The sequence below is a fragment of the Mytilus californianus genome, unplaced genomic scaffold (genome assembly GCF_021869535.1).
Source record: "Mytilus californianus isolate M0D057914Y unplaced genomic scaffold, xbMytCali1.0.p SCAF_2, whole genome shotgun sequence".
Taxonomy (NCBI): domain Eukaryota; kingdom Metazoa; phylum Mollusca; class Bivalvia; order Mytilida; family Mytilidae; genus Mytilus; species Mytilus californianus.
The window spans coordinates 18854860-19143217 of NW_026262668.1; the positions used below are offsets into that span (position 1 = coordinate 18854860).

The window sequence follows — 288358 nt, forward strand, 5'->3', positions numbered from 1 at the left end:
GGCTAACATATCAATTGTTAATATATTTAGTGTGAATTAATTTGTTAGATATATTCAAAAATTTATATTGTTCAAAATGTCCTCAGTGCTCTTCAACTTCGTACTTTATTTGGCCTTTTTAATTTGTTTGATTCGAGCGTCACTGATGAGTCTTTTGTAGACGAAACGCGCGTCTGGCGCAAATATAAAATTTCAATCCTGGTATCTATGATGAGTTTATTTACTTCTTGTTTAATTTCAAAAACTTCTAATAATTTCTTAACAAATGAGAACCAAGAAGTTATGTTAGATTTGTGAAGCTCTTGGTTGCATTTATAAGTGTCTTTCAACAGATTGAATTCAGTCTGAAGATTTTCAAATCTATACCAGGATTTATCATAATGTAGGGGCAAACGCCCCAGTTCTGATAGTACAGCAAAATTTACACTTCTTTTGTGTGCACCTAGTATAAATTTTGAGAACTTGAGATGGAGTTTCTCACACTGAAGATTTTTATAAATATTTTCAAGATTAAATAAGGAGGATTGTAATTTATTACAAGAAACATTATAACCTCCCCATACCTCTGAATTATATAACACAATGGGTTTAAAGGTATGATCAAAAATATGTACACAGGATTTTATTCCTGGAGACAAATTTATAAAATCCTTTCTTAGTTTATAATAGGCCTTAAGAGCCTTATTATACAATTCAGTTTTAGCTAGATGAAAACTTTCAGATGCAGTAAAGTGAACAACTAAGTATTTGTAATGAGAGACACAATCAATCAAGCTATTCTGTAGCAGGAAATCAGCCTGCATTTTTCTTCCGGCCTTTTTAAAAATAATAACTTTAGTTTTTCTAATATTTACTTTAAGGCACCAGTCAGCACAATATTTTTCTAGCTGATTTAGTCTACTTTGGAGACCTGTGGCTGATGTTGACATAATTACAATATCATCTGCATACATCAAGCAATTCAATTTCTCTGAGTGAAGGGAAACTGCATCTAGACAGGAGTCAAGATAAGATGAAAAGTCATTTATAAAAATTTTGAATAAAGAAGGACTCAGGTGATCCCCTTGCCTTACACCTTATTTAATGCTAAATGGGTCAGTGAGAGAAGCTCCAACTCTTACACATGCTTTACTATTTTTTTACATCTGATATAATATTATAAAACAGAGTACCAACTTTCATATTGATAAGCTTCAGTTTTAGACCTATATGAATTACACTGTCGAATGCTTTATGAAAGTCTACAAAACAAGTATATAATCTTCCCTCTTTACTGTGACAGTATTTGTCTATCAGTGTTTTCAGTATAAATATATGATCGGAAGTTCTGGCATTTTTTGTAAAGCCAATCTGAGAATTATGAATTAAATTATTTTGGTACAAACATTTGTCAAGTCTTATATTTAAAATATTGTTAAAAAGTTTACCAATAGCTCTAGTAATTGTTATACCTCTATAGTTAGATGGATCACAAGGACAATCAGATTTGAAAATTGGCAAAATATAACCATCAGCCCAAATCGTTGGGTACACACTGTTCTTGAGGCATAATTTAAACAATTCATATAAGCAATTTATCAAATATGACTGACTATGTTTTAACATTTCATTTGATATCAAATCAGTTCCACAGGCCTTGCCTGATCTTAAGCTTGCAATAGCATCAGAAATTTCTTTATTACTAATTTGATTATTTAAATCATTAAAGATTGGAAACTTTCTTTGTCATTCAGGATGATTTCCAACTGTTTAAGCCGGGAATAAAATGTATTATCAATTGCAGAGTGAAGATTACGAAAGTGATTAGCCCATGTATCTGAGTCAATTTGTGAAGAGCAGTTTTCTTTTTTGCAATTCTGAATGTCATTTATTAATTTCCAATACTGCTTGGGGTTATCAACTCTAAGAGAATCAAGTTTATGTAGCATGGAATTGACAAATTGCTTATATTTAACTTTTCTACATTTATTATAGATAGTATTTATAATATCTGCCTTTAATAACAGGATCCTTATGATATCTTGAATAAATTTTACCTAAGGATATAACATTTTTGCGCATTATAAAAAGATCTCTATCAAACAATTTTTTCTGGGATCTTTTTTGGGGGTTACCATGGAAATTTTGGCTGCAGATAGAAAAATATCACATAAATCCTGTGCCTTTTTGTTAATGTCTTCTGTAGAACAATCACTATCATTAATAAGCAAAGATGATATTTTCTTCTGGGTATCTGGTGACAAAAGTGTTTGCTGAAATTTAAGTGGAGAATCATCAGTCCATTTGAAATTAACAGGGGCAGCATGAAGATTGTTCCACTGAGATTCTGTTATTTGATACATGTACTTAGCCAAAATTACCCATGATATTTTACAGTGACAGTCTGAAAATGTTGAAACAAACTCTGACACTCTGAAATAAAGTATCTGATTAAGTAGTGTTTCGTTTGTAATAAGGTAATCAACAGTGCTTTGGCCATGAGTATTAAAACAAGTAAACTGACCAAGTAAATCATCTATACATCTACCGTTCACAATTCGCATTTGATTACTCATGCATAAATCAATAATCTCTTTCCCTCTACTATCAAGTGTCTTAACACAATTTCTAAATATGATTATCTGGTTTGTAGGATTCAAACAATGGAAGATATCTGGAGCTATCTTGTACTATGTAATCATCTTCAGTGGAGGTGCGAGCGTTTAATTCACCACAAAACATGATCTCCCCTTTATTTTTGTAAGAAACAATGTCCTTTTCTATTTGATCAATTATATCAACATCTAACTTCTTAGTATAAGATGAATTGGTTGGGGGGACATATGCTGCACATAGGTAAATACCATTTTGAAGACAGAAAAACTGTTTTTCAAATTTTATCCACTGAAAATCTTTGGACAACCCAGGTAATATTTTTTTATGATCTTTTGAAGATGTCCTACGAAAAATGCCTAACCCACCATAGTATCTTCCATTGGTTGAAATATCTCTACAAACAGAAAAATAATTAAAAAATTGAAAACAACACGTTTAATAATTTCATGCGTCCGAAGCGCTTTTCTGGATTTACATACCTTCAACATGTAAATTTGCATTATATCCAATATGTGTTTCTGCTAAAGTAACTACATCATACTCTTGTATTTCTTGTATAAAAAGTTGATCTTCTAACTTATTCATATTATGTGTATTAATACCATCAATGTTCCAGTAACATATTTTTAAATTGATCTTAACAATAGAACGACCATGGCCATGTACAGCCATGTTAACAAATCTGAAACACTGAAATCACTTGTTATATGGGCGTTTTTCAATAAAAACGTGATTTCTCGTCCCAGCCACTTTTAAAAAAATGTGTTTGATCTTTACAAGTAATTTTTTGTGCAGTCAGTACATTGAATAAGATTTAACATTTTTAAGCAAAGAAATATACTATTTTTAGAGGGATTAATAAGATAGTGATTCCTGAATGGTTCGAAATAACCAAAATGGCATGTCCCTAGACCTCCTGTTCAACCTTCATACTCTATAACATTGTAAAAAAAGGTATAAATAAATATTATTTTTACTTAATATAAGTTCTTTAATTATTCAAAAGTATGTTTAGAGCCAACATATTTTAATAAACAGCTTTTGACAAAGGATTTTTAATTTTAGAAGGTGTGTCCCTGACATTCCTGACAAAATGTCCACTACGAAACGAAGTCATTAAATTTTGCTAACAAACAGTTTTATAAAATCAATGTTTGCAAGAGATATAAACATTAGGGTCTTACAAAAGAAGTGATGCTTTTAAAACGGCAGTTTAATTGTTGGCAAAAAAAAATTGAGCACATCAAATGGACCAGAGTGATACCGTATTTTTGTTAATGTCCACTACGAAACGGGTCAAATCTCCTTCAGTATCTGGTTTTAAAATTATGAAAAATATCAGTGTACAGCTTAGTACGTGCTTTGATGAATAAAATCATTCTTGTTACTATTGCAATATAGGGATTGTGGGGAAAAAATAAAACATGTGAATATGTCCACTACGAAACGTTCACCTACGAAACAAGTATGGTAGAAAAACGTTTCGTAGTGGACACTACTACTACCATGCAGTCGTTTTTTACTCTTTTTTCAATTATATTCGTGCAAAACAAATAACAAGGGTTAGTTTCATGTAATTTTCTGTATGATTTTATCAACATAGAATAGGGTTGATGTCAACTACGAAACTTTTTGTCCACTACGAAACGGTTTTGTCAACTACGAAACTCATCAAAATGTCCACTACGTAACATGAGTTGTACCTTCATATGTGAAGTACTGTCTAATCTTTATCGATAAAAAATGGTTCTCCAATTCAGAAAAAAATGAGATCGTTCTTGTATATAAAGTAAAACAAACTGGAATGTCTATAGGAGACATTAAAATGCAATAAAATGTGCGTTTAGAAGCGGTTTCGTAGTGGACAAATGTCCCCTACGAAAGAGTACATAAATTATGAAAATAATATCATTTTAAAGAGTATTTAAGATTGCACTTTTTATTTACAAACAGGTCTATAATAGAGGTATTCAAAATAACTCTTGAAATAAAATTTTAGACAAGTTGATTTTCCATTTTTTTTAGGTCTGAAATTCACACTTTTATTGAAAAACGCCCATATACAATGTTTGTTAATTGGTAACAAAATATACTACTAATAATGTATGAAAATAATGAGAAAAAAAAAACAAAAACAAACCAAAAAACAATGAATAAGTTTCTCAGATAAATTAGCTATTTGCCAACAAAAAAGTTACCACTTGTTTCTATGACTTTTTATCTACTTTTATTTTCAAAACTGATACAAATATCACTTGGTCAAATTAAGATCAATATGCTAGCTATTAGCCAAAGTTATAAAATACTTTGCTGATTTTATGTAAGGAAAAAAAAAAGAAAAGGTTGTACAATATTTTATCCTAGTTTGCCCCTTCTGTTGTACTTGACCTTATTTTGCTCAGTATAATCATGGTAATTGTTAAATGATTGGCGATACTTTGGCTGATATTGTGGACGAGCGCGATCAGTGGATCTGGAATATCTGTTATTCCTTTGTTGTACCTTAATACCTAAAACAGTATGTAATACATTTTTAATGTTAGAGGCCAACATTGATTTTCCCCTATCTGACAAGGGAAATTTTTCTTCGTTCAGGAGTTGTTGTAATGACACTTGACCATGCCACATATTGGAATTGTCAGAGACGTATACATCTTTATTGTCCAGATATCTTCTTGTTACTAGTCCATCTATGATTTCTGAGTGATTATCTAGGCGGGAGGTAGTTAGCGACACTATAGTTTTAGCTTCTTTCCATTTACTAGAAATTGATTCTACTACTATTTGTAGCTTGTCCATGCACTGATTTGGGTTGTTGTTTTTAACGTCGTTAGTTAGTGAGTGAATAATTACTACATCAGGGTAACACTGTGAAGTTGAGATTACTTCGTTAGCAGCATCTAAAGTATATGCTGTAGCTTTCGTTATATCTACTGCCGTAGATAGTTTGTTTTCATCAATCCTATCAGTGTTTGATGTCCCAATAAGTAGGGATGTAGGTTTGTTTGATTTGCCTTCATTATTGTAGGACCCATTAGCAAAATTCTGGTCATTTTGTTGCTGTGTAGGTAGATACATGCTTGATAGCTGAGATTTTAAAGACAATATTTTGTTGAATTGTGAGTCAGTTTCCTCTTTTAGTAGTTTGTTTTCTTCACTTATTTTCGATATTTCGCTACATTTTATGTTCAGTTTCACATTGAGATAATTGTTGATATGATCAATTTCCTCCATTCGATGCGTAGTTGGGAATCAAGTTCAGCATATTCAGTAGCAGCTTTGTGCTTATCCATAGAAAGATTATGGACTTCGTTCTCAAGTTCTATAATGCGCTGTTCAAGTTTATTGAATTGTTATTCCATCTGGTTGTGTTCCTTTATATTACAAGTTGAGGGATTATGTGAAATTGTATCAGAATGATGTTTGTTATTAACCTGCTCTTGTAGTTTTGTAACTGATTCAACTACTGGTGTTATTGCTGATTTAATCACATCAGATAATCTTTTTTCTGCTTGTACAATTAGTGCAGTTTGAGATTTTGTGATACCTGCTAAAGCTTCAACAAAACTAGACTAAAGTCTATTTAAGTCATCATACCCAATTGAAATCTTAGCCTCCTGTGTGGCCATTGTAGTTTCTGTAATAATAGAAGTGGGAACATCTGACTGTATGTGTGTTTGAGTGTTGTTATTGCTATCTGTTAATTCATTGTCAACAGAACTAGCATTTGAGTCACTAACAGATTTGGCACTTGTAGATTCTTCGATTGAATTCATGCTTGATACTGTATTGTCTGATGATTTACATGTAGAATCAATATCAGTGTTGACTGATGTAGGATTGTGTGCACACACAGAGTTAACTAGTGCAATCAGTGTAGGAAAGTCCCTTGTCGTGAAGAGGTCTTTACTAAGCCCTTGAGCTTGCAACACACCTGTTGTGATAAATAATGTTATCTTGTATAGAAGTTGCTTATCGATGGTAAGGTCTATGCATATTGCTTTGTTACGTGTACCTTCAGCCTCCCACTGATGTGGATCATCATACCAGTCTAATTGATACAATTCAGCTTCTTTCCAAAATGTTCATAATTTAAAATACCAAGAGCACGTATCCAAGCCTCCAACCTGTTTCTCTGAATTCTACATGCAACCATTCTTGCAGGGGGTTCATATAGGTGTGTATCAATAATCTCGTATTGTAGATTTTTTTGTACTTGTCAATTTCATCCTCATGTAGCTATAATAGTAATTTATCTACCATGGTGATTTGTGCGTCGGGCAGGCCGTCACATGTAAACGATGAGTTTGACATTTTATGTGTAAATGTTACGCTGAATTGTCACTGGTAATTATATATATATTGTCAAATTAATGTGTATAATCAGCTGTATAAGGAGGGCAGGAATAACTTTTGTTAACAAAGTTGCTTTATATATAAGAGTTCAAGGAAAATTATCACAAAACTTAATTGTAACTTTTTGTACTGCGACTCTCAGTCCTACATTCTTATTTTTGGCTGTTGTGAATATTTAATCATGAGGTGAAGTTCATAACAATCAATTTAAAACAATTTACTAATACAGATTGAAATTTTATTTCCTTTGCCGAATCTTAATTATAATTATACTGTTATATGACAGTATTTTACTAGAAAGTGCACTTACAGAATGACCCAAACAGTTCAGCATGGTAAAATTGACAAAATATTATCTTTTTTAAAGTTTTATCTTTACACCAATTTCAAAAAGAAAAAGGTTATTCATGTTATTTTGTACTATTATTTCTTAATCAATGATGAACGGTCTTTTAACTTTAAAAATAGCCAATTAGAGCATGTAACCACAGAGAAAATATGTGGTAAACCAGTCAATAAAGACAATTCTCATGATTATACTGACTTCATAATATAGAAATAAAGAGATGTGGTATGATTGCCAATGATACAACAAAGTTAAAATGAAATGGATGTAAGCAATTATAGGCAATCGTACAACTTTCAACAATGAGAAAATCCATACTATATACATGTGTAGTCGGCTATAAGAAGCCCCGACATGAAAAATATAATATAATTCAATTGAGAAAACTAAAGGACTAAGTTATATCTATAGCCCGCCTTTTACGAATTAAATATGTTAATGAGTAAGGCGTGGCTAAAAATATGATTTGTAACATTAATGGTTAAATGCTGACCAATAAAACGTTACTGAACTTTTCAACATGTCAATCAAATAGTGGCGTGATACTATGCAGCAGATGGCAATTGGATTTGTACTACAGATACAGGTACATTTAAATGGATTCAGACTCTATAACCATTTATGTGTTATTGAATAGTTTTATTCCCCGAAAATTCTTGAGGGAAAGGGGGGGGGGGGAGAGATAGATGCAAAATTTATTCGATGTTTATCTGCCTTCAAACCTGAAAAGGACGTGTAGTTTCAAAGGAGTTTTAATGTTGTGATCAGAAGGAAATATTTTCCAATACCAATATATGAAAGTAATACTATTTTTCCATTCCCAACAACTGTAAAAAGATCGATTAATTGATTTGAATGGTTGTTGATTGCGCGTATGGTCCAGGGACAAATATTTAAAGCAAGATCAATTCCCGGACATAGATCTTCATAAAATGGAGGAAATTACTAAACATCCAGTGACATATATATTTTTTTCGAATATTTATAATTTCGACAAGATAAACACAGGAAGCCAACCAAAATAACAGTAGGAAAATGTATGGTCATTTCTATTACATTTTGTTTCATGTTTTTAATTATTTACTTCTCGAAGGAGGCGGAGCCAGACTGTGCATTAATAAATTCTTTGCTGGAAGTTAGAGCACTAGTTTAAGATCCTCCCATTCTTTGTTATTCCAACGAGATACAGTCAACGGCGAGATTGCAGAGTGCAATAACTAAAAAATCATTCAGTTAACGCACTCCCCTAAAAATAAGCGAAGTTAACTCACTTAAAGATCAAAGGAAAAATTACCATTCATGTTTCAATTTATAACAAAACAATTTCAAGGAAAAAAAATGACAGACATGAAACAACAACCACTGAATTACAGGATCCTGACTTGGGACAAGCACATATAGAATGTGGCGGGGTAAAACTTGTTTGAAGGCGCCAACCCTTCCCTAACATGGGACAGTGGTGTAACGGCACAACACAAGCTCAAACTTGACAAAAAAATAAACGAAAAACAAATATAAGAAACAACATAAGAACAAACTATCAAAATCAGTTAAAAAAGGGCTTAACTCATCAGATCGATACAAAGCAAAAAACACAGACCGGACGTGGCATGGTATTTATACTTCCCAAAAAACAAAAGACAAAAGTACCTGTCTGAGTGTACTTGCAGTTACTGTGATCAAGTTCAATTCCAATATCAACTAATAAAAAATCATGTATCTAAGACTAAAAACATAAACATGTGTTATGTATGTGAAGTTAGCAGCCGGTTTGTTATTCGTTATTCGATATTCAATATCCAACCGGCTACTAGCAGTCGGTTCGATATTTAAATTTTCTAAGTTGAATATAATAAAATATTAAACATTCGATAACATTCAAAGCATGATAGTTATTAGTTAATAGTAAAAATTAAGAGATAAATTAATATGTAGGAAACCTCTTTTGTGACCAATTCAAGTTATCATAAATTCACGTTGTCCTCAAATATAAACTCTTATGTAAACCGAATAGTTCTCTTTATGACCTATAGATTTTTATCAATAGAATATAATCAAGAATAATAGTTATTAGTTAATAGTTGTAAAAATTAAGAGATACATTAATATATAGGATTTTTTTGTGTGTGACCAATTCAAGTTATCGTAAATTCTCGTTGTCCTCAAATATAAACCCTTATGTAAACCGAATATTTCTCTTCATGACATATAGATTATTATCAATATAATATAATATAATATCAAGAATGAACATTTAAAAGATGATATTTCAAGAAACAAAAAGAAACGGCCCCTCTATTTAAATTTAAAAATAAAAAAAGAAACAACTATGGAAAGCCACAAAAAAAAAGATATTTTCGATAGTATTCAATTTTGTGGATATTGAAAGACCAGGGGTGGTCTCACTGTTTTTTCAGCGGTCTCTGGGAGGTTTTCACTATAAATTTTGAATATCAAACTGGCACTTTGAGCCCTCCAAAAACTTAGAAGACGAAACGTTTACACAAATTCCTTTTGATGTCATTTATATATATATATTGACTAACTATATGCATAATATTATGAAGATTGAGAGATCAGGAAGATCTAGCCAACGCCCTGTGCCCTTTCACCTGAATTTTTGACGATTTTTATTTAAAAGTGACACTTTAAGCCCTCCGTACATATCGATCATGACATTTTTCTGAGAAATTCTATTTACAGCATATGTATATATACAAAGTCTACAATAGTATTCAAATTTGTGGATATTGAAAGACCAGGGGGGTCTCACTATTTTTTCAGCGGTCTCCGGTAGGTTTTCACTATGGATTTTGAAGATCAAACTGGCACTTTGAGCCCTCCATAAACTAAAAAGACGAAAAGTTTACCCAAATTCCTTTTGATGTCATTTATATCTATATATTAACTAACTACATGCATAATATTATAAAGATTGAGAGATCAGGAAGATCTAGCCAACCCCTTGGCCGTTGTTTCTGGATATAGCTGAATATTTATTCAATCGAAAATATCTTCTTTTTTTTTTTGCTTTCCATAGTTGTTTCTATTTCTTTTTTTAAGTTTTAAAAAGTAAAATCACAAAAATACTGAACTCCGAGGAAAATTCAAAAAGGAAAGTCCCTAATCAAATGGCAAAATCAAAAGCTCAAACACATCAAACGAATGGATAACAACTGTCATATTCCTGACTTGGTACAGGCATTTTCTTATGTAGAAAATGGTGGATTAAACCTGGTTTTTAAGCTAGCTAAACCTCTCACTTGTATGACAGTCACATCATATTTCATTATATTGACAACGATGTGTGAACAAAACAAACACAATATGTAAAAATGTCACAAATAGGGGTACAACAGCAACACGAACCCCACCAAAAACTGGGGGTGATCCCAGGTGCCCCGGAAGGGCAAGCAGACCCTGCTCACAACCGGCACCCGCCGCGTCGCTCACGCTATCACAAAGCCGGCAAATAGTCCAATTCGGTAGGTCACACTTGTAAAAAGGGAACGGAACCGTAGCCACGACAAAAGGAACACATCCGATATCATCTGTGAAACGGATATTCCATAATGGTCAACCAACTCGTGATGGCGTCCGTAAAACTTACGAAATGATGACTTCAACTTCACCATTTGGAACTAAAAATGGAAAGGTCACAATTGGGAAGCTGAAATCATCTCTTTTGTCATAAAGTTTTGTTTTCAACCGACCCTCATTGTCAATTTCTAGAAGTAAGTCAAGATATTAGGCAGACTTAACTGTAAAACGGAAAGTCCCTAATCAAATGGCAAAATCAAAAGCTCAAACACATCAAACGAATGGATAACAACTGTCATATTCCTGACTTGGTACAGGCATTTTCTTATTTAGAAAATGGTGGATTGAACCTGGTTTTATAGCTAGCTAAACCTCTCGCTTGTATGACAGTCGCATCAAATTCCATTATATTGACAACGATGCGTGAACAAAACAAACAGACACAATAGGTAAAAATGTCAAAAATAGGGGTACAGCAGTCAACATTGTGTTATCATCTTAATCACTATACAAACAAACAAATGTAACAAAAAGGCATACATCAAATTTAACATCCTCATTTTGCTTTTTAATTATACGATTTTATTTATCTATGTAAAATCCACCCATAAAGGATGGAAGGTTTTAAGTACAGGCGTAAAATCGCGCGTTTGTAATTCACACAGGTAGACATAAAATAATTTTGTCGTATGACGGCATAGAGGGTCCGTTTCTTTCTGTTTCTTGAAATATCATCTTTTAAATGTTCATTCTTAATTATATTCTATTGATAAAAATCTAAAGGTCATAAAGAAAAAATATTCGGTTTACATAAGGGTTTATATTTGAGGACAACGTGAATTTATGATAACTTGAATTGGTCACAAAAGAGGTTTCCTACATATTAATGTATCTCTTAATTTTTACAACTATTAACTAATAACTATCATGCTTTGAATGTTATCGAATGTTTAATTTTTTATTATATTCAACTTAGAAAATTTGGATATCGAACCGACTGCTAGCAGCCGGTTGGATATTGAATATCGAATAACGAATAGCAAACCGGCTGCTAACTTCACATACATAAACATGTTGGTAATACACATAAACATACATCGTGGGAATTGAAAGTTTGTGTCAGATATTTCTCCATTTCTAAATTTAAATGCCATTTCACAATGGATCTGCAAAATATATGATCCTGAACTCACTAATGTAGCAAAGGCAAGCAGTATGGTACACAACATAACATTCTATTTTGATAGATTGATATTTAAAGTATAAAAAACATTAGAAACTGGTATTTAATTCTCACAATTAAAGATATAAGAAACCAGTTTTTTTAAATTAGATATAAAACGTTTATATCAGCAATGTCTCGGAGAAGTTAGAAAATCAATGCCGATCAAATATTTAAAAAAAAGTTATGCCCCTTGGAATTATTAATTATAAGGACAATTGTAAGCGCTCTCACGTGTACAATATTTGTCAGATTTTGATCAAATTTATATCAAAGGTTTATATAAGCAATGTCTTGGAAGAGTATAAATGAGTACCGAACAAATATTTTTTAAAGAGTTATGCCCCTTGGAAATATATGTTATATTTTCGAATTGCTTTGTATTTGCTCTCAAGCCTTCATTTCTCTTAGGTAAATTTCAATATTGTTTTTAGATTAAACAGATGGTTATTAACTAATTATTGATAACTGCATTCAGTTAACGGTTTATATTGCATGTCAATCATCTACTGTCTAGGCAGATTATAACACTTTAAACCATAAACAAAAAAATCTTTTTTTTTTAAATATCTGTTCTATTTACTATTCAAAGTTCCATATAAATGTAAAAGAAGAAAAAAGAAATGAAATACTATTAAACAGTTGACTTCTACAAAATGAATCTTATTCTATATCAGATTTATGACTTTTTTCTTCTGTGACACCTTTTTTCCCTTTACGCTTACTTTGTATTGAGTAGTAAGGATGATTCGATTGAATTGGTAATTCTTTCAAGCTTGATAATATATAATAAGAACGAGAAATTAACAAGAAAAAGATGATAAGGTTGTTGTTTATATCGTTAGTATCTAAAACTTATCAGATTTCGTATTTTTCAAAGATGCATTTAAAACCAATGTTATCCAATGCATCAGATATAAGTCAGTTTGAAATCTATTTATCTCTCTATGAAATCATCATAATTTAGTTCTACTTTTAATTAAAAATTATATGATAGGATGTGTATTTTTATATATTAAACAAATTTACAAAGGGTATGTGTACTGCATGTCTCAGCTTCCCATTTAAATCTTTTAAAAAATCCTGCACACACCCCTACAAAGTTAGAAAGTAGTTTAACTTGTGGTAGTAAGAACTAAACAGCCTAACTGGATAGGTAAATGCTCTAATTAATCTGTGTCTATCCTGTTTGATAAATGTCTCCTTTACACCATATATATTATTATATCATGGTTGTGCTCCTCAAAAAGGAGACTTATATAGCGCACTCATAAATAGCTAAGTCCCTGTTTTACCATTGAAAGCCCCAAAGTCTGTTTGATAAAACAAACTTAGGCTATTTGCATCCACACATGTTACTTAATAATCATGCAAAGTTTCGCTTTATTCTAATGGAAATTGTAAGAAATATGTTGGTGCTATTCAAAATGGAGAAATGGATAAGTCCGTGTTTTACTATGGGAAATCCCTTAAATCAACTTTCTCATCTGTATATAGTACTTAATTATCCTTCCAAATTTATTAAATTTTCTTTCAAACTCCTAAAGATTTGTTGATATCAAACTTCTTCATTAGTAAAAATTGTGGGTTTCTTTTTCTTCTGAATTATAACATATACAATCCGTTTCCGTAATAAACTGGTTATAAGAAGTAGAATAATTCTCTTATATAGCCTGTGACCCACAAATTTTATTCCAACTTTACAAAATACAGACAAAAATGGGGAACTTTTGTTATTTTTTTTTTCTCTTTGAATATTCAACCAAAAAAGCTTTTCCCCGTTTTCTTATACCTCATAGAGAAATTAGCTTATATGCACCCGTTTTTCAATCGGTGAAAAATCTCTTAGATGGCCGGTGACCCCCAAATATTATTGTATTTTGTTAAACACCCATGTAATGAGGTTTAAGTCCACAAAGTATGAGGAAAATCTGTCATTTTTGTTTGCCACCATTTGAGTCAATAGCTATCTCTGAATTGAATAATTTCAAGAAATATTGCATAAAGTTTCCATGGTAACAACAAAAAATTAGTCTTTTCTTTCCTATATGCACGGTGACCTAAGCTATATCTTTTCTTCCTTTTTTTTTAAAGATTATAATATAAGTACTTCAACTCTATAATATAAGCAATTTCTATCACTTGTTTTTTAATGAAAATATAACTTTACACTAAAAAGGTGACTATTTTCCGGATATATCTATACAAAATAGTCCTTAAAAGTATGATTTTTTAAAATTCATAATTCTCTTATATAGCCGGTGACCCCCCAATTTTTTTTTATATTTTCAATGTACATATTGAAGGGATCAACTGTGCAAAGTTTGAGAAAAATCTATCATTTTTATTTTAGACACCCGCACCACCTTAATCATGACGGGAGGTAAAAAACTTTAACTTTATGATAAATCAAAACATCATATTTTCTTTTAAACCATTTTGAACGTTGAAGTATCAGTTTCTTAATGTTTCAATGAAAGAAATGTATAAGGCAAATATTATACAATATAGTTTTTGTAATGAAAATAAAACATGTGCTTCAGTGTATATAATGTGCGAATCCTGAAATACCATTTTCACTGTATCCGATATGAATTTCTAATGTAGAATGATAAATAAACAGACGACAAATTCATGATTTGTGATTAAAATAAGAAATAAATGTATTTTCCCGCGTTTCGGAGTATAGCGGGAAAATGTTGTCTAAAAGGAACGTTGTTTAAGAACGGTATGTTTTTGGCGGTTTTTTGTTATGTGTAGTTGTACACGTGGTTACGTGTACCAATCATTTGGATTGTCAATAAGTATTCTTATGTTAATGAGGTGAAAGCGGGTTTTTTATTTTCTTGTGTTTGAAAATCATTCTAGCCGCAGACGTTCAACACTAAACATGTCGGAGCCGGCAGAAATTAACATGCTCATCGACCGGAAAATTAAAGACGCTATGAGCCAGAACCAAAACGAAATACTGCAGAGCATCGACAGATTAATGTCTAGTCGTTTAGACACGTTCCAGAGATCCGTACATGAAACGCAGAGGCAGCTATCAGAAACTCAGATGTCAAAAATCCAACAGATGAACACCGAAAATTACGTTTTCAAAAGAAAGGGAAACGAAGAGCAGTTCAAGGTCAACACGAAAATCGCCAACAAGATGAAAGAGGCCAGAAGTCTGCTAACAGAAACACAGGACAACAACGAAAGCACAGAGGGCGCAATGAGGAACATTTGTGAAGGTTTGGACATTCTTAATCATCGACAAAAATTGATTAAGCTCGCGGATCAGTCCGAGAACGGATGGAGAACAGTTACCGAGTATGAAACGCACAGTCTAGCAGATGATTCAGAAGACAAAAAACGCATAATACGAGCAGAAAACAAAGCGTCGAGGAAAATGAAGAGCGACAAAAAGTTTAAGACACGTACAACTCCTTACAGTGCCCCACAGTCTACCCGATTCAGCTCAGTTAATCAACAGAGTACAGTTAACATTCCTGTGGTGAATCGACCCGGAAAATGTTATGAGTGTGGTTTATCAGGACATTGGAGGTCAGACCATTATAAACAGGGTTGGCAAACTCAGAAAGAAAAGTCTGATAAGATAAGTACTAGATTATTTAGTAGTGATTTATCTGTTAACTTTTGTAGAGAAAACGCAATAGTTTCATGTAATTCACCTGTAGGTAAATTAAGAAGTTCAATTGATTATTGGCGAAATATTATTTGCGCTAATGAGACCGTTATTGAAATCATAGAACATGGATATAAAATACCTTTTCACACAGAGCCAAGTGAGATAATTTTGAATAACAACAAATCTTCGTTAGAAAATTCAGAATTCGTAGAAAAAGAGGTTTTAAAGTTGATAGAATTAGGATGCATTAAAGTATTTTCACGTAGACCTAAAGTGGTCAATCCGTTGACGGTAGCTAACAATAAAAACAAATTAAGATTAGTTTTAGATTGTAGACACATTAATCCACATCTTCATAAATTCAGATTTAAATATGAAGATGCTAGCGTAGCCAGTCAGATGTTTAAGAAGGGAGATTACTGCTTTACTTACGATTTGAGATCGGCCTATCATCATGTAGAAATATTCGAACCACACAAGACATACTTAGATTTTGCTTGGGTCAAAAACTGTGAAACAAAATATTACGTTTTTAATGTTTTACCATTTGGTATATCTACTGCTGGTTATATATTCACCAAAGTTGTAAGGTGTATTGTTAAATATTTACGAAGTTCAGGTTTGAAAATTATCATGTATTTAGACGATGGCTTAGGCGGGGCTGACGAGATAAGTAAGGCCCAGGACACTAGCATAGTTGTTCAGAAAGTATTGAAAGCTTCTGGGTTTTTAATAGCAGAAGATAAATGCAATTGGACACCTAGCCAAAATGTGGTATGGTTGGGTTTGGTATGGCAATTTGACAAAGGCATGGTTTCAGTCACGGAAAGGCGACTTTCCAAATTGTTAGATACATTAAATAAAATTATACACAAAATAGGTAAAGGAGAAATACACGTTTCGGCAAGGTTTCTTGCTTCAATAATTGGTCAGATCATATCTATGCAAGGGGCAGTTGGTCCTGTAGTCAGACTACGTACAAGAAGTATGTACGAATGCATTTTGTATAAAGCAAGCTGGAATGCTAATGTTCTGTTGAACAGTAGATCTCTTGATGAGATTGTTTTCTGGAAGGAAAATATAGAGAAAATGAATGGCAGAGAATTGCATATTGTTGAGCAATACTCAAGTGTAGTATACACAGATGCCTCGGGCATAGGTTACGGTGGCTATTTGGTAAAAGCCACAGACGAAGAGATTATGGGCAGTTGGAACGATGGAGAAAAATTGAAAAGTTCTACTTGGAGAGAGCTTGAAGCAGTTTATAGAGTACTGCAGTCTTTATCTATGGCATTACAAGGTCAAACGGTTAAGTGGCACACAGATAATCAGAACGTAGTAAACATAATAAAAAAGGGCAGCAAGAAATCTGATTTACAAAATATCACAATTAAAATAGCAAATGTGTGTGAATCAAATAGCATTAAGATCCTACCAGAGTGGGTACCTAGACAAGAGAACGTTAAAGCAGATGAAATTAGCAAAACTGTTGATTGCGATGATTGGAAGATAGACGATATTACATTTGAATATCTAAATCAGAATTGGGGTCCACATACCGTAGATAGGTTTGCCACTGATTACAATGCAAAATGTAGCATATTCAATTCTAAACACTGGTGTCCAGGTACACTTGGTATTGATGCTTTCAATAGACATTGGGGTAAAGAAAATAACTGGATTGTGCCACCACCTTCAGACATATCCCGATGTATACACAAAATTATACAAGATAAAGCAGATAGCACTTTATTTGTTCCTTTATGGGTTTCAGCACCATATTGGCCTCTTTTACACAAAGTCTATGGTAATGTTGTAGAATTCGAATCGTTCATCAAAGATAGTAAAATATTACCATCAACAGTTGTCAAGGGGGGCCGAGGTAGAAATGGTATGTTCGGAAAATCCACAGATTTCAGGATGTTGGCTATGAAAATAAGGTTTTAATGTATTTCATTCTTTTCTACAGGTATCGGTCTGAAAAGCAGGGTGTTGGAGCAGATACAAGATGGAGGAATTCTTTCGGCTGACTTTGACGAATTAGGACGTAAGATGTCATCGTATTTACTGCAGTCCAGGAGTGACAATACTAACAATAAATATTTTTATGCTTATAAACGGTGGGAGAGATTTATATTAAAACAAGGGGGACAATCTTTGCCAGCAAAGCCTATACATGTAGCCTTATATTTAACCAAACTGATAGACACAGGTTCATCTTATAGTGTAGTTCAGTCAGCATTTTACGGTATAAAATGGGCACATACAGTACAAGGTTTTTTTTAGATCCCACAGAAAATGCATTTGTGACAAATTAACTGGAGTCGTCTAAACGTCAACCACATAAACCGAAAGTTAAAAAGGAACATATAGATTCTGAATCTATTATTGAACTTTGTTTTAAATATAAAGACAGTGATGATATAGCTATTTTAAGGGATTTATGTATGATTGTTCTTAGTTTCGCTGGATTTCTTAGATATGATGAGCTTAGTTCTCTTCGATGTAAAGACGTTCATTTCAAAACTAACTATTTAGAGATTGATATTGACAAAAGCAAAACTGATCAGTATAGATTAGGGGAAAAATTAGTTATTTCAAATGGTGAGTCTGCTGCTTGTCCTTACAATTTATTGTCCAAATATTTCAGTATTTGTAAAATTGAATCCAGTTCTGAGCAGTATTTATTTAAACCTATTTTTAGATCAGGCAAACGGTGTTCGCTAATTTACAAGAACAAAAAACTGAGTTATACCAGAGCTAGAGAGTGTATAGTAGCTCGACTCAAAGCAGTTTGTGGTGATATAAACATTGGTTTACATTCTTTAAGGGCGGGTGGAGCCACTGTCGCATCTAACGCTGATGATAACGAACGCTGCTGGAAACGGCACGGCCGATGGAAAACTGATACTGCCAAAGATGGGTACGTGGCAGACTCACTTTCACATCGTTTAGAAGTTACTAAGAAGCTAGGTCTTTAGCATTTCAATTTAATGTATATTATTAACACTTTTCCGCCCTTTCTTTGTGTTTTCTAGTCTGCACGGCTAAATGCATTGCTTTGTGTTTGTTATTATTGTAGTGTAGTTAAGACATGTATTTTCCCGCGTTTCGGAGTATAGCGGGAAAATGTTGTCTAAAAGGAACGTTGTTTAAGAACGGTATGTTTTTGGCGGTTTTTTGTTATGTGTAGTTGTACACGTGGTTACGTGTACCAATCATTTGGATTGTCAATAAGTATTCTTATGTTAATGAGGTGAAAGCGGGTTTTTTATTTTCTTGTGTTTGAAAATCATTCTAGCCGCAGACGTTCAACACTAAACTTCAATATTTCATAATATTTGATATTATATGTTAATTTGTTTTTTTGATGAAGTTCGGCATCAATGTCCTGAGGCGTGCCTTGCACTTGCTCCGTAACACAGGTTTCCATATCAATTTTCTTTAGTAAAGTTTTTGTGGTTTTTCCTGGGCGGCGAGGTTACGTTAAAGACGGATATATTTACATACATAAATAGAGATATGGGCTATTATTGCTTCATAGAAGACATTCTTTAGACGTTTATTCTTTCTGTGTACCTCAATTTGGAATGTATTTGTATTTCATTATACATTAAACGCCGGCTCTGTTAGTCTGCACGGCTAAATGCATTGCTTTGTGTTTGTTATTATTGTAGTGTAGTTAAGACCATATGATGTGTACTGTTTTTGTAAATTCATGATATAGGTAAGAGATGCGGACGTTTTTTCATCGCGCCTTCAGCCATCCAGGTGTAAAATTGATACACAAATAGATAAACATTAAGAATAGTTCACGAAAAGAGCGTGCAAGAGATTTAAAATTAGCAGTTAAGTTTCACTGGCAAAAATATGTACCGTTTAACATAATTATTAATGTTGAAAAACTTAAAACAGGTTTTGTCTTTCAGCTTGTTGATATTGATTAAAATTCTACTATGCTGTTTTCGTTATGCGATTCATGTTTACTGTCGAATAATTATACTAGACTTTCATTTTCACTGTAGGGGCGATTCATTTCTATTATATATGCGATGCTTTTTCTCAGAAGGAAATTAATTAATTTTCATCATATAAAGTCTTAATTCAGCCGACTCTCGAACAAAATTTATGAAGTCAGAAGGATCGATTATATATGCATACTTTGTGAGTGAAAGTCTGAGGTAAAATATCAATAAATTCCTAAAATATCATTAAATAGTTTAAAGGTGTGATTGGCTTGCTTGCTTTGTTTGTATAAATGTTTGATTAAACATTGTATTTAAGATTGAGAAAACATTTATACAAACAAAGCAAGCAAGCCAACCAAACCTTTAAACTACAAGCATTAGGAAAATAGCTCTAATGAATGCATCTTAGATAACAAAGAGCGTACACAAAACGCTTCATTTCACGATTGAGTGAGTGGTAACTTTTTCATCTCGCTCAAACAATAGCCTTATATTTGACGCTTGGATGACTGGATATAGATAGTTCACATGCCATTGTGTATACATCTTATACAGTAAAGAAAGTTCGAGCAACAATCGAGTCACCTTAATTTATATTAGAATTTCTTATAAATTGTTGTTACAAATAAGCAAATACGTAATTGTAAGAATACGAGGATATATTGAATACAGTTTATTGTTACATGTTTCAATGGTTCTATGCCACGGGGTAGAACCATCGTACAGTTGATTCCGACATTAATCACTGCATCGCGAAGCGAGGCTGGTAGATAGACCGTCCATATATTTTCACCAAAGACTAATTGACGTACTGTTCAGTTAAGTATTTAATGTTTATAAAACAAAGTTTACTGCTCCTGACAGCATTGTACATAATTTATATTACATGAAAACCCTGCTACTATTTTAAATAGACAGGTCTGTGAGTTACTTGTAAACATCGCAAAACAAACACTCTGTGTGCCTCAAACTTCATCAAACTACAAATAAAGCATAGTTGGTTGGCTTTTACACTAAATGCGACCGTGTATTTTGTGATTTGTTGTTGTTGAAAATACATTATGCGAATTAGAAACCCGTTGTATTATTTTATTTGTAGACATTTACTTAAAAAAATATTACCTTCGAATTTCGGCACTGTACGATTCATTCTCTTTGTCGTTTTCTGCTTTCTTTAGTAATGTTCGTTGTAACGTTTTGTATTGTTCGTTGTGCGAATTCCTATCAATATGGTAGAAACATGTACGAAACGGTGTGACAAATTTTCAAACCTTTAAAGCTTTTCTTAGCGAGTACTAAAACTTTTCAAGGAAAATTCGCCATAAAAATACGTTATATTAATAGATGTTCTAACCCAGTATATTTTCGGACCAATGACACACTAATGCAAACTCACGAACAATATTTGAATATGCATGATATGAACGTCTAATCGCCTTAAGACGATGTGACGCATATCACCCTGACCTTCGTGTGAGCTTGACCTTTGACCTCAAGATCAAAATACTGAATTTCTAAGAAACTTGATTGCAATCAGGCGCTCCCGATGAGTGGGCTTCTCTTGCTCCAGTAAGTTCTGTTTTACGTCAAACAAATACAAAATTCAGGTTGTTTAAATCTTCAATCTTGAATTTTAGAAATGTCAAATAGTTTTAGTAGTTGCAAATGCTTGCTAGCAAAAAATTAAATATAGGTATTTCAATAGAAACAGCTAATTATGTTCTCGGCGTTTAACTAACGAACGGTACAGTATTATGACAAAAACACGTAACGAACGAACAGAAAAAAACAATCGACGAACGGTACACAACGCACAACGTCCGGAATCAACCATACGTTGGTTATACCCGTGTATATCCAAGTAAGCATCTACGACTAGCTTGCATTACAAATTGTAAATATCATTAATATAATAGTCATTAAAAGACTATTTTCAGTTGTTTCTTGTCGAATTATCATATAAAACAACAATAAAAATTCATCGCACCTCCAAAAATTACACATCAGAAATGATCGCACTTACAGTGATAATGCATCGCATTTATAGTTAAAATGAATCGCATTCTTCAGTAATCAATATTATGGATTCCGCTGCTTTAATTACACTTTTTTGGACTTTAATCCTGTTATTATACATTAAAAAGTTATATTCTAATGAAATTGTGTTAAAACATACATTCAAATCAATTATTTTGTATTTTCAAAAAGTAAACAAACGCAGTTCACCATCATCCTTTATTCTACAATTGTGACGAACTTCGTTATGTAATTTTTGTTTTATTAATTATTTGCTTATTATTCATAAATTGCAATTCATGAAATGTAGCTCACTATCTTATATTCATGGCTTATAAAGGTATGTATAAATTGCACCTTGATTGACACCCCACTCATTCATTAACGCGCCAGGTAAATCATGTGAAAGGTAGCACATGGTGTTTTAAACAGGTAAAGTGGTTAGGCAGAGCACACCTAGATGTTGATGTGAACAGACGTTTAGTCTGCTGTAGTTCAGTAATATATTTGGTGATACCTCAGAATTGTCAGTTCAGGACATGGAGTTTCACAGGATAATATAATGAATTTGCTCAGGTAAGAACATTTATTTATATTTTTGACGGTGTTATCATTTACTTGTCATATTGGCATATCAAACAGACCCAGAGATTATTCATCACGTGGCGGTCGATTTATGATGTGATATCTTGTTTTCAATAATTATTAATTTTTATTTGGGGTTCAATTATTTGTTTCAGGGGTTTGTCCATGCAGTTTTATGCTCAGTTTTAAGGCGGGAGTATTTAAATGGGGCGTGTTTTATTGGTCTCTTTTGTACATCTCCAGAATGTCTTCTGGTGAAGAGTCCAAAAAAATGAATCTGGACCTCTTCTGTATAAGAAGCAATAAAACAAAAATTCAATTTGCCGTCGAATATGATAGAATTTTTTTTATGTTGGATAACATAAACGAAGTTTACGATGATTTATTAGAAAATTTAGTTACGTCAGTTCATTCGGTAGACATGACTTTAATTGCGTTCTCCGTTTTGGCATTGATGTAATTATATGATAAGGGAAAAGACAAAGAAAATTGTTGGAAAAAATCGCTGTGTATGTGAAATTGTTTCTTTATGCTTTTCTAACTTAATTTTAACAAACAAATCCGGCTTAAAGCTCAGACCATTTAATTTTTTGGAATAATCTTAAACTATACAAGAATTTTGTCAATTTTTGTCTGGTATATGATCGAAAAAGACATCTTGTCTATAAGCATTATATATAAAAGATATCGCAGAGTTCTCAAAATCTTTAATCCCTGTTGGTCCTTGAAGAAAAATATACTGGTCCTAACTATTACTTCTATTTCAAAATACCAAAATTGTGCCGGTCCTTGCAATATTTCGATGGCTAAAACCTTCGGACCACCACTTTTTGAGAACCTTAATTGTATATGTTTTTAAGATACTAGTATACAAGGATGACTAAATCCGTTGGTTGTGTACTGATTGATACTTTAATCTGGGAGAGCATGATTTCAAGCCGTTCAGTTACCGAAAAACTCTTATTTCGGTGCTTTACGTTTATCCTTTTAATGTTAGTTGTTTTTGTGTCTCGTACCGATTTTTTGAGTAAATCCAATTGCAACTGATTTTTACAGTTTGTTCTTATGTTGTACTGTTACATCACTACCCCAGTTTAAGGGAGTGTTGAGCGCTCACAAACATTTTTAACCCTGCCACATTCTCCAAAGTCAGGAGCCTATAGTTCATTGGTTGTTGTTGGTTCATATCTGTCAACTCATATTTGTTTTTTTTTTAAAAAGGTTTTGATATATATAGTTAGGCCGTTATTTTTTTTCGTTTTCATTGTTTCATATTTTTAATGTCGGAGCCTTTTATAGCTGACTATACGGTATGGGTTTTTGTCATTGTTGAAGGTCGTACGGTTGGTTATAATTGCTGACACTACTTCATTTGAACTCCGGTTGATAGTTGCCTAATTAGCAATCATGCCACATCTCCTTACTAGTTTTGATATTCTATACCTGACTTTTAAATTCGTGTTTTTTTCTGAACATGTATGGACGCTAAAAATAAGAAACCAAAAATCAATCAATTTAAACTCGTGTTAAATAAGGGGAAAACCATTTGATTTTTTGGGGAGGGGGACAGGAGGATTTTGAATATGAATATGGTGGCCTGGTAAGAGCTGGAAAAAATAGGCATGCTTAGCGACAGATTAAAAATTTAAAATGAATAAAAAAATCTGCAAAAAATCCTCCTGCCCCATTCCCCTTCCCAGAATATTAAAGAGTCGTCCCCTTACTGTTATTGTCAGTGTAGTTTTTATATTTATCCAGCTTATTGTCCCTATAGGAATGTCCTACTAAGGTTGCCATACCATAAAAACGTTTATCACACAACTCACATTCTATTATATCTGCATTTATAAATTTGTTAATATCATTTAAACTAAGCGACGCCATGTTTGTTATGTGCCTTTGCCGTCTAAACTACCTATTTAAAAAGAAGAGATATAAGAGAGCCAGAAGATCTTCCCAATGCAAAAAAACAGAAATGAACCTCTTCTGGCTCACTACTGAAGAACAAAAAAACACGCCCTCGGTCAGACAACGTACGTCCCATTTATTGACACAGATCTTCCCAAATACCAGTTACGAGGTTTAGCTAAACGTATCATACAACGGCCATTATTTATGTTATGTGGCAGAAATTATGTATTTTGCGTATACAGAAGTGGGTATGCTTTATCCGGAAGTTGGTGTTTGATTTACCGGAAGTTGGTGTAGATTGTTTGGTAGTTCCGTTAAATTTGAGAAACCGGAAGATATAGGTGAAATATAAATTGCCAGATTTATTATATCGTAAATGCTATTTATATTCATGTTTCGAAATATGTTTAAAGCTTGGTCATTGAAATGTGATGATGATATCAACCAGTAGTGTCATATCAATAGAAAGCTATGAAATTAGTGCAATATAAATTGAAGTAAATATATGGTGAGCCATACATCTTATTGATGTTACAAGTGTTATACAAGTCAATATTAAATCAGTGAAAAGTTTAATAAAGTGAAAGTTTATATTAATTCAATCTGAAAGTATTTGATGTTCCAAGCAACGTCCTAGATCTTGACCGCAAACAGAGTGTAAGGTAGTAGCTGTGATGAGACGTTTTGCTGATTTGTTTTAATTTTTACAACTAACATTTTAGTTGTGTGTATTATGTTTGAATTGTGACTTTTGTTTGTTTGTAATCATACATTCATGTGCATGTCCGTTTATTTGTGTTCATATGCATGTTGTAATTGTGTTTAGTTTTGTTTGATTTTGGCCAACTGACAATCCGATTATCCTACGTCTTTACAACAATAATAATACTCGCGTACGACAGTGAAAATGATCTAACTGGATTCGCACTTTATATACACTGTGCTTTTAAAGACGTAATACGGATGTTTTAGAACGTCTGTAATACGGAAGATCCGTTGTATGTACTATTTTCCCGTAAAACGTCCGTGATACGGATGTTTTACGGACGTACTGTGGATTCATTATTTTTTGTTGGATACCAAATTTCGTGGTGTTGATGGGTACAGATGAACCACGAATTTAAATTTCAACGATTTACAAATTTTCTATCAGGTTGTATGCAGACTTTGGCAAAACCACGCAATCACATATCTACGAAAAGGCAAGTTTTTCTTAATCCATGAAAATTGGTACAAACGAAAATAAAAGAATCCATAGTATTTGATAACATCCGTTATACGTCCGTAGCTATTTCACCTGTGTATCTGTTGTTTTTTCATAAGCCTACGTAAGCTAATGATAGAACCCCCCTTTTCGAAAAACACCACCATTGTCAAACTAGGGAAACTGTTTAATTGTTTTAGCTATAGGTTTCCATGAAATGAAGAGAACTAGAGGCTCCAAGGAGCCTGTGTCGCTCACCTGATATTTTTGTTTACAATTGATGCATGAAATAATGCAACAAAAATACTTTTTTTTAAAGGAAACTGCGCGGACAAAAATCTAATATTTCTTTACAATCCATATATCATTTTAAGTTTTCAAGTTTAAAACACAATTTTCAAGTTTGCCCTGCTGCTGTCTCATGGACATACATTTTTATATATTTTTTGTATATCATTACTGGTAAAGGATCATCAAGTAAACTTTAATAGATTTTGCCATGTTTATTATAAGTTTTACAAATTGGTTGTCACAGCAAAGTTACTGATCATTATGGAGACTGACAACAGAACTGTGTCAATCTTTTTGTAGATTTCTTTCCTTGTCCCAAGATAAGCATCTTTTATGAGTGTGAACTGACCTTTGAATTAAGATTCAAAGTGCATAGGTATTACTTGAATCGAACAAGAAGAGAGCCACAGAGAACTATGTTTTCGTAAATAGAGACAACCTTTAAAGTAGTTCAAACATGTGTGAAGCTGCCATTTGTTTGTAATTTTTAAGTTTTGACCATGTTTGTCTCTGACTCGTTGTTTTTTTTTCTTCTTGACTGGCGTTTTGTTCTTGTCTTTTCCAAAAATGAATGGGGTGAGAAAAATGATAAAAGATATCAAATCAAATTGTGTTTATTATGAAAAATGTGAACTCATCAAATACTTCAAATGATGCATTAAAATATTCATTGTCTTATACATGTTTCATTTGTACAAAATGTGCATTTAAACAGTTCACTTATAGAACAATATTTACATTCTATAACAACACATTTTCAAAGTCAAAATATAGCAGTAAAAGACAGTACATATGAAAAGCAACACACTGATTACATTATGATATGAGAATGGTTTCCATAACTTGACCTTTAAAATGCCTTGAAGTTAATTTGTAGGAAACACTTGTTGAGAAGAATTTTCAGCAGTTTTTTCAACTTAAAAGTCTAGATTCTATATTTAAATTCCTCTTAGGCATTTAACAAATATTATGTCAAAGTAATTTTCATTTTTGTTTCCTTTCTATTCATTGTATACTGAGTTATACCATAGTATCTCTGTTTTAAATTTCATTCATTTCAATTCTAGTAGATTTTCTTTACTGTAAGATTCAAGAGTTTATTTTACTCGATATGTTATTGTTGTATGTAAATATAACAACCACTGAAACAATCTGTATAATTCCAATTTTCTTCAGCACTTAGTTTGCTGAATTTACTTTACATTCGCTTATTATAATACAGTATCATCAATGTTCACAAATTTCTACTCTATAAAGCAAATGTTTACATGAATTGTTCATTAATAACTGTTTTAAAAATGTCTACTACACATTTATCCAATGTAAGCAAACACATAGTTGAGTAGAACAACAGTTTAATGCAATATTTGATTTTTTTTCAACATTCAGCCCTTTCCATGAATTAATGATTTGCACATTTTGATAAACTTGTACTTATAATAACAAACTATTGAAATCCTAAGAAACCAAAAATGTCAGATTTATGCATTTTTTTTCAATTTGAAGAACTTCAAGTAACTATATTATAGTAAAATATGTAGTTATTGTACAGAAACTGATTTATTTTTTCTGATGATACATGGACATGAGAGCATTTCTTAAAGAGACATATCAATGAATATTGGATAAGATAAATATACAGATAAATTTGGTATTACAAAAAGTAAATTGTACATAAACATGAAAAATATTTAGTAAATTATACATATTTATATATATATATATATATATATATATATATATATAAATGTCTAAATTGAAATCAACGTTTAAACCTATGATCGCGTTGGATAAAAACCGCAATTTTTATACGTGTACATGTAAAACAAATTTCTTGGTAGAGGGGTCTAAATACAGCACAAACAACATTTTCCAAAAGACCAAAAAGTGAAAAGTATATTTTAACAAAACGCATTTGACTAACAGGTCGAACAACTGATGTTCTTAAACCCTGCTGACTGCCATTGACGATTGCCAAATAAATTGATTACCAGATGTAACATGGATCTTATAATATATATATACAAGTTTAAATTGAAAACATATAATATATATATATATATATATATAGTGAACAAAAGTATTGAAATAAGTATCAAGTAATCTATATAAAAAATTACAATGAATGTATGCTCATAATTAGTGTCTATTATACAATTGATAGAAGTGACAGCAAGGATTTTAACATTCATTAACATTTTGATGATTTAATCATAGTTCATCAAACAACAAGTTAAAATTAATAATTTTGTAGGAAGAGAAATGTGACATGGAACTTGTGGTCTTCAAAACTCCTTTATTTTACATCTATATTAAGGAGATGGTTTTTTGATTGTGTTCAAAAACAAATAATTCAAGCATATATAAAAAACAATAGTTGTAGTGAATATCAGGAGTGTTCACATGCAAAATGCACGGCACTCTCCACTGATAGCATTTAGGTATAGAGGTGCTAACATTTAATGTCTCCAATCATTACTAACTTGAAATGAATAGATTCTTACTCCTCTTCCATAGCATAATGGTTTCAAATATTTTACCTCTGCTACCCTTAATCCAGTGTACCTATTAGGAAGAAAGCTTTGTAAAGAAGCTTTCTCCTATACAGGTAATACAGGATATCAGGAGTCTTGAAGCCCACTATTCTAAAGAATTCATTTCTATTCCTACTTATGAAAGGTCAAATCTGTTGGAGTGGAAACCCATTTTTCCTTTATAACCACTCCATGCACATTTGAGGTTGCATTTTCAGCAACCTTAAATGTGCCATATTTTTCAGCGGGTTTAATTTTCATCGTTTCAAAGAAAGCTGGTTTCGGTATATAAAATAATCATTACACTCAATCATTGTGTTTCAATGGCCACATACATAACTTTATGATCTGACCAAAAGGAATGAAGAACATCTGTTTCAAAATTTACCTTACTATCAAAATTTAGGAAAATTAAGTCCAACAATGTGCCATGAGATGTAGTAGCTTTAGACACAATTTGTGAACAGCAAAATGTATCTCTCATGAACTTTAAAAAAGAAGTGTTTCCAGTGTTTAAATCAAAATTAAAGTCTCCCATTATGATAATTTTTGGATGTCTTAAATACACATCACATCAGGATGAAGGTCTGCAAGGAAAGTATCTTTCAGTTGTTGCAATTTGCAGTTTGGTGCTTTGTAAACAAAGACAACCTGGAAAAGACCTTTGCTGGATGATATTATGTCTGCTATGACAAACTCTAAAGTTGAAGTTGAGTAATTGAATGTATTGTGAAGAATATAATCAGTTCGATAATATAATACCAATCCATGACATTGCATGAGGTGGTCTTGAATTAAAGTTTGTTTGCTTTTGGTCTAAGCGAACTGGTGGTTCAAAACCAGGTACATAAAAATCATCATTTTCATCTGTTGAAATAAGTCTCGATTCAGTAATACCAATAACATCAGCATCCAAGATGTTAATGTCTGATTTTAGATCATAAGAATGAGCATGCAATGACTTTGAGTTGTTGACAGCAGCTACTTTAAAATAGTTACTTGATAAGTTATACAATGGCTTAAAGCACAATTGTAGAGTTGCATCTGTCCTTAGCCTGTGTAATTCTTGTCGAACACACTCTGCTACAGCTATTGCTTTTTGATTGAGATCTAATATCTGTAATCCAGATAAAGATGATACTCTGTTTAGCGCAACATAGTGAATATGTGGTATTTTCCCTTTACGTTTTGATTTTAGACTAATTACAACTTCGTGTAATGTATCTCCTTGCGAATTATGAATTGTTTTTCCGGCTGCTGGACGAAGAGGAAACTTATATTTATAAGTAAATGACCTTTAAATGTCAATCATTGGAGTCCATGTTTTATCAACATCTTTTCCATACAAGTGTGAATATTTTCTTTTATTGTTAGCACCAATTCTGGCATCCTCAAACTTAACCCATATGATACTTGGTCTTAAAGATTTAGTTTTGCACTCAATCAATTTAAGTTCACAAGTTGAACCATTTGTGAGACCATCAGTGACTTCAATATTAGCTGTAAGATCATATTTCATCCCAATTGCTAATACTGCTTCCTTTGCAAGATTGGCTGTATCAGACTGTTTTTTTTCCGGTAAAGAACTAAGTAATTTAGTTTTTACAGATGCTGGTAAATCCCCATGAACTGTGTCAACTGCTTTAACTTTACATTTTTATGAGCATAATTTAGATATGTATTGCAAATTAAAATTATCCAATAAAGCATTTTCAACAAACAAATTAGTAGCATTAGTTCTGTATGTTGGATCATTGACTGAAACAGTTCTCGTACTTAAAACTGCAAAATTATTTTTAGTCAGCTGATTTTGTCTCAACCTATTTAGTAATTGAGCAAATTCTAAACCATCTTTTTGTCTCATTATTTCAGTAAGTTCATGAAAAGAAAATAATACTTTCCAGTAATTAGGTGCTAATGCTGTTAATCCTTTGCTAAGATCATTGAAAATCCAACTGTCAAATACATGTTGGAATCGGAAAAAGTCTCCAATAGCTATGATACTCACGCCACCAAATGAACAGTTGCTACCCTTGATTTTTGTTAAACCTTGTCTCAAGCAAAGAGAACATTTTGATACCAACCATTGCAATTTCATCAATCAAAATCAGAGACAAATTTCTGTATTTCATTCGGAGTGTATTGAGGACTGGTCAAGTCCTTTATTTAGTTGTATCTGGAAAGCATTGTGAATGGTCAGACCATTTATATTGTAAGCTGCCGTTCCAGGAGGAGCACAAAGAAGAATTCTAATATCGTCAGAGTCCTCACTATCGGTAGAACATAAGTGTCTGTGTAAAGCTTGAAAAATTGTTTTGACATCAACAGATTTTCCACATCCTGCTCCACCTGTCAAAAATGTATAAAATGGTTCATGTTTTGTTTTAACCCATGTGAGAACATGTTGGAAAAATTCCCACTGTTTCTTATTCAAGGATCTAATCAATGCAAAATAATCACTCTCACTTATTCTGTTGGCATGATTTGACAATTCTACTGTTCTTGCTTCTATTCCAACTTCACGGGACATATCATACAGTCTATGTTCTGTTGGTCTATCTGGATTGAAATGAACATGCTATTTCAGCATCTTCCATTTCTACTTGCTGAATGGCAGGTGCTATTTGATCATTCTCATTACAATCATTTTCTGCCTCTTCTATAGCTTTCTCTAGATCTATTACTTTTCCTTCATATTGCTTAGCTTTCTTTTCTAACAGTCTTGAAACCGCCAAGTACATTTTTTTCATAGGTTTCATGCCCACATTGCAAATCTAAGACTTCACATGGATAAAATAACATTAAGCGTTCTCTGTAGTTTTCAGAGTCAGTCTTGTAATTGTATTTAACATATTTTATTACCTTGGGTGTTTTTCTTTTGTATATTCGTATACCATTTTTCATGGTTATGTTGATTTTGTTACTGTTTTCCTCTATTGCTTCTTCATTTTCATTTTCAGATTCATTTTCTTGCTGTTCTGTTTCATTTTCATGGTCTGAGGACTCTGATGACTTAGGATACTGTAATTCAAGCTGAGATACATAGTCTGCTAGACACCAGTTCTCAAGTTGTTTTGGTCTACGCCAGTATCGCTTAATTTCATTATCTGATTCATTTTCAGTAGATTCTGGGCCTAGTTTTTCTAGGGCTGATGATTACTTCAGGAGAAAAGTTCTTTTGTGTCGTGGAGATGTATTAATGAAAACAACTTGTCTTGTAGGCATCCGTAATTTTAAGTATGTTGCTTCTTGTGCGCTTGTTTCAACAGAATGTGAAAAGTAATTCCCAATGTGTCTTACTTGATGCTTCAAGTTTACATTTCCCTGTCATGCTTCTTTTGCTGCCTGGTCTAGTAATGCACTCATACCTTTTTGTGACTTACTTATGTATGAGACTATATACACTGCACAGGCAAATGCATCTATAACAAACTGTAAATCATGATTTGCTTGCCAAGCTACCAACACAGATTTTGTGTAACCATTAACACGGAATTCAGATGGTTTTTGTTTGAGAAAAACTTTTGGACCACTCAAGTAGCTTCTAATGGCTTTTATATACTCTTCATCATTCATTTGTAACACATCATCCAAAAACATCTTATATGTCATCTGGTCTATATCTTCAGAACAGGTGAAGTGAATTAATTTCATTTTGTATCACTTTATATATAGTCTTGTACTTTTCAATGTTATCATTTTTTTTCAATTGCTCTAATATAATTGTTTCTTTCATAGGTGGAAGGGGAAAACCAAAACGATATATCGGATGACCCTTTTTCGCATGTTTTTGAAGGTTTATGGACTTGCAATTGGACTAAACTATTGTCATTTTCCAAGAATGAACAGGAGACATATTCATCAATAAATTTTACTACATCTTCATTTGAATCGCTCCCATATTCTGGTGCATTTTCAATCCAGATCAAGATATGAATGTGTGGTGAGCCTCTTTGTTGCAATTCAACCCTATAAAAATAATCTGTTAATTTCCCAATTGGATTGTGATCACTTTTCAACACCAAGTTGATAAACTGTTGGACACGATAATCAAAATATCTAGAGCATGTCACAGGGTCTTTCTGAAAAAGTTTAGATTTCTGATTCCAATCCATTTCTGCCAATTCAATTTTAGTATACTCTTTGCCATCAATTTGCCTAGAATTCGTAATAAATCTTTCCAGTTAGTGCCTGCAGATGAAAGTGAGCCAAACCATGTTGGAAGACCCAACTGCCTGATCATTGCAAACAAATCATTCTTCCTCTTTTCAATGTATACTGGAGAGTTTCTTAAACTTCTAAAGATATAATAACCATCATCCAATCTTTCAATATCATTTACAGTGTTAGGATTCAGTACATCTTTTGCTGTCCATTTTTTTCCCATCTGATTGACACCTTCTTAGAGCAAGATTGACCTTATCACTCATGTTTTTTAACTGAATTTTCTTTAACTTGAAAAATATGTTCGGTACAGACTGTGCTACTCTCCTATTCATGGACCTTAGTTCCTAGTTTGACAATATCAGTATAGTGAACAGAAACGGACCTCTCTTTGTTATCTGGCCTTCTTTGACCACAAAAACTAGTTGGAAAAGATAAGTACTCTGCATCAGGATCACTGTAGAGGCTAATTGGTCGATGACCTTCACCAGGAGCAAAAGTTAAACCTGTATCACATAGTGGATTGTCGTCTTGAATGTAATCTAACAGTGTATCTGTATTTCCAACATGTGTTTCATTTTCATCTACCTCACTGAAATGATCTGAGTCATCATCTGTATCATTTTTATTCTGTTGATCCTCTTGTTCCATACTATTTTTTTCATTTTGTGTTTCTTCTTCATTTATTTTTGCTATTTCTGTAATCCAGTCCTCATTTATTTCTATTCCAGAAGACTTGTACAAGTCACTTGTTCTCATCAAATAATGTAATGCACAAATAACAGCAAATGGTCTGACATTTTCACTAAAATCACACTTTTTGAATGCCAGTTTCTTCTTCAGTTTAACTGATATTGTACCCGATTTCTCTAATGTATGTGGAAGTGAATTTATTGTATGTTGAACTTCAACAGGCACATTTACAACATTGCCTTTAACTGATAACTGTCCACCTCTAGGCAACTGTCGAATCTGCATAAAAAGAATTCTTAATGATAACAGTCTCTCTTCTAACGAATACAAATTTAATTCTTTTGGTTTTTGAGGAAATCCCATTCTATTGGCTATTGAAAATCGAGGATTTTTTTGTTTTTAATTGCATTGAGACAAGTGTGGCATATCCATTCTATGTGTTGTGCAGATTTAAAATTGGTAAAGCAATGAGACATGTTAGCAGGAGTATGCATTTTTACAGATTTAGCATTTACTACAGAATCACAGAACCAAGTTTGATGACATGAAGTACATATATATGTAGGACCTTCATAAATTTTGGTTTCAAAATTTCTTATGCAACCATCAAGGGTGATACCTTGAGTTCTTTTTTTTTAGTTTTTTTCGTGGTCAGTGAAATCAGTGTTTTTTCTTTTACTACTTTTGACCAACTGATTATACATTCTGTCTTCTCCTAAATTTTTTTGTCTAGAGTTCTGTTTTGCCAAACGCTCATTCTCTAAATTTTCTGGATTTGACCGATATTCTTGCTTTTTGTGCAAATCTCGTTTGGATTCTTGTTTTGTGAACTCTTCATCTTGTCTTCATTTTTTTTCCTCTCTGCTTCTTTTCTTTTAAAAACATCATTCTCTCACTTTTAGAAGCAAGCTCTTGTTGTCTCTCTTTCTGTCTGAAATCAATATTATTTCTTTTAGACTTCTTGAATTCTGCTTCAGATTTTTTGTAATCTTCATCCTTTCTAACATTTCTTTTAGCAATAAGTTCTCTTTTTTTGAAGTCTTCATTTTTTCTAGTCTCTCTTTTAGAAGCAAGCTCTTTTTGTCTCTCTTTCTGTCTGAAATCAATATTATCCCTTTTTGACTTCTTGAATTCTGCTTCAGATTTTTTGTAATCTTCATCCTTTCTAACATTTCTTTTAGCAATAAGTTCTCTTTTTTGAAGTCTTCATTTTTTCTAGTCTCTCTTTTAGCAATAAGTTCTCTTTTTTTTGAAGTCTTCATTTTTTCTAGTCTCTCTTTTAGAAGCAACCTCTTGTTGTCTCTCGTTCTGTCTGAAATCAATATTATCTCTTGTAGACTTCATGAATGCTTCAGAATTTTTGTAATCTTCATCCTTTCTAACATTTCTTTTAGCAATAAGTTCTCTTTTTTTTGAAGTCTTCATTTTTTCTAGTCTCTCTTTTAGAAACCAGCTCTTGTTGTATCTCTTTCTGTCTGAAATCAATATTATCTCTTTTAGACTTCTTGAATTCTGCTTCAGATTTTTTGTAATCTTCATCCTTTCTAACATTTCTTTTAGCAATAAGTTCTCTTTTTTTGAATTCTTCCTCCTTTCTTGAATTTCTTTTACTAATCAATTCTTTTTGCCTTTCTTTTTCCCTAAATGTTTGATTCTTTCTTTTATTTTGCATGTAGTTTTTCATATATTCCAATTTTGGAACCTATAGAAAAACTTGACTCTTCAACAGAAGTGCATTATCATCTTTTTCATTTCTAACAGAAAGGTCCTGACCAAAAGATTTTATATTAGCAAGTTCTCTTTGTTTGATGTACCTTACCTCTTGATCCAGAAAATATTCTTTGATCTGCTTGTTCAGAACTACTTGTATCCTTAGAACTGATGCATACAGGTAAAAATTCATATTGTGAATCTAAATCAATTTGTAAACTTGTGTAAAACTGACAAGGTCATGCAAGTCTGTAAATCAAATTAAGATACTTTTTCCTGAGATTTCAAATGTATTATTGAGCGTAGATTCAGACTAAGAATGAGTGTCAAAAAAATAGTATACATGATTATAAAAATAAACTGCTGAACATATAGCTCCAATCATGATGAGAAATGTGTTGGACTGGTTTAAACAATGTTGAATTGCTTCTTGTAAGGTAAGACATCCAGTCAGCTGCTTGTACTGTAAAGCTTTACCTATGGAACGCCATGACTGTCTTCGACAATTTCCGTTATTGATTTTCCGACTTTTACTGCATCATCATAATGATACAACCACTGAACATATAGTTCATTGAACCGAGTATAATACTGATGCTTTTAATGAACATAATGAATAATCCACCGAATATAAAGAAACCGGGACCACTGAAGGTAATACATAATGTACTGCAAATAATATTGAATCTACTGAACATAATATTGAACGTACTGAACATAATGAAAAATGCACTAAATATAACGTCAGAAGTACCGAACATAATTTAAATATCACTGCATATAATAATGAAACTACTGAACAAAATAACCAAAGCACCGAATATAATGTAAAAACTAATAACATAATGTCAAAACTACTGAACATAATATGAAAACTACTGAACATAATATAAATACTACTGAACATAATGCATGAAGCACCGAACATATTAAACAATCAACATCAGAAGACAGTCATGGCGTTCCATATATACCAAATAGAATATTTTGGAATTTCCATCATGTCAGCATTTCTTCAAAATTTAAAAGTATATTTTGAAATAAACCCTGTAATTTCAATTTTTGAACATGCTTTCGGTAAATTTCATCTCCGGTATTCAAAATGTAATCAAGGTTCAGTGTGTATTGATCAAAATTTATAGAAGTTACTTAGTAGTGATAAGAAAACTAAGCAATGCAAGTACATTGGTTACCTCTGCTTATATCCAGAAAGTTAAGGTCATACTGGTCAAATGTTCCAAATTTGAGAAATTGTGCATTAAAAGAACTGAAATCTTTTGACACTGCTTGTTCTAGATTATTTTTTGTTTGTTCATTTTGGCTCTGCAATAGATTAGTTTGAATATTAATACGGGAATATTTAAAAAGGCATCCAACACTGAGCTTTGGCCCACACTGCATAGCAAGCTGCATATATCTAAAAAATGACCATTGAAAAAATAAAATAAAATAATATCTAAAAACCTGATTTATATTAAGAAATTAAGAACTAGTTGGAAATGTTTTAGTTGACTAAAACACATTTTTCCTCTTCATAAATAATAGTTATTTGACTTTGAAGGTCAAAGGTCATCGTCTTTAGATGTGGCAATCATGTTTAAAATATGAAAAGCCTATGTCAAAGGATAATAGAAAGTAAAATCACAAAAATACTGAACTCCGAGGAAAATTCAAAACGGAAAGTGTGTTCCAGGCACAAAAAATGTAAAAATTAATAAAATAATTTGACTTTTGGTGCAGTTTTGGGGTCAAAGGTCCAAGGTCACATAATACATGACACACAATCTCATGATGATACATCCACATGCCAACGATTTATTCAAGGCCTCTGTCAAAAGAAAAAATGTGCTTCGCAGAGCGCAGCTGGATACGACCACAGAGGTCGAACTCTGAACAGTTGGGGCAACTATGGACACAATATTCAAGCTTGATACAGCTCTGGATTTGGATAGTGATTAAATATTTGACACATTATAGATTTCTGACACAGAATAAATGTGGTCAGAGAACTTAAAAATTTGAAATGGGACATTTAATTTACTTAATGGTCCAATATCCAAAATCTAATTCCATGGTTATATTCAGCATATAAAAAACCCATTAGTTCGGTTTTTGATGAAAAGAAACAAAGTTTAATTTTGGACCCTTTGGACCTTAATATGGACTTACTTGAAAACAGGGCCCAAAATTAAAAATCTGAATGCACAGTTAGATTCAGCATATCATAGAACCACAAGAATTCAGTTTTTGATGAAATCAAACAGTCTAATTTTGGACCCTTTGGACTATAATGTAGACTATTTGAAAATGGGGTCCCAATATCCAATATAGTAATACACAGTAAGAACCCCCAACAATTCAAGACTTTAAATTAATCCTCATTGAAATTGGTTAAAAGATTTGTATTTATTTTCAATTGAAGATTTTTAGCTGTTGCTCAATACTTTGCTGTTGCGCAATACTTGGTAAATCTGTTTACAGACTATATATATATATACCTGTTTGGTGTGTATCTCCTGCCATGTCAGTATTTGTTGTTTCTTTATATAGATCAGAAATAATTTATGTTAGCCAGTATTATAAAAGTCTTGTTTTTGGCCTCTATTTGGCCACTAGTTTCTTAACGATTAAAGCAATAACCCCCAAAATCGACCACAACATTCTGTGTGTGGTATGAAACTTTATGGTACAATATTATAGAGATCCATAGACTTATACATAAGTATTTGTCCAGAAACCAGACAAACCTTGTTTTCCCCCTTTTTTTTTGCTCCTTCTTCCTAAACATTTTGAGCCATAACCCCCAAAGTCAAACCCAACCTTCCCTTTGTGGTATGGAACCTTGTGATTCAATTTCATAGAGATCCATAGACTAATACTTAAGAAATTGTTCATTAACAAGAAAAACCTTGTTTTTCCCCCTTTTTTGCCCCTAATTCCTGAACGGTTTGGGCCATAATCCCCAAAGTCAATCCCAACTTTTCCTTTGTGGTATGGAACCTTGTGGTACAATTTCAGAGTGATCCATACACTTATACACAAGTTATTGTCTAGAAACTAGAAAAATGCTTTTTTTCCCCCTTTTTGGCCCCTTATTCCTAAATAGTTGGGACCATAACCCTAAAATCAATCCCAACCTTCCTTTAGTGGTATTGAACCTTGTGTTTAAATTTAATAGAGATCTATTTACTTCTACTAAAGTTATTGTCCGAAAACCAAGTGTCTTCGGACGACGTGATAACAATATACGAACGCAAATTTTTTGCGGTCGTATAAAAATTCATGGCCTTGTCATGTGTCAAGGTCATATAAAGGTCATCATGGATTGTGACACACCACCTTATGATTATACATCAACATACCAAATATTCAAGGCTAAGGTCAAATGACTAAAAAGTTATACCTTGAGGTTAAAAGTCAAGGTCATCATGATACAGGACACAAAGTCTCATGATGATACATCCACATGCCAAACATCTAAGACAAAGGAATTAGGGCTTGGTCAAGTGTTATTGCCAAAAATACATTGTTGACCTTCATTTCAAAGGTCAAATGAAGGTCATCATGGTACTCAACAAACAGCCTCATAATAATACATCCACATACCAAATATCAAAGTCCTAGGTCAACAGACAAAAAAGATCTAGTTGGGACAATTTTGTAGGATAATACAAATGTAGTATGAGTGAATTTTATGAATGAAATATATGACATTTGTCTTGAAGCAAACCAAACAACATATAAACAAGCAATATTTGTTTTAACTTTTTATTAAAATATACACAATTATATTTATTCAGAGGTTAATCTCAATCATGGTAATCCTTTTTGTTGGTTTTTTTAAACATCATTATCAGTGTTATTTCAGAGACTAGTTTCTTTTTTGTTCTGACTCACTTACTTAGAACATGCAAAAGTCCAATTCGTTTTTCTGTTTGCAAGGGGATATTTTTGCTACTATATAATATTTGATATTGTCAAACTATACATTTCAAATTTACAGGGTAATGTTATTATTTTTTTAAGATTTATACTGGTAACAACATCTTTCCTCAAATAATGGTTTACACATTCTTTGCTTATTTTTTCCAATCTGAAACATTTCATTTGATAAATTTTACGTCCTCGAAATGCTGAACAATTGTTTTTGTTCCCAAAATAGTATTTCATGTGTTCTTACCCTTGTAAAAATCCAAAGGCAATAAATATGCCTTTTTCATTAAAGAGTTCCGCTTTATCCTAATATCACAAAAAAATATATCACAACAAAGTCCAATAAATATCATCAAAAATTGGACTCTTAAAATATAGTCTTCATACTAATAAATTTAAAAGCATGGTTCAAATATTTTTATTCAAGGCCTATAATATATCTAATTTTATCATGTTTATATAAGAAAATTGAAAATATGAAAATATTTTATACATTGAATTTATTCTATTTTTCAAGATTTGTAATCCCTAAAGTCAATATAAAATGAACATATCTAAAGGTAACACAGTCAAACTAAAAAAAAAAATTGATATGGGTTCCCCTTACCTGGATTAACCTGATGGGCCCAAGTTATTATGCTAAAAAGAACATATAATGAAGGTTAATAACACACGAACAATAATAAAATACTGTTAAAAGAAAAAAATAATGGCTTTGGTGTATACCCAGGTCTGTAGCATGACAAAAAGAAAAATACTGTTAAAAGTCTAAAAATGAAGCTTTAATGTATCCGCCAAGGCCGCTACAAAGTTGAAAATGTCTTAAAATGTTTTTTGGAGCACCTTTTAAAAAAAAAATTGGGTTCCCTCGAACCCGGCTAACCCACCAGGTCGGGGGGGGGGGGGGGGCATTCACCAAATATAAGTATGCTGAAAGAAAAGGGCATTCACCCACAATAAGTATATGCTAAAAGAGAAAGACATTTACCCGCTATAAGTATATGCTATTAATTCCATTTGGCTCAGTAGATTAAGAAGAGAATATTTTTTTGAAAAAGATTACAAATATTTTATAAAAATTGACTTTAAAGGGCAATAACCCCTTTAGAGGTCAATTGACAATTTTGTTGATGGTGACTTGTTTGTAGATCTTACTTTACTGAACATTCTTGCTGTTTACAGTTAACTCTATCTATAACAAACTTGGCCCAGTAGTTTCAAAGGAAAAGATTTTTGGAAAAAAAAAATGACTTTAAAGGGCAATAACTCCTGAAGGGGTCAATTGACAATTTTGATCATCTGACTAACTTGTAGAGCTTACTTTGCTGAACTTTTTTGCTGTTTACAGTTTATCTCTATCTATTATAATACTCAAGATAAAAAACAGAAACTTTACTTAAAATTACCAATTAAGGGGCAGCAACCCAACAACAGGTTCTCTGATGCGTGTGAAAATATCAGGGCAGATAGATGTTGACCTGTTGAACATTTTTACCACATGCCAGATTTGCTCTAAATGCTTTAGTTTCAGAGATATAAGCCAAACAGTATTTTACCCCTATATTCTATTTTTAGCCATGGCGGCCATTTTGGTTGATGGGCGGGGTCATCGGATACATTTTTTAAACTAGATTCCCTAAGAATGATTTAGGTCAAGTTTGGTTTTATTTGACCCAGTAGTTTCAGAGGAGAAGATTTTTGTAAAAGTTAACGGACGACGACGGACGACGGACGCCAAGTGATGAGAAAAGCTCACTTAGCCCTTTTGGGCTAGGTGAGCTAAAAAAGAGTTTTGATACGCAACATAGACTTTAACTCGGGATCAAATATTGTGTCTCGTTATATCTTCAGATACATTAACGTCAACATATTTGATATGAATGAATACGTTTTAAATTGACCTATCTCTTTTACTAGGTGGTTAGTAATTGTTTAACTGATTATGCACTGAACTTTAAGTCCGGAATTCCCGCGATCAGTTGTAACACATTATATAACCGTCACAATAACGCTTTGTAATCTTATGCTAAGTTGTTGTAAAACGTGTTAAGGATAATGTTTTGGTCCAGTCTATTGTATAGACGAGTCTACAATTTATTATGTAAACCAAGGTTTTCACAGTTTAAGTTATTCTGAATCTAGAATTAGAAACGTCAAATTGGATATTAGAGACTGAAGACTACAAGGTGAAGCATTGGCTACAAGGTGAAGCATTTCTACAAGGTGAATTATTTGCTACAAGGTGAAGTATTGGCTACAAGGTGAAAAATTTCTACAAGGTGAAGTATTGGCTACAAGGTGAAGCATTAGCTTCAAGGTGAAGCATTGGCTACAATGTGAAGCATTGGCTACAAGGTGAAGCATTGGCTACAAGGTGAAGCATTTCTACAAGGTGAATTATTTGCTACAAGGTGAAGTATTGGCTACAAGGTGAAAAATTTCTACAAGGTGAAGTATTGGCTACAAGGTGAAGCATTAGCTTCAAGGTGAAGCATTGGCTACAATGTGAAGCATTGGCTACAAGGTGAAGCATTAGCTACAAGGTGAAGCATTGGCTACAAGGTGAAGCATAAGCTACAAGGTGAAGCATTGGCGTCAGGTAAAGCATTGGCTACAAGATGAAGCAGTTTTACAAGGTGAAGCATTTCTACAAGGTGAAGCATTGGCTACAAGGTGAAAAATTTCTACAAGGTAAAGCATTGGCTACAAGGTAAAGCATTTCTACACGGTGAAGTCTTGGCTACAAGGTGAAGCATTTCGACAAGGTGAAGCATTTCGATAAGGTGAAGCATTGGCTACAAGGTGAAGCATTGCGACAAGGTGAAACATTGGCTATAAGGTGAAGCATTGGCTACAAGGTGAAGTAGTTTTACAAGGTGAAGCATTGGCTACAAGGTGAAGCAGTTTTACAAGGTGAAGCATTGGCTACAAGGTAAATCATTGGCTACAAGGTGAAGCATTTCTACAAGTCGAAACATTTGCTACAAAGTAAAGCATTAGCTGCAAGGTGAAGCATTGGCTACAAGGTGAAGCATTTCTACAAGTCGAAGCACTGGCTACAAGGTGAAGCACTGGCTACAAGGTAAAGCATTGGCTACAAGATAAAGCATTAGCTGGAAGGTGAAGCATTGGCTACAAGGTGAAGCATATCTACAAGTCGAAGCATTGGCTACAATGTGAAGCATATGCTACAAGGTAAAGCATTGGCTACAAGGTGAAGCATTTCTACAAGTCGAAGCATTGGCTACAAGGTGAAGCATTGGCTACAAGGTGAAGCATTGGCTACAAGGTGAAGCATTGGCTGCAAGATAAAGCATTGGCTACAAGGTGAATCATTTCTACAAGTCGAAGCATTGGCTACAAGGTGAAGAATTGGCTACAAGGTAAAGCATTGGCTACAAGGTGAAGCCTTTCTTCAAGTCGAAACATTGGCTACAAGGTGAAGCATTGGCTACAAGTTGAAGCATTGGCTCCAAGGTGAAGCATTGGTTACAAGATGAAACAGTGATACAAAGTTGTTTAATAACAGTGTACACAAGTCAGTGGTTCAGACCAAGAACTAGTTGATAAGCAGTGATTAAAATTAAAGCAGTCGCTCTATACAAGTTAATTACCCGTGGTTTTCGGAAAGCAATTGCTTAGCAAAAGTGAAGTCAAGCATTATACCAAATACGGACGTCTTTAACGTAAGCTAATCATCATTGGCACCTTTCGTCTAACAACCCAAATCCTACTTAATCTTGACGTCCATCGTCTAGGTATAGAGTGCCAAAATTTACCAAACTTCAACGCTACCACTTGTTAAGCCTTGGATGTATCCAGAGAATCGACTCTGGCACGAACCCCAGAGCACAACAGTTGCGTACACCTGGTACGTGACAATATGATCAGGATAGTTATCTGTTTGTACGGATTGTCTCTTTGTGTCTTCTGTTAAACGTTTCATTACTGCAAGTTAATCATCTCTTTAAACTGAATCACTTTGTAATGATGCTAAATGTTTTTTTAATTTTATAACTTCTTCTGTCTGACTTAAATTTTGTTTTGTTCTGCTGAATGTTTGCGTTTGAAACATGCTAATTCAGATTTCCTTATACTGGTAGAGTCCAAACAACTTTTGAATACCGAACCACGTAAATTGAAGAATGCCAAACTGCGGCTCAATGATTTTGAATCTAAATGTTCCTTCATGCGTCTTGAATCTCGCTCCTTTTGCGATTTTGATTTTCAATTTGATTCTGTCCTTTTGCGATTTTGATTTTCAATTTGATTCTGTCCATCTTTGCACTTTTGAATTTCCTAATGAGGACGAAAGCCAAACATTCGGGCGTAATGTCCTAAGAAATAACCTTTAAAACATTGCTTTCTTGCTGCAAAATAAAATGCCTGTCTTTGTTGATTACCACATCTGGCGCACGCTGGAATCTGATGCACTTGGAAGAACGATGGTCTCCACTGTGGCCTGATGTTGTATTCAATCGCTGCAACGCTGCTACATGTATATTATGTACATCTCTGGGAATCTGGTAACTCGCTTGCTGCTTTGCGATATCAGGTAATCTTGTTGAGCAAAAAAGTCAACACGACCCGGATCTGGCACCAAATTTCACAAATAGAAACTCGGTGTATCTTTTGTATTTGTTTGTTTTTATAGTGATTAAGATTATTACACAATGTTGACTGCTGTACATTTTGTACCCCTTTTTGACACTTTTACCTGTTTTGTCTGTTTTTTTTGTTCACACATTGTTGTCAATATAATGGAATTTTATGCGACTGTCATACAAGTGAGAGGTTAAGCTAGCTTTAAAACCAAGTTTAATTTACCATTTTCTACATATGGAAATGCCTGTACTATGTCAGGAATATGACAGTTGTTTTCCATTCGTTTGGTGTGGTTTAGGTTTTAATTTTGCCATTAAATATGGACTTTCGGATTTGAATTTTCCTTGTAGTTCGGTGTTCTTGTTATTTTTCTTTTTGAATGGGTAACGTGTGTTGGCCGACATTCACACACACACAATGAACAATAGGGCGAGTCTGCATCGACTCTGACTCTAATGACTAACTCTTGCAACAAAAGACGACTCTGGTTTCCGCGATATATAATTTAAAAGATCGGCATAGAATACAATTGTACCGAGTTTTAACTGCTCAGTGTAATACTAAATTCAATCTGCCATATCGACGAGGGGTAGGGGGTGGGGGTGAGGTGAACGACATTGACTACCCACGAGGGTCTTGCACGGTCGGCCCTGGCTTAACCCTTTTGGGGCATTTGAATAATGTTTTTTTTTACCTTATGGTAATTGATATAAGTGTGAGTGACAAAAACATAACATGAATAAAGAGTAAAATGAGCAATAATTTGAATTTGTTCTTTTAATAATGAATTGCATATTGGAGAAACGTTGCGGATGTACTGATCTAGTTGACCAGGTAATAATGTGGTACCCAACCTAAGCCTAGTTTTTGTTATTGCGTGGTATCGATTACCTTTGAAAAAAGAAGGCTTTTTGTTAATTGTATGATTTAAAGAACGACTCCATGAGAAGTATGAGTTGTCCCACCTAGTTTGCAATTATTTCGTATATACTGCTGTTGTTATTGCAATGATTTTTTTTTTGCACTAAGACTAATGTTAAGATCCATCTTATCCTAAGATAATTTTGCTATATATAGTTTGTCAACCTGTTCATTACTTAGGTTACCAACATGTTCTGATATCAATTTTATGGTGACTTCTATGATTTCTGTTTGAGTCGGCAAGCCAGTAATTGAATTAGTTCTAGGATGTCGGGTCTACCTGATACATCGTTTTGTATAGATTGAATAGAACTGTATGAATCAGTGAGAATAACAAATTTTTGGTCTGGCTGTTGATTGAAAAATAACCATTTTAATGATTGATAAATGGCCGTCATCTCTGTCTGATTGTCAGATGTACGTTAATATGTAAGACTTGCAAACTTTTTTTAAGTATAATAAAAGCGTATCCGGTTTTACCTGATGCTGGATCTTTTGAGCCATCTGTGTATTATTTTAAATAATTTTCATATCCAGTGTTAATGTACTCTAACTCTTTTGACTTAATGATATGTGGATTTTCTATTTTACTGACGCTGCCTTTGATGTTACTAGATGTTGTTGTTTGACCAACAATCCATGGCCATGGATTTCAGCTTTTTTTTGGTTACTTAATTTATTTTGTCTAGATCGTTATTTTTAACTAGGTTTTGAACTGTAAATCCGTTTGGTATATTTATGATTATAAACTTTATATTCAATATAGTCATCTACCAATTGAGTAGCTGGATTCGTTGGATTTTGTTACTACGAGCATGATATTTAAGCTAAAGGTGGTCTTTTCTTAATTGTAATGGCAGTTCGCCTGACTCAGATAGTATTGCTTCTAGCGGGGTCGATTTATGAACCCCTAGTACTATGCGGAGACCTCATTAGCTTGTATTCTATCTAGTTTAGATTTAACAGCTAATGATGCAGAATTAAACGCTTGGCATCCATAGTCCAGTATCGATCTAAGTAGTGATTTATATATCATAAAACTAAATCAGTACTCATGCCAAGATTGTTCGCTTGAACATACCTGAGTAAATTTATTATTGCTTTGGATCTTTCTTCTAAATAGTTTATATGTTCATTCCATGTTAACTTTCTATCAAATATGAGACTAAGGAGTTTGATATGTGACTGAAATTTGATTGGCTGATTATCTAGCATTAGGTTAACTGAAGAAATTTTACGTTCCCCAAATATAACGCCTACTGTTTTTGTTTTAGAGATTGTATAACCCCACTTTTTAGACCATGCACTGATGTGTTTCTTGCATTTTATTTTTCAATATTTCCACCTCTATACCGCATAGCACTACCACCGGCAAATTGTGACATGACTGCGGGTTTTTTGCTTGACCTTATTAAATCATCAATCATGATATTTAATAATGTGAGGCCGATGGGACTACCTTGCGGGATACCGTTGATGAGGTCATATCGAAATTATAAAACATTTTATATAAAAACCAAAAATTACTTGAATAGACAAATAGTTCTCTAAATGGGTGATGCATACAATTAACGGATTATAGAAAAATTAGCACATAGATCATACTTAACAATAGAACATACAGACTTATTTATGGAATTAAACATATACGAATAATAAACTGTCGTTAATTGAAAAACAAAATGAAACATGCAGTGAGATTAGCTTGATATTCTTCCAAACTTGACTTAAACCTTTCACAATAAAAAAACAAAATCCCTAAGAAATATTGCATTTACATGAAAAATTATGATTATACGAATTTTTTTTTATTTAATGTCCGAAAAGTCTTAAATTCAAATTTTGTTCATTTTTCAACTGTGACATCAGTAGAAAAATAAGGTGACATTTTCAAATCGAAGTCAAACAAGTTCGGCTCTTTTTTTTCTTCTATATCGTTTTCGTTTAATGTTTTATCACAAATTAGGCCATTCGAATTGTTTTACATTTCGCAATGTATGAGATGTTTATAGCTAACTAATGGAATGGGTTTTGCTCATAGTGGCAGGCCGAATGAAGATTTTCTACAGTTGCTTACATGTTCATCCACGTCATTTTGTCTCTAATGGATATTTGTCTCATAGGCAATACTACAAAATCTACTTATTTTTTGCAAAAGACAATTTAAAATAATTTATTAACAGTGACATAGGAAGGATGCATTTTAAGCCTCATATCTCAGTATATAAAACTTTAAGAACATACAAATAAACAAATGATTGCAAGCCTCAATCGTTTTATCAAATATACAATTATATTTTTTTAATAAAATTTTATGGACTTCGATCCCCATTTTGTATTAACCTTGGAGTTCGAATTTTTGTAAAAACGTTTAAATAAACGCACAAGACAAACATTCAGATTAGTGTATTTAGACCAAGAACTTTCCAAAAACATTCTTACATTTTATTCTTATTTCTGGAGATAGAAACATTTGTAATGACTACTCTTTCTTTAGAAATTTTCAACACTAATGTCGTGTTTGATTTACGACAGATATAGTTCAGAACGCCATTGATTTTTAGAAGATACTATTTTTATTTCAGCTAAAAACGGTTCGGAGTAAACGACCAGTTCAACTAATGGATTTTAACGATAGTTCACTCTGTTCTGTTTCTGCAATAAAAAAAAAAACATTGTGTAAGTGACAACAAATTAGACTAGAACTGTCAACATACATCTTCTCGCTTTCAATATTGTGGAAATATGCACTGGTATAACCAAATTGAAATATAAGATGAATTGAATTAAGCGCGACATGATAGTATTATAGGATTTGATAACAACATTGCCCTCGACCATTGTCTTGACGTGATTCACTACATACCAGATAGCATAAGTAATGTGAAGGGATGTTGAGTTATATTTCGACTACATCAAATAACTTTAAAAAATCAACTTGAGGTCAAGGGTCATTGTCAAAGTAACGTTAACGTCGAATGGAACATAAATGAAAGGATATTAAGACCATCTATTTCACATATCCATTTGCCAATTTTTCAAGACAATAGCCACGAATGCAAAAAATGCATCAAAACTCCTATAAAGAATCGATTATGTTTGACCTTTGACGATGTTGACTGCCTGGTCATTCTGACTGATTCAAGCAATTCTTGTCGTGTAATATGCTTTTCTATATAATATCTAAAGAAGGACAAACAAATGAAAAAGTCATTACTTATTAGAATTTCACTCTTTCTATAAGTCGACTGACGTGTTCGGTTGTTTTATTTATTTAAAGATGTGGTCCTGTTGATATCTTTTTTTTCATTTTGAACTTTCTATTCATTATAACTATGATTTCCCTTTGCGATGTTTTGGTTATTTTAGATGCTGTAGGATATTCTCTTACCGTATATAGTATTTATACTTTGTTGGTAGTTTCTTGAATAAAAACATAGACAATTTTAAAAATAAGGAGATTAATTAAGAGTACAGCCCAAAACGTAAAATTTGGTAAATATCGTCCTCGAAGGCCGAGTAGAGTGTTGATTTTGGTCAATTTACTCATACATGGATCTTAGCTGTCAATCGTATTTTGCCGTTTTCTGTTCCTCTCTGTCTTTTACAATTTGATAAAAATGCATTAAGATGTTAAAGTAGTTATTTTAAGTGCAATAACTCTTAAACTGTACAACGAAAGATTTGAATCGTGTTGCGGTTTAAGTTTCTAAATTTAAAAAATCTAGAATGGATTTCAAGATAATGTCAAAACTAAAAAATAAAAAATAAAAAAATTGTCATTTAAGGGCAATTACTCCAATAGACAGTTGTTTCGGCTCTGTTGACTCGTATGTAGATCTTGTCTTGCTGACCATTTTTTGCTGTTTAAAGTTTCTCTCTACTTAAGTAGAGTTCAAGATAATAGCAAAACATACAAACATTGTTCATGTACTAGTTGTAATGTAAGGGCAATAACTATTTGGAGTCGTCATTCAATTCTGTAAAAATGTATAATAGGATATTCTCAACATATTTACCTATGCCCCATTTTTGGTATCTGTTATTGTTTTTCACGATAATAAACATGCATTTTACCCCTATGCTCTATATTGCGGCCATGTTGATTAGAAGGCGGGGTCATTTGAATAACTAAACAGAATAGTTTTTAAAATGATTGGAACATAGTTTCATAGGGAAAACATTTGTTAACAGATGACGGACGATATACAACAGACGCCAATAGAAACATCTTAATCTTTTGACATGTTGAAAAAAATTATGTACTATTGCACTTGATTTCATAGGTTAATCAAGGTTTGGCTAGCCATAAAACCAGGTTCAACCCACAATTTTTTCTTAAAATGTCCTGTACTTAGTCAGGAATATGGCAGTTGTTATCAACTAGTTCGTTTCTATGAATGTTGCCGTTTGTTTTTGTAGCAGTTCAGTGTTTCTGTTGTTCCGTTGTTTTCCTCTAATAGTTGATCTGTTTCCCTCAGTGTTGGTTTGTGATCTGGATGTGTTTTCGCTTTATCGATTTATGACTATTGAACAGCGGTATACTACTGTTGCCTTTATTTAATGTCACGTCTTATTGTACTCGATACAATGTACATCGTTTCATTTTAATATTTGTCAGAAGATCGAAATGTTGTAAAATCAATAAGTAGACTTTAAACTCAATTTTGAAGATCAGCGTTTTTCTAATGGTATATGATGAATTATCTGAAGCTGATGTAAGCACGTACAAAATATCAAAGATACAGAAATGATTAAGGATCTGGACACGCAAAGGTATGATCTCTTTCATCATTTGTCACAGTTAATTTACAATCTGTTTTGTAGTCCTTTAATATTTCTGCCATGGCCAAATTTACTGAATACCACAACAAATCTACTTACTTACAAGAGAACAAATCTGGGTCCCGTAAATTGTTTCTTAAAGATTGTTCAATCATCCCAGTAAAAATACAGAAATACAGAATAAAAGATATACTAAAATGCGATATAGATCAGAATTGTGGTCTTTAAAAAACTAAACATCTAAATAAAATTGTTTAAAAGGCCACTTTTTTCAGACATATATGGCGCCACTGGTGTAGCAGAAATTTCTCAACCCTCCAGAGCAATTGGTTCCCTTGAGTTTGACGGAAGGTTTTGATGCTTAAGAAATAGATTTCTGGTTTATGCTTTGTGTCCCTAGTAATTGCTTTCCTTTTGGCTACGGTCTTGTTTGTTTGTTGCATGGTTAAATTTGAATCTGCTTTTTGAGATCAAATATCAAATAGGGTACTGAAAAACACTGTGCGGGACAAATTTGTCGTTCCATAATTGGTAAATCTTACTTTTTTGTTTTATAACATAACAAAAATATCTCTGGGCCAAGTGATAAATAATTAAAAGAAAAAATCCCCATATGTCCCAACGTGTCACTCTTGTCACTGTTGTCGCTAAAGCTGATTAAAAGTACATTTCCCATGGGAAATTTAAAAATTTTCATGGGAATATTAGAAGTTCCCATGGGAATATTAAAAGTTCCAATCGGAAAAAGTACTTTTCCCATGAGAATTTTAAAGTTCCCATGGGAAAACAAGAATACAAAAAGTTCCCATGGGTATTTAACTTTTCCTATGGGAAAAATTTTTCTTCCCATGGGAACAATTTTTCTTCCCATGGGAACATTTATTCTTCATATGGGAACAATTTTTTCTTCCTATGGGAACAATTTTTCTTCCCATTGGGACATATATTTTACGATGGGAACATTTTTTCCTTTTGAATGTGTTTTTCCTAGAAAAAATTAAATTTGTTGAAAATACAGGATTTATGTTAAATTATTGCAGTATGCAGATTTTCTACAAAATATCAATATGGTTTCGTATCTAAAATTGCACTCAACATGCAACTTCCATAAAACTCTGATTATCCTGTAAAATATTAACAATGATAAGTAAGTTTCTAAATTAAGTTATGCGTGTGTGTTGTGATAACAAAATATTCTTTTGCAATATTTATGTACACTTTGATTCTTTCGTTTTAATACCGTTAATTTTATTCAATTGTTACATAAAAATACATATCCTTTTAAATGCTGACAGCATGATTAGAACTATATGTATTAAAGGCCTTAACGTGTCATGGAAGGATTTCAAATATATTATTTGCCTTGAATTGTATACAAATTCCTATCAAAACCTCTGACAAAATGTATGTCACCAACATTATTTGGAAATGAATATGAATAAGAGGAGATAAAGGTATAAAGGTATAAATCAACGAGACCGCAATCCAACAACACAAAATAACTTATGTAGTTATTTAAAAATACACCAATAGCTTAAATAGAGACATTGACAAAACAAATTGTAAGTTCTAAAATAAACCAAATACTTCCACATAGCAGAATTTATTGTAATTCATAAAATTTGAAAGTAATGAAATTGTCTGGACAGAAATTCAAGATTAATTTATTTGTGTGTAGTTGGTGGTTGTCTGTAATATTTGTTTTTCGTAAATTGTATTGTATAGATTAGGTCGTTAGTTTTCTCGTTTGAATTGTTTCACATGATTCAGGTCGGGGCCTTTTATTATCATTTGAACTCTGGTAGATAGTTGCTTCATTGGCAGTCATACCACATCTCCTTATTTTTTATATTAGCATTTTCTAATAGAGATTAAATGAATTTGAACCGTAAAAAGGATATATAATTCTTGGTGTCATGAAGGTAGTCAATAAGTCCTTTTGATATTTTGTTTTCCTAGCAAAAATGTATAATTATTGATATTTTACTACAAATGTTTTCAATATGTAAAAGATTAAGAAGTTTTTTTAGATATTTGCCAAAAAAATATCTAAAAACTAATTTGTGACTTCTTGTCCTTCAATTTTTTTCTTGTGACCTTCTGTCCTACCTTCTTATTGATAAATGTAGGAGGAAAAGTCACAGGAAATAAAGTTACAATAATAAATTTATCAGTTATTGATAAATTATTTTTTATCTTGTTTTTGTACTTTCTTTTATCTGAAGATTTTCTATTAAAAAATCATTAAAATGTTTAACATTTTTTTATCTATTTTCCAATAAGTTCCATAATAGAAAAAAGTTAAATACAATTCTTTTTTTAAACATTTTTAATTTTTTATGCAAAATACAAGACCCATAAAACAAAACAAAAAACACTAGAACATGCTTAAATAATATATCCATGTACAACCTGTATACACGTGCGTAATAAACGGGTTCTGGTTGAATGAACATGAATTTCAATCGATTACACACAGATGACAATCAATAGAGTGGGGCACGTTTCGATAAAACATTAAATAACTTCGAATCGTAATTACTAAAGATACGATTATATAATTTATTTATCTATGTATATTAACAGTATTCTTCTATATTTCATGTCCTTTGTGCGAACTATATCATCCAATCAAGTCCCTAATGCGAGATCCCGTTTTAGAGCACTAAGGTGGTCATTTGCAGTATTTCTCGGACTCCTTTATTTCAACATTTTGGTTCCTTCCGTATTATATTCTGTAGAGGCAGTTTATGTAGTTGGTTCATTCCTCCTATTCCCACTGTTCATAAATCTGGTAAGAAAAGTTAAAATTTCATGTGGGAATAGGGGGAAAACTTGTGCAAACAAAGGATTATACTGTTTATACATTGTCTTATCAACTTTTAATTGACAAGTGTTTTTTTTAGGACAAGTAATATTTTTTTTTGTATGTGTATGAATTCTGTGTTTTTAATTTAAAATAAATATGAAAGAAATGGAAACAAATATAAATAAATTATTTTATTTCTTTAATTACACAAATTCAACAGTTGATTCAAGCACACACATTAGAAATTGTCATGGCGTTGAAAGCTTCCTCATTCTTTCAGTAGTATTATGAATGATTTGTAGTCCTCGGTCCTTGTGTTGTGTAATGGTTCCAAATGTGACTGTTCTGTTCGACCAAGTATGTTGTTACATAGTCTGTAAAGGGCGTGTAGTTAATGTTAGTATCAATCTGATCTATGTCTGTTAGGGCATTACACCACACATCTTCGACCTCAGCAGTAGGTACAAGTGGAAGAACAGCGTCAGGGCGTACCAGATGATGAATGTTGTTGTCTTCCTTGTATGGAACCTGAAGACCTGTTTCTTGTGCTTTTCTCTAGCAGCATTGTGTGTATAGTGGAAAAACAACCTTTTGCGTTAATGCCAAGAAATACAGAATATGCTGCATTTCGGATAGCGACTTCATAGTCCACGAATATAGTGGTAGGCTGAAGTTGTATAGTTGGTGTTGGTATCATACATCTTTGAGTAAAGTCAGGAACCTTGTGTATACATGTTCTCTCTTGGCTGGAAGTAAACTGTGTACCAGTAGATACATTGGGCCGTCAACTATTGCGTGAAATGTGTAAAGTTGGAAAGGAGTAAAATGTACCATCACCATATATGATATCTGCAGCTGCTAAGTGTGTTAGATTCTTTTAAGTACTGTAGATTAACATACCCCAACTGTGTTGTCGTCTGTTAGCAGGAATGGGTCACCTTTGGCAGTATGTGCCCAAATACTATCTCTGTTGATTTCATCAACAGTTTTTTGGTAAAACTGGTAGGTTCTTCTTGCGTTTGTTGTACATGGAATTCTTGCAAGATGAGAAAGTTTTAATGTTTTGTATGTCGTCGTTCCAGAGTTTTACTAATTCTTCTACGTAAATGGTTGGAATTGGTGTCAGCTCATCTGTGCAGCGAACTTTTATTCAGCTGAATGTGGTCAGACCTATAGTTGTGGTTTGCTGAGACTTTGGTTGGTATGTTGTTCAGAGTATTAATGGTGGCCGAACAGTTTGCAGTGTAACACTTTCCGTATGTTCTTTGGCCCCTTTTGTTCTTAGCCTGGAACTTAAACCCACTGCTGTCCGTTTAATATTCATGCTTATAAGTAAAGTGAACAGTTTTCACCCATTAATTTCATATTTTTGATTATTGGTCCAAGTAATATTATTGTTAGAGCATACTTTTATTTCACATCTTAAGATTATATTTTGTTATAATGTTATCTATCTTCAATTTATTTGTTCAGATGACAATTTTTTAAGTTTAACAAATAAATGAATTTTTAATCTTACTTCTATTTATCTGACTTTTTCTTTATTTCTAAGTATTTCTTTGAAGAAAAAAAAATGTTACAAATATATAGTGTAATATTATTTATTTTTTTTAATATAAATAATATTATACTTTAACAGTGTAAGGAATATGTTTTCTTTTGAAAAAATACAGGTAAATCTTAGGTGAATTTTTAATTAACCTTGATTGTTATAAAAACAATTTATTCATCAAAACATCTATTGTTATTTGCATGTGGGAATAGAAGGAATAGTGATTTTTAAAAAGTGGGAATAGGAGGAAGACACCATGTAAATGAAATACAAAAAACGAAAATAGTAAATTGAAGCCATATTATAAGTCTCTGTTGTATTGTTTTAAAAACTTGACATTTACATGAATTAGTGATTTCTTTTGACTTTTTCCTTCTTTCATATAAATGGGACTACTATAACACATTTTTTATTGTGTCCCTTTACAAATAAAACACAAAATACATTAGATAATGACGAAAAACAAAACAGGAATACATGTAATACAAACTATAAACAAAAATGAAAATACAATATAATAGTGTTGTAATATGTACTGGCTTGAAGTGTGAGAAAATAGGAATTCAGAATTTTAATTGTATGTTCTGAATCTTTAATTTATTCTGTTATAATATTGTACAGATTCAAAAATTTCTTTATTTTGCTAAAATGTATGGTCACCGTGATTGGCCAGTAGAAGCTCAATTGATATAGCTAAGCATATCTTTTATAAATCAAAAGCAATATTTCTCTTGCGTCATTGTGAAAAGGACACTCGAAGAAATTATGAATACAATCGTCAACAGCATGACTACAACTGCATGCGGGATAATGTAGAATAATGAATTTTAAAATAGTATCATGATAGCACAATAAAAATATGTCGCGTCCAAAAAATACACCAATAAAAGTCTAAAAAGTTAAGGGGAAACTCCTCAAAAAAATGAAAATTTGATATTATGTTCATTTTGTATAAAACAGCAAAACTTCATAAATATTAACGTTTTATTCTGCTTGATAAGATATCACCATCGATTTGAATTGAGAATTGTAGCCATCTTGACGGCTTCACGGGTAAAAAAACCACTTGATTTCTATAAACCACAAAGTACCAAAACATGCATGCAAGCAGGAGTCAATCTTACGGTTGTGTTACTCGACGAGATAATGACAAACGCATATACATTTTCACGGATCCTTGAAAAATAGTTGTACCAGATATTGTTTTGTTACCTATCGGCAAACTTTTTATATTTTACTTGATAAGGAACAATGTTAAAAAAAAGTTTAAGAGTCGGAAAAGCCGATTTGATATCTAATTTTTATAAATAACTATGATCTATCATTTTTAAACTGTTTTTTTTTAAGTAAATTTATGAAACAAGTAAATATAGGGGAATTGGTTTAGAGCGATTTCTTTTATGGATTCTCGCATAGTTTAAAATCATAATTAACTAGCGGTGTTCCGTGTAAAATTGTTTTCAAATAGTCTAATTTGTTCATAACTCTTTTATCTGGGACTATTATACAATATATTATGTCCCAGCTTTCATATAATACATTTATTTAATTCCCTAATTTGACCATCAGCATGGCTAAATGAAATATTGCCAGAGGTATTGTGAGGTGACACTTCCAGGTATTCAAGCGATTTCCTGTCGGGCTTAAAAACTCTTATTACTGGTAATGCAGGTATATGCATCGCTTTACTGCTGAGCGTATAGATCAGTGTACACGGCCGATAATTTGGAACTTTATGTTTAAAAATGATCAGGTATAATATACGTGTATTTTTTGTGTGTGTCTTGAGTCCGACAGTGATACACTATACATTACTAAACTCATACGTGTATTCAATTTTACTACCATTTGTTTATGAATGACATTTCTGGTGTAATGAATAATATTTATTTAAATCTAAATAGTTCCAACCAAAGATTTGATGAAGTAACAATTTATTTTGGATATTTTCCAGTGGTAAAATTTGGAAAATGTAAGTATTTACACGTTGTCAATAATTATGGGCATTTTGAAACATATAAATATTTATTTCACAAAAATATACCCACTTGTCAATCGTTGGTTTAAACAGATAGGAAGTTACGGAACTGTAGATAGTCACAATTTAAAATATGTATTTTGAAAATAAGAGAGAAACCTGCAGAACCAATCTGATTTAAATTCAGGGCCCGTATGCATAAGGTAGACGGACAGAAAGTCACAGGACAAAAAGTCACACGACAGCAAGTCACAAATTTGATAGGACAAAAAGTCACAGGACAGAAAGTCACAAATTTGATAGGACAAAAGTCACAGGACAGAAAGTCACAAATTTGAAAGGACAAAGAGTCACAAATTTGATAGGACAAATAGTCACAGGACAAAAAGTCACAAAAATTTGTTGACAATTGTTTGAATATATAAGAGAAAGATTTTGAAATATATTCTTTTTATTTCATATATTAATTTTACAGTTTCGGAAATTGTTCATGAGCCTAGATAAATGAAAAATTATTAAATTTTATCGATCTTTAACCATGCAAAGGATATATTTCTTGGCACAATGAAGCTATTTAAGTACCAAGCCACTTTGAAATTTTGTTTTCTTAACAATAATTTGATCATTTTTTAAATTTTATAAATAAATTTTAATTACAAAGTTGCTTTTTATATAATAGTTAAAAAAAATACAATTTTTATTTTATGAATAAGTGTAAAAGCGACGGTTCTATTAATAAAGGCAACAGTAGTATACCGGTGTTCAAAAGTCATAAATCGATTTAGAGAAAACAAATCCGGGTTACAAACCAAAATCGAGGGAAACACATCAACTATAAGAGGAAAACAAAGGAACAACAGGAACACCGAAGTGCAACAAAAACAGACGCCAACACACATAGAAACGAACTATTTGATAACAACTGCCATATTCCTGACTTGGTACAGGACATTTTAAGAAAAAATGGTGGGTTGAACCTGGTTTCATGGCATGCCAAACCTCCCGCTTTATGGCAATGTTAAAAAATATCGCTAAAACACTACGTGACAGAAATACAGCAAAAACACACGCAAGAACATTCATTACAGAGAAACGCACAAACAAATGATATAATAGTCGACACAACATACAAACCACAGAACAACAACATACATATTCTCCATCAACGAAAAACACCACAGGATATCAAAAACAGTGACGCGCTTACGTAACTAACATGCAATCTGGAACTTTATACAATTATTTTCACAATTTTGGTCCAAACAATTTTCATGACAATAATGGTATTGAAAGGCAATTTTATAATTATTATGACTAAAAACGATAAGACATAACAGATTATCCAACCTAAACCATAACAGAAACAACAAAATAAATCCATTAATGTTGGAAGTACAAAACACCGAGACACGCCGCACAGCAATGTAAATTCACATTCAGTATAACAGTCATATTCGGGAATATGACAATGATGGTATTGTAGGGCAATTTTATAATTATTTGGACAACAAACGATACGACATAACACATTATTCAACCGAAACCATAACAAAAACATCAAAAAATAAAAACATGAATGTTGGATGTACAAAATACCGAGACACATCGTACAGCAATGCAAATTCACTCTCGGTATAACAGTCATATTCAGGATTAGGTCACGTTCGGTACTTAACAGACAGACGACATAGATGTTAAACCACAATCTAAGACGTGGTAAAAATGTCATTAGTTAGTTTAGACAGAGACACATCGTTTAGATCAACCAATTCGTGATGGTGTCCATAAAATTTACGGAGTGTCATTTTTAATCTTTCCTCCTCATAACTCTGTTGGAGCAGTTTTTTAATAAAGAGCACACTCCTGTATATGAAGTCAGTATAGTGTGAACATGCACGAACATAACGTACCAATTGAGATATGTATACACCATACCACGGAGCAGAGGGTATGTTACTGCTGAGAAATGGGAAATTGATAATTGGGAAGTTGAAATCATCCCGTTTGTCATAGATTTTAGTGTGAAGTCGTCCATCTGTGTCAATATTGATGAAAAGATCAAGGTATGAAGCAGTCCTTCTTGTATCAGTAGTATCCTTAATTTCAAGTTCACTGGGATATATGAGATGCAAGTACTGACTGAAATATGGGTTATTCAGTGATAGGACTTCATCAATATATCTGAAAGTGAAATTAAAGAACTTTGCAAGGTGCCTTTTCTTTTTGTCTTTAAGAAGGTTTTGAATGAATTCTGCTTCATACGAGTACAAAAAAAAGTCGGCCAGAAGGGGTGCACAATTAGTACCCATTGGAACACCGACTGTCTGTTGAAATATCCATCCTCCAAACTCAACAAATATATTGTCGATTAAAACGTCCAGCATTTTGATAATATCATCTTCACTGTATTTTCTGATAGAATCAGTGTGGTTCTTCACAAAATAAAAATTATTATAACCCAAAACAAGAAATTCCCATTTTTATAGAAAAAGCTCTGTTTAATGAGATGGTGAAGTCGATCTTTCAATTGAGCATGGGGAATAGTAGTGTAAAGCGTAGAAAAATCAAAGGTCTTAATGTTGATGCAAAATTGCAGTGATTGTGATCTGAGATTTAGCAGTAGATCTTTAGAATTTTTGAGAATCCACATCTGATTGACACCACTGGTTGAATATATCTCATCACAATATTTTTGAAGGACATCTTTTACTGTAGAAAGAATAATACCTATTGTCAATTTCAGGTTCTGTTCCGACATGCATGTAATATATTTATCAAATATTGCTGTTTTTTCCTTTTTTTACATGTACATGTATACACTCCAAGTTATCCTTATGTTATCTCATTTAGATATTTAATGCAAAGGGAATTTTAAAGATGAAAGTCCAATAGGCTGACATAGTTCGATAATGCTTCGAATTATATTTAAACTGAGAATATATATAACTGCCATATTCCGAATCCCTGACTTCAGCGGTTCATTCGTGAAATAGAAGAAAAGATAACAATCGGCAACTCGATGAATCTACGTCTCAATCAAGCTTCATAAATTGATTACAGAATATACACGATTTGCGACTTTTCTTGAATAAAAAGATGTGGACTATGATTTCCAATGAAATAAACTATGCAGCATAGACCAGATTAGCCCAATTAATTTTTGTGTGTACTATAACAACTGAAGCCGTAATTCCGCTGTAGTGCACGTCGATCATATCTGTTATAGGAGGTAGGTGCATGGAGACCATACCACCTAACTAAGTTTAAGAGTACATAACAACCCAAAAAACGTCTTATTTTTTTGCATGGATTGTTAGCAAATGCTACTTTTTAACTCTAGTCCTAAACCAAAGCGTTGTTTTTTTGGTTTTTTTTTATCTGACAAGCTTAATTCCGGATTAATTGATCATACAAGTAAGGAGGCTAGGATTTACAATTCGGGTAGTCTGGCTGACATCGTGTCATGCCCCCGCCCCGTATTCGTTATTCTTTACATAAATCTTTTAAATTCTAGATCCTTCAGTTTGAATATAAATATCAGGGCGACCTACATTTGCGCGAATTTGAAAATGACAAGCATTACCTGTATTTCAATCCTGAGAATAACCTGAATTGTACGTGTTTTTGTAGGAAAATGAGTGATCTCGTTTATTGTTGTCTATCAGATTTGTTATTCGTTTATTATTTTGAACATAAATTGGCGATCACACCACATCTTTCTATTTCATATATTGATAAATATATATTAGAGAAGTCTTTATTCGTTTGTATAAACATTAAAAGGCACTACATTTATGTAAAAGAAAAGATTTGAATGGGGACAGTGAATAAAATGGAAAAAAAAAATCAAAGTATACAGTCATGACTAAAACACAGTATGAATCAGGAACCATCTATAAATCAGTCCTTGCCTGGTACTTGTACCCTAGCGATTTCAGATAATATCGGCGGGAAATTTCCCAGTTTGAAATTTCAAAATTGTTGAACGGTAAACTGAATTTTCTCTTGGTTTGAAAATTCAGTTTACCGCGAATTTAAATGTAAGTATTCGCCTGAACTTGCAGTATAATCTCAACGAAGGTGAAGAAGGCTGGATGAGTAGCAACAACGGTCGTTTCTAAGGGCTTGCTTCTGACTGACTAAGTAGTCGGCAAATTTGTTGCAGTATTCATTTACAGTAGCATCTGACCATCAATAAAAACTTTATCAGTCAAATCACTTAAAAATAATTTGTTTACAAAAAGTTATGAATTTATTTTTTATAATTTATTTTTAATTTATCCGTGCAAACGTAGTGACTTTTCAACAGGTAATTTTCGCGCAAACGTAATGTGGTTAGACGAGAAAACGTAGGACGAATTCGCGCAAATGTAATGCGCCGAAATATCATTATTTAAATTTCGTTTGAAAAATTACATACCAGAGACGAATAGCCTGTAATGTATGGCTTGGTACAACATGCAGACATTAACCTATCGTCGACAGAGATATGACAACCAGACATTGATACTACAGATTCGAAAATCAATCGGCTTGCATAAAAACTATATCCTTATTCGAAACACGATTTTGAATTTACTCCAATCAAAGCAATAAAAACGTATGGCTAAGTATACCATGCAGGCATTTAGATATATTGAGGGACCATTTATAACACCTCATATAAAAACAAACACGCTCTTTTCAGAAGAAAACAAATATGTGAATAAAAGTTTATTTGATGTCACCAATTGTAAAATATGTAAAATCAACATATACTTTTGTTGTATGTTTATATATACAAACCGAAACCACTACTACATGAGGGGGTTGATACGCTCAAATTTACAAAAACGCGTTTCAGAGAACCAATGCACAAAATTAGTTTTATAGGATTTAGTTTTACCGGAGACATATAATACATAATGTATTATATGTCTCTGGTTTTACGTTTAAATCCTTAAAAAAGTATGTAATACTTGACAAGAACAATTTAAATGTAGGACAAAATCTTACAACACGAAATGTGTGTAACGTTCAGTGGCAAGTATTTCATGCATATTCAGGACCAAACTAATTTGGGCAGAGGACAAAAGCGAAATTGTGACAGATTAATTGTTCAAAATTTATTTCCAAGTGTAAATTAGGAAGTTCTCAAGTTGCCCTTAAATTTTTTTTAACAACAATAGTCTTAGTATTTTGAAGCATTCAAATTAAATGAAACTTAAGATAATTTCTACAAATAAAAAAACTTATTAAGCAAGTCTGCCGAAAAATTAAAAACCAATTGTTCAGAGAACAATTGAAGGTCTTTCCACTGAAATTAACTTAACATGAGAAAATTTTGATAAAAAACAATATATCCAGGCTTAAATGATAGCTTATCACACACTGATTTTGAAAATATAATGGTTGATGAACTTTTTATATCGATTAAGGGAGATAATAAGCCACTTCCGGTTAAATCAAAGTTACTTCAGGGGTCAAATATAGCTTACTTTACTCTGATTCTAAAAAAATATAGTTTCTATATACTTTTGCTTAGGATAAGGGATATAAATTGCTACTTCCGGTTTTAAAAAGGTCACTTCTGGTTGACATTTTCAAAGTTATATGACTACTTACCTAATGCAAAAAATCCCAAGCTTTTATCATGTATAAATATGAATCTACGGCAAAGGTCATAATATAGAACGTCAATTTTAAGGTCATAAACCAATAAAATCAAATCAAAAGAGCCTAGGTTTATTTTATATGGTTAATGAGTTATATTATTATACGCAAAATTCTAAATATATGAGGGGCTAAAACTCCATTTAATGACTACGCACCCTTTCAACCAAAATTTATGTGTTACGACATGTCGTATCTAACATTTTACTTAAGATTATTTGTTGATATCTTATACGATTTCTGAAAAGAAGTGAAAATAAGCCAAAATCACAATTTAGAACATGACCTTGACCTTAGACCTTGACCTTATTTTCTTTGTTTTGGACCAAGGACCTCAAATCAATAGACCCTAGGTCTCTATCACCTATGGTTTACCAGTTGCAAATGCATATCACTTTTATTAAATGCATAAGGGGAAATAGCTCTCATATGGAGTATCCGGACTGCTTAGGTCAAAATTATTTTTTAGATCCTGAGGATATAACGAGCAAATTGGTGAAATAATTTTGTCGTAATCTTTTACGGTTACGAAGGAGATCCGCACACATTAAAAACAGTGTTTGGGGAGATAACTCTCACAATAAATAGTGTTCGGTTAAACAGGGTCAGTTTCAAAATCGCAATAACTGTTCGATATCATATGCAAAAAATCTAAGCGACATCTTGCGAAACGAAAAAGCACCGTAAGAAAAAAAGTGGCGGAAGAAGAAAAAAAAAATAATAATAATAATTAAAAACCAATTGTTCAGAGAACAATTGAAGATCTTTCGGAATTCCACATAAATTTTCAAAGATATTGAAAAGAAGCTAGTTCCTGTTTACTCAAAGTTAAAATTGGCATCCAATCATAAGTTTCTTCATACTGATGCAATGAATAAGTGATTTCTATATACTTTTGAGAGAAATAAGAGAGATAATTTGCTACTTCCGGTGAAGTCAATGTCACTCCCGGTCTCTTATAATAGCTTCTTTCACACTGATTCCAAAAATATATAGTTTCTATATACTTTTGCCTGTAAACCAGGAGATAATTGGTCACTTCCGGTTTATCGAAAGTCACATCTAGTCTTTAGTGATAAGTTCATGTATTTAAATTACAAAATATATGGATTCCGAGTACTTTTTCATGAAAAAAGTGCAAAAATTGCTACTTCCGGTTTTCTCAAGGTCACTTCCGATTGTCATTTTTAAGATCATATGTCATCCAACCTTTTGTAAAAGGTCATATGGCTTTATAATGAACCAGTTTAAAGAAATAAACAATTAACCTTATGATTAGACATTTCAGGGGCACTTACTCCCATAAGATGTCATCTGATTGTTTCAGACCAAATGTAGCATATCTTCATTACAATTAAGCAAACATTTTGCACTTGTTCTTTTATATATATCTTTAAAAGTGTTGGAGAAAATGCAAAAACCAGGAAAAGTCCAAATTTAGAACTTGACCTTGACCTTTGACCTTGACCTCATTTTCTAAATTAGGACCTATAGGCCTCAAATAAAAAAATTCCAGGGTTATACGGTCAACGGTTTATGAGTTTAAAAAACATATCGACAAATATATTGTTTAAAGGTAGATAACTCTTATAAAATTTCATCGAATTGCTTCGATCCAAATTAGCCAAAAATTTCTGAGGATGTAACGAACAATTTGTAAAAAGATTTTTGTCGATACCTTTTTTTGTTACGACGGAGATGCAAACATATGATAAACAGTGAATAGGGAGTTAACTCTTACAAAGAAAATGGTTCGGCTTAACAGGGCGAAATTTAAAAGCGCATAAACAATACGATACAATATGAGAAATATCTAAGCGACATATTGCGAAACAAACATTTATCGCAAGAACAAAATTTGGAGGAAGAAAAAAAAATAAATATAAATCAATTGTTTTAAAAACAATTGTCAAACGGTCTTTCCCCTCCGAAACATGATTAATTGGTTTTTTGGTTGGTTGGTTGGTTGGTTGGTTGGTTGGTTGGTTGGTTGGTTGGTCGGTCGGTCGATTGATTGATTGATTGATTGATTGATTGATTGATTGATTGAATTATTGATTGCATGGCACTTTCTCTGTGCGACGCAGCTAACTTAAATAACGCCTATATTCTGACCGAACGTGACTGCGTACTTATACATCTTGCACAGCCAAACGGACGCCTGAGATGTCCTCATAAAAATTGATCCAAGCATCATTCGTTTATTAATTTTCTTCTATGTTACCTCGGACTTCCATTTTTCATCTTTTTGTTGTGTATGCATTTTGATGGAATTTGTAGGAAAACGGAGTAAATTTTATCTTGGAAGTTTTATTTTCCTTATTTGGATATGGAATGTTTTATTCTAAATTTAGGTCCGCGCGCGAGATGGTGTTGTGAAGTCACGTGACCCTCGAATATATATGTCTGGAGTTAGAATATTAATTTCTTTTCAGGGGAGACCGTTCAACAGAGCACATGTGTACTGATCGGACAAACATGATCACTATTGGTTTTATTATTTACAGGTCATTGATGACGGATCATGCATGCATCTTACGTACACATGTTTACGGGAGCACAGATTTGTATTTTAATTCATGATTAAAAAATTTGATTGTAGGATTTCAGCAATATTTACGATTTTTCTACGTCATTGAATTTTATTTCTCAATCAAGCGGACCGCGTCTAACGGGAACATGAATTGGAGCCGATTTTTGCAGGAATGAATTTCTATTTAAGAAGTTTGTACATCAGAAGGATTGCATTTTTTACAGTAAAATGTACAGGACTAAACTTCAAGGCGAAATGGGATTCCTCAAAGTAGAAGAATAAAAGAAAAAAAAGGGGGTGGAGGTGGAGGATGGTGGACCTTGTTTTATAAATTAAGATAAGATGCATGTATACATGTATACATCATGATAGCTGCAAAGTTTGAGGCTATAATTAGTTCTTTTTTTTCATTTTACTATTTCAGTGACATGGAACCCCTAAAACAGTGACGCGTACCATTTAGACAAAAACTTTCCAGTTATATCATGTCGCGACTAACATTTTGGTCAAATTTTTTGTATACGGCTTACGGTTTACGTGTTACAAAAACATAACGACAAATTAATTTGGTAAAGGCAGATAAATCCTTTAAGATCTCACTGGATCGCTTCAATCCAAATTAGGCAAAAATTCCTGAGGATGTAACAAACAATTTAGAAAAAGATTTTTGTCGATATCTTTTTTTGTTACGAAGGAGATGCACACAGATGATAAACAGTGAATAGGGAGATAACTCTTGCAAAGAAAATGGTTCGGCTTAGCAGGGTGAAATTTAAAAGCGCATAAACTATACGATACAATATGAGAAATATCTAAGCGACATATTGCGAAACAAAAATTTCAAAAGTTGGCGGAAAAAAAAATTAATAATAATAATAATAATAATCAGAACAAATACAATAGGTCTTTCCACAGAAAAGTGGAAAGACCTAATAATAATAATAATAATAATTAAAAACAAATTGTTCAAAGAACAATTGAAGGTCTTTCCACATCAATTTTCTAAATAATTGATAAGAAGCTACTTCTGGTTTACTCAAAGCTACTATTGGCGTCAAATCATAGGTTTCTTCATACTGATTCAAAAGATATATGGTTTCTATAGACTTTTGCTTTGCCTGAAATAAGGGAGATAATTGTCAACTTCCGGTTTAAAAAATGTCACTTCCGGTCTCATATGATAGCTTTATTTACACTGATTCCAAAAATATATGGTTTATATATACTTTTGCCCGTAAAAATCGAGATAATTGGCTACTTCCGTTTTAGAAAATGTCACTTCCGGTCTCATTCGATAGCGTTATTCACACTGATTCCAAAAATATATAGTTTGTATACACTTATGCCTGTAATAAGTGAGATAATATGCTACTTCCGGTTTTAAAATGTCACTTCCGGTCTCAAATGATAGGTTAATGTATGACCATTCAAAAAATATATGGTTTCTATGTATTTTTACATAAAATAAGTGCAAAAATGACTACTTCCGGTTTACTCCAGGTCACTTCCGGTTGATATTTTTCAAGGTCACATGTCATTTAACATTTTCTAAAAGACCGTATTGCTTTATCATGTACCAATCTGAAGTAATAATCAATTTACCTTAAAATAAAACATTTCAGGGTCAATAACTCCTATAAGATGTCACTGGATTGTTTCAGAGCAAATGTATCATATCCTCATCACAATACAACAAACATTTTGCACTTGTTCTTTAATATATAACATTAAAAATATCGGAGAAAATGCAAAAACAAGCAAAAGACAAAATTGAGAACATGACCTTGACCTTTGACCTTGACCTTATTTTCTAAGTTAGGCCCCAAGGTCCTCAAATAAAAAGACTATAGGTTTATACGGCTTACGGTTTATGAGTTACAAAAACATAACGACAAATTTATTTCATAAAGGTAGATAACTTCTATAAAATTTCATCGAATCGCTTCAATCCAAAATAGCCAAAAATTCCTGAGGATGTAACGAACAATTTAGAAAAAGAATTTTGTCGATATCTTTTTTTGTTACGAAGAAGATGCACACACTTAATAAACAGTGAATAGGGAGATAACTCTTACAAAGAAAATTGTTCGTCTTAGCAGGGTGAAATTTAAAAGCGCATAAACTATACGATACAATATGAGAAATATCTAAGCGACATATTGTGAAACAAATATTTATCGCAAGAACAAAATTAGGCGGAAGAAAAAAAAAAAATAATAATAATCAGAACAAATACAATAGGTCTTTCCACAAAAAAGTGGAAAGACGAAATAATAATAATAATAATAATAATTAAAAACCAATTTTTCAGAGAACAATTGAAGGTCTTTCCACCTATAAAGATCAATTTTGATATTGAAATATTAAAACTCAGTTAGATATATAATATCCAGCGTCAAATGATAGCTTATTGACACTGATTCCAAAAATATATGGTTTCTATACATTTTTTTCTAAATAAGGGAGATAAATTGTTACTTCCGGTTTGAAAAATTTCACTTCTGCTTTTATTTGATGGTTTAATTGATACAGATTCCAAAAATATATGGTTCAATATACTTTAACATCAAATAAGTACAAAAAAATAGCTACTTCCGGTTTACACCAGGTCACTTCCGGTTGGCTTTTCCATAGTCTTATATATGGTTAATGAGTTATATCACTATATGCTTAACTTTTAATAAAAGAGCGGAGAAAACTCCAATTTAATGTTAGCGTACCCTTTCAACCAAAATTTATGTGTTACGACATGTCGCAACTTACAATTTAGTAAAAATTTGTTGTCGATATCTTATACGGTTTTTAAAAAGAATTGAAAATAAGCCAAAATCAAAATTTAAAATATGACCTTGACCTCTGACCTTGACCTAATTTTCTTATTTTTGGATCAAGGACCTCAAATCAAAAGATCCTAGGTCTCTAACACTTATGGTTTACAAGATAGAAATGCATATCACTTATATCAAATGCATAAGGGGAAATAAATCTCATATGGAATATTCATATCGCTTCGGTCAAAATAGGACAAATCATGCAAAGGATATAACGAGCAATTTTATAAAATAAATTTGTCGCTTTCTTTTACGGGTACGGAGGAGATGCAGTCACAAGGAAAACAGTGTTCGGGGAGATAACTCTTACAAAGAAAATTGTTCGTCTTAGAATGGGTGAAAATAAAAAGCACATAAACTGTATGATACTATATAATAAATATCTAAGTGACATCTTGCGAAACAAAAATTTTACACGAGAACAAAATTTGGCGAAAGAAAATAATAATAATAATTAAAAACCAATTGTTCAAAGAACAATTGAAGGTCTTTCTACATCAATTTTCTAAATAATTGATAGTAAGGTACTTCTGGTTTACTCAAAAGTATTAATAGCATCAAAGTATAGATTTCTTCATACTGATTCCAAAAATAAATGGTTTCTATATACTTTTGCCTGAAATAAGGGAGATAATTGCCAACTTCCGGTTTAAAAAATGTCACTTCCGGTCTCATATGATAGCTTTATTAACACTGATTCCAAAATTATATAGTTTGTATATACTTATGCCTGTAATAAGGAAGATAATATGCTACTTCCGGTGTATAAAATGTCACTTCCGGTGTCAAAAGATAGGTTAACCTATGATCATTCAAAAAATATATGGTTTCTAGGTACTTTTCCAATAATTAAGTGCGAAAAATACTACTTCCGGTTCACTCAAGATCATTTCCGGTTGACATTTTTCAAGATCATATGTCAGCCAACAGTTTGCAAAAGACCCTATGGCTTTATCATACACCAAGTTGGAGTAATAATCAATTAACCTTAAATTGAATCATTTCAGGGACAATAATTCCTATAAGATGTTATTGGATTGTTTCAGACAATATGTATCATATCTTAATCACAATTAGGCAAACATTTTGCACTTGTTCTTTAATTTGTATCTTTAAAAGTGACAGAGGAGATCAAATAACAAGGAAAAGTCAAAATTTAGTATATGACCTTGACCTTTGACCTTGGCCTCAATTTCATTTAAATGAACCAAGGAACTCAAATCAATATACCTTAGGTCTCTATCACTTACCAGTCATGCTATACATTTATATATCCCTTATGACAAATACAGAAGGGGAAATAACTCTCATATGGAGTTTACGTATCGCTTCGGTCAAAATTGGATAAAACATCCTGAGGATATATATAACGAGCAATTTGTTAAAATAAATTTGTCGCTTTCTTTTACGGTTACGGAGGAGATGCAGTCACAAGGAAAACAGTGTTTGGGGAGATAACTCCTACAAAGAAAATTGTTCGGCTTAGAATGGGTGAAAATAAAAAGCGCATAAACTGTATGATATTATATAAGCAATATCTAAGCAACATCTTGCGAAACAAAAATTTTACGTGAGAACAAAATTAGTCGGAAGAAAAAAAAAAATTAATAATAATAATAATTAAAAACCCATTGTTCAGAAAACAATTGAAGGTCTTTCCACCCATAAAGATCAGTTTTGATATAGAACTATAAAAATTCAGTTTGATATATCATATCCAGCGTCAAATGATAGCTTATTGTACACGGATTCCAAAAATATATGGTTTCTATACATTTTTTTCTAAATAAGGGAGATAAATTGTTACTTCCGGTTTGAAATATGTCACTTCCGGTTGTATTTGATAGTTTACTTGATACTGATTCCAAAAATATATGGTTCAATATAATTTAACATTAAATAAGTACAAAAAATAGCTACTTCCGGTTTACACAAGGTCACTTCCGGTTGGCTTTTCCATGGTCAAGTGGCTTGAAACGTATTGCAAAAAGTCCCATGGCTTTATCATGTATACATATGAGGTAAAAGCAAAGGTCAAAATCTAGAACGTGAATTTTACCTATGACCTAGAGCTCAATTTCAAGGTCATAAAAACCAAGGGCTTCTAATCAAAAGTCTATAGGTCTTTATTATATATGGTTAATGAGTTGTATCACAATATGTCTAATTTTCAATATAAGAGGGGAGAAAACTCCAATTAAATGTAAGCGTACCCTTTCAACCAAAATTTATGTGTAATGACATGTCGCAACTTACAATTTAGTAAAAATATGTTGTCGATATCTTATACGGTTTTTGAAAAGAATTGAAAATAAGACAAAATCAAAATTTAAAAATATGACCTTGACCTCTGACCTTGACCTAATTTTCTTATTTTTGGATCAAGGACCTCAAATCAAAAGATCCTAGGTCTCTATCACTTATGGTTTACAAGATAGAAATGCATATCACTTATATCAAATGCATAAGGGGAAATAACTCTCATATGGAGTGTTCATATCGCTTCGGTCAAAATAGGACAATTCATGCAAAGGATATAACGAGCAATTTTATAAAATAAATTTGTCGCTTTCTTTTACGGTTACGGAGGATATGCAGTCACAAGGAAAACAGTGTTCAGGGAGATAACTCCTACAAAGAAAATTGTTCGTCTTAGAATGGGTGAAAATAAAAAGCGCATACACTGTATGATACTATATAAGAAATATTTAAGCGACATCTTGCGAAACAAAAATTTTACGCGAGAACAAAATTAGGCGGAAGAAAAAAATAATAACAATAATAATTAAAAACCAATTGTTCAGAGAACAATTGAAGGTCTTTCCACCCATAAAGATCTTTTTGATACAGAACTATTAAAATTCGGTTTAAAATATCATATCCAGCGTCAAATGATAGCTTATTGTACACTGATTCCAAAAATATATGGTTTCTATACATTTTTTTTCTAAATAAAGGAGATAAATTGTTACTTCCGGTTTGAAAAATGTCACTTCCGGGTTTGTTTTTATAGTTTACTTCATACTGATTCCAAAAATATATGGTTTAATATACTTTACATTAAATAAGTACAAAAAATAGCTACTTCCGGTTTACACATGGTCACTTCCGGTTGGCTTTTACATGGTCAAGTGGCTTGCATCGTAATGCAAAAAGTCCCATGGCTTTATCATGTATACATATGAGGTAAGAGCAAAGGTCACTATCTTGAACGTCAAATTTACCTATGACCTTGAGCTCAATTTGAAGGTCATAAACCAAGGGCTTCAAATGAAAAGACCATAGGTCTTAATTATATATGGTTAATGAGTTATATCACTATATGCCTAATTTTTAATATAAGAGGGGAGAAAACTCCAATTTAATGTAAGTGTACCCTTTCAACCAAAATTTATGTGTTACGACATGTCGCAACTTACAATTTAGTAAAAATATGTTGTCGATATCTTATACGGTTTTTGAAAAGAATTGAAAATAAGCCAAAATTAAAATTTTAATATGACGTTGACCTCTGACCTCTGACCTTGACCTTATTTTCTTTTTTGTTTTGGAACAAGGACCTCAAATCAAAAGATCCTAGGTCTCTATCATTTATGGTTTACAAGATAGAAATGCATATCACTTATATCAAATGCATCAGGGGAAATAACTCTCATATGGAGTGTTCGTATGGCTTCGGTCAAAATTGGACAAATCATGCGAAGGATATAACGAGCAATTTTATAAAATAAATTTGTCGCTTTCTTATACGGTTACGGAGGAGATGCAGTCACAAGGAAAACAGTGTTCGGGGAGATAACTCCTACAAAGAAAAGTATTCGGTTACGCAGGGTGAATTTCAAAGGTGCATAAACTGTTCGATATCATATACCAAACATCTAAGCGACATCTTGCGAAACAAAATTTATACGCAAAAAATAAAAGTGGCGGAAGAAGAAGAAAAAAAAATAATAATAATCAGAACAAATACAATAGGTCTTTCCACCGAAAAGTGGAAAGACCTAATAATCAGAACAAATACAATAGGTCTTTCCACAGAAAAGTGGAAAGACCTAATTAAAAACCAATTGTTCAGAGAACAATTGAAGGTCTTTCCACCCATAAAGATCAATTTTGATATAGAACTATTAAAATTCAGTTTGATATATCATATCCAGCGTCAAATGATAGCTTATTGTAAACTGATTCCAAAAATATGTAGTTTCTATACATTTTTTTCTAAATAAGGGAGATAAATTGTTACTTCCGTTTTGAAATAAGTCACTTCCGGTTGGATTTGATAGTTTACTTGATACTGATTCCAAAATTATATAGTTCAATATACTTTAACATTAAATAAGTACAAAAAATAGCTACTTCCGGTTTACACCAGGTCACTTCCGGTTGGCTTTTCCATGGTCAAATGGCTTGCATCGTAATGCAAAAAGTCCCATGGCTTTATCATGTATACATATGAGGTAAAAGCAAAGGTCAATATCTTGAACGTCAAATTTACCTGTGACCTTGAGCTCAATTTCAAGGTCATAAACCAAGGGCTTCAAATCAAAAGACTTTAGGTCTTAATTATATATGGTGGATGAGTTATATCACAATATGTCTAATTTTTAATATAAGAGGGGAGAAAACTCCAATTTAATGTTAGCGTACCCTTTCAACCAAAATGTATGTGTTACGACATGTCCCAACTTACAATTTTGTAAAAATATGTTGTCGATATCTTATACGGTTTTTGAAAAGAATTGAAAATAAGCCAAAATCAAAATTTAAAATATGACCTTGACCTCTGACCTTGACCTAATTTTCTTATTTTTGGATCAAGGACCTCAAATCAAAAGATCCTAGGTCTCTATCACTTATGGTTTACAAGATAGAAATGCATATCACTTATATCAAATGCATAAGGGGAAATAACTCTCATATGGAGTGTTCATATCGCTTCGGTCAAAATAGGACAATTCATGCAAAGGATATAACGAGCAATTTTATAAAATAAATTTGTCGCTTTCTTCTACGGTTACGGAGGATATGCAGTCACAAGGAAAACAGTGTTCAGGGAGATAACTCCTACAAAGAAAATTGTTCGTCTTAGAATGGGTGAAAATAAAAAGCGCATACACTGTATGATACTATATAAGAAATATCTAAGCGACATCTTGCGAAACAAAAAATTTACGCGAGAACAAAATTAGGCGGAAGAAAAAAATAATAACAATAATAATTAAAAACCAATTGTTCAGAGAACAATTGAAGGTCTTTCCGCCCATTAAGATCTATTTTGATACAGAACTATTAAAATTCGGTTTAAAATATCATATCCAGCGTCAAATGATAGCTTATTGTACACTGATTCCAAAAATATATGGTTTCTATACATTTTTTTTCTAAATAAAGGAGATAAATTGTTACTTCCGGTTTGAAAAATGTCACTTCCGGGTTTGTTTTTATAGTTTACTTCATACTGATTCCAAAAATATATGGTTTAATATACTTTACATTAAATAAGTACAAAAAATAGCTACTTCCGGTTTACAGATGGTCACTTCCGGTTGGCTTTTACATGGTCAAGTGGCTTGCATCGTAATGCAAAAAGTCCCATGGCTTTATCATGTATACATATGAGGTAAAAGCAAAGGTCACTATCTTGAACGTCAAATTTACCTATGACCTTGAGCTCAATTTCAAGGTCATAAACCAAGGGCTTCAAATGAAAAGACCATAGGTCTTAATTATATATGGTTAATGAGTTATATCACTATATGCCTAATTTTTAATATAAGAGGGGAGAAAACTCCAATTTAATGTAAGTGTACCCTTTCAACCAAAATTTATGTGTTACGACATGTCGCAACTTACAATTTAGTAAAAATATGTTGTCGATATCTTATACGGTTTTTGAAAAGAATTGAAAATAAGCCAAAATTAAAATTTGAATATGACCTTGACATCTGACCTCTGACCTTGACCTTATTTTCTTTTTTGTTTTGGAACAAGGACCTCAAATCAAAAGATCCTAGGTCTCTATCATTTATGGTTTACAAGATAGAAATGCATATCACTTATATCAAATGCATCAGGGAAAATAACTCTCATATGGAGTGTTCGTATGGCTTCGGTCAAAATTGGACAAATCATGCGAAGGATATAACGAGCAATTTTATAAAATAAATTTGTCGCTTTCTTATACGGTTACGGAGGAGATGCAGTCACAAGGAAAACAGTGTTCGTGGAGATAACTCCTACAAAGAAAAGTATTCGGTTACGCAGGGTGAATTTCAAAGGCGCATAAACTGTTCGATATCATATACCAAACATCTAAGCGACATCTTCCGAAACAAAATGTATACGCAAAAAATAAAAGTGGCGGAAGAAGAAGAAAAAAAAATAATAATAATCAGAACAAATACAATAGGTCTTTCCACCGAAAAGTGGAAAGACCTAATAATCAGAACAAATACAATAGGTCTTTCCACAGAAAAGTGGAAAGACCTAATTAAAAACCAATTGTTCAGAGAACAATTGAAGGTCTTTCCACCCATAAAGATCAATTTTGATATAGAACTATTAAAATTCAGTTTGATATATCATATCCAGCGTCAAATGATAGCTTATTGTACACTGATTCCAAAAATATGTAGTTTCTATACATTTTTTTCTAAATAAGGGAGATAAATTGTTACTTCCGGTTTGAAATAAGTCACTTCCGGTTGGATTTGATAGTTTACTTGATACTGATTCCAAAATTATATAGTTCAGTATACTTTAACATTAAATAAGTACAAAAAATTGCTACTTCCGGTTTACACCAGGTCACTTCCGGTTGGCTTTTCCATGGTCAAGTGGCTTGCATCGTAATGCAAAAAGTCCCATGGCTTTATCATGTATACATATGAGGTAAAAGCAAAGGTCAATATCTTGAACGTCAAATTTACCTGTGACCTTGAGCTCAATTTCCAGGTCATAAACCAAGGGCTTTAAATCAAAAGACTTTAGGTCTTAATTATATATGGTGGATGAGTTATATCACAATATGTCTAATTTTTAATATAAGAGGGGAGAAAACTCCAATTTAATGTTAGCGTACCCTTTCAACCAAAATTTATGTGTTACGACATGTCGCAACTTACAATTTAGTAAAAATATGTTGTCGATATCTTATACGGTTTTTGAAAAGAATTGAAAATAAGACAAAATCAAAATTTAAAATATGACCTTGACCTCTGACCTTGACCTTATTTTCTTTTTTTTTGGAACAAGGACCTCAAATCAAAAGATCCTAGGTCTCTATCACTTATGGTTTACAAGATAGAAATGCATATCACTTATATCAAATGCATCAGGGGAAATAACTCTCATATGGAGTGTTCGTATGGCTTCGGTCAAAATTGGACAAATCATGCGAAGGATATAACGAGCAATTTTATAAAATAAATTTGTCGCTTTCTTATACGGTTACGGAGGAGATGCAGTCACAAGGAAAACAGTGTTCGGGGAGATAACTCCTACAAAGAAAAGTATTCGGTTACGCAGGGTGAATTTCAAAGGCGCATAAACTGTTCGATATCATATACCAAACATCTAAGCGACATCTTGCGAAACAAAATTTATACGCAAAAAATAAAAGTGGCGGAAGAAGAAGAAAAAAAAATAATAATAATCAGAACAAATACAATAGGTCTTTCCACCGAAAAGTGGAAAGACCTAATAATCAGAACAAATACAATAGGTCTTTCCACAGAAAAGTGGAAAGACCTAATTAAAAACCAATTGTTCAGAGAACAATTGAAGGTCTTTCCACCCATAAAGATCAATTTTGATATAGAACTATTAAAATTCAGTTTGATATATCATATCCAGCGTCAAATGATAGCTTATTGTACACTGATTCCAAAAATGTGTTGTTTCTGTACATTTTTTCTAAATAAGGGAGATAAATTGTTTCTTCCGGTTTGAAATATGTCACTTCCGGTTGTATTTGATAGTTTTGATACTGATTCAAAAATATATAGTTCAATATACTTTAACATTAAATAAGTACAAAAAATAGCTACTTCCGGTTTACACCAGGTCACTTCCGGTTGGCTTTTCCATGGTCAAGTGGCTTGCATCGTAATGCAAAAAGTCCCATGGCTTTATCATGTATACATATGAGGTAAAAGCAAAGGTCAATATCTTGAACGTCAAATTTACCTATGACCTTGAGCTCAATTTCAAGGTCATAAACCAAGGGCTTCAAATCAAAAGACTTTAGGTCTTAATTATATATGGTGGATGAGTTATATCACAATATGTCTAATTTTTAATATAAGAGGGGAGAAAACTCCAATTTAATGTTAGCGTACCCTTTCAACCAAAATGTATGTGTTACGACATGTCGCAACTTACAATTTAGTAAAAATATGTTGTCGATATCTTATACGGTTTTTGAAAAGAATTGAAAATAAGACAAAATCAAAATTTAAAATATGACCTTGACATCTGACCTTGACCTAATTTTCTTATTTTTGGATCAAGGACCTCAAATCAAAAGATCCTAGGTCTCTATCACTTCACTATCACAAGAAAAACAACCAACTTGACAAAGCCAATTATAGGCCTGTCAGCGTTCTACCAATTTTTTCTAAAATTTATGAAAAGGTTTTTAAAATTCAACTTGGTGATTTTTTTATTTCTACTTTGGAATCTGAATCACTCAAACTTATTGAGTGGTTCAAAATAAATAAAATGCAGGCAAACCCCGACAAATTTCAGGTCTTAGCAGTTGGGAAAAAGACATATAACAAAAATCCATCTATACGTATCCAAAGTGCTGATCTTTCGTGTGAGTCAACTGTCAAATTACTTGGCATTGACATAGATTATCAGCTAAATTTTGATATTCATATTGGTAAAATATGCAGGAAGGCATCTCAGCAACTAAATATTTTGAAACGTTTGGGAGCTTATCTGAACAAGCTAAGTAAGCTTACTATTTTCCGTACATTTATTTTGTCAAACTTCAATTTCTGCCCTTTGGCATGGCATTTTTGTACCGAGAAAAATTCAAAAAAATTAGAAAAAGTGCAAGACAGAGCACTAAGGTTTGTGTACGAAGACCATTCAAGCTCATATCAACAGTTGCTTGAAAAGGCTAAGATGCCTTCACTGCATATTAAAAGACAAAGATCTATGGCAATTGAAACTTTTAATATAGTCAATAAATTAGCACCTGTCTGTTTACATGATTTATTAAATGTAAAAGATTGTAAATATTCTTTCAGATATAGTAATATACTGGATATACCACATGTAAAAACTACACAGTTTGGTAAGAAAAATTTTTAATTTGCAGCTGCTACTCTGTGGAACAGCCTACCTGACCATTTCAGGACTGAAAACAGTTTTTCTCAATTTAAGAGCCTTATACAGTCTTGGAATGGTTCAAAATGTTGTTGTTCTGCTTGTAGATAAGCTTTATTATATTTTAGAAGTTGCTCTAACATGTTATTATGCCTCAAATTTTTGCATGTGTGCTATATTTTATTTGTGCTTAATTTTAGTTGTGCTTAATTTTTAGTTGTGCTTCAGCTTTGGCTTTATATATGTATTTTAAAAGTGCTTTGCATGTATTTCGATATGACTGTGCTGTTATATATCCTGTCTGCATGTTGTGTGTTTTAATGTTGTGTTTGTGTTACCTTATATTCGGTAAAAAGCTCTTAAGAGCTTATGTTTGTATTGTTATATGTGAACCGAATCAAAATAAAACTTTCGTATTCGTATTCGTATTCGTATCACTTATGGTTTACAAGAGAGAAATGCATAATGTTCATATCACTTCGGTCAAAATAGGACAAATCATGCAAAGGATATAACGAGCAATTTTATAAAATAAATTTGTCGCTTTCTTTTACGGTTACGGAGGAGATGCAGTCACAACGAAAACAGTGTTCAGGGAGATAACTCCTACAAAGAAAATTGTTCGGCTTAGAATGGGTGAAAATAAAAAGCGCATAAACTGTATGATACTTCATAAGAAATATCTAAGCGACATCTTGCAAAACAAAAATTTTACGCGAGAACAAAATTAGGTGGAAGAAAAAAATAATAATAATAATAATAATAACAATCAGAACAAGAAAGCAGATCTTATGGGGCAATTATAATATACAAACAAAAGGAAAACACTTATTGTTTACTAAATGGATTGAACATAATATTCTGTATGTAAATGACATACTAGATGAAAGAGGTTATATATCAGAAAATAAAATATTACTTAAACTAAAAGATAAACGAGATTGGATTAGAGAATTATCCTTAATAAAGAAAGCTATTCCAAAACATTGGCAGAATATTTTAAAGTAAGAAAGCTCATTTAAAACAAAAGTACATATAAAGAATACCAAAAATCTGCAAATACTACTCAATCATAATATCTATCCAGAAATGAGTAATAAAGAAATATATTCAATATTATTTGCCCCTCATAAACAAGAAAAACCTGTAGGTTATCTTAAGTGGGAAAGAATTTTCAAAGAAAATTTTAACATAAAATTAAAAAGCACTCTTAATTTTATATTTAAATACCTAGATAACAACAAATTTAAAATGTTTAAATGGAAATTACTCCATTTCATCCTTCCATGCAATGAATTATTAGTTCAGTGGAAAGTATTAGAAAACAGTTCATGCAATTTCTGCAAAGAAATTGAAAACTATAAACATTTTTTCATAACATGCCCTTATAATACTAAATACTGGCATGAAATATATAAACTACTACTTTATCTTCAAATAAACAGACACATTCTAAGGTTAGAAAATTTAATAACTGGCTATAAAATATCAGATATAAAATATTTTGATATAAACACCCTTATAACAGTTATATTTTTCTCTATATATAAAGCACATTTTATTTCAAACAAAAAAGAAACAAAGATAGATATCTTCAAAATTTTCAAAACGGAAATATACGACATTATAAAATTAAATGCGATAAGAAATATCGAAACCGGAAAAATGTTATTAAAGACATCGACATATTGTAACTTGTAAGTGATATCTGTAGGTAATGAGTATGTTTGACAAATCAACACATGCTACTTCCAGTCTATAAATAATATACCACGAGGAGCCAAAAAAAAAAATGCATCGCAAATAACCTATTGATTTGTATTTAACATAACTATATACACCTACCTATATATGTATTTCCATTAACATGGTCAAGCATGTAAGTTTGAAAAATAAATCCTTCAAATTATAAAAGAATAAGTAAATTCCAATTACACAGGTATCCTGTGAGAAAGTAAATACACATAATAATCACAAAATGTAACGGTGAAGATCCGTTATTTTTTCCGATTTGTAAGCAGACAAAAAATCAATGAATCAGTTTAAATTGACGTTTATTTATATTATGTATTATGTTTAATTGTATAATACTAACATTTATATATATTTTATTATATATTCTCCCTGGATATATAATAATTTTAAATACACAGGGAAACTTAGCCCAATGCTGTAAGCTAAGTAAATTGTTAAACAGCATTTAGTGCAATAAAGATGATTTAATTGTTAAAAAAAACAACAAAAAAAAAACAATCAGAACAAATACAATAGGTCTTTCCACATTGAACTATTACACATTTTGTTTAGGGGCCAGCTAAAGCTCGATTCCGGTTGCGGGATTTTCTCGTTGTGTAGAAGACCCATTGGTGGCCTTCGGCTGTTTGTCCTTTGGTCGGGTTGTTCTCTTTGACACATTTCCCATTTCCATTCTCAATTTTATTTTATTCAATTATATGTTGCTAAAGCATATACATTGTCAAAAAACTATTACCAGTTTTCACGCATCAGCGCACACACGTTTGTTGAATAGACAAGCTGATTGGAGGAAAGTTACAGATTACCACGCCTACCTTAAACTAATACCCAATCAACCGCCTTCAGAAACATCAATTGAATAAATCAAATAAGGTTACAGAGATTTGGTTGCGTATTCAATATTTGAAAAAGTTTAGACTCTTTATTCAAACTCAGAAATACAAAATATGATCGTAATGCAAGTTTGGCGATTTTACAATAAATTTTATACATAGACGTGTAATTCCCGGGATCCTAGATAATAAATTTTCACCTACCTAGTGCAGAAAAAAAGCAAATTTAATAGAATTTGCAAACTGGAACAATTCGATCTATTCGTACAAAATTTCACCAGCAATTATTTTAAATTAAAAAGATCAAATAGTTCTTTTACCTGTATGCAAGCGCAAAAACATCATTTAAGTCTTTGATCTAGTTGCAAAAGACGACAATGCTCCTTTAAACTGTAAAAGAAACCCTAAGGTTAAAATACAAGTGTATATAATACCATAAAGTATTTAATCCTCATCCGTCCTTCTAAATACAAACACTGGATTATTTTTGATATTTACCCGAGAGATCATAAAAGACAAATCTATCCTAACTTTCAAAGGTGTTTGCGAAAAATGAAACAAAATAAAAGATTTTTTTATAGACGAGTAACAAATTGAATTAGGAAATTTGACCGAATGAATGAAATAAACTTTTAAAAAATCAGTGCACATCTTTATAGTGGCGAAAACACGCATATCGAGTTACGTATATGAAAAAGAATAAGTATATTTATAATAATTATGATGTCAATTTCATAAATTCAAGGAATATAGCTAGAAAACAACCTTAAACACGATTCGTGATTTTCCATGTATATAAATTAAAACAGATTTATTTGTTTTTATTTATAAATTAAATTCCGAAACACACAGGCATGGTTCTGATCCTTGGCAGTTCAGCGAACAATATTACATGAAATGCACGATGATATTAATCGAAAACAAAGGTGAAAGATTCAAATTGTAAAAGTATGATAGAAATACCTTTATTTTAGTGTAATTACATATTTTTTTTATCAAATGAAAATTTTTATAAATTGCTCCTGGTTATTAGTACCCGTCAGTTCTTTGCGATATTTCGTAGCTCTTTAACAATTCCGAAAAGTAATAAAGGGAAAATAAATGTTCCCATGGGAAAAATATATGTTTCCATGGGAAGAAAAACTAGTTCCCTTGGGAAGAAAAATTCCCTTGGGAAATTTAGAATTTCCCATGGGAACAAACTATTTACTAATGTTCCATAGGAAATTGTAATTCCGATGGGAACTTTAAAATTTCCATGGGAAAAGTGCTTTTTCCGATGGGAACTTTAAATTTTCCCAATAGGAACTTCTTATATTCCTATGGAAATTTTTTAATTTCCCATGGAAAATCTTCTTTTAATCAGCTTTAGTGACAACAGTCACAACAGTCACATGTTAGGACATATGGGGAAATTATTTTTTTTTCATTATCTATCACTTGTCAAAAAATATTTTTGTAATCTTGTTAAACAACAAAGTCAGATTTGCCAATCCGGAATAGCAAATTTGTCCCGCACAGTGTTAAAATATAACAATAAAACTGATTAGGAAGATTTGCAGATGATTTAGAAAGATAACACAACTGTACATGTGTTTAACGAAAACAACCAAAGCTACGAAAAAGTAACAAAAACGTATTGATATAACCGCGGCCATTATATATGTTGGTTGGACTCAGATCGATGTCCGGTCTCAAATCAACGTCTTTTTCTCAAATCGACGTTCAATCTGACGTCATAATGAAAAAGAAGGTGCAATTAGGCACTTATTTGGCCCAAATATTTGTGCAAAATTAAAAGTTACCATGCATGATCTTACATTTGTCCCAACAATACAAAGGTAAAATGTGTTTAGAAAATGAAAACAATTTTCATATTCGACAAATTACCATGGCGAAATACAATGAGAAATATTTCAACCGAGATAAACCAACGACTAGACATGTTGTTTTATAGTATTATCACAGCATTCCCCATACCATAATAACTATAAATAAATTGGATATGACAAGGATATGCTACCATATACACAGACGTTTGTCTAGAAGAGCTCAAAAGTCAAAGAGGACAGCAGTTCTTAAGCAGTTTATTAGCATTTACAGTTCATACTTTACAGCTGTTCTTTAGCAGTACATTAGCATTCACAGTTGCCAAATTCAAGGCAATGTTTAATTTGCATACAGGCATTCCAATAGCATTCCATAGCAGTTCTTAGCAGTTTATTTAACCTTCACAGTTATTTAGCAGTTATTTTCGACGAAAAATTTAATGAGATACCAAAAAACTGCTATCTTCTCTGAATATTTTTGAGAACTGCTATAATAACAGTTAACCATAATGAATATTCATATAAACTGCTAAGTTGTACATCCTAATATGGTTTTCAAAACTGCTAATAACTGCTATGGAATGCTATCGGATCTGTTCAAAATTGGAATACAAAGGTACATGAATGTACAGGGTACAAGTTATGAATGCAGAAATATTTTACTGTAAGTCTTGTTGAAATTTCAAAAAGTTGTAATAACTTTAATTTGTAATTTGACCAGTAAGTGCAATCAAATGACTTGATTTTAATCAAATAACAGACTTGTTAAGGGGGTGTAAACATGTTTTGTGAGTACTGTACCTGGCCTTTGACCTCTTAGAAATTACTAATAATGTCAGTGGCCGAATGATAGAAACAGTAAAAAATGCACTTAAATATCAGTGCTTATAAAAAAAAACTAATTCAATAAGAGTGATTACTAGAGACTGTATTAATTACCTTGACTAAGTGATTTTCAGATTAAAAGTTATTTCTTTTAAATTATTATAATTTCTCTCTCTAAATATATTTTATGTGGACCAAAAGTCAACATTTACCTCCTCTTTTTCTTTTCGATTTAAAAAATAAAATGTTTTTCTTAATATGTAATAATATATTATGATTCAACTTTCTGATACAAACTTAGTTTACATATATTAACTTCATTAAATGGATGATTTGGTCAATATTGAACAATCAGCTATTTGCGGCCTAGGTTTCCCTAATATTCCCTCCCCCCCCCCCCCCCCCCCCTTTTCAACTGTTGAATTTGTGGGGTAAGCATGTGGTATGAGTGCCAATGAGACAACTCTCCATTCAAGTCACAATGTATAAATAGTTAACAATTATAGGTCAAAATACGGCCTTTAACACAGAACCTTGGCTCATACCAAACAGCAAGCTATAAAGGGCCCCAAAATTACTAGTGTAAAACAATACAAACAGGAAAACCAACGGTCTAATCTATTTAAAAAACTAGAAACGAAAAGCACATATGAACCACTCCAACAAACGACAACCACTGAACAATGGGCTCCTGACTTAGAACAGGTGCATAAAAATGCAGCGGGTTAAAACGTTCTAACAGGCGCCAACCTTCACCCTAACCTGAGACAGTAGTGTACATTACAACATAAAAAGACACTAAAAAATATCAATTGAAATGTCTTAACTCGATCAAAAAGATATTTAAACAAAAAACAATTAAACTAACACTGAACGAATAAGTTTGATCTTTGACACAATATGAATTTAATATTAAAAAGTATGTGCCTATATTACATAGAGGCTACAGGTAGAAATAAAAAAGATGTAGTAAGAGTGTAAATAAGACAACTCTTACCTGGGACAAAATAGTGTTTTAACGCCATGGGCAGTCAAAGAAGAAATGACTTGTGCAATGCCAAAATAAAAGTATCGACAGGCAGTAGGATCGTTAGGATTTAACATTATAATGGTTATCTATCATGTTATATACAGATAAAGCAATGTCTAAATAGAAAATTACCTTGGATGAGTATTTATACATCCCAAAAACCATTCGAAAAAAATACCAATTTAGTTATGTTTCAATATGTTGATGACATGTACAATAGTGATGTTAGTGCCAATGTAAACAATACTCAAAGATATTATTACAACATTAATAAGATAAACTTTACTAAAAAGTTTGTTTAAAGATTCGATAAGTATACACGGATCACATAGTGATTTTCGCGCTTTTAGTAAAATATTACCGTAAATTTAAGGATGTGAAATACCGTTTTTAACAAGTTTTCTACAGTTACAGCCAAAATTAACCAAAGAAATCTTTGTATGTATGAAAGAATTTAGTAAATGTTTTAAGTAATTTATGGTAACGAAATCCCTGACTTAATAATTTACCAGTTATGCATTGATTACGTTCGTTACAATCTATGACATCACTACACACACGGGAAAGAGTTGGGATATATAAACACCGTATGATGGAGCCAAAGGAACATCGCCTTCTAAAAAAGGAAAAATAACAATAGGGATTGAAAAATCGTCTCTTTTGTCGTAAACTTTGGTATGGAGTTTCCCTTTAGAAATTGAAATGTGTAAATCTAGAAAAGGACAACTACTGCTGTTTATGTTAGATTTATATAAAGTTAGTACCTTTGGGTAAATTTCGGAAGTATATTTATAGAACTCTGGATTATTTAACGAAAAAATATCATCAAGATAACGGTAGGTATTGTTGAATGTGTCAACCAAATATAACAATGTGTCTTTACTGAGTTTACCCATAAGCTGTTATTCATAGCAATATAGGAATAAATCTGCTATTAAAGGGGCGCAATTAGTGCCCATAGGAATACCTACTACCTGTCGATACACTTTATAGCCGAAACGTACTTATATGTTGTCCAGAAGAAAATTTAAAGCTTCAATGATTTCTTCACATTTCCAGTAAGTGTATCTAGCATACTTTCTTTTTTCGTTACAGAAAAAAGCTTTTAACAAGTTACAGCAAATACATTTGCAATGAGATTTTTCAAAAGATCATTTAATCAAATATGGAATTTTTTCTTCATAAGATTGTGTGCAATTGTAGCATTAAAAAGACTACAAAAAGCACGTTTTTGTTTTTTTTATCTTAAACCTTTAAATAATTGTTAACACTCCAAAAATAATTAATACCATTATTTTCATTAACTTTATTACAAAAGTTATTAATACGTTCTCTGATAGTAGAAAGGGGGTAGTTAGAAGCACTGACAGATAAGTAATTGAACACTTACCAGATGCGGATATGAAACGACATTTAAATGTTTTTTTGTGTAATTTAGGTAACAAGTACATAGTCGGGACTTTCAAATTTTCGGAAGAGGCTTAAAGCTAGGTAGTGGCAGTGATATGCTTGTTTACAATTTGACTCTCTGTGGAGCGTACGGATCTGGATGTAGAAGAATTGATAATTTCGTTTTGGTGAACTTCTCTCTAATAAATGCGTCACACCACCACTACATTATTAGCTGATTTGTCTGCCGGTACGAACACAAACCGCTTTGCGAGTACTTGGAGTTTATTTTTTTATTCTAGAAATGGGTATACCATGAACGCTATTATTTATTTTATAATTGTTTTCAAAATGAGATATACGAATATCAACAGTATTCATAATTTTAGTTAAATAACTGTCTAGAGATTTTTTATCAGATTTTTCACGTTTACACCAATTTCTACAGTAGGCAGATTGGGCGTCTTTAATGACCTGACCTGACGACACTGTTTCCAATGTATAATTGATGAAGGACGATATATAGGTCCGGTCTTCAATGATGTTGAGTTCTCCTGTAATGACCTGACCATAGGAAACATATTTAAAACTAGATGTTTCACAGTCTCAAGTGGAAGGAGCATATATGCCCATTTTATAGAATACGACTTTTTTCAATAATTCGGACGAAACATTATGGCTTTTGAGAATGCTAACTCCAGAAATTCGATACTATCCCTCTGTACTACTATCCAATAGCACTAAATTTAAGCAGCGTCTAAAATGCCTAGCCATAAAACCTGCCAAGACAACAGTTTGAAAAGTGGATACCCCCAATGATCATTTCATAGAGTATGGTTTTTTCAATACTTCGGACGAATGTTTTATCCCTTTTAGAATGCTTGCCCAAGAATTTCGATAAAACAGAACTGTAGCACTATCCAATAGCTATTAATTAAAACAGAGTCTATAAATCCTATCCATAAAGACCTGCCAAGACCCCCACTATGCCCTTAAACATATTACTATGTAAATAGCAATTTGCTTTTTTTAACAATTAATGTAAAACAACAAAATGAACATAAAAAGCAGACATTTCGTTTCTTGGTTAACTCATATACAGCGATATGCACTAATCAGTAATTGTTCTTGCATGCGGGTTCTCATTTCCGTCAATAAAACACACTTTTCTACACATTTTGACTTAAACACATACTTAGATTTATATATTGCAGAGACTGTTATCTTCGTATCCTTTTTGAGTATTCTTTATTAGTTTTCTGCTAAAATAATACATGAATATTGGAGCCAAAAAAAGGTAGTTTTTGTATAACTAACCTAATTATTCATAATTGGGCCTACGGAAATATTTTTAAACTAACACAGTTATGAATAATTACGAATATCTTAGCTCTAAAGACAAAATAAGAATCTTGCCGGTAAATATTGATTTTTTTTACCTGTCTTTCTGTTTCTTAGTTATCATCTCCGAATCCTTTTTCGGGAACATTATTTTCGATACCTGTTGAGAGAGGGATTCTGCAACAAGATTTAGAATAAGAAATTATGAATGATTACGAATATGTACAGCATTTATAGTTTGAATTATTCACAATACATTAAGGCAATAGCACGTTTTCTTCATAACTTTTAAGAAGATTTATTTTCTTCTTGATGACTGATTGGCTTTCCGTAGGCCCAACAGCCTTAAAGACTGGTTAGAGCTGATTTATCATCGAATCGGGCTCTACGTCATTGAGCTGTTGCAAGGGATGTGGAAACAAACGATGTCTGACTTACAAGCAAGAACTGAATACCCAGACTTAAAAAAACACTTTACTGGTACGGAATACACCATGTACTGTTAATTGCAGGACTACAAATGATGTTTATCATCTACAGTGTAAACTACCGAAATTAAGACATATGTAGATCTTTTTTTAGAAAGAACGTCATATTAGAAATCAAATATCTAACAAAACGCCGTACAAAAGCAAAACAAGTTACAGTATTGTACCTTTTTTAGGTAGAGAAAAGTACAGTAAACTTTGTCTTGATTCTTTTAAAACCATACCATTTAAAGGACATCCCTTCTCATACAATCTCACAAATTGTAATATCATACTCTTCATATTCTTGAAATTCATGTTAGGAAATTTGCAAGCAAGAAGAAAACTAGAATTTCTGTCCTGCGGGACGAAATAAGACAATCGAATTCGATATTGTCAGGTATCAGGTATGCATAAAATAAAATCATGTCTTTATATTTAGTTGTCGGCATTACAATTGTAAGCAGTGTAACCTCAGTTAATCGATAGAAATAGTTTAAATAAGGAAAAAAAAAAAACGCCTACCTTGTTTATTTGTATCTTAGGAACCCACCGCTTTGATGGTACCCAACTTCATCAGAGGGTCGTCGAGTTGGTTACTTATTCCTTATTCCTTATTCGTTACTTATTCGTTACTTATTTCTTATTCCTTATTCGTTACCTATTCGTTACTTATTCCTTATTCCTTATTCGTTACCTATTCGTTACTTATTCCTTATTCCTTATTCGTTACTTATTCCGTACTTCTTATTCGTTCCTTGTTCGCTTTTTAATATGTTGCCCTCTTCTAATACTTTTTTTTCCTTTTATTTTTTTACTTTGAGGTAAGATATTGGTTCGAGGAGGTAAAATTACCCTGTCAGTGCGAATGTGCCCGCTTTCGTGCTCGATTGATAGATACCCTGTTACTTATTCGCTTTTAATATGTTGCCTCCTTTTAATGACTTTTCGTTTGTTTCTTTTTTAATCTCTGGTGTTAATTATTGGTTCGTTAAGGTAATATTACCCTGTAAGCGCGTATCTACCCGTTTCAGCGCTCGACTGATACCCTGTTACTTATTCGTTTGTTATACGTTTGTTATACTTTGGAAGTTTTTAAAAATTTCTTTTCTTTTCTTTTCTTGTCTCTGGTGTTAGCTATGGGTTTTTCGAGTTGAAACAACCCTATTAGCGCGTATGTACAAGTTTCAGCGCTCGACTGATACCCTGTTACTTATTCGTTTGTTATACGTTTGTTATACGTTGCACCTTTTAAAAAAATTCTTTTCTTTTCTTTTATTGTCTCTGGTGTTAGCTGTGGGTTCTTAGAGGTGAAATAACCCTATTAGCGCGTATGTACCCTTTTCAGCGCTCAACTGATACCCTGCTACTTATTCGTTCCCTATTCACTTTTTATACGTTGCATCTCTTTAATGCTTTCTTTTCTTTTATTTTTTTGTCTCTGGTGTAAGCTTTGGGTTCTTCGAGGTGAAATAACCATATAAGCGCGTGTGTACCTGTTTCAGCGCTCGACTGATACACTGTTACTTATTCGTTCCTTATTTGTTTGTTATACGTTTGTGATAGGTTGCACCTTATTAAAAATTTCTTTTTTTCTTATTTTCTTGTCTCTGGTGTTAGCTATGGGTTCTTCGAGGTGAAATAACCTTATTCGCGCGTATCTACCCGTTTCAGCGCACGACTGATACCCTGTTACTTATTCGTTTGTTATACGTTTGTTATACGTTGCACCTTTTTAAAAAAAAAATTCTTTTATTTTCTTGTTTCTGGTGTTAGCTATGGGTTCTTTGAGGTGAAATAACCCTATTAGCGCGTATGTACCCGTTTCAGCTCTCGACTGATACCATGTTTCATATATGCTACTTATTCGTTCTCTATTCTCTTGTCATACGTTGCATCCCTTTAATTCTTTCTTTTCTTTTATTTTCTTGTCTCTGGTGTTAGCTTTGGGTTCTTCGAGGTGAAATAACCATATTAGCGCGTATGTACCCGTTTCAGCGTTCGACTGATACCCTGTTACTTATTCGTTCCTAATTCTATGTTATGCGTTTGTTATACTTTGTACCTTTTTAAAAATGTCTTTTCTTTTATTTTCCTGTCTCTGGTGTTAGCTATTGGTTCATAGTGGTGACATAACCCTATCAGCGCGTATGTACCCGTGTCAGTGCTCGACTAATACCCTGTTACTTATTCGCTACTTAATCGTTCCCTATTGACTTTTTATACGTTGCATCTGTTAAATGCTTTCTTTTCTTTAATTTTCTTGTCTCTGGTCTTAGCTATGGGTTCATAGAGGTGACATAACCCTATTAGCGCGTATGTACCCGTTTCATCGCTCGACTGATACCCTGTTACTTATTCGCTAATTATTCGTTCCCTATTCACTTTTTATAAGTTGCAGCTCTTTAATGCTTTGTTTTCTTTTATTTTCTTGTCTCTGGTGTTAGCTATTGTTTTTTCGAGTTGAAACAACCCTATTAGCGCGTATGTACCCGTTTCAGCGCTCGACTGATACCCTATTACTTATTCGTTTGTTATACGTTTGTTATACGTTGCACCTTAGCAACTCAGTAGTGTCGAAGTCCTCTATGTGCTCTGATTTTCTTCAGTCTTTCTAAATCCTCTCGAAGTTTGTTATCCAGAGCATTCGACATAACTTGGCTGAATTTTCCATTCTTAACATCTTTTTGTCTGTTGAGGAACCAATCAGGGATTTTGTACTGTCTTAGATTGGACATGATAGTGATGACTTTTTCAATCTCTTCTTCACTTAGTTCTCCTTCTCTCTTGGAAATGTCAACATCAGCCTTTTTACATACAACATTGGCATAACGCCTACCGATACCCTTGATAGCAGTCATTGCGAACATAATGTTCCTGCGACCATCAATATTCGTATTCATAATACGAAGAATGTGTCTCTGGCAGTATCAATGCCATGTTGAATATGTCCCATGCAGAAATGATTGACGCAGTCAAACATGCTTGGCCTACGATAATTAAATGTAAACATACGATCCTATTGCCTCCCCTGCGATATATATTGGAACTTCTAAAGATAGTTCTTGAAAATAATGAATTTATGTTCAATGATAAATTTAATAAAACTTCAACTGGAGTTCCAATGGGAAATAGTTTATCACCTGAAATTACGGATCTGAGAGTTTATGAAGTCTTAAATAGTATTTTAAGGACTTTCCAACATAAACAGAAAATATCGAGCCTCCATAGGTTTAGGGACGATGGCTTTTTTATTTACAATGAAGGTACAGATGATGAAATAGCACAATTTTTTGAACATGCTAACAGACACCATGCACTACTAAAATTTAAACACGAGAAAGCACAAACTAAAATGCAATCTTAGACCTCACGACATTCCGAAAAAAGACTGAAAATTATCAGAAGGTCCTCATGCCACCCATCCTCTACCATCCTCTACTTTCAGAGGCATAATTAAAGGAGAAATGCTTCGCTTTAAGAGATGTACGAACGATCCAGTAGATTTGCAAACACAATATGCGTTATTTTCTCAACGCCTTATTAAAAGGGGATATCCAAAAAATGAAATTAAAACTGTTATGCAGGAAGTGACTGCAAAACGAAGAAATGACACATTAATGGTAAAACCCAAATCAGTATTACAGTCGCCTCCCCTGGTATTCTCCACAGTGTTTTCAAGACAGAAATCGCACATAAAGAACAATATCTTAAAACACAGGGATAAATGAAAGGATGACGAAGAGGCAAACCTTTTATTTGATAAAAGACCTCTTTTTGCTTACCGTAGGCATAAAAACTAGAAAGACACAGTAACATCAGCAACTCTGGGTAATTAACATGTTGCAGATTATGAAAATAGATTCTATACTATGTTTGTTAAATTGATAAACATGGTTAAATAGAAAAAGAGTATAGAAAAGTATTAGTCAAACAGATCATGAGGTGTCGAGCCCCTGATAAAAATTACAGTATTTTTATAATAAGTGTCGCTGTGCAATGGCTTGGGCTCCTGACGATGGACATGGCCATGGTCAGTTAGTTAATTCTAATTGGTCTAAATAGATGTTCGAAACACCTTGTGATCTATGGAGTTGGGGTGCTGGGATAGGATGTGACAACGATTTATTGAAATATTTGCCCCTAATAAAAATTACAGTATTCTTATAATAAGTGTCGCTGTGCAATGGCTTGAGCTCCTGACGATGGACATGGCCATGGTCAGTTAGTTAATTCTAATTGGTCTAAACAGATGTTCGAAACATCTTGTGATCTTTGGAGTTGGGGTGCTGGGATAGGATGTGACAAGGATTTATTAAAATACACACGAGAAATCACAAACTAATATGCAATTTTTAGATGTGTTGGTATTCAAAGGCCCAAGATTTAGAGAAACAGGAATCTTAGACCTCACGACATTCCGAAAAAAGACTGAAAATTATCAGTACTTAGAAATGTCTTCATGCTACCCATCCTCTACTTTCAGGTGCATAATTAAAGGAGAAATGCTTCGCTTTAAGAGATGTACGAACGATCCTGTAGATTTGCAAACACAATATGCGTTATTTTCTGAAAGCCTTATTAAAAGGGGATATCCAAAAAATGAAATTAAAACTGTTATGCAGGAAGTGACTGCAAAACGAAGAAATGACACATTAATGGTAAAACCCAAATCAGTATTACAGTCGCCTCCCCTGGTATTCTCCACAGTGTTTTCAAGACAGAAATCACACATGAAGAACAATATCTTAAAACACAGGGATAAATTAAAGGATGAAGAAGAGGCAAAACTTTTATTTGATAAAAGACCTCTTTTTGCTTTCCGTAGGCATAAAAACTTGAAAGACACAGTAACATCAGCAACTCTGGGTAATTAACATGTTGCAGATTATGAAAATAGATTCTATACTATGTTTGTTAAATTGATAAACATGGTTAAATAGAAAAAGAGTATAGAAAAGTATTAGTCTAACAGATCATGAGGTGTCGAGCCCCTAATAAAAATTACAGTATTTTTATAATAAGTGTCGCTGTGCAATGGCTTGGGCTCCTGACGATGGACATGGCCATGGTCAGTTAGTTAATTCTAATTGGTCTAAATAGATGTTAGAAACACCTTGTGATCTATGGAGTTGGGGTGCTGGAATAGGATGTGACAACGATTTATTGAAATATTTGAGCTATTATCACGTTGTCAGCCTGAGAATTGTTTAGTTGACATCTTGTTGACTTTAATGATCTCCTCGTACCACAATAAAGTGTTTATTTGGTGCATTTTGAACACTGCTGAAATTTCCTGTATCTGCTTATTCACAGGAGGAAATATCTATCATCAGCAATGCTATTAAAAGTCTGGGTTTTACCCACATCGTCCATAATTACAATCTGACACTTTAAGGGCAGTCCCACCAGTGATTTGATATGACATTATATTGTATACAGTTTTATAAATAAACTTGAATTACATAAATGCAACTAGCAATGGAAAGACTAAATATGCTAAGTCTAAATAAACAGAGTAATTCTTCTGAAGGAAAAAAATTTGAAAAAGAAGATTCTAACATGCAGGATTTTATTTCATGCAGTGGAATTGTGGGCAAGACAGAAGAAACCCCATCATTGGGAGATATATCTTTTGATTTCCAAACGGATTGTGCGGATATTTCAAACTTTTATCATGAAAAGGAAGGAATAGTCATGCAGTGTTTAGAGGAGTTGGAAAACAAACTCAGAAAGAAATACCAGGTAGCCACCTTAAAATACAGTCTTGGTAAGGTCGATCCGACACACCTTCCAAGTTATATCAGATTAACAGTAAATTTCACGCCGTCATTGGACCAAGGCTCTAATTCGTTTTTCAACGAAAAACTGGATATCGTTAGAAATGAACTTTCGGAACAATTTCTTAGTAGACTAATTGAAATGTGTGAGGAGCACCATAAAAGCATGCTATCCAGCATATCAAACCTGCTTGAAGAAACAGAGCGGCAGTTAGGTCGTGGAAACTCAGAAGAAGGGGCATTTCTAAAAAAGTTGACTTACCTAGTAAAGGAAAAGAAAGAGATATGGAATGAACGGTATCTGAGGGCTATTAGAAATATGTCTGCACCTAGTACTGAGAAACTGAAAAATGAAGCAAATACGATATCTAAACTACAGGATGAGTTACGAGAGTTAAGAGGCTTCCTTGAATCATCCCATCGAGGACGAGGCGGACGTCGTTTTATTCGTGGAAGGGGGAGGGGAGGAAGAAGATTTCCCTCCGTTTAGATAATAAATATTATCGAACAATATTGGAATGGCTATGTACATAACTTTTATCGGAATATATATGATGTAGGTGAACTTTGTAACATCCGACAAGTCAAATGAAGATGATAAAACATTTAACGTGTGGCTATACACTTCGTAAGTGATGTTTTTTTACCAACAGCTGTAATTTGTGTAAATAAAAGTGTAATATCTTATCAGTTCTTGAGTTACGCTTAATTTATAGATAATTGATCGAGCAGAACACACCAGGTTAGTTTATAAATGAACCCAATGCAATTATGATGATAAACAAATGTTTTCAAATATCTCTTTATTTAAAGTTGAGAAATAAAACCATCAAAGATACTTTTTTACATTGTGTAAACGATAAGTGGTCATAATTAATACATTATAATTAAATGCACCGATTATTATCAGTAAAAGCAATAGTGCATTGATAATGTGTTTCTAATTTCTGTCAAAATAGATATTAAATTTGAAAAATATCAAACCGAAAGGTAAAAGGGTTGATTGATTATGTCAATTTTATGTTAAAGTTGTGTTACCACCAGAATACAGGGAAAGTAAATCACTGTGTCTAAACTACCCCGGCAAAAAATGTTTGGACTCGATGGTATCTAATATCCGGCACGGTGACGGAACATCAATAGACAGAGAAAAGGTAGTTTTCTGTTTATTTATTTGTTATTGTTATGATATCGAAGAATATTTATACATATATAACTATTTTCTATTGTGAGATGTAATATTTTCTATAACTGTTCTAGATTAACGGAGAAATAAGTAAAAATGCACGTCAAAATGACGAATTGAGTGAACCTTGCCTCGAATTTGTTTAATTTCTCCTTAAATTGTTCACATGGTACGGAAAGAAAGGTACGGAAATAAAGATATTGACATGGAGATTGCTAAACTAGTCACTTTGACCACCTCAATCCTTGTATTTCTGCTTATGGAACGAAAGAAATAGGTCATGTCAAAATGGAAGCACCCGGTTTTGTCAATGTTGTTTACTACACAATGACCCGGTTTTGTCTATGTATAGAACCCGGTTTTGTTTATTTTATGAAAAGCAACGTTAACACTGGTACCCTGAATTCTGAAACAAAAAATAAATTCACAAATGGCTGATCATGTGGGTTTTCAAACCAGATACCTCAATAAAGCGTGTTGCCAAGTTTGATTAAATTGTTAAAGAGGAGAAGATTTTTGTGAGATAATTGGCAAAAACGTAAAGAAATGGTAAAAATCGTAATTAGAGTTTAATAATTCTTACAAGGATATCGACCAAGTCGACTTATTCGTATATATTGTCTTGCTGATCATTTTTGCTATATAACTTTTATGTATTTCAAGATAATAGACAAAAATGGAAAAAAAGGAGAAATTTGTCGTTCAAGGACATTAACTTCTATAAGAATTCGTGTGAGAGTTTCGATGTGTATGGACAAAAGGTAGAGCTCAACATTATGAACATATCTGCCCCTGTTAAATTTTCTCTATCTATAGCTGTTTTCAAGTAATAGACAAAACATGTATCCCCCTATGTTCTATTTCAAGCCATGTCGGCCATCTTTGTTATCAAGCGGGTCATCAAAAACTTTTTAAACTAGATACCTCAATGATGATGAAAAACAGTTAAACATAAGTTTGTTAGACCTTTTAAACCCGACATAAGATTGTGGATAAGGTTTGTTAAATGTATTGTAGCCCAGTAATTTCACAGGAGAAGATTATGTAAAAAATTAACGGAAGACGACGGACGACGGGGACCAAGTGATGAAAAAAGCTCACTTTTCCCTTGGGGTCATGTGAGCTAAAACCAACCAAGAATTCCAAACAAGATTGAACCGTTCTTGAATTAAAAAAAAGTCTAACAATTCAAAATTAAGGCTTACACGAACGAGATAAACTAATCAGACATGGAAAAACAACTTCAGTTGCGTTTTTTTTTTTTTAACAAAAATAAATACTACGTATTATTTATACAAGAGAGACTGTACGCACTGACATGTCGCGACTGCTAGAATGATCGTTATCGAATTTATTTTGAAGGTCTGTAAGATAAATAATTTAATAAAAGTATCTCATAAAATTAACATTGTTCATGGAACCATAAAAAAAAGTCAAGGTCTGATGAAACCTGCCAGACGGGCATGAACACATTTCAATAATTAAAACCAACAAAAAAAAACTGAACATTTACGAACTAATCAAGAAAATAAGTTGAAGGTCATTTAAATAGTCATATGCGCCATGTACGAGCAAATATAGTTGACCTATTACTTATGGTATTAAAGATACGGACTTGAACACGAAATGTTAACCTTGATCATAGATATCAACCATTATCAGCTATTCATATTGTTAGGAATTCGCTGAACCATGAAAATGAGGTCAAGGGCAATGGACATATGACAGATAGAAACATCGTTACATAAAAGATCTGTGTGCGAGGTATATTGCAGTCAGGCCTTCTAGCTTCTGACATATGAAGCTTCATACAATTAGTTCAAGCCGCCACGAATTTGCATCCCTTGGTTTCGCATTCCAACAATTCCAAAATATCAATGTGAATTTTTAGAATAAACATGATAATCCTACTCACATACATCCAATTTCGCGGGTGTCCCTGCTTTCTTATTTCTTATAAAATTTTAAGTTGGTATACGATTTAGTTATATAACATCAATTGCGAATCCAGGCGGCGTATAGGTCACACGCCCCCACCCCACCTTTGATGGCCCAAAAAATATTAAATCTTTTTTTTACGATTGTTTTTTTAGCTTAATTCGTCCAAAACATTGTTCGCTTCGCTACGCTCTGCGGTATGTAAGCTGTTTGAATTACGTCCACTTTGAAAAAACCTTAATCCGTCCCTATATATTGTCAATAATATATTGACCAACGTCAATGTACGATAATCATACCACTATGGAGAGATAACAGAACCGTTTATTTATACAACTATTAGTAAAATAATCATTATTGCATTTTTTCGATGGCCTGAGACTATTATACTAATTTATACTTAGTATTATAGTTACAATTAGGGATAGATGGATTTGATTTTTAATGCATGATTATTGTAATCCTTTTCTCGCCATAAACATTCATTTTCTATGGCGATTCTGCAAGCATATATATATTTGTCTGATTATCATGCCATATAATGAACATTTAGCCTTAAGAAGATTTATTTTAAACGATCATAGGAAATATTACACCCCTTGGTAGATTGGATTACTTATAAAGATAACCATTCAGTTGTGCAAGAAAATCACATATCAAATGTGCGTTCTTCAATTTTTAAGACCATAAACTCTAATTTTCAGTTTAAACACTAAAATTTACATAATTCATATAAAAAAAAACGTATAGAGAGCTTAAACCTCAGTTTAATTCATTTCTATCTATTTCGCAGTTAGAGTATTTTTTTTAAATGCAAAGCAAATTTATAACTATTTTTGTTCCAATAAAGTAGGATTTCAAGTGTTTACAGATTCAAATAAATAATAAGTAGTCCTCTGTAAGAAATCGTTTTCCAACCAGCCACCAAACTCCTTTTAATTGCTGAAGTTCAATTATGTTATGCGATTATGCCTTTTTTTCTTTGACAAAACCGGGTTCTGCCTTGTGAAATCTAGGACAAAACCGGGTTGTACACATTGACAAAACCGGGTGCTTCCATTTTGACATGACCAATTTCTTTCGTTCCATACGCAGAAATACAAGTATTGAGGTGCTCAACGTGACTAGTTTAGCAATCTCCATGTCAATATCTTTCTTTCCGTACCTTTCTTTCCGTACCATGTGAACAATTTAAGGAGAAATTAAACAAATTCGAGGCAAGGTTCACTCAATTCGCCATTTTGACGTGCATTTTTACTTATTTCTCCGTTAATCTAGAACGGTTGTAGACAATATTACATCTCACAATAGAAAATAGTTATATATGTATAAATATTCTTCGATATCATAACAATAACAAATAAATAAACAGAAAACTACCTTTTCTCTATCTATTGATGTTCCGTCACCGTGCCGGATATTAGATACCATCGAGTCCAAACATTTTTTGCCGGGGTAGTTAAGACACAGTGTAAATGTAAAAACCGAAACGTCAGAGATTCTATAGTGAGAGGAATAAGTTGATAATAAAGTGCTGAGATTTGCAAAACAAACATGTATGGTTTTTGATTGTCAAATAAATTAAAAAGTCAAATTGTTAATGCATCTGGTATACGTGTCAGTTTATAAAGCAATGAATATTGATTGGTTGCAATTTCTAGGAGGGATGTTCTCCTCTTCCCCTTATATGGTTTCCTATTGAGTAACTGATATCTGATTGGTTTGCGAGTTCATACAGGCTTGATAAAGAATCAATATTACATCAAGAAATGAATTGCACGCTGCTTTCTGGCGATTTCCTCTGATCTGTAAGCATGGCGAACAGACACTTTAAGAGAGCGAAAAAAACAAACAAAGGCTATCATGAAAAAGGCCTTCTATCAGAAAAATAGAAAGATAAAGGTTCGCTCTCTCAAGAGGAAAAAATCAATTGAAAAAGCACGTGAATATGTTAAAATATTCACCACTGAAAAAATAAAAGACGATGAGATTTTGTTACTCAGTAAAGGATTAAAGTATATACCGTCTCCCTCGACGAAATTTGCAAAATCTAGTATTGCATCAGATTTCAATGAACTTGCAAGAAAACTAAGATGTAAATATCATTTTGACAAGGGTGATATTTTTAAACGCCATCCCTTTTTAACAAAATCCGGATATGAACCGGAACTGGCAAACAATGCAATTGAGACATTATATTCAAAACAAAGATTGAGGTTGATAATTTAACAATACAAAAAGCACACGATAATCTCACTCCGCTGGAAAGAAAGGCAATTTCTTCCCTGAAACGAAACAAAAAAATAGTTATTCGAAAAGCAGATAAAAATAACACCACAGTGATCTGGGATAAAACAGAATATATAAATGAAGGACTGAGACAAATGAGTAGTGCTACTCACTTCATAGAAATAGCAAAATTAAACATAATAGAGACCAACCAGAAAATCAAAAATATTATCTTTGAAATGCATAGGAAAGGGGTCATGGATGAAATCACATTTAAATATCTTTCTGCTAAGAGAGATCTTAAACCAGGAAGGTTGTATCTTCTGCCTAAATTGCACAAACTGGATCCTGAACTAATAGTAAGGGTTCAACAGAATCCTACGCTGTATAAAAATGTCAGAATTCAAGGGCGGCCTATTGTTTCATTATCTGGTACTGTTTTAGAGAGAATAGGGAAGTATTTGGATAAATTCATGCTTCCAGCAGTAGTACAATAAGAAACACATTTAAGGGACTCTTTAGAATTTATCAATATTATTGAGAAGTTGCAGGTACAACCTGACGCCTACTTAGTCAATTTTGACATAAAAGAAATGTACAACAATATGTCCCATGCAGAAATGATTGACGCAGTCAAACATGCTTGGCCTACGATAATTAAATGTAAACATACGATCTTATTGCCTCCCCTGCGATATATATTGGAACTTCTAAAGATAGTTCTTGAAAATAATGAATTTATGTTTAATGATAAATTTTATAAAACTTCAACTGGAGTTCCAATGGGAAATAGTTTATCACCTGAAATTACGGATCTGAGAGTTTATGAAGTCTTAAATAGTATTTTAAGGACTTTCCAACATAAACAGAAAATATCGAGCCTCTAGGGGTTTAGGGACGATGGCTTTTTTATTTACGATGAAGGTACAGATGATGAAACAGCACAATTTTTTGAACATGCTAACAGACACCATGCACTACTAAAATTTACACACGAGAAATCACAAACTAAAATGCAATTTCTAGATGTGATGGTATTCAAAGGCCCAAGATTTAGAGAAACAGGAATCTTAGACCTCACGACATTCCGAAAAAAGACTGAAAATTATCAGTACTTAGAAAGGTCTTCATGCCACCCATCCATTACTTTCAGAGGCATAATTAAAGGAAAAATGCTTCGCTTTTAGAGATGTACGAACGATCCAGTAGATTTGCAAACACAATATGCGTTATTTTCTCAACGCCTTATTAAAAGGGGATATCCAAAAAATGAAATTAAAACTGTTATGCAGGAAGTGACTGCAAAACGAAGAAATGACACATTAATGGTAAAACCCAAATCAGTATTACAGTCGCCTCCCCTGGTATTCTCCACAGTGTTTTCAAGACAGAAATCACACATAAAGAACAATATCTTAAAACACTGGGATAAATTAAAGGATGACGAAGAGGCATAACTTTTATTTTATAAAAGACCTCTTTTTGCTTTCCGTAGGCATAAAAACTTGAAAGACACAGTAACATCAGCAACTCTGGGTAATTAACATGTTGCAGATTATGAAAATAGATTCTATACTATGTTTGTTAAATTGATAAACATGGTTAAATAGAAAAAGAGCATAGACAAGTATTAGTCAAACAGATCATGAGGTGTCGAGCCCCTAATACAAATTACAGTATTTTTATAATAAGTGTCGCTGTGCAATGGCTTGGGCACCTGACGATGGAAATGGCCATGGTCAGTTAGTTAATTCTAATTGGTCAAAATAGATGTTAGAAACACCTTGTGATCTATGGAGTTGGGGTGCTGGGATAGGATGTGACAACGATTTATTGAAAAGTTGGAGGATCCATGATTTGTTTCAATAGCTTCAAAGTTGTAATCATTGAATTTTCCTTTTTTTCTTTATTTCGGTTTTTTTCTTTATTAAGATATTTCCAAACCAGATATTTGAGTTAAAGTAAAAAAAAACCCACACCCATCCTCCAGTAAAACAAATCAAGCAGAGAGAAAAATTCTGCCTTTTCTTTATTTCCACGATTGTTTTGTAGGCACTCAGATAGAAAGGATTTATGTTGACTTTAAATTGTATAAAATTTGATGGAAGTTGTAATCTAAATAAGTCATAAACAAAACAAGAAATTTATTTGAATTTACATATAATTAAATTTAAAAGATATTTCATAAATAATCTTGAAATTTATTTGAATTTAATTTTTTTATTATACTGGAAATTTAATTCTAATTAAATTCTATATTTATTCAAATTCAAATTTAATTTATATTAAAAATTCTTTAAATTTGAAATTTATTCAAATTTAATTTATATTAAAATTCTTTAAATTTGAAATTTATTCAGATTTAAAAATATCTTTAAACTAGGTTGAAATTTGGGAATTTATTTGCTTTATTAAATTTAGTTTAAACTTATGTTAAATTAGAAATTTTCCAGTGAAGTAAATGCATATAATTTTTTTCAATTTGAAATTTAATATTTAATATGCATAAAATATGCATTTAATTTCATATTAAATGCATCATTTCATGCAGTGTGAGTTTAACGAAAACAACCAAAGCTACGAAAAGTAACAAAAAGGTATTGATATAACCGCGGCCATTATATATGATGGTTGGACTCAGATCGATGTCCGGTCTCAAATCAACGTCTCTTTCTCAAATCGACGTTCAATCTGACGTCATAATGAAAAAGAAGGGGCAATTAGGCACTTATTTGGCTCAAATATTTGTGCAAAATTAAAAGTTACCATGCATGATCTTACATTTGTCCCAACAATACAACGGTAAAAGGTGTTTAGAAAATGAAAACAATTTTCATATTCGACAATTACCATGGCGAAATACAATGAGAAATATTTCAACCGAGATAAACCAACGACTAGACATGTTATGTTTTATAGTATTATCACAGCATTCCCCATACCATAATAACTATAAATAAATTGGGTATGACAAGGATATGCTACCATATACACAGACGTTTGTCTAGAAGAGCTCAAAAGTCAAAGAGGACAGCAGTTCTTAAGCAGTTTATTAGCATTCACAGTTCATACTTGACAGCTGTTCTTTAGCAGTACATTAGCATTCACAGTTGCCAAATTCAAGACAATGGTTAATTTGCATACAGGCATTCCAATAGCATTCCTTAGTAGTTCTTGGTAGTTTATTTAGCCTTCACAGTTATTTAGCAGTTATTTTCGACGAAAAATTTAAATGAGATACCAAAAAACTGCTATCTTCTCTGAATATTCATGAGAACTGCTATAATAACAGTTAACAATAATGAATATTCATATAAACTGCTAAGTTGTACATCCTAATATGGTTTTCAAAACTGATAATAACTGCTATGGAATGCTATCGGATCTGTTCAAAATTGGAATACACAGGTACATAAATGTACAGGGTACAAGTTATGAATGCAGAAATATTTTACTGTAAGTCTTGTTGAAATTTCAAAAAGTTGTAATAACTTTAATTTGTAATTTGACCAGTAAGTGCAATCAAATGACTTGATTTTAATCAAATAACAGACTTGTTAAGGGGGTGTAAACATGTTTTGTGAGTACTGTACCTGGCCTTAGACCTCTTAGAAATTACTAATAATGTCAGTGGCCGAATGATAGAAACAGTAAAAAATGTACTTAAATATCAGTGCTTATAAAAAGAAACTAATTCAATAAGAGTGGTAACTAGAGACTGTATTAATTACTTGACTAAGTGATTTTCAGATTAAAAGTTATTTGTTTTAAATTATTATAATTTCTCTCTTTAAATATATTTTATGTGGACCAAAAGACAACATTTACCTCCTCTTTTTTCTTTTGGATTTAAAAAAAAAAGGTTTTTCTTAATATATGTAATAATATATTATGATTCGACTTTCTGATACAAACTTAGTTATGGATTGAACAATCAGCTATTTTCGGCCTAGGTTTCCCTAATATTCCCTCCCCCCCCCCCCCTTTTCAACTGTTGAATTTCTGGGGTAAGCATGTGGTATGAGTGCCAATGAGACAACTCTCCATTCAAGTCGCAATGTATAAATAGTTAACAATTATAGGTCAAAATACGGCCTTTAACACAGAGCCTTGGCTCATACCAAACAGCAAGCTATAAAGGGCCCCAAAATGACTAGTGTAAAACAATACAAACAGGAAAACCAACGGTCTAATCTATTTAAAAAACTAGAAACGAAAAGCACATATGAACCACACCAACAAACGACAACCACTGAACAATGGGCTCCTGCCTTAGAACAGGTGCATAAAAATGCAGCGGGTTAAAACGTTCTAACAGGCGCCAACCTTCACCCTAACCTGAGACAGTAGTGTACATTACAACATAAAAAGACACACTATAAAATATCAATTGAAATGTCTTAACTCGATCAAAAAGATATTTAAACAAAAAACAATTAAACTAAAACTGAATGAATAAGTTTGATCTTTGACACAATATGAATTTAATATTAAAAAGTAGGTGCCTATATTACATAGAGGCTACAGGTATAAATAAAAAAAGTGTAGTAAGAGTGTAAATAAGACAACTCTTACCTGGGACAAAATAGTGTTTTAACGCCATGGACAGTCAAAGAAGAAATGACTTGTGCAATGCCAAAATAAAAGTATCGACAGGCAGTAGGATCGTTAGGATTTAACATTATAATGGTTATGTATCATGTTATATACAAATAAAGCAATGTCTAAATAGAAAATTAACTTGGATGAGTATTTATACATCCCAAAAACAATTCGAAAAGAATATCAATTTAGTTATGTTTCAATATGTTGATGACAATAGTGATGTTAGTGCCAATGTAAACAATATTCAAAGATATTATTACAACATTAATAAGATAAACTTTACTAATAAGTTTGTTTACAGATTCGATAACTATACACGGATCACATAGTAATTTTCGCGCTTTTAGTAAAATATTACCGTAAATTTTAGGATATGAAATACCGTTTTTAGCAAGTTTTCTACAGGTACAGCCAAAATTAACCAAACAAATCTTTGTATCTATGAAAGAATTTAGTAAATGTTTTAAGTAATTTATAGAAACGAAATCCCTGACTTAATAATTTACCAGTTATGCATTGATTACGTTCGTTAAAATCTATGACATCACTACACACACGGGAAAGATTTGGGATATATAAACACCGTATGATGGAGCCAAAGGAACATCGCCTTCTTAAAAAGGAAAAATAACAATAGGGATTGAAAAATCGTCTCTTTTGTCGTAAACTTTGGTATGGAGTTTCCCTTTAGAAATTGAAATGTGTAAATCTAGAAAAGGACAACTACTGCTGTTTATGTTAGATTTATATAAAGTTAGTTCCTTTGGGTAAATTTCGGAAGTATATTTATAGAACTCTGGATTATTTAACGAAAAAATATCATCAAGATAACGGTAGGTATTGTTGAATGTGTCAACCAAATGTAAAAATGTGTCTTTACTGAGTTTACCCATAAGCTGTTATTCATAGCAATATAGGAATAAATCTGCTATTAAAGGGGCGCAATTAGTGCCCATAGGAATACCTGCTACCTGTCGATACACTTTATAGCCGAAACGTACTTATATGTTGTCCAGGAGAAAATTTAAAGCTTCAATGATTTCTTCACATTTCCAGTAAGTGTATCTAGGCTAAGCATACTTTCCTTTTTCGTTACAGAAAAAAGCTTTAAACAAGTTACAGCAAATACATTTGCAATGAGATTTTTCAAAAGATCATTTAATCAAATATGGAATTTTTTTCTTCATAAGATTGTGTGCAAGTGTAGCATTAAAAAGACTACAAAAAGCAGGTTTTTTGTTTTTTTATCTTTAACCTTTAAATAATTTTTAACACTCCAAAAATAATTAATACCATTATTTTCATTAACTTTATTACAAAAGTTATTAATACGTTCTTTGATAGTAGAAAGGAGGGTAGTTAGAAGCACTGACAGATAAGTAATAGAACACTTACTAGATGCGGATACTAAACGACATTTAAATGTTTTTTTGTGTAATTTAGGTAACAAGTACATAGTCGGGACTTTCAAATTTTCGGAGGAGACTTAAAGCTAGGTAGTGGCAGTGATATGCTTGTTTACAATTTGACTCTCTGTGGAGCGTACGGATCTGGATGTAGAAGAATTGATAATTTCGTTTTGGTGAACTTCTGTGTAATATATGCGTCACACCACCACTACATTATTGGCTGATTTGTCTGCCGGTACGAACACAAACCGCTTTGCGAGTACTTGGAGTTTATTTTTTTATTCTAGAAATGGGTATACCATGAACCCTATTATTAATTTTATAATTGTTTTCAAAATGAGATATACGAATATCAACAGTATTCATAATTTTATTTAAATAACTGTCTAGAGATTTTTTATTAGTTTTTTCACGTTTACACCAATTTCTACAGTAGGCAGATTGGGCGTCTTTAATGACCTGACCTGTCGACACTGTTTCCAATGTATAATTGATAGAGGACGATATATAGGTCCTTTCTTAAGAAAAGTTTTGACCTCACGGTCTTCAATAATGTTGAGTTCTCCTGTAATGACCTGACCATAGGAAACATGTTTAAAACTAGATGTTTCACAGTCTCAAGTGGAAGGAGCATATATGCCCATTTTATAGAATACGACTTTTTTCAATAATTCGGACGAAACATTATGGCTTTTGAGAATGCTTACCCCAGAAATTCGATACTATCCCTCTGTACTACTATCCAATACCATTAAATTTAAGCAGCGTCTAAAATGCCTAGCCATAAAACCTGCCAAGACAACAGTTTGAAAAGTGGATTTATCATCGAATCGGGCTCTACGTCATTGGGCTGTTGCAAGGGATGTGGAAACAAACGATGTTTGACTTACAAGCAAGTATTGAATACCCAGACTTTAAAAACCACTCTACTGGTACGGAATACACCATGTACTGTTAATTGCAAGACTACAAATAATGTTTATCTTCTACAGTGTAAACTACCGAAATTAAGACATATGTAGATCTTTTTAGAAAGAACGTCATATTAGAAATCAAATATCTAACAAAACGCCGTACAAAAGCAAAACAAGTTACAGTATTGTACCTTTTTTAGGTAGAGAAAAGTACAGTAAACTTTGTCTTGATTCTTTTAAAACCATACCATTTAAAGGACATCCCTTCTCATAGAATCTCATAAATTGTAATATCATACTCTTCATATTCTTGAAATTCATGTTAGGAAATTTGCAAGCAAGAAGAAAACTAGAATTTCTGTCCTGCGGGACGAAATAAGACAATCGAATTCGATATTGTCAGGTATCAGGTATGCATAAAATAAAATCATGTCTTTATATTTAGTTGTCGGCATTAGAATTGTGAGCAGTGTAACCTCAGTTATTCGATAGAAATAGTTTAAATAGGGGAAAAAAAAACGCCTATCTTGTTTATTTGTATCTTAGGAACCCACCGTTTTGATGGTACCCAACTTCATCAGAGGGTCGTCGAGTTGGTTACTTATTCCTTATTCCTTATTCGTTACTTATTCGTTACTTATTTCTTATTCCTTATTCGTTACCTATTCGTTACTTATTCCTTATTCCTTATTCGTTACCTATTCGTTACTTATTTCTTATTCCTTATTCGTTACTTATTCCGTATTCCTTATTCGTTCCTTGTTCGCTTTTTAATATGTTGCCCTCTTCTAATACTTTTTTTTTCTTTTATTTTTTGACTATGAGGTAAAATATTGGTTCGAGGAGCTAAAATTACCCTGTCAGTGCGAATGTGCCCGCTTTCGTGCTCGATTGATGGATACCCTGTTACTTATTTGCTTTTAATATGTTGCCTCCTTTTAATGACTTTTCGTTTGTTTCTTTTTTAATCTCTGGTGTTAATTATTGGTTCGTTAAGGTGATATTACCCTGTAAGCGCGTATCTACCCGTTTCAGCACTAGACTGATACCCTGTTACTTATTCGTTCCTTATTCGTTTCTTATACGTTTGTTATACGTTGCACCTTTTAAAAAAAATCTTTTCTTTTCTTTTCTTGTCTCTGGTGTTAGCTGTGGGTTCTTAGAGGTGAAATAACCCTATTAGCGCGTATGTACCCGTTTCAGCGCTCGACTGATACCCTGCTTCTTATTCGTTCCCTATTCACTTTTATACGTTGCATCTCTATAATGCTTTCTTTTCTTTTATTTTTTTGTCTCTGGTGTTAGCTTTTGGTTCTTCGAGGTGAAATAACCATATTAGCGCGTATGTACCCGTTACAGCGTTCAACTGATACCCTGTTACTTATTCGTTTCCTTATTCTTTGTTATGCGTTTGTTATACTTTGCACCTTTTTAAAAATTTCTTTTCTTTTATTTTCTTGTCTCTGGTGTTAGCTATTGGTTCATTGAGGTGACATAACCCTATTAGCGCGTATGTACCCGTTTCAGCGCTCGACTGATACCCTGTTACTCATTCGCTTATTATTCGTTCCCTATTCACTTTTTATAAGTTGCATCCCTTTAATGCTTCTTTTTCTTTTATTTTCTTGTCTCTGGTGTTAGCTATGGGTTCTTAGAGGTGAAATAACCATATTAGCGCGTATGTACCCGTTTCACCGCTCGACTGATACACTGTTACTTATTCGTTCTTTATTCGTTTGTTATACGTTTGTTATAGGTTGCACCTTATTAAAAATTTCTTTTTTTTTAATTTGCTTGTCTCTGGTGTTAGCTATAGGTCTTTCGAGGTGAAATAACCTGATTTGCGCGTATCTACCCGTTTCAGCGCACGACTGATACCCTGTTACTTATTCGTTACTTATTCGTTTGTTATACGTTTGTTATACGTTGCACTTTTTAAAAAAATTTCCTATCTTTTATTTTCTTGTCTATGGTGTTAACTATGGGTTCTTAGAGGTGAAATAACCCTATTAGCGCGTATGTACCCGTTTCAGCTCTCGACTTATACCATGTTTCTTAGTCGCTACTGATTCGTTCTCTATTCTCTTTTTATACGTTGCATCTCTTTAATGCTTTCTTTTCTTTTATTTTCTTGTCTCTGGTATTAGCTTTGGGTTCTTCGAGGTGAAATTACCATATTAGCGCGTATGTATCCGTTTCAGCGTTCGACTGATACCCTGTTACTTATTCGTTCCTTATTCTTTGTTATGCGTTTGTTATACTTTGCACCTTTTTAAAAATTTCTTTAATTTTATTTTATTGTCTCTGGTGTTAGCAATTGGTTCATAGAGATGAAATAACCCTTTTAGCGCGTATGTACCCGTTTCAGCGCTCGACTAATACCCTTTTACTTATTCGCTACTTAATCGTTCCCTAATCACTTTTTATACGTTGCATCTCTTTAATGCTTTCTTTTCTTTTATTTTCTTGTCGCTGGTTTTAGCTATGGATTCTTAGAGGTGAAATTACCCTATTAGCGCGTATGTACCCGATTCAGCATTTGACGGATACCCTGTTACTTATTCGTTTCTTATTCTTTGTTATGCGTTTGTTATACCTTGCACCTTTTTAAACATTTCTTTCGTTTTATTTTCTTTTCTCTGGTGTTAGCTATGGGTTCTTAGAGGTGACATAACCCTATTAGCGCGTATGAACCCGTTTCAGCGCTCGACTGATACCCTGTTACTTATTCGCTGCTTATTCGTTCCCTATTCACTTTTTATACGTTGCATCTCTTTAATGCTTTCTTTTCTTTTATTTTCTTGTCTCTGGTGTTAGCTTTGGGTTCTTCGAGGTGAAATTACCATATTAGCGCGTATGTATCCGTTTCAGCGTTCGACTGATACCCTGTTACTTATTCGTTCCTTATTCTTTGTTATGCGTTTGTTATACTTTGCACCTTTTTAAAAATTTCTTTTATTTTATCTTATTGTCTCTGGTGTTAGCAATTGGTTCATAGAGATGACATAACCCTATTAGCGCGTATGTACCCGATTCAGCGCTCGACTAATACCCTTTTACTTATTCGCTACTTAATCGTTCCCTAATCACTTTTTATACGTTGCATCTCTTTAATGCTTTCTTTTCTTTTATTTTCTTGTCGCTGGTTTTAGCTTTGGATTCTTAGAGGTGAAATTACCCTATTAGCGCGTATGTACCCGATTCAGCATTCGACGGATACCCTGTTACTTATTCGTTTCTTATTCTTTGTTATGTGTTTGTTAAACCTTGCACCTTTTTAAACATTTCTTTCGTTTTATTTTCTTTTCGCTGGTGTTAGCTATGGGTTCTTAGAGGTGACATAACCCTATTAGCGCGTATGAACCCGTTTCAGCGCTCGACTGCTACCCTGTTACTTATTCGCTGCTTATTCGTTCCCTATTCACTTTTTATAAGTTGCATCTCTTTAATTTCTTGTTTTCTTTTATTTCCTTGTCTCTGGTATTAGCTATAGGTTTTTGGAGTTGAAACAACCCCATTAGCGCGTGTGTACCCGTTTCAGCGCTCGACTGATATCCTGTTACTTATTCGTTTATTATACGTTTGTTATACGTTGCACCTTTTTAAAAAATTCTTTTATTTTATTTTCTTGTCTCTTGTGTTAGCTATAGGTTCTTAGATGTAAAATAACCCTATTAGCGGGGATCCAACCATTTCCGCGCTCGACTGATACCCTGTTACTTATTTGCTTCTTATTCGTTTCCTATTCCCTTTTTTATACGTTGCATCTCTTTAATGCTTTCTTTTCTTTTATTTTTTTGTCTCTGGTGTTAGGTTTTGGTTCTTCGAGGTGAAATAACCATATTAGCACGTATGTTCCCGTTACAGCGTTCGACTGATACCCAGTTACTTATTCGTTCCTTATTCTTTGTTATGCGTTTGTTATACGTTGCACCTTTTTAAACATTTCTTTTGTTTTATTTTCTTTTCTCTGGTGTTAGCTATGGGTTCTTAGAGGTGAAATAACCCTATTAGCGCGTATGTTCCCGCTTCAGCGCTCGACTGGTACCCTGTTACTTATTCGCTACTTAATCGTTCCCTATTTACTTTTATACGTTGCATCTCTATAATTCTTTCTTTTTTTTTATTTTCTTGTCTCTGGTTTTAGCTATGGGTTCTTACAGGTGAAATTACCATATTAGCGCCTATGTACTCGTTTCAGCGTTCGACTGATACCCTGTTACTTATTCGTTACTTATTCGTTTGTAATACGTTTGTTATACGTTGTACCTTTTTAAAAAATTCTTTTATTTCATTTTCTTGTCTCTTGTGTTAGCTATGGGTTTTTAGATGGGAAATAACCCTATTAGCGGGTATGTACCCGTTTCAGCGCCTAACTGATTCCCTGTTACTTATTCGCTACTTATTCGTTACATATTCACGTTTTATACGTTGCATCTCTTTAATGCTTTCTTTTCTTTTATTTTCTTGTCTATGGTGTTAGCTATGGGTTCTTAGAGGTGAAATAACCCTATTTGCGCGTATGTACCCGTTTCAGCGCTCGACTGATACGCTGTTACTTATTCGTTCCCTATTCGTTTGTTATACGTTTGTTATAGGTTGCACCTTATTAAAAATTTCTTTTTTTTTATTTTCTTGTCTCTTGTGTTAGCTATGAGTTCTTCGAGGTGACATAACCTTATTAATGCGTATCAGCCCGTTTCAGCGCACGACTGATACCCTGTTACTTATTCGTTACTTATTCGTTTGTTATACGTTTGTTATACGTTGCACCTTTTTAAAAATTTCTTTTCTTTTATTTTCTTGTCTCTGGTGTTAGCTATGGGTTCTTAGAGGTGAAATAACACTATTAGCGCGTATGTACCCGTTTCAGCTCTCGACTGATACCATGTTACTTATTCGCTACTTATTCGTTCTATATTCTCTTTTTATATGTTACATCTCTTTAATGCTTGCTTTTCTTTTATTTTCTTGTCTCTGGTGTTATCTTTGGGTTCTTTGAGGTGAAATAACCATATAAGCGCGTATGTACCCGTTTCAGCGTTCGACTGATACCCTGTTACTTATTCGTTCTTTATTCTTTGTATTGCGTTTGTTATACCTTGCACCTTTTTAAACATTTCTTTTGTTTTATTTTCTTTTCTCTTGTGTTAGCTATGGGTTCTTAGAGGTGAAATAACCCTATTAGCGCGTATGTACCCGTTTCAGCGCTCGACTGGTACCCTGTTACTTATTCGCTACTCAATCGTTCCCTATTCACTTTTATTCGTTGCATCTCTATAATGCTTTCTTTTCTTTTATTTTCTTGTCTCTGGTCTTAGCTATGGGTTCTTAGAGGTGAAATTACCATATTAGCGCCTATGTACTCGTTTCAGCGTTCGACTGATACCCTGTTACTTATTCGTTCCTTATTCTTTGTTATGCGTTTGTTATACTTTGCACCTTTTTAAAAATTTCTTTTCTTTTATTTTCTTGTCTCTGGTGTTAGCTATTGGTTCATAGAGGTGACATAACCCTATTAGCGCGTATGTACCCGTTTCAGCGCTCGACTGATACCCTGTTACTTATTCGGTGCTTATTCGTTCCCTATTCACTTTTTATAAGTTGCATCTCTTTAATGCTTTCTTTTCTTTTATTTCCTTGTCTCTGGTGTTAGCTATGGGTTTTTGGAGTTGAAATAACCATATAAGCGCGTATGTACCCGTTTCAGCGTTCGACTGATACCCTGTTACTTATTCGTTCCTTATTCTTTGTATTGCGTTTGTTATACCTTGCACCTTTTTAAACATTTCTTTTGTTTTATTTTCTTTTCTCTTGTGTTAGCTATGGGTTCTTAGAGGTGAAATAACCCTATTAGCGCGTATGTACCCGTTTCAGCGCTCGACTGGTACCCTGTTACTTATTCGCTACTCAATCGTTCCCTATTCACTTTTATTCGTTGCATCTCTATAATGCTTTCTTTTCTTTTATTTTCTTGTCTCTGGTCTTAGCTATGGGTTCTTAGAGGTGAAATTACCATATTAGCGCCTATGTACTCGTTTCAGCGTTCGACTGATACCCTGTTACTTATTCGTTCCTTATTCTTTGTTATGCGTTTGTTATACTTTGCACCTTTTTAAAAATTTCTTTTCTTTTATTTTCTTGTCTCTGGTGTTAGCTATTGGTTCATAGAGGTGACATAACCCTATTAGCGCGTATGAACCCGTTTCAGCGCTCGACTGATACCCTGTTACTTATTCGCTGCTTATTTGTTCCCTATTCACTTTTTATAAGTTGCATCTCTTTAATGCTTTCTTTTCTTTTATTTCCTTGTCTCTGGTGTTAGCTATGGGTTTTTGGAGTTGAAACAACCCTATTAGCGCGTGTGTACCCGTTTCAGCGCTCGACTGATATCCTGTTACTTATTCGTTTATTATACGTTTGTTATACGTTGCACCTTTTTAAAAAATTCTTTTATTTTATTTTCTTGTCACTTGTGTTAGCTCTGGGTTCTTAGATGTGAAATAACCCTATTAGCGGGGATGCAACCATTTCCGCGCTCGACTGATACCCTGTTACTTATTTGCTTCTTATTCGTTTCCTATTCCCTTTTTTATGCGTTGCATCTCTTTAATGTTTTCTTTTCTTTTATTTTTTTGTCTCTGGTAATAGGTTTTGGTTCTTCGAGGTGAAATAACCATATTAGCGCGTATGTACTCGTTTCAGCGTTCGACTGATACCCTGTTACTTATTCGTTCCTTATTCTTTGTTATGCGTTTGTTATACCTTGCACCTTTTTAAACATTTCTTTTGTTTTTTTTTTTCTTTTCTCTGGTGTTAGCTATGGGTTCTTAGAGGTGACATAACCCTATTAGCGCGTATGAACCCGTTTCAGCGCTCGACTGATACCCTTTTACTTATTCGCTGCTTATTCGTTCTCTATTCACTTTTTATAAGTTGCATCTCTTTAATGCTTTGTTTTCTTTTATTTCCTTGTCTCTGGTGTTAGCTATGGGTTTTTGGAGTTGAAACAATCCTATTAGCGCGTGTGTACCCGTTTCAGCGCTCGACTGATATCCTGTTACTTATTCGTTTGTTATACGTTTGTCATACGTTGCACCTTTTTAAAAAATTCTTTTATTTCATTTTCTTGTCTCTTGTGTTCGCTATGGGTTCTTAGATGGGAAATAACCCTATTAGCGCGTATGTACCCGTTTCAGCGCCTAACTGATTCCCTGTTACTTATTCGCTACTTATTCGTTACCTATTCACTTTTTATACGTTGCATCTCTTTAATGCTTTCTTTTCCTTAGTTTTCTTGTCTTTGGTGTTAGCTATGGGTTTTTAAGGTGAAATAACCCTTTAAGCGCGTATATACCTATTTCAAGGCTCGACTGATACCCTGTTACTTATTCGTTCCTTATTCGTTCCCTATACGTTTGTTATACGTTGGACCTTTAAAAAAAAAATCTTTTCTTTTCTTGCCTCTGGTGTTAGCTATGTGTTCTTAGAGGTGAAATAACCCTATTAGCGCGTATGTACCCGTTTCAGCGCTCGAGTGATACCCTGTTACTTATTCGCTACTTATTCGTTCCCTATTCACTGTTTATACGTTGTATCTCTTCAATGCTTTCTTTTCTTTTATTTTCTTGTCTCTAGTGTTAGCTATGGGTTCTTCGAGATAAAAGTACCTTGTAAAACGGGATTTAACATTTTTTCATAAGTGGGGCGCGTATGTCTGGTGCGATTTAGCAATGGGGCGAGTTAGTCTGGATTCAAACTTACCTAAGTTCTGTTCATTACTATCACTTGTATTATATTGTACTGAACTCGAGTTATAATATACTTCCGTTTAACGTAGAAGAACCACTATAAGCACCACGGATTTTAATATTTTTTATCAGTAAAATTATTGAAAATAGTCGTTTATGGGTTTTTTTATATATAAGTAGTTATTGAAATACAGTAAAGGATTCATAAAATGAATATTGAAAAGAGGAATAAGTAAAATTTCTTTACAATGTTGGAATGTTTACCTAACCCATATATCTATAACCACCACCATAAAATAATAAAAAATCACCACGGACTACAGCTATCTTCCAATATGTCTAAAATACAAGGCTTAGGGTCTAAACCACTTGGTTGAGATCTTATCTGCTAAACACAACCAATTGGTCTACCAGACTTGGTGGTCCAGTCTGCAAGTTGAAGATGTCAACCCATCTCATATATTTATAAGCACCACCAAAAAAATAATTAAGGATCACGGACTGCAGCTATCTTCAAACATGTCCAAAATGCAAGCCTCATGGTCTAAACCACTTGTTTGAGGGTCTTATCTGATAAACACAACCCATTGGTCTACCAAACTTGGTGGTCCAGTCTGCAAGTTGAAGATGTCCACCAATCTCATATAATTATAAGCACAACCAAAATAAATAATTAAATGCCCCGGACTGCAGCTTTCTTGCAAAAGGTCTAAAATGCAAGGCTCAGGGTCTAAACCACTTGGTTGGGATCTTATCTGATAAACACAACCTATTGGTCTACCAGACTTGGTGGTCCAGTCTGCAAGTTGAAGATGACCACCAATCTCATATACTTATAAGCACCACCAAAAATATCATTAAGCAACACGGGCTGCAGCTCACTATCTTCCAATACGCCCAACAAGCAAGGTTCAGAGTCTAAATCATTCTGTTGTGGTCTTATCTGGTTTCTCTGACCCATTTGTCCACCAGACTAAGTGGTCCGGTCTACAAGGCTAAGATGTCCAGTCCTTCATTGGTGCCTATCATGAAGCATATTTATGAGCCCCACCAAAAATAAACTAAGTACCACAGGATGCAGCTATCTTCCATAGCTAGAACAAGCAAGGTTCAGAGTTTAAATCACTCTGTTGTGGTCTTAAAAGGAAAAGGAGCAGGTATTTCAAAGCAATATAAGTACTTTGTACAAAACCAGGTCGTCTGAATTTATTTAAGCTTATTTGGGCATCTCATATCATATGGCATTAAAAAATGGCAACTTTGGAAGAGCAAATAAAGAACAAAAAGGTAGCATAAAAGTAACAGTGTATCAGTCGAGCACATAGACGGGAAATACGTGCCAACAGGGTAATTTCACCTCCACGAACCTATAACTAACACCAGTGTTAGAAAAGAATAGAAAGGAAATCATCTGAAAGAGGCAACGTCTATAAAGCGCATAAGGAACAAATAAGTAACGTGGGTATCACTGGAGCGTAAAAACTGGTACATATGACTAACTGGGTTATATCAACACCACGAATCCAGGACTAACACCAGAGACATGAAATATTAAAAAATAATAAAAAAGGAGCAATGTATATGAAATGAATAAGGAACGAATAAGTAGATATTTCAACTCCACAAACCATGAAACTAACATCCAACACACGAAAAACAATAATAAAGGCGAATAAGAAACAGGGTATCAGTCGAGCGCGTAAACCGGTACATACGATCTAACTGAAAACTGAATAATTTCACTTCAACGAACCAAAAAACTTACACCCGAGACGAAAATAAAAGAAAAAGACAATTTCTAAAAAGGGCAACGTTTAAAAAAACATAAAAAAAAACGAATGAGTAACAGAGTATTAGTCGAGCGCATCAACCGGTTCATAAGCGCTAACAGGGTTATTTCAATTCCATCTACCCAGGACTAACACAACAGACTAATAATGGAAAAAGACAAAATCATTAAAAGGGGCAACGTATTAAAAGCAAATGAGGAACAAATAAGTAGCGAATAAGTAACAGGGTATCTTTTGAGCGCTGCAACGGGTATATACGCGCTAATAGGTTTATTTCACTTCGACAATCCCAAAATTAACGCCAAAGACAATAAAAGGAAAAGAAAATAAAAGACAGCATTATATCGATGCAACGTATAACAAACGTAAAGGGAACGAATACGTTGCGAATAAGTAACAGGGTATCAGTCGAGCGCTAAAACGGGTACATACGCGCTAATAGGGTTGTTTCACCTCTAGGGACCCATAGCTAACACCAGAGACAAGTAAATAAAAGAAAAGAAAGAATTAAAGAGATGCAACGTATAAAAAATGAACAGGCAACGAATAAGTAGCGAATAAGTAACAGGGTATCAGTCGAGCGCTGAAACGGGTACATACGCGCTAAGAGGGTTATTTCACCTCTAAGAACCAATTATGATAGCTAACACCAGAGACAAGAACATAAAAGAAAAGAAAGCATTAAAGAGATGCAACATATACAAAGTGAATAGGGAACGATTAAGTAGCGAATAAGTAACAGGGTTTCAGTCGAGCGCTGAAACGGGTACATACGCGTTAACAGGGTTATTTCACCTCTAAGAACCCATAGCTAACACCAGAGACAAGAAAATAAAAGAAAACAAAGCATTAAAGAGACGCAACTTATAAAAAGTGAATAGGGAACGAATAAGTAGCGAATCAGTAACAGGGTATCAGTCGAGTGCTGAAACGAGTACATACGCGCTAATAGGGTTTATTTCCCATCTAAGAACCCATAGCTAACACAAGAGACAAGAAAATAAAATAAACTTTTTTTTAAAAAGGTGCAACGTATAACAAACGTATAACAAACGAATAAGTAACAGGGTATCAGTCGAGCGCTGAAGCGAGAACATACGCGCTAATAGGGTTATTTCACCTCTAAGAACCCATAGTTAACACCAGAGACAAGAAAATAAAAGTAAAGAATTTTTTCAAATGTGCAACGTATAACAAACGTATAACAAACGAATCAGTAACAGGGTATCAGTCGAGCGCTGAAACGAATACATACGCGCTTATATGGTTTTTTCACCTCGAAGAACCCATAGCTAACACCAGAGACAAGAAAATAAAATAAAAGAAAGCATAACTGAGATGCAACATATAAAAAGTAAATAGGGAACGAGAAAGTAGCGAATAAGTAACAGGGTATCAGTCAAGCGCTGAAACAGGTACATACGCGATAATAGGGTTATTTCACCTCTAAGAACCCATAGCTAACACCAGAGACAAGAAAAGAAAAGAAAAGAAATTATTAAAAAGGTGCAACGTATAACAAACGTATAACAAACGTATAAGGAACGAAAAAGTAACAGGGTATCAGTCGAGCGCTGAAACGGGTACAAACGCGCTAATAGTGTTATTTCACCTAGAAGAACCCATAGCTAACACCAGAGACAAGAAAATAAAAGAAAAGAAAGCATTAAAGAGATGCAACGTATAAAAAGTGTATAGGGAACGAATAAGTAGCGAATAAGTAACAGGGTATCAGTCGAGCGCTGAAACGTGTACAAACGCGCTAATAGGATTGTTTTACCTCTAAGAACCCATAGCTAACACCAGAGACAAGAAAATACAAGAAAAGAAATTTTTAAAAATGTGCAACCTAAAACAAACGTATAACTAACGAATCAGTAACAGGGTATCAGTCGAGCGTTGAAACGGGTACATACGCGTTAATAGGGTTATTTCACCTCGAACAACCCATAACTGACACAAGAGAAAGCATTAAAGAGATGCAACGTATAAAAAGTGAATAGGGAATGAATAAGTAGCGAATAAGTAACAGGGTATCAGTCGAACGCTGAAGCGGGAACATACGCGATAATAGGGTTATTTCACCTCTAAGAACCCATAGTTAACACCAAAGAAAAGAAAAGAAAAGAATTTTTTTAGAAGGTGCAACGTATAACAAACGTATAGGGAACAAAAAAGGAACGAATAAGTAACAAGGTATCAGTCGTGCCCTCAAATGGGTACATACGCGCTAATAGGGTTATTTCACCTAAAAAAAACATAGTTAACACCAAAGACAAGAAATTAAAAGAAAAGAAAGCATTAAAGAGATGCAAGGTATAAAAAGTGAATAGAGAACGAATAAGTAGCGAATAAGTGATAGGGTATCAATCGAGCGCTGAAACGGGTACATACGCGCTAATAGGGGTATTTCACCTCTAAGAACCCATAGTTAACACAAGAGACAAGAAAAGAAAAGAACTTTTTTTTTTAAAAGGTGCAACGTATAACTAACGTATAGGCAACGAATAAGAAACGATTAAGTAACAGGGTATCAGTCGAGCCCTCAAATTAGTACAAACGCGCTAATAGGGTTATTTCAACTAAGAGAACCCAAAGCTTGCACTAGAGACAAGAAAATAAAAGAAAAGAAAGCATTAAAGAGATGCAACGTATAAAAAGTGAATAGGGAACGAATAAGTAGCGAATAAGTAACAGGGTATCACTCGAGCGCTGAAACGGGTACATACGCGCTAATAGGGTTATTTCACCTTTAAGAACACATAGCTAACACCAGAGACAAGAAAAGAGAAGATTTTTTTTTTAAAGGTCCAACGTATAACAAACGTATAGGGAACGAAAAAGGAACGAATAAGTAACAGGATATCAGTCGTGCCTTGAAATGGGTATATACGCCCTAATAGGGTTATTTCACCTCAAAAACCCATAGCTAATACCAAAGACAAGAAAATAAAAGAAAAGAAAGCATTAAAGAGATGCAACGTATAAAAAGTGAATAGGGAACGAATAAGTAGCGAATAAGTAACAGGGTATCAATCGAGCGCTGAAACGGGTACATACGCGCTAATAGGGGTATTTCACCTCTAAGAACCCATAGTTAACACAAGAGACAAGAAAAGAAAAGAACTTTTTTTTTTAAAAGGTGCAACGTATAACTAACGTATAGGCAACGAATAAGAAACGATTAAGTAACAGTGTATCAGTCGAGCCCTCAAATTAGTACAAACGCGCTAATAGGGTTATTTCAACTAAGAGAACCCAAAGCTTGCACTAGAGACAAGAAAATAAAAGAAAAGAAAGCATTAAAGAGATGCAACGTATAAAAAGTGAATAGGGAACGAATAAGTAGCGAATAAGTAACAGGGTATCACTCGAGCGCTGAAACGGGTACATACGCGCTAATAGGGTTATTTCACCTCTAAGAACACATAGCTAACACCAGAGACAAGAAAAGAGAAGATTTTTTTTTTAAAGGTCCAACGTATAACAAACGTATAGGGAACGAAAAAGGAACGAATAAGTAACAGGATATCAGTCGTGCCTTGAAATGGGTATATACGCCCTAATAGGGTTATTTCACCTCAAAAACCCATAGCTAATACCAAAGACATTAAAAAAAAAGAAAAGAAAGCATTAAAGAGATGCAACGTATAAAAAGTGAATAGGGAACGAATAAGTAGCGAATAAGTAACAGGGTATCAGTCGAGCGCTGAAGCGAGAACATACGCGCTAATAGGGTTATTTCACCTCTAAGAACCCATAGTTAACACCAGAGACAAGAAAATAAGAGAAAAGAATTTTTTTAAATGTACAACGTATAACAAACGTATAACAAACGAATCAGTAACAGGGTATCAGTCGAGCGCTGAAACGAGTACATACGCGCTTATAGGGTTTTTTCACCTCGAAGAACCCATAGCTAACACCAGAGACAAGAAAATAAAATAAAAGAAAGCATAACTGAGATGCAACATATAAAAAGTAAATAGGGAACGAGTAAGTAGCGAATAAGTAACATGGTATCAGTCGAGCGCTGAAACGTGTACAAACGCGCTAATAGGGTTGTTTTACCTCTAAGAACCCATAGCTAACACCAGAGACAAGAAAATACAAGAAAAGAAATTTTTAAAAATGTGCAACCTATAACAAACGTATAACTAACGAATCAGTAACAGGGTATCAGTCGCGCGTTGAAACAGGTACATACGCGTTAATAGGGTTATTTCACCTCTAAGAACCCATAGCTAACACCAAAGAAAAGAAAAGAAAAGATTTTTTTTTTAAAAGGTGCAACGTATAACAAACGTATAGGGAACGAAAAAGGAACGAATAAGTAACAAGGTATCAGTCGTGCCCTCAAATGGGTACATACGCGCTAATAGGGTTATTTCACCTAAAAAAAACCCATAGTTAACAACAAAGACAAGAAATTAAAAGAAAACAAAGCATTAAAGAGATGCAACTTATAAAAAGTGAATAGGGAACGAATAAGTAGCAAATAAGTAACAGGGTATAGTCGAGCGCTGCAACGGGAACATACGCGCTCATAGGGTTATTTCACCTCTAAGATCCCATAGCTAACACCAGAGACAAGAAAATAAAAGAAAAGAAAGCATTAAAGAGATGCAACGTCCAAAAAATAAATAGGGTACGAATAAGAAGGAAATAAGCAACAGGGTATCAGTCGAGCGCTAAAACGGGTACATACGCGCTAATAGGGTTATTTCACCTCTAAGAACCCATAGCTAACACCAGAGACAAGAAAAGAAAAGAAAAGAAATAATTAAAAAGGTGCAACGTATAACAAACGTATAACAAACGAATAAGGAACGAATAAGTAGCAGGGTATCAGTCGAGCGCTTAAACGGATACATACGCGCTTATAGGGTTATTCACCTCTAAGAACCCATAGTTAACACCAGAGACAAGAAAATAAAAGAAAAGATTTTTTTTTAAATGTGCAACGTATAACAAACGTATAACAAACGAATCAGTAACAGGGTATCAGTCGAACGCTGAAACAGGTACATACGCGCTAATAGGGTTATTTCACCTCAAAGTACCCATAGCTAACACCAGAGACAAGAAAAAAAAAGAAAAGGAATTATTAAAAAGGTGCAACGTAAAAAAGAGACGAATAAGTAACAGGGATTCAGTAGAGCGTTGAAACGGGTACATACGCGCTAATAGGGTAATTTCACCTCGAAGAACCCATAGCTAACACCGGAGACAAGAAAATAACAGAAAAGAAAGCATTAAAGAGATGCAACGTATAAAAAGTGAATAGGGAACGAATAAGTAGCGAATAAGTAACAGGGTAACAGTCGAGCGCTGAAGCGGGAACATACGCGATAATAGGGTTATTTCCCCATTAAGAACCCATAGCTAACACCAAAGAAAAGAAAAGAAAAGAATTTTTTTTTAAAAGGTGCAACGTATAACAAACGTATAGGGAACGAAAAAGGAACGAATAAGTAACAAGGTATCAGTCGTGCCCTCAAATGGGTACATACGCGCTAATAGGGTTATTTCACCTAAAAAAACCCATAGTTAACACCAAAGACAAGAAATTAAAAGAAAAGAAAGCATTAAAGAGATGCAACTTATAAAAAGTGAATAGGGAACGAATAAGTAGCGAATAAGTAACAGGGTATCAGTCGAGCGCTGCAACGGGAACATACGCGCTAATAGGGTTATTTCACCTCTAAGATCCTATAGCTAACACCAGAGACAAGAAAATAAAAGAAAAGAAAGCATTAAAGAGATGCAACGTCCAAAAAATAAATAGGGTACGAATAAGAAGGAAATAAGCAACAGGGTATCAGTCAAGCGCTAAAACGGGTACATACGCGCTAATAGGGTTATTTCACCTCTAAGAACCCATAGCTAACACCAGAGACAAGAAAAGAAAAGAAAAGAAATTATTAAAAAGGTGCAACGTATAACAAACGTATAACAAACGAATAAGTAAAGAATAAGTAGCAGGGTATCAGTCGAGCGCTTAAACGGATACATACGCGCTTATAGGGTTATTCACCTCTAAGAACCCATAGTTAACACCAGAGACAAGAAAATAAAAGAAAAGATTTTTTTTTAAATGTGCAACGTATAACAAACGTATAACAAACGAATCAGTAACAGGGTATCAGTCGAACGCTGAAACAGGTACATACGCGCTAATAGGGTTATTTCACCTCAAAGTACCCATAGCTAACACCAGAGACAAGAAAAAAAAAGAAAAGGAATTATTAAAAAGGTGCAACGTAAAAAAGAGACGAATAAGTAACAGGGTATCAGTAGAGCGTTGAAACGGGTACATACGCGCTAATAGGGTAATTTCACCTCGAAGAACCCATAGCTAACACCGGAGACAAGAAAATAACAGAAAAGAAAGCATTAAAGAGATGCAACGTATAAAAAGTGAATAGGGAACGAATAAGTATGCGAAAAAGAATCAGTGTATCAGTTGAGCGCTGAAACTGGATCATAACCGGTAATAGAGTTATTTCACCTCGAAGCACCCATAGCTAACACCAGAGACAAGAAAAATAAAAGAAGAGAAAGCATTAAAGAGATGCAACGTATAAAAAGTGAATAGGAAACGAATAAGTAGCGAATAAGTGATAGGGTATCAATCGAGCGCTGAAACGAATACATAAGCGCTTATAGGGGTATTTCACCTCTAAGAACCCATAGTTAACACAAGAGACGAGATAAGAAAAGAACTTTTTTTTAAAAAGGTGCAACGTATAACTAACGTATAGGGAACGAATAAGAAACGAATAAGTAACAGGGTACCAGTTGAGCCTTGAAATTAGTACATACGCGCTTAAAGGGTTATTTCAACTAAGAGAACCCATAGCTAACACCAAAGACAAGATAATAAAAGAAAAAGAAGCATTAAAGAGATGCAACTTATAAAAAGTAAATAGGGAACGAATAAGTAGCGAACAAGTAACAGGATATCACTCGAGCGCTGAAACGGGTACATACGCGCTAATAGGAATATTTCACCTCTAAGAACCCATAGCTAACACCAGAGACAAGAAAAGAAATTCTTTTCTTTTCTTGTCTCTGGTGTTAGCTATGGGTTCTTGTCTCTGGTGTTAGCTATGGGTTCTTGTCTCTGGTGTTAGCTATGGGTACATACGCGCTAATAGGAATATTTCACCTCTAAGAACCCATAGCTAAAACCAGAGACAAGAAAAGAAAAGAATTTATTTTTTTAAAATGGTGCAACGTTTAACAAACGTATTAGGAACGAATAAGGAACGAATAAGTAACAGGGTATCAGTCGAGCCCTGAAATTGGTACATACGCGCTAATAGGGTGATTTCACCTCAAAGAACCCATAGATAACACCAAAGACAACAAAAGAAAAGAAAAGAAAGCATTAAAGAGATGCAACGTAAAAAAAGTGAATAGGGAACGAATAAGTAGCGAAAAAGTAACAGGGTATCAGTCGAGCGCTGAAACGGGTACATACGCGCTTGTAGGGTTATTTCACCTCTAAGAACCCATTGTTAACATCATAGACAAGAAAATAAAAGAAAAGAAATTAATAAAAAGGTGCAACGTATAACAAACGTATAACAAACGAAAAAGAAACGAATAAGTAACAGGGTATCAGTAAACGCTGAAACGGGTACATACGCGCTAATAGGGTAATTTCACCTCGAAGAATCCATAGCTAACACCAGAGACAAGAAAATAAAAGAAAAGAAAGCAACGTATAAAAAGTGAATAGGGAACGAATAAGTATGCGAAAAAGTAACAGGATATCAGTCGAGCGCTGAAACTGGAACATACCCGGTAATAGAGTTATTTCACCTCTAAACACCCATAGCTAACACCAGAGACAAGAAAATAAAAGAAAAGAAATCATTAAAGAGATGCAACGTATAAAAAGTGAATAGGGAACGAATAAATAGCGAATAAGTAATAGGGTATCAGTCGAGCGCTGAAACGGGTACATACGCGCTAATAGGGGTATTTCATCTCTAAGAACCCATAGCTTACACTAGAGACAAGAAAATAAAAGAAATTTTTTTTTAAAAAGGTGCAACGTATAACAAACGTATAGGGAACGAATAAGGAACGAATAAGTAACAGGGTATCGATCGAGCCCTGAAATGGGAACATACGCGCTAATAGGGTTATTTCAACTCAAAGAACCCATAGCTAACACCAAAGACAAGAAAAGAAACGAAAAGAAAGCATTAAAGAGATGCAACGTATAAAAAGTGAATAGGGAACGAATAAGTAGCGAATACGTAACAGGGTATCAGTCGAGCGCTGAAACGGGAACATACGCGCTAATCGGGTTATTTCACCTCTAAGAACCCAAAGCTAACACCAGAGACAAGGAAATAAAAGAAAAGAAAGCTATAAAGAGATGCAACGTATAAAAAGTGAATAGGGAACGAATAATTAGCGAATAAGTAATAGGGTATCTGTCGAGCGCTGAAATGGGTACATACGCGCTACTAGGGTTATTTCACCTCGGAAAACTCATAGCTAACACCAGAGACAAGAAAATAAAAGAAAATAAGGCATTAAAAAGATGTAACGAATAAAAAGTGAATAAGAAACGAATAAGTATCGAATAAGTAACAGTGTATCAGTCAAGCGCCGAAACGGGTACATACGCGCTAATAGGTTTATTTCACCACTAAGAACCCAAATCTAACACCGGAGACAAGAAAAAAAAAGAAAAGAAAGCATTAAAGAGAAGCAAATGTATAAAAATTGAATAGGGAAAGAACAAGAAGCGAATAAGTAAGAGGGTATCAGTCGAGCGCTGAAATAGTTGCATACGCGCTAGTAGGGTTATTTAACCTCTAAGAACCCTTAGCTAACACCAGAGACAAGAAAATAAAAGAAAAGAAAGCATTAAAGAGATGCAACGTAAAAAAAGTGAATAGGGAACGAATAAGTAGCGAAAAAGTAACAGGGTATCAGTCGAGCGCTGAAACGGGTACTTACGCGCTTATAGGGTTATTTCACCTTTAAGAACCCATTGTTAACATCATAGACAAGAAAATAAAAGAAAAGAAATTAGTAAAAAGGTGCAACGTATAACAAACGTATAACAAACGAAAAAGAAACGAATAAGTAACAGGGTATCAGTAAACGCTGAAACGGGTACATACGCGCTAATAGGGTAATTTCACCTCGAAGAACCCATAGCTAACACCAGAGACAAGAAAATAAAAGAAAAGAAAGCAACGTATAAAAAGTGAATAGGGAACGAATAAGTATGCGAAAAAGTAACAGGATATCAGTCGAGCGCTGAAACTGGAACATACCCGGTAATAGAGTTATTTCACCTCTAAACACCCATAGCTAACACCAGAGACAAGAAAATAAAAGAAAAGAAATCATTAAAGAGATGCAACGTATAAAAAGTGAATAGGGAACGAATAAATAGCGAATAAGTAATAGGGTATCAGTCGAGCGCTGAAACGGGTACATACGCGCTAATAGGGGTTTTTCATCTCTAAGAACCCATAGCTTACACCAGAGACAAGAAAATAAAAGAAATTTTTTTTTAAAAAGGTGCAACGTATAACAACGGTATAGGGAACGAATAAGGAACGAATAAGTAACAGGGTATCGATCGAGCCCTGAAATGGGTACATACGCGCTAATAGGGTTATTTCAACTCAAAGAACCCATAGCTAACACCAAAGACAAGAAAAGAAACGAAAAGAAAGCATTAAAGAGATGCAACGTATAAAAAGTGAATAGGGAACGAATAATTAGCGAATAAGTAACAGGGTATCTGTCGAGCGCTGAAACGGGAACATACGGGCTAATAGGGTAATTTCACCTCTAAGATCCCATAGCTAAGACCAGAGACAAGAACGTAAAAGAAAAGAAAGCATTAAAAAGATGCAACGTATAAAAAGTGAATAGGGAACGAATAAGTAGCGACTATGTAACAGGGTATCAGTCGAGCGCTGAAACGGGTACTTACGCGCTTATAGGGTTATTTCACCTTTAAGAACCCATTGTTAACATCATAGACAAGAAAATAAAAGAAAAGAAATTAGTAAAAAGGTGCAACGTATAACAAACGTATAACAAACGAAAAAGAAACGAATAAGTAACAGGGTATCAGTAAACGCTGAAACGGGTACATACGCGCTAATAGGGTAATTTCACCTCGAAGAACCCATAGCTAACACCAGAGACAAGAAAATAAAAGAAAAGAAAGCAACGTATAAAAAGTGAATAGGGAACGAATAAGTATGCGAAAAAGTAACAGGATATCAGTCGAGCGCTGAAACTGGAACATACCCGGTAATAGAGTTATTTCACCTCTAAACACCCATAGCTAACACCAGAGACAAGAAAATAAAAGAAAAGAAATCATTAAAGAGATGCAACGTATAAAAAGTGAATAGGGAACGAATAAATAGCGAATAAGTAATAGGGTATCAGTCGAGCGCTGAAACGGGTACATACGCGCTAATAGGGGTTTTTCATCTCTAAGAACCCATAGCTTACACCAGAGACAAGAAAATAAAAGAAATTTTTTTTTAAAAAGGTGCAACGTATAACAACGGTATAGGGAACGAATAAGGAACGAATAAGTAACAGGGTATCGATCGAGCCCTGAAAAGGGTACATACGCGCTAATAGGGTTATTTCAACTCAAAGAACCCATAGCTAACACCAAAGACAAGAAAAGAAACGAAAAGAAAGCATTAAAGAGATGCAACGTATAAAAAGTGAATAGGGAACGAATAATTAGCGAATAAGTAACAGGGTATCTGTCGAGCGCTGAAATTGGTACATACGCGCTACTAGGGTTATTTCACCTCGGAGAACTCATAGCTAACACCAGAGACAGGAAAATAAAAGAAAATAAGGCATTAAAAAGATGTTACGAATAAAATGTGAATAGGGAACGAATAAGTATCGAATAAGAAACAGTGTATCAGTCAAGCGCTGAAACGGATACATACGCGCTAATATTGTTGTTTCACCTTTAAGAACCCATAGCTAACACCAGAGAAAAGAAAAGAAAAGAAAAGAAATTTTTAAAAAGGTTCAACGTTTTAAAAAACGTATAACAAACGATTAAGTATCAGTCGAGCGCTGAAATAGTTGCATACGCTTGTAGGGTTATTTCACCTCTAAGAACCCTAAGCTAACACCAGAGACAAGAAAATAAAAGAAAAGAAAGCATTAAAGAGATGCAACGTATAAAAAGTGAATAGGGAACGAATAAGTAGCGAATAAATAACAGGGTATCTGTCGAGCGCTGAAATGGATACATACGCGCTACTAGGGTTATTTCACCTCGGAGAACTCATAGCTAACACTAGAGACAGGAAAATAAAAGAAAATAAGGCATTAAAAAGATGTTACGAATAAAAAGTGAATAGGCAACGAATAAGTATCCAAAAAGCAACAGCGTATTATTCAAGCGCCGAAACCGGTACATACGCGCTAATAGAAAAGAAAAGAAAGCATTAAATAGATTCAACGTATAAAAAGGGAATAGGAAACGAATAAGAAGCAAATAAGTAACAGGGTATCAGTCAAGCGCGGAAATGGTTGCATCCCCGCTAATAGGGTTATTTCACCTCTAAGAACCCATAGCTAACACAAGAGACAAGAAAAGAAAAGAAAAGAAATTTGCAAAAAGGTGCGACGTATAACAAACGTATAACAAACGAATAAGGAAGAAATAAGTAACAGGGTATTAGTCGAGCGCAGAAACGGGTACATACACGCTAATAGGGTTATTTCACCTCGAAAGACCCATAGCTAACACCAGAGACAGGAAAAGAGAACAAAAGAAAATTTTAGAAAGGTACAACGTATAACAAACGTATAACAAACGAATTAGTAGCGAATAAGTAACAGGGTATCAGTCGAGCGCTGAAACGGGTACATTCGCGCTAATAGGATAATTTCACCACTAAGAACCCATAGCTAAGACCAGAGACTAAGACTAGAGACAAGAAAATAAAAGAAAAGAAAGTATTAAAGAGATGCAACGTATAAAAAGTGAATAGGGAACGAATAAGTAGTGAATACGTAACAGGGAATCAGTCGAGCGCTGAAACAGGTACATACGCCCTAATAGAGTTATTTCACCTCTAAGAACCGTTAACTAACACCAGAGACAAGGAAATAAAAGAAAATAAGGCATTAAAAAGATGTAACGAATAAAAGTGAATAGGGAACGAATAAGTATCGAATAAGTAACAGTGTATCAGTCAAGCGCTGAAACAGGTACATACGCGTTAATAGGGCTATTTCACCTCTAAAAACACATAGCTAACATCAGAGACAAAATAAGAAAAGAAAAGAAATTTTAAAAAGGGTTCAACGTTTTAAAAAACGTATAACAAACAAATAATGAACGAATAAGTAACAGGGTATCAGTCGAGCGCTGAAACGGGAACATACGGGCTAATAGGGTAATTTCACCTCTAAGATCCCATAGCTAAGACCAGAGACAAGAACGTAAAAGAAAAGAAAGCATTAAAAAGATGCAACGTATAAAAAGTGAATAGGGAACGAATAAGTAGCGACTATGTAACAGGGTATCAGTCGAGCGCTGAAACGGGTACATACGCCCTTATAGGGTTATTTCACCTCTAAGAACCAATAGCTAACAACAGAGAAAGAAAAGAAAAGAAAAGAAATTTTTAAAAGGCTCAACGTTTTAAAAAACGTATAACAAACTAATAAGGAACGAATAAGTAACAGGGTATCAGTCGAGCGCTGAAACGGGTACAATGAACATACGCGCTAATAGTGTTATTTCACCTCGAAGAGCCCATAGCTAACACCAGAGACAAGAAAATAAATGAAAAAAAAAAGCATTACAGAGTTTTCAACGTATAAAAAGTAGAAAGGGAACGAATACGAAGCAAATAAGTAACAGGGTATCAGTCGAACGCTGAAATGGTTGCATCCGCGCTAATAGGGTTATTTCACCTATAAGAACCCATACCTAACACCAGAGACAAGAAAATAAAAGAAAAGAAATTTTCAAAAAGGTGCAACGTATAACAAACGTATAACAAACATATAAGGTACAAATAAGTAACAGGGTATTTGTCAGGCGCTGAAACGGGTACATACGCGAAAATAGGGTTATTTCACCTCTAACAACCCATAGCTTACACCAGAGACAAAAAAATAAAATAAAAGAAATTTTTAAAAAGATGCAACATATGACAAACGTATAACAAACGAATAAGTAACAGAGTATCAGTCGAGCGCTGTAACGGGAACATACGCGCTAATAGTGTTATTTTACCTCGAAGAGCCGATAGCTAACACCAGAGACAAGAAAATAAAAGAAAAGAAAGCATTAAAGAGATGCAACGTTTAAAAAGTAAATAGGGAACGAATAAGAAGCAAATACGTAACAGGGTATCAGTCGAGTGCTGAAACAGGTACATACGCGCTAATAGGGTTATTTCACCTTGGAGAACTCATAGCTATCACTAGAGACAACAAAAATAAAAGAAAATAAGGCATTAAAAAGATGTGACGTATAAAAAGTGAATAGGGAACGAATAAGTAGCGAATAAGTAACAGTGTATCAGTCAAGCGCTGAAATGGGTGCATACGCGCTGATAGGGTTATTTCACCTCAAAGAAACCAAAGCTAACACCAGACACAAGAAAATAAAACACAAAAAAGCATTAATGATATGCAACGTATAAAAAGTGAATAGGGAACGAATAAGTAGCGAATAAGTAACAGTGAATCAGTCAAGCGCTGAAATGGGTGCATACGCGCTGATAGGGTTATTTCACCTCGAAGAAACCAAAGCTAACACCAGAGACAAGAAAATAAAAGAAAAGAAAGCATTAAAGAGATGCAACGTATAAAAAGTGAATAGGGAACGAATAAGAAGCAAATAAGTAACAGGGTATCAGTCGAGCGCTGAAATGGTTGCATACGCGCTATAAGGGTTATTTCACCTCTAAGAACCCATAGCTAACACAAGAGACAAGAAAAGAAATTTCCAAGGGTGGGACGTATAACAAACGTATAACAAACGAATTAGTAGCGAATAAGTAACAGGGTATCAGTCGAGCGCTGAAACTGGTACATTCGCGCTTATAGGGTAATTTCACCTCTAAGAACCCATAGCTAAGACCATAGACTAAGACTAGAGACAAGAAAATAAAAGAAAAGAAAAGAAAGCACTTAAGAGATGTAACGTATAAAAAGTGAATAGGGAACGAAGAAGCAGCGAATACGTAACAGGGTCTCAGTCGAGCGCTGAAACGGGTACATTCGCCCTAATAGGGTTATTTCATCTCTAAGAATCCTTAGCTAACACCAGAGACAAGAAAATAAAAGAAAATATGGCATTAAAAAGATGTAACGAATAAAAGTGAATAGGGAACGAATAAGTATTGAATAAGTAACAGTGTATCAGTCAAGCGCTGAAACGGGTACATACGCGCTAATAGGGCTATTTCACCTCTAAGAACCCTTAGCTAACACCAGAGACAAGAAAAAAAAATAAAATAAATTTTTAAAAAGGTCCAACGTTTTAAAAAACGTATAACAAACTAATAATGAACGAATAAGTAACAGGGTATCAGTCGAGCGCTGAAACGGGTACATACGCGCTAATAGGGTAATTTCACCTCTAAGATCCCATAGCTAACACCAGAGACAAGAAAGTAAAAGAAAAGAAAGCATTAAAGAGATGCAACCTATAAAAAGTGAATAGGGAACGAATAAGTAGCGAATACGTAACAGGGTATCAGTCGAGCGCTGAAACGGGTCCATACGCCCTAATAGGGTTATTTCACCTCTAAGAACCCATAGCTAACACCAGAGACAAGAAAGGAAAAGAAACGAAATTTTTAAAAAGGTTCAACGTTTTAAAAAACGTATAACAAACGAATAAGGAACGAATAAGTAACAGGGTATCAGTCGAGCGCTGAAACGGGTACATACGCGCTAATAGTGTTATTTCACCTCGAAGAGCCCACAGCTAACACCAGAGACAAGAAAATAAAAGAAAAGAAAGCATTAAAGAGATGCAACGTATAAAAAGTGAAAAGGGAACGAATAAGAAGCAAATAGGTAACAGGGTATCAGTCGAGCGCTGAAATAGTTGCATCAGCGCTAATAGGGTTATTTCACATACTAGAACCCTTAGCTAACACCAGAGACAAGAAAATAAAAGAAAAGAAATTTTCAAAAAGGAGCAACGTGAAGCAAACGTATAACAAACAAATAAGGAACAAATAAGTAACAGGGTATTAGTCGAGCAGTGAAAAGGGTACATACGCGCTAAAAGGGTTATTTCACCTCTAACAACCCATAGCTAACCATAGAGACAAAAAAATAAAATAAAAGAAATTTTTAAAAAGATGCAACATATAACAAACGTATAACAAACGAATAAGTAACAGGGTATCAGTCGAGCGCTGAAACGGGTACAATGAACATACGCGCTAATAGTGTTATTTCACCTCGAAGAGCCCATAGCTAACACCAGAGACAAGAAAATAAATGAAAAAAAAAAGCATTACAGAGTTTTCAACGTATAAAAAGTAGAAAGGGAACGAATACGAAGCAAATAAGTAACAGGGTATCAGTCGAACGCTGTAACGGGTTCATACGCGTTAATAAGATTATTTCACCTCAGAGAACCCATAGCTAACACCGGAGACAAGAAAAAAAAGGAAAAGAAAGCATTAAAGAGATGCAACGTATAAAAAGTGAATTGGGAAAAAATAAGAAGCGAATAAGTAAGAGGGTATCAGTCGAGCGTTGAAACGGATACACAAGTGCTTATAGGGTTATTTCACCTCCAAGAACCCATAGCTAACACCAGAGACAAGAAAAGAAAAGAAAAGAAATCTTCAAAAAGGTGCAACGTATAACAATCGTATAACAAACGAATAAGGAACAAATAAGTAACAGGGTATAAGTCGAGCGCTGAAACGGTTACATACGCGCTAATAGGGTTATTTCACCTCGAAGAACCCATAGCTAACACCAGAGACAAGAAAAGAGAAGAAAAGAAATTTTCAAAAAGGTGCAACGTATAACAAACGTATAACAAACGAATAAGAAACAAATAAGTAACAGGGTATTAGTCGAGCGCTGAAACGGATACATACGCGCTAATAGGGTTATTTCACCTCTAAGAACCCATAGCTAACACCAGAGACAAAAAAATAAAATAAAAGAAATTTTTAAAAAGATGCAACATATAACAAACGTATAACAAACGAATAAGTAACAGGGTATCAGTCGAGCGCTGTAACGGGTAAATACGTGTTAATAAGATTATTTCACCTCGGAGAACCCATAGCTAACACCGGAGACAAGAAAAAAAAAGGAAAAGAAAGCATTAAAGAGATGCAACGTATAAAAAGTTAATAGGGAACGAATAAGAAGAGAATACGTAACAGGGTATCAGTCGAGCGCTGAAACGGGTACATACGCTCTTAAAGTTTTATTTCATCTCTAAGTACCCATAGCTAACACCAGAGACAAGGAAATAAAGGAAAAGAAAGCATCAAGGAGATGCAACGTATAAAAAGTGAATAGGGAACAAATAAGAAGCGAATAAGTAGCAGGGTATCTGTCGAGCCCTGAAATGGGTACATACGCGCTTATAGGGTTATTTCACCTTGGAGAACTCATAGCTATCACCAGAGACAACAAAAATAAAAGAAAATAAGGCATTAAAAAGATGAAACGTATAAAAAGTGAATAGGGAACGAATAAGTAGCGAATAAGTAACAGTGTATCAGTCAAGCGCTGAAATGAGTGCATACGCTATGATAGGGTTATTTCACCTCGAAGAAACCAAAGCTAACACCAGAGACAAGAAAATAAAACACAAGAAAGCATTAATGAGATGCAACGTATAAAAATTGAATAGGGAACGAATAAGTAGCGAATAGGTAATAGGGTATAGTCGAGCGTCGAAACGGGTACACACGCGCTACTAGAGATTTCCAAAAAAATGACTTTACTCGACATAACCGACCTAACTCAACGTATTTCGTCATATTGCATTTAAGCATGACGGAGGGGAGCATACACTAAATGCATTTTTAAACCTTTCGACACGCATTTTTTGCTGATCTAGACTAAATGTAAAAATCAACCCCAACTACTTTTTTTAATCTTTAAATATTTTGTTATTAAATTTTGAATGATTTTATTGACAAAAATATTTTAATGGAATAAGCAAGCTAGCAACTTGTAATCAAATACACCCATCATTTCTTGTCATTTCACTTTACCCATATTTCAGTTCTTTTAAAAATATGAATTTTAAAAACTACCAAAAAAAATTTAGCATAAAAATATTAAAATAATGAAATCCGAAGCGAGAAGGTTATCTCTTTTTTGTTTTTATAAGTTTTAACGCTTAAAAAGTAGATTCCAACACACCTGAATGTAAAAGGTGTACGCGACTAACTTTTTTAAAATTATTTTTCTATAATTTATTTCAAGATAATTTGACGTGAGCAGAAATTCATATCATTGATACATTTATCAAATAATACTTTTTAGTCTTTTAACTATAATAATGCATGGGACGAGGTTTTGTCCATGTATACCTAAACGTGCATTCGCAGATACAGGGAAAGAGGGCGTACTCCCTCCCCCCTTTCGATCGCCAAATAATCTCACGTTTTCAACGTTATCTATACAAAATTAATGTTTAGTATAAAATCGTCCAAATGTTTTTTCGAGTTGCTCCGCTCAGCAGTATCAATTCAATTATCGGGAACTACGCCCTTTTTTCAAATATCTTTGATCCGGCCATAATCACAAATTGTATAGCACAAAAAAAAATTAAATGATTGTCGTTTGACTTTGATAAATACGTTTTAAAAACAACAATGTTTGAATATTAGACATCTCGCACGGGATTTAAAAATTTAAGGCTACATTCTGAATTGGATTTTTTCCTGAATTAAGAGCTCACTTAACACGGAAATGTGATACTGGCGTGTAATCTAATAGACACATATTCTTGTTTTTGATGTTTCTTTTAATATAAATATTCATTTATTAAGTTATATATAATTCCACTAACAAACAATCATGTATATTTTACTGATGAATTATCATGACATTTTATAGAAACTACATATAATCTACTATACAGTTATGAACACTAATAGTCCTACCGACACTCTGTGCTTTCGACATGACACAAGGTCTTGCTTTTCTAGAGTGTTTATGTATTTTTTTACTTTATTTGTGGTATGTACAAAAAAGATGTAGTATAATTACTTCGGACAGTCACATCCATTCATAGTGTGGCGGGGTTAATTAAACATGTTAACGGACCCTCTAACCTGGGACAGTGGTGTAACAGTGCGAAATAATTGATTAATAGTCTAGACTGGATAATTATTCTGTATTTATAAGTTGTAGTTGTTTTTAAGATAGTGTTCAGTAGCTGTGAATACTCTTAGATCGGTACATGGAGTTTATTTGGTAATACTAGTAATTGCTGTTTTTGTGCTTCGGTTTAGTCCGACGAGTCAATCCTGTTTCTCTGTTTTAATTGTGAGTAGACATGATCATTTGCGAAAAACATACTTCTATGATCTCTATTGCTTTTAACTTAGACATTTATAAAACTTGAACTATGTAGCAAAGAGATGCATGCGTAAAATAAGTTCTCGACATCCACTGAATTGAAAGCTCCTGACTTGGGAAAGCCAATATAGAATTTGGCATGATTAAACGCGTTTACCAGCGTTCAACACTCTGGTGTAACAGCACAATATAGAAATAAAACCGGTAAAATTCAGTTGGAAGTAGCTTAACTAATCAATATTGAATTAAGCCCAAAACAATTACATTTTTATGATGAAAGACACAGAGTACCAATCTTAAAGTACCCTCAGGTACTGAAAGCTGATTCTTACATGTTAAATTACCTGAGAATATTTAACGTATTTAGTTAAATTAAAAATAATAAGGAGTTAAGATATGATTGCCAATAAGAAATGAAGTGGATGTAAGCAATGATAGGCAACCGTACGGCCTTCATCAATGAGAAAAATTTATAACGTATGGTCGACTATAAAAGGAACCAACTTGAAAAATATGAAACAATTCAATTGAGAAAACTACCGGCCTGATTTAAAACAAAACAATTTACGAAAAACAAATATAGCAGATATGAACCAACGACAACAAGTGAACCACAGGCTTTTGACATGGGAAAGGCACATAAAGAATAAGTGCTCAACCCCTCCCCCTTAGCCTGGGACAGTGGTGCAACAGCACGACATAAGAACAACCTGGAAAAACCTTCCTTCACAGAGCTTGGTTTACACATATATACATATTTAAAGTAATTATGAATATAAAATTTGTTTTCAGCCGTGTATCACCTTCACTGGTGATCCTATGCATGGATATGTCGTAGAGTTTAACTATATATATAAATATATATCTCTGAGGCGAGACAAAAATTGAAACTAAAAAGTTTTGCTTACCTCAATCAATAAGTTATAGTTAAAGAATTAATCCACTTCTAATTGGACTAGTAAGAGTTGTCTTAATCCAAAAACAACTATGACAATATCAAGTCTTACTAATTAAAAGTACATTAATTTTAAAAAGAAAATTACTGTAAAGACTGAAGTGGCATTATAAAAATGTAACAAGTATATAAATTGGCATTCTCGTCCACTTTAAATCAGAGATACTTGGGGACTGGACATTTTTTTAGCCTACTACTATGTACTATACATTGATAGTTTACTTTCCACAGCGGTCAATGTTTATATGCAGATTAGTCATCTATTGCTAATCAAGTACACCTTCCAAATTACAATCTATATAACGAATTGGTGTACACATTTATTTACATATATCATTTTTAATTACAAAATTCTTTTTTGTAACGTTAGTTGACTTTCATTTAAAAGAAAAGTGTATGTCAACAATTAAAATTGAAAGAAGTACAATACCTGTATTAAGTTTTAAAAAAATATACACATCCCTTTGTCGATTGTTTTCTCTGGGAAAAAAATCGGAGATTGTAAATAAACAAGATTAACTGCAGAAGAAGAGAACGTTTCAAATGATGCTTAATAAAGTATGATGCAATCACAGTTATCAACTTTAACAGAGAAAAATTCTGACTAACACTTTGAATTCGATATTTCTAAAATTGCTAGAAAAATCTCTGCCTAATAATAAATACCCACTGAAATTAAATATTATAAAACATTCGTCTCTTAATGTTTTATAACTGTAACTGATAACGACAAATAAAAGCATGTCAAATATTAAATAATAAAAGGTTCATTTGCAAAGTATATCGAAAAACAAAATCATGGTCAAAACCATGAAAGACAACTCAAATCAATCGTATGATAGGTAAAGATACGTGTATATACGTGGTCTTATGATAGTGAAGTTTTGGCGGGAATCTCTATAATCACGTGATATATAAAAATCATGATTTCTTTATTTTACATCATCTTAGAAATACTTGATATTGATAAACTTTATCATGAATTGGTTTAATAGTTTAGGAATTCTTAGTTAAAACTTGAGTGACGTATTTAACAAAATTAATAGGTTAGCAATAACCGGTCCCGTTACGTGCGTACGTCGAGTTAGGTACGTATGTCATTTTATTGGAAATCTCTAATAGGATTATTTCGCCTCTAAGAACCCATAGCTAACACCAGAGACAAGAAAATAACAGAACAAATTTTTTTAAAAAGGTGCAAAGTACAACAAACGTATAAAAAAACTAATAAGGAACGAATAAGTAACAGGGTATCAGTCGAGCATTGAAACAGGTACATACGCGCTAATAGGGTTATTTCACCTCTAAGAACCCATAGCTAACACCAGAGACAAAAAAATAAAATAAAATAAATTTTTAAAAAGGTGCAACGTATAACCAACGTATAACAAACGAATAAGTAACAGGGTATCAGTCGAGCGCTGAAACGGTACATACGCACTAATAAGGTTATTTCACCTCGAAGATCCCAAAGCTAACACCAGAGACAAGAAAATAAATGAAAAAAAAACATCAAAGAGATGCAACGTATAAAAAGTGAATAGGGAACGAATAAGTAGCGAATAAGTAACAGGGAATCAGTCGAGCGCTGAAATGGGTACATACGCGCTACTAGGATTATTTCACCTCGGAGAACCCATAGCTAACACCAAAGACAAGAAAATAAAAGAAAAGAAAGCATTAAAGAGATTTTTAAAGATTTAAAAATTTAAGGCTACATTCTGAATTGGATTTTGTCCTGAATTAAGAGCTCACTTAACACGGAAATGTGATACTGGCGTGTAATTTAATAGACACATATTCTTGTTTTTGATGTTTCTTTTAATATAAATATTCATTTATTAAGTTATATATAATTCCACTAACAAATAATCATGTATCTTTTACTGATGAATTATCATTACATTTTATAGAAACTACATATAATCTACTATACAGTTATGAACACTAATAGTCCTACCGACATTCTGTGCTTACGACATGACACAAGGTCTTGCTTTTCTAGAGTGTTTATGTATTTTTTTACTTTATTTGTGGTATGTACAAAAAAGATGTAGTATAATTGCCAATGAGACAACTCTTCACAAGAAACCAAATGACACAGCAATTAACAACTATAGGCCACCGTATGACCTTCAACAATGAGTAAAGCCCATACCGAATAGTCATCTATAAGAGACCACAAATGACAAATGTAAAACAACTATAACGATAAAATCGACGGCCTAACTAATGTACAAAAAAATGAACGAAAGCACAGCAAAAAACGATAACCATTGAATTACAGGCTCCTTACTTCGGACAGTCACATCCATACATAATGTGGCGGGGTTAATTAAACATGTTAACGGATTCTCTAACCTGGGACAGTGGTGTAACAGTACGAAATAATTGATTAATATTCAAAACTGGATAATTATTCTGTATTTATAAGTTGTAGTTGTTTTTAAGATAGTGTTCAGTAGCTGTGAATACTCTAAGATCGGTACATGGAGTTTATTTGGTAATACTAGTAATTGCTGTTTTTGTGCTTCGTTTTAGTCCGACGAGTCAATCCTTTTTCTCTGTTTTAATTGTGAGTAGACATGATCATTTGATAAACATACTTCTATGATCTCTATTGCTTTTAACTTAGACATTTATAAAACTTGAACTATGTAGCAAAGAGATGCATGCGTAAAATAAGTTCTCGACATCCACTGAATTGAAAGCTCCTGACTTGGGAAAGCCAATATAGAATTTGGCATGATTAAACGCGTTTACCAGCGATCAACACTCTGGTGTAACAGCACAATATAGAAATAAAACCGGTAAAATTCAGTTGGAAATAGCTTAACTAATCAATATTGAATTAAGCCCAAAACAATTACATTTTTATGATGAAAGACACAGAGTACCGATCTTAAAGTACCTCCAGGTACTGAAAGCTGATTCTTACATGTTAAATTACCTGAGAATATTAAACGTATTTAGTTAAATTAAAAATAATAAGGAGATAAGATATGATTGCCAATAAGAAATGAAGTGGATGTAAGCAATGATAGGCAACCGTACGGCCTTCGTCAATGAGAAAAATTTATAACGTATGGTCGACTATAAAAGGAACCAACTTGAAAAATATGAAACAATTCAATTGAGAAAACTACCGGCCTGATTTAAAACAAAACAATTTACGAAAAACAAATATAGCAGATATGAACCAACGACAACAAGTGAACCACAGGCTTTTGACATGGGAAAGGCACATAAAGAATAAGTGCTCAGCCCCTCCCCCTTAGCCTGGGACACTGGTGCAACAGCACGACATAAGAACAACCTGGAAAAACCTTCCTTCACAGAGCTTGGTTTACACATATATACATATTTAAAGTAATTATGAATATAAAATTTGTTTTCAGCCGTGTATCACCTTCACTGGTGATCATATGCATGGATATGTCGTAGAGTTTAACTATATATATAAATATATATCTCTGAGGCGAGACAAAAAATGAAACTAAAAATTTTTGCTTACCTCAATCAATATGTTATAGTTTAAGAATTAATCCATTTCTAATTGGACTAGTAAGAGTTGTCTTAATCCAAAAACAACTATGACAATATCAATCCTTACTAATTAAAAGGACATTAATTTTAAAAAGAAAATTACTGTAAAGACTGAAGTGGCATTATAAAAATGTAACAAGTATATAAATTGGCATTCTCGTCCACTTTAAATCAGAGATACTTGGGGACTGGACATTTTTTTAGCCTATTACTATGTACTATACATTGTTAGTTTACTTTCCACAGCGGTCAATGTTTATATGCAGATTAGTCATCTATTGCTAATCAAGTACACCTTGCAAATTACAATCTATATAACGAATTGGTGTACACATTTATTTACATATATCATTTTTAATTACAAAATTCTTTTTTGTAACGTTAGTTGACTTTCATTTGAAAGAAAAGTGTATGTCAACAATTAAAATTGAAAGAAGTAAAAGACCTGTATAAAGTTTTTAAAAAATATACACATCCCTTTGTCGAACGTTTTCTCTGGAAAAAAAATCGGAGATTGTAAATAAACAAGATTAACTGCAGAAGAAGAGAACGTTTCAAATGATGCTTAATAAAGTATGATGCAATCCCAGTTATCAACTTTAACAGAGACAAATTCTGACTAACACTTTGAATTCGATATTTCTAAAATTGCTAGAAAAATCTCTGTCTAATAATAAATACCCACTGAAATTAAATATTATAAAACATTCGTCTCTTAATGTTTTATAACTGTAACTGATAACGACAAATAAAAGCATGTCAAATATTAAATAATAAAAGGTTCATTTGCAAAGTATATCGAAAAACAAAATCATGGTCAAAACCATGAAAGACAACTCAAATCAATCGTATAATAGGTAAAGATACGTGTATATACGTGGTCTTATGATAGTGAAGTTTTGGCGGGAATCTCTATAATCACGTGATATATAAAAATCATGATTTCTTTATTTTACATCATCTTAGAAATACTTGATATTGATAAACTTTATCATGAATTGGTTTAATAGTTTAGGAATTCTTAGTTAAAACTTGAGTGACGTATTTAACAAAATTAATAGGTTAGCAATAACCGGTCCCGTTACGTGCGTACGTCGAGTTAGGTACGTATGTCATTTTATTGGAAATCTCTAATAGGATTATTTCGCCTCTAAGAACCCATAGCTAACACCAGAGACAAGAAAATAACAGAACAAAATTTTTTAAAAAGGTGCAAAGTACAACAAACGTATAAAAAAACGAATAAGGAACGAATAAGTAAGAGGGTATCAGTCGAGCGCTGAAACGGGTACATACGCGCTAATATGGTTATTTCACCTCTAAGAACCCATAGCTAACACCAGAGACAAAAAAGTAAAATAAAATAAATTTTTAAAAAGGTGCAACGTATAACCAACGTACAACAAACGAATAAGTAACAGGGTATCAGTCGAGCGCTGAAACGGTACATACGCACTAATAAGGTTATTTCACCTCGAAAACCCCATAGCTAACACCAGAGACAAGAAAACAAATGAAAAGAAAGCATTAAAGAGATGCAACGTATAAAAAGTGAATAGGGAACGAATAAGTAGCGAATAAGTAACAGGGAATCAGTCGAGCGCTGAAATGGGTACATACGCGCTACTAGGGTTATTTCACCTCGGAGAACCCATAGCTAACACCAAAGTCAAGAAAATAAAAGAAAAGAAAGCATTAAAGAGATGCAATGTATAAAAAGTGAATAGGGAACGAATAAGTAGCGAATAATTAACAGGGTATCAGTCGAGCGCTGAAACGGGTACATACGCGCTAATAGGGTTATTTCACCTCTAAGAACCCATAGCTAACACCAGAGACAAGAACATAAAAGAAAAGAAATCATCAAAGAGATTCATTGTATAAAAAGTGAATAGGGAACGAATAAGTAGAGAATAATTAACAGGGTATCAGTCGAGCGCTGAAACGGGTACATACGCGCTAATAGGGTTATTTCACCTCTAAGAACCCATAGCTAACACCAGAGCCAAGAAAATAAAAATAAAAGAAATTTTTAAAACGATGCACCGTATAACAAAGGTATAACAAACGAATAAGTTAAGGGGGGTCAGTCGAGCGCTGAAACAAGGACATACGCGCTAATAAGGTTATTTCACCTCGAAGAACCCATAGCTAACACCAGAGACAAGAAAATAAATGAAAAGAAACCATTAAAGAGATGAAACGTATAAAAAGTGAACAGAGAACGAATAAGTAGCGAATAAGTAACAGGGTATCAGTCGAGCGCTGAAACGGGTACATACGCGCTAATAGGGTTATTTCACCTCTAAGCACCCGTAGCTAACACCAGAGACAAGAAAAGAAAAGAAAAGAAATTTTTAAAAAGGTTCAACGTATAACAAACGTATAACAAACAAATAAGGAACGAATAAGTACCAGGTATCAGTCGAGCGCTGAAACGGGTACATACGCGCTAATAGGATCATTTCACCTCCAAGAACCCATAGCTAGCACCAGAGACAAGAAAAGAGCAGAAAAGAAAATTTTAAAAAGGTGCAACGTATAACAAACGTATAACAAACGAATTAGTAGCGAATAAGTAACAAGGTATCAGTCGAGCGCTGAAACGGGTACATACGCGTTAATAGGGTAATTTCACCTCTAAAAACTCATAGCTTACACCAGAGACAAGAAAATCAAAGAAAAGAAAGCATTAAAGAGATGCAACGTATAAAAAGTGAATGGGAAACGATTAAGTAGCGAATACGTAACAGGGTATCAGTCGAGCGCTGAAACGGGTACATACGCTCTGGTAGGGTTATTTCATCTCTAAGAACCCATAGCTAACACCAGAGACAAGGAAGTGAAAGAAAAGAAAGCATTTAAGAGATGCAACGTATAAAAAGTATATAGGGAACGACTAAGTAGCGAATAAGTAGCAGGGTATCGAGTGTTGAAACGGGTACATACGCGCTAATAGGATTATTTCACCTCGAAGAATCCATAACTAACACCAGAGGCAGGAAAATAAAAGAAAAGACATTTTTAAAAGGTGCAACGTTAAACAAACGTATAACAAACAAATAAGGAACAAATAAGTAACAGGGTATCAGTCTATCGCTGAAACGCGAACATACGCGCTACTAAGGTTATTTCACCTCAGAGAACCCATAGCTAACACCAGAGACAAGAAAATAAAAGAATAGAGAGCACTGAGATGCAACGTATAAAACGTGAGTAGAGAACGAATAAGAAGCGAATTAGTAACAGGGTATCAGTCAAGCGCTGAAATGGGTGCATACGCGCTAATATGATTATTTCACCTCTAAGAAGCCATAGCTAACACCAGAGACAAGAAAATAAAAGAATAGAAATTTTTAAAAAGGTGCAACGTATAACAAACGTATAACAAACAAATAAGGAACGAATAAGTAACAGGGTATCAGTCGAGCGCTGAAACGGGTGCATACGCGCTAATAGGGTTATTTTACCTCAAAAACTCAAAGCTAACACCAGAGACAAGAAAATAAAAGAAAAGAAAATTAAAGAGATGCAACGTATAAAAATTGAATAGGGAACGAATAAGTAGCGAATAAGTAACAGGGTATCAGTCGAGCGCTGAAACGGGTACATACACACCAATAGGGTTATTTCACCTCTAAGGATCCACAGTTAACACCACAAGAAAAAAAAAGAATTTTTTTAATAGGTGCAACGTATAACAAACGAATAAGGAACGAATAAGTAACAGGGTAATAGTCGAGTGCTGAAACGGGTACATACGATAACAGGGTAATGTCACCTTTACGAACCAATAATTAACACCAGAGATTAAAAAAAAGAAAAAAAAACCATTAAAAGGGGGCAACACATTAAAAGCAAATAAGTAACAGGGTATCTATCAATCGAGCGCGAAAGCGGGCACATTCGCGCTGACAGGGTAATCTTACTTCCTCGAACCAATATCTTACCTCATAGTAAAAAAACAAAAGAAAAACAAGTATTAAAAGAGGGCAATATATTAAAAAGCGAATGAATAACAAATAAGGAATACGGAATAAGTAACGAATAAGGAATAAGGAATACGGAATAAGTTACGAATAAGTAAAGAATAAGTAACGAATATGTAACGAATAAGGAATAAGAAACAAGTAACGAATAAGTAAGGAATAAAGAATAAGTAACGAATAAGGAATAAGGAATATGTAACCAACTTGACGACCCTCTTCATCAATAAGGGTAATTTCACCTCTAAAAACTCATAGCTTACACCAGAGACAAGAAAAGCAAAGAAAAGAAAGCATTAAAGAGATGCAACGTATAAAAAGTGAATGGGAAACGATTAAGTAGCGAATACGTAACAGGGTATCAGTCGAGCGCTGAAACGGGTACATACGCTCTGGTAGGGTTATTTCATCTCTAAGAACCCATAGCTAACACCAGAGACAAGGAAGTAAAAGAAAAGAAAGCATTTAAGAGATGCAACGTATAAAAAGTATATAGGTAACGACTAAGTAGCGAATAAGTAGCAGGGTATCTGTCGAGCCCTGAAATGGGTACATACGCGCTACTATGGTTATTTCACATAGGAGAACTCATAGCTAACACCAGAGACAAGAAAAAAAAAGAAGGCATTAAAAAGATGTAACGTATAAAAAGTGAATAGGGAAAGAATAAGTAGCGAATAAGTAACCGTGTATCAGTCAAGCGCTGAAATGGGTGCATACGCGCTGATAGGGTTATTTCACCTCGAAGAACCCAAAGCTAAAACCAGAGACAAGAAAATAAAAAAAAAGAAAGCATTAATGAAATGCAACGTATAAAAAGTGAATAGGGAACGAATAAGTAGCGAATACGTAATAGGGTATAGTCGAGCGCTGAACGGGTACATACGCGCTTATAGGGTTATTTCGCCTCTAAGAAACCATAGCTAACACAAGAGACAAGAATATAAAAGAACAGAAATTTTTAAAAAGGTGCAACGTACAACAAAAGTTTAACAAACGAATAAGGAACGAATAAGTAACAGGGTATCAGTCGAGCGCTAAAACGGAAACATACGCGCTAATAAGGTTATTTCACCTCGAAGAACCCATAGCTAACACCAGAGACAAGGAAAATAAGAAAAGAAAGCATTAAAGAGATGCAACGTATAAAAAGTGAACAGGGAACGAATAAGTAGCGAATAAGTAACAGGGTATCAGTTGAGCGCTAAAACGGATATTTACGCGCTAATAGGGTAATTTCACCTTGAAGAACCCATAGCTAACACCAGAGACAAGAAAAGAAAAGAAAAGAAAATTTTAAAAAGGTGCAATGTATAACAAAAGTATAACAAACGAATTAGTAGCGAATAAGTAACAGGGTATAAGTCGAGCGCTAAAACGGGTACATACGCGCTAATATGATAATTTCACTTCTAAGAACCCATAGCTAACACCAGAGACAAGGAAATAAAAGAAAAGAAAGCATTAAAGAGATGAAACGTATAAAAAGTGAATAGGGAACGAATAAGTAGCAAATAAGTAATAAGGTGGCAGTCGAGCGTTGGAACGGGTACGTACGCGCTATTAGGGTTATTTCACCCCTAAGAACCCATAGCTAACACCAGAAACAAGAAAATAAAAGCAAACAAATTTTTAGAAAGGTGCAACGTATAACAAACGTATAACAAACGAATAAGGAACGAATAAGTAACAGAGTATCAGTCGAGCGCTGAAACGTGTACATACGCGCTATTAGCGTTATTTCACCTCTAAGAACCCATAGCTAACACCAGAGGCAAGAAAATAAAAGAAAAGAAATTTTTTAAAAGGTGCCACATATTACACACGTATAACAAACGAATAAGTAACAGGGTATCAGTCGAGTGTTGAAACGGGTACATACGCGCTAATAGGATTATTTCACCTCGAAGAATCCATAACTAACACCAGAGGCAGGAAAATAAAAGAAAAGACATTTTTAAAAGGTGCAACGTTAAACAAACGTATAACAAACAAATAAGGAACAAATAAGTAACAGGGTATCAGTCTATCGCTGAAACGGGAACATACGCGCTACTAAGGTTATTTCACCTCAGAGAACCCATAGCTAACACCAGAGACAAGAAAATAAAAGAATAGAGAGCACTGAGATGCAACGTATAAAACGTGAGTAGAGAACGAATAAGAAGCGAATTAGTAACAGGGTATCAGTCAAGCGCTGAAATGGGTGCATACGCGCTAATATGATTATTTCACCTCTAAGAAGCCATAGCTAACACCAGAGACAAGAAAATAAAAGAATAGAAATTTTTAAAAAGGTGCAACGTATAACAAACGTATAACAAACAAATAAGGAACGAATAAGTAACAGGGTATCAGTCGAGCGCTGAAACGGGTGCATACGCGCTAATAGGGTTATTTTACCTCAAAAACTCAAAGCTAACACCAGAGACAAGAAAATAAAAGAAAAGAAAATTAAAGAGATGCAACGTATAAAAATTGAATAGGGAACGAATAAGTAACAGGGTATCAGTCGAGCGCTGAAACGGGTACATACACACCAATAGGGTTATTTCACCTCTAAGGATCCACAGTTAACACCACAAGAAAAAAAAAGAATTTTTTTAATAGGTGCAACGTATAACAAACGAATAAGGAACGAATAAGTAACAGGGTAATAGTCGAGTGCTGAAACGGGTACATACGATAACAGGGTAATGTCACCTTTACGAACCAATAATTAACACCAGAGATTAAAAAAAAGAAAAAAAAACCATTAAAAGGGGGCAACACATTAAAAGCAAATAAGTAACAGGGTATCTATCAATCGAGCGCGAAAGCGGGCACATTCGCGCTGACAGGGTAATCTTACCTCCTCGAACCAATATCTTACCTCATAGTAAAAAAACAAAAGAAAAACAAGTATTAAAAGAGGGCAATATATTAAAAAGCGAATGAATAACAAATAAGGAATACGGAATAAGTAACGAATAAGGAATAAGGAATACGGAATAAGTTACGAATAAGTAACGAATAAGTAACGAATAAGTAACGAATATGTAACGAATAAGGAATAAGAAACAAGTAACGAATAAGTAAGGAATAAAGAATAAGTAACGAATAAGGAATAAGGAATATGTAACCAACTTGACGACCCTCTTCATCAGTCCATGATACAGAGTTATAAAAAATTGAAGTGAAAGCAACTCGCAGTCCTTTGATAGATGTCAGGGTCATAGGCATAATTACTTTACCAGCTGTTTATTTTTGTTTGATTTATTTATAGTTAATAATTGAATATTAGGGTATCAAGCATACATATATGTAGAATATTTTATCTATGCATTAGCTTTTTTTAAGCATAAAACAAACGACTTTGATAATTATAGTACAGATAATATGCTTTCCATAATAAATAACATAGCCGTATGTTAGGCGTAGGCATTAAAGTCGGAAACTAAGAGTCTTTTCTTTTAAGGCCCCTTTTGGTCTTATGCCTATAATTGTCAAGCCTGATGGATGGCATTGACAAATAAAATTTTACTTAGAAGTTGATCCAATATCCACCCAAACACTCAGAAAAAAGTATATGAAGTAATTTACAAAATGAAAGAAGAAAACTGTACTGATGAAATATCTTTCAAATACATTAAAAATGATCAAGATTATGTGAAAACACATATTTCCTTCTTTAATTGTCAAACTGGACAGTGAAATTTAAAAACAAACATTGAAAACGAAATCAATCAAATAACAACGATAAATCTCCTTGGTAGACGAATTATATCACAGTGTAATGGACCCCTTGAAAGGATAGGACGATATTTAGATTACTTTTTACTTCCCATAGTAAAAACACTAAAAATGAACATTTCTGACACAGGTGACTTACTAAGAAATATTGAAAACTGTACATTTGATAATACTGTAGTACTTACAACATATGATATAACATCTCTATATACCAATCTCAGATAAAAGGAAATCACACAAGCTTTACAAAAAGCGCTTGATAAACATGAAAAAGATTAAATATCCTTTAACAAAACCTACCAATAAATTTCTGGTTGAAATAACAAAACTCATCCTTTCCAATAATGAATTTACCTTTCATAGAAATTCATATCGACAAATTATTGGAGCATCAATGGGAGCAGCTGCTTCCCTTGAAATATGTGACATTGCTATTCACAATTACATAAACTCTATCCTTTAAAACTCTCTAATTTCTGAAAAATATATTTTTCATAATAGAATGAGAGATGACGGACTACTGGTTGTAAAAGTAAAAATATCTGAAATTGATTTCCTGTTTGAAAATGCAAATAAACAACACGACCTGCTAAATTTCAACTATGAATGCAATGATCATTCCATAAAATGTCTAGACCTTGAAATCTTCAAAGGCGAACGCTTCAAAAATACTGATGTTTTAGACCTGAAATGCTTAACAAAGAATACTGAATAATTCCAATATATTCATAAAAACTCAAACGACCACAATTCAAACACCACATCTTCTTATTTCAATTTACATCCTTTATTAAAGGCGAAGGTGTTCGTATACTTAGAAACACCAACACTGAAAGTGAATTTCAAACCAGAAAAAAACCCTCTTTATTGAAAAACTAATAATTAGAGGATATAAACTGAAATTGGTAAATAAATTATATAAAAAATCAAATTCCAAGACGGATAAGATAAATTAAAGAAAAAGTACAAAGTACAAAGTACAAAAATCAAAAAGTATTCAGGAACTACTGGCATCTACAATACAGATTCTACAATAGGTGCCATAAAACCTATCAATAGGATGCAAAAGAAATAGAAACTTTGGTGAATTAGTCAAACGAGCTATAAAATAATTCGTATAAACCTCAGTACCTACTAAATATCTAACTGTGACGAACTAATTATTGAGTCATGTAAACAACACATGTAAACTGATATTCTATGACAAAGCTTTCTAACCATGAAACACTTATTTTAACATTAATTGAAATAGGTTAAAATAGTTTGAAAAATAAACAATTCAAATTCAAATTCAAATTAACAAATTCAAAAATTCACAAATTAATATAAATAAAAAATCAATTTAAAAACTATTTAACATATTGAAAAATAAAAACTGTAATAAAAAATTGAAAAAATTAAAACAGTAATAAAACATAAATAAATGAAAAACAAAAACAAATGGGAGGTTCTCTGATGAAGGTAGCCCTGGAAAAAAACACAATTCCGAAAAAAACAGAAACGTTGCGTACATAGCACAGTAACAATGTAAGGCCAGAGATATGATTCGCATCTAAATGGGTTGATATTGGATCAGTTTCTATGAATTTATGACATTTTTTATCAACGAAAACCACTGACGTTTTATGTCCTTTTTGGTCATATAGCTCTTCAACTGTTTAGGTTATTATACTTTCTTGGCTTTCAGATAATCGGCTTTGAGCGTTTCTGGTGAAGGTAAATCCATAAAAGCGGTTCCATAAATCCATACAAGCTACGTGCTTGTCTAATATCGAAAGCAATACACAAATTTGGTAAATACAACTTGAAGGAAATCATAGAAATAAGCCTAAATCGCTCACGTTATCTGATATAATGTATCAATAAAGGTTATATTTTCCATATCTGCTACACATGTAGTTTTAAACTTAAACGTGAATGTGGTTGAAATCATGATAATCTCATTCAATCTTACTCATGTTACTTTCCACAAAATATATAAGTCTGGTATTAAAAGGAAAAGTGTCTTACTGCCAATCCCGATTTGTATGCAGAGTATTACCAGGATAACTGCAATCACAACAAATACACTTTGAAGCGCAATTAAATGACTGCTATCTGCAAAAAAAAATACATTTAAAGATTCGTATTCAAAAGAATAACATGTCAACAGTAATTCTGATGGCCGTTTATGTAAGAACATGAATACTCCTGTTTTCTGCAGCTAACAGTTAAGATAGGAAATATTTTTAGTTTTACATTTGAAATAATGTTCAATTATCAATAATCAATAAAAAAAAATCGTTTATAAAGTGAGCCTATAGCTGCAAATAATGTTATGCTTCGGGCTATGTTCTAATTATTTATGAGATCTGAATATTGGTAAACTACTTATGCCTATTTAAGAAGTCTTTAAATCAAAGCGTTATGTTCCTTCACCACCGTTCCATTTGAAAATGATTCAGAATTATACAGTTATAAATACTTGTAAAACGAATACATAATTCGGTTTTAAACGGCATTATTTCATCTGCATGGTTTTTAGATCATTTTACATGCGCCAAAGCGTTGCGTTCTTACCAGGCTTAATATGTAATGTGTTGAAAATATTTGAGATAAAGGAAGGTCTCACTGCCTAAATGTCGACGAAAAAAGCATGCAAAATGAAATCAAGGGAGGACTCCATGGCGGAAAGATACTTACCTTTTACAATGATTCAATAAGAAATATTGGCCCGGTCCTCAAATCAATTGACAATTATACCTGAACACATACTACAATGCTGACAACGAGTCCATTAAAGTGGGGTCATGGTAAGATTACTTTCGTCAGACGAGCATTTAAAATTTATCATATTTTGATGGTTACGGTGAAGCATTTACTTGAATTAAATTGGAGCAGACTTTTTTTGTGCTTTCCAAATTATCTTAACATATTTAAAGCAGACACAGACGTTCGGAAGTTGACTTTATAGGTCGCAGACCAGACTTATGTCTGCTTCTTTTCCATAGTGCACACAACAAAAGTTGTGGATAGGTCTGCTTTTGACCAGTATGTTGACATATCTCCTCGAAATATCCTATAGAAAAGTCTGTATTTGACAGGTCCTCGAGTCAATTCTGTTTTAAACCAGACCTGCGGTTAGGTCTGCTATTGATAAGTCATCGTCGTTAGCATTTGTCAAATCAGATATGGCTATTTATCCTTTTAGATAAACAATAATTGTTTGCATTGTATTATGACAGTATAGCGAAGAATTCTATATCAAAATATTCTGGATAAACACATATTTAAAGTTCAATGCTCGTAAACAAGCATCCTTAAAAATATAAAGGTTATACAATTTTGTATTTGTCGACATATACATGTTATAAAAGAAAGGACACTTTTAATCAAAGACAGATTTAAGGATTACTCGATACATTAAAGAAAGAAGTCCATGATGGAACAATATTACAACATTTTGAAGCTTCATCGTTTCACAGTTTTGAAAACATCTTCTTAAGTTTCAGCTTTAAAATATTAATCATGCAATTCCGTATGTCTTATGGTACATTTCTCTCTTTGCCGGGGATTTATAGATCACATTTAATAAAAACTATGTTGTTTTGCATATAGTTGAACGACTATCGAAGGTACTGTATGATTTCGAAAATGTAGTTTCTTGTACTAATGAAACTTTTCAGATATATATATATATATTAGCCTTCACTTTAGTATTACGTTTTGGATTTTCAAAAATTGTGATCTCAAGCATGTTTGAAAAGACATTATTTGTCCAGATTTTCATCTGTTACAGTACACTTTGTATTGTTCAATGCTATCATGTTAACATTTATTACATTGAAGTACGCAATTTCCAGTTAAAAAAAATATTTATGAAAATGTTAGTATATGATTACCAGAACTATTTACATATATATTAATCTAGACGACAGTAGTTTACCGATGTTCAAATTTCGTAGATCGATTAAGAGGAGACACAGCAAAGAAACAAACAAAACCCGAGGGACTTGCATGAACTCTAAAGGGAGCGAGACTGACTGCGTCGACAATGTCTTCGTCTCCATCAACCGCCATTCGCATTCACACTCAGTCAACATGTCACAATTCGGCATAAGACACAATTGGTAAAATTTTAGATCAGACGACTTTACTGGTATCTAATATAATAATATAATGCAATCAACATTGAAATGATCTATATAGAAACAGACATGAACACTCTTAGTGATGCAGGTGATAGTAATTATTTGTTTTCGTCATATAGTTGATATGTTTCCTTCGGTATTATTTTGTAACCCGGATTTGTTTTCTCTTAATCAATTAATGACTTTTGAACAGCGGTATACTACTGTTGCCTTTAGTAAGATACAATCTGTTTAAGTAACAAAATTAACCGACTTCTTTTACATATACATAATGTTCAGTATTATTGATACAATGAATAAGCGTTGATTCTTGAAAAAGAAACCATGAACCCGGAGGGCGAATGGTTTGTTTTTCATGAATCAACGCTTATCCATTGTATCTATAACTTAAACTATTGTGTTAATGTCTTTTCAAAATTAAAGCCTGTTCTTAATTAGAAGGTATTGTAAGTGAGTTTGAATAATCATGTTATCATGTTCAACGAGGCATTGATAAATCTAAGATCACAATTAATTGGATAGAAAAATACAAATATAACACAACACGTCTGCCTTTAAATTATCAGGCATATGAATATTATCTGTGTTTACAAAATAAGACATATTCGAACTTATTTCTAATAAAATTGAGAATGAAAATGGGGAACCCGACCAAATACCGAAATTTCTAACAAGAAGCCTAATTCTAGACACATTTATTCTCATTGGAATTTGCGAATAAACATTTGTAAAATTATGTAGTAAAACAGATGAAATCATACTATATTTATAATACAAAAATGGACAAATTGAATGTAATCATTTTCGTTTCAAATATATGAAATAGCCAATAATAATAATCCAAAAATAAACGGTTAAACTCGCTATTATTACAAAAAAATATCCACAATAACAAACAAAAAAAAGGAAAAAGAAAAAAAAAAGAATAGGGACAACAAAGAGAATACAGGGATTCGAACCTAAACCCACAAGTCCCTACCTTTAACTTGACTTTTTAACTCATTGATCTTAAACATGCCAACCTCGCGGCTGCAAACTTATACTATACGAATGCCTATTATGTATATATAAAGGCAAACGCCCTGTGTGTCCGTTGTACCGATGTATATCATATGTTCATTTATATATATAAAATTGACATCTAAATTGTAACCCATTCGTAGCCGAGAAGTTTCGTCGATATGTTGATGTCAGTCACAGATAACAGATTTCAAGGACGGATTCGATTCCCACTGAAGACTTACACAAATTAAAGGTAAGTTTTTAAATTAATTCCATTAGTGAACAGAAATCAGTAAATTAACCAATTCAAACTTAATGAAATACGGCGCACAAAGGAAACAATTGAATATAATTTGGTGAGTCAATTTCAGCGACAGATTTAGGAAGCGTTGATTCTAGAAAAAGAATTCACGGTAAATGAATAGGCTGACGTCACGACAATGTTTTAAATAAATAGAAGTAAAAATAAGAACAATCCTTATAAATGCAGACACAAACATTTAGTTAATTATTATCTGTGCAAGATTGTCAGTTTAAAGAACAAATTATGGTTGATTTGAATTGGTGATGACAAATATACTTGTAACTATACATTCATTTTATTATCAGAGCGCACCAAGACTACTTATCTCTTATAAATATTGACACACTTGAATAAAGACGCAACAATTTAAGACACTGTACAGTCATTGTGCTGGTATCTTGCAACAGGATCGATCGTGAGTTACCATTTTTACTGTTATTAATTCATTTTGAATAGATTGAACAAATAATACAACTTTTTATTCATTGCGGTAAAGACTTTGAGAATGCAAGGGGATAGATAATAGATAGAGAAAGTTTTTAAGAATATACATGTAATTATCTGCTTTGAAGAAAAAAGAGTTTTTATCAAGCATATACAAACGGACTACTACAATTAATAAAGTACCAAAACTTGGACTTTGAAATCAAAATTGACACCAGGTTTAACCCACAGTTTTCTTCGGAAAATGCAGTTCCAAGTCGGTCAGGAATATGACAGTTATTTGTTTACTTGTTCCGTTGGTTGATGACGTTTGATTTTGTCGGTTTTTATGGACTTTTCCCTGTTTTCATTTACCTTGAAGTTCCGTATTTTTGTTATAAATTTTTGAAGGCTGCTCTGACGAATCAATTCTAATAAAATTACGTACGTGCGTAACTGGACGAAGGAACCTAATGGGACCGGTAATAAAATTTGTTAAATACATTCTTCAACGTTTCACTAAGAATGCCAAGACTCTAAAAACATACATTTTAATTTTCAGGTGATGAAAAAATGATGAGAAATTGTGCATTTCTACTTATCATGTGATTCTCGTCTATATTGATATTGTTACCTTGATGAGGTCACGTATGTAAATATATCCGTTTACCTATTGTTTAGTATATGAAAGTGTTTTTTTTCTTAATACTCTGGGGATGAACAATCCCTTATCGTAAATTTTACATTCGTGTTTTCCATTATTTAATTCTCATCCTATACTTAATTACTTTTCTCGATAAGTACTGGATTTTTTTTACGAACAATTTCATAAATAGCATAGACAAAATGTTTGTATAACAAATCAGCAGCAGTGAGATTCGTTTTTTCCATGGACAAAACAGACGAATAAATGGATAGGTATATGGATCTAACAAACTGTAGAGGATACTTATAAAAGAATAAAGAATGTATTCAGTTAATTACGCAAAACAACCCAATATCATAAAAGATACAGGTAATGGTCGTCGGGTTAAATATTTAGTCTAAGGATTTTATTGAGAAAAAGAAGGAATGAGGTATAACAATGTTATCTCTTATCAATAATTAATATAACACCAGTCATAGCATCTACGGAAAAAATAACATTTTTTTTAAGGTGAATTGTCTTACAAATAACCACTTCAATAAGATATGTTTATTTCAAATTTCAAAAAGTACCTTAATTGTTGCCGTGTTCCTCTTACTGATATTTGGTTATCTAAATGTTACAGTTGGCCGTTAAAGTAACCCAAACTTTCTCTTAACCAATAATAAGATTACTCGTTTTTGCTCAATAAAACAAATTGAGAAAGAAATAAACAAAAACTGTTTTAAATCACGTCATCAGCCTTTTTAAACAGATAATATTTAAGCCCAATTTAACGAAAAGGGACGTGTAGAAGTAAAATAGCTGCCTGAACGATGACCACAATGCTCAGTACGCTCTACATTTGCCAAATTACTTATTAAAGTATGAGCATAAAATCCCGGCGATGACTGAGCAGCCATTGAACAACCGCTTTATTATCTAGTTGGTGATTCCTTAAAAAGAGAACATGACTAGAACAACAAACCAACATTTTTCCTTTAAAATGTAATCAAACTTAAGAATGAAATTGTTTTGCATATATAATACATAAGTACAGGGACTGAATACAAATTTAAACCAACGTATAATTTTCAAAATATGTTACCTATATGTTACCTTTCCGTATACGGTTGTGAACAATATTCTGAAATGATTTTTCCGTATACGGTTGTTACGATCGATAGAACTAGAAAAATAGAGTATGTTTCGTTCACTTGTATTTATTCATAATAGTTACTTATGTCTTGCTTCAATTTCAAAAGCGGCTCTTTCGCAATCAAAATGGTACTCGATTGACCGAAATCCTCTCTTTAAACTCCATTCAATATGAAGTTAGAAAGGGTTTTCATATCAATAATAACCATAGTAGATTTAGAGTATTTGCCAAACAAGTAGCACTACATGAAACAAACACTTCCTTTGCAAACGTTTTATCAGAACATTCCGCTTCGTATGGGATGGTCGTTCCTACTCGTATTTATGTATATACATATTGCAGAAAGGGCTGATAGATATGATAAACTTAGTCCCATAATAACAGATTTGATGTTTTGCTATTTTAAAATATATTAATATTATTAATTTTGAACAATTATCGCAAAATGTCTGAAAGTGGAAAAAGTCAAATAACAAAAATACCGAATTCCGATGAAAATTCAAAACGGAAAGTCCCTAATCAAATGGCAAAATCAAAAGCTCAAACACATCAAACGAATGGATAACAACTGTCATATTCCTGACTTGGTACAGGAAATGACTTTTTTTATTAGAAATACCTTCCTTTCGTTACACTTAAGACAAATTGAAGAATTTGAAATGAGCCCTTTACATATCATTATTGTTTTTCTATGTCTTCAATTAACGGGGACAGATTATTTTTATTTGCAAAGCTGGGTGACAATATAGAAACTATAGGAAAATAATGATGTGATATATGTGATACCAATTGTTTGTTCGTTTTTGGGTAGTTGTGATTTTTATTAACATTTTTCTTTTTTCCTCGTTTCAAAATTCTAATAGGGAACATGTATTATACTATCGTAGTAAATAGACCATCTTGTAAGACGTTTCGGCCACTGGCCTTCTTCAGATTCTTTATTATTCTTCTTAACTGCACGATAGACATTTTACTACGCAATCATTAAGATGTTATAGATTTAGTTCCTTGGTAATGTTATGATGTCACAATAACATGACGTCATCATATCTTTTTAGGAATGAAAGTCAAAGTGTATGAAATTAGATATATTAAAGTCATTCTTTTTTAATGTTGACTCTAAATGGCCTAATTGTATTTAGTTTTTTCATCCACTGAGCTTCAATATATCTTCTATAATTGGCAGATATTTCATATTTTTTTCTTTTTGACATAATAGGGGGTGTCAATTGTTTATGGAAGGCGCCACAATACTAAAGCTGAGGACGATTGGCGTGTAATGTTTACTTACAAAGTTATTGAAATCATTTTAACAGAATTGTGACTGAACTGAACACTTCAAAGACTTTGGGTATTTTACAATATTAAATGAAAGTGGCCAAATAATCTATCCTGAATAAAATATGAAAGGGACAACATGCCAACTCTCAGTGAAAAGTAATATGATATCAATATTTACATGAGCAATTGCATTTTATTATAAAATTTCAGAAATTATTATTAATATAACAGAATCAGAGGAGGCCATTTACTATATGGTAGGGGTAAAAATACTTATTATAATTTTGTTACGCATGCTATTTGAGTAGAACACTAAGTGGAGTAAAATGATAGCAACTAGGGTCGCAGGTGCTACCATTATTTATTTTTCATAATTCCGCAATTTAAAGCAGTGGAAGTAGGTAGTGCCACTGTATCTGACAGTGAGGTCAACAATTTATGACTAAGAAAGAATATTGCAATATTTGTGTTTACATAAGCTAGTAAATCAGGTTATAATAGAAATAAGAATTTCAAATATTATTATTTAAAAAAAATCATACTAAAGGAGACGGGTGATTTTTCATACAAGTGATTCAAATAAATTGCTGCAAAAATGTTTCATATCTATATAAACAATTAGTTATCAAAAAGTATATGCACTGGAGAAATTTAAACTAAATTAAGCATGTCAAGGACATATTACCTTTCAATTTCATCAAATTCTTTTTCAATAAGAATATGTATTTCTAAATCAATATAATAAAAAGGTCAGTTTGACTGACAAGAAAGATCATTGACGTTTCGTTTTTAAAATAATTACTGTTAGAAATAAAATTAAAAGAATCTAAATACTAAGGTTTTCTTCCCCTAGGGATAGATTGCATAAGCCGTATTTAGCACTTATGTTTTGTTTTTTTGGTTTTTTTTGCCTTTCTTTCCTAGTCCTAATGAATCTGCACTTTAAACTGTTTTGATTTTATTGCTACTAAAGCGTCTTATGAAGATGATACGCGTGTCTAGTGTGAACTTGTATGATTATGGTATCTTTGAACAGTTCTTTAATAGCAATATAATGACCTTCTGACGAAGAATTTTGTTGTGGTATTGTCTTAAAGTTATTCTATGAAAATACTGTTTATTTGTTCTGAGTGCATTGAAATAATTAAGCTGTCTGAAACTGATATTATCGGCTGATACGCCTTAATAATCAATCTCTTGTATTGTGTCAAAAATCTTCCTTTTTTTTTTGCAATGGACCAACCGAAAGCCTAAAGATTCATGAAACCCAGAAATGCAAGGTGATCCAATGACGTAAGCATTTTGTTCAGATAAGTTCATGTTGTTATGATGTACATGACATTCAAACAGTCTTCTGTCTATCTGAGAGTGGTATGATATCATTATCGCTGCCACTAATCAAAGATCTGAACAATTTCAACACAGTATCATTATATAGAGCGTCGTTTGTACGCAACACAACATGCACGTGCCTTAAGTGTAGAAGGCTGTTGATATGGCCAAAAGACTTTATCTGTACTTAACCGATTGAGTCCTATTCCAACTCGCAACAATTTTGAAAAAGCATGGATTCGCTTTTCGGGTAATACATGCACATCAATAAATGCTTACCCTATTGAAACATTTTGTATCGCTCCGTCTCGAGCATAATAGGATTCTTTCAAGTAATCATCTTGTCATTGGTTGTATTTTCGAATCAATTTACCAAAACACTGAAAAAATTTTGTTAACGCCAAGCAAGCAGCACTGCGAAATTTAAGCCAAACAGTTATTGATTGCACGTGGTGGTCTAGTACAATTAAGACAGGATTCCAATCTTCTCAAATCATTCAGTGTTTCCACCTCATCTGTATTGACATTGCGTGGCATTGAGATATATAACCACGAAATGTACTAAAGGCTTTTTTCATTACTACCGTGATGTAAAGATTAAAAACGTGTTATGTTAAAATACTTTGTCGTATATAATCTATAGTATAATTTGTTGATTCGTAAAGTCATAATACAGACAGACAGCAACATGCTCATGTTTAAATCAGGTTAATATCTGATGTTTTACTAACATTATATATGTGTGATTTCTTTTGGTGCACATTTTCCATTGTCGTTTTCAATTCGTATAAAGCTATATAAGATTTGTTTTTACCCAGATATATCCAGTGTTATGATCAATTGGTTGACATTTTTAAAGTAGAAATCACGTTATTGTTTTCTTTTTTTTTTTTTTTTTTTTGCCTCTTGAATTATTTTACATTTTGTCATACCGGGACCTTATAGATTACTAAATAGTATAGGGTAATGTTTAGCCTATTCTTAATGGCCGTACGGTACAAATACTTGTCAATATTCACATGTTTATCCTTTGGTCTATAAGTTAAGTTATCTCATTGAAATCCATACAATATCTGCTTATCTTATAAACATGTAAAACACTAATGTCTCTAATAATTCAATCCGAGAGCAAAAAACTCGTAAAAATGCATTCATTGATGTGTATGTCTGAATAAGGCAACAGTAGTCTACCGATGTTCAAAAAAATGATCAAGACAAATCAAGGAAACAAGCAAAAACCGAGAGAATCGCGTGACTTCAAAAAGAGCGAGATCAGCAGCATCGACATGTATCATCCGCTATGCAAATCCACCCTCAATCAAAATGTAACAATCGTGAATAGGACAAAATCGGTATAATAAAAGTTAAGACAACATTTCTAGATTCTAAAGATCGAAGACTGGGAAGATATGTAAAAAGTGAGTTCATTTAATTATTTGCACGTTTAATAAAGATAAAACTATTGCTCATTAAACCAACGTTAACTGTTTCTAATCTATATTAAGTATATTAATACTGATTTTTTTCGTTAAAGGGTTTTGTCAAAGCTAACGTAAAATAATTGAAAAAAAATAGTATAGCCTTATTGATTCTATCACGATTGGAATAAGTATACAAAGCTCGTTTGTAAGTTACACGGTTTCCCAACATGATTTACTGTTTAATTAGTTTGCTTGTATAGACTACACAAATGAACTGAAGAACCAGATCCAATGACATTAAACTGTTATTGCACTTTCCCAAACAAAAGTAAAGAGGTAAGTAAAGTCTTTAATGCTACTTATTAAAATCTAAAATTACCATATACCTGAAATTACAAAATGATTGAAACACGATCAGAAATCTTAAATTAATATATATATTTCGCTTTTTGCAAATATTTGGAAAAGCTACTGTATAATTCATTTAGAGGCCTTCACAATTAGTATAGAAATATAGAACGTGTTTATTTGTTCACTGAAAAGCGATTATAGCATAGATACATTGTGTGTTTATACTGTATATGACATTTAAATGATGTAGAGCAGTCTGTCTTTGTAGTTCTATCCGACATAAGATTGTTCACGATCTGATTACATTACTTGACAACAGTTTCATATGCCTTCTCTATCATTTTTCGCGATTTACCGAATTATAGCGTTGGTTCATGTACAGGCATAATCTGAAAGAACCTTATGCATTACGATCATCTCACCCTCTGACCTTGGTAATCATAACAACACTTTTGGTCTGAGGTTTTAAAATATGTCAATATTTACTTATCAGTGAACTTTTATTATAACATGTATTAACAAAAAGTAATTAACGAAATCGACCGCTGCAAACGATTGAAAAACAACTGTCACATTCCTGACTTGGTACAGGTATTTTCTTATGTAGAAAATGGTGGATTAATCCTGGTTTTATAGCTAGCTAAACCTCTCACTTGTATGACAGTCGCATAAAATTCCATTATATTGACAACAATGTGTGAACAAAACAAACGGACATAAAAGGTAAAAATGTCGAAAATAGGTGTACAGCAGTCAACATTCTGTTATAATCTTAATCACTATAAACAACAAACAAATATGTCAACAAAGAAAAACAAAAAAGGCATATAGACAAAGCACAAAAGCAAAATTGAAAGACAAAAATACAAAAATTCACTGTAGTACAGTATCACAATGACGGGAGCCACCCAAGCGATCCAAACATACCTTTATTCAATGTCTTATCTTTGTAAATTTTCCCTTTTATTTTGGTTGCAGGAGTTGATGGTCCTCTTATTTTTGAATTTGATTCCTTAATACTGGGTTTCAATTCAGTTGCTGTAAAATCTGTGTGAAATTAAGATTAAGGTATTATCTGATATGTTGAATACGCAATAAGCTCACAAAGACACATAATAGTGCACATGACAAGAAATATAATTTTGCCATACTATAGTATTGGTATATACAGAATACATTTTATAACTATATTCATCTTATAGCATTTCGTTGTAAAGTGTATTTTTGGGAACAAGAATTTAAAGACTCAAAACTAACGTGTTTTAAATTGACTATTCAACATTCTGCACTTTATTTCCACACAATCTTATCAACAAGACGTTTTATTTGTTAATCAACTAGTTTAAATGTTGGAATGTGCGTCTGGTTATCGTAACAAACTCTAGATGTTCCTAACTATGCTTAAATAAAAGATATGTCCTACCTTTGTCTTTATTTTATTGCGGTATGCGTGTACATCTGTTTGTTCATAATTGCCATTTTGTTAAACACAACATTACAGTGAACCGGTTTGGATGGTATTATAAAAGACATAACATGTGCCCATGTAAAACAAATACTAAAATTAGCAAGTCTAGGTCATGTAAGTCTTGGAAAATATAAATATCAAATTCTTAAGTTGAATTAAAAGATATACTCTGATTTTTCTGTTGTTTATCGTCAGCTGAATTTATTCCTTCACAAATCCAGTTAACGTCTTGATATTCAAAATATTCGCGTTTGTGGCTAGTTTGTAGTCATTAATTCAGAATACAAACCCTTCTTTTTTCAATTGAAACGATTCATCTTCTTCAAAAAAGATATGAGTCTAATTACCACAGTATGGCTTATATATATAATGTGATCAACAGTATACACTATTTTTGTTTGTCTGGTCGAATTCAAGATGCTCACATTTTGATTGAAAAAAATAAATTTATATTAGAAATAAGCAGATGGCCATAGTACTTGAACCGTTAGGCGATACTGTTTGAGGTTATCCTGAAGGATCGTTAAATGATCAGTAACTTATCGAACACGAAAACTGTCTTATTATGCCCATTTGCCTTTATATGGTGTCTAGTTGACATCATATGACGTGCAAAGATCCTTATATGATGTGCAAACATCCGAATACCATGTACAAACATACTTATATGATGTGTAAATATACTTATTTGACGTGCAAAGATCCTTATATGATGTGTATATATACTTATATAATGTGCAAATATACTTATATGTTGTGCAAATATACTTGTATGATGTGCAAATATCCTTATATGATGTGCATGTTTTCTTATATTATGTGCAAACATCTTTATATGCTGTCGTTGTGTCATTATATCATGTGATTGTAACACTATATAAAGTTTTTCGGATTACTTCATTATATGATGCCAAAACGTACTTATATGATGTGCTTTCATCGTTGTTTTGGTCAATTAACATGATTACGATTAGAACGATTACTCTGTACGTCATAACTGATTCCGATCTGCTTTTCCGTGCTGATCGAAAAACTTCGATTGCTAATTACCTTTCGGTTTTGGTTTCCGAAGTTTTCTATTAAAACAGAATCATGGAGCAGGTGTAAAATACGTGAGAAGATAGATTGAAATACGTATATTTTTTTATATTTTCCATAAGTTGTTAAATTATTTGGTGCTTTTATTTGTTTTTCTTTCAAAATCGATTAATACTGTATTTGCTTCCACTTTTGTTTACCTTTCCTTTCATAAAAAGTTTTCCCTCGAACTTGTGCTGAATTGTGCCAAATTTCTGATGAAATGTGTCATGGTTTATGTCACTGCATACGGAAAAGCTATCAGCGAGTAGGGGAATATAATTATTCAATAGCAGTACATCTCTGTTTTTTGGATATTATACAGGATTTTCATTCAAAAGAAAGTCTGTGTACACGTGTTTTATAGTTTTACTTAGCAATTCAAGTATATAAAACATATGCAGCTGTTTTTATTAAATTTAAAGTATCGTATGACTTTCATTTGCAAGGAAAACTTGAAAAAAAAATAACCAGCAACCAGCTAAACTAAAGGTGTTGTTTTTCTTATGTTATTATTTCCTCAATTAGATAGATGGAGATATATGTTTTTGAGATATTTTGGTTTCTCATTTACGTTTTACCCAACATCTGTTTAAGTATTTATTAGTTTGTTCGATAGAGATCCAGTTGCTTCCCTTTACTTCGTTAATTACCTGTGTTGTTGAGATCAATCGAAGCAATCCTTCTCGTATATTTTTCGTCAGTCCTCATTTCACAAGATACACTTCGAAGGTCTTTAATGTCAAATATTTTTAAGTACAGGAAAAAGGCGTAAAATCCTTCGTTTGAACAACAGGAACACTTATCAGGAAGACATGGGCCATCTTTATGAAAACACTTGTTCCCGTCAATTCTTATTCCATCTATCTGAATGGAATTTTGAAAGAAAGAGGCTGATATTGCAAACGGCTGCACAAATGCATAACATGTTAATTTCATTACATAATCTTGATCTTTTGAGTAGACTTTCGATTTAAGGTAGACGTCGGTAGACGGCATAATTCCTATAAAATTGTTGAACAATGATTATTAGATACACACATATGTTATTTAATAATAATTCTTTTAAGATTTGCATATAAGGTAATACGTGTATTGTACGTGTATGATTGATCGAGAGGGCTTCCAGTAGTGGCTCTTGGATTATTTTATTTTTCTATAGACGACGTTGATGGAACAACTTTTTATAACCTAATGTAAACAAGATGGCGGCGATAATAACACAAACCGGCTCGATGTTAGAAATCTTTATTTTACTTCACGTTCGTCGTTAAATCTAATAATAAACACAAACCATTCATTTGAATAATGATGATAAGATATTTTTGTAGTTTAATCAGATTTTCATGGAGTAAATTTTTTTGTGTTAACCAAAAATATATTCATCCGCCAGGCCAATTCAATGACACAAATTTACAATTTATGTGAGATAGAGGTTACGAGTGTGGAAATTAAATTCGTTATCTCTAATTTCAAAGAATTATAAGGGTTTAACTCCTTTTTAAAGGAATTTATTTGGTGTCTAAACTGGACCAAGTCATTCACACATATATCATTAAAGTCCTTCGGACTTTCATTTGTTTGTGAGCGAATTTGTCCAGTTTATACACCAATAAATTCCTTCAAAAGGCGTTTAATCCTATATTAAATGGCAAGGTTAATAGTATTTTCTTAAAGGATCAGAATACTGCGTTTTCAATTGACACATCCAAACAACATGCAAAATTAATTAAAGGTACATCTCGCAAAAGAAACTATGGGACAAAAATCATTAACATACATACAACGCACTTTTAAGCTTTTTTTTAAAGAGATTCTGATGCAAACTTTTAACCTTTAAAGATTTAATGTGATATTAAAAAAATCAAGAACAATGATTATGACTAGTTTGTTTTGTGTAGCGGCTAATGAAGGCATACGAGCTAACCATAATATTAACAAGAACAGCTCCAGATGCAGTGATACTAAAAGGGTAAGTAGTTCCTGTCGAAATAGTGACACTAACCGGGTAAAAGACAGGCGGATGATACCGAAGGGATATGCCACTCATAAATCGACGACAAACTGACAATGTCATGGGAAAAAACGATAATCGACTAAAAGACAAACAACAGTTAACAAAAAAACAAATAAAACTAAAGACTGAGCATCACGAACCCCACCAAACACTCGATGTGATCTCTGTTGCTCCGGAAGGGTAAGCAAATCCTACTCCACGTGTGTAACACCAAATGGTGTTAATATGCATTAATGAGTCATATTTAGTGATAATAGACCTGATCGCTGGGAATCTGCGACACTTGACATGAGAATTTGCGACACTTGAATTATTGACGTCAAAGAGGCGTCAAATAGTTTGATTGTGACGTTATAATTTTCGGGAACCTTTGTGATGTCCATTACTGGCGGACAAATAGCGATAAGGTGTATTCAGTGATGAGGCATTATGCAATAGCAGGTTGGTACATTCTCATGTCTACACAGGGAAATTTCACTCACATAAATTTCACGAGAATCTAATTTTATGTGAATCTCACGTGAAATTCACGTGAATTTCACCTCAAACGAGCTTATTTGTAAAACTCGTGTAAAATCAGCTTATGTGAGTTTCACGTGAATCTCATGTGAAACTTATGTGAATTTCATGTGAAAATCACATGAATTTTTTTTCTCGTGATTTTCATATGAATTTAAAAAATTAAGTTATTCAAACATCATCTAAATTTTCAAATTATATTAAAATCATGAAAAAAACAATTTTTTTTGTAAAGTTCATGAAAAATTCACGTGAAAAATTTAAATTTCACGTGAGTTTCATGTGAGTCTCAATTCACGTGAAGTTCAAATGTAAATTTCCACGTGAGTTTCACGTAAAAGCTCATTTGAGCACGGTAGGTATAGTGTCCGGCGGAGATCGTGTTTTTTCGAGTGAATCGGTCCACTTTTTCGAGTGTAGATCGGGTTTTTTTCGAGTGATAAAACATGCGATCAGTTCAATTTACTGCTATTTCGCATTTATAATAGTTTTATTCACTACTGTCTATCTTATTTTGACTACTATACATGTTTTGAGCACAAAAAACGCTCAATTTCGTTGTTTTTAAAATAAAATTCAGTGTTTTTGCATTGTCCGTGTTTTTTCGAGAGCAACAGTTAAAACGTTTTTCAACAAATGGTCCGGGTTTTTTTAATAAGAATAAAATGTGAATAAGAAATAAGGCATTCTTGACCTTAAAAACTGACTTTTTCTAGTTTATAACTGTAATTAAGTGAAAGACAATATTATATTTTCCCAATAATTCACAAAAAAACATATTACAATGTTGATAAAATTTAACCTTTTTCAATTTAATGACAACTTTCTATTCTGGAACATTTTACCATAACCTAGCAGTATTACGATATATACAGTCCGCCAAAAACAAAGCACCACCTATTTTTATTGCGTCGAATTTTTTTTCATTTTAAAAAAATCAGTTATCCTCGAAAAAGAGAAAACATTCAAGTAGCAATTTTGCTAACATATACCATAAACAAACCATAACTTAAGTTTTGTCACTTATGCAGGTTCTATGCATTTAAATTTTGTGTTCATAGAAATAGTGTAAATTACACAAATCAGAAACGGAATTTAAGTTTCACTGTGATTTAATTTTTTCACAACAATTAATCAGCCAATATCATTAAAATTCTCTACAAATAATCTTTGGTATGTTTGGCAAATTTAATGTCAATATTTGAGTCAATAGGATGTGTAACCACCTCTCTTCCGGTACAGTTCCATAATACGGCGTCTCAAAATCTGTACAAGCCTTCTGAACTTTAGTTGGGGAAATCTATTCCATTCATCAACAATTGCCACTCTTAAATCGCCAAGATTTTGCAAAGGTGGATCTCTGCGATTGAGATTTCTGCCAATGGCATCCCAGACATGTTCGATAGGGTTAATGTCTGAAGACATGGAAGGCCAAAAGATATTGTCAACGGCTTCTTGCTCTTTGCACTCGGTTACAATCCTTGCCCTGTGTGGTCTAGCGTTGTCGTCCATGTACAGGGTCTTGATGCAAGTGGGTGATTATCAAAATGAGGGACTACAATGTTTCTAAGCACCAAATCCCTGTATGTCTGTCCGTTCATGTTCCCCTGTAGAATATGCATACCCAGCTTACAACGGTATGAAAAGCAACCCCATACTGTAACACCACCAGCACTGAATGCAGTCGTTGGGCAAATGTTGTTTTGTTCATAGGCAGTTATATTTTCCCGGCAAACTTGTATTCTGCCGTCTACTGGTTGTAACAGAAACCGACTCTCATCTGACCAATGAATTTTTTGCCAGCTTCTCATGTTACAGTGTCGATGATCATTAGCCCATTGAAACCTGATTATACGGTTGCCTGGCTGTTAGAGCAGGTCTCTTGACAACACGGCGTGCTCTTAGGTTGCCTCTATGAAGTCGATGGACCAATGTTCGAACACTAACACGACCACCTGGAGGCCAGTGGTGTCTTAAGCTGCAGGGCAGGAGTAAATGGGTTGGCTTTAGCACGACGAATAAGCAGTCTGTCATCACGACGGGTAGTTACATGGGGTCATCCGGACCTTGGTCTATCATTTACAGTTCCTGTGTCAACATGACGTTGTAAAAGTCTGACAATGACGGTGTGATTAACATTGAAATGGTAACCTATGCTCCTAGTGCACCTACCGGCATTTGACATGCCAATTGCTTGCCAACGTTCAGCCACAGATAACTTACGCCTTGCCATATTACACAATGACTTGATGAAGATCAAATTTCACCTGTATGCGGGACAATAGGAAGATGATTTAAAGATATCGAAACAGTGTATTTGTAAAAGTGCAGATGACCTTTAATAAAAAGTTGCTTGGCGGGTTTATCGGGGTTCAATCTTTTTGGTCGTAATGAATTTTCTTAGTGTATGTTGAAGGCAATTCATAACACCAAACATAAATAATTTTTTCGCAATAGTTAAAAAAATATTGCCAGTTGTATTTAGGTGGTGCTTAACTTTTGGCGGACTGTATATAAGAAATCAATGGGTCCGCTTTAAAACGGTCTTTAGCAAAAATGAGTACAGAAGCAAGAAAACTAGAGAAAAGGAGTAAACAATCAAAGGACCCCCCCCCCCCTTTCCAAATAAAAATTAATAGATTACAATAACATTTGAATTGAATGGAATTTCGAATAAAAAATGAAAACAACACTTTCCAATTTTATGCTATATGACCAAAAGGGCCTTAAAACATAGCTAAATCCGTCTAAGGTCAACACTGGAAATATTAGATATCTCGGTGCAGTCAGGGATGTACGGAATGTTACACCGGTATTGAAAATGCAGACGACCTTCGACTGGGCCTCTGGGTGTATATAGTTTCAACACCGGTGTAAAATCATGTACACCCCTGATTACACCAAGATAGCTAATATTTTCATCAAGACAAATAGTTAATGAAACATTAAGGATATATTTTCTGTAAAAAAACACATTTACCCGCTTTACACACTATTTGTACGTACGTCTCAGTCCAACATGTCTGAGCTCACATAAACTTGGTTTACATCACTAAATATTCAATGTATGAAATCCATATCGGTACACTAATATGGAGATTTATGAATGCAAATGAAGGATGACTTTTAATGAAATGTACGTGTTAATACAGCATTATCAAACTGGTTTAATACATATTTTCGTGCTTTGAAAAGTACTTTATTTGAACCTTATCATTGTTTTTTTAAACGTAAATCAACTGACATATTACATGTTAAGCCATTGGAATTTTGTTTTTTCACTCGATAAAACAAGGACACACTCGAAATAACACGGAATGCTCTCGAAAAAAACTCAGACAAATAAAAATGAATTTACTCTCCAAAATGTCCTTTTCAATGCAAAAACAAGATTTTTTGTAAAGTGTCTGTATATCTAAGTATACATAGATCCCATGTGCACATTTCCTTTCACATTTGCATTGGTATGTGTATAAATATGGCTTTAATCTATATTTTGGAATAAAGCATTGTAAGGCTATATTAAACGTTTTAGAACAAAAAAAATGTAGGATTCATAATATCTTTTTTATCTCAAATACTAATTTACCGTCTATGATCTTGTATATCAGGTTCTAGCATCTTTTTTTCACGTTTTACCAGAAAGGAAGTATGTTTGTTTACATTTTTGATCATAATCACTCGAAAAAAAAAACGATCAAATCACCCGGTTACAATACCAACCGTGTTGAGGTGAGTCTCACGTGAATCTTTTGACGTTAATTCTCACGTGAGATTGATGTGAAATTCACGTGAGCAAATTTACCTGTATAACTCTTAGGCATCACAAAATTTAGAATCATGGGTAAAAATAAATGATCTTAACACTAAACTTTTTTTCTGATATAAAACTTTGTGGGGGCGGGGGTGTTTCCGGGACAAATTATAAACAACACCCTTTTCCAGAGACAACATTAACGCAGACGTAAGCAAATGAAATAGCAAAACTACAACACTGATAACTTTAGCAAAAGCAACACAAAATCCATTAAATAAAAACTAAGAGTACTAGACTCAGGTACTTCAAAAAAGATAAAAAAAAAAATTATTTAAAATATCAGCTCATGATTTTGTACGCCAGACGCGCATTTTTTCTATACAAGACTCGTTAGTGGAGCTCCATTCAAAAGAGTTTGAAGGTCAAATCAATTATGAAGTTCAAAAGCATTAAAAACCAGAAATTCAAAAATTCGTAAGCAGTTTCTGCTACAATAGTTGAATCTTTTGTGTTACGTATTTAAAGTTAAAAGTGTCAGTGAGATGTCGCATAATATGATGTCCTAATCCAGATAAGGAGGGTGGGATTGAGGCTCTGACAGGTGGATGATATCTGTGTTCATATATGACACTGATGTTCGGTGCATGTATAGCTGTTAACTAAATCATGGTGGTGAAACTTTACGAGGAATGACTTCAACCTTACAATTTGGAACCCTTGTTCAATAGCTACACTGTAAGCAGCAACATCTCTAATAACAATCATGATAAGAAACGCAAGCCTTTGAATATTCCATGAACTTGGAGATCAATACTTCATATGAATGTATGAAGAAGCTATTGAAATTGTGTTTCAGAGAAATTCAGATTTTGCAATTAAAAAATTGAAAACATATTTTGTCTTGTTTAATTTAGTTATCGACCGATCCTAGATGTAAATCCAGACTAAAAGCTGCCTTAAAGTATTTTTGGTACATGTATTTCTTATTTCAAGTTCAGTGGCATTGAAGCTAATAAAATAGTAAAAATAAAATGCTCCGCAGGGCGCAGCTTGATACGACCGCAGAGGTCGAACCCTGAACAGTTGGGGCAAGTATGGACACAACATTCAAGCTTGATACAGCTCTGAATTTGGATTGTGATTAAATATTTGACACAGCATAGGTTTCTGACACAGAATTAATGTGGTCTAAGAACTGAAAAATTTTAAATTGGACATTCACCTATTATGGTCCAATATCCAAAATCTAAATACATGGTTAGATTCAGCATATCAAAGAACCCCAAGAATTCAATTTTTGATGAAATCAAACAAAGTTTAATTTTGGACCCTTTTGACCTCAATGTGGACAAAGTTGATAACGGGGCCCAAAAATCAAAAATCTAAATACATGGTTAAATTCAGCATATCAAAGAACCCCATATATTCAATTTTTGTTGAAATCAAACAAAGTTTAATTTTGGACCCCGATTTGGACCAACTTGAAAACTGGGCCCATAATCAAAAATCTGAATACATGTTTAGATTCAGCATATCAAAGAACCCTAAAAATTCAATTTTTGTTAAAATCAAACTAAGTTTAATTTTGGACCCTTTGGACCTTAATGTAGACCAATTTGAAAACGGAACCAAAAATTAAGAATCTAAATACACGGTTAGATTTGGCATATCAAAGAACCCCAATAATTCAATTTTTGATGAAATCAAACAAAGTTAAATTTTGGACCCTTTGGACCTCAATGTGGACCAATTTAAAAACGGGGCCCAAAATCCAAAAACTTAACACACGGTTAGATTCAGCATATTAAAGAACCCCAAAAATTCAAGAATAAAACCCCATTGAAATTGATCAAGAAATAAGCAATTTATACGAAGTATCTTCTTTTGCACAATACTGTGCAATTGAATATTTCTTGCTATTGCGCAATACTGAACAATTGACAATTTCTTGCTATTGCGCAATATTGTGCTATTGGATATTTCTTGCTATTGCGCAATACTGTGCAATTGAAGATTTCTTGCTATTGCGCAATACTGTGCAATTGAAGATTTCTTGCTATTGTGCAATACTGTGCAATTGAAAATTTCTTGCTATTGCACAATACTTATTATATAATAATTTACACATCCTGTTTGGTGTGTATCTCCTACCATATCATTATTATTTGCTTTTAAATATTAATCAGAAATAACCAACTTAAAATGGAAAATTTTAAAAGAAAAAAAAAGGAAAAAAAGAAAAAAAAAGTAAACCCCCCCCCCAAATTTTTTGAACCCCCTTATGATTCATCACCCCCAAACTCAATCCCAGCCTTCCCTTTGTGGTATGGAACCTTGCAGTACAATTTCAGAGAGATCCATACACTTGAACACAAGTTAATGTCTGGAAACTAGAAAAATGCTTATTTTTGGCCCCTTTTTGGCCCCCAATTCCTAAACGTTTCGGGCAATTACCCCCAAACTCAATTCCAGCTTTCCCTTTGTGATATGAAACCTTGTAGTACAATTTCAGAAATATCCAAACACTTACACACAAGTTATTGTCATGTAACTAGAAATATGCTTGTTTTTTGCCCCTTTTTTGGCCCCTAATTCCTAAAATTTTGAGGCAATTACCCCCAAAATCAATCTCAGCCTTTCCTTTGTGATATGGAACCTTGTGGTACAATGTCAGAGAGATCCATACACTTACACACAAGTTATTGTCTGGAAGTTACAAAAATGCTTATTTTTGGCCCCTTTTTGGCCCCTAATTCCTTAACTGTTGATACCATAACCCCCAAAATCAATCCCAACCTTCCTTTCGTGGTATTGAACCTTATGGTAAAATTTCATGGAGATCCATTCACTTAAACTAAAGTTAGAGTGCGAAAACCAATGTGTCTTCGGACGACGCCGGACGACGCCGGACGACGACGACGACGACGACGACGCCAACGTCATACCAATATACGACCAAAAATTTTTTAATTTTTGCGGTCGTATAATAATTACAAAGCTCTTGTATGATGTCTGCCCAATAGGAATAAGAAAACAAATCCACAAGAAAAGGGAGTATGTTGGTTCCTATGCCATTTGTCTATTTTAAAACTGGCCCTTTAAACATAACAACTATGTTGTCAATCAAAGTATCAAGCATCTTGATTATTCCATTATTATATTAGTTAAAGGGTATGATGCCTATACGTTAATGAGACAGCAAAAAATAACAAAAAGTGAAAGTGTTTTCGTTTTTCGTTTTTGATATCACATAACAAAACCGGAAAAGGATTTTGGAGTCAACGTCTGTATTTAATTAGGTCTTTCCACTCTTCCGTGGAAATACCTGTTTAATTTGTTCTGATTATTATTAGGTCTTTCCACATTTCCGTGGAAAAAACTTTTGAGTTTGTTCTGATTATTATAAGTTCTTTCCACTTTTTCGTGGAAAGACCTTTTGATTTTGTTTTCATTTTTATCTATTTTTTCTTCCGCCTAATTTTTTTCTTGCTGAGTATTTTTGTTTCAAGATGTCGCTTAGATTTTTGTTATATGATATCAAACAATTTATAAGCTTTTAAAACTGAACCTGTTTTACCGAATACTTTACTTTGTGAGGGTTACCAAATTGATCGTTATATCCTCAGGTTGTCGAGAATAGTTTTTATCGAAAAGTTCTGAATATTCCATATGAGAGTTATTTCCCTTTTTGTATTCGACATAAGTAAAATGTAATAGTAACTCATAAACCATATGTGATAGAGACCTAGGGTCTTTTGATTTGAGGTCCTGAGTCCACCAAAATGGAAATTAGGTCGAGGTCAAATGTAAAAGTCATGTTCTAACTTTTTTCTTTTGCTTGTGCAGGCTACTCTTAAGAAACTGTACAAAAGATTTTCACTAAACTGCTAATTGCGGCATGTCGTAATATGAATTTTTTTCATCAAGCTTGATGAAAAAAATTCATATCAAGACATTTGCTATCCATTCGTTTTATATGTTTGAGCTTTTGATTTTGCCATTTGCTTAGGGACTTTCCGTTTAGAACTTTCCTCGGAGTTCGATATTTTTGTTACTTTACTTTTTGCTGGAGTTTTCTCTCCTGGAATGTTAAAAATATACTAGTCAACAAAAGAAACGATACAAGGCAATGTATTTTCCATATATAATGAAATTGGATACACTGTACCAAGGTAAATAATTGCCCAATTAGTCCAATATTTACAGAGTGTTATTTTCTTATCAATATCATTGATATAAAGTAAATTCACGATTTTTTTGTTGCAATTTTTTTTTTATTTCAAAAATCGTATTTTCACCTAAAAATTCAAAAATCTATATTGGAACTTAAAACTTTAAACTGAAACATGGTCTGCTTGAAACTTTGTATGCCTTTGCAGATATTTGAATACTTAATTATTATTTGCCGACTTTTGTCATCATTTTCCGCAAAATAAATTTGACCCCTATGTGCAATGACATGGTATTTTCTCACTTTCCAATTTGGTCAGATTCTTTTAATAGTATGCATTTCTTATGCAAATGAAAGTTTTTCATTGAATAATTGAACAGTTTTTCCTTCTTATTATATTTTATGATGAATTGGACTTCAAACTTGTGTATCGTTACTTTTGTTGACTAGTTTTATATATCACAACTCGTTCGCTATGTCCATAAAATTGAGAATGGAAATGGGGAATATGTCAAAGAGACAACAACCCGACCAAAGAGCAGACAACAGCCGAAGGCCACAATGGGTCTTCAACGCAGCGAGAAAATCCCGCAACCGGAGGTGGTCCTCAGTTGGCCCCTAAATAAAAGTGTGTACTAGTTCAGTGAAAATGGACGTCACACTTAACTCCAAAACATATAAATGAACTAAAATTAAAATAAACAGCTGCGCCATGAGCGCATGATACGCCCGTCGTCTTGTGTGTGAATTTTTATGCAATAAGCATAAATAGTTTCTGACATACTGCGTGACATGCGAAAACCCCCTTTTTTTTTTACAAAAAACTCAATATCTCTAAAACAAAATTTTGAATCAAAACCAAAAAGTATACAGATCTTTAGATTAATATAACTAAGAAGTGTGTAAAATTTTAAGCAATAATCATAAATCGTTTTTGAGATACGGCGCGACATGTGAAAATCCCCTCCCCCTTTTTTTACAAAATACTCAATAACTCAAAAATAAAAATTTGAATCATCACCAAAAAGTATACAGATCTTAAGGTTAATATAACTAAGAAGTGTGTAAAGTTTTAAGCAATAATCATAAACTGTTTTTGAGATACGCCGCGACATGTGAAAACCCCTCCCCCTTTTTTAAGAAAATACTCAATATCTCTAAAATAAAATTTTGAATCATCACCAAAAAGTATACAGATCTTAAGATTAATATAACTAAGAAGTGTGTAAAGTTTTAAGCAATAATCATAAATTGTTTTTGAGATACGGCGCGACATGTGAAAAAAAAACACACACCTGTTTTAGTTACTAAGTCCCGTAACTCAAAAAGTTTTAATCTTATTTTCAGCAAAAAGTATACAGATCGTTTGACCATCATAAGAAACAACTATGTTAAGTTTCATGAAATTTGGATAAGTCATTCTCAAGTTACGGTGCGACATGTTTACGCCGGACAGACAGACGGACAGACGGACAGACAGACGGACAGACTGACGGACGGACACCGGCATTTGTATAACATAATACGTCCCGTCAAAAATTGACGGGCGTATTAAAACATACAAGACTAACAAAGGACAGAGGCTCCTGACTTGGGACAGGCGCACAAATGCGGCGGGGTTAAACATGTTTTGTGAGATCTCAACCCTTTCCCTATACCTCTAGCTAATGTAGAATAAAGAAACACATAGTAATACGCACAGTAAAACTCAGGTTAAAAGAAGTCCGAGTCCGATGTAAGAACAGGTAACAAAAGAAACCAAGCAACATGACAATGATACATAAATGAACAAAGGACTACTAGCAGTTACTGACATGCCAGCTCCAGACCTCAATTAAACTGATTGAAAGATTATGTCTTCATCATATGAAAATCAAGTACAATCCCTCCGGTTAGGGGTTTAGTATCATACCATCATAAAATATATGTGACGAACATAACCCGTATCATGCCAACAACTGCTTTGGAATAAATGTGTTTATTTCCGATGCAAAGACCCTATGAGTGAATCAATATTAATACCAAAATATGCAATCCTTAATGACTTGACAACAGTATCGTAACTATATCCTTTCCGAATAAGTCTGTTTAAAGGTTTGGTTAGCTTTTGAGGTGAATGCCGACATTTTTGTGCTTTGTAAAGAATATTACCATAAAATATTGGATGTGAATTACCTGAACGTATAAGATGTCTGCATGCTGATTTATTTTTACGAATGATGTCCTTGTACCGATGATAAAATTTAGTAAATGTTTTGACTAGTTTGTGATATCGAAAACCCTGGTGTAATAATTTTTCAGTAATACAGAGATTTCTTTCGTAGAAATCAAATACGTTATTACATACACGAGCGAATCGAACAAGTGTCTGTTGTGACGTTTTGGATTTTAATGAACGTAATCTATGTATTACTGGTAAATTATTATGTCTGGGAATTCGTTACCACAAATTACTTAAAACCTTTACTAAATTCTTCCATATAAAGATTTTGTTTTGAAGTTTGGTTGTACCTGTAGAAAACTTATTTCATCAATTTCCCCCACCTTAGTAGCAATATACCAACTTCACCTGCATATCAGATATACATTTCCCAACTTATTCGGTATGCAAGAGCTTGCAGCTCCTACTCAGACTTTGTAAAACGTCACCAGTGTCTGAGCAGAAAGTTGATGAACCAGGGGTATGTCAAAGAACGTCTAGTCCTTTTTTCTAAAAAAAGTTCATCGGAAGGTACCAAGACCTTGTTGATAAATATTCCGTATCAACTTCACAAATAATACATGATGGTCTTGAAGTATAGATTCTGCGTACTGACGCTGTTTATCATCTTAACAACGTGTTAAAGTGTTCTTTTATTTGTCTTTATTAAGTCTCCCAAACGAAGTTTGGGAAGACATTGTTTTTGCTCAGTTCTTATTATGGCACCCTCAACGGAGTTGGGGTGACATACTGTTATTCTACGTTTCTTTTTTTTCTTATTTTGCTTCCACACATTTTGTCCGCGCGAGTTCTTGGATTCCAATGGACCGATGTTGATGGAACTCTACTATAATGAGGACCCCCATGTAAAGTTGTGCACCTTGCTATGGAATGGTAAAAAATGGCCGCCGTTTCCATGAAAACAGCAAAAATGCGAAAAAAATCAAAGTGTTCCAAACTGGAAGAAATTCCACAGGAATGGTAACTGGCATGTGCTGATTTGCAGTTTGACTTCGGAATTTTCAAAATGGCTGCCGTTACCATAGAAACAGCTAAAATATCAAAAATTCTAACTCTTTCGTTATAAGACCCAACTGGATGAAACTTTATGAAAATGTTACCCAGTATGCTAAGATGTCAAGACAATATTTGGATAGTCCAAAATGGGCGCCGTTGTCATGGAAACTGGGGGCAAGTTTTACATTGACCCTATAGGAAAATGCATAAAATCAGCATTTTCTTAAAAGAGTATATGACCAAAGTCAATGAAACTGTATTGATATATAACATGACATGTGGCAATGAGATGTCTGCTTTTAGAATTTTGGAATTATCCACTGTAAACATGGAAACAGCAAAAATGTTCAAATTTTCAAAAAAAATCAAAATGCTGCAAACTGGATTAAACTTTACAGAAATGGTAACTGGCATGGGCAGAGTTGCATTTTGAAGTTTGAATTTTATAAAATGGCTGCCGTAACCATGGAAACAGCAAAAAAGTTCAAAATTTCAAAATGCTCCAAACTTAATGAAACTTTACAAAATTGATAATTTGCATGTGTAGATGCACTCTTTGACTTTGGAATTTGCTAAATGGCTGTCGCTAACCTGGCAATGGGGGAAGGGTGCCATCCGCTATTGCTTGCAATGGCAAATCTAGTTATTTTTATTATTCTTCCACTTGTTTTGTCCAGCTGATATTTTGGAATTGTATGAACCAATGGTCATGGAACTATATCATAATGTTACCCAGTATGTGCAGATTTGCAAACAGGGTATGGCATATTCAAGATGGCGGCCGTTGTCATGGAAACTGACAAAATGTGAAAAAATTTCAAAATTCTAAATCTTTCATTATAAGACCCAAGTGGATGAAACTTTATGGAAGTGTTACCTGATATGCCCAGATGTGCATGCAATATTAAGAAGTTTCAAAATGGCTGCCATTGTCATGGAAACAGAGCGAAAGTTTAACATTGACCCTATGGGAAAACACGTGAAAGCTGCATTTCTTACAAGAATATTGGATCAAATCTAATAAAACTTTATGGATATGTAACATGGCATGTCCGGAAGTGGCACCTGTCCTTGGAACTTTGGAAATGGTAACCGTTACCATAGAAACAGCAAAAAATTAAAATTTTTAAAATGCTCCAAAATTTATGAATTTTAACAACTATGTTAATAGACATCTGTAGATGCGCTCTTTGACTTTAGAATTTTCAAAATGGCTGCCGCTCGCCTGGCAATGGGGGAAGGGTGCCATCCGTTATTGTTAGCAATTACAAATCTAGTTATTAAGTCGCCAAAACGGAGTTTTGGGGACTTTATGTTTTTGTCCCGTTTCTTATTATTATTATTATTATTAGGTCTTTCCACTTTTCCGTGGAAAGACCTATTGGTTTTCTTCTGATTATTAGGTCTTTCCACTTTTCCGTGGAAAGACCTATTGGTTTTGTTCTGATTATTATTATTATTTTTTTTCTTCCGCCTAATTTTTTTTCCTTCGCTGTTTTTTGTTTCGCAAGATGTCGCTTAGACATATGGTATATGATATCGAACAGTTAATACGCTTTCGAAACTGACACCGCGTAACCAAAAACTTTTCCATGTAAGAGTTACCTTCCCGAACACTGTTTTTCTTGTTATTACTTATACGTCGCAACTGCATAAGAAACCGACTAATTTATTTTACCAAACTGCTTGTTATATCCTCAGGATGATTTGATTAATTTTGACCGAAGCTATCCGGAGACTCCATATGAGAGTTATTTCCCCTTATGCATTTGATATAAGTGATGTGCATTTGTAACTGAAAAACCATAACTTATAGAGACCTGAGGTCTTTTGATTTGAGGTCCTTGGTCAAAAAAAAAAGAAAATAAGGTCAAGGTCAAAGGTCAAGGTCATATTCTAAATTTTGATTTTGGCTTGTTATCACTTATTTTCAGAGAGGGTATAAGATATCGACAAAATATTTTTACAGAATTGTTATTTGCGACATGTCGTAACACGTAAATTTTATTTGAAAGGGTACGTAGACATTTAATGGGAGTTTTCGCCCCTTTTATATCTAATATTAGCTGTATGGTAATACAATGTATAACTCATTAACAATATATAGTAGAGACCTAGAGTGTTTTGATTTGAGGCCCTTGTTTCATGACCTTGAAATTGGGGTCAAGGTCAAAGTTTGATTTGACGTTCTAGATTTTGACCTTTGCTTTAACTTTTAATGTATGCCTGATAAAGCTATGGTACTTTGTGCATTAAGTCGCAAGCCATATGACCTTGAAAAAATCAACCGGAAATGACCTTTTGTAAACCGGAAGTAGCTATTTCTTGTCCATATTTAATGTAAAAGTACATAGAACCATATATTTTTAGAATCAGTGTCAAGTAAACTATCAAATGATACCGGAAGTGCCATTTTCAAACCGGAAATAACAAATTATCTCCCTTATTTCACACAAAAATGTATAGAAACCCAATATTTTTAAATTCAGCGTATAATAAGCTATCATTTGGCGCTGAAAATTACATTTCTAACCGAGTTTTAATATTTAACACATCAAAATATATCGTTTCGGGTGGAAATACCTTCAATTGTTCTCTGAACAATTGGTTTTTAATTAAGTCGCCAAAACGGAGTTTTGGGGACTTTATGTTTTTGTCCCGTTTCTTATTATTATTATTATTATTATTATTATTATTAACCCTAATTTGTCCGACCATTTTCTTCCAAGCCTTAAATGATGGAAACTTTATATTTGGTATGATGATGGGGTAGTATCCTTAGGGGTGCATTCACTATTTTTTATTTCAAATGGGGGTCAACTTGGCACTATTTGGGGGCCGGAACATGGGTGGGGTCATTTTTCGACTATTGATTCGCTACTGGTAGAACCTTTAAGTTTTGTGTAATACAAGAGACCGATGTCTAGGTGTCCATTCCACCATTTTTTATTTCAGCCCGGGGTCATCTTGGCATTATTTTAGGGGGTCAATTTTCATGGAACATTCTAGAACAATAGTCATGTGATAGTGTTGAATTATTCATATGTACTTTATATGTTATATAATGATAGATTATTACAGGTAGCACCATATGTAGCTGTTATTCGACTTTGGAATTTTTAAAATGGCCGCCGTTACCATGGAAACTGCAAAAATGTGAAATTTTTTTAAAATGCTTCAAACTTGATGAAATTTTACAGAGATGTTAACGAGTATATGTAGATTTGGAATTTGCCTTTGAATTTCCAAAATGGCCGCCGTTGCCATGGAAACAACAAAAATGCGAAAAATCTAGATTTGGTCCAATCTGTATCAAACTTGACAGTAATGTGACCTGTCATGTGTAGATGTGCCATCCGACTTTGGAATTTCAAAATGGCTGCCGTTACCATGGAAACTGCAAATATGTAAAAAAATTCAAAATGCTTCAAACTTAATGAAACTTTACACAAATGTTGACTGTCTTATGTAGATGTGGCATTTGACTTTGGAATTTCCAAAATGGCCACCGTAACCATGGAAACACGAATGCCTAAACTTGAAAATTGGTCCAATTTTTATGAAACTTGTAAGTAATGTGACCTGTCATGTGTAGATGTGCTTTCCGACTATGAAAATTCAAAATGGCTGCCGGTACCATGGAAACAGCAGAACAATGGTTGGGGGCCGTTTTGGCGAGTTTTGTGTTAGCATCCTAACACAGGATTACTTGTTATTATTATTCTTCGTCTTCCGCCGCTTTTTTGAATGAACTTGTCCGCACCATTTCTCCAAAACCACTAGTTAGATTTACTTAAGGATTCACAATATGTTAGATTAACATGTTTAGTGGTGCAATCAGGGTTTCGTTTGTGCATTGAGGTCTAAAAAAGGGTACTTTGAGGGGCCAACAGAAGGGAGGGGTTTACTATAGAACCCTATGGGATTTTTTTTTTTTTTTTTCAAATGATTATAACTTGAAAACTATTAGTGATAGACACAATCTTTATAATTGAAAATGTTCTACATGATAAAGCACATCAAATGAAATAAGGGTTTCGTCCCCAGGGGTCACCCCCACCCCTGCCATTTGACAAAGTTCTAATATCTTGTAAGTGGTCAAGATCCCTACCCCTAAACCATATATATTCTTGTTTGTCATGATACAGTCCATCAAATGAAATAAAGGGTAAGTCCCCAGAGGTCACCCCCACCCCCTTCCATTTGACCAAGTTCTAATATCTTGTAAGTGGTCAAGATCCCCACCCCTAAACCACATATATTCTGGTTTGTCATGATACAGCACATCAAATGAAATAAAGGGTAAGTCCCCAGGTGTCACCCCCACCCCCTGCCACTTTACAAAGTTCTAATATCTTGTAAGTGGTCGAGATCCCCACCTTTAAACCATATATATTCCGGTTAGTCATGATACTGCACATAAAATAAAGTAAAGTATTAGTCCCCAGGGGTCACCCCCACCCCCTGCCATTTGAGAAAGTTCTAATATCTTGTAAATGGTTGAGTTCCCCTCCCCTAAACCATATATATTCTGGTTAGTCATTATACAGCACATCAGATGAAATACAGTATTAGTCCCAAGGGGTCACCACCCACCCCCTGCCATTTGAGAAAGTTTTAATATCTTGTAAATGGTTGAGATCCCCACCCCTAAACCATATACATTCTTGTTTATCATGATACAGTCCATCAAATGAAATAAAGGGTAAGTCCCCAGGGGTCAACCCCTACCTCTGCCATTTGACAAAGTTCTAATATCTTGTAAATGGTCGAGATCCCCACCCCTAAACCATATATATTCTGGTTAGTCATGATACAGCACATCAAATGAAATAATGTATTAGTCCCCAGGGGTCACCCCCACCCCCTGCCATTTGAGAAAGTTTTAATATCTTGTAAATGGTCGAGATCCCCACCCCTAAACCATATATATTCCTATTCATCATGTCAAGAACATTTGAATAATATACAGGATCAGTCCCCAGGGATCACCCCCACCCCCTGAAATTTAAGAAAGTTCTAATATCTTGTAAATGGTTGAGATCCCCACCCCTAAACCATATATATTCCTGTGCGTCATGTCACAAAGATTCGAAAGATATATAGGGTCAGTCCCCAGGGGTCCCCCACCCCAATGATTTAATATCTTGTAAATGGTCGAGATCCCCACCCCTAAACCATCTATATTCTGGTTTGTCATGCCAATATGATTTGAATGATATACAGGGTCAGTCCCCAGGCATCACTAATGCATATAACTTTACTGGACCAAACCAATTTTCACTGGATTTTGCCCAATGTCAGGCGACCCTGGGAATGACGAATTATGGGAGCTTCGTTTGGGAGACTTCGTAACAGCATCCTGTTACAATCATTTCTTGTTAATATTACTTTTACTGTTTGGTCTGTTTTTGGTGATATACAATTTGACGTGTCTCTGTACTTATGCATCCCGTCATTGTGTTGTTTGTATTATTTTTCATTTTTACTTGTGTGCTTTGTCCGTGTGACTTTTAATGTTTCTTTGATACATATGACGTGTCTCTGTACTTTAAACATCCCGCCATTGTGTTATTGTTCTATTATAATTTTGCATACGTTGAACGACAAAATTATTTTATATCTCTACCTGTGTGACGTTTACATTCTGACGTCAAACACGCGATTCTACGCCAGAGTTGATGTTAAAATTACGATTCGGTTCCAGTGCTTAAAATCCCTCGATCCTTTATGGGTTGATTTGGCATACATAAATAAAATACAAAAATAAGTAAGCAAAAACGAGGTTGTTAAATGTGATATATGCTTTTTGTTCTTCTTTGTAAAATATTTGTTTGTTTTTGTTGTGATTAAGATTGTGACACGGTGTTGACTGCTGTACCCCTATTTTGACATTTTTACCTATTATGTCTGTTTGTTTTATTCACGCAACGTTGTCAATATAATTGAATTTGATGCGACTGTCATACAAGTGAGAGGTTTAGCGCTATAAAACCAGTTTCAATCCACCATTTTCTACATTAGAAACTGCCTGTACCAAGTCAGCAGAATCCCACCCCTGGATTCGCTAATACAAGTGATGTATTTGGCGAAAATTAATTGTCCGAACTATGTGACTTCACTGCAATATGGTCAGACTTCATTGTCATGACAAAATCATATTTACATACTGACATAGTCTAATTCGAACCAGACAATAAACTAAATGACATATTTACATGCAATTTACCGGTAATTATTCGTTACCTTCAAGATTACGCTACACTGACACTCTGAATTTCATTCAAATAATATTGTGGGGTCAATTCTGGGTTGATTTTAACGAGTATGATACGACTAGAAGCATAATTTAGTTTATTTGTTTTTTTTTTTTAATTTCTGTTGAAATAGATACGAGCGGTATTATGTACCCGCTCCTGCGTGAGGCTAAAACAAAAACAATTGCAGACTTACACACAATAGGATACTAAGATAGATCTAAGATTTCTGATTGGAGTCAGCTAATTTCTTTGAAATTTTGACATAGCACAGGAATACTTGTTTGGGTTCATGATAGACCGCATTAAGTCATTAAAATGATGATTTCTCTTTCATGTGCCCATTTCCCGTTCTTGGAGTAGGGGAGATAACTTGCGTAACTAACGACGCACGTTTTGTATCCCGAATTCCGCTAGAGGCGTGCAATTACGTATACTTCGTCTTTTAAGATTACGTCACATAGTAACGTTTGCTATGATGACGTTGTTGATGTTCCAATTGGGGTAAAAAATGTAGTATGTACCCCAGCAGTCTCCTGAATATATACTGACATCTCCGTGTATACAATTGTATATGTCTTATTATAGATGAAAACAAAAAAATATGAAAGTCTTTGTTTCATTTATGACCTTATTTCAATTCATAAGTCAAGCGGGCGATTCTGTATATACAAAAATGAATTATTTACTAGAGTGGGTGGCGCATATTCGCCGTGGACACATTTTCGCCGTTTTTGCTATTTTTTCTGTAAATTTCGTGTGCCTTTACCCAATACTTGCCTAAAAAGATGCTAAACGCTGTTTGTAATGTTCGAACTGTTGATATTCCTCTTTACCCCATTTCCAATGTTATTCGCACATATAAATAAATACGCTGGTGTTTTTGAACGATTTTGGCAATTATGTAAGATTTATATGGCACGCATGCGCAGTCATAAAGTAAATATCTGTAAATAATCGTATAGGAATGATCTCTCAAGCTAATTCATGTAATTGCAAACAATTGTTTTTATAATATACAAGGATAATGAGGATGGTCATATCATACATTGCGGCGAAAATGTGTCCCCCATGGTACAAGAACAACTTGATTTCCTCTTGAGTTTGCGTTCATTTTTAAAACATTTAACCAATGTTTTGAAGAGAATTCCTTTATCAAACATTTTTTTCATATAGTAATCTTTCTGAAACCTACATAAAAAGTTTCAAATATTCGAATGTAGGTCGGATGTAGGTGGAAATGAACGAATTTTGTGGCGAATATGCGCCACCCACTCTATAGATATTACATGAATAAAAAAGATCTACGTTGACATATTTCGAAGACTATAAAACAAAAATAGTAGACACTATTCATCGTTAAAAGAGAAATGCTCAGCACTAAATATAGTACTTGATTCCAAATGTCGTTTTTGTTTTTCTTTTTTTATATCAAAAACCAAAAACGAAAACATTTTTGTTTTTTCGAAAAACAAAAACGAAAATACTATTTTTTAGTTTTTTGTTTTATGAAATTTAAAATTGGAAACACTTTCGTTTTTTGTTTTTGATATATCAAAACGAAAAAACGAATGGACGTAAATATACATGGACTCGTTTTCTTCTTACAAAAAGTATTCTAGTTTTTCTACACATTATTTGAGTAATTATCACTTATACGGCGATGTTAAAAAAAATCGAATCAAACCAAACATGTATTATTTTTGTTAAAACAGTCTTAAAAATAAAATAAAACACATTCCATTAAAGAATTGGACCTATGTTTTTTCTGCAATTTTAAAATACAAGATGGCGGAAGACACCCGATCTCTCTTTTAAAATAAATTTTAGCTTAATGTCCTATAAACTGAGATTTCTCATTAAGGAAATCATTTTACACTATTTAAATCCACTAAGTATGATTTAAAAGGGGAGAGGATCAACATACAAGTTCAACCTTGTAAAAGAAAGGCGAAAAGTACCAAAGTGACATTCAAACTCATAAGTCGAAAATAAACTGACAACGCCATTGCAAAAATAGAAAATGACAAAAAGACAAAAATCAGTATACAAAATAAAACATAGAAAACTAAAAACTGAGCAGCACAAACCCCACAAAAAAACAGGGGTCGCGGATCTCATGTGCTCCGGAAGGGTAGGCAGATCCAGCTCCTAATGTGCAACATAGTTACACATTCAGCTGTCAGTCAAAAGTCATTAATCTCTTCAGTGCTTTTCTAATATCATATTTTATGTTATTATTTAAAGGGATTTTGGTGCTGCTGATTTTTTTCTAAGTAAAGCATGCCTGTATGATAATTAACTGCAAAAGTTATTAACCTGTAGCATTCCACACCACATTTGTTTACTTTTATTTTTATTACCTTTCCTCCCAGGTATTGTATCTAAATGTTCTTGTATTAAAAAGCACGACCGTTCTTCTGTTGGATACGACATTTGGTCTTTTGTGTATGTTGGTTTACCAATGGATACATAAAAACAGCCTAAAACTGAAATAATACTAGTTGTTGATTATATGAGATGATAAATGTCAAATGTTTTTTAACTTAAATACTGTAAAAGAGATACACGTAGGTTGAAAAACATATACCATGAACCTGTCCATTATTTCTCTTACTTAAATTATTGTCCTGATCTGTTTTCCTAAGTATAACGCTGTTCCAAGTTAACATATAATTGGTGATCGAAATGAAAACCAAAGTAAGATTTATCTTCTTGTCAATAAAGGGGTATAAAGAAACAAATTAATTCATCGCAATGTCTAATTATGAATCATAGAGTCTCCCACAACCAAAAGAATATTTGAGATAAAGGAAAGCAAGGATATATGGATGTAAACATAAATTCATAGATAAGTAAATATGATATAAATAATTTGAATTCTCTGATGTTAACAGTGTTATACAAATAAACCTTTTATTTTCAATTAAACATTAGAGGGGCATTTATATTTAGCTACGAGATATAACAAAAAAACAAAATATGATTTTTTTTTTTTTTTCAATCATTAATGAAAATGAAATAGTGAAACAATAATTCTCTTTTAGAAGTCAGTTTGGTTCAATTTTGTCAAAATAAGCTTAGAAACATCGATGATGAATTATTCACTTGCTAGTAAATAATTCGACCTCATTCAATCCGTATTCATGTGACCTTCAATTTAACCCCTTAGCTAGAGATAGGTTACGCATGAATTGTGCGTGTTCAGTTATTAAAAGGAAAAGAATGTCAACATTGAAATTGAAACAAAGGTAAATAAAATTGAGAATGGAAATGGGGAATGTGTCAAAGAGACAACAACCCGACCAAAGAGCAGAAAATAGCCGAAGGCCACCAACGGGTCTTCAACACAACGAGAAAATCCCGCACCCGGAGGCGGGCTTCAGCTGGCCTCTGAACAAAAATGTGTACTAGTTCAATGAAAATGGACGCCATACTAAACTCCAAAACATTGAATGAACTAAAATTAAAAATCATACAAGACTAACAAAGGCCAGAGGCTCCTGACTTTGGACAGGCGCAAAAACACACAGCAATACGCACAGTAAAACTCCGTTTAAAAGAAGTTCGTGTCTGATGTCAGAATAAGGAACAAAAGAAACTAAGCAAAATGACAATGATACATAAATTAACAAAGGACTACTAGCAGTTACTTACATGCCAGCTCCAGACCTCAATTAAACTGATTGAAAGATTATGTCTTCATCATATGAAAATCAAACACAATCCCTCCCGTTAGAGGTTTAGTATCATACCATCATAAAATATATGAGAACATAACCCGTATCATGCCAACAACTGGTTTTAGAATAAATGTGTTTATTTCCGATTCAAAGACCCTATGAGTGAATCAATATTAATACCAAAATATGCCTTCTTTAATGACCTGACAACAGTATCGTAACTATATCCCTTCTGAATAAGTCTGTTTAAAGGTTTGGTTAGCTTTTGAGGTGAATGCCGACATTTTTGTGCTTTGTAAATAATATTACCATAAAGGATTTGATGTGAAATACCTGAACGTATAAGGTCCGTGTATATTTGCGTCCATTCGTTTTTCGTTTTGAAATATCAAAAACAAAAAACAAAAAACGAAAGTGTTTTCATTTTCGTTTTTGATTTTTAAAAAAACCAAAATGAAAAACAAAAGTGTTTTCGTTTTTCATTTTTGATTTTAAGGAAACGAAAACGGAAAACGGAAGTGTTTTCATTTTTCGTTTTTGATTTTTCAAAAACCTAAATTAATATTAAAAGTGTTTTTGTTTTTCGCTTTAGATTCCTCTAAACAAAAAAACAATCGACATAAGCATTCAATTTCTACATTTTGCTCTATTTAATTCTCGTTTTACGTTTATACAATGCTTTCCTTTCCGTTTTTTTTAATCTTTATTTCCTTTCCTATTTGATAGCCATTGACAGCCGGTGAATATAAAATTGAATGTAGACAAAATAGACCGCATGACTTATTATTTGAACGAAGGTTATTAATGAATCAAAGACTTTCAAATTTCCTTGTTTTTATCTATAATGAAATATAAAATTATTATATTTAAATATTAAATGAATCACAAATTTAAATAATACAATGAAATATTATATAAAGATGGTAAAAATACGATTGATTTACAACATCACATTAACAAGGGAGGTTACTACTTATCTGATAAGAAAACTACAGCGATTATCAGATCAATAGTATTTAAATCGGAGATAATGCCGACGAATGGAAAGATTTCATCAATCTGAACCCTAAAGAGATGTGGGATGTGGTACTATGAATCTAAGTAAACTTTAAGATTGATAGACTTTTTGTAGATGTTTATATCTATTTTATAGAGTTGTGGTTTGGTTAAATATTTTATTTTTGTTTATTCAGTTTCACGATAAATACTTAAACGTTGCCGAAATCTTTCCAAAATTTTCTGGTTTAGACTATCTACAGACTCTTTAGGCGTTTATAATTTTGTAAATCTGTTTAATAATTACCAATTAAACTGTTAGAACCTTAGAGAACATACATTGGGTTGTGATACGTGTACTTAGAGTTTAGTTAAAGATTGGTATACTTTTTAATAGAGGCTCTAAAGAGCCGGTGTTGCTCACCTTGGTCTATATAATGTACATATTCAACAAAGGACATACATAGAAGACGAGAATAGAATGCATGACAAACATATCTGTTTTGTTAATCTTGTATTGCTGATCCTTTGGTTTGCTTAGTTTCTCTCTATCTTCTCTGGTTTTTGCTCAAAACACAAAAGAGGGTATGAAAGTGACTTGTTAGTATAGATATTGCCTTATCGGTCATTTTTGTGATTTAAAGTTTCTATTTATCTATTTTAATTTTTATCATGTAAAGCAAAACATGATAAAATCGTCATTAAACAATCTAATTAAAATATAGATCTCGGATTTCGTTATACTACGTTATACTATGTAGTATAACGTAGTATAACGAAATCCGAGATCTATATTTTAATTAGATTGGTCATTAAAGGGCAATAATTCCAAGGAGACGTCGGACGATTTCCTCAATATTGTTTTAACTGTAGATCTTGTGTTGCTGATCATTTTTGCTTACTAAAGTTTCTATCTATCTATTATAATTTTTAAGATATACATTTGTAAGGCAAAAACGCAAAAAAAAAAATGGTAAAAGTCATCATCCAAGGGCAATAACTTTAATAAGGAGTCGGCTGACGATTTCGACAATTGAACTTATTTGTAGAACTTGACTTGCTTATCATTTTTGCATTTTTTTGTTTTTCTGTATATATTATAGTTTTCAAGATAATAGGAAAAAATGAAAAAAAAATAGTAAAATTTGTCATTTAAGGGCAATAACTCCTTTAAGAAGTCGTCTAACAATTTTGACATGTATGGACATTAGAGCTCAACATTCTGAACATTTTTGCTCATGTCAAAACATAGACAAAACTTGCATTTTTACCGTATGTTCTATTCTAGCCATGGCGGCCATGTTGGCTTGCAGGCCGGGTCATCGGACATATTGTGGCAAAGTTAGTTTAAATTTGGCCAAGTAGTTTTAGAGGAGAAGATTTTTTTTTAAGTTAAAAACGGCCATGGTGTGAATAAAATTCGGTGGAAAATTGGCCATTAGTCTTCCTTTTAAAAATTATTTACAATTATTTAATGCGTTCTTTTTGTACAGTAGATACGTGTTAAGAACATAGCGACAGCAAATATATACGGAAGCGTATATGGTCCTCGTCTTAGCTTAATATGTATACAAATTATATAAGTTAATTTAAAATGGAGTAAAAGAACGACAATAAAAATGGTAAAACTGTTGTTTTTTAACTAGTTTAGCTAAAGTTAAGAATTAGAATTGTGTTTTTTTTTTTGCAGAACATGTTCTGATTATGTGTCATGTATGGATACCCTATATCGTTTCTTTCTATCATGGACGTATAAAGTCATTGTGAGAAAATGAAAGAAACGTTATAAATAATGCATATGCTTTATTGGGGTTCATTTCTGTACAAGGTTTAGAGTTTAAGTGTGCTATTAGCATTAAAGATGAAATACTAGTATAGTTGTGAAGTCTTTTCATTTAACGTAAAATTAATCATATTTAGCTACATGACGGTGGACATTCTGCATGTATTAGCTTTTAAAATATAAAAAAGAAGATGTGGTATGATTGCCAATGAGACAACTCTCCACAAGAGACCAAATGACACGGAAATTAACAACTATAGGTCAGCGTACGGCCTTCAATAATGAGCAAAGCCCATACCGTATATGCAGTTATAAAAGGCCCCGAAATGACAAATGTAAAAAAATTCAAACGAGAAAACTAACGGCCTTATTTATGTACAAAAAATGAACGAAAAACAAATATGTAACTTTTTTCTGCAGCGTTCTTTTCAAAAGTAAATTATGCATGACATGTTCCCTTGGTGCGGTCTGAAGTAAAATTACAATGTATATTAACCCCTCTTCATCAGGTACTAGGTATTTTAATCAAATTATAAATACTAGTATGTATACAATGTGCGTCTAACTTCCACTTTGCCATGCACCAATGTCCCTTAGTGGTTTTGCAGTTAAATTACATATCCAAATGAATTGCAAATATAAATAAAATGCTCAGCGGGGCGCAGAATGATACGACCGCAGATCTCGAACCATGAATAGTTGAGACAAGTATGGACACTAAATTCAAGCTTGATACAGCTCTGAATTTGATTTTGATTAAATATTTGACACAGCACAGGTTTTTGACACAGAATAAATGTGGTCAAGACCTGAAAAATTTGAAATTGGACTTTTATAAAATAAGGCAATGAGGTATAAGGAAGTGAATTTTGGAGCACATTTAATCCCTTTTTAGCAAAATTTAAATCTGGAAACCAGATAACATTAGATAAAATTTATTCGAATTGAAACTTGTTTTAAATTTATTCTGGGTGTGCACAAAAAAACCCACAAATTTTGCAGCCTTATCCGAACTTGGTCGGTTTCCACTGTACTTTGACTTAGTCAAATCTATTTTGAATTATTGGCTTAGACTAGAAAATTTAGACTCATTCCCTTTTTTACAAGTTGCATACCAGCATTCAAAAACTTTATTCTCTCAGCATAAATCGTTATGGTATGGCTCTCTCCAACAAATTTTAAAAAATCTTTCTGGGTTTGCAAACTTAAATGATGGGAAAAATATGTAAAAATACCATCAGGAAAATATTGAAAGAGACGTGTATAAAAATTTGGAAGGATCAACTGACCAAGAATTCAGAAGGGAAGCTCCGCACTTGTGTAAAATGTAAGAATAATTATTGTTTTGAAAAGTATCTAAATATCATGAACAATTTGAGCTTAGGAGATCATTAACAAAATTTAGAGTGTCATCTCACCATTTGCAGATTGAAATAGGACTATTACAGGGTACTCATGGCCTCCACATCTTAGAGTATGTCAACAGTGTAACTCTGATAATATTGAAGATGAAGTTCATTTTCTCTTTTATTGCACAAAATATAACGAAGACAGACACCATTTATATCACATTATTTTGGAATCATGTCCCAATTTCATTAACTAAAATTCCCAAGAGAAATTGCTATGGCTGCTGTCTTGTGAGAACTCGACTGTATTTAAAGAGTTGTGTAAATTCCTGGTTAAACACTGCAAATAGCAGATTTATATGAAATGTTTCGCATAATAAACAATTGCTTACAAAAAAAATATGTGTTAATTGACTGGATTCAGTTTCTCTATTTATTTTGTTCATCTGCTTCTGACATGGGGAGGATTGCTGTTATTGCCTATCGCAACCAACAGTATATCATAGAGCACGGTCCCTTGGTGAAGCCTGCAGATGAACAAATTTTCCATCTTCATAGATAATAATTTAAGTATGTTCAAACTTTATTATCATTTTTTTTTCTTTAATTTTTAATTTTAATTTTATTTATATTTTTTATTGATGCACTGCTGGACATAGAAATAATAATAGTAATAAGGAAGGAAGGGGAAAAAATACTCAAGAGTACTTTTAATGTATTTTTTGTTTTGTTATTAATGCTATTTTCATTTGTCTATTATAATATCTGTCGCGTTATATACTGTACAATGTCTCATGTTTGTTGCTTATATTATCATAATTGTTAACTGTTAATGCCCCCCCCCCCCCCTGTGGGACCCTGATTGGTATAATAAAATAGTTGATTTGATTTGATTTGATTTGATTTGATATAATTGCCAATGAGTCAACTATCCACCAAGGTTCAAATAAAGTTGATATAAGCAAATAAAAGGTAACCACAAGGCCTTCAACAGTAAGAAAAACCCATACCATATAGTAGGCTATAAAAAGCCCCAACATGAAAAATGTGAAACAATTCGGTTGAGAAAACTAACGGCCTAATTTTTAACAAAACAATTAACGAAAAACAAACATGACAGACAAGAACTAACGACAACCACTGTACTACAGGCTCCTGACTTGAGACAGGCACAAACAGAATGTGGTCCAATATCCAAAATCAAAATACATTTGTACAAGGTTAGATTCAGTACCAAGAATTTACACGGTAGGTATAGTGTCTGGCCAGGATCGTGGTTTTTCGAGTGATTTGATCGGGTTTTTTCGAGTGTGACCACTTTTTTCGAGTGAATATGATCAAAATGTAAATAAACAGACTTCCTTTCTAACAAGACGTGATATATAAGCTTAAGTTTAATATACAAGGATATACAAGGTGTGTTAGTATTTGAGATAAAAAGATATTATCAATCCGACATTATTTTTCGTTAAAAAAGTTGAATTTAGCCTGCTTTTATTCCAAAAAAAACAGAATAAAGCCATTTTTATACACATACCAATGCAAATGTCGATGGAAATGCATACATGGAATCCATATACTTTATCCTTAGATATACAGACACTTTACACAAATTCTTGTTATTGCATTGAAAACGACATTTTGAAACTAAATTCATTTCTATGTGTTCAGGTTTTTTCGAGAGCAGTCCGGGCTTTTTCGAGTGCGTCCGTGTTTTATCAAGTGATTATACAAATTTCCTATAGCTTAGAATGTTATGTGTCAGTGTATTTACGTTTTTAAAAAAACAATAAAAAAGGGTTCAAATTGTGTAGTTTTTAAGTGACGAAACCAATGCATTCATCAGTTTGATAAAGGTGTACTAACACTTACACTTTATAAACAAGTATCGTTCATTTGTATATATTGTTGTTTGTCACATCTTATAAATTACATGTACAGTATATATTCATGATGTCAACAATCTAATGTAAGCATAGACAATTTGGATTGAGACGTACGTACATATAGTGAATTAAGCTGATGAATTATTCATTTCATTGTTAATTATAATATATATGAAATTTAATTCAGATTTTATTTACAATGGGAATAAAAACTGGTCGGATTAAGTCTGTGAGTGTGTGTGAATGAGGGGGCATACCTCTTTTAGTAGACTATTTTTTATGACATAGCATTTTTCTGATTCTTTTCTGCTGTCCAGTAGGTTTCTTACTCCGTTTTATAATAATAGCTGCGCCATGGGCGCATGATACGCCCGTCACGTTTTCAAAGAATAAAGTTCATTCTCTTATGGTTGTGGCTTATTATATATTTCTTGCATGAATAGACATTTCTTATATCACACTGCACGGAGTGTGATACGAAAAAGTGATACAAAAATCTGCGTTAATTTTATTTGCTTATCCAGCATCATAAGACGACATTACGGCATTTCCATTGGCTATTCGTTAGGTCATTGACGACCATCAAAGGTTACGACGATGTACATTTCGTGTGCAAAACACTAGACCAACGATTCGCGGAAATTTTAATTTAACACAGTGATGGTGTTGACCATAAGACATATAGGTTTTTACATTGGTAGCATTGAATTACATTGATTTCCCAGTCAAATAAAAACCAATAATTTCACATGTGAAATAAACGTGGTTATTTCACTCTCTGACGTCATACAACAATAGGCGTTGTCAAGACGTCGATAACGTCGGATCAAAACAAATTGTGAATGCGTAGAAAAAAGATATAGTTCCATACATTTTCTACATTAATTTCATTAAAAAAAGCCATTTGCCAATGTAATAAAAAGAATAACTAATCAAAGAATTCAAATATCGAAAAATATTCAACTCGTGACCGAACAACACTGATAATTAACTCATGCGCTACGCGCATTCGTGAATTAATGTGTTGTTCGGTCACTCGTTGAATATTTTTCTCTATTTGAATTCTTCGATTAGTTATTCTATAATTAACAACTTGTGAGAATGGGATATCGCTTGATATCAACTCTCGTTATTTAATTCAAGTAAGTAAGTAAGTAAGTAAGTAAGTAAGTAAGTAAGTAATTTCCTCTCGTTATTTTATTCAAATAGTAATAATAAACTCACCGGAGGCTCGTTTATTATTATATTGAAATTAAATAACTCGAGTTGGTATCAAGCGATATCCATTCTCACTCGTTATGAAACCTATAAATAATTTCTCAATGTCATATCAAAAATTTATGAAAAAAAAACTAAAAGGGAGGTTACCTTAATCTACATAAAGCAGTCACCAAAAGTTCATGAAAACTCCTCAAAGCACTTTAAAAATATTGTCCGAAAACTGTAAAATCATCCCTTTTTAGCTCACCTTGCCCCAAAGGGTCAAGTGAGCTTTTCTCATCACTTGGCATCCGTCGTTGTCCGTCCTCGTCGTCCGTTAACTTTTTCATTGTGTTGTCCCGTGATGCTCGGAATTATACGTCTAGAGTATTAATTGCTGTTGAACAGATCACAATCTGAGCAGCTTAATAACTGTATTTTAATGTCATGGATAGCGGATCATAAGCAACGCAATTTTTTTAACAAAAATCTTCTCTTCTGAAACTTATGGACCAAGTTCATTATAGATAGAATAAACAGCAAGAATGTTCAGTAAAGTAAGATATACATACAAGTCACATCACCAAAACAGAGAATTTAGTCATGAATTATATTCTTGTCTTTAAAATAGAAGAGTGTCCTTTGTTTAATATGTACTGCAGCACATAGACCAAGGTAAGCGACACAGGCTCTTTAGAGCCTCTAGTTTGTTTAATAAAATCCCATAACTCGGAAACGTAAAATCTAAAAAATTTTAAATTCTAAAGGGAGGATACCTCAATAGATATAAACAATTCACCGAAGTTTCATGTAAATTGGTTACCGCGTTTTTGAGTTATTGTCCGACATGCTGACGACGGACGGACGGACAAGGTATACCATAATACGTCCCGTATAAAAACTCCGGGGTTCACCTTGAAAAATTTTATTAACCGTGACAACAAAAGTACCATAAAATGGAGTTGAAATGATTATGAGTCCCCTGCACTATGGTCTAAGGACCTTTTAATAACAGAAAATTTGCATTAAATTGAAAATGGTTAATTTTGATCAACGTAGTAATATTTTTTGGTGATTTATTGAGAAAATATGATATTGTCATTCATTAAATTACATTTATAAACTAGAAAAGTCATGTTTTAAAGTCAAGAATTCCTTTTTTCTTATTAAAATTTCTGTTAAAAAACCCGGACCATTTGTTTAAAAACCCTGACGGTTTCACAGTTCCTCTCGAAAAAACCCGGACAATAACAAACACTGAATTTAATGGTTAAATACAAGGACATTGTGCTTCTTTGTTACTCAAAACATGTATAGTATTCAAAATAAAATGGGTAGTCATGTAAAAGGCTATTTTTATTACGAATTAGCAGTTAATTGACCTAATCGCATGTTTTATCACTCGAAAAAGCCCGATCTACACTCGAAAAAAATGGACAGATTCACTCGAAAAACCACGATCCCAGCCGTGATTTAATCTACTAGTATTTATCAATGGACAATAACAGCTAAGTTTGTCAAGGGGTTAGCTTCATAAAAAAATTATCTATATATAGCATTCTGAAAATTAATTTTATTTTTTTGTAAATTTGTCCATATAATTCATTATTTTAGATTAGTAATTGACCTTGCATATGTCTTCTCGATAAGATTGAATTCACGTTACTATATCAGAGCTTTCACGATCCAATCGTAATACTTGACCCACCGTTAGGCATTCTTTCACGATCTTTTTTCTCGATATATCGAATGACACCCGTGATTCTGTTGTTGTCTTCGGTAAATGCAGCTGTATGCCATAAACATATAATATGTTTTTTTTTCAGTTATGGTTTATCATAAAGGGGCCACCATTAATGAAATTATATTATTTTGCACAAGGGAGTGTGGGGGATAGACAGGTTTTGAAAATGAAAAGTATAACCTGGTGTAAATAAAAAAAAAATACAAGGCACAAGAAAATGAAAGAAGAGTTACGCTACAGTACCAACAGGTGAAATGTACTGTTGTTACCCCCGCCTTACCCTCCTGATAAAGATAAAACCAGAAAAGTGCTTTGGACGCAATAAATTAATAAATTTTTTACATTTTTTTTTACCAGGAAGCAAAGAAGTTAAGTAATCATATGCTGACAAATAATTGAAGCTCACGTTTTAATTGATAGTCATAAAGGTAAAGAGAAAACGTATGATTACCAATAACAATCCATTGGAGACAAAAAACGTTGGTATAGGCAACTAACTACTAGTATGGGGGTCTGGATTGGGGTCATTCATTTCTGTATTCTTTAATGTTTTAGGCCATTTTTCTCTAATCATTATACTTTTTGCCAATTATTCTCTATTCTTTATATTCTAACACTGCATTATTCTCTTTTCTTTATTTTTTGGTCCATTTTCTCTATTCTTTATATTTTTGCCCATTATTCTCTATTCCGTAACCCCCCTTCCACACCCTCTAGTATATGTCACCATATAGCCCTCACAAATGAGTGAAAGTCATCACGAATAGGCCCCAAATGGCAAAATGATTGAATGCTAATCCCCATTTTGAGTTGTAAACTTTCGGAAATTTGTTTTTCAATCAAACGATCTAAAAAATAAAAAAAAAACAAAACAGATTATTGTCCTGAATGTTCGTGTAATAGTTCTAATACTGACAGATGGACGTAGGTCATCAGTTCTAATCATCTTAGATTACTAACCTTTCAGAACTGAAAAAGTAAAGATCATGCATCCTTATTGTTCAGATTGATAAAGTGTTTTCCATTCGTCGGCATTTTCTCCAATTTAAATACTATTTTGAAAGTCTTTGATTTATTAATCACCTTCGTTCAAATCATAAGTCATGCGGTCTATTCTGTCTACATTCAGTTGTAAATACACCGGGCTATCAATATCAATGGCTATCAAAAAGGAAAGGACAACATTGTATAACGTAAAACGAGAATTAAATAGAGCAAAGTGCAGAAATGGAATATAAATGTCGATTGTTTTCTTATTTAGTGAAATCAAAAACAAAAAACAAATTCACTTTTGATATTCATTTTGGTTTTTGAAAAATCAAAAACGAAAAATGAAAACACTTCCGTTTTCCGTTTTGGTTTTCTTAAAATCAAAAATGAAAAATGAAAACACTTTTGTTTTTCATTTTGGTTTTTAAGAAATCAAAAACGAAAAATGAAAACACTTTCGTTTTTTGTTTTATTGTTTTTGATATTTCAAAACGAAAAACGAATGGAAGCAGATATACACGGACCGTATAAGATGTCTGCATGTTGATTTATATTTACGAATGATGTCCTTGTATCGATGATAAAATTTAGTAAATGTTTTGACTAGTTTGTGATATCGAAAACTCTGGTGTAATAATTTTTCAGTAATACAGAGATTTCTTTCGTTAAAATCAAATACGTTGTTACATACACGAGCGAATCGAACAAGTTGAGATGTATAAACACCATTTGATTGACTGATTCGATCCACAAAAACTCATTCTTATACAGGTAAAAACGATGATCAACATACCGGGTATATTTTTTACCTACAATATGAAATCAAACAAACCTAGTAAAATCCAATTGCACGAGTTCGCTATCTATTTATATCTTTACTTATGTTGATATAGGGTTATATGACCGTCGGCAGTCTTCGGATGTCACCTTGGTGGTTAATTGATTGATTGATTGATTGATTGATTGGTTGGTGTTTAACGCCACTTTCAACACTGTTATGCTATTTCGTGGCGGTCAGTTTTTATTGGTGGAGGAAGCCGGAGTGCCCGGAGAGAACCACCGACCTTCGGTAGTAAAACTGACAATCCTAGTCAATTAATATTGGAGTCGAGTGCACCTGCTCCGTGCGGGATTCGAACTCACAACCTCAGTGTTGACTGGCTAGTGATACAGTAGTTCGACTACTTAGACCACTCGGCCACCGAGGCCCCTGGTGGTTAATTTAATGGCTTCTAGACTAATATACACACGAAATGTTGATACATATTATCGAGCCCATGCATTGTAAATTGCTTATTTTAGACTTTTTATAATTTGGATATACGTTTTAGTATGTTATAAATAAAATATGAGAATTTGAGTCAAATCGGTGAACAATGAATTCGACAGCTAGTGTCCCTTTAAATATTGTTTAATTTTCTATTTATTAAGTTCTTTTAAATATGAAACACTCATCCGAAAAGGTTTATCTTTAAAATAATTACAGAGACTTATTTCAGGAATATTTTTACCAAAATACCAACAGTCAATATTTTCAGAAACGAATATTGAATATTTTTTTTTAAGGTTAGAAACACATATTTTTGAAATCAGGATGGACTTGGGGAGGAATGCTCAATGTCACTTCTAATTCATTTCCTTTACAAGGGTACAAAATTTGTTGACTTTAAGATGACCATAGAAGTGAATTTATAATCAATGTAAAAGGTACTTGATTCGGTGGCGAAATATCTGTACAAAGATAAGTTTTTGAAATATACTAGGCAAAAAAAGAAATGTTACATGTTTGTAAGATCATTTATATTTTTTATAACAAAAAAATTATAACAATAAGTAAATGGAACAGTTAGCTAACATCATTTTGAAGAGAACAATAACAAGTTTTCTCTATTTGAAACAATATTACACATTTTCGGACAATTTAAACAGGACGAGTACAACATTCAAATTAACATGTCAATACCGTGTATGACCACCTCTTGCATTTATGACCACCTGACACCTCCGTCGCATTGAATCAATTAGACGTCGGATAAAGTCTTGAGGGATGTTGTTCCATTCCCTGAAAAGAGCTGTTCGGAGTTGGGCGAGCGTTTCCGGTGGATTTTTGCTATTTCCTATACGTCGTTCAAGTTCGTCCGTAAGATGTTCGATTGGTGATAAATCTGGAGACATTGCTGGCCAGGGCAACACACGAATGTGATTATTCTCCAAAAAGTTCATCGAAATGTGTGCCACGTGACAACGGGCGTTGTCCTGCTGAAAAACGTGGTTAAAACGATGCCTTAAGAGAAACGGGAGAACAACTGGAGCCAGAATTTCGTCCATATACCTTGTTGCATTTAGGTTACCATCAATGATTTTGAGCTCGGTGCGTTCCTGGTAGGCTATTCCACTCCATACCATAATTCCACCACCATCAAACCTATTGTTTCCTGTACGCACGCATCAGAAAACCGTTCATTGCGCCTCCGGTAGACCCTGGCTCTGCCGTCGCTAAATTTCAAGTTAAATTTCGATTCATTGGTAAAAAGAACCTGTCTCCATGTAAGCCTATTCCATCGAATCCGCACCCGAGTCCATTGAAATCGCGTCATCTTATGACGCTGGGTAAGGATAGGTCCGTACAACGGACGACGAGCTCTTAGACCAACTTGACGCAATCGGTTACGAACTGTTTGGGCAGATATTCTGTTGTTATTACTACCGTGGTTTTGTCGTCCTGTTGGTGACGCGTTTACAAATCAATTCCGGATGTGAATAATGCGGATATGCCTGTTTTGACGTAACGTCGTTTCACGTGGCCTGCCACTTCGGGGTAGATCATTTGTCGTGCCAGTATCTCTAAGCCTTGCAATAGTCATTCTAGAGACATCAAAATGATTTGCAACCTGCATTTGAGTCATTCCTGCTGCTAACATCCCAATATCTCGTTCTCTCTCATTTTGGCGTAGACTTATGTGTAACTTTTTCAATTTTTTTATGTGACCTATTGTTAACAATAGTGTTCGACACAATTAATGACCAACAGGACAACTCGATTCCATCTCTATACATGATTTTTTTTTAATTAAAAACCAATGTAACGTTTCTTTTTTTGTCTAGTATATATCCGTCTTGCCAAACATACTAATACTATCTTTGTAAAAGCTGAATGCCGAGCTCAAATGAAGAAGACGGGTCATACAAAATAGATGTAGCAATTGATGAAAATAGGAGTATAGATGCATCGCCAAAGTAGTTATAGATGACCAAGCTATTGTGGAAATTAAATGTCAATTTGTTTTAAATAAAAAAAGATACTTACAACGAAAACAGTATCGTTTTTAAAGGAGAGATCAAACAGTTGATACTATATATACATGAAGGTAGATAACAGCACTGATTATTTTTATTATTCTGTACTTGTACCAAAAGGTGCATCTTGGTGATCTAAATCTTTAGCATTTTCAATTGTATTGACAAGGAACGCGATGAAATATTTATTGACAACATGGTGAAGAATTTAAAAGATTTCTATGAAAATTGTTTCAAAAGTTCTATTCTACAAAGTCTTTTTGGACACATTGAACGATTGATATACCATGAATGTAAATTGTGTGAGATGTGAAAATAATAGCTCGATAAAGAGGACTTTGCGTTATTGTTAACGTGCCCTGATATAAATATTGCATACTAAATAAGGCTGGAAATAAATGCTCAAGTATTTATAGTAAAGATGTAACAATATAAATGCTCTTGAACTTTATGTACTCAGTTTTTGGGGATAATACAGGTTTTTAAATTACATAACATAAAACATACAAATGTGATCTCACTAGATAGTTGTTTTTAGAAACATTTAATGATTTCCATCTCAGAGCTGATCACTGCTGTAATACAAGAAATTTAGTTCATAAGCAACATCCTCTAAAGTTACCAAGACCAATGTAAAACGTTCATACATGTATATACGTTTTTATATAGATTAGACCGTTGGTTTTTCTGCTTGAATTGTTTTACCCTAGTCATTTTGGCTTTATAGCTTGCTATTTTGTGTGAGTCAAGGCTCCGTGTTGAAGACCGTACTTTGACCTATAATGGTTTACTTTTTACAAATTTCGATTTGGATGGAGAGTTGTCTCATTGGCACTCATACCACATCTCTTATATGTATGCAGTCCTGTATAAAACATAATCACAAGAAGGTAAAAAATAAACTTTTTCACACAAAGAGATGGCCAAGTCAAAGTTTGTAATTGAAGTATCGATAGATGGTACACTTATATTTTCGTTTGGTACACTTTCATCCACATTTACACATTGTTCGGCATTGTAACTTTCATTTATACATTAACATCAACACATTGAAAATTTGCCTGCATGTCCTCACTTCTTTCAGAACTAGTGCCAGAGTAAAAAATGTCCCTTGCTTGGCTTCGTTTTGCCTGTCGTTTAGCTCTTTATTTTGAAATAACATTGTCAATCCATATGAACACACTGGGAATAAAATAACTTCCTATCTTTTTAGTTCAACAAAACCTGTAAACAATAGTTCCATCTTGTACAAAATGAATAATTTTCAAATTATAAAAAAATGTTATAATGTCAGATAGACATGAATGGATAAGACTGTTTTCCAATTCAAAAATTGTTAGGGGTCGTGGTGTCTAGTTACTTGGAAACAACATTATACACATATTTCAATTGGCATTCATATACCAAGGAGTATTAAAATCAACTTTTGCTAGAAAATTTAATACACATGTGCATGTATATATCTTAGTTTTATTGTACCAAGGAGGTTATATGAGAAGGAGAGAGGACGAACATAAAATGATACCGCCTTTTCTGTAAGTGGGTGTTAATTAGTTGAGATCGATTCGGTAGCAGAGGGAGATTTTGTCCTAATTACACATCCGGAACATCCGAAATGTTATAAAACGACCTAGATTTTAAAAAATAAGCCTGAGATCATGGCTCAATTCTCAACAGTATATACGAGACGTGAAGGTTTGGCCAGGATCCCAGGCTATTAAAAAATACGCACCGTATGTTTTCTGCTGACGTATTTCAGTCATCATTTGATCATGGTCGACGATTTATTTATAAGCAATGTTTAAGTGTTGGAGATCGAAAAAGAATTTGATCTAGAAATAGTCTGCATCTGCAAGATGAACGATCGACTCAACCGACATGAATTGCTTCGTAAATGGTGTAGTTATATGGAATTAAAATTTAAAACATAAAACATTTATAAACATGTGCAGGAAAAATGTCCGTCAATAAAATAATAGACACGCTTTCCTGTCGTGGTATCTGTATTAACAAATTGACGTCATTTCCATTTATTAATATCACAACCGTGCATGGCCTGAAAAGATTATTGATTTAGAAGAAATCTACACATACCATGTGTATTATCGTTGGGGGGAGGGGGGGGGGCACACATAGAGAGGTACCACTCTACATGCCAGGCAATCCTAGTATTAATGTACAAAGTGCAGGTGTTCTGACATTTTACCGTTTTATGAAGCCAATGAAGTACTGGTCGTAACAAAATCTAAATTAAATAGTCAGTGTATAACAAGGTATTGATTTGGCGTGGTCACATTGAGAATTTTCAAAAATAAAAATTGTTATCATATTTCTTCATTTTTCTTATTTATTTTTTTGTTCCTTTGCTCTCAGTGAGAGCCTGTCAATTTGAAGGGTACTATAACTAAAAAATTGGAAAATAAGATGAACCAATGCAAACACATTTAATTTTGCACAGAAATAATTTTAATGAGAAAAAAACTGCCATTTACTTATATCTACAGCATTCCACCCGGAGAAAGACTGAAACGTTTTGGTGGTTCTCGGATAAATTTCTCTGTTTCAATAACATTAAATCGCTCTGGTCGCATCCGGTCGCTTTAAAAGGTACCTCATATATTCCTTTGTAGGGCATAACCTACCATTTTCCATTTCCAGGAGCCAACATGGGACGTGAAAATCTAAGCGCCTATGCCTATATCTACAGCCAAACGCAATGAGACAAAAAAAAACTTTTCGCTGGCTCTCTATAAATTTCTCTTCGTTTCAATTACAAATATTCGCTACGGTCGCAACCGGTCACCGTAACGAAGTACCTCACATATTCCTCTATTTTCTATGATATTACCTACCAATTATCATGGACAGCGCCATACAGATGAACCGAAAATCTTTGTCTAAAGCAAGGTGAGGTTCAATAGAAATTGCATTCTTAAATTTCTTCAAACCCAACTTTGTTATTTCTTAGTCGATTTTCACCGTAGTTAGACGATATACTTTCGAATTTTGCTACCAGAGTTGATATTTATTTATTTGCGTACATGTTTCTTTTGATTATACTGATCCATTTCTCTAGATTTTTTCATTCTTTGGAAATACATGACCTCTTCTATTTGAACAATTTGGAACACAACATAAGTCGATGGCATTGTTTATATCTCCATGTATTATTTTAATAATAAGTTCATCAATAGAGAACCTCTAGGGCCATTTTAAATGTGCTGTAATCTGGAATTTTCGTCAGGGGTAATAACTGACTAATAAAGGGTTAACACAAATAGACCTGATAAAGATGGCATTGAAAAAGAACAAAAAACACTGGATTTAAAATAATTGAGCCTTTTTCACAAACTTGCAAAGAAGTAAGGAATGAAAGAACTAGTTCGACAGCAAACAAAGAGGTCTATTCTTCTGCAGAGAGGAACATTGATTTAGATCTTTTAACAGAAGTTTGGAGAAAGAAGAGCATTTGGATATTAGATTTTATCATATATCTTAGCACATATGAGTACATATGACACATTTGAACAAAAATGGGACCAAATATGTACATTATATCCAGTTTCACTCTTGTCATGAGATATTGGTTAAGATAATTGTGAGCAATTTACCTCAAGTTTGTTGGCAAAGGTTTGGCTTTGAAACAACATTAAAAGGGGGTAAGATTCTCCTCTAAATTGAGAAAACATCTCCAAATAAATTATAAAAATGATACTAGATTACGGCGACAGTAGTTTACCGATTGGCAAATCTCGTAAATCGATTGAAAAGCAACAAATTGAGGCAAAATATACATAAAGACTGAGGGAATCGTATGGACTGTGATTTCAAATTTATTGCTTATCGTCTTGCTGTTTACCAAATACTTATAGAGGTATCATTAGTGAACAGAAGCTCACAGTTCAACATGTTTCCACTTAAAAGTTGTCCAATGTTCTCAATTCCAGATAAAACAAATGCAATTTAAACACTGGGTATACAGAAGATTTGCAATGTTGCTGCTTAGAATAGAAACGATTTTTTTGGTAAATTGTAGTCATATTTATCATGAAATTGAAATATAAAGTCTAAGTCAATCTTCTACTAAATGTCTTTCAGAAAAATACTGACATATGTACATTTGGATATCAGACGACTGCGCAAGATGAAAAACATGTTGTTTTTAAATCAGTTAAAAACCCTTAAAGTAACTAGTGGATTATTTCTCTATCTGTCACCTTTGTTTTGTATATATATATATATATATATATATATTTTAATGATTTTAGAAGGGACTTCATTGTTTGATACCTAAAGTTTCTCTTATGAGCTGCAAATGGACATTTGAAATACTAGTTGAGTAATACATGACAGTTATATACTTTTGTGTAATCAACTTTTCCCAGTTTAAAATGAAGATCTATGATTTTTTTCAAAACTTTTGCAGTTGTTTGGTCTCGACCTGGATACTTCATAACTTTTATACAAACACCTTTTAATAAGGGGTTTCCTTTTATCATTTGCTCATTGTCCTTTGTTTCATTTTCATGCTTCAGTGAGTGCTTTAAAACAGTATAGTTTTATGACATTTGCATTTATTACTTAGTATGAGTAATTCCATGACTATATTTTGCATAGTGGGTTATTGCAAGGATGTCCGTCAGTCAGGATTCACCTGACCTTCACCTCATTTCAAGAATCAGTGGTCAAGGTGAAAGATTCAGAGTCAAGTCTATATCTCAAATACTATAAGCTATAGGTAAACTGCGTTTCGTCTATGAAATGATTACAAAGTGCACCTGTTCGTCTGGCAGGGTTAATCTTATTTTCGTAGTTCATTGGTCAACGTTATGTTTTTGCGGTTAGATCTGTTGTCAAGCATCACGTTTGCGCGAAGAAATGGTATAACGTTTGCGCGAATTTTCCTGTAATTTACCTGAGTTTTTACCTGTGAATTATTCCTGAGAATGACCTGAATTTAAGTTTTTATTAAGAAAAATAGATATCTCGTCGATTGTTGTCTTCTAATTTGTTATATTGATAAATATATATTAGAGATGTCTTCATAGTTTATATAAACATTAAAAAGCATGAATATCCTGGAAAAGAACATTCAAAGTATAAAGTCATGAATAAAACACAGTATACATGTACATGATACATTGTATCTACGGGAACCATCTATAAATCAGTCCTTGCCTAGTACTTGCACCATAGCGATTTTAGATAACATTGGCGGAAAATTTCCTCAAGCTGAAATTTCATAAAATGTTTAACGGTAGACTGAATTTTCTCTCTGTCTATGCGCTTTACAAGAGCTTGTTTTTCGCTACCGTTAATTTTAATGACAGTAGTCGCATGAACTTGCAGTATAATCTCAATGAAGGTGTAGATGGCGGGATGTGTAGAATAAAACTGTTCATTGTAATTGCTATGAAAATACTCTGTTCCATTGTTGGTACGTTTTGTTTCTTCAATATAGCTGATTATATTCAACATTTGTGCATCGCCAACGGAAAGTATATCCATAAAAATCAAGGACTGTCTTCCTTTATTTGTCTCAGAGATACTAAATGCCATTTTGTTAGCGGACTTTCAACTTGGATATGGGTGGACAGCTCAATAATTAACATGTATATGTAAGATGGCCGATAAAACTGTTCTAAAAAATTTTAGGTTTTTTTTATTTATGACTGAGTAATTTTTTTCATTTCGGAAATCATAATTTGTTTACGATATTTTTTTTCAATTAATCTATGCAAACGTAGTGACTTTTTAACAGGAAAATGTCGCGCAAACATAACGCGCTGGTCTGTCTGGTAGGTATATCTGACCTTGATATAAAAATAAGGAAATGTGGTATAATTGCCAATGAGACAACTATCTACCATGATTGTTCAAATGAAGTGGATGTAAGCTATTACAGGCAACCGTACGGCCTTCAACAATGAGAAAACCAATACCGTATGGTCTGCTATGAAAAGCCCAGACAAGGAAAATATGAAACAATACAATTGAGAAAACTAAAACTAACAGACATGAACCAACGACAACCATTGAACTACATGCTCCTCCTATGGGACAGGCACATAAAAAATGTGGCGGGCTTAAACATGTTAGTGACCGCTCATCCTAACCTGGGACAGTGGTGTTACAGCACAACATAAGAATAAATTGTAAAAATCAGTTGAAAAGGGCTAAACTCATCAGATCGATACAAAGCAGAAAAAACATCGAACAAAAACACAGACAAGGACGTGGCAGGGTATTATACATCCTTAACAACATAAAAGACACAAAGTACAGTTCTGAGAATACTCACAGTTACTGACAGCCAGTTCAAAGTAATAAAAACTAATAAAAAAAATCATGAATCTAAGACTAAAATATCAATCAGTACACATCCAACATCCAATGTATTCATGATCAGTTTAAAGAAGTCAATAACAGTCAGAGAAAAACATGACCTTGTGCAATGCCAAAATATAGGTATCGACAGGTTGCAGTACCGTGAAAGTGCATATGTGTATAACAATAATATTTAGTATGGTTTTAAATTACTGATAACAAAATCAATAGTTATACCAATGAAAACAATATTCAAAGATCTAGTTACAGTGTTGAATTGGTAACCTTTAAGAATAAATTTATTTCAAGGATTGATAAGTTTACCCATATCGTATCTTAATTTCCAGGCTCGGTAAACAACATCGTAATATTTTTGATGTGCTTTTCCGTTTGACCTCATTTTATTTTTAATCCACCAATCAAGCCTGATGCCACGGAATAGCGAATAGTGCTGAAAGTTGCATCAAACACCAATCAATGAAACAATCATCATCAATTTTGCAATGATAAAATAAAGGTTTAATATGTAGTAAAAAATTTCTTTTTCTTTAACCTTTAAGACTTTTAACAAAATTTCAATCCTGATCAGTAAGGATCAACAGTTTTAAGAAATGCAACTGCATACCATAAAGTTGTATAATGATTTTTTTCTAAATTCAAAACGTTACAGAGTATTTGGTGAGTGTATGTATTTGAATAAAAAACCTATCAAAAATAAAAGGACTATAGTCACTAAAATATGCTGAATTTGTTTTTCAAAATTTGTTGTGAATATTCTTTTTAATTGAGAAAGCAATATTCAAAGAATAAAAAAACAATTTGATGCGACCTTAGCTGACCTTTGCAGTATATGCTTTTATTTGTTATACTATTCATTGAAAAACAAAATGTTATGTTATTCAGAATAAAATGAAACCAAGTATTTGTCGCATCTTTTGTTGCCCAGTTTTCCACCTAAGCTCTCATTATGCCATCTTTCAAACAACAATAACTTCTTATCGTGACTTCAGGTAACACTCTTCTTTTGTCATAGTCTGTCTTTAATATATGGTGAGGATAAAAACAGATTCTTTTTTAAAAGATTTAGGAGACATTCCTTTTTCAAAATGTATGATTTTGTCAAGAAGAGTAACTGATTGGAAATTTTTAGAATTTGTCACTATAAAATACATCATAATGTTTATGACTAGTTTCTAACCAATAGTATAGAAAAATGCATTGGTATAGCAACGTTTATACCGAAACCGTTTTGAAACCAAACGTTAAACAAAAAGTGTGCTTGTTACATATCCGTAAAGGATATAAGCAGATAATGAGTTTGTCCTCATTAGGCCTAATTCATATTCAAAAAAAATCACAAAAATACCGAACTACAAGGCAAATTCAAACAGGCGAAGTCCATAAAAACGGACATTATCAAACGCTATCAATCAATGGAACAGGTGGAGAAAAAAAAACAACTGTCGTATTCCTGACACTGTCCAAAGAAAATGTTGGGTTAGTAGAAAGTAAATTATAATTTGAAAATGACGTCACCAACAACAAACATTTTTCAATGATATAACATAACCGTATATAGTATATACACTTTCTCGATAGAGTAAAATAAGTCAATATAAAAACAAACACTTTAAAAACCATTTGTGTCAAAATCGTCCCTCAGGACCCACCTGCACCAGGAATGCCCAATATTAAAAAGTAAAAAAACCCGATGGCAGGATGTATATTGGGTGAAAAAAGAGAACGTGTAGAATTTGGTTAAATATGGTTTATCTAAGAGATTTTAATGAAATAAACTAAAATATAAAGTTTTATAAATATTTCATGACGATTGAGAAAATCTCGGGCCTTAACCATGATGACTCAGCATACATTCACAGTTTACAGTATGGGTAATTTACTTAAAGCCCTGAATGCAAAGTAAATTCATAATATATACATATTTATTATTCAAATTGCTAAGAAGTGCTTATATTTACTCTTCGCTCGCAGTCATTGAAACTCATAGATCCTTGATGAATATTGTTGTTGGGGTGTTTTTGTCCTGTCGTGCTAATGCGGCGTAAAGCAAACAACAATCAATCAATTTGTCCTGTCGATTACCCACACTTAAGCCGTAACACCTGAATGTGCTTTTTGTGACCGCGACATACAAAAATACAAGCTAGAAATACAAAACTACCTAAATAAAACTAACAATAGTGTTAACTATCCTAAATATGTACTTAATATTACATATTCACAAAAACAGCAGAATTATTTAGCAAATTTGAGGCCCCAGTGGCAAAAAACAGAGAAAAATGCCTACCCCCTAGGTCATAAAACAGATTAGTTAAATGCTATGATTTTATTATTATAAAGGTCTTTTGTATAGAAAACAATATCTGTGCTTGGAAGTTATGCAAAAAACAGATGTTAGCAAAGGAAGTTCCTATGGGAAATTGCATTGTCTATATCTACAGAAGTGCAACCTATGAATACCGAATCACGTCAAAATTCATACGATTAAAAGAAACTTAATAGCTCGAAGACATATATAACGGGGAAACTAAAGCAAAATAAAAAAATATATAAGTTGAGCACCTATAATCTATAACTCAAGACAATCTTGTATTATTTGTGAGGAAGACACTGAATATTCATCTATAAGGTCTTGGTACTTTCCGATAAACATTTCAAGAAAAAGGACGAGACGTTCTTGGACAAACCCTGTCTCTCTAATTTTCGATCAGACACCGATGACGTTTAAGAAAGTCTGAGTAGCAATAAAGTATTATTAGTTTATGACTGCCCACGATTTGCTCATCAAAAGTTATTTGTTTATTGATTTGTTAGAATCCTGGTGATAAGTGAACACAATTTATTTTATATGCCTACAATACTGAACTGGCAGTATCTTAAGTGTTGCTGTTGTCTGTTTGTCCCATTTGGTGTCAGTGTTCTAACTTAAGTTTCCCTTTGAAAAATAGTCTGGAATTTTGATACACAGTTGTTGGCCTCAATACTATAACTATTTCTTTTTACGTTTCCAAAAACACACATGCGAAAGATACCAAAGGGACATTCAAACTAATAAGTCGAAAACAAACTGACAAAGCCATGGCAAAAAAAGAAAAAGACTAAAAGACAAAAAACAGATTACATAATACAACATAAAAAACTAAAGACTGAGCAACAATGGACCCCACAAAAACGGGTTAATCTCAGGTACTCAGGAAGGGTAAGCAGATCATGTGGCACCAGTCGTGTTGCTCAAAACCAAATTCGGTAGGTATATTATTCTCGGTAGAAAGGGGGAAAGGATTGTGGTAACGACGATTGGAACATATCCTTAGTCATCTGTGAAACAGATATTCCATAACAGTCAACCAACTCGTGATGGAGTCTGTAAATGTAAAATTTTCGAAGGATTGATCAACTTCACCAATTGGAACTCTTGGTTTAATAGCTTACTGATGAGCAGTAACCCTCTATCAAATAAATCATGACAGGAAGCGCAGACCTGGAAGATCCTATCAACTGCGACATATATACTCCATATGCAGGCGATGTTGTAATGTTGATACCGGTACATAGAAATATAACGTTCACAACTGGGAAGTTGAAATCAACTCTTTTGTTGAAAGTTCATATTGACACATTCTCTGATTTTTTCAATAATCTAAATCATTACTTGGTGGAATTGTTTTAGTGGACTAAACATTATGCCTCCTCTCTATCGATAGAATACTCTCTAAAAACGAAAAACCAAACAAATCCATTGTATTACTGAAAATGTATTTCCATGACAAATAATAGAACTAAAAGACGAATCCACTATAATATCAGCAGAAAACAAGCACCGGGTTTTAAAAAAGCTGTTATCTACTGCTGAATGCACATCTAAGAGAGAAATTTTAAAGGTACAGAAATATGGACACCCTGTGCTTAATGTGATTACATCGATGAGAAAGGTAAATTGGTCTTGTCCCTTTTCAAATACCTACATTTGACTAAGTTTTGTTTAAAGACTGAAATAGAATTTTATATTTCAAAGGATTAGAATCCATGTACATGTATTAGTAACAATGTAACAATGTAATTATTTTTTTTTTATTTTTGTACATGTGATTCTAATTTTCTAATTCTGTGTTTTTATGGGATGCAAATTAATTCCCTTTCTCAAGCAGTGTCAAGTATTTAGGCCACACCAATTTGATTCCTGGTTCTTTGGAATTTCCCGCTCCTATTTTGGAGAAATCTACTTTTCAATTAAAAAAAATATTTACCGCTTCCGCAAATGTTTGGTCTGCATGCCGCTCCAAAATTTGTTTTTCATATAGACGCTTTTCTGTTGCGTATAATGCTCCGATCGTACGTGTGATACATTGATTTGTAATTAAAAGGTCACAAATCGGGATGCAACCATGCAGTTGTGTCAGATCATTGTCGTGGAAAATTATTTATTGAACATATTACAGTTATCCGAAATGCTTCTCGTTTCAAGTTTGTAGACCTTTCTAGGATGCAAAAATTAAAAATCGTTCGATAGATGACCACAAACACATCAATATTTGTAAGAACCATTGTCATCCGCGATCCTTCAACAGGCATAGACCTATTTGTCTTGGATGAAATGAATTGTAAATTCCCATTAACTTTCTAAATAATCACAGAAGTATTTGATTTTAATGAATACTCATATCCCCTTGTTAGTATTTTGGCATGCAAGCAGAACTTCTTTTTTAAGAGTTCCAACGAGGACAAGGTGATGCCTGATGGTATTGTGATTGGCATGCTTATAATAATTAGGGCTGTGTATTTTGTTCAACCACTTCTATTAAAGCTAAATTTAAATGAATTGCAGCTTTTAGGAGCAAAAGGAAAAGAGTATTTTGCTCAGTCAGAATAATACTTGTGAATTGGGTGACAGGTATTTTAAGGGAATACTTTAATACATTGGGATCTACATGTATAGCAATATAACTATCTTGCTCAGAATGTTGTTTTAGTACAAAGCAAGAAATATTCACCTCACTCATTATTTTGATCCTAAATATGAATAAATAGTACCAACTGGAAATTAAGCAGCCAATAAAAAATCATAACAAAATGTAATGAAGACAATTTCTATCAAATATCTTTCAGGGGCATAATTTAATTTTATTCAACATTTGTCATTCACCTAACTAACTTAATTTCTCTTGTAAAACTGCATTTGCTATGATTCTTACTATATATATGGATTTCAATAAAAATTCACGCAGACGAAGCTCACTTGAAGAAAATAACCAAAATTAACTAAACAACAGTGAGACAAGAAAGTCTGGTATGGTACAGGCATCAATAAATCAAATTATATTCATTACAGCATCTATTGTTCCCCATTTTCCTATAAAGTAACCAAGTTATAACACGAACTTAAACAGTAAAACCTCTCAATCGCACAATTTAAAAAAAATCATACCGTTCGCTTCACTTGTAGAGTATTCGCTTCAAAAAAACTCATTTTCAAGAAAAATATAAAAACACATACTTTTTGGAGCTTTTGTCCGACGAACTAGACATCAAATTGGTGTGGCCTTATATTGTGACATAGGCAGTAAGGTTTTTTTTATTACTTTTTCCCCAAGGCCTTAGTAGGAAACAAATAACAGGAAACAGCTACAATTCAATTTATGATTTTTTTTTTTTTTTTTTTTTTTTTTTGTGATTTGAAAAAAGACTTACTTTTATTTCATTATTTTTCCTTAACGTGTTAAACAACTTTGTATACCAAAACTCTTGTAAAATTTTAATTATGATATAGGTAAACAGACAGAAAGCCATAAAGTAGATAAGAAAAAAAGTCAAAAGACAAGTTATTGACTAGCATTTGAAAAAAACACGAAATCCTTGAAATATTTTTTTTAAGAAAAAAAAGTTATTGTACATTTTAGTCAATTGTTCATTTCCATCATTAAATGAATTCGTATCAACTTTTAATAATGTAGATAATATGCTTATAGACACCAGAGGCCAATTATTTAACAAGTCTGTTTTTCTTAAAGGGGCACTAGCTACGAGATATATAAAAAAAAATTAAAATACAGTGCTTTTTGTTCAATCATTAATGAAAGTGAAATAGTGAAATAATAATTCGCTTTTAGTAGCCAGTATGGTTCAATTTTGTCAAAATGAGCTAAGAAACATCGATGATGAATTATTCACTTTCAAGTGAATAATTCGACCTCATTGAATTTGTATTCATGTGACCTTTAATTTAACCCCTTAGCTAGAGAAGGAATACGCATGAATTGTGCGTGTCCAGTTATTAAAAGGAAAAGAATGTTAACATTGAAAGTGATACAAAGGTAAATCATTTGATTGACTGATTCGATCCACAAAAACTCATTCTTATACAGGTAAAAACGATGATTTACATACATTTTTAACCTATAATATGAAATTAAACAGACCTAGAAAAATCCAATTGCACGAGTTCGCTATCTATTTATATCTATATATATATTATATCGCTCATATGACCGTCGCCAGTCTTCGGAGGTCAACTCGATAGTTAATTAGATGGCATGGCATCAAGACTAAAATACACACGAAACGATGATTCATATTATCAAGCCCATGCCTTGTAACTTGTTTATTTTAGACTTTTTTATAATTGGGATATACGTTTTAGTATGTTATAAATCAAATATGAGAATTTGAGTCAAATCGGTGAACATGAATTTGACAGCTGCAGAATGTGGCGGGATTAAACTAGTTTGCTGGTCCAAACCCTCCCCTTAACCTAGGACAGTGGTGTAACAGTAAAACATAAGAACAAACTATACAAATCAGTTGGAAAGGGCTTAACTCATTAGATCGATACAAAGCAAAAATCATCTAACGAAAACACAGAACGGACGTTGCAGCGTATCTATATATTCCACAACAAAAAAGACACTAAATAAAGACCTGCGAGTACTCGCAGTTACAGACAGCTAGATCAAAGTCAATAGCAAGTAAAACAAAATCATGTATCTAAGACAAAACATCAATCAGTACACATCCAACATCCAATAGATTTAGTATAAAGACACCATTAACAGTCTAATAAAAACATGACCTTGTGCAATGCCAAAATATAGGTATCGACAAATTATAGTACCGTGAATGTGCATATATGTGAATAACAATCATATTTAGTATGGTTTTGATTTACTGATTAGAAAAGGAACATCACTTTTAAAAAAAGAAAATTAATAATAGGGAAAGAAAAATCGCCCCTTTTGTCGTAAATTTTAGTGTAGAGTTTCCCGTGTAAAACTGAAATATCAAAATCTAGGAAAGATCAGTTATTACCGTTTATATTTGATTTATTTAGAGTAAGTTTCTTTGTGTAAATTTCGGCAGCATATTTAGAAAATTCTTGATTATTTATGACGAATAATTATCCTCATGATAACGGTCAGTGTTGTTGCATTTATCAATTAAATGCAATTTAGACGTTTCTTTACTGACTTTGGTCATACACTGTGATTTATAACAGTACAAGAACAAGTCTGTTATCAAAGAGGCGCAATTGGTACCCATAGGAATACCTACAACCTGTCGATATACTTTATTGCCGAAACGTACATAGATATTATCAAGGAAAAAAATAACAGCTTCAATCATCTCATCACACCTCAAGTAAGTATATCTACATGAATAAGAAGATGCGGTATGAGTGCCAATGAGACAACTCTCCACCCAAGTCACAATGTATAAAAATTTAACAATTATAGGTCAAAGTATATCTAGCATATTTACCTTTAAATGAGTTGCAGCAAATATATTTGCATTCAGATTAACTAAACGACCATTTAGATAAATAGGAAAACTTTTGTTTGATAAGATTATGTGGGGGTTTAGTGTAAAGAATTGAAAAGTCAAAACTGTCATAAGAATCAAAAGGACCATCAAAAGCACGTAATTTATTTAAAACATCCAAAGAATTTTTTACACTTCAAAAATAGTTAATTAAATGTTTTATTACAAATGTTTTTGATAATTTCGTTGATTATAGTTAAAGAACAAGATAAAAGCAATGAAAGATTAGTTGTAGAACACTTACTAGAGGTCGAGATGAAACGATATTTTCCTGGTTTTGTTGTGCAGTTTAGGTAACCATAGTAGGGACCTTAAAATGTTCAGAAGAGGCCTTCAGATTTAAGCTGTGGTTATGATATGATTGTTTACTATATGACTCTCGGTGAAGAGCACTGATCTTAATGTAGAAGAATTTATAATTTCATTCTTTTAAATAACTTCCGTATAAAGTATTTACGTCATTACACCACCACATCGTTGGCTGCTTTGTCAACCGGTGCAAACCACTCCGTTAGTACTTGGAGTTTGTTTCTTATTCTAGAAAGAGGCGTATTATATACAGTACTCTTTTATTTATTTCTAAATTATTTTCGAAATGTGATATGCGACTATCAACAATATTCAGACATTTATTTAAATACGAATCAGATGACTTTTTGTCAGATTTTTACTCCAATTTTTATAATGGGATGAAAAAGCATCTTTAATGACCTGACGACCCTCTTTCCAATTTATTTTCAACGGTGGACGATATTTTGGTCCTTTTAGCATACATCTCAAAAAATAGAAAAGGTTAAGCTACTCGGATTAAATGACTCGTTATCTCATATCAGCCAAACTAATAAGAGAATAGATCTGACCTCCAATATAATTTCGATTTATATTTTCTTACTTCAATCCCTTATAAAATACATTGTCACAACTAGTTCATGTTACATTCTACATAGCTCTTTAAATTATGAAGATAACGTATTCAAGATAAAGTGACCAACCTAGACAAGTAAATTAAAAACAATATGATTTTAACGTATGTTTAAATGTGTTGATAACCAAATTTCAGTCTACGAGTGTGTCGCTTGTCATAGGAGAAGCAAAGAATGGGAGGAGCTAAGACCAGTGCCCTAACTTCCATCTCAAGTTTGCTATTTCACTGACTAGTTCCGCCTCTTATGCTTAGTAAACAACGAAATTAACGACCATAAAATGTCCTAATAAATATAAACAAACTACATACACAACAGTAAATAAAAAAAAATCGTGAAAAAGGGGAGGAGGACTTACCCTAAAACTAGCCATGCTTGTAAACCTAACCCTAAATTAAAAATGGTTTCTTATACTTGAAACAAATGAATGCCCGAAGAAAGCTACAAATAGGAATAACGTGGTCAATAAAATAAGGGGCGATATTGATAAATTGGTGGATAGTTGTTTTATCGTGTCAAAATAAATATTCCAAAAAATTGTCACTTGATTTTTAGTCGTTTCATTTCCTCCACTATTTAAAGGTATATTTCCGTGAATTGAGCATGCTTAAAATATTTATCTCTGGATCTTACGCAATAAACAGCCCATCTATTAATCGATCATTTTCATGGAGTTTGGAAAGGCAGAATACCTTCACAATGAGTTTTAAAAAGTTTCCTTCGTTTACCTCTTCTAAAACTACACGTTCTATTGGTTTTGAAAGAAGGCAGCATTGGTTTACATCTAACAATATTTTTTTCGCATCTACCCCCTCAAGAATTTCATCCGGGGAGGGAGAGGGCCACTTCAATAACGCATAAATCGCTCTCTGGTCTTTAAACCATGAAGAAAGTATCACGGCATCAATTCGTTTACAATTACATCTATCATTAAATCAAATCCAACTAAAAAGTCCGATCCATGAGATCATTTTCTGAAATTTAGAGACATTTTGTGTGTATTAATGTTCATTAATCATACAAAACTATTTGTGTTTCTTTGTTGACGTATTTGTTTGTTTTTATAGTGATTAAGATTATGACACAATGTTGACTGCTGTACCCCTATTTTTGACATTTTTACCTATTATGTCTGTTTGTTTTGATCACACATCGTTGTCAATATAATGGGATTTTATGCGACTGTCATACAAGTGAGAGGTTTAGTTAGCTATAAAACCAGGTTTAATCCACCATTTTCTACATAAGAAAATGCCTGTACCAAGTCAGGAATATGACAGTTTGATGTGTTTAAGCTTTTGATTTTGCCATTTGATTAGTGACTTTCTGTTTTGAACTTTCCTCGGAGTTCGATATTTTTGTTATTTTAATTTTTGATTGACATATTTAATTCATGAAAAATACAGTTAAGTTTAACCCCTGACATGTGTCATCGCCTTTTAATGTTACCAGTCATATATAGCCACGCCTAACTTATTAATCCACGAAAAGCGTAGTTTAATACGTCAATTAGTATAAGGCGTGTTATATATATGTTGTGTACAAATTGTAATGTTGTACAAATTATAATGTGTACAGTATTTTTGTACAAGTTATCAGTATTTTGTGAATCTCTTTACATAATAAGAAAAAATAAGCATAGTGTCTTGGGTTAAGCTTATCAATGTTTTATTTCCACAACTACATGCTACAGTCTTGCACATAGTACTGACACAAAGTTTATATAAAAACACTAAAATATATTTTGTGGACATAGAATTTGGTATTAGTCAAAAAATAAAAATATAATCTAACCCAAGCAGGTGTCCTTATTTGTAGTTTTATGACATAGAGGACAGGGCTTAATGTTAGGTTGAAATATATAAATTTGTGAGTAAAACATCGAACTGGATAATTATTGAAGATAAACTTGTATCACCTGGTGAAAGAAAGTGTGTGTCAAAATACTGATGACTTGTACAAAAACCCTGTACAAATTATAATTTGTACGAAATTACAACGTGTACACAACATATACAACTTGTCAAATACTTACAACTCCTAAATTATACTGTAAATGTGTTGTGTCGTATACATATTCATGAATTGTTTCCCCCAGTCTGTTCAAAAAGATTTGTGCTTTTTTGTTCCCGAAAGATCTGAGTATACATGCAGTTAAACTAGTCCACGAAAAATTAAGTGGGTTGAGCCAAATGGGTTTGCCTCTAAAGGTAAGACTATTTTATCGCATTGATGTCAACCTCCGTGTACTCTTTCAGACATGACTTAAAGTTTGGTTTACGACGTTTTTAATGTTTGTCTTGAATATACTACATGGAATTTTTGCCACTAAGTGTTTACGCATAAAATAATTGATCAGTCCTTAAATGTGAAGACTAAAACATTTACAAAAGTCTGTTGTTTTCTCAAAATAATATACAACAGCAGTTTTAATCATTGAAAGTTTTAGGATATATTGGGAAATTATTGGTAATTTCCTTAATCAAGCACTAATTTTCAACAACTTTCGGGATTCAATCACGTGACTGAGTGGAACAAAGTCAGGTAAAATAGTCATGCTCAGTTTAATAATAAAAGTTAAATTTCCGTGTCAAAATCTAGAATCGCAACTATGAAAATCGAAGGAGTAGAGCCAGGAACCCCAATAAATGGCCCATTAAAGTGTTTTTTTTTAAGCTTTAGATATTAAAGTTAATCTAGTGTGTATGTATTGCTAAATGTATGATATTTGAAAAAAGGTAAAATAACAAAAATACCGAACTCCGAGGAATATTCAAAATGGAAAGTCCCAAACACATCAAACGAATGTTTAACAACTATCATATTCCTGACTTGGTACAGGCATTTTCTAATGTAGAAAATGGTGGATTAAACCTGACTTTATAGCTAGCTTAACCTCTCACTTGTATGACATTCGTCATTATATTGACAACAATGTGTGAACAAAACAAACAGACATAATAGATTAAAATGTCAAAAATAGGGTACAACATTCAACATTGTGTTATAATCTTATTACTGTAAAAGCAAACAAATATATCAACAAAGAAAAACAAAAAGGCATATAGACAAAGCACATAAGCAAAAACGAAAGAAAAGAATACAAAATTCTAATATGACGTTCTTCTTTCGCTTTGGAAACATGCTCTAATTACAATAAAATATGGGCTGCACGTGATTGACGTCACAAATGAAATTGCAACGTCAGTTGTATTTGAACAACGCCGGAGATCGAGATGGATCCTTTTGTTGACATATTTAATTCATGAAAAATACAGTTAAGTTTAACCCCTGACATGTGTCATCGCCTTTTAATGTTACAAATCATATATAGCCACGCCTAACTTATTAATCCACGAAAAGCGTAGTTTAATACGTCAATTAGTATAAGGCGTGTTATATATATGTTGTGTACAAATTGTAATGTTGTACAAATTATAATGTGTACAGTATTTTTGTACAAGTTATAAGTATTTTGTGAATCTCTTTACATAATAAGAAAAAATAAGCATAGTGTCTTGGGTTAAGCTTATCAATGTTTTATTTCCACAACTACATGCTACAGTCTTGCACATAGTACTGACACAAAGTTTATATAAAAACACTAAAATATATTTTGTGGACATAGAATTTGGTATTAGTCAAAAAATAAAAATATAATCTAACCCAAGCAGGTGTCCTTATTTGTAGTTTTATGACATAGAGGACAGGGCTTAATGTTAGGTTGAAATATATAAATTTGTGAGTAAAACATCGAACTGGATAATTATTGAAGATAAACTTGTATCACCTGGTGGAAGAAAGTGTGTGTCAAAATACTGATGACTTGTACAAAAACCCTGTACAAATTATAATTTTTACGAAATTACAACGTGTACACAACATATACAACTTGTCAATTACTTACAACTCCTAAATTATACTGTAAATGTGTTGTGTCGTATACATATTCATGAATTGTTTCCCCCAGTCTGTTCAAAAAGATTTGTGCTTTTTTTGTTCCCGAAAGATCTGAGTATACATGTAGTTAAACTAGTCCACGAAAAATTAAGTGGGATTGAGCCAAATGGGTTTGCCTCTAAAGGTAAGACTATTTTATCGCATTGATGTCAACCTCCGTGTACTCTTTCAGACATGACTTAAAGTTTGGTTTACGACGTTTTTAATGTTTGTCTTGAATATACTACATGGAATTTTTGCCACTAAGTGTTTACGCATAAAATAATTGATCAGTCCTTAAATGTGAAGACTAAAACATGTACAATAGACTGTTGTTTTCTCAAAATAATCTACAACAGCAGTTTTAATCATTGAAAATTTTAGGATATATTGGGAAATTATTGGTAATTTCCTTAATCAAGCACTAATTTTCAACAACTTTCGGGATTCAATCACGTGACTGAGTGGAACAAAGTCAGGTAAAATAGTCATGCTCAGTTTAATAATAAAAGTTAAAATTCCGTGTCAAAATCTAGAATCGCAACTATGAAAATTGAAGGATTAGAGCCAGGAACCCCAATAAATGGCCCATTAAAGTGTTTTTTTTAAGCTTTAGATATTAAAGTTAATCTAATGTGTATGTATTGCTAAATGTATGATATTTGAAAAAAGGTAAAATAACAAAAATACCGAACTCCGAGGAATATTCAAAATGGAAAGTCCCAAACACATCAAACGAATGTTTAACAACTATCATATTCCTGACATGGTACAGGCATTTTCTAATGTAGAAAATGGTGGATTAAACCTGACTTTATAGCTAGCTTAACCTCTCACTTGTATGACATTCGTCATTATATTGACAACAATGTGTGAACAAAACAAACAGACATAATAGATAAAAATGTCAAAAATAGGGGTACAACATGCAACATTGTGTTATAATCTTATTACTGTAAGAGCAAACAAATATATCAACAAAGAAAAACAAAAAGGCATATAGACAAAGCACATAAGCAAAAACGAAAGAAAAGAATACAAAATTCTAATATGACGTTCTTCTTTCGCTTTGGAAACATGCTCTAATTACAATAAAATATGGGCTGCACGTGATTGACGTCTCAAATGAAACTGCAACGTCAGTTGTATTTTGAACAACGCCGGAGATCGAGATGGATCTTTTTGTTGGTGTTGCTCGCTAGAAAATTAATTAAAATCATTCTAAAAGTAAGTTTTCATATATATGTTAATTTTTTTTATCGTAGAACTGTTGATTTTCTATAACGTTTTTGGTTCATCAAATCAAAATGGCTGCCTATCGAACGTGTATTATAGGTCCGCTTCGAAGTACAAAAGTTCTAACATATGGCAAAATCCTATGTACTTTATTCATATCATTTGCACCACGTAACTGTAGCACTTTTGGTTAAAATCCTCCCCTTAGTTGTAGATTGAAAATATAAACTATATCAAATTTGCGGATAATCCGGTCTTTTTCCGTTTTGGATCTAAAACTAACGTGTCTTTGAAAACTTCCTTTGGTGGATATTTACAAATATTTTGTGTAATTTGAAGGACAAAATGCTTAAAATTTGACTATTTACGAAATGGGAAGGATGAAATCATCATGTTTTTAAATGAGTTTGGCCGAAAACTTAAGAAATCAGGTGAGATAAAAGTTATTTAACCTGAATATTCAACCTGCAAGGTGTTTTCCTATATGCGGACAAATCATGAACAATGCCTTCTTGTATCTTTATTTCTATTTTGAATCTTGCTTTTTCACGAACAATCGTAATGTCATAAAGCAATTATACTACGGTTACGCTTCCGATTTTCAAACTGAAAAGGCTGAAAGTTGTCAAGGTAGACAACGTTCATTTGTACACAAACAGAAGGCAAAAAATATGTACAAATCACCTACATGCGGACAAATTATTGATTCAACTTAGGAATTGGCATATTTGCATTTTATTTTAGGTGCATATATAATCCTATTGTAATGGCTGCCGACATAATAAGGCAATATGGCCGCTATGCAAATTAGCAAACTACCCCAAATTTTGCTAACGCTCGGTATAAAGATATTGACAAATATAATGCCTACCCATGTTAAAATGGGCATAAAGTATGGCATGAAAGAATTATTTCTTAAATTTACCATAGTACAATAACACAATGACGGGATGTATAAGTACCGAGCCACATCAAATGGATATTACCAAAAATAGACTAGTCAGTAAAAGTAATAATTTATAAAGACAAATAAAAGAACACTATAACACGTTATTAAGATGATAAACAACCTCAGTACCTAGAATCTATACTTCAAGACCATCGTGTATTATTTGTGAAGTTGATACGGAATATTTATCAACAAGGTCTTGGTCCCTTCCGATAAACTGTTTTAAAGTATAATAAGAAAAAGTTATATATCTGCTTCATATTTATGTAGATACTGGTCTAAAATAGGAAAAAATTTCATTTTCATCCTCAATATTTGATGTTAGAAAAAGACCGTGAAATTTCAATATCCCGTGAAAAGGCCGTGATAATTTGTCCTTTCATGCTTAATAGAAAATATCACGGCCTTTTCACTGGTTGTTGAAACCAGTGAAAAGGCCGTGATATTTTTTCATGTCAATTTTTTCTCATCCTAATTCAGATTTAAAACATCCCATGTGATTATTGTAATATGGTCTAATTATTTCCACTCACATTTTTCTAAATATATATCCTATTAACTTTTCATTATAAATATATGTCTGTTTAAATATTATTATATGCAATACTACTGTACAGGACTGACTTTTAAATGGAACCATTTATTGTTATAATTAATGACTTTGTGCCAATAAATATTTTGTATTTAAAGAAAAGTATTTTGCTTCTCGTCTGTACATTATTATAAACAATGTAAACATTAATTTTAATTGGAACCGAAACATGTAAAAACGAGAACTTCCCGGAATATCAGACCGTATCCGGATTCGTGTTTCTTTTAGAGTAACTGTAACATTTCCGCAAAACTTGAAAGACGCCGAAGGTCGATTAATATTTACTTTATAGATGCAAGACGAGTGACAGCAAGTTTGAGGTAAGTTAAGTTATTAATATTTTATTCTTGTATGCATCATATCACCAAAATGTTGATGACGTTTGTGAGCATTTCCTGGAATCCATTTAACTGATTTTGACTGATTATTTGCAGAAACCGCGCAAACATGCATGTGATATATTCACTTATATTTGAGTCTCTTGCACTTGATTCCTTTAATCATTTCGGTTAATGTTTTCTAAGACTTACCGGATCCTTTAAATACGATTACGGTTTTGTTTTGTTTATGTATTTGGGGAAAAAAGGGGGGGTCCTTTTTTTCCCACACTGGCCACATAAAAAAAATGACATTTATGTACAGTACACTACGTAGACATAGACATAGATAATTGGAAATGATTAAAATAGCAATAAGTATCTCTGAAATGGAGTTCACTCTGATAATCAGAGGCGTAACCGGACTAACCCCCTTTGAATGTGTCGGGAGCTATTTATTATATAATCTAAGTATTTTCTGACCTGGCCGTTGGGACACAGAGTTTAAAAGGGATTAATCAGAGGCGTAGCTGGGAAAGTATTTAATATTTGTACGCCAAAATGTCCTTTCTAGAAGGGTTTGTGCCATATCATAAGAATAATTGGTATGGCAATGAGGTGTTTAAAAAATAATTGGTATGGCGAATGTGCCTGCAGTAAAAGTTGCTACGCCCCTGGCCCCCTGTAAAATAAATAGCTGTGACTCATTACAGCCACTTAGTCTAGACAAGTTTGGCTTTAGCCATACATATTATTACTTCAAAGAAACATTTAAATTTAATAGTCTGTCTTAAAAGTGTCTTTAGTCTTTAAAAAAATCTAAAAAAAATAATATAAGTTGACAATACAGAACTTCGTTAACTAATGATGCCCTATATATTGGATAGGGGGCAGATTTTCTGGAAAATGGTATGAAAATATGGGAAAACCTATGCATGTTTCCAAGTGTCTGTTCTGTTTCAATGATGTTTTTTAGTATTTTTCATACCATTTTCACCTCCAGTATGAAAATCTGCCCCCTATTCAATAAGGGGTCACTAACCGTGAAGTCCTGTATTGCATGGAATAATATTGTAGCTGTTTTAAGTACATGTATGTACATAAATGCCAAAAATTAATTTGAATATATAAATATTTTTTTTATATACATGTATAATATATGTAATGTTTCTTTATTTATTCTAGGAATGAAGAGCAAAAGGATATAGCAGTCTTTATATAAAATAGTTCAGGAATCCAGTTGGAAAGAAAAGCTTTTCAGTTAAAAGTATTTCCTTGGAATTAACAGGAACTTCTATGAATGTTTTTCTGGAATAGTTATTCAAAAGGGCAGTGAAGTGAAGGATTACATTAGACAAATATTGCTGAAGTGGTAAAATCAGACCCAAGAGATGTACAAAATTTCTACAATACATGTTACAGCTGACTTTAGCTACTTAATCACATTGACATTTGTGTGCTTTTATGTTTTCTTTACATAATTACTACAGTTCTATTAAAATTAATATTTTTATTATTTGTCACAATTATTACTAAAAAAAATACAGCATTTTAATATGAATTTTCATAGTCTCACTTGCATTGTACTTAAATAAGTTGTCTGTAGATGTTTACACTAGGTTTTCAGGCATTTCACTTCACTTGATTGAAACAGCATTTAAATTTTTTGTTAAATTATGGCCTGAAAAATACATTTAACATTTTACTGGAGTTTTCACAATCAGTGAATGGCTGTTTATCACAGTAGTACATGTACATTTCACGGTCTTTTCACAATGGGCACATAATTTATCACGACTTTTTCACGGTGTAGATTTTTGTTTTTCACGGGGTTTCTACGGTCTCTTTACCCTAGTTTTCAGTTGGCACCTTTTCACAGCCTTTTCACGACAAATAAAGGCATATACTGTACTATATCTACATTTCACGGTCTTTTCACAATGGGCACATAATGCATTATCACGACTTTTTCACGGTGTACATTTTTTTTTCTCACAGGGTTTCTACGGTCTTTTCACCCAAGTTTTCAGGTGGCACCTCTTCACGGCCTTTTCACAAACTTTTCACAGCCTTTTCACGACAGTCATTCCACGGCATTGTCACGGATAAGTTTCACGGCCCACCGTAAATTAACCGTGACAAACACTGTAAAAATCACCAGCATTTTTACGGACATTTTCACGGCCAATCTACGGGGCATTGTTCCAGTAGTGCTGGTTTGCTATAGTTTGGCAGTCTCTTGTTTTTTAATAAAATGATAAAAGATTTAATTATGAATAATTACCATAGCTAATTTTCGTTAATTGTTCAGTGAAGTTGAGAGGAAATGCATTTTTCAAACGTATGTTTACATGATTTATAATGTTGTTGTTTTTTTTGCAAGTGACCGTCGTTCAGAACAAAGATCAAATCGAAAGAATTTGTACAAAATGAAGGTAATTGTATGGTATGACGTCCCTGAGTGGAAGTTGCAGTACAGGCTAGCTCCTTAAAAAATGTTGATAAATAGGTGGCACTGCAGAACTAATTAAAGCTTTAAAAAATCATTTAAGCAGAATATTTTATGTGTGGAACCTGCATGAGTTAAGTGTCATGTTTAACAAATTTTATTTTATTTTATTTTATGAGAATCACATCTGGACAATGTTACATGGCTTTTTAGCTAAACAAGCCTAAATATCCTGTATCAAGGGTTTCTATTCGAACATTTTAGTCTCAATAGTTGTGATTATTTGTATATCATACCTAAGATAAAAAAAAATGCCACCAGCTTGGAAGTAACTCTTCTGTCTTCTGAACATCTTTTTCAATTTACCTGTAATTAAAAAATATATGGTTTTTCTTTCTTCCGCAATCGAAGTTTATTGTTAACACATTTTAACTGCCTGATAAGTTAGTTAGCTGAAGAAGAAAAAAAGATGATAAGATTTAGAAAACAATTGAAGGTCTTGAAAGAAACAGAAATACGCCAACGTTTCCGATGTTGATCCTGTTGTTAGGGAATTTAGCTGTGACGTCATTTTCAATGTAAACATCAATGATATCAATGTTCCCTTCTTCACAAAAAATCATATAATTCGACATGTCACAACGAACGTTTTAGTAAAAAATGGATTGTTGAGAAGCGAAAATAAGCAATATTCAAATTAAGAACATAACCTTTATCTGTGATCTTGACCCCATTTCCTCTTCGGTGTACCTAGATCTCTCTCAGTTATGGTTTACTAGTTTTAAAACCCTTTAAGTGCCATGGCGAAATCGTAAAAATATACGTTCAGTGCCATGGCGAAATCGTAAAAATATACGCTCAGTGCCAAGTTATGTTTTCCATCCAGACTGGATCTACATTATGACGTACAAGTACCAAAACGTCATAGTGTACGCGTACTTCAAACAAGTGTTAACACAAAAACGAGGGGAAAATTGAAAATTTTCGGGAAGGTTAAAATATTGAATTATTTTGGTAAATAAGCATATGTTTTATCGTATATACATACATAAATATATTTCTTCTTAAAAAAACATGCATTTCGTCAAAAACCTTTAAATTCGGGGTAAAAGTTTAGATGCTGGTAGAGGCAGTGTCGGGATATATCATCCACGTTATAATATATAGAGGAAAGACGTACGACCCAATACTGTGACGAAAATACAGTTAAAGCATTAGACAATAATTGTAATTCATTGTTTAATTTTAATCCATCATAAATTACCCGTTTGAACAATACAATAATGAAAACTTCATTGAGAATCATCCCTTTATCCTTGGTTGCTATGAGACTCGTTGTTGCTAGGGTGCTCTCTTCGAGGTCCGCGCTATTGGTATATAAAGACACCGATACATTGTGCGAGTTCGTTCATTTGTTATTTGGTTGTTGATGGTTAAGCATCGTAAAGAGTATACCAGTAAATAAAGAAGGTCATACTGAGAAGTTTGTAAACCAATAAGTTCCAGTTAAAAGCTTGTGGTTTGAAACAAGCGGTTAAGAAGTCTTTACGATAGTTGCAAGCTACCGGGTTGTTCTGAAACTGTAATTTCCCACGGGAATGGACGCAGTCCCTCGAACAGGTAGCTTGTAATTGTCTGGTGACTTCGGTGCTTCGGAGACTAGGTGTTTCAGAACTAGTTGTCTCAGGAACTAGGTGTCTCGGGGACTAGTTGTATCAGAAACAAGGTGTCTCGGAGACTAGGTGTCTCAGAACTAGGTATCTCAGGAACCTATGGTTTTTAAGCTTGTTCTCTTTTATAGTTTTTGAAAGGTTATAATTGTTAAGTAAATCAGTTGGGACCTCGGAGTTAGTGAAAGGATTAAGGATAAATTGAGGTTATAGTTTTTAGACTACTTTTTGATACAAAGTTAATTGTGTAAATATTGTTGTTTCTTTGTTAAGTTTCAAAGTTTAAATGTTGGTCTCGTAGTTTTTTTAGTAAAGCCTCCAAGTTGTAGTTAGGTTTTGAGTTAATTAAAAGATTGATATTGGAGTATCTCAGATTCTGTGAAAACGGATACGAACAGATAGTTTATAAGCCAAACACGTTACAATACCACTGACCAGGTCAAACCCAGGCGTTGTAAAAACGTTGCTAGAAAAAGATGGGTTACTTCATAAAAAGTACCAATGTCGTGTGCGACAGCTTCTTTACTTCTATATCGCTTTCTTAACAGCTAATACAACTCGACGATTATTTTACCCGAGCTATTCGCGAAAACAGGAACATGCTGAACATGATAATACATGCCATATCAAGAGAACGTTAATACAAATACGCTAGCCAAGAAAACATTCTAATGTTTGCATATCGCAAAAGGGCACGAAGAAATTCGTTACGCATTTAACACCCCACGAAAAGGCTACCCAAGACACCGACAATAAACCCCGAGTAATGCATATCACTTATATCAAAAACATAACTCCCATATGGAATATCCGGTTCGCTTCGGTCAAAATTATTTTCAACATGCTGACGAAGCAACGATTAATTTGGAAAAAAATTGTCAGTTTCCTTTACGGTCACGAAGGAGTAGTCATGAAAAGAAACAAGGGAGCTAACTCTTACAAGGAAAAGTTTTCGGTTAAACAGTGTCAGTTTTAAAAAATCCAAATATACCAAATAAAGTAGCATCAACTTGCTAAACAAAACAAAAAAAGTAGAAATTAAAGTGACGGAAGAAAAAAACAACTTTGATACCAAGAGACTTATTGGTGTCATAGGATAGCTTATGTCCCACTGATTTAAAACAAAATACAAAGTCTGCTTACTTTGTTTATGAAGTAAGGGAGACATTAACAAGTTCTGTGCAATACCAGAAACGTAACCAGGCATCGGAAACAGCAAAGCAGGGGTCTGGGGACCGCCGATTGAGGGAGACCCCCCCCCCCCCCCCCCCCCCCCCGGACCGAAAATTGTAATATAAGTGTCCAAAATAAAAACTTGTTACATCCGTTTTTGTTTCATATTAACCTTTTTTGTTTCATATGTGTACAGTATGAGAACTGTATTGGGCTATATAGCTATCAGAGCCGGCTGACAGATACTTGCCTTGAATTTTGTACCATCCAACATATATCCATTTCAGTAAAGTAGGACACATTTTTGTAGAAAAAAGCGGGACAAGTATGTGTGGTCAACGCTTCATTGAAAATAACACACATTTCAATAACACTTTAATAAAGCCCAAAGAGTGAAACCTAGTCACTGTCTCAATCTAATTAAAATAAAGTTTTCTGATTTCGTTATACCACATACTCTATCCTCGGTCATCGTTGACCTGGCCATGTCTTTAAACGTCGAAGGACAGAAAAAGATCTCTCACACGAACAAGAACAGACCGGCAATGTCAATAGTAGTTAAGAGACTTTACCGCGGGAAATGAATCATTGCAGAACCAGATGCCGGTTTAATCGCGATGGTAATCAGACAAGAGAGTTTGATACCTAACGTATACAGAAGCTGCACGTCAACATTAATTACTATTCCAAGTATGCATTACTTAATTCTTGATTTGATAATGCAAGAATGTTTTCTACCACTGCATGCTTAGCTTTCTTCATTTTCTTTTTTTTCTTTCTTTTTTGCCAGAAAACAATTGCCTCGCCTGCCTCATCGGTAGTTACGGCCCTGCATACTGATGGGCCAATAAATTGTCCTAAGCAACATCTGAAAAATGCCACAATACCAATATATTGGCCCTTGATTGGAAAAATATTATAATGCTTTGAGAAACAAATACGACTTTGTGTCTTATAAAAATATTCAAAATAAGTTTATTTGATAACTACGACAGAAAAATTTGAATAATCTAACGGTTTTATTTCGTATACTGTACCGTTAACAATAGTGTGACGTTGACGTTTATTACGTCACTTTCACAACAACAACAGGTACCCGCGCTGGAACAAACAAAAAGTTGGTATACTGTCAAATCTTGACAATTGTCATATGAAACTTCAAATTAAAAAAAAAAGTTGAATATGTTTTATACTTGAATACACAGGTTTTGCTGTAAAACAAGTGTAAGAAAAATTCTTCATATTATCAAAATCTTCATACATGTACTGCTATTAAATTATTGTCTATATGTCACACAGTAATTGAATTATGAAAAGAAAAGTAGGGATTAGCGGGCAAATTTTTTTAATGGCAATACATGGATAAAACCATAGTATTCCGAAAATGTATCAAAAATTTAAAAAAACAAGAGGAGCGAACATCCTTAACTACAATACCTCTCGATAGAACTTTGGCCACCGCACAGCAAAAAGTGTAAGGGGAAAACCGTGACGACAGAATGTAAACAGACGTGCACTGCAATGTAAATAGTAATAACAGATTTTGAAGGAACAAATTAAATGCACCTAATCATTTAACAATTGTTAATGAAAAGAGTTTGATAAAAAAAATAGGAAAACATGGAAAATATAAAAACAAAATATCATGGCTCTATCAATTCATTTATTTTTCATATGCTCCACATGCTCTGTGTTGATTGTTTATCAATGTCACAATCCGGTATACTTCGGCAACATACTCGAAAGTTAATAAGCTTGCAATCAACAAGCACTGAATGAAATATTATTTGTCGTGCATACATGAATTATTTCCGTATATATGCATTCATTAGTTCAATAATTTTGATAACCCTGTAAGTACAAGAAATTCGTCTCATATGACTGTTAAATGCAACTTCAAGACTTAAACATACACTGATACGATTTTAAGAACTAATTTTTTTTTCAATTGCAATGTTGATTGAGAGATAAAAATGTTTTATCTGACCAGCATTTACATATACTTTTATTAACTTTTTCTGTGCATTTGCAAAATTGCCGCATTTCCCAAATACCATTTACATTTGATTTCTGATTGTATATTGAAGTCAAAAAATCATCCCTGCATTGTTTCTTATCGACACCTGAAACGAATACTGAAGAAGCTACGTTTGTTTCGTCGAAAACACTACACGCCACTTGAAGATGTTGTTGCTTTCATCGAAGACAACATTAAGGGATCTGGAAGGCTTCATGGTTATCGCTGGATGTTTATGAAATGTAGAAAAGCAGGTTTAACTATACAAAAATAGTATGTGCGAATTTTGATGCAAATAATAAACCCTGAAGGAGTTGAAATGCGACGAAAAGGTCGATTACATAGGAGAGAATACTGTTCGAAAGGGCCAAACTTCATATGGCATTTGGATTCCTAAGATAAACTTAAACCTTTTGGAATATGCATAAATGGGTGCATAGATGGCTTTTCTCGACTGATAATATGGTTGGGGGCAGGGCAGACTAGTAGTGACCCTCGGGTTATTTCAGGGTATTTTGTTAAAGCTATTCTTCAGAAGTAAGAACCTATGGTGATAAGAGGAGATCTTAGTACCGAAAATAGTAAGGTCGCTGAAATGCAGTCTTTTTTACGACGCAATGATAATGATACGTATGCTAGAAATAACAGTGGGTTTGTTTACGACACAAGCCAACATAATCAAAGAATTGAATCATGGTGGGGAATTTATAGAAAAGAAAACTCACAGTGTTGGATGACATTTTTTAAAAATATCAAAGAGGGTGGCTTATTTTCAGGAGATCCTCTTCATAAAAACTTGATAAGATTCTGTTTCCTGGGACTGATTCATGTATTTATTTTCAATCAAAATTATCCTTCCCCTTTCCCTATTTGAACAACTCGTTTTATTTGCTAATATAATCATATAGACCAAGCGAAACAAAAGGAAAACAGTTTAAGTCCACAGTTAATGTAATTGTGGATAAACAAAAAAGAAGAGTCATAATATTGTACCCATTAATGGGCATATACCCAATTTTGTAAAACTAAGAGTGCCCTCTAAACTTCTGTCCGCCCGCCTGTCCAATTTTCAATGCTTAAAATTGTAAGTCGGTTAATCTTTTTATATATGCAATCTTTGAAGGCTAGTCATTTGTTTTAAACTTGAATATTTGTTTGTTAAACTTTTATTATACACTAGAATAAAAACCTTTTTGAATAACAAATTAAATGGCATAACAAGGCAGTACTCCGACATAAAATTCATTTATAGAGATGAACTTATTTGTTTCCATTTAAAAAACTGTAAAGAAATGTATATAACATATACTTATGTTTTTACGTCCAGCAGACAGCAACTCAACTGTTTTATAAAATCATCCTAAAATTCTATTCACTAAGATAATCATTGTGTAGTATAGACTATAATACGAACACATTTTGTACAATAAAAATGTTTATCCAAGTTTTGCAATGTCAGCCTCAGCCTTAAAATATAAGTCATACATAATGTCAGGTGAGAAAATATTCTTACAATCTAATTTCTATGCATATAAAGTGTTTTATACATGAAAAGTCATCGACTCAAACATGAAACTAATTATCTATTTTTAATTCCAGATAGAACATTTAGAGGTTGTAAGTATTTGGAACGCCCATAAAATCAGAAAAAAATAATAAACAAATTAATAAAGTAATATAATTATCGTAAAGATGTAACAATATAAATGCTCTTGAACTTTATGTACTCAGTTTTTAGGAATAAAATGTATGGACGCCTGTATGTGCTCTACTCGGTTCCTGAAGTGTACGGAACAAGTGACTATGTTCGTAGCCCTGACATCGATGAAGTAGAAATTTGTTTAGAGCAATCTACGTATTGCAGTCTACCATGCGATGAAGACATTTACGATCTCGCAAACTCATACATGGAAGAAATAGAAATTGGATTACCAACAGATGCTTTTGAAGCTGCAACTTTGTATCGGTGTTTATTGGAACAGTTTGAAACAGACTTGGCATTAGAGTGAGGTCACTATCGAGACTTTGACAGCTCAAAAGCTAACCAAACCTTTAAACAGACTTCTTCAGAAGGGATATAGTTACGATACTGTTGTCAGGTCTTTAAAGATGGCATATTTTGGTATTAATACTGCTTCACTCATAGGGTCTTTGCATCGGAAATAAACACATTTATTCTAAAAACAATTGTTGGCATGATATGGGTTATGTTCTTCTCAAATATTTTATGATGGTATGACACTAAACCCCTAACGGGAGGGATTGTACCTGATTTTCATATGATGAAGACATAATCTTTCAATCAGTTTAATTGAGGTCTGGAGCTGGCATGTCAGTAACTGCTAGTAGTCCTTTGTTAATGTATGTATCATTGTCATTTTGCTTAGTTTCTTTTGTTACCTATTCTGACATCGGACTCGGACTTCATTTAAACTGAGTTTTACTGTGCGTATTGCTGTGTGTTTGTTTATTTTATATTGGTTAGAGGTATAGGGGAGGGTTGAGATCTCACAAAACATGTTTAGCCCCGCCGCATTTTTTGCGCCTGTCCCAAGTCAGGAGCCTCTGGCCTTTGTTAGTCTTGTATGTTTTTGAATTTTAGTTCATTTATATGTTTCGGAGTTTAGTGTGACGTCCATTTTCACCGAACTAGTACACATTTTTGTTTAGGGACCAGCTGAAGCCCGCCTCCGGGTGCAGGATTTTCTCGCTGCGTTGAAGACCCATTGGTGGCCTTGGGCTGTTTTCTGCTCTTTGGTCGGGTTGTTGTCTCTTTGACACATTCCCCATATCTCAATTTTATTTGATAACATGGTTTTACTTATTCTCTTGTTACAATTTTAAAACTATTATTTGTGTTTATGCTTATACTTTATGTCTGCAAATCAAAAGATTTTGTTTATGTTGATTGACACAAGACTGACATGCTGCTCAATTTACGACTTTGATTTTGTTATGTCCCGTCGACGATATAAGATGGTCATAATATTTAAAAGTCTTTGCGTCCGTCCATCCGTCCGTCTCTTTTTAGGATAACTGTTTTGGTCATAGTAGTTTATGATGAAGTTGTAGTGTCATCAACTTAAATAAATTCTGTGGTTTCTCTGAAGATATCATTGTAAAAGTGCTAAAAAAAAGTCAAATCGACTTCAAACTAAGTACACGTACAAGTTCTTTATTAAAAGATTGCTATGTTTGATCATGTTTTAGTACGGTTTTGACCCAAAATTTACTGTTCATTATTGAAATGCGACGATGTGATCAGTCTAAGAAAAGAAAGGCAAAAGATACCAAAGGGACATTCAAACTCATAAGTCGAAAATGAACTGACCACGACATGGCTTTTAAAAGAAAAAGACCAACAGACAAACAATAGTACACAAAACACAACATAGAAAACTAAAGACTGAGCAACACGAACCTCACCAAAAACTTGGGGTGATCTCAGGTGGTCCGGAAGCGTAAGCAGATTCTGCTCCACATGTGGCACCCGTCATGTTGCTTGTGTTAGTACAAACCCGTTAATAAGTTTAACTCGGTAGGTCACATTCATAAGAAGTTCACCATGAAGTGGTGATGAAATAAAGGTAAAACTGAGTACATATATAAATCAGAAGATGTAATATGAGTGCCAATGAGACAACTCTCCATCAAAGTCACAATGTATTAAAAGTTAACAATTATAGGTTAAAGTACGATCTTCATCACGGAGCGTTGGCTCACAACAAACAGCAAACTACAAAGGGCCCCAAAATGACTATTGTAAAACAATTTAAGCGGGAAAACCAACGGTCTAATCTATGAACAAAACGAGAAACACCTATGAACCACACCAACAAACGACAATCACTGAACAACAGGCAATTGACTTAAAACAGTATGATTATTATGATGTAAACTGTTTAAGAGTTGTGTAAAAATGTTTCAGGTCAAGTTTTAGTTTCATTCTGATTAAAAGAAGAGAGATGACAATAGGTCACAAGTACATTATGAAACTGAAATGGTACTAAGTAATTTAGGAATAGTCAATGAAAATGTATACCTAAGTGGAATATTGTGAAAACAAACGAAACAACTATGATTCATTTTTTTCCAAATATGGTCCGTTTTGGTGCATCATTTATTCAAATACTTATGGCGCGATTGATCGAGATCGGTGCGATTGTCAATGAGACAACTACATATCCATCATAGCTCATACAAAGAAACTATCAACGAAAACAAATTTAACAGACGGGTATCGACGCAAGCCTTGAATTACGGACTCCTGACTTGAAACAGGCAAACATAAAATGTCATAGTTTAAACATGTTTATGAACGACCAATCATCTACAAAACTGTGACAAAGCTGAAATAGCACAAAAAAAAGAATAATTTATAAAAATAGTTGAAAATGGACTTATTCATCAAATGAAGAAAAGGCACAAAACTTATAAGTAAAAAAAAAAACAAAGTATCGCTGCCCCAGTACTGGAAGCTAGTTTAAATTCAATTGCAAAAAATGGAAATCATGTTCCCTGGTCTATGATATTATCAATCAATACATGTCCAATTGACTTTTCATATATAAGTCTGCATAGACATACTGAAAAACAAGAGTGGACACACTGAAACGTCTCCCCTGTTCTTGTGTTCATAATTGAATTTATGTTGAAAGTAAAAAAAGGATGTTTATACCCCAAGCATTACATAAAATTAACATTATGTTAAATTAACATTTAATGTTTAATGTACATGATGTCAAGGTGAGATAAACCCTTTCCGACAGCCATGTAGGCCATACAATCATTCCGAACAACAAATTTATTTAACCAATAGCTAAAAGTATCTCAGAAACAAACCTTATACGACATACGCGCCTTATAATTATTTTATACATACAATACAGTTCTACTATACCATTACTATCGTATCCGAAAAACAAACCAAATCTGAGATATTTAACCAACAAACCATGGAAATAAGGTCAAGGTCAGATGATACCGACCAGACAAATATATATACTTTACAATCATTCCATAAACCAAATATAGTTCACTTATTCCTTATAGTATCTGAAAAAAAACAGACCAAACAAGAATCAAATAACATGGACCAATGAACCATGAAAATAAGATCAAGGTCAGATGATTACTGCCAGACAAACAAGTACACCTTACAAACATTCCATACACCAAACATATTTTACTAAATGCTTATAGTATCCGAGAAATAGACCAAAACACAAAAAGTTAACTTTGCCGGACCACTGAACCATGAAAATGAGGTCAGAGTCAGATGACACCTGTCAGTTGGACATGTACACCTTAAAATCATTTCTTTCAACCGAATATAGAAGACCTATTGCATATAGTATCCGAGATGTCGTCTTAACCACGAAAACTTAACCTTGTTCAATGATCAATGAAATGAGGTCACGGTTCAGTGAAAACTCTTTGACAGGCTAACATGAGGACCTTGATAGGTATGCACATACCAAATATAGTTATCCAATATACTATGTTGTGCGCCAATATATTTAAATTGTGCGCACATTATATGTTTAAATTGTGCGCACAACATATTTAAACTGTGCGCACAATATATTATGTTGTGTGATCAATATATTTCTATTGTGCGCATAATATATTTAAATTGTGCGCACAATATATTATGTTGTGCGCACAATATATTTTTTTTCTTTGCATGTCCCTAGCGGGGCTCCGTATTACATATTGACTTTTGTTTTTAAAAAAATTACAGTAAAACTATTTTACAATAATTGGCGCATTTTTTTTTCTTCAATGTAATGATATTTTTATTTCAGATATGCTCCCGCATTTATAAAGACCAATATGCAAATGATCAACAGATGAAAACATTCACGTGTTCACCAATGGATTAAGACTGGCCCGCTCACAATTAGTGAATTCAAAGGGTTTCTTGCCGCTATTTTCAATAAGGGACTGAATAAGAGACCGACATTTCTGCAAATGGCAGAAAGGGAAAAACTCACAAGAATACAAGTGGTTAAGAAAGATGTTTCCGAGGAACAGGTTTCCATTAATTCTTAAATTTTTACATGTTGTGGACTATTGTAAAGTTTCAGACAGAAATGATCCTACATATGACCCATCGGCAAAGTTTAAGCCGATTCTCGATTCATTGAACATGCGATCTAAATATCTTTATTCACCTGACAGAAACCTATCGGTTGATGCGTCTTTGGTTGGAACACGTGCACGCTCTGTAATGACACAATATATACCGTCCAAAAGCCAGAAATTTGGCATTAAACCTTGGATGCTGGTTGAATCTATTTCCGGATATCTCATACATAGTACTGTGTACAGAGGCCGTCGTTTTGATCCTGTGCCACATAGGGAACTTCAAAGTAATATGGTAGTAACAAGTATTCTGACTGCTAGTAGTTTATTTGATAAAGGATACCACGTGTTTTGCATCAGAATTGCTTGTAAGTAGGACATTTATGATTGGTACTTTGCGATGTAACCGGCCAATGCCACAAAGAATAAAAAAAACCCTGAATTACGTCAGGATGAATCTGAATTTATGAGAACACAAGAAACATTGGTTTGTGCATACAGACAAAACAAACGAAAACCAGTTCGCTTAGTGTCCACATTTTGCAAAGCAGGAGTTTCACCACATGGCAAACCAACCGCTTGAGAAAGTTATAGTAAAAATATGGGAGGAGTCGATCGAATGATATGTTCACAACGTTCTACAAAGATGAAAGGAAAACAAAATGTGGAAGAAACTGATGTTTATTCTTTTTCAAAGATTTATGATAAATTCGTACATTTAAAAAAAAAAAAAACTCAAACAACCCTCGTCCACTATCACGCCTCCAGTTTATTCACGAGGTAGTTGAAAGCTTATCAACGGAACACCTGAGAGATCGATTCCCGGGTAAATTAGAAAATCGGAAGCAAGAACTTCAAAGGTTAGCTAACAGAAAGGTGAAAGATTGTGTCGTATGTTCTTATCGAAATAACGGAAGAAGTAGCGATCAAGACTACAATGTGGTAGATGTCTCCGCGGTGTACACAGTCTGCGTTTCAACCGACATTTAGTTCTATACCACGAACAGTAACATTTTGAAATATACAAATAATAAAAATTGTCACATATTATTAATTTTAGATTTTTATTTAAAATAATGCTTTCTGAAATAAATAAGTGTTATTAGTTATCAAGAGACTGACAAAAACCCAAAACAAAGCAATTAATTAACAAAAGCATTGCCGTAGGGAATTTTTTATTAACTTTTAGGTAAGGGTGGGGTAGGGTGTCCGACTCCAACTTTGGACCTATTTTAAAAAAAACAAAATCGAACAACACCCTGGATTTTTGTCAAGTAGACCTCAGCTACCCAGCTTCCATTTGCACCTGGTACGGACAAAAGTATTGCCGAAGGGAAATTTTTTATCAAATTTTAGTTAAGGGTGGAGGATGTCCGACCCCAACCTTGGACCAATTAAAAAAAAAACACAAAGTCGAACAACACCCATGATTTTTGTCAAATAGACCTCATTTACCCAGCTTCCGTTTGCACCTAGTGCGGAAAAAATTATTGCCGTAGGGAAGGGTGAGTTGTCCGACCCCAAATTTGGACCTATTTAAAAACAACTAAGCGGAACAACACCCTGGATTTTTTGTCAAGTAGACCTCAGCTACCAAGCTTCTATTTACACCTAGTGCCGACAAAAGTATTGCCGTAGGGATTTTTTTATTTACTTTTAGGTAAGGGTGGGGTAGGGTGTCCAACCCCAACTTTGGACCTATTTAAAAAAACGAAGCCGAACAACATCCTGGATTTTTTGTCAAGTAGTCCTCAGCTACCCAGCTTCCGTTTGCACCTAGTCCGGACAAAAGTATTGCCGTAGGGAATTTTTTATTAACTTTTAGGTAAGGGAGGGGTAGGGTGTCCGACCCCAACTATAGACCTATTTAAAAAAAACTAAGCCGAAAAACACCCTGGATTTCCTGTCAAGTAGACCTCAGCTACCCAGCTTCCGTTTGCAGCTTGTGCGAACAAAATTATTGCCGTAGGGAATTTTTTATTAACTATTAGGTAAGGGTGGGGTAGGGTGTCGACCCCAACTCTGGACCTATTTAAAAAAGCTAAACCGAACAACACCCTCAGCTACCTAGCCACCGTTTGCACCTGGTGCAGACAAAAGTATTGCCGTAGGGAATTTTTTATTAAATTTTAGGTAAGGGTGGGGTAGGGTGTCCAACCCCAACTTTGGACGTTTTTAAAAGAAAAAAAACTAAGCCAAACAACACCCTGGATTTTTTTGTCAAGTAGACCTCAGCTACCCAGCTTCCGTTTGCACCTAGTGCGGACAAAAGTATTGCCGTAGGGATTTTTTATTTACTTTTAGGTAAGGGTGGGGTAGGGTGTCCAATCCCAACTTTGGACCTATTTAAAAAAAAAAACTTAGCCGAACAACACCCTGGATTTCTTGTCAAGTAGACTTCAACTACCCAGCTTCCGTTTGCACCTAGTGCGGAAATAAGTATCGCCGTAGGGAATTTTTTATTAACTTTTAGGGAAGGGTTGGGTAGGGTGTCCGACCTCAACTTTGGACCTATTTAAAAAAAAACTAAGTCGAACAACACCCTGGATTTTTTCTCAAGTAGACCTCAGCTACCCAGCTTCCATTTGCACCTAGTGCGGACAAAAGTATTGCGTAGGGAATATTTTATTAACTAAGGATGGGTAGACTCAAACTAGCATTATAAGACTCAAATGTTTTAGACTATATATAACGCTTTTTATTTTAACAGTCGAACGTGTGTATGGCATAAGTACTATGAGCTATTTTAGAGGCAATATCTTCTTCTACCTCTGGTACCATGGCCAACGTGAAGAATCTCTTTGTTTGGTCTGTCGGCAATAGTTAAATTGGACTATGTGACACACCAGGTCCCCCTGTTCATCATACGCTGACACATTTGTACGGGTCTAGGGCATAAGAGCTGTGAGCCATTTTAAAGACAATATCTTCTACCTCTAGTACCTATGCCATCGTTGAGAATCTGCCAGCCGGCAATAGTTAAGATGGACGATGTGACATGCCAGGTACCCCGAACCCTATGCTGACAAACTCATGCGGATAAGGGCAGAAGTGCTATAGACCATCTAAGAGGCAAAATCTCCTTCTACCTGTGGTAGTATTGGATTTTAGGGAATAAAGTATTGTATGTTACCATGGCCAACATGGAGAATCTGTTAGTTTGGCCAACCGGCTAAAGTTAAGTTGCACTATTTAACATACCAAGTAACCCCCCCCCCCCCCCCCCCAACCCCCCACCTTAACTCACAAACTCGTACGGGTTTAGGTATTACCGGTACCACTATTGGCAATTTTAGTGGCAATCACTACAAACCAGTAAAAGTCTGAAATGGCCTATATCTGTACTCGACTGTACTGATTTTTACTCGACCAGTCTGAATTGGTCTGAAATTTACTTGATAATACTCGACTGTAGTCTGAATCATACTTAACAGTCTGATCTTGTACTCGACCCTTACTCGACCAGTACTTAACCATTTTATACACGTCTGAACCATGCTCGACCTAGACTGAACCATGCTCGACCTTGTCTGAACCATACTCGACCTAGTCTGAACCATACTCGACCTAGTCTGAACCATACTCAACCAAGTCTTAACCAACCTAGACCTATTTTTTGTATCTATCTATTGTATTTCATCAATTTTGGAACTGTTTTTAACAACAGCTATTTCCCCTGGCTAGAAATTTGAACAACAATTTGAAATTAAAAATGTATTCAATATAGCATTGAAACCAAAATTTCACAATAAACATAATATAACTTTATCACCATATTCATCAACACTTATATACATACATATATATCACCTTTAAAATAAAAATAAAACAAGCTGATCAAATCATCTCAAAACTGAATTGTGACTAATATTTTCAATGTTATTCAAAATTTTTTGAATGTTTCAGATATATTTTATGGTTACTGGACAATTTTCACCATTAACTTAAGCCTCGTATAGATTTATGGTGTCAGTTGAGTTTAGTTATTAATGCAGTGAATTTTTTTTTTTTATTAAAATATATATATAATAGCATATAAAGCAACTTAATAAATTTAAAAAATGACACCTTCGTTTTGTTAAACCAAGAATTGAATATAATCATGATAATAGAACTTCCATAGTAATCTTGTGATAAACTTTTAAAAAAGGAAATGTGTTTCAAAGTTACAGTAAAAATTTATTTCAATTGAATTTAAATAATTTTTGTCAAAATTAAAGACATGGCATACAAGAAGCACTTTAATAAGGTTTAATTACCGCAGTACATGTGTGTTTTACAGGTAAAAAGAAAGCCCTATTTTTCTTAAACTCGTGTATTACTTATCTAGTGAATTCAAAAGGCCTTGCGATTTAAGTTTCACAGGATGTTGCAATTTTGAATGAATTTTATTTAGAATTTAATACTCTCTGACCAGGTGTGATCTTTTTCATGAGTTTGCCCCAAGCAGGAGGTATTACTTTATACTTCACCACTAATCAGAAGAACAATTTTTTAATTTCTTTAATTTTTATCCCTTTTTGATATATATTGTATATAATATATCCCAAAATATAATAATAGATATATTTCTAAAATAAGGTTAAACAATTTCAGTGATTTTGTTGGCTGTTGTTACCTCATTAAAAAGATAATTATATAACTATTGTACATTTTTTGTATGTAACCATGAAACCTATGTAGTTTTTATATAGGAATTAAGGAAAATTAATTTAAAAAATAAAACACATGCCAAACAAGAAGCACCTTAATAAGGTTTAATTACCCTCAGTATAGGTGTGGTTTTTAAGTAAAAGAAAATCTTTTTTTAACAAAACTCTAAAACTTTAAAATTAATATAATTAAATTATTATATAAGATAATTTGATTTAACTATCTCTATTCGATAAATCTGAGAATCATGTAAGAATGACAATATATCTTTATTTTATTGTGGCTGTTGTCATGTCAGTTAAAAAGAAATTAATTTTAACAGTTAAAATTTAGAAAAAGTAGAGGTTATTTGGTCAAGTATGGTTCAAACTGGTCGAGTATTGTTCAGACCTTTGGTCGAGTATGGTTTAGACTGAAAAAAATAGGTCGAGTTCAGGTCGAGAATGGGTTAAGACTGTTTCAGACTGGTCGAGTAATAGTTCAGACTATTTTCAATGGCAAAGATAAGGGTCAAGTACAAATCAGTACAGTCGAGTATGGTTAAGACTGGGGTCGAGTAATGTCGAGTAAAATTCAGACCAATTCAGACTGGTCGAGTAAAAATCAGTACAGTCGAGTACAGATATAGGCCATTTCAGACTTTTACTGGTTTGTAGTGAATGTCTCGCTCTATCTCTGGTACATTGGCCAATGTGGAGAATCTCTTAGTTAGGCCAGACGGCAATAGTTATTTGGACTATATGACATACCAGGTACCTATCACCCTATTCTGAAACACTCGTATGGGCCTATGGCATAAGATCTATTGGCTATTTTAGTGGAAATGTCTACCTCTACGTCTGGTATCATGGACAACGTTGAGAATGTCTTAGTTTAGCCATCCGGCTCATTTTTCAAGACTTTGAAACTTTAATTTTAATGGAAAAGGTTACAAGTTTTGTGTAGGCAACTCCTACTACAGTTTTTAATCCAGATTCCATACACTTTACAAAAAGATTGAACATATGTTTAAAGTTGTGCACCTCCTATGATGGATTTCGTTGAGTGATTTTTTCAGCTTTTTATATACTTTGGAACTTAGTAATTTTTAAGCAATAATTATGAAAGAAGGTAGAACTTTTGTGTAATCAACTCCTCCTAAAGTTTTCCACCTAGATCCCAGAACCTTCACTGGAAGATTGTACATATGTTGGAACTGTGCACTTGATATTATGAAATAATATGAGGATTTTTTTTTCCATTTTTCAAAACTTGGGAATTCCAGTCAATTTCAGCAAAATTTATGACAGAGAGTAAGTTTTGTGTAATCATCTCCTACAGTTTTCAAGCCAGTTCCTTGAAAATTCGCAGGACGATTGCACAGATGTTAAAGTTGTGAAATTAGACATATGTGTCGTGTAAACAGCGCGAACTTCATTCCTCTGTTATTGTACTTTCGTTTGTCGACGTCAGTACGTCAATGACGTCGTCTTGGGCAGAAGTCGAAATTAGATGTTATTAAATGGTTTACTTGAACGGCTGTATATGTCATGTCTTCTATCGCCACGACATATTGGTTCAGTGACTGTTGGAAATAATGGATTCAAAGTTGTACGGGCAGGACACAGAGGACAAGTGACAAAGTTACTAAAGAAATTCGAGGACATTGAAAATAATTCGGACTTAGACAAAGACGATGAGAAACTGATAGCAGATGCCATTGAACAGAAACAGAAGACTATCGTGGATTTAAATGAAAAAATGCTGGATTCGACGTCGGAGGAGAATGTAGCGGAGGAAATACAAGAGTCTGATGAGTATATGTTTAATTTAGAGTCCAAGCTTCGGAATATTAGAAAAAATAACACACTCTGATTCCCTTTCTCAAAATGTAAGAGTCGCATCAACGTCTTTAGATCCAAATGCAAACATTTAACGACAACTTACCCCACAAATTCATCGCTTACCAATGCCAATGTCATACACAGCAATGAAACTAGAATAAATGTACAGCAAACAAATTTTGATCATTTCCGCTCCAAGCAAAATACCCATCGTGACTTGCAGTCTACAAATAATTTGTACAAGCAAGGCTTATAGCAGTGGAACCCACAGATTACCTTGACTAGATTAACCGCACTTTGAGGGGAAATTTTACAATGGCAAACCTGTTGGGATTCGTATGAATCAACTATCCATTTCAACAGTAATTTGACCGAGCTACAGAAATTTAGTTACTTGAAGGCCAACTCCATGGTGTTGCCGCCCAAACTATTGAAGGTTTCGCACTGACAAATGCCAATAACACCACAGTCGTCAATTTACTCAAAGAGGTTTTTTGGACCGCCCTTTAAGATAATTCATGCCTACATGAAAGCGTTAATGGAAATGCCGATTCCTAGCACCAGTTTTACAAAGCTTGAGAAGTTATGGAGACAAACTTGAAGCGTATGTCCGGGGACTACAATCATTAGGTCAGACGCAAGAGATCAATGGAGTCCTGTTAGTTCCGGTGAATTTGAAAACGTCCACCTGGTATTCGCAAAAAATCGCACGAGAACATGACAGCAATAATATTTCTTTGATTGAATTACGCAAATCGATTGTAAAAGATATTAGCTTTTAGTAGTAGGCCAGACTACATATTACGGTGATAACTACATGACATCTACTTTTTTCGCCAGAGCGAAGTCGAGACAACAACCTCATTATGACCATAAACAGACAAAAATGCCAAAGGATACACATGTTTGCGTATTTTGTAACGGAACACACCATTCTAATGAATGTACAAAGGTAAAAGACCCCAGCGCCAGAATTGCCGTAGTAAAACGTAAGAAGTTTTAATTGCCTTGGATCTCATATCGCCAAAAATGTAAATCGCAGAATAAATGCCGAAAATGCAACAAAAAGCACCATACATGGAGGTCGATTTGTAGCTGAATAGAAGTCTCAGTCAGTAATGTCAGGAGTTCAAAAAGGAGAAAAAGCCGTACCTGTTGTAATGCACACGTCAATTTCAGTTAAACAACACTCGAATGTTTTGTTGAAAACCGCAATAACACCAGTACATTTTGAACACAATTACACAGAAGCAAACATTTTATTTGGCGAGGTGCTCAACGTTCCTTTATAACTGAGAGTTTACCCAGGAAGCTGAATGTTAAAGCCACAAGAATAGAAACAGTACAACTTGCTGCATTTGGAGACGTGAGTAACAGTGTACGCCAACTTGAATCTGCAACTATTGATACTAGTATACAGACCGATTCTGGAGAGAAGATACCAATTCACGCACTGATTGTTCCAACCATATCCGTTCCTATGCAGATAAACATGACTCGTGACGTGAGAAATCTGCCGTATTTGAGAAGTCTTAAACTTGCACATCCACTGAGTTTACATGAACAGTTTGAAATTTCGTTGCTGATAGGAGCAGACTTTAACTGGAAGATAGTAAGGGGATACGAGGTGATGGACCCACAGCAGTTAGCTCTAAATTGGCTATTTATTGTCAGGATCAGTAAGCGATAACAGGACATCATCAATTTCTCCCGTCCTTTCGACCATCATTTCAAGTCATCATATGGAGGAGAAAAGTATTGAAAACTTCTGGAAGCTAGAATAGCTTGGGATAAATCCAGCTGAAACAGATGAAGATTTAAAGTACCTCCAGATATATCAACAGACTTCACTGAGATTTGAAAATGGACAGTACCACGCACAATTGCCATTGAAACAGGACCACCCTGATTTACCATCAAACTTTTATATCGCTAAAACGAGAACAGAGAACACAGCAGAAGACTTTGTCGGGAACCAGAGTTACTACACAGATATGGGGATATTATTAAAGAGCAGGAGAAAAGAGTATTCATAGAAAAGGCAAATGAAGACACAATTCTAGTCAAAACTCATTACATACCTCACCATGCTATAAAAAAGGACTCAGCTACCACACCCATTAGAATAGTATACGATTGCAGCTGCAGACAATCGCCATACCATGCCATCTTAAACGACTGTTTAATGCCAATATCACCAGTACTTAATGATTCTGTAGAGATTTCGACTTAACAAAATTGGAGTGAGCACAGATATTGAGAAAGCCTCTCTACATGTTGGCCTAGACAACAGTGACAGAGATGTAACACGCTTCCTATGGTTGAGTGATCCGAATGATCAAACTAGCCAGTTGACTACTTACAGGTTTAAATCTGTATTATTTAGCGCCACATGTTCTCCATTTATCTTAAATGCATCATTACTGAAACACTTAGATAAATACAACACGGAAACTGCGTCCGACACGAATTTTATGTTGATAACATTGTGTCAAGCCTTGACAATGAGAAGAAAGCTCTTACATATTTCCTTGAAGCAAGATCGTTAATTTCAGAAGCTGGGTTTAATCTTCGTTTATAGTAATCAAATAGAAGCCATCTCCGAGAACTTGCACAAGCTGAAAATGTACTGGACAAAGACACCAAAACGAAAATACTTGGACTACTTTAGGATACAAATACAGACAAACTTTCCTTTCCGGAAGTACAATTGAACCAGGAAATCGGGAATATCACAAAGCGGGAGATTCTAAGCCAGTCTTCAAGGATTTACGATCCGTTAGGACTTTTAAGCCTTATCACTGTGAGAGCCAAAATACTAATGCAAGATTTATGGAAAATGGACTGGCACAAACCTATACCGTCGGATTTAAAACATCTATGGATAAAACTTGCCAAAGATTTAAAGATCACAACAACTGCAGAAATGGAAAGACACTATTTCAGAAGCTCGTCAGTCAACATGGACCACAATGAATAACATGTTTTCGTCGATGCAAGTATGGGTGCATGTGGAGCAATAGCATATATTTGTAATGGAAGTAGTAATAGCGAAGAATCCTGTAGCACCACTAAAGAAGTTGACTAGAACTAATGGCCGCACTTCTCGGCGCTCACATCGCTAGCCACATCAGGAATACCATACCTAGCAACCAAGTGGTATTTTCAGACATCTAAATTGTTCTACACTGGTTGAATACGTCAAGACAGTTGAAACGATTTGTTCGGAACAGAATTGATGAGATAAGAAGTTTGACCGCACAGGGCGAATGGAGATTTTGTCCAACTAAAGATAATCCTGTAGATTTGCTGACTCGAGGACTGACTGTAGAACAGTTTTTACAGAAGGCACTCTGGTTTAACGGACCCGATTGGCTAACCGATGAGACAAGATTGGGGTCGAGTAATATCAAGTAAATTTCAGACCAATTCAGACTGGTCAAGTAAACATCAGTACAGTCGAGTACAGATATAGGCCATTTCAGACTTTTACTGGTTTGTAGTGATTGGACTACAGGAAACAACGAGAGAGCAATCAACACTGGTGATGTCGTACATATTTATGAAGACATGTTACCAAAAAGCAAATGGAAACTGGTAATCGTCGAGGAACTGGTGACGGGAAACGATGGACACGTCAGACCTGTCGTACTGAGAACTGGCACAGGACACAAAACGCGACCCATTATTACTGTATCCAATAAAAGTGAATGCAAAAACTGACTTTGTACGAACTAATGATTCTATCGATCACGTTAAAACTGACGAAAACACATGTCTTACTTTATCAAAAAGAGAAGCATCAGTGCGAGCGAAAGAAAAAATGGATACATGGACAATAATTTTTGAAAGTTAAAGTTAAATTCAGTGAAATCTAATACTGACAGTTTAAAGTTAATTTCACTTTCTGTCGTAACTAACCATGGACAATTTTGAGAATTATTTGATTTTAAGCAATTAATTGGTAACTGGAAAATTGATTTTTTTTTATACAATTGTATTTATTTTCTTTTGCGCGCCCGGAGAATGTCGTGAAAATAGCGCAAACTACGTTCCTCTGTTATTGTACTTTCGTTTGTCGACGTCGGTACGTCAATGACGTCGGCTTGGGCGGAAGTCGAAATTAGATGTTATTAAATGGTTGACTTGAACGGCTGTATATGTTATATGCTTCTATCGCACCTACACTATGTAGAAGACCTTCCGTGGGTTGTCCCACCTGGGCTTTAGAGAACTTTATACGAATTAAATGCAAATAATGGTAAGAGGGTATAATGTCAGAACCTCGATATTGAGCCTGTGGTGTGGACTTTCCAAGAGTTGTCCTATCCGAGCTTTTGTCTTAGAATACATTAGGCCACTGACTTTTATTAGGCCGAGTGACGGTTGTCAGTATTGTCAGACCCCAATAATGAACATCCGTTAGTTGTCCCAACTGGTCCAGTAATCCTTTAGTTCCTGGCTTTTATTTGTATAAATAGTAAATTTGTATATAGTTCGGATAACAGCATTGTCGTGTGGATTTTTATACGAATTAAATATAAGGGTGGAAGGGAGTCAGTTTTTCCAAAACCCGATATTGGACCTATGTATGGTTGTCTGGACATTTTGGTCCAGGAAATAAAAGATTTGCAACTTGTGCGTAAAAAATAACTCTAAAGAGAATTTTTTCTAATTAAACTTAGAGCGAATGACAGGGGTCACTAATGTAGGACCCCTATATTGAGCCTGTGCTGAAGACCTTTGTTTAGTTTTATCACCTGGGTCTTTTATCCAGAATTTTTTTTTATTTTATAGTTTGCATTTAAAGCTTGTGCAGATCAGATCAAAGTATGGCTAAACCACAAAACCAGGTTCAACCCACCATTTTTTTCTTAAAATGTCCTGTACCAAGTCAGGAAAATGGCCATTGTTATATTATAAAATTGAGATTGGAAATGGGGAATGTGTTAAAGAGACAACAACCCGACCATAGAGCAGACAACAGCCGAAGGCCACCAATGGGTCTTCAATGCAGCGAGAAACTCCCGCACCCGGAGGCGTCCTTCAGCTGGCCCCTTAACAAATATGTATACTAGTTCAGTGATAATGGACGTCATACTAAACTCCAAATGATATAGTTCGTTTCTGTGTGTGTTACATTTTAATGTTGTGTTTTTGTTGTGTCGTTCTTCTCTTATATTTGATGCGTTTCCCTCAGTTTTAGTTTGTAACCCGGATTTGTTTTTATCTCTATCGATTTATGAGTTTCGAACAGCGGTATACTACTGTTGCCTTTATTTAATAGGAAGTGTTAAATTTAGGTTGGATAAGTCAGACCCCGATATTGGACTCATTGTATAGACCTTCCGCGAAATGTCCCACTTGAGCCTTTTGGTCTAGGAAATATTTGCTCTCTGATTTTTATATGCACCTAGTGCAGATACAATAATCAACGTAGGAATTGTTTTACAAATTAAAAACAAACTGTATAAAGAAACTCATCATAGATATCAGGATTTAAATTGTATACGCCAGACGCGCTTTACAAAAGACTCTTCAGTGACGCTTGAATCATCAAGTTTAAAGTTGAGGCCAAATAAAGTTGAAGAGCATTGAGGACCAAAAAATTCCGAAAGGGTTGGTCAAATACAGCTAACTAAAGGTAGTCTATTCCTGGTGTAGAAAATCCTTAGTATTTCGAAAAATATAAAGTTTTGTTAACAGTTAATTCATAATTATAACCATATCAATGATAATTCATGTCAACATAGAGGGCAGTAATGTCAGCTCCGATATAGAAAATGTGGTGTAGACCTTTCTAAGAGTAGTCTGGGCATTTTAACTAAAAAAAAACGTAGGCCACTGGTTTGATTTTTTTACTAGTGCGAATAAAAGCATTGACGTATGGAGTTAAATCAAGAGTGGCTAAGTGTTCAGTTATTTCAGATCCCTATATCTAACCTATAATGTAGACCTTCCGTGAGTCCTCCCACCTTGATCGTTTGGTCCAGGAGACCTGAGGTCACTGTCTTTAATTTGCATCATGTGAGGATCAAAATGTTGTCGAAGGAAACTTTTTAATTAAGTGATGGTAAGGGGTCAGTAATCTCAGACCCCGATTTAAATCCTATGATGTTGATCTTCTGTTGGTTAACCCACCTGGGCCTTTTTGTCGACAAAACCTTATATAGGGTTAAAAATTAGAACATACAGAATTTCACAAAATCTTGTTTATCTCAGAGATTTTTCAGAATTTAACTCAAATATGAAGTTTTATAAATATTTCATGAAGATTGAAAAAATCCTGGGCCTAAACTATGATGAGTCAGCATAAATTCACAGTTTACAGTATGCATTGTTTACTTAAAGCCCTGAATTAAAAACAAATTCATAATATATGCCTATTTGTAATTTAAATTGTTTAGAAGTGCTTATATTTACTCATCGCAGTCATTGCAACTCATTGATCCTTCTTAAATATTTTTGGTGGGGTGTTTTTGTCCTGTCGATAACCCAAAAGTAAGCCGTAACACCTAAATGTGCTTTTTTGTGACTGCGGCATAAAAAGTACAAGCTAGAATTACAAAAAGACCTCAATAAAACTAACAATAGTGTGTTCTATCCTAAATATGTACCAAATATTCCACATTGCTAGAAACAGGGAAAATATTTAGGAAATGTGAGGCCCCAGGGGCAAAAAACAGAGAAAAATGCCTCCCCTTGGGTCATAAAACAGATAATTTAACTTCTAAATGCTATGCTTTAATAATTTTAAAGGTCTTTTGTAAGGAAAACAATAACTGTGCTAGGAAGTTATGCAAAAATCAGATGTAAGCAGTCATTTCTATCAAACTTTTAGTGAATTTATGCACCAGACTGGTATCTTCATAAATACAACTTTTGCAAATATGGCTTTGTTTAAACACTTGTAGTTCATATATTAACTAACTTATGTTAGATATATGGTTAGGGATGATACTGTTGTAACATGAATTCTAAACTGACCATTTGAGGCAGAAATTGTGAACTTTCATTGACAAGTAGGCATACAGTAAGATGTGGACTGGAGACACAGGCAGGATTGGATACTTTGTATAATCTTGAATGTTGGAATGATTAACTACTAAACATTACATTTATAGTATTTTAAAATGCTTTCAATTTGTTATCAGAATAGTTTCAAACAGGTTTTAGACAGTTAATGTCAGAAAACATGCACATAGGGAAATCTGGCAATTATTAAAGTCTTGTTTTCAAATTCTTTAAAAAATTGAAACAGGGTTAGGGGTATAAAATGTACTGTAAAAGGAAACTTAGAGTATATGCAGTGATTTCTTTAAGACTATAATTCTGATAAATAAGTATTGTTTTGAGAAAAAGTGTTTTTAGAGAGTTTTCTATTTGAATAAATGTTTGTATAGGTTGCACTTTGTAAATACAGCTGTTTCTCAAACCACGCCTCTTTTGGGGAGATATATAATATTCATAGATATGTTAATTTGTTAACGTACTGATTCCCATTTATGATCTCTGTGTTTCATTTCATAGAGACTTCACTTGGGAATGTAACCAGTATAGAAAAACATGGTAGCGCCTAAATTTTAATTCTTAGGAGGTCCAAAAATGGAGGTAAGGGTAGTATAGAATTTTAGTATAAGTTTGAACTCTTAGAAGTTCAGGGCATATAAATGTTGAAAATATGCCACACAGCCCTATATTTTGACCTTTGAATAAAATAGTAGTGCATATAAACTTTCCTTTCTAGCATATTATTTTTCACGTAACTTCATAGTAAAAGTGTCGCAATTTTAGCCGCAAAGGGAGTTCCTATGGGAAATTGCATTGTCTATATTTACAGATGTGCAACCTATAGTCTACCTTTCATATGCATGTAGTCCGGATACAATTATTGCCATTGGGAATGTTTTCGAATTAAATATAGGGCGTAGGAATGAGGTGAGTATTATCAAACCTCGATATCGGATCTGTGGTGAGATCTATCTTGGGTTTTCCCCCTGTGTCTTTTGGTCAAGAAAACATTAGACCAGTAGTATAGAATTGAAAGTTCGGCCGCACAAAAACATAGAACCGGTTTTTAAGATATAAACCCGTAATCCTAACCCTAAACCCTTCCACACAATAGCCCAGTTCGAAAGAACAATTGACTTGGCAGGAGAATGATAAAATGAAAAATACAATAAAGAAATGATATCAACATATAAAGTTGAAAGTGAGGAAAATTGTATATATACAGATGATCTGAATGAAAAGGACTCATGAAGCTATAAAATGTGAAATGTGATTTCACAGAAATTACATAGTAAATTGAAAATTTTGAAATAGTAAATTGTTAATTCTAAGAAATAGAAGAACTGAAAATCAATAAAGTCTCAGCTTACAATAGACTACAAAAATAAAATAAATTGGTGGGAACTTATGTTAAAAATAACTGTTTAAAAATAGACCCTGCATTTTGATTAGTAAATAGCAGTATCGGGGTTGCTATAAAAACTGTAAATAAACTTTAAAATGATAAAAAAAAAGAAATGTTTAAGAGGGATGATAAAAAGATATACAATAACGACATGGCATTGACAAATACAATGATGTTTGCTGTTGAAACAAAAAAAAACGTTGAAAGCTTTTGCTAGGACTCAACTGCTTAAACAAATTCAAATATAGGGAAAGTACAGTCAGTTGAACCAATTCAATCCAAAACTGACATAATGCTGGCGGAAAGGAACAGACATTTATGGAACTTTTTTTTAATAGTCAAACCTAGAAAAAAGCCTTCGATGGATAAGTTACCACAAGGACCATCAAACTCACAGTCTAGATGGATCCAAAGACATTTTAAAATACCACCCGTTTCAAAAGAATGGAAATTATAAATTGGGGTACAACGAAAATGGGTAAACGTATATGTGATTTTACATTGTATGTAAAATCACATATACGTTGATTGGTATTAAGAAGGAAGAAGAAGAAGCTTACATTCATTGCTGGACAAAGTAATCACAAAGGCAATTCACTTTGAAGATATGTTGAATGTATAATAGCTTTGGAGAAACATTTGCAAGTTGGACATAGGATAAAAGTGATTAGGCACTGAATGAGGAGATTAGAATAAAATTTGATATCTACAAATATCGATCAATTGTCGGATCTCAATACTAGGTCTTACTTAAGTGGCTGGCAGACAAGAAAGACATCATTGATGTGAAGAACCAGGACGAGCAATGTTTTATGTGGGCGATTTTGGTGTCAATAAATTACGAATGGGTATACCATAAAAGTGATGACAGGGTAAACCAGTACCATCGATGGGCAAAAGAGTTCAGGTTTGAAGGGATTGATTTCCCAGTGAATCTCAAGAACATAACCAAGTTTGAGAAAACAATCCGAATATATCAACCAACGTATATTGTTTAGAAAAGAAAACGACCTACCCACTCCGGATATCTGACACTGACAAAAGAATACTGAATGTGGATTTGTTAAAGATTGAGAAAGAAGGATTGACACATCGCTATTGCCTGATGCCTAATCATATGATCAACATATTTTATAGATCACCTGATTTTTGTTGGGGTTCGTTTTGCTCAGTCTTTAGTTTTCTATGTTGTCTTTTTATTTTTTGCCATGTCATTGTCAGTCTGATTTCGACTTATGAGTTTAACATGTTTAAATGTCCCTTTGGTATCTTTCGCCTCTCTTTTAATCACTTCCAAAATGAGCAGACCCTATCAATTTTCGGATCTCAACACTAGGTCTTACCTAAGTGGCTGGTAGAAGTTAATCTTTAATGATCCTCCTCATGCATGATTTTAGTATGTTCATCATCATCATCTACAATCTATGAGATGAATCTCTGTAATGTGTCTCCAATTTTGTAGTGTTTCTGTCCAATCGAAAATTTCTGCCCCTTGTCGTCTGCTGGAAGAGCTTTATTGTTTTGTGTTGTACTATGTCGATGGGAACATTTGCTCAGAATCGTTTTCGATGTGTTGTAGGAATCAAAGCCCGAGTTCAGGTATTGTTTGCAGTCGCTATAAGCAATCGCATCCTTGGTCACATTTTTTTCACACCTTTAACTCTCTTGATTTCATACCTTTCTGTTTTAATGGCATACCGTTTCCGTCTTAGATCGACACATGCAACCATTGGTATTCCAGCATACTCGATCGTGAAACATAAACTTTCTTGTTTACCTTAGTGTTGACTTGGAATGTATGGTCAGTCGGGTAGTTGGACATCTCGTATTATTAATGCACATTTTTATATATGTTTTTGTAAATGTCTGTGGTCTGAATATCGTAAACGAGACTATCAGTGTTGCGTATGTAGCAGATCGTGGCTCGCAGCCCGTATTGGGGTTTTAGATAGTCTTATACAAAGTCAGTCTCAATGCTTTGGACTAGACCAAAATAGTTTGAACATTTGATCTTAAATTTATCTAAATTATCTTTTTCCTTAATATTATCTGGCCAGTAAGGTCGGGTGACCATTCTTTGTGTCAATCTAATATATGTAGTCTTCACAAATTTAAGTGTTTGTCTAATTCTTTAGGCTTGTATTTTGAAATCCGAGTTTTACTGCAGTCCAACATCCTCAAAAAAAAGTTCCACTGGAAGTAACACAATATACTTTCACCTTTAACATTGGTGCTGGCTTGGTAGTCGCGCATTCATGTTAGCTGGGTTTTCGTGTTTACTTTACCTCCTTTGATGTATCGAGCCCTAAGTTGGCAATCACCCAGATGATTCACGATGTACTCTTACTTTCGCCTGTCTACTGTCTCTATTGTGGTTATATTCCTGCCAGTCTCCGGATTTAGTTTTATTTCCGGGTCAAGGGAATTTCTCAAATCACTTTCTGTGTGTTTTGAAATACAATGGCTGCGTTATTCTCTACAAGTTCCTGTAGACTTGCTTTCATAAATGACAAACGGTTAATAAAGCGTAAGTTCCGGTACACTGTCTGCATCTTCCTCTCCTCATCCCCTTTTTGCTCTGCGACACTTTCTGTAAAACGAAATATATATAGTTTTGTTTGTTTTGGGGTATGTAAGTAATCAATGCTCCACTAACTAACATGTATTTAGCGAAGAGGTGGCTGTCGTACCCGGCCAAGTTGTGGAAGATCACCGGAATGAATTTAAGTGCCTTGTATTTAAGGTTTCACTTGTGAGCTGTGCCTTTGTAATCCCTGGTATATTGACAGTTACAATGTATCTCTCACTTTGTCATCTCCTAGTTTTTTTCAACATCTCCATTACATTCTTTGTCTGCCTGAAAGCTTGTTTATTCTCTTTCGACATCTCCTTGGGCATAATATTATTTTTCTAATACAGAGCTCGCAATCTTCTTCAAGGATCTCGGCCACATCATCCCTCTATTTCTACATTGTACATGTTGAATAACAAACTGGTATCTAGTGAACACCCTGTCGTCACAGTTATTAATGCAATAGAAAAATGAAGGTGTGTGCTTCTGGTAGGGTTTGGTGTCTGGTTTGCAGTGTCATTCATTCGGCACCAGTAACTCATGATGTCTTCGGCCGGCATTTCATTCTTTTATTGATTTTTTTACAAAGTCTTGAATTTTTTTTCTCTACTTATTATCACAATGTTTTCGACTTGACGTCATCAGTAAAGCACTCAAAATCTACGTACACTACGAATTAATTGAACCTTCATTGATCTTATAGGGTTTTGAAAATCTTGGTAGGTCCCTTGATCCGGTATCGTTACTTTCGTAGTCATTTTTTTTATTTTTGCTGAGATAGGGTCTGCTCACTTTGGAAGTGATTAAGGAGAGGCGAAGCATACCAAAGGGATATTTATACAAATATGTCGAAAACAAACTGACAATGCCATAGTAAAAAACAAAATATGACGAAAAGACAAACAACAGTACACAATACACAACATAGAGAACCAAAGATTGAGCAAAACGAATCCCATCAAAAACCAGAAGAAATCTCGGGTGCTTTGGAAGGGTAAGCAGATCCTGCTCCACATGTGACACCCGTCGTGTTACTCCTATAAAATATGTTCATTAGCTATATCAAGTGATTCTGCAGCACGCAATAGCGGATTGGTAATTGACAGTTATCTAACCCTACGGCAGCAAGAAATTCATCAACCATCAACATCCATAAAGTGTTATTTACATTTTTTATACAGAGAACTGGGTTATTTAAGTAAGAATCACCTAGATTGTATGGCAGTGCAAAGTTTTTACAAACTCTATGGATATGCATATAAATATGAAATCTAACTCACTTTAGCCGTTTAAGAAGCTCTGGTATGGTATTTGACTGAAGTAGATTTTACGCAACCATTTGAACATACAACTATTAGATACCTCACTTCTTCACGAGTATGAAGAGTAGGAAGATGATCAGGTGTTTTAGATAAATGAGTGGAATACAGATATTTGATATAGTACTCCCCACAAATCAATGTCTGATGTGGGATTCGAAAAGTGGACGAAAGACTTAAAATTATACACGTCAGATACTAAGGTCTTTTTGCAGGATAAATTACCATATGAACCACAGCAAATATAATGTGGTATTTTAACCAAGATTCTTCCATGGGAACTGGAACACACTGGACATGGTGATTCAAAACACGGATTGAAAAATATACACTGTGACTATTATGAACTTCAACACCCCGAGATATCGATTGAGTATTTACAACTACAAATTGATTAAAACATAGATAAAACTACAATAACGCGACACAGTAGGGTGTGAAATTTTATTTTTTTAATGTTTTGAAAATGCTTTCAGATGGTCAACCTTTTGATGAAGTGACGTTTTGATTAAAATTAAAAAAAAAGAAAGATAGTAGATAAATTTGTATTGATAAAAGACGAGCGAGCATTGTTACTCTTTTCGTGAACCTCGATGGTAAAATGAATACGCTTTACAGGTTCAAAGTCAGGAGATGAACCGATGAAGAATGGCTGGTATGCAAAGATTTCCTCAAATTGGTCGCAACCATGCATACGAATAATAAAAAAAAGATTGTTAAAAGCATGTTATCGATGGGTGGAGAGATCAAGGAATAACTCGATGTGATTGTTCAATTAAAACATATGATTAAATCTAAGTGATCACTTACAACCAAAGGTGACAAGATATAGTTTAAAAAACATCAAAGTCCTTTTTGACATACCAGGTGCAAACGGAAGCTGGGTAGCTGAGGTCTTCTTGACAAAAAATCCAGGGTGTTGTGCGGCTTTTTTTTTTAAATAGGTCCAAAGTTGGGGTCGGACACCCTACCCCACCCTTACCTAATAATTAATAAAATATTCCCTACGGCAATACTTTTGTCCTCACTATATGCAAACGGACGCTGGTTAGCTGAGGTCTACTTGACACAAAATCCAGGGTGTTGTTCGGCTTAATTGTTTTTTTTAAAATAGGTCCAAAGTTGGGGTCAGACACCCTACCCCACCCTTACCTAAAAAAATCCCTACGGCAATACTTTTTTTCCAAACTAGGGGCAAACGGAAGTTGGGTAGCTGAGGTCTACTTGACAAAAATCCAGGGTGTTGTTCGACTTAGTTTTTTTTAAATAGGTCCAAAGTTGGGGTCGGACACCCTACCCCACCCTTACCTAAAAGTTAATAAAACATTCCCTACGGCAATACTTTTGTCCGCACTAAATGCAAACGGAAGCTGTGTAGCTGATGTCTATTTGACAAAAATCCAGGGTGTTGTTCGACTTAGTTTTTTTTAAATAGGTCCAAAGTTGGGGTCGGACACCCTACCCCACCCTTACCTAAATGTTAATAAAAAATTCCCTACGGCAATACTTTCGTCCGCACTAGGTGTAAACGGAAGCTGGGAAGCTGAGGTCTACTTGACAAAAAATCCAGGGTTTTGTTCGGCTTTGTTTTTTTTTAAATAGGTCTAAAGTTGGGGTCGGACACCCTACCCCATCCTTACCTGAAAGTTAATAAAAAATTCCCTATGGCAAAACTTTTCTCCAAACTAGGGGCAAACGGAAGCTGGGTAGCTGAGGTCTACTTGACAAAAATCCGGGGTGTTGTTCGGCTTATTTTTTTTTAAATAGGTCTAAAGTTGGGGTCGGACACCCTACCCCAACCTTACTTAAATGTTAATAAAACATTCCCCACGGCAATACTTTTGTCCGCACTAGGTGCAAACGGAAGCTAGGTAGTTGAGGTCTACTTGACAAAAAATCCAGGGTTTTGTTCGGCTTTGTTTTTTTTTTAAATAGGTCCAAATTTGGGGTCGGACACCCTACCCCATCCTTACCTGAAAGTTAATAAAAAATTCCCTACGGCAATACTTTTGTCCGCTCTAGGTGCAAACTGAAGCTGGGTAGCTGAGGTCTACTTGACAAAAAACCCAGGGTGTTGTTCGGCTACCCAGCTTCCGTTTGCACCTAGTGCGGACAAAAATATAGTGGTGTTCCGTTTATTTTTTTTTTTTAAATAGGTCCAAAGTTGGGGTCCGACACCCTACCCCACCCTTACCTAAAAGTTAATAAAAAATTCCCCACGGCAAAACCTTTGTCGGCACTAGGTGTAAATAGAAGCTTGGTAGCTGAGGTCTACTTGACAAAAAATCCAGGGTGTTATTCCGCTTTTTTTTTTTAAATAGGTCCAAATTTGGGGTCGGACACCCTACCCCACCATGTCAAGTAGACCTCAGCTACCCAGCTTCCGTTTGCACCTAGTGAAGACAAAAGTATTGCCGTAGGGAAATTTTTATTAACTTTTAGGTAAGGGTGGGGTAGGGTGTCAGACCCCAAATTTGAACCTATTTTTTTTAAAAAAGCCGAACAACACCCTGGATTTTTTGTCAAGTAGACCTCAGCTACCCAGCTTCCGTTTGCACCTAGTGCAGACAAAAGTATTGCCGTAGGGAATTTTTTAGGTAAGGGTTGGGTAGGGTGTCCGACCCCAACTCTGGACCTATTTAAAAAAATAAAAATAAACGGAACACCACTATATTTTTGTCCGCACTAGGTGCAAACGGAAGCTGGGTAGCTGAGGTCTACTTGACAAAAAATCCAGGGTGTTGTTCCGCTTAGTTTTTTTTTTTAAATATGTCCATAGTTGGGGCCGGACATCCTACACCATCCTTACCTAAAAGTAAATAAAAAATTCCCTACGTCAATACTTTTGTCAGCACTAGTTGCAAACGGAAGCTGGGTAGCTGAGGTCTACTTCCAAAAAAAAAAACAGGGTGTTGTTCGGCAAATTTTTTTTTTTAAATAGGTTCAAAGTTGGGGTCGGACACCCCTACCTAAAAGTTAATAAAAAAATCCCTACGGCAATACTTTTGTCGGCACTAGGTTCAAATGGAAGCTTGGTAGCTAAGGTCTACTTGACAAAAAATCAGGGTGTTGTTCGGTTTAGTTTTTTTTTTAAATAGGTCCAAAGTTGGGGTATGTCACCCTACCCCATCCTTACCTGAAAGTTAATAAAACATTCCCTGCGTTAATACTTTTGTCCGCACTAGTTGCAAACGGAAGCTGGGTAGCTGAGGTCTACTTGACAAAAAATCCAGGGTGTTGTTCGGCTTTGTTTTTTTTTAATAGGTCCAAAGTTGGGATTGGACACCCTACCCAACCCTTACCTAAAAGTAAATAAAAAATTCCCTACGGCAATACTTTTGTCCGGACTAGGTGCAAACGGAAGCTGGGTAGCTGAGGTCACCTTGACAAAAAATCCAGGGTTTTGTTCGGCTTAGGTCCAAAGTTGGAGTCAGACACCCTACCCCACCCTTACCTAAAAAAATCCCTACGGCAATACTTTTTTCCAAACTAGGGGCAAACGGAAGCTGGGTAGCTGAGGTCTACTTGACAAAAATCCAGGGTGTTGTTCGACTTAGTTTTTTTTAAATAGGTCCAAAGTTGGGGTCTGACACCCTACCCCATCCTTACCTGAAAGTTAATTAAAAATTCCCTACGGCAATACTTTTGTCGGCACTAGATGTAAATGGAAGCTTGGAAGCTGAGGTCTACTTGACAAAAAATCCAGGGTGTTGTTCCGCTTAGTTTTTGTTTTAAATAGGTCCAAAGTTGGGGTCGGACACCCTACCCCACCCTTACCTAAAACATTCCCTACGGCAATACGTTTGTCCGACTCCAACTTTAGACCTATTTAAAAAAAAAACTTAGCCGAACAACACCCTGGATTTTTTGTCAAGCAGACGTCAGCTACCCAGCTTCCGCTTGCACCTAGTGCGGACAAAAGTATTGCCGTAGGGAATTTTTCAAGCTGGGAACCTATGGCCTGCTTGACCCTGTATCAGTGTGTGACTGAAGTGAAAAGTATGCTGATATTAAAACTTCTTCTGCATGTGCAGCCTAATGCAGAAGAAGTTTTAATATCAGCATACTTTTCACTTAAGTCACACACTGATACTTGCAGATAGCATGTTGTGTTCCAGATAATGGTCTGGAGAAATTTTCTGCCAAGAAAGAAATTACTTGTCCACTATTCTTGGACTCAGCCACAGTGGTTCAGAATGTCAATTAGTGTTTCTGTGTTCATAAATATCAGTTTAATGCTTTGTGAGAAAAATAACTTAATCCTGTTCATGTACTTGTATGTAAACCAGATGTCTAAAATTACAGAGAATACATTTTTATGCCCCCGCCGTAGTGGAGTGGGCATTAAGTTTTATCCTTGTTCGTCTGTACGTCTCCCCGTCCGTACGTCCCAAAACCAAATGGTATGAAACTTATAATTGTACAATGCTTATTACCACAAAACTCAGATCAAGCAAAAATTTGGGTAGCATCACTTTTACCGTTCTTCAGTTATGTCCCTTTATATCAAACTTTATATGATATGCAAGCGAGGGCATCATCTGTGTCCCATGGACACATTCCCCATTTATTGTAGTCTGTCATGCTCAAATATTTAGCTTAACTACATGAGTAACTTTGTTTTCATTGAGAAACTTTGTTTTGAAATTTCATTCGTAACATTACTAGTATAAATAATTTTGAAGACTTGTTTAAGTAATTATGCTCTTGACTGATACCATACTCTCTCTTTATTTTCAACATGTTAAATACTTGATCAATAGAATAACAAGACAGAGGAGGCTATCTATATCATTGTACATACATGTATATTAAATTGTTCAGAAATCAACCAACCATCAAACAAAATCAATAGGTATCTTATAAAATTAATGTCTGGAAATGATGATGCTACACAAAAAGTAATAATGTGAAATGAAATGAAATACAAGTTTAAAGATTTGGGTAATGATTTTGATAATAAATACATACAAATTTGGATTAGGGATTCCACACCTCAAGGACTAATCCCATAAGGAATTACTCAAGGGCCAGTGATTATATTTCCCCCAAAAAATGCTCAAAGACAAGAAGATGTGGGTCCTAGAAATGGATTCACAATGTCAATTTATAAATTTACTTTAGATAATCTATCTCTATAAGTAACATTCTGTCATTAACCATAGGGACATATCAATTAAAATGTGTTTGGATGTATAAACACTAGTATTAAGTAACGGGTTACGTAGGTAGGGAAACCCTTAACAAACATGCATGTACATTTGTTCTTCACCTTTCAGCCTGGAAAAGCTAGTAGTTATTATTAAAGAAAATAATTAAAAGAGATCCTTTGAAATGGATGTTAAATAATCTTAAATAAGCTTTTCTCGTTTGTATTGTTTTACATTTGCCATTTCGGTGCCTTTTATAACTGGCTTTGCAGTATGGGCTTTGCTCATTGTTGAAGGCCGTACGGTGACCTATAGTTGTTAATTTCTGTGTCATTTGGTCTCTCGTGAAGAGTTGTCTCATTGGCAATCCTACCACATCTTCTTTTTTATATTTATAATGGAGTCAGCATTGTTTTGAACATTCCATAAATATATTTAACTTGATATTTAAGGAGCCGATCCTGTAGACATTCTTCCCTTGTCTATACAGCTTCATGGAAAGGAATCAGACACAGAAAGTTAGGAGAAATGAAATTGAGAGTCACTGTGAATAATTCACACACATGCCAGACATACCACATCTTCTTATATCTATATAAAGAAATGGCCAGACACAGGCTCAGCTATAAAATCTGTATCAACTGGAAGCAACAGCATTTTCATCAGAAAACTTCAATAATAAGGATGTAAAATACATGAAATATGCATTTGGAAATGTTCAGCCACCAAACACTTTCATTTATACATGTAACAGTCATATACAATACAGATTCAAAACCAACAGACATTCTTAAAATATTTGGTAGCATCGGAACCTAGTCCAAAACATTCCATATTTTCAACTCGTTATGAAGACATATTTGACCAATCTGGTTTACAATAGAAGTTTAAAAATAAGTTCTACATGTACATGACATGATGATAACCAGCAATGAAGGTGATATCTATACTACTAAAATAACGAGGTTCAATTTGTTAGCCGGAATGACGAAATAACGACGAATCAAAGAATTCAACTTTATATATAACTAATATAGGACAATCGTGTTGATTAAAAATTACACCATGCCAGGCACTTTTGTTTTCCACATAATTAATATTACCAATAAATAATTAAGTTCCGGTTTGAATCCGATACCGATACCAATATTCAAAGTAATGTTGAGAAGTATAAAGTGAAGTTGAACCTCCCACCATAATAGTATTCTGCACATTTTGGATCACATATGGATCAAGTTGTTGTACTTGTGAACTAAAAGATTATTGCTTGTCAGGTACATTGTACATGTTGACAGTGCTATAAGTTCATTAAATAAAATGCAGTTCAGAACAGTTAGTAATAGATAGATTTCTTCTGTCTTTATTTGAATGGATAAACCAGATAATTAAAAAATATTTTTTTTGACATCTATGTCTGTTCTGGAACTGAAGACTACATGCACTTTTTGTATCTTCCTTGTTCATTTTCCTCAGGATACATGTACCTTTTATCTACTGACTCTATCACCATGAGGCTCATAAGGAAGCTTAATTCCTCCAAGGTCTCAAGTTTTGTCCTGCCTGTGACAAAAGTTTCAGAATACAAGACATGAAATGCTAATCGGGCAAAAACATTTAGTATTTATATAAAGTTTTATATTTCAGAGGGTAGACATGTGTAGTGATGTTATCAAGTGAATTTGTGGTATATTATAAGTAATAAGATAACTATATTCGGTATGGGATCCAAGGTTTACATGTGTTGTCAGACAGGGTTCAACTTTTCTCTGAATTTTTTTCAACCTATAAGTCTACAGATATCTAAATAAAACATTAAGGTATATATACTAGGTAAAAAAAATCAAACAAAAGCCGGTGTTCATGTGACCCCAAATTCATTCACCCGTTAGTGATTAAGGTTAATTTTTTGTGGAAATCGTGGTTAATTTCATTTCTCAGATTAAAGCAGTAGGTCAAAGTTTACATATGAACAAGAAGAGATATTATACATGATACGTTTATATATAAGTCAATGATGATGATGATGGATAGCTACTTAAAGTCCAGCGGCAAATTAATATGCATATTCATGGACGAGAATATGTTAATGTGATATGAATATTAACCCTGCTTTGTAGTAGACTGACAGCAACTGAAATAGCAACAAAAAAATTAAATGACATCTAGAATGAAACCTACATGTATATACATGTATAAGGCTTCAATAGAAAGAAAGGCAATTGTATATGCAATGTGTCAAGCTATTTAATGTCCTGTGTCGATAAAAGTAGTGAATAAATATAGCAGAAAAATCTTGTTCATTGTGTCTGTCACAATCATTCATGTACATGTACATCACTACATGTACCACATCTATTTTTATATAGATCTGTCATATGCATTTAATACACAATTCTAAAAATTAAAAAAAAAAAAAAAAACGATATGTCATACAACATGTCACTACAAAAGTCTAAAAGTCTGAAAAGACCAGTTTTTGTCTTAATTTGCATGAACTTTTACTCGACATTCTCAAAAAGTATGACTTGTGTCTTAATTTTTCTTGACAAATTCTCATTTATATTAAATTTGTATGAAATTTACTCGACATATTCTCGACATTCTGAATATGGTCTTAAAATTTCTTGACAAATTCTTGACATTTGAATACTGTCTTGAAATTTCTCGACATATTCTCGACATTCTTATTTTTTCTCAGTATGGCTTGACATATTCTGAACATTTTGAATCGTGTCTTAAATTTACTTGACATGTCTGAGTTTTACAAATCATGACCAATATTCATGATATAACTTTAATCTTTATTTCTCTTTATATGATATACTGTTGTTTCAAGTTACACTTCTTTACAACAAAAATAAAAGTTGGGCATGTAAAATAATTGAAAATTTGGGTATATAAATATTTTTACAAATGCAGATATGGCTATGAAATCTAAAGTATAAAATAATTCAAATGTGGGTGTGTTGATATAAAACAATTTCAATGTGGGTTTTTAAATAATTACAAATTTTGATTCCTAAATCTTATAAATTAAATGATTCAAACCAATCATACTGTAGACATATTTCATTCTACATTCATAATATTCAATGTTGATATGGTAAATAATTATTATACCAAAATGTGGTTTATATAAATAGCAAATTATGATGATATACAAATCTTTCATTTAACAGAAGAAAAAATTGTGTAATGTCATCTGTTGGAATATATTAAGTATTAGACATGGACAGGATGTTCCCCATAAAATTAAGGTATTCCACACCCCAGAGTACACGCAACTGTCAAATAGAAGTTATTGCTTTACCTGTAATCAGCCATACAACTTATCAGTTGACCGACCATGCCACTACAATTTAAAAAGTTTGTTGATAGATGAAAATGAATATCATCATTTTGATGAAAAAAAATTGAATTGAAATGGATTTTCTTCATCAAAATTATGAAGTTAATTATTTTAACATAAAAACAAATTGAATAATTCCCAAAGATTAAAAGAAAATTATTATCTACTCCAGGAATAATAAAAAAAAGTATTTATAATGGGTCCCATCAATGATTTCTATAGAAATCATCGGTCTTATGAAATGGTTCTCAAACAGACATGCATAATATAGATCTAAACATTTTTTTCTTTTCAGGAAGGAGTTATCACAAATATTTATTTTTGATAAAAAGTTATAAAATTCAACACTCAAATTTGAATAAAAAATGTTTTTGGGTTGTTCTAAAAAATGAATAAGGTTTTTGAATCAAGATGGGACCAAATTCTCTGACCTAAACGAAGCCCCCCCCCCCCTCTTTTTTTAGCCACACAAACCCAAAAGATGATTTGTGGGGTCCAAAAGAGATACAAGACACCTATTTTAGTAAAGCAAATTTGACTGGCAGTTTTGCGAACAGCAAAAATCTAAATGCTGTTTGTCAATACCTTCGACTTATATTCCAAGTGAAAACAATTACTTAAATGTTTAATAAAAATAAATCAAAATTAAACTACATGGGGGATTATTCAGGGTATTCCAACTTAGTTGCACCAAAAGGGTATCTTACTATACCAAATTAATCCTTGATTCTTCAAAGTTTAGTTTAGCCATAATAAAAAGGAGTATATAACAGCAATAGAATGTCATAAACAGTGCAGAATAAGTCTGTTCACATTTCAGGCGAAATTTATACTGTTGAGATAGTGTCAAGACATATTTAAGACTGTCAAGAATGTGTCGAGACATATTCAGACATTATTTAGAATGTCAAGAATATGTCGAGACATATTCAGACATTATTAAGAATGTCAAGAATATGTCAAGACAGATCGAGACAAATTTAAGACAGTCAAGAATTGGTCGAGACTAATCCAGACTCTTATCAGATGATACAGGAAGTGTCGAGAAATTTTAAGACAATGTTCATACTGTCAAGACACTTGTCAAGAAAAATCAAGAACCTTATTAGACAAATTCATACTATGTCAAGAATTTTAAAAAATTATTCAGACAAATTAAGAATGTCGAGTAAAAATTCATGCAAATTCAGACAAAAACTGGTCTTTTCAAACTTTTTGACTTTTGTAGTGTGTACTACAACAGGGTTTGTGGCTTGGGACAGGTACATGAAATGTGATTAAACTAGTTTTTGTGTCACCTGAGACCATCGTTGCAAAATGCGACACATAGGGATTACAATCAGCATGATCAGGCAGCAGCATAAACTATTTGAATAAAGTTTGATATTTCAGAAGATAGAACACCTGGATCTTTATACCTTGTACACAGATACTTTAAGTTTCTGTCTATCAAATGTCCATTGTCCTTGGCCTAATTTTTATGGTCCAGTGACTGCTTGAATAAAAAACATGCTTTTTTTCTCATGTAAAATTTTCACTTATTATGGTCAAGTCTGTATCTCAGATTCTATAAGTAATAGGTCAACTATATTTAATGTATGGAATGATTGTTAGGTGTACATGTGCATGTCGACTGGCAGTTTTCATCTGACCTTGACCGCATTTTTAATGGTTCAATGTTTATTTGTTGTGGTTTTGTCTATTTATCAGAAACTAGCAATTAGGCCTCTACATTTGGTGTATGGAATGATTTTAAGGTGAACATGTCCGACACTGGCATTTTTTATCTAACCTTGACCTTTTTTCATGATTCAATATATGACATTTATTATTTATGGTTTTGGTCTATTTTTCAGACACTTGAAGCAATAGGGCCACTATATTTTGCATATGGAATAATTATAAGGTGTTCATGTCTTGTCTGGCAAGTTTCATTTGACCTATCCCTCATTGTCATGCCAAGTTCATTTTCTTAGTGCTAATTTTTTTTTTTTTTTTTCAGTTTATAAGATTAAGTATATGAAATGATAGGTTTATATAATAATTGAATATGTTTGTACGGCAGAATTCATATGAATTTGACCTCATTTTCATGGTTCATTTGTCAATGGTAAGTTTTGATTTGGTCTTTTTTCCAAGTACTCAAAGATATAAGACCACTATATTTGGTGCATGTATTGAATGTAAGGTGAACATGTTTGTCTGGTATGCACTACAAACTGCTCAGAGTCTAAAATGACCATATGTTGTACTCAACCAGAAAGGTCAAGCAAAGATTTTACTTGACAAAACTCGACAGTACTTAACTGTAGTTGACCTTTGTCCAGACTTGCTTACGTCAGATTGAATACTTAATAATCTTTGTAAATATAAAAATAAGAGGATGTGGTATGATTGCCAATGAGGCAACTCTCCACAAGAAACCAAATGACACAGGAATGAACAACTATGGGTCACCATACGGCCTTCAACAATGAGCAAAGCCCATACCGCATAGCAATAAAAGGCCCCAAAATGACAAATGTAAAACATTTCAAACGAGAAAACTAATGGCCTAATTTATGTTTGAATATAGTCTCCACAAATGCTCGACCAGTCTTGACCAGTCTTGACCAATGCTCGAATCAGTTTTGAACTTTTAATTTAACCTCAACTGGTCTTGACCAAGTGTGAATCAGCCCATCTATGTCAGTTATATATTGATCTTATAAAATGCCAGGTTGTTTGATAGTTTAGTTTATTGCTTTCAAATTTGAGAATTTGATTAAAAGGTAAAAAAAAAGCTAGAATTTTCAGTTTGGACTAAATTCAGGTAGTCACCTTTAAAAATTTCTATAAATTTTTCAAATTAACTTGGATTTTAATAAAACTCTACAGCTATCTCAATCATATATTGATCTTACAAAATGCCAGGTTATTTGGTAGTTTGGTTTATTGCTAGCTATAAATGTAAGGATTTAATTAATAGGTAAAAAAGCAAGAATTTTCATTTCGGGCTAAATTCACAGCTATCTCAATCATATATTGATATTACAAAATGGCTTGTTATTTGATAAAAATTATGGTTAATTGCTGTCAAATTTAAGGATTGTCTAAATTCAAATAGTCTCCTTTAAAAATTTCTATTACTTTTTCAAGTCAACTTGGATTTTAATAAAACTCTACAGCTATCTTAATTATATATATATATATATATATATAGAAGTCTATAAAAAAAAAACCATCCAGCAAATTTAATATGTAACGGATCGTCTAGAATAGACGATACTGCGCAGATAAGGAAAAAATTATATAAGTCTACAGATTTGCACAACGGTACTAATATAAGAATGTTATATACGAAGATGATGTTATAAAATCGTGTTGACAAATATTTCGGCTTAACAAATAGCCTTCGTCAGTGTCGATAGTTTTTTACAATACTAATTGTATGTGTAAAAATAGCTCAGTAATCCAGGTAAGTTTTGGTCTATTGATTTTAATCTCAAATCTTGAACATCATAATTTACAACAAAACTCGATACTCAAATATACGTGACTGTGTATATGTATATCCCAAAATGAGTGTAAAATAAAACTGTAAGTATTTCTTATTGATGCCGTTTGGATGATGTACATTTAGTTCCTTTATCCAAAAGCTTTCCCGAGCCTGTCGCTGGGCATCACTCCAGTGAATGTTCTGTTCAATCACTAGGATTTTCATGCTGTTAAAGTCATCAAGTTTGTGACCCAATTGTCTGAAATGCTGAGAAACTGGGAGAAGTGGCTTCTTAGAGATATCACTTCTATGGCCATTGAGGCGTTTGTGGAAAGGCTGCTTTGACTCACCAACATATTAGAGGCCACAAACCGAACATTCTAGAAAGTAAATAACATTCATACTTTTGCAGGTAACATTGCAAAATATCCTATAGCTATTTTCGGTTGCCTTACTGTGAAAAGTTGATAAGTGATGCATCTGTAGGCAGCATTTGCAGCGTTTTTCATCACAAGAGCGACATTCTCCAGAAGTACTTCTATTATCAGACACTTCAGCCCGCACCAGCAGGTTCCGCAGACTATTGGGTTGCCTAAAAGCTATCATGGGAGGCTCGGGAAAAATCTTGGATAGTTTGGAATTCTTTTCAACTGTTTTCCAATGCTCACGAATGACACCGAAGCTGTTTTTGAGAAATGGGTGGTAAGTAAGATCACATGGAGTCCTTTTATTTTTCTTTTTATCTTTGTATTCTAACAGTTTACTCCTTGGAATAGTTTCCGCTTTCTGAAAACTTTTTTGGATAGTTCTGTGTTTGTAGCCCCTTCTCTTCAGGCGGGTTTCGAGTTGACTTAGTCGTTTTTTAGTTGTTTCTGTGTTGGAACAAATTCGCTTGACTCTGAGTGCCTGACTGTACGGGATGCTCTTAGTACAATGAGCAGGATGGCAATTTTTAGGGGACAGATATTGGTGAGTGTCAGTAGACTTAGAATATAGATCTGTGGATATGATGTCATTTGTGAGTGAGCTGGAAGTATCGAGGAAGGTGATTTTGAATTTAGATTCTCATGAGTAAATTTAATACTTTGATGTATGTTGTTGGCATGAGTGATGAAAGTATCTAAATCCTCGTCACTTTTATTCCATTTCATATCCACATCATCTATAAATCTATACCAGGAAAGCGGTTTTTCGATGGAAGATTCAAGGAGTTGTTTTTCTAATTTGCCCATAAATATGTTGGCATATGATGGAGCCATTTTGGTGCCCATAGCAGTTCCATTAACTTGCAGATAATGATCGCCATTAAAGGTGAAGTTGTTGTTCTTTAGTACCAACGTGAGCATTTTGACCAGCCATTCAGTAGGTGGATATTTTACTGGTCGGGAATTCCAAACTTCTTTACATGCATCAATGCCATCTGCATTAGATACTTTCATCACTCATGCCAACAACATACATCCAAGTATTAAATTTACTCATGAGACACTCACCAATATCTGTCCCCTAAAAGTTTTCACATCAACTTTTCACAGTAAGGCAACCGAAAATAGCTATAGGATATTTTGCAATGTTACCTGTTAAAGTATGAAAGTTATTTACATTCTAGAATGTTTGGTTTGTGGCCTCCAATATGTTGGTGAGTCAAAGCAGCCTTTCCACAAACGCCTCAATGGCCATAGGAGTGATATCTCTAAGAAGCCACTTCTCCCAGTTTCTCAGCATTTCAGACAATTGGGTCACAAACTTGATGACTTTAACCGCATGAAAATCCTAGTGATTGAACAGAACATTCACTGGAGTGATGCCCAGCGACAGGCTCGGGAAAGCTTTTGGATAAAGGAACTAAATGTACATCATCCAAACGGCATCAATAAGAAATACTAACAGTTTTATTTTACACTCATTTTGGGATATACATATACACAGTCACGTATATTTGAGTATTGAGTTTTGTTGTAAATTATGATGTTCAAGATTTGAGATTTAAATCAATAGACCAAAACTTACCTGGATTACTGAGCTATTTTTACACATACAATTAGTATTGTAAAAACTATCGACACTGACGAAGGCTATTTGTTAAGCCGGAATATTTGTCAACACGATTTTATAACATCATCTTCGTATATTACCATCTTATATTAGTACCGTTGTGCAAATCTTTAAACTTATATATATATATATATATATATATATATATATATATATATATATATATATATATATATATTGATAAACAAGTCTAAATTGAAAAAAAACGTTCAAACCTATGATTGTGTAGGATAAAAACCGCAATTTTTATACGTGTGCATGCAAAACAAATTTCTTGGTAGAGTGGTCTTAATACAGCAAAAACAACATTTTCCAAAAGACCAAAACAGTGAAAAAGTATATTTTAACAAAACGCATTTGACTAGCAGGTCGAACAACGGATGTTCTTAAACCCTGCTGACTGCCATGGCGATTGCCAAATAAACGGATCACCAGATGTAACAAAATGGATCTTAATTATTAAGTTAATACCAAACCGAAAACAATAAACTTGCGGAAAAGATGGTATACCGCAAACATGAGGTGCAAAAATTTGTACACCATATCCAGATTTCGACAATCAATGTCTCTTCAGTGATGTTAGGAATAGAAACGGTATTTGGAAGGCCATAGTTTACATCAATTTAGGATTGACTCTTGAATTTTGAAGAGTCGAAATAGGATGAACGGATTATATAAACCCGAAGGCAAATATAATACAAGCCCAAACGAAAAAATATAAACAAGTCTAAATTGAAAACAACGTTCAAACCTATGATTGCGTTGGATAAAAACCGCAATTTTTATACGTGTGCATGCAAAACAAATTTCTTGGTAGAGGGGTCTAATTACAGCACAAACAACATTTTCCAAAAGACCAAAATAGTGAAAAAGTATATTTTAACAAAACGCATTTGACTAGCAGGTCGAACAACGGATGTTCTTAAACCCTGCTGACTGCCATGGCGATTGCCAAATAAACGGATCAACAGATGTAACAAAATGAATCTTAATTATTAATTTAATACCAAACCGAAAACAATAAACTTGCGGAAAAGATGGTATACCGCAAACATGAGGTGCAAAAATTTGTACACAATATCCGGATTTCGACAATTAATGTCTCTTCAGTGATGTTAGGAATCGAAATGGTATTTGGAAAGCCATATAATTTACCTCAATTTAGGATTGACTCTTGAATTTTGAAGAGTCGAAATAGGATGAATGGATTATATAAACCCAAAGGCAAACATAATACAAGCCCAAACGAAAAAATATGTCGCTACTTCACTACATTCGATCGAACTGCTTTGGGAACTTTTAAAAACAGTTTTCCCTACTACATATTTGAAATAAGCTGTTTTTCAGTATAACTCATAAACCATAAATAATATAAACCTAATGAATATGAGGTCACGGTCGAAGTTTGATTTGACGTTCTAGACTTTGACTTTTGCTTACAATTCATATTTCACATGCATGATAAAGTCATGATGTCTTTTGCATTAAGTATGAAAAAATGTCAACTGGAATTTACCTTTTGTAAACCGGATGTAGCAATGTTTTGCATCAATTTCATCTAAGGATACCTAGAACTTTATAATTTTGGATTCTGTGTGAAATTACGTATCCTATTGAAATATCGTAAACAGAAGTAACGAATTATCGCCGTTATTTTAAGCAAAAGTATATAGAAACATTTTTTTTTAATCAGCGTAAAGCAAGTTTTTACATAACACCGAAAGTAACGTATTATCTCCCTTATTACATGATCAAAGTTGCACACACTTTTGAAATCAGTTTGATATAACCTATCATCTGACACCAGAGCTACTACTTTCAGCCAAATTTTGATTTGGGTGGAAAGATCTTCAATTGTTCTCTATTAACAATTGGTTTTTAAGTAGGTTCATTCACTTTTCGTTGAATGACGTTTTGATTTTGTTCTGATAATTTTTTTTCACCATCTGATGTGTTTTTTTGTTTTGGATCGAAACATATTGAAGTATTATTTGGCTTCTGAGAACATTACGGTTCAAACAATGACCCTGTGTAACCGAACACTTATACTTATAGGTGAGATCTCCCCCGACACTCTTTTTTTATTATCGTTATTCCTCTATAACCATAAAAGAGATCGACAATATTTTTGTCCAAAATTGTTCGTACAATCCTTCGGATGTTTGGATCGATTTCAACCGAACCGAACAACTTATATAAATTGACTCAACAAAATACACCATTTATTTGGAATGATCGATGCCAAGATGCATTCTTGGAGTTGAAGAGGAGACTAACGACGGCACCTATTTTAGCTTTTCCGCGCAGTGACTGTGAGTTCATAGTTGATACTGATGCGAGTGATTTTGGAATAGGCGCTGTCCTCTCACAGATCCAGAATGAAAAGGAAGTCGTTGTAGCTTATTCGAGTCGAACATTGAGCAAGTCTGAAAGGAACTACTGTACTACGAGAAAAGAACTTCTAGCATTAGTGTTTTTCATTAAACAATATCGTCATTATCTGTATGGCATAAAATTTCGGGCAAGAACAGATCACAAAGAACTGAAATGGCTTTTCTCAATGAAGGAACCGGAAGGACAGACTGCTCGTTGGATTACACAGTTATCAGAGTACGAATTTTCTATAGAACACAGAGAAGGTAGACGTCATAGAAATGTGGACGGAATGTCTAGAATACCTTGCCACCAGTGTGGTAATGATGAGAATAATATCGCTACCTCTGCTGTAAATATGAAATTTTGTACAGAATGATACGATGAGGAGACAACAAGAATTAGTGAATAAGAATGATACATCAGATGGTTCTGGAACAGCATGTTGCAGCTCTAGAATCACTGATACGTCATCAACGTTAAGAAACCAGTCATCATATAATAGTTTCCAGAAATCGCAACAGGAACAAGACAAAGACATTAATGTGGTTTTATCTTAGGACATTGGAAATAGACGACCAGAATTCCGTGATGTTGAAGGGAAAAGTCCTGTGGTTAAAGACTTGTGGAGTAAATTTGACCAATTGGTATTACACAATGAAGTATTATATATTAGGTGGGAAAATGCAAGGAAAGAAGAATCTAAATTGATGATGGTTGTACCACGTAAATTAGTTAATGAAATACTATACAACCTTCATACTAGCCCACTAGGGGGACATTTGGGAGTGTCAAAAAACATTTGGAAAAGTTTCTGAAAGATTCTATTGGTTTGGAATGAGGCGTGACGTCGAAAATTATGTCGCTAACTGTGTTGAATGTGTTACAAGAAAGAATCCGAGTAGAACAGCTAGAGCGCCGTTACAACCACATTATCCTGGAGCTCCATTTGAGAAAATAGCAATAGACATAATCGAAGTGCCTATGTCGGATCAAGGGAACATATTTATTGTGGTAATTGGAGATTATTTCTCTAAGTGGGCAGATGCTTTCCCTTTAAAGAATCACATAGCTCCTGTGATCGCCGAAATCCTCATTGATCAGTTTATAAGTAGATTTGGTGCACCATTCCAATTGCATAGTGACCAGGGGCCTGAATTTGAGTCTCGACTGATATCCGAATTATGTAAGTTACTAGGAATTGAAAAAACTAGGACGACTACTTACCACCCTCAATCAGACGGTCAAGTTGAGAGATTTAATAGAACATTGCTCTCTATGCTCAGCAAGTACGTCAAAGAAAATCGACGAGACTGGGATGTTCACCTACAAAAAGTGATGATGGGGTATAGAACTATTGAACATGAATCTACAAAGTTTTCCCCGGCTTATGTTCTATTTGGAAGGGAACTAAGACTTCCACTGGATGTGCAGTATCAGTTGCCTGATGGCAGCACTGCAAAAAATGCCAGTGAATATGTAACAAGGATCAAGGAGAGATTTTTACAGGCATACGAAGTAGTAAGGGAAAATTTAGGACAGTCACAAAAAACAATGAAAGATCACTATGACAGGAAGGCATTCGGTGAAGCGTTTGCTGTGGGTGACAAAGTTTAGTACTATGATCCTCGAGTTAAGAAAGGGCGATCGCCTAAGTTAAATCGTCCGTGGAAAGGTCCATATACCATACAAAAGAAGATTTCAGATCTAGTGTATAGAAAACAGTTAGATAACACAAGAATGAGAAAAGTTGTTCATTTTAACAAACTGAAAAAGTGTGCATTACAGGAGAGAAAAAACCAACATGAGATAACCACAACAGGAGATGATATCTGTACGGATGTTGATGAAGAAGAACAACCGACAAACCGTCAGCCATTTGGAGGATTAAATATAAACTTTCCACCTACTCCCCCAGCATCTCCGATTACCAACAACAGTGAGGAAAGATTAGATGAAGATGTTTCAAATGAAGATGAGGATGAATCAAACAATAGTTTAAGAGAAAAGCAGGTTGGGGATTTATCCGAAGAGGAGTGGAAAGACGCCGTTACAGACCATGGGAATTTAGCAAACGAAACAACACCAATCGTTGAGGAAACTCATATGGATGACACAGAAGAGACAACCGGAACTGCTTTGCGACGTTCATCAAGGAATCGGAAAAACCCAAAATACTTTGAAGACTTTGTGCTTGGCGATGGAATTGATTAACTTTGGGACATTCATATGCAATGTGTGCTTACAATAAACTGACAATTGAAATATTTTTGACATGTGTATATATTTTTGTTGTGACAAAAAAATGTTTTATTCATATAGACACGAAGACGTGTCTTACATAGAGGAGGACAATGTTATATGGTACGTTATAATGTTTGTTACGTTATCAGGCTAGATCGGTGGTTAGTTAGACCGGAAGTTGGAGATTCTCGTCAGGACGAAAGAGTGTGGCAGATTTAAAAGACGATTACTTGTTACTGAACCAGATGAGTTAAGTTGAAACATTTACTAACAATCTCAACTGTTATTTGTTGTACATATTCAATTACCAATGTAAATAATAAATCGATTGATACGTTTACTTCTTGTGTGTTACAAATTACAATGGCATGCCTTGACTTCATTTGAGTCTTAGTGTTTCGGTGACTTTTTATAGGAGTTTTCTCTTATTGTTTGAAATTAGTATAAATCATCAACAATACATGTGAAAGACTTGGTATTTTGATTTCAGATCCGTTACCTATATCCATTGAAGTTTGGTCAACTTCATAGGTCAATTTGACGTCCTAAATTTTGAACTTTTCTATCACTTTATACTGATACATAATAAAACCATTAAGTCTATTGTATTCGGTTAAAAGGCATATGACCTTGACAATTGACATGTGGAAATGACAATGAAAAAACTGAAAGAAGCTTTTTTGCACTTATATTAAGTAGAAGAGCTTAGCAGCTATATATTCTCAGAATCAGTGTAAAGTAAGCTGTTTAATGACAGCGGAAATGATCTGCTGTAAATAAAGAGTTGCTAAATATCTCCCTTATTTCTGAAAAAGTACATATTTTTGAATTCCATGTTAAAAATCTTTAAGATATCACTCAAAGTGGCATTTTATAAACCTGGTGTGGCTTATGGTCACCCCTTTTCGTGTGAATGGATATGGAAACCATATGTTTTGTAAATCAGTGTTTAGTACACATTATTATTACACAGAAACTGATTAATTATATACTTCAGACAAGGGAAAACCTGAAGTTAAATTTTTACATTCATTTTCTAATCAACAAAGTAAATTCAAGATTGGAAATAACTACAACTTTTCTCTGAACATTTTTTTTTTAATCATTAAATTGTATTCATATATGATTAAATTGATATTAATAGATTATTATTGATGCAACATAGTTATTCTATTTGTACATGTACTCATAAAAAAAATATAGAGACATATTTTGTTGTTATTTTCTGTACCAATGTATAAGAAAAATACATTATTTTTTACATAAGTTTATATTTCTTTCAAAGACTGGAAATCATATAGAAAACAATATTTTAACTCCAATTATCATAACATAGTAACACATATTTAAGTCTTACATACATATATAAAATATCTATAGGATGCACACTAACCACTGTCCAATTGTGCATCCAGTTGTGTTACACATTTATTTTACAGTAAAGTATGAGTTATCTTTCTTGTTTCATAAAATTAATTGTTGAAATGGTTCCCATTTATTTTCTATTTTTTTCACCTATTGCAGGAGAACTGTGAAAGGTGGAAGATAGTTTTTCAATAATGTAATAATTTTTCAATTTCTTAATTGCAATCTTAACACAAGGTAACAGTGAGCTCAATCTACAAGAATAAATATAGTACTTCATGAGAACAGTGAAAAAATTTCCAGAGATATCTATAATATCTGATCCCAAGAGGATGTTTTGTTTTGATATCAGAAGCTCATTATTGCAATCTGAATGTAACATATCAACTAGTTAAAGCCAAAAACTTTTGACAATGTGACATTTCCAAAAAATATGATCTATTGTCTCTTTTGTTTCATTGCAAAAACAACATCGGTGTGTTTCTTTAAGTTGACACTTATACAGCAGATCATTTGTGCTTAAAATTCTGGGCAGAATTTTGTATTGAAAAATGATCAGTTTATTACTTAAAGTACACTTGAAAGGATGCATATAGAGAAGATCCCAGTGATCAATTTCCATATGCAAAATTTCTTTCCATTTCTTTTATGGGGTTTTCATGATAAGTAGACAAAAATAATTTATATAAAAATATGGGCATGATTTCTGATTTGTTTTCAGATAGTCTAAGTTATCGCAAGTAATGTTGATTTTCTTTTCACAGTTTTTGATATGGTCCTTCCAACTACTTGGGATCATATGATATATACCATAGAATTAAAGAAAGTTTGTTTTAATATCATATGTTTCTTTAAATTGATTAAAAGAGAGAAATTCATTTTTCTCATTCAGTAAATCATTGACAAAAAATATTCCCGCCTCACACCATTTTTCATAAAAAATAGTTTTATTCTCAATTTTTAAAAGTGTATTAAACCAAATAGGCTGGCCCATAAAGTCATTTTGGTCATGGGAAGCATTTCTCAGTTTAGCCCAATTTAGAAGGATGTCCTAAAGTCTATTAAAATATACTGACATTTGTTTAATACTATCCTTATTCATCATCCATATTTTATCTGCATCATATTTTCTATATTTATCATTGAAAAGAATTTTCCAAGGAGAAAGATTGAAAGGGTCTAATAATTTATAGATCCATGTCATTTTCAGCGCATAACAGTAGGATTCAATATGAGGCATCTTTAGTCCACCAGTATGATCCAATTAGAACATTTCTTTTGATTTTATCTGGTTTACCATTCCATAGAAACTTAAAAAGAATATTTTCAATTTTCTTAAAATTTTCAAAAGAGGGATTTGGCAATATTGTTAATGACTGAATGAGAATTGGCAATGCTAAAGACTTTATGACTGTAATTTTTCCTAGGTATGAAAGATCTTGGTAAATCCAAGTCTTTAATAATGCCTTTATCTTTTCAATTTTCTCTTCAAAATTATAGGCAGTTTTGTCGACAGCAAAAAAATCATAGTTTATACCTAAAAGTTTAAATTTCCCTGTCTGATTCCAGTTTAATCTTTCTCCTTGGTGAAATATTTCCTTTGAATGTACTTTTCACCCAATCCATATGGCTTCTGTTTTTTCTAAGTTTGCTCGTAAACCAGAACACTCATAGAGAACTTTTCTAAAATATATAGGGACTGTTCTAACGACTTTTTATCATCATCTAAAGTTAAGATTGAGTCATCTGCATATTGACTAAGCAAATACTCAGAGTTGTCTATCTTAATACCATTAATGTCTGGGTTGTTTTTCATTGCTGCGCTCATCAGTTCCAAAGCCAGTATAAAAAGGTAAGGGGATAAAGGATCCCCTTGACAAACCCCTCTTTCTATATTAAAGAAACTAGAGCAATGACCATTATTTATGATACAACTTTCAATATTGAAATATAAAGATTTTACCCAATTACAGAATTCAGGACCAAAGCTCTGAACATTTGGTTTTGATTTTTTTCTGAATAGTTTCTCTCTATCTACTATAGTTTTTACCCAACACACATAAAATGGGTAAAAGTCACCATTCAAGGGCAATAGCTTCTATGGGACTATCAATTTTGTCTTGGTGACCAATTTTTAGATCTTGACTTGCATATATTTTTTTTGCTGATAACATTTTCTTTCTTTCCTTTCTTAAGTTTTCGCGACAGACATAAAAATGAATAAAAATTGTTATCTAGGGACATTAATTCATACAAAGAGCCGACGGACAATTCATCGATTCTGTGTTGCTGATCAAATTTGCATTTTAAAGTTTCTCTCTATATGTAATGGCTTTCAAGATAATAGGTAAAACATACATCAAGGATTTTGCTACCACAAATTACCGAAACATTTTTCTAAATTCATTCATAGAAGGCAAGATTTGGATTGTAAGTTTGCCTATACCTTATTACAAACAGGATAGCACATCCTCATTTTTACGGTGATGTTGTTTTCTGAGTAAAGGCAACAGTAGTTCAAAAGTCGTAAATCGATTGAGAGAAAACAAATCTGGGCTACAAACTAAAACCGAGGGAAACACATCAACTATAAGAGGAAAACAACGGAACAACAGAAACACTGAAATGCAACAAAAACAAACGCCAATGCAACATACATAGAAACGAACTATTTGATAACAATTGCCATATTCCTGACTTGGTACAGGACATTTTAAGAAAAAATGGTGGGTTGATCCCTTGAATCGAGATACGATTCGGGTAAACTTATCGATCCTTTAAATAAAGTTATTCTAAAAGGTTACCAATTCAACACTGTTATGGGATTTTTGAATATTGTTTTTATCGGTATAAATATTGATTTTGTCATCAATAATTTAAAACCTAATTTACCTAATTTACTGCTCTACAGGTCAATGGCGTAGAAGGAAAGTAAGTACATTTGTAAGTAAGTATGTAAGTTATTTAAAACCTAACTAAATATTATTGTTATATACATATGTACATTCATGGTCTTACAAGCAGCTGATACCTATGTTTTAACTTTGCACAAGGTTGTGTTTCTATGACTGAAAATTACATCTTTACACCAAATCATTTGGATGTTGGATATGCACTGATTGATGTTTTAGTCTTAGATACATGATTTGTTTATTAGTTGTTAATGGCTTAAACTAGCTTTCAGGTACTGCAAATACTCTCCGATCACTTTGTGTCTCTTGTGTTTTTGTTAGCGTTTTTGTGCTTTGTAAATATCTGATGAGTTTAACCCTATTCAATTGATTTTTACAGTTTGTACTTATGATACACTGTCCCATGTTAGGGGAGGGATTTGTCTAAGCAAACATGTTTCACCCTGTCACATTCTGTATGTGCCTGTCCCGTGACAGGGGCCTCTGATTCAGTGGTTGTCGTTTGTTGCTGTATATCATATTTGTTTTCGTATACTGTTTTGTACATAAATCAGGCCGTTAGTTTTCTCGTTTGAACTATTGTTTTGAATTTGTCATTTCGGGACTTTTTAGAGCTTACTATGAAGTTTGGATTTTGCTCATGGATGAAGGCCGGACGGTGACCTAAAGTGATAAATTCCACGCTATGTGGTCTCTGGTAGAGAGTTGTCTCACTGGCAATCATACCACATCTTTTAATTTTTCTAATAATTGGTAAAATTAGGCATATAACGGCAATAATAGGAGTTGACGGAACATCTTTGATATTTGATTTTTATTTATAGATCAGTCTCGCTAATCAATTCTGTTACTTTAAGTTTTTCTCTATCTATTAAAGTGTTTACGATGATAGTTAAAACACAAAATACTTGTAGAAATTATCCTTTTAGAAAAAATATGGAAAGGAGTTGCATGACAGTTTTGATCATGTTGAATTATTTGCAGATCTTGTATGGCTGATCATATTTAACTTTTAAAATAAATCCTTATCTATTATAGTTTTCAAGATAATTGGCAACACACATAAATCGATAAAGATCGGAATTCAAATTGTCTGACCATTCGGGTTGAAATTGACAGTATTTAGATCTTGACATTTTGAAAATCTTTACCTTAGTCCGCACGATTGACAATACTCTTTATCCTTAATTTCTATTTTTAGCCTTGCTGGCCATGTTGGTTGGCCTGCTATTTCTCGTGCACATTTTTGTAATCTGGATACCTTAAGAATGATTTATGCAAAGTTTGGCTCAATTTAGTCGTGTTGTTTCGGCCGACGACGAACGACTGCGACGGTCGAAGAATGACAACGGATGCCAAGTAATAGCAAAAGCTCACACTGGCTCCATTGGGGAAACAGAAAAGTGGAAAGAACTTATAATAATCAGAACACATCCTTTAGGATAAATTTAGTAAACAAATATGCGTCACCAAGTAACGCCCATTTGGAGGAGAATGTTTTGGATAAAACTGAAGATTTGTGCTCCACTGATTAGTAGATAATGTTTGTAGTGAATATTTGATAAGATGGATCAACACAAGGGTATAGAAAAACAAAGCAAATGAATGATGAATGCACTTAATCTTTAATTACAGAATTGAAAAGTAAAGAGGTCTGTGTAGGAATTTAGTGCGAATCTACTGTGTTTGTGAAGATCCAAAAATGCCGCCTGACCCTATGTTTTGATTGTTGCAAAAGATAGGGCTACATTTGTACTGAAATGAATGTTATAAGAATGTTTATGATTTCTTAAGATACACCTGGTATAAATTTTGGTTGGGAAATAGGTTTGCATTGAAGTCAATGGGATTTTTTTTACAAAATTTACCCATTTAGGGAAAACATGCACTTTGTAACTGTACTTTCTCAAGGCTACTCAATAACCCAAAAGTTCATGACCTGAAAATATTAATGCAATGGAAGCTATTTGAATCAGTTTAGAGGGTTTTCATGTACAATTCTATGTTTAACTGCGGCTTATAAGCATGCACTGAGTATACTGTGAGAGAGAGCGTCGGTTCTTTTGGTAAAGTGAGTACTGTGTCCAGTTTGAAAAAAAAATAGAAATTACTTCTTAGAGTTAAAAAAATTACGTATGACATACATATTTTCTCGTTGTTACCTTAATTTTTGCACAAGTTCCTGCTACTAATGTATAAAATCATAAATATAATTAGAATTACCTCCCTTTGAGGCAGTGCTATTTTTTAAACAGTGTTTCGTATGTGAAATTGTAGCTACGTTGTGCTTGACTACTTTTCAAGTATTTCAACAATCGGATAATCCGACTGTATGTTAATATAGTATTTTTATCACTTCATTCACTGCGTTTCTTTAATAAAAAAATATTGCGGAAAACTTTTCAGGATTAGGGAACCTTCATAAATTCATGAAACTGTTGATGAAATAATTGTATTTGGATAACTATTTTAAAAACATTGCTTTACATATTCTAAATTCTTATTCAATTCAAATAACTGCAAAGATTGGTCAAACCCAATCTTTTTTTTCATTTTTTGCACATTGTTCTGTCGCATTTTAGGCTGCCCTGTTTGGGAAAATAATAACCTAGGTGTTAGGTTAACAGGGATTTCTATGAAGTGTTTTCTATTGACATTATTTCAACTATACATTTATCAAGTAATTAAAACACATATTTAGTCAAGTAAAATGTTATTGTTAATTTTTTTTTAAAGATTGCGTAAAAACCTTATAAAGGACTGTTTGGGTTTTTTTCAGGGTATCTATCGAAAAACTTCCTACTTAAAAAAAAAACTAAATATACACCATGACCTTTGTTCCAATATTTACTTTTAATACGTGTCAAAGCAAACATAGAAAACAATTAATTTTTAATGAGCATATCGTTTTACATCGTTCTTTTGATAACAGACAATGTACAACTTCATAAAAAAATACACATTGGCCGCAGTATTTCCCTCTATCGCTAAAATTCAGCATTTATGAAACTTGTATTGAAACTGAAACTTGAATATTGGTTAAACTACATGATCAATGCAAAAAAGACGTAATTGAGCGGAAAATGTAATTTATAGGGTACAATTCAGTAAATTCCAATTGGTACTAATTGTGCACCCCTTCTCGCTTATTTGTTTTTGTACTTGTATGAAGCAGAACTCATTCAGAACCTTCTAAAAGACAAAAAGAAAAAGCACTTTGCGAAATTCTTTGATTTTACTTTCAGATATATTGATGATGTCCTATCACTGAATAACCCATATTTCAGTCAGTACTTGCATTTCATATATCCCAGTGAACTTGAAATTAAGGATACTACTGATACTAGAAAGACTGCTTCATACCTTGATCTTTTCCTCAATATTGTCACAGATGGACGACTTACGCAGGAACTGCTCCAACAGAGTTATGAGGAGGAAAGATTAAAATGACACTCCGTAAATCTTATGAACACCATCACGAATTGGTTGATCTATACGATGTGTCTGTGTCTTAACTGACTAACGACATTTTTACCACGTCTTAGATTGTGGTTTAACATCTATGTCGTCTGTCACCCAACGTGACCAATTCCCGAATATGACTGTGTTGCCGAGTGTGAATTTGCATTGCTATACGACGTGTCTCGGTATTTATACATCCAACATTCATGTATTTAGCTATGATGTTCCTTTTGTGGGTTCGGTTGGATAATGTGTTATGTCTTATCTTTTGTGGTTTGAATTCTGTATTTTCGGTACATTTCACATATGTCATATTTGTCAGTATAGTCGAGTTAATTTCCATTTTCCATGGATAAAGCATTGTGTTAGTCCAAATGATTATGACATCGTCACAGCAATAATTTAAAATAGCCTCTCAAGACCCTCATAACCATGATAAATATTTGGACTGGTATTGTGAAAATAATCGTAAATTTTAGGATTTCGTTCCATATAATTGTATGAATTTCAAGATTATATATACGTCACAAAACTACGTCACTGTTTGTGGTGTCCTGTGCTGTCGTTAAAAGAAGATGTCCGTTGTTATTCTGCGGTTTGCATGTTATAATGTACTATTATATTATTTATTTATGCGTTTCTCTGTGCTGAGTGTTCTTGCGTTTGTTTGTACTGTATTCCTGTCACGAAGTATTGTCATTTTAGCGATATTTTTTAACCTTGCCATATAACTTGGAGGTTTGGCTAGCCATAAAACCAGGTTCAACCCACCATTTTCTTAAAATGTCCTCTACCAAATCAGAATATGACAGTTGTTGTCAAAAAGTCCTTTTCTATGTATGCTGGCGTTTGTTTTTGTTGCACTTCAGTGTTTCTGTTGTTCCATTGTTTTCAACGGTTTTAGTTGTAACCCGGAATTGTTTTCTCTCAACCGATTGATGACTTTAAACAGCGGTATACTTCTGTTGCCTTTTTTCGTCATAACAAACAGTATACACATTTTTTTTTTAATTCAATTAATTTTGTTGTATTGTTTCGGTTTTATATCTGTTTCAATTCTTCGAATAATGTGCTTTGATATAATTGACGAAATTATAAAAGTAAAAAACGTCATTAAAGGGTAATAAATCCTATACGGCTAATGTTTTGCCATGTTGACTTATTTATAGATCTTATTGTGCATTTGAATTATTCTCTCTATGTACTATATTTACATACTCTTTTACAAACAGAATATTTATTGGCTCTTCGCTGTTAGAGGTGACAATGCATAACACAATGATTAGGTTACGAAATGACTATAATTCCAATAACAGATTACAAAAAGTGTATCATCGCTTTACAAGTAAATTGTAACAACTCGAACACCAACATCTTGGTGAGCAAATATTTTCCTTACAATTCTGATATTCACATTTATTTCTGTCTCTTATTCTTACCCGAGTAATCCTTTTCCTGACCTGTTGATTATTTTTTTATTTAATCAATGTGTAGTTCGTTTATGCTCAGTTGTTCATTGGTCAAAATTCGATTATGACGTCAAATTGTATTGCTTTCCTCTGAATTTCTAAGTGTGACAAAATGAAAAACAAAGACCATGCCTGGTGACATCAAATAGAAAGAACACATCTCTTTGCAAATTATTCGAAAAGAAGGATTAAGATTGTCTGTATATCGTTTAAAAATCATTAGAGAAACAGATTTCACAAAAATCTCGTGCAGTACGATATTTATCCACTCTCGACAGTTGCATTTTAAATAGTTAAAACGCTCGGCGAGGCTTGCGTTTTAAACGCGAAAATTTTATGTTTCGAGTGGGTAAATATCGTACCACACTTGATGCATTAGTAAAATCTATATGTCATACACTGAAAATGTGTTATCGATAGAATTAAGATCGTAGAATACAGTGTCACAAAGTTATCTCCATGCAAGCAAATTGTGTAATCGTCGTCTTGAGTTTAAAGGTTAGATTGTAATAACTGAATTACAGACTCTTGACTTTGGACAGACACATAGTAAATTATGTACCCTGTATTCACACCCGGTCCTCAATTTTTGGTCTTTCACCTTATCTCCTAAATTCGATTGATAATTACCCATTCAAGTATACCATCCCCCTCTTTCACATGTAGGCTAACCACACAGATTCTCAGTTCTGCCATCAACTGAACAATTGGTATGAGTTTATCCCTTTTCCCACCTTCTATCAAAAAATCAAAAACTATTTTGTAAAATATTTCTTTTCTTTGAAAATAATCTTATATTTTTTTCTGTGCAGATTTAATTCAACATTGCTGCATAACGTAGAACTATTACAAATAACCTATAACCATGAAATGGGGATTGTCCGCCAAACATAACATGTTTGCCCTACGACCGTTCCCCCAAAGAGTCTGTTAACCCTAGGTTCGTTTACCCTCTTTTAAAATTAATATGTTTTTATTAGTAAATGCAAATGGTATTTGGATTATTTTTGCCTAGTTAAGTTTTGCCGTTTAAGTTCATTTTTCAAGTTAGAATGCATTTATTAGAAAAATTGCTTTAACATTAGTTCGGGAAAAATGTAGTGAAAACATGGGAATTTTCATAAATATTTGCTTTTGTGCGTTTCCGCGCGACAGTTTTATTCTTAAAAAGTAATGTTTTTTTTCTGAGATGGATAATAAGAGATACCTCCCGGGCAAAATGGATTTGACAATTTCAGGACCATAACTTCATTAATAGTAAATCTGAGATGTTCCCCTCAAGAAAAGTTATTGTCCTGATCCAATTTATATTATTCGTAGGTAGGCCATTTTTCCACGAGACAACAATTTAACAACGGGAAATCAATCAAATTCCATTCATATTAATAAGGGAAATAACATATATAATTACATAGACTGAAATAACAAAGAAATAAAAATAGATGATAAGGCTATACATAAATGTATTTTGAATAGGAGCAGCCATAACGCCTCACCAAAACCACAAGAGAAAAGGACATTTCGACATTTTCGAATAAAATTTTATAAGTTAATTAAAAAAAAACCTAAAAAGAATGTGTCGTTTAAGATCAATATTGTAATCATCACCTTTCTAGATTATGTATTCACTCTTGACATTTCACTTGGACTTAACAGCTGGAAAGAATTGTTTTGACTTGAGTCATATATAAACTCCATATTGAAAGAAAATAATTTAAAAATTTGTTTGGACGCACCTACGTATGTAATATTAAATTCAAAAGAACTAATTACATGTTTGTTGTTGTCTTTAAATATCATTACAGGTACATGACACAGTAATTTTAAAGGGATTTAACACACACACAAAAAACTGTTACCGACCTTGTGTACCATTCATTACTGTATGACATATAATTTCAGATATATTCTAGAACACACCCGGGACATCGCGGGTCCGAGATTGAATTAAAATACCTACGTCCTATTTTTTGCCTGGATTTTCAGTATTTAAAAGTCATGCTGATTATAAAGTGCACAGTTTTATCTGCTTTCAAAATCTTTCTGTTTGAACGTTTTCTTATTCCAACCGGAAACTACTTGTAGATATATTTTTTGGGGTCAATGATTGAAATTTGTAGTGATTCCCTGTATAATGACAAAGTTCAGGTGTGATTATGACCCGTTTTGTGGTGCGACTGACAGAGGCGGAACGTACAGATTAGGTAACATGTAAAAAGGTAACTTGTGACATATTCTATTCGTATCTGTACCGGATTCGACCCGGAACTTGTTAATCATTGGTAAAATTAATTATGTGGAAAACAAAAAGGCTTGGAATGGTGTAATTTTTAATGAACACCATTGTCCTATATCAGTTATATATAAAGTTGAACGCTTTGGTCATTCTATTTTTTTCTTTTTTTTTAATCATTATCAAACTGCTGAAATTTTAGAAATGTACCAGTTCATATCGCACATTACTATTTTTGTTAGTAGCATATCTATGCAGGCTCTTCAGTAAATACCTAACCTACGTCATTTTTGAAATTTTAGAATTGTACAAGCGTTGTTGTATTCGGTTTTAATTGTATAAATTTCAAGATTGTTATAGTTAAATCAGAATAGATAGATATAATTCATGTTACATCATAATCATACTGATGAAGGATATCTGTTATCCGAAATATTTGTAGATAATTACATTTAATGTTTCCTTTTTTTAATATTGGGGTTGTTTTGAAAAATTTTTAGGCGTTTATAAAATTTATTTATTGTGTACATGTATCGTTAATCGTGAGAAAGATCGTTCACTAATATATAGACGTTATATATATATATATATATATATATATATATATATATATATATATATATATATATATATATATATATATATATATTGTGTTTATCACGACCTCCGTGATTTACAATGACAATGTTTGCCATATTTGAGAGTAATAATGATATTCCAACAACCATCGTCATCTAGATATCTAAGGTTTGAAGTTTATGTTAGGGGTAAATATTTCACCCTATCATATTTGTTTGCGTCGTCTTTCCTTTGTCTTAAGAGGGCTTCAAATTTATAAGGTTGCACATCTGTAAATATATAGACAATGCAATTTTCCATAGGATCTCCCTTTACGGCTAAAACTGTCGAATTTTACTATGAAGTTTCGTAAAAAATTATATCCTAGAATGGAAAGTTGATATGCACTACTGTTTTATTCAAATGTCAAAACATAGGGCTGTGCGACATATTTCAACATTTATATGCCCCGAACTTCTAAGAGTTTAAACTTATACTATAATTCTGTACTACCCCTCCCTTAACTTATGGTCTACCTCAGAATTACGCCGCTACACATGTATACTTTTACTGGTAACATTCCCAAGTTATGTCTCTATGAGATGAAACATAGAGATCATATCTGGGAACCGGTACGTAAACAAAATATCTATGAATATTATATATATCCCCAAAAGAGTCGTGGTTTGCAAAACAACTGTATTGACAAAGTGCAACCTATACTTACATTTAATCAAATAGAAAAAAATCTTGAAAAACACTTTTTATCACAACAAAACTTATTTATCAGAATCATAGTCTTAAAGAAATCACTGCATATACTCTTACTTTTCTCTTACAGTACATGATATACCCCAACCCTGTTTCATTTTTAAAGAATTGGAAAACAAGACTTTAATTATTTTCAGCAATACCCTATGTGCATGTTTTACGACATGAAATGTCTAGAAATTGTTTTGAAACTATTCTGATAACAAATTGAAAGCATTTCAGAATACTATAAATGTACAGTTTAGTAGTTAATCATTCCAACATTGAAGATTATATAAAGTATCAAATCCTGCCTCTGTCTCCAGTCCACACCGAACTGTTTGCCTATTTACCAAGTTCACAATTTTTGCCTCAAATGGTCAGTTTAGAAATATTGTCACAACAATATCATCTCTAACCATATATCTAACATAATTTAGTTAATATATGAACTAGAAGTGTTTAAACAAAGCCATATTTGCAAAAGTTGTATGTATGAAGTTACCAGTCTGAATTCACAAAATGTTGTATAGAACTGGCTGATAACATCTGTTTTTCTGCATAATTCCAATCACAGCTATTGTTTTCTATACAAAAGACCTTCATAATAATAAAAGCATAGCATTTACAGGTTAAAGTATCTGTTTTCTGACCCAGAGGTTAGGCATTTTTCTCTGTTTTTTGCCACTTAGGCCTCAAGTATGCTAAATAATTCTGCTGTTTCTTTGAATATGGAATATTTAGTACATATATAGGATATAACACACTATTGTTAGTTTTAGTGTATCTCTACCTTGTATTTTTTTTCTGCCGCGGTCACAAAAAAACACATTCATGTGTTACAGCTTACTTTTGGGTTATTGACAGGACAAAAACACCCCCAACAATAATATTCATCAAGGATCTATGAGTTTCAATGACTGCAAATAAAGGCAACAGTAGTATACCGCTATTCGAAATTCATAAATCGATTGAGAAAAAAACAAATCCGGGTTAAAAAACTAAAACCGAAGGAAACACATAAAATATAAGAGGAAAACAACGACACAACAGAAACACAACACTCACATGCAACACACACAGAAACGAACTATAATATAACAATGGCCATTTTCCTGACTTGGTACAGGACATTTTAAGAAAAAATGGTGGGTTGAACCTGGTTTTGTGGCTAGTCAAACCTCCCGCTTTTATGGCAATGTTAAATACATTAAAATGACAACATTACATGACAGGACTACAATACAAATAAATGGGAGAACATACAGGACAGAGACACACACAAATAATAGCTATCAAAAGGTACCAGGCTTATGATTTTTAAATACGCCAGACGCGTGTTTCGTCTACATAAGACCCATCAGTGACGTTCAGATTAAAAAAGTTCGAAAGCCAAAAAAAGTACAAAGTTGAAGAGCATTGAGGACCAAAAGTTCAAAAAAGTTGTGCCAAATACGGCTAAGGTTATATGCCTGGGATAAGAAAATCCTTAGTATTAAGAATAATTCATACTTATGCAAACAGTAAATTTATGAAAATGACTATATAATAAATATAAATGTCAACACCGAAGTGGTACCTAACTACAGAATAAAAACGAATACGTAAAGCAACCTAAATCAGCACATAAAAAAGACCCAGCTGAACAACGTATTACATGTTAGCCGAAGAGATCAACGCACAAAGTGACGTCACATTTAAATTTCTATAAATTTCCAAAAAATAGAATAGAGTTCAAGATTAGGTTTGTAATACTGATATAACATGCATTAATAACAATGAAAATTACAATACTTATTAATATAAAATTGTGGTAGTAATTAGACAACTAATTGCATTATCAAGCTATGTCGGTATTTCTTCTAAATCAAACTGTAAACCAAATACATCGTATAAATTTAGTTGACCCAAACTAAAATCTTATAAATGAACTGGGTGATTAATTATCTTTGCAAAGAGTTAATATAAACACTTCTAAACAAATTGAATTACAAATATGCATATATTATGAATTTACTTTGCATGCAGGGCTTTAAGTAAAGTATGCATACTGTAAACTGTGAATCTATGCTAAGTCATCATAGTTGATGCCCAGGATTTTCTCAATCTTCATGAAATATTTATAAAACTTTATATATGAGTTAATTTCATTAAAATCTCTGAAGATAAACCAGATTTGGTGAAATTATACATGTTCTCTTTTTTTCTCCCAATATAACCCTACAGAGCATTTGATTCAATGAATATGTAAATAATTTAAGAATCTTCAAAATACTCTGATTTATGGGGCACAGGACGTTTACGCTTTTTTACCTGTGACACGAAAGGCCCTTTAAACAATATGCACATTTGCGCTTTAAGTTTGATACACCTTTATTATTTGACAGGACATTTCCGCTTTATCCTATAAAATCTTAATGAGTTGCAATTATTACGCAAATTAAAATCAGAATATATTTGTATCATTCATTTATTGTAGTCTGGAAACTAGATTCCTCTTGTGTTCATTTTATTGCCTGGAAAGTACGAGGAAATTTATCATCCTTGTTCGTCTCAGCTTATTTCAATTTGTGGAGATGAAAAAATGGTTGTTAAACCAACGACTGTTTCTTCGTATATTAAAATCCCTGGCTTTCAAATTTTTGTGTTTTAGCATTCCTGGTGAAGGTAAATTCGGACACACGTGGTTTTTCTTTTCTTTTACAATTCATGACTTTGAGGAATGTGTTATTAGGAATGTTTTTTTTATTCGATGAAGCGTTGTCGTTTTCAACTGACATAGGCAGTGTTGCGAAAAAATCATATAGTAGTACTCTCTAATGAATATAAATTGTACTGAAATAGTTATATAGATATCTTCTAGTCCGGGTAAATGAAGAGGGAACTCATAAAGCACAAACACGAAAATGTTATGTTGATAAAGTGAACGTGTCCTTTTTTTAAATCGCAAATAGCTGTAATATTTAAGCGCAAATGTCCATTTTAAAAAGCGCAAATGTCCTGTAAAAAAGCGCAAACATCCCTCGCCGGATTTAAGATAACAGCAAACAGAAATTTATTATGGACGTTGATTATCTAAATTTTATACATTAGACTTCTTACCTTTTATTTGATTTCGTTGTTGTAACATTGATAATACGTTAAGTTGACACAATTTCAGCAATTTAAAGAGATATAGTTCAATAGTTCCTGTTAAATATTTTCTGTCAATTTTTTAGTTGACAATGGTCCTCTTTATTCCTTTCTTGTAATGTTGGCAGATTTTCAAGATTTCAAAATTTATGTAAAGGGTTGCAAAAGGGATATTAATTTTTACGTCTAATACTTAAACTTTAAAATCTTTTTGAATATTTCTAAAGTTGGAATTGTGTTTCTAAGATTTTAAAATATATTTCTTCTGAGCATCAGAAAACATAATTTCGTTAATCTCTTTTGATAAAAATCGAACGTTCTCTACCCATTTTTGCCTTTAAAGATTTGAAATATTATTGATTCAAAGTATACAGTATGTTTTTAACATCGAAAATTCAACTTATTAGAACTCAGGTGAGTGATATTTTATGAAAATTTTCAAAACGTTAGAATACAAATACATAGATGGACAAGACATCATGTTACAATCTATGAACATTTGTATATTGTGAAAAAAAATGTGTTTTTGAAAGGTGCTAATGGACATCATTTTGAAATCGAATAGAATCTAGAAAAGCATTTCAAAATATTCCCTTTTTATAGTTGAGGATAATCTAAACTTATAAAGTGTTGCTTGTTACATGGAAACGTCCACAAAAGTTTTTGTAGTAAATACTGATCATCTCTTTAAAAGTTTTACGGGTGCTGTAATTGTAAGGCTTTACTCGACTAACAGAAGCTTTATTTTTATATAGCCTTGTTGGTCGTGTGGTCTAGGGCGCTGGACACAGTGAAGGCGGTAATGCCACAATGTCACGGAAGCAGGGATTCCACCCCTACTGAGGAAAGAACAAACATTTGCTTGAAAATTTTATCTTTCATTGTTTGGCTAAATTGAGGCAATTTTTTTATAAATTAGAATGTTAGCCCTGTATAACTACGGGTTATCCGGTGGGAAACGTCTGTTGTTAAGTTGTCACATGTTAAGATGTTTTTAAAAAATAAAATTTGATGTGACGGCATGGTAAGTAACAGTGTCATTCTTTACAACAGACAAAACATAGCTGATCTGCAAGGTACAACATTTATATGTCACTATACATCATGTACTGTGTTACAACCCTAGATTAAACCGATGAAAAGAGGCATAAATCGGCTAACGAAAGCTATATTTTTATAAAGACTAATTGGTCAAGTGGTTTTGGGGCTGGACACAGTGCAGGCGATTTTGCCACGATGTCACAGAAGCACGGATTTGAATCTCACTGAGAGTAGAACAAATATTTGCTAACGCAAATTTGCGAAATGGACGCCATACTATTCTATGAAACAAAATTTAAAACAACACAAGATTAACATGGCTAGAGTTCCTGACTTGGGATATCCGCATTAATGCGACGGGCTTAAACATGTTTTTTTTTTTTTTATATCAACCCACCCCTATACCTCTAGCCAGTGTAGAACAAACAAACACACTGCAATACGCACAGTAGGACTCAAATTCATTTAATATATTGCTACGGATTTGGAAAATCCTAATTACAAGTTATAACTCATATCAGAATGTATATTTCTTAATATAGATATACCATTAATTGTTTAAGTATATTTATTGATTAGGGGGATGGTTTGGCACCAATAAACTATTTTAACCCCACATTCTGTGATTCAGTGGTTGTCGTTTGTTGTTGTACATTATTTAATTTGTTTTTCATTCATTGTTTTGTGCATAAACCAGGCTGTTAGTTTTTTCGTTTGAACGGACAATGCGGTATTGGTTCTACTTATTGTTGAAGGCTGTACGGTGACCTATAGTTGTAAACTTTTATGTCATTTGATCTCTGGCGGAGAGTTGTTTCATTAGCAATCATACCACATCTTATTCCATGTTTAATGGGTTTCATTATTTTCAAGTTACTACGAATAAAAGACATATCTACAGATTTAAAGGCTACAATTGATTTATTTTATACCTCGTATTGGATAGGGGAATTTCAATTGATAGGTAACCAACCTGGCAAAAGTAGGTCACCTTCATCATTTGTCATGCTTCACTTTGGTCATATCTTATAAAATACTGTGATATACATCCATGCTATCACATAGGAATACATTATTTTCTAAATTTTTTCCACTCTTTAGATCAAAATCAAATAAAAAGTAAATTGTGTTTAAATCTATTAAGAAAAAGATAGGCGAAAGATACCAAAGGGATATTCAAACTTAGTCGAAACTAAACTGACAACGCCATGGCTAAAAAAAACAGACAAACAACAGTATGCACAACACAACATAGAAAACTAAAGACTGAGCAACACTAACCCATTTTTTTTTATAATATTTGATTTGTTTCCAGAGTTTGAGTCCGAATAAAATACCCGGATAGGGTGACATGTTTTCCTCTGGACTTTACCATGTGAACTAGCATATTTATATTCTGCTGGATCAGCTTGTCGGTCCAGCACAAAACAGGGTTTAATTTAACATTACATTAGTTTATCGGCAATTTGTATATTTTCCCTTTGATCTTACTGCCATGATATTTTCAAGATCATGGACAGGACTTGATACTCGAAAATATTAGGCAATGACGTCATGTATCAGTGCAGGAACGGCACATGATCATGTCCATCCGCATCAATTTATCAATGAAATGCACACGACTTCATTCATACAATCGAACAACTATCACAACGTTTTAAACGCGTAAAAATAGTTTTACTAACTATTTCATTTGATTTCATATTTTCAATCAAAAAAACATACAGGTAAGACAAATTGCCGATAAATAGAATAATGGCATTTTTTGATTTTTGATACTGACTTTATCAGCTCGAATATCAGCTCGCCCTAGCGGGCTCATTTGATATTCTTGCTGATAAAGTCAAAAATGAAAATGCTACTATTCTATATATATCCTCGTCATGATATACCTTTTTGTTTAGGGGTCAGCTGAAGCCCGCCTCCGGTGCGGGATTTTCTCGCTGTGTTGAAGACCCATTGGTGGCCTTCGGCTGTTTTTACACTTTAGTCGGGTTGTTGTCTCTTTGACACATTCCCCGTTTCCATTCTTAATTTGATTATCTTTGTTACTTGCCACTGGAAGACATGACCTAGCAAATCAATTTCTTAGTTCTTGCATATGTTTGTCCCCTCCTACACAGATAATGAATTCAATATACTGCCTTTATATTTGAGTTAAAAATAAGTCATCTCTTTTATACAATTTTCAACATTTACAAACTTAACCATTTCCTTTCACACCGGTTAAGCTTACCGGTGAAGCAAATTTTAAGACATTTTTAGGGCGTGAAGTCTTGTTTCTTCGTCAATCTTTGACTTACAGATGTAATAAAGGGATTAAAATAATTCTCAGAATACCCCCAATTTGATTTAATGTGCATCAAAGTTCTGTCAATATCTGTTTATCGATTTGCCTCTTACTGACATCCTTCATCTTTAACAGAATATTTTCACAAAGTAGTTCATAGAATGCTGGTTTTTTATTTGGGGGAAAATTTTTAACATGTGTGCAATGTGTTTTGAGAGAATTATATCAAAATAATAGTTCTAACCTGTACATAAGTTAAAAATGGGTTCTTTGTGTACCAGCGCAATCATAAACTTGATATGCGCTCAAAATTCGTAGTCATTTCTTTCAGAATTTATTGAAAAAGAGTCAAAAACCGCTTAAATATCCTGAAATTTTTTAGCAAAGTTTTAAATAGATGTAACAAAACATTGTTTCGTAAGTGCTTGCTTATGATAAAGTTAAAAACACTTTTATTCAGATGAAGGAACATGTATATGTCAATGAATAAAAATCAGACTAAGGTATGGATTTCTCCTATATTTGCTTGAAATCTTGCATTTGGCAACAAAAGTATATCATCTCAACATATAATTTCTAAAAGAAAACAAGCTGGATGATGCTTTTCTTATTTTGTTCTCTCACGTCTTGAGTAGTAAACTTAACTACTAAAATTTTAATGACAAACAAACACATGTATGAATTGAAAACTGTCATTTATTATCAAAATGACGAAGAAGCAACACAATGATAAACATGTATAATTAAATCAATAAATCATATTTATAAACAACATATATGTTTATAATGACAAAACCTTATTGACTCATCCCATCAAAGATGGGGTTACATTCGCCATCATATTGTTACACAAAACCTTCCTTGTAACAATATCCCCCATCCAAGCCAGTGACAAAAAATTCAAAAAAAAACAAAACAAAACAATAAGGCCCAAACCAAAAGCAATTCACAAATCTAAATAATCCACATGTATCTTACAGATTTCATTCTGGTTACTAAAGGTCCATATCACCAATCCCATGGTTATTCATGTATTTACATATTTTAACATGACTGCCAGAGGCCCCTGACCCCATGTCAATTTGTATCTTATAGTTATAGGTTTTGAATAGAGTAAAACTCGTTTTTATTCGTTTTAATTGCGCTTATTGATTTTGATACGATACACTATTTCCCACAGAGTTTAT

The 288358-nt window shown here is 33.4% G+C and overlaps 1 protein-coding gene and 2 long non-coding RNA genes across 4 annotated transcripts; 2 read left to right on the forward strand and 1 right to left on the reverse strand.

Annotated features, from left to right (window-relative positions):
- Positions 1-46619: 46619 nt before the first annotated feature.
- On the reverse strand, positions 46620-180579 carry LOC127729412 (uncharacterized). 2 transcript variants are annotated; one of them, XM_052237244.1, is made up of 7 exons: positions 180451-180579; positions 158803-159153; positions 156532-156651; positions 145587-145673; positions 84805-84883; positions 78613-78682; positions 46620-46883 (listed from the first exon to the last, which is right to left on the reverse strand). In XM_052237244.1, the coding sequence occupies exons 1-6, from the start codon at positions 180521-180523 to the stop codon at positions 78634-78636; spliced, it is 759 nt and encodes a 252-aa protein (XP_052093204.1). In that variant the 5' UTR covers positions 180524-180579; the 3' UTR covers positions 46620-46883; positions 78613-78633. The 2 variants fall into 2 exon arrangements, with proteins under 2 accessions (XP_052093204.1, XP_052093205.1); XM_052237245.1 differs by lacking the exon at positions 78613-78682.
- Positions 85763-87986, forward strand: LOC127729424 (uncharacterized). The gene is made up of 2 exons (XR_007994617.1): positions 85763-87300; positions 87469-87986. It is a non-coding gene; the product is annotated as an uncharacterized LOC127729424 (long non-coding RNA).
- Positions 180580-217061: 36482 nt separating the features above from the next.
- Positions 217062-218690, forward strand: LOC127729421 (uncharacterized). Its single transcript, XR_007994614.1, has 2 exons — positions 217062-217134; positions 218317-218690. It is a non-coding gene; the product is annotated as an uncharacterized LOC127729421 (long non-coding RNA).
- The last annotated feature ends 69668 nt before the right edge of the window (positions 218691-288358 follow it).

Bases quoted from the DNA above. Each gene is read 5' to 3' on its own strand.
- LOC127729412 (XM_052237244.1), bottom strand. From the start codon at position 180,523: ATGTCGTATCCAACAGAAGAACGGTCGTGCTTTTTAATACAAGAACAT. The intron at 156,652-158,802 runs GTAATTAACGAA...AATTTCACACAG, and splicing joins GATTGATCTCAACAACACAG to ATTTTACAGCAACTGAATTG. The intron at 84,884-145,586 runs GTAAGACACTTT...ATCTTGTTGCAG, and splicing joins CATACAAATCGGGATTGGCA to AATCCCTCTCTCAACAGGTA.